The 258,607-nt window shown below is 39.6% G+C and overlaps 9 protein-coding genes and 1 pseudogene across 10 annotated transcripts; 1 reads left to right on the forward strand and 9 right to left on the reverse strand.

Annotated features, from left to right (window-relative positions):
• Positions 1 to 8,928: 8,928 nt before the first annotated feature.
• LOC109049916 lies at positions 8,929 to 109,123 on the reverse strand (annotated as a pseudogene).
• On the reverse strand, positions 26,982 to 44,418 carry LOC109073264 (gastrula zinc finger protein XlCGF8.2DB-like). The gene is made up of 3 exons (XM_042722506.1): positions 44,364 to 44,418; positions 43,604 to 43,795; positions 26,982 to 28,185 (listed from the first exon to the last, which is right to left on the reverse strand). Exons 2-3 carry the CDS (start codon positions 43,680 to 43,682, stop codon positions 27,161 to 27,163), a joined length of 1,104 nt encoding a protein of 367 aa, XP_042578440.1. The 5' UTR covers positions 43,683 to 43,795; positions 44,364 to 44,418; the 3' UTR covers positions 26,982 to 27,160.
• LOC109072938 (gastrula zinc finger protein XlCGF57.1-like) lies at positions 47,923 to 57,828 on the forward strand. Of its 2 annotated transcripts, none has more exons than XM_042722501.1 (3): positions 47,923 to 47,992; positions 48,293 to 48,416; positions 56,242 to 57,828. In XM_042722501.1, the coding sequence occupies exons 2-3, from the start codon at positions 48,338 to 48,340 to the stop codon at positions 57,675 to 57,677; spliced, it is 1,515 nt and encodes a 504-aa protein (XP_042578435.1). In that variant the 5' UTR covers positions 47,923 to 47,992; positions 48,293 to 48,337; the 3' UTR covers positions 57,678 to 57,828. The 2 variants fall into 2 exon arrangements, with proteins under 2 accessions (XP_042578435.1, XP_042578436.1); XM_042722502.1 differs by having other exon boundaries at positions 47,970 to 48,174.
• On the reverse strand, positions 91,137 to 108,718 carry LOC109070354 (gastrula zinc finger protein XlCGF26.1-like). Its single transcript, XM_042722503.1, has 2 exons — positions 108,085 to 108,718; positions 91,137 to 92,972 (listed from the first exon to the last, which is right to left on the reverse strand). Exons 1-2 carry the CDS (start codon positions 108,326 to 108,328, stop codon positions 91,855 to 91,857), a joined length of 1,362 nt encoding a protein of 453 aa, XP_042578437.1. The 5' UTR covers positions 108,329 to 108,718; the 3' UTR covers positions 91,137 to 91,854.
• A 3,568-nt stretch (positions 109,124 to 112,691) lies between the features above and the next one.
• On the reverse strand, positions 112,692 to 126,586 carry LOC122137081 (gastrula zinc finger protein XlCGF8.2DB-like). The gene is made up of 3 exons (XM_042722505.1): positions 126,451 to 126,586; positions 125,853 to 126,047; positions 112,692 to 113,713 (listed from the first exon to the last, which is right to left on the reverse strand). Exons 2-3 carry the CDS (start codon positions 126,013 to 126,015, stop codon positions 112,773 to 112,775), a joined length of 1,104 nt encoding a protein of 367 aa, XP_042578439.1. The 5' UTR covers positions 126,016 to 126,047; positions 126,451 to 126,586; the 3' UTR covers positions 112,692 to 112,772.
• Positions 126,587 to 145,173: 18,587 nt separating this feature from the next.
• LOC109097824 (E3 SUMO-protein ligase ZBED1-like) lies at positions 145,174 to 146,656 on the reverse strand. The gene is made up of 2 exons (XM_042722507.1): positions 146,227 to 146,656; positions 145,174 to 145,884 (listed from the first exon to the last, which is right to left on the reverse strand). Exons 1-2 carry the CDS (start codon positions 146,610 to 146,612, stop codon positions 145,212 to 145,214), a joined length of 1,059 nt encoding a protein of 352 aa, XP_042578441.1. The 5' UTR covers positions 146,613 to 146,656; the 3' UTR covers positions 145,174 to 145,211.
• A 4,857-nt stretch (positions 146,657 to 151,513) lies between these two features.
• LOC109094116 (gastrula zinc finger protein XlCGF26.1-like) lies at positions 151,514 to 167,915 on the reverse strand. The gene is made up of 3 exons (XM_042722500.1): positions 167,831 to 167,915; positions 166,973 to 167,254; positions 151,514 to 154,212 (listed from the first exon to the last, which is right to left on the reverse strand). Exons 1-3 carry the CDS (start codon positions 167,898 to 167,900, stop codon positions 152,945 to 152,947), a joined length of 1,620 nt encoding a protein of 539 aa, XP_042578434.1. The 5' UTR covers positions 167,901 to 167,915; the 3' UTR covers positions 151,514 to 152,944.
• A 13,858-nt stretch (positions 167,916 to 181,773) lies between these two features.
• On the reverse strand, positions 181,774 to 200,435 carry LOC109068768 (zinc finger protein 585A-like). Its single transcript, XM_042722999.1, has 4 exons — positions 200,357 to 200,435; positions 193,944 to 195,214; positions 187,415 to 187,463; positions 181,774 to 183,123 (listed from the first exon to the last, which is right to left on the reverse strand). The coding sequence occupies exons 1-4, from the start codon at positions 200,433 to 200,435 to the stop codon at positions 182,171 to 182,173; spliced, it is 2,352 nt and encodes a 783-aa protein (XP_042578933.1). The 3' UTR covers positions 181,774 to 182,170.
• Positions 200,436 to 209,438: 9,003 nt separating this feature from the next.
• Positions 209,439 to 219,325, reverse strand: LOC109093713 (stonustoxin subunit alpha-like). Its single transcript, XM_042722508.1, has 5 exons — positions 218,896 to 219,325; positions 218,444 to 218,719; positions 217,205 to 217,273; positions 216,594 to 216,641; positions 209,439 to 210,865 (listed from the first exon to the last, which is right to left on the reverse strand). Exons 2-5 carry the CDS (start codon positions 218,697 to 218,699, stop codon positions 210,345 to 210,347), a joined length of 894 nt encoding a protein of 297 aa, XP_042578442.1. The 5' UTR covers positions 218,700 to 218,719; positions 218,896 to 219,325; the 3' UTR covers positions 209,439 to 210,344.
• Positions 219,326 to 235,413: 16,088 nt separating this feature from the next.
• LOC109058496 (tripartite motif-containing protein 16-like protein) lies at positions 235,414 to 244,554 on the reverse strand. The gene is made up of 9 exons (XM_019075687.2): positions 244,303 to 244,554; positions 243,747 to 244,022; positions 242,621 to 242,683; positions 242,449 to 242,483; positions 238,990 to 239,085; positions 238,665 to 238,898; positions 236,751 to 236,910; positions 236,562 to 236,609; positions 235,414 to 235,937 (listed from the first exon to the last, which is right to left on the reverse strand). The coding sequence occupies exons 2-9, from the start codon at positions 244,000 to 244,002 to the stop codon at positions 235,414 to 235,416; spliced, it is 1,416 nt and encodes a 471-aa protein (XP_018931232.2). The 5' UTR covers positions 244,003 to 244,022; positions 244,303 to 244,554.
• Positions 244,555 to 258,607: the final 14,053 nt, after the last annotated feature.

A 258,607-nucleotide genomic window follows, 5' to 3' on the forward strand; every position in this document is an offset into this window, starting at 1 on the left:
TAGAAAGCATTGGTTCAATTTCAAGCAAATCACTACATTTACCTGAAAATGCACTACATTTTAAAGTAATTTACTCTACTTTAAAATGCACTGTATTTTCAGGTAAGTGCCCACCACAATAAACTTAAAATAAAATACATTTCATTTTAAAGTAATTTACATTTAACTGAAAATGGAATGCAAGCTAAAGTCATTTGCACTGTATGCACTGTTTTCTCATGAGCCACCTCTTCACACCAGCAGCCTCCCCAGCTGTAACAGATACTCTGTTATTAAAGTAAGTATGCATGTAAAAAAGTTTTAATGTTTATGTTTGATTGTGTGGGCATGGAAAGCCTGTGTAGGCCTGTCAAATAAGTTACAGTTAGTCAAGTGATACCTGTAAGTGACACTTTTGATGGGGCCTTCACAGGTTTTACGCGGCCTTTATCCTGTTATAATGCATACATTATATATTTACCTGTTATAATACACTTACTGTGCACTGTACTGTATATTTTATTCAGTAAAACCATTACAATCAATAAAATATGACTTATTAATGCATTGTACACGGAAAGCCTGTGTAGGTCCCGTCAAATAAGTAACAGGTGATCAAATGACACTTCTAACTTAAATGAATATGTACAAAACAGCATTAAAATTAAAACACAATGGAAAGACTAACAATGATTATTTACGAACTGTAATTTACATTTATGTGTGCTTTCTGTGTACATTGCTGCAGGGTTTTTCAAACACATTCAACACATACATGAAAAATAACTCATAAATACATTGTCCACAGAAAGCATGAGTAGGTTCCGTGAAATAAGTCAAAGGTGGTAAAGTGTCAAATAAAATATATTTTCTTGTTTAAAATATTTTAAATTTTTAAAAATGCAATTCTTTTTTACTGTGTACAAAATAATAATCCCTCTTTGGAAATTTGAAAGGTACTGCAAGCAGCAAGTCAGGTCACTGAGAATAATTTTTGTCCAAAATTAAGGCAAGTAAAACAGTCCTATTTTGAGAGTTGTGCATGTTTGTAGAAGTTCAAAGCTAACTAACTTTATTTGCATTTCTATTCTATTTTAAGGATGCAGGTAAGATGCCCACTTTGTCCTGCAAATGTTTCCCACTTGAGGCACCACCTGAGGTCACAACACAGCATGAACAACAGCTAGGAGAGGCAAATCATGCTGTGCTTGGCCAGGGTACGGGTCCAGCTACGTGACGTCAGATGTCCCGAGTGCAGCATCATTTACAACAGCGTTAAACGCCACTTCAGATCGGGCCATCCAGAACTCACAGTAAGTCTTGTCTCAAACTAGCATGCTTGTTTTTGTGGATTTATTTTTAGATAAATCTGTGAAGAAAATCTCTTTAGGCAAAACAGATGAAAACCCACATTAGGAAGCTACAGCTGATGGTCAGTGTAGATCAGCTGAAAAAACTAAGAGCACAGAACCCTCTGGTTCAGAGGGTGTCTCACCTGAAGAAGGGGAGGAAAGTCAGGTGGCACTCCCCCAGCCTCCAGAGGAGTGTTTTCACTTGCCGGGTAGGCCTTGAATGTTTCATGTAATGAGACGGTAGTATTGTTTTACAAGATGGCGAAAAATCAATTTTTTTGTGTTTTCATTGTAGAAGACTTGGAGAATTAATTCAACCCCCAGGGGAACATGATCCTGTGTCACGGGTCCCAAGCACGGAAGATGTAGGCAGGTTAAAAGTACCTGAATTACCAGGAGAAACAAAAGCACAGGCAAACTTCAGTGTCCTTCCGCAGGCGCAGCTTGGTAGCGTCTCTTTATTAACATTAACATCATAGCAACAGTATAATACTGAAATCATTGAAATCAAAAACTACTGTTTTCTGTATTTAGCTATATTAAAGTCTTCTTGAATATCATTCTTATAAATAAATGCATTGAATCATTAAAGCTTCTGTATTATTTCTCAATATGACAAAATAAATTTAAAAGTTCCTTCAGTCAGCCATCTTTTTCATTTTCTCTGTGAATACTTTTATAACCATTTACAACTTAACTATTAAACTCATTTGTCACCATCATGTATCTGTTATTTTGTATCATTTAAGCTGTAGTGGTTACACTTGACACAAATTATCAATGTCACTCTCATAAACCATATACATTACTCTGAACAAATACACATTTACAGTGAGTCTTTTTCTGTTTAATTATCACATACTGAGATAAATTTATTATACTTCACATGGGAATCGATTGTAACAAACAACACACGCAACTGTCATTTTACCATTACTTTCATCTGAAAGTCTCTACTCAACCATCGTGAACAAGCCATTTGCTTTCAAACATAGGAAACGTGTACTCTTATGTTTTTACATTCGTAATGAAACACATTTTTACTTTTTATTAATCCTGAATTATCAGGAGAAATAAGTACATTTAGTCATTTAGCAGATGCTTTTATCCAAAGCGACTTACAAATGAGGACAATGGAAGCAATCAAATTCAACAAAAGAGCAATGATACGCAAGTGCTACAAGTCTCAGTTAGCTTAACGCAGTACACGTAGCTTGGGCTTTTAATTATATAATAAATAAAAAGAAAATAGAGTAGAAAAAGATTAGAGCAAGCTAGGTTTAGAGGCCTTTTTTGCTTTTGTTAATTGTATAATAAATAGAAAGAAAACAGATAGAATACAAAAAGATTAGAAAAGCTAATGTTAGTTTTTATTTTTTAAGAAAACAAGCAGTTAGGAAATGAATAGAGTGCAAGTCTAAAAGGGATCTGTTTTTTTTAAAAGAATAGAATTAGAAATATGTTAGAGTTAAAGGGTCAAATAAAGATAATGTTTAATATGTTGTATCACACCTGCTAGGTACGTGTTGAGTGATAAATCTGTAATTATGCTATTCTTTCTCTATGAATGATACATTAACAACTTTTTTTTTTGGTGGTGGTGGTGATACAATTGCTTCTACAGGAAGACAATCCCCAGGATGATCCCATCTTTTCATGCAGCACAGTAGTATTATGTGATCAGTTTGTTTGTAGTTAGATTCTGTTGTTTCTTTTTAACCACAAGATCAAGCTAATTCTGTTTTGATGATGTTTTTTTCCTGCAGGATAACACGGATCTCTCCACACTTGATGTCTCAGAGTTCTTAACATTTTAAACATTTAAGATTTTTAAAAATGTATATAGTTCATATTTTATATAAATTTTTCAATCTTGTAATTTTAGCTATTTGATTGTAAAAAAAAAAAAAAAAATGGAAATGTATACAGTTCAAGTGTAAATTATAAATGTATCATCTTAAATTTTGTTTGAAAATTTGAATGTTTTATTTCATGACTACTAAAGTATTTTTTTTAAATAATTGTAATTATTGCTTTAATACTAAATTTTAAATCTTTGTGTCACTGATTTAAATAATTTGACTTAAAAATGGATAACCCTATTTAAAAGGAAATTACATATTGGACTATAGACAGTAGGGGGTCACATAGGCAGTCAGGGACACAATTAGACTGGTTTTGTTCATATAGGCTATCAGGAGGACAAATAGGCTTTTTGTGGTCATATAGGTGGTCAGGGGGAAGAATAGGCACTTTGTGGTCACATAGGAGGTCAGGGGGATGAATAGGCTGTTTGTGGTCAGTGGGCGGGGCCTATGGGAGGTGCTTAGATGGCCAGAGGTCCAATGAGAAGTGTGTGGTCATATAGGCTGTCACCATTATTTGTGTAGCGCTTTTAACAATGTAAATTGTGTGAAAGGAGTTTTACAGTATTTAGACGGGGAAATAGTATGCCGAAATAGTGTGTTGTTCTCCTTTGGGCAAACAGGATTAGCAGTTTAAATCTAGGCTGCAGCAGAGTCAGATTGTGCAGAGGACTCATCTGGTTCCTGTGGTCTTGTCCCGATGGCTGTCTAGGTGACGAGGTCTTCACTTTACTACAGGTGGCAACATGACCATGTGCTAAGGAAGTTTGCAGAATATACAGAAAAAGCAAGGGCTCTCCAATTTGTAACAGCAAGTCAATTAGTGCAGAAATGCCCTCCTAAGCACAAGACATCAATCCTGGCTAGTGGAAGGGACTGGTCATTATAAGTACACAGTTGTAGTTATAAGTACTGCAGTTCTCCACATTGAGACTGGACCTGGTGGCTTGGTCTGACCACAGGGAGCGGCAGGGAGACACCCCTGTCTGATGCCCCACCACCTGAGATGTTCTGGGACTAAAGAGGTGAAACATTGGTCGAGAGTGGCTCCCAGCTGATGACCCTGTGGCTAGTAATTTGGCACTGGCAGAGGTGTGTCATGCAGTGATGCCCAGCAGGTCTGATTATCAACCTGTTACTATTTGAGTAAATATACGTAAATGTACTTAGTTACATTTCACTGCTGGTTAGTAAGTAGGCTACAAAAAATTACAGCTTCTTGAAAATATTTTAATGTTAATATTTATATTTCCTCTGTAATGGCAGACTATATAAAAACAACAAACCATGAGGAAAAGGGGAAAAAGGATCAGTGATCAAACAGACGTGTCTGAACCCACTTTCAAAAGCCCTACTCTAACTCCACACCATTACACACCCAAATGCATTCGATGTCTCATTTACTTGATATTCGTGACAAGACTAGCTGAGCCAGTTGTTTTGCCAAAAAATCAAAAAAGTTACATTGTTATGAGTCTAATGTGTAATTTGCTTATTTTTCATCAATAAAGAGTGTCTGTACCATGTCAGTGATCTTTTCCTTTTGATTTCTGGTGCCAGAATTATATGAAAAAAGTGGCAAAATTAATTCTGAACCCACTTCATAAATACAAAACATCAAGGGAACTCCAAACTGCATCCCCTAGGGGACACTTTGGGGAATGCCATCGCCGATTATGTCATTAGCAGGACACCTAGAAGTATAAGCGAATGCTGGTAATGCACATCATCAACTTTTTTTGTCCTCAGGAGCCATGTTTGTTCAGCATGTGAGATACATGGATAAGAGTACATCTGAGCGTTTTAGGAAGTGTGTGCCTCCATGTCCTAGATTCTTGATCCCCTAGGATTCGCATGACCCGTGCATTGTGTGTTTGGGAGAGGAGCACTCTGTGAGAAATTCTCAATGAAAACACTCTGATCGTGCCTGTCCTTATTCTTGAGGGATGTGGGACAGTCATCTTCACCTCGCGGCATGGGTCCCCGCTGTTGCTGAGGCACGCTGGAAGCTCCGTTCTTGGGGATCGCAGGTGAAGTTCGTGGAGAAACTGGAGAAAGGTTTGGATCTTTCTGCTGGATCTGGATGCGCTCTCTCTTGAGTCGTCCGGTTTAGCCATTAGTAAGCTGCTGGCATCATCCAGTCAAGACGAGGATGTAGTTGATAATGAGGAAAGTGTGAGCACTGAGTCGTCCCAGCACGCCAGCCCCGCATACGTGGAGACGTTGGAGATTATGTTGTGTGCTACTAAGAGACTGGAGCTAGTTTGGGGGCGTGAGAAACCGAAACCGGCTCATAGTCGTCTTGAGAGATCATGGTCGAGACCGTATTCAGCTCGGCTTCACCTTTCTCTGCACGCTGATTATGTGAATGTTGAGGGTCAAGCGGAGCATGGATATGTGAGGATGCCACCTGTGGAAGAGACGTTTGTGGGCTATCTCTCCCAGGGCGAGACATCCTCTCTGAAGGCCCTTGTCCTGCCATCTAACATCTTCACGGGTTAAATGGCAGGTCTTATGTGGCAGCAGGTCAGGCCGGGGGGGCTCTGCACACTATGGCTGTGTTACAGGCCTACCAGCAGACCTGCTGAAGGATCTAGATGAAGGTAAGGGTTTGTCCCCTGAGGCTTTGGAGGAGCTGTTGTTAAAAGCACAGAGACTGTCAGTTCCATACTATAAAACAGAAACTTAGCATGCTGTAAGTCCCGATGTGAATGTGAGTGGGGTGGGGCTGGTGGAGTTTTATGATACTGAGTGACAGCTGCACCACTCACCAGTCTCGAGTCCCATGGAGGAGCTCTGGAAGGATACAAGGAAGAGCTATGACAGTGGAAGACAAGAGAGGACCAGGCCTGTACTTTATTTGAGTTTGGTGTGCATCAGTCATCCTTGAGGGGCTGCCGCTTTACTTGTGTAATTGTTTATTTTTGTTATTAAATTGTTTAAATTTAATAGGGTAGGGTACATGGGAACCATTTTTCCTGCTAGACTACATGTTTGACTGTTTGTGTTTAGTTGTAGTGATCTTTTTTCTTGTGTTTAGATTGACCTAGTTTCCTTTGTTCTAGTTTTCCAACCATCATTCTCCTAGGTTACCAATCTGTGCACACCTGTTATGTTTCTCCTTGACTATGTTTCTTCCAGATATTTAACCTGTTTCCCCTTCAATTCCAGTATTGCTTCTGTTTAGCGTTTGTGCCGCATTTACTCATGCATTTTCTCTTTGTGGATTTATTACTAAGAGACTTTTTGATTCTCCCCCTTCGTCAAATGCTTTGATCCAGCATACACGACAGATTACTAGTTAATGAATGTACACTTTGAAGTATATTTTGATTAAACTACTAGTTAAGTCATTTTTCTGTTGCAAATAAACTTGTAAGTTTACTTAAATTAAATTTAACATTTAGTATTTATATATTTTAGCTCTTTAAGTATACTATCCGGTTCTTATTTAAGTGTTTGATTTTATACTTGAAATATACTTTAACTCTTTCCACCAATATATATATATATATTTTAGTTGACAGCCAGCGGTAGCATTTTGAGCATTTTCACAAAGAAGTCCCCAAGAATATTTTGTTCTGGATCAATATGTGAACAGTATATTAAAAGAGAGAACAGAGCCTCTGCTTTTAAATGACGAAAAAAAAAGCGTCATACATTTTTTTTAGTCAACACTTGAATGTAGATATACATTCCAATTAAAAAATCATTTATCAAATATAATTCCATCAAAAGTCTTTATTTGTCAAAGATTATGTGCGGATAAAAGATCAAATCATAGATGGAATAGAAGTCCATCAATACCTTCAGAGATTCACAGTAATTTCTCTTCATGGGTTCAACATTTCATCCAGTAACATTAGGCCGTTTTGAATTATATGCTGTTTAACGATTACATGTGCGCTTGTCTCTGCTGCTTCTTTACAGACTAAAAGTATAATTCCCTATTTTTAGTTTAAAAGAAGTATTCTTATCACACAGTACTCTAAAAGAGAACACAAACAGGGTCTGACATTTACATTACTTTAATATGTAAAGGACCTAAATATGTTTAAGTGTGTTTTTATTAGACTGAACACAATCATTGTCTGATGACTGCTGAAATTGCTCCTAAACTTGTAAGGGAAACAGGTCAATTTAGCTCAAAGGGAATCATTTAAGATTTTAAAGGGAAATTGAACAGAATCACTGTTTCACGGCTGATCTCTGAAACGGCCAGCGATTCACTGAACGAGCTGTTTAACATCAAATCTGCGCTGGATATTAATATCCAAAGTATAGTGAAAACACTATTAATTAGCACAGTAACAAGATCGGCAGTTTAAGACATTAACTTGTAAGCACAAAACACAAGATACTTCTCTTTTCAATATGAATAAGGCTTTATTAGATAAATCTAAGACATATAAACTAATCTAACACATAAGCATACGCACTCACACATTCACACAAGTTGCAGGAGGATAGAGTTAGGAAAGAGTGAGTTTAAGAGAATGAAAATGTAAAATCCCAAGTTTACAGCAATACGTGAAATTGCATAGACATGAACAACCATCAATCACTTAATTAACCCTTGCATTGAGTTCATCAATTAGGTTAAAATTATATTAGATAACACCAGTACAGATCAGAGTCTGGAGGTTACTTGTGATGCCTGTGTAACGGGGTTCCCTTTGTTGTCGCTGAAAAGGGGGTTTCCCAAGGTTGCTGATTGGCTGGAAGTCCAGTAGTCGCTGAAATTATGTCTTGGGAAGCCCGTGGTTGGGCATTGGCTGAAGATGCAGAGTTGTGGGCTGGTTGTAGTTTCAGACGGGCACTCGAGGTCAGACTCGGAGACACGCCGTTACAAAACTTAACTCAGAACACGAAACTCTCAAACGGAAAAGAAAAGAAACTAAAGTAAAAGAACAGAAGTAAAGTTTGACGAGACTAGGTGGTGTTTCTTCTCATCGTGACTAAGCAGCAGAAGGCGTGCAGGCTGAAGCACGCTGGAACCCGCGCTCAAAGAACGCTAAAAGTGATGACAAAGCATGACTAAAAGCAGGCTAAAAGCCGGCATGACTGATAGCAAAGCTAAACGCAAGCTCAAAGCTAAAAAGCAAAATTTTGATGGTGTCCTGAGTATTTAAACTGGCCTTTCGGCCACACCTCAAATGTTGTCTTGACCAATTAGATATTGTCTTTTCTCGGTGTGTTGCGATGTTTGTCCCACCCGTTCATAAATCATATGTTATCTTATCAATCACGTGGTCCGAATTTTCCCAGCTCTTGCAGGGTATAATTCTGGACATGATTCCTATGATAAAAATATGATACATTTGACAAATAACTGATGGTCAGAAACGTTTCAAGCAAGAAGAATCGAACACACACATACTAAACATGAATATGAATACTTAAGCTATTCAATAGTTATTAAAAAGACATACACAATAAGTGATTAGAAACATTATAATCAAATGTGTGGGTTTCATAAATGATATGGAGTTAAGCAATGGACTGATATTCCTTTAGAAGTCTTTTTGTGTTCATCTGTAGATGAACACAAAATTAAGATGAAGACAGTTTCTCTGCTTTTCTTTGACATAAGGATCTTCTGTGGAGACCAGAGGTTAAAAGGTCCCCTTAGGAATTTCAGTCTGGTTCTGCTAGGTGGGGGGAAGTCAATCCAACGATCTTGTTTACTCTCATGGGTTTACATGTGATGGTCAGGCTGTGCATCTCTTTGACCATCAATCTGAATTACTTGCCCCAAATTCGACAATCCCTTCTGTGGAATTCGGCTCCTCATGTTTCAATCATGCTCCCAATCGAATCTTTAATTTGTCTGGTTCCGGTCTGATACGCTACAAACTCTTGTCAGGACAATGGCAGTTTATTTACAGAATGAGTTTGCACATGTCGTTTCAGGTTTGTGTGATATATGAAACTCTTTTCACACTGAACACACTTGTAAGGTTTCTCTCCAGTGTGACTTCTCATGTGAATATTAAGGTTTCCTTTAATTGTGAAGCTCTTTCCACACTGAGGGCAGGTGAAAGGCTTCTCTCCAGTGTGAATTCTTGTGTGATCCTCAAAGTTTGCTCTCTGTGAGAAACACTTTCCACAATGCTGACATATAAAACAGTTCTCTCCCGAGTGACTCCTCATGTGAAGATCAAGCTGTGCTTTATATCTGAAACTCTTTTCACACTGAGGACACTTGTAAGGTTTCTCTCCAGTGTGAACTCTCATGTGAGTATTAAGGTTTCCACTAACAATCAATCTCCACACACATTAACGACAGGTGAAAGGCTTCTCTCCAGTGTGAACTCTCACATGATTCTCAAAATTTGCTCTCTGTGAGAAACTCTTTCCACACTGATGACATATGAAACAGTTCTTCCCGGAGTGAATCGTCATGTGTTTATTAAGGTGTGATTTAAATACGAAATGCTTTCCACACTGATCACAATCAAAAGGTTTCTCTCCATTGTGAACTCTCATGTGACCATCAAGTTCTTTTTTCTGTTTGAAGCTCTTTCCACACTGAGAGCATGTGAACGGCTTCTCTCCGGTGTGGATTCTCATGTGAATTTTAAGACTTCCTTTTACTGAGAAACTCTTCTCACACAGTTTGCAGGAGTAAGGCTTCTCTCCAGTGTGAATCCTCATGTGGGATTTAAGGGTTGATTTCTGTGTAAAACTCTTTCCACACTGAGTGCATATGAATGGCTTCTCTCCAGCATGGATATTCAAGTGTACTTTAAGGCTTTGTTTTCGATTAAAAATCTTTCCACACTGTTGGCAGGTGAAAGTGTTCTTTCCAGTGTGAACCTTCATGTGAGTCCTAAAACAATCTTTTCGTATGAAGCTCTTCCCACACAGTTTGCAGGAGTAAGGCTTCTCTCCAGTGTGAATCCTCATGTGGATATTAAGGGCTGATTTCTGTCTAAAACTCTTTCCACACTGAGGGCATATGAACGGCTTCTCCCCAGTGTGGATTTTTAAGTGAACTTTAAGGCTTTGTTTTCTAGTAAAACCGTTTCCACACTGCTGGCAGGTGAAAGGGCTCTCTCCAGTGTGAACCGTCATGTGAGACCTAAAACAATCTTTTCGTCTGAAGCTCATCTCACACAGTTTGCAGGAGTAAGGTTTCTCTCCAGTGTGAATCCTTATGTGAGCATTAAGTGTTTTTTTCTGTGTAAAACTCTTTCCACACTGAGAAGACATCAACAAATTCTCTCCAGTGTGGATTTTCAAGTGGCTTTTAAAGCCTTCTTTTCTAATAAAACTCCTTCCACAGTGTTGGCAGGTGAAAGGACTCTCTCCAGTGGACTGGACTTTAAGGTTTGTAGTTACTGTTTTATGAGTCTGTGAGTAACTAAAAGATTTTTCTCCAGCCATGAGGTCATGATATTTCTCTTTCTGATTATTCTCTTCCATTTCATTCAGGTCTTGACTCTCCTCTTTCAGCGCCATCAGGTCTAGAGTGAACAGAAACAAATAAGGTTATCTCTAGTTTAATGGCACAATGGCAGATATTAATTGCCTTTAGACAGGAAAATCATCAAATCCAACAACACGTGCAGTAGGTAGTCAACCAAAATGCCTATTACCAATGCGAACACCGCGAGGTCACGATATTATATAAAGCCCAGTCAAATTTAAACTCTTTTGCGAAATCACCACCAGGTGGCGCAAAGGGTGTTGCTAGTTGGAATTGTGACATTTTAACTTGTAAATAAAGATAAAATAATTAAATAAACCAGTGGTGATATTAATAACAATAATAAAGCATTATAACATTTAATCTCAAATTATTAATCATTTAAATGTTTAGTGTCAGCTATTTGACCACTGTTATGGTAAAATAACAGTTGTAAAATAGCTGATATTAAACAGCAGTGCTTCAAGTGTGCTTACTTTTACTGTACAGTACCAGCCAGTATTTTAGTTGAGCTCTTTGAATGTTTAGATCATATTTAAAGAGGTTTGCATTATGTCATAAATAATTAAATGATATAAATGGTGGATTATTGTCAATAGTTTTGATATAGACCTAGTTCTAATGCATATTTTTGTCCTATTGTCACATTAATGTCACAAATGAGAGGTCTGTTTTTAATAATTTAATAATGTATTGATGCATTTCAGTAGGTCACACATACTTATTCATTCTGTCCTTTTTTGACAAATCCCTGCTGAAAATTATAATGTCCATTAATTACCACATTGCTGATCACTTTTTATTAAAACATTCTTTTGAATTAATTAGAATGTGAAAGCACTCTATTCATATGTTCCCATGTTTTAATAATAATGCAGGGAGTGGACACATATGCAGAGTTTTCTATTTAGGTTTCTAAATAGGTTTTCTATTTCTATCAATGTTCTATTTTTTGGCAAACAAAAAATAGAACATTGATTCAAAATTATTTTCCTTGAAACTAATTATAGTCACGTATCTGCAATTGCTAGTTAGCTTTGTCCCTGACAGAATATCAAGGACCTTGTTTCCTAGATGGCCACCGGGACAAGACAACAGGAACCAGTTGAGTCCTCTGCACAATCTGACTTTGCTGCAGCCTGGAATTGAACTGCTGGTTTCGTCTGGTCAGAGAAGAACTGGCCCCCAACTGAGCCTGGTTTCTCCCAAGGTTTATTTCTTGATTCTGTCACTGATGGAGTTTTGGTTCCTTGCTGCTGTCGCCTCTGGCTTGCTTAGTTGGGGATACTTCATTTCAAACAATATCTTTGACTTGATTGCACAGATACTAATTAAACTGAACTGAGCTGGATGATGACATCACTGAATTCAATGATGAACAGCCTTTAACTGAACTCCTTTTGCATTATTGACACATTATTTCCCTATTTTGATATTGTGAATTTGCTTTGATGCAATCTGTATTGTTAATATATATATATAAACAAAGGTGACTTGACAGGGTACAAGATGACCTACAAATCGTTTGGTTCAAATGACAAAAATAGTCAATTAAATACTAGGAAATTAAAATAAAATAGGAAATACACAAAGACAGTTTACTACAGAAAACTACAGTTCAGTTCAATTAACAAAAACATTCAAAAAGGAACTGGTAACTTAAAATGAAATTCCAGGACTTTTAAGGAGTTTTCAAGCACTATTTTTTTTTCCAAGTACTAAAATCAGAGATCTCACTTATCAAACAATACCATTACTATCTTTCAAATTTTAATAAATAAACTAATAAAACAAAATGGTACAAATAAAGTGCAGCACATGCAATGACTGTGGCAACTTTAACATTTGAAAAGATACTGTGGCAAAGCTATCGCTTTCCTTATTCAAACTCAATTCAATTTCCTTATTCATTTTTTTTCTCCATGAATATATGATTGACCTGAAGAACGAACACAATATACACTTAGAAAATTATGAGCTATATCACGTTCATCAACATTAGGGGTGTGATAATACACTTAGCTCATGAGATGAGACAAAATACAGACATTTGCTTCACTAGACCGTTTTAATACAATTTTAAGAAATTTTCAATGACAAAATATGTCTTTTAATAACAAAAAGCAAAACAATACAGTTGTATTTTGACATATTTTAATTAATCTAGGGCTGTAACTATTATTTTTTTCAGATTGAGTAATCTGATAATTTAACTAATATAAACAGACCTAAGTGAAAAACAGGCTTTAGTATGACTATTTTATATATAAACTAATGATGAGGCAATATTAATTGGCTCAAATAAAGTATCAAAACCAAGTAATTAAATCGTTTTATTGAACAATACTGTTAAATTACATAAAGTACATAATATGAACATAACCAACTTAAGTACATTATGTATTATAATAAATACCTGCAGAGGGTGCCATCATCCTGGTGATGTTTCACTTTACAGCGTGATTCAATGATGTTTAAATCTATTTAATTTTAATATTTGGCCACATGCAAACTTGGAAACTTTTATTTTGAAATCGCGATGTACGATACATGGCATATTTAGAAATATGTTTATGTATTCCCTTGACTTGGCATACATTTATAAATGATTTGCATTACAAGTCTAGTGAGATAACACACATTGTTACCGCAGATGAACTACGCATATGCAGAGGAAGAGTTTAGCCCCTGTCATACATATAGTCTTTACTGGTAAATTACTGGTAAATTTCCGTTAAGAGATCATGTGTACACAGGACCACCAAAAATACCGGAAAATTCATTCTGGCAGTAATATCGTTCTTATGGAAATGATGTGATTACTGAGCTGTTTACAAAGCTCCACTCCTTTCTTATATAGTTTTTCCATCAAATATGAGCTAGATGGACATCTTTGACCATTGCACCTCACAGCTATTTCAATGTGTCATGTTCAAGATAAAACAGAATTAGATTGTATAGTATATAGTTTGTAAAATAGACATTTGACATAGATACGGTACTAAATTGTGACAACTAACCCCAGTCTCCTCTCCATAAAGTTGTTTAATTACCATAATAAAAGTACCATTGGATTTAAACATCCAAAATGCAACATGGTTCTGTCAGTAGTTTTAGTACTTTATTGTTAGTGTGGTGTCTCTCCTGTGGTTCAGGCAGCCTTTAACAAAAGCAAATAAACACACACATTTTCTAAAATATTTTACTATATCTTTTCTTGTGACAACAATTTTACTATATCTTTTCTTGTGACAACACTTGGGCTTGACTCAGGGAAGAGGACGCCTCCTGCCTTGCATAGTCCCGTGGGCTGCGCCAGTTAAACAACTAGGCAATTTTCATGATTGGGCATGGGACACAAGCTCAGGTTTGATCACCCTGTTGCTGGCCACCTTTGATGAGGGTGTTTAGTATTGAAAGGCCGAAACACCCCATGATCAAAGGCATACTACTGATGATGTGTCCCAAATTTACATCTTTCCCATATCTGAGGTACAGCTCCCACGCCACTCTTAACATCAAGGCAAACCTCATGTGCATACCATCCATTGGCACAATGGACAGTTTAACATCACGTCCCGTGTTTTTTTTTTTCTGGCCACAAATTGTGACAACACTGAAGAACAGACACTTTGCTACAATGTAAAGTAGTGAGTATACAGCTTGTATAATAGTGCAAATTTGCTGCCCCCTCAAAATAACTCAACAAACAGCCATTAATGTCTAAACCGCTGGCCACAAAAGTGAGTACACCCTTAAGTGAAAATGTCCAAATTGGGCCCAAAGTGTCAATATTTTGTGTGGCCACCATTATTTTCCAGCACTGCCTTAACCCTCAGTCCTCTTCCACTCCTCCATGATGACATCATGGAGCTGGTGGATGTTAGAGACCTTGCACCCCTCCACCTTCCGTTTGAGGATGCCCCACAGATGCTCAATAGGGTCCAGTCCATCACCTTTACCCTCAGATTCTTTAGCAAGGCAGTGGTCATCTTGGAGGTGTGTTTGGTGTCTTTGTGCTCCTCACCTAGTTGCCGCCACACGCTTGACACCATCTGAACCAAATAAGTTTATCTTGGTCTCATCAGACCATAGGACATGATTCCAGAAATCCATGTCCTTAGTCTGCTTGTCTTCAGCAAACTGTTTGTGGGCTTCCTTGTGCATCATCTTTAGAAGAGGCTTCCTTCTGGGAAGACAGTCATGCAAACCAATTTGATGCTGTGTTCGGCGTATGGTCTCAGCACTGACAGGCTGACCCCCAACCGCTTCAACCTCTTCAGCAATGGTGGCAGCACTCGTACGTCTATTTCCCAAACACAACCTCTGGATAGGACGCTGAGCACATCCACTCAACTTCTTTGGTCGACCATGGCGAGGCCTGTTCTGAGTGGAACCTGTCCTGTTAAACCGCTGTATGGTCTTGGCCACCGTGCTGCAGCTCAGTTTCAGGGTCTTGGCAATCTTCTTATAGCCTACACCATCTTTATGTAATGCAACAATTCTTTTTTCAGATCCTCAGAGAGTTTATTGCCATGAGGTGCCATGTTGAACTTCCAGTGACCAGTATGAGAGAGTGAAAGCAATAACACCAAATTTAACATACATGCTCCCCATTCACACCTGAGACCTTGTAACACTAATAAGTAACATGACACTGGGGAGGAGAAAATGGCTAATTGGGCCAAATTTGGACATTTTCACTTAGGGGTGTACCCACTTTTGTGGCCAGCAGTTTAGACTTTCATGGCTGTTTGTTGAGTTATTTTGAGGGGACAGCAAATTTACACTGTTATACAAGCTGTACACTCACTACTTTACATTGTAGCAAGATGTCATTTCTTCAGTGCTGTCACATGAAAAGATAGGATCTTTTATCCTTTATTTTGTAGTAGCAATGTTGAAAATGTTTAAAAAATAAATTGATTATTTTATTATGTGAGAAGAAAGAGAGCACAACTGTGTACTGTAATAGTACCCAGATTTTGTGAGGGTATCAGATGATACTTTCATCTTTATCAGTACTGAAATTCATACTGTACTATTAGAAGAAAAGGACAATGGTGACACCAAATTACAATGATGGTGCTACTGAAATATTTTTTAAACGTATGATAGCAATACCATGATGTTTGAGTCATATCATGGTGTTACCATAGTATTAGTTAAAATACCACAGAGTACCATGTACATTCCGTGACAACTCAACCAGAGGTCCCCAGCTCAAATTTTAGATTTTGTTAATATTTTTTTCAGAAGATAGACAGACATGTACAGTAATGAAAGCCAAAATATTAAATGTGATGGTTGAAGATTGACTTAGTAATCCACTATTTTTTAGAGGGTGGTCAAAATGGCAATTTTCTCCTAAGATTCAGAGACAAATTACAGGGGGGTAAAAATGACTTCAGAAAGATCATAATGTTCAGCAGCAGAATAATGTTACTTTCACACAGAGATTGTTAGGTCTGTTAGTAAAATCTGTTGACTTTAGACATCTTTGTTGCATTATGTGCCAATGGTGACCATTAAAAAATGGGAAAACAGCAGGTTTTAAATTTTTTCTCCAAAGTTTGCAGGCCAGCAACTCAAGAAGTATTAAAGATATCTTAATGCCCTCCTAGTTATTGGGTCCCAACAAACCCTCCCCGCGGCATCTTCATCTCCACCTATCCTGGCATCGTGTGGATCACACTGAAACATTCCTCCCTTAAGTTTGACCAATATACATCGACCAGACAAAACATTATGACCAGCTTCCTAATATTGTCTTGGTCCGCCCAGATTCTACATCACTGCCTGTTTAGCCTGCCTATCAATTCAACATCACTGCCTGTTTAGCCCCACCCACAGATTCTACAGCACTGCCTGTTTCGCCCCGCCTGCCGATTCTGCATCACTGCCTGTCCCCCCCCCCACCTACCCACATTCTACATCACTAGGTGCATTCGACTTGAAGCCTGGCTACAGACGGCGATCGGGGGCAGAGTTGAAAACAGACACGTCAAGCCAGACACTTTCTGCTCCCATTAGTGACACTCACGTGGTGTTTGCATACTTTATCACAGATGAAGTGAATTAAATGCAATATTTGTCAAATAGACAGACATTTCCATGAACAACAGAAACTCTTTTGTATACTGCTTAATACAATGCCATGTTTTCAAGAATAAAGTTCAACATAATCATATACTATTTAAATACTAATAAAGGGGGGGGGGGTATATATGCTTTTATCAGTGTTGTATGATAAACCTGACTCAATACAACAGTGCGACTACAGTAAAAAAAAAGCTTTTACCGTCCTAAAAACACAATTCTGTGGCCATTATTGGAATGGAAAAGGTTAGAATAAACCTGACACACACGTGATCATTGTCATGCGGTGTATCTGGCCAATCGTGAAACAGCTGTGTCGTCATCAACGCTCCTACAGTCGCTCTGGAGAAACTGCTGCGGCTGAGTCAGCTGGCTGCTCTCGAAACGCTCTCCCTGTACTTTGATGCCACACGTGACAGTCATGTGGCGTCGGCGCCATCTGAAGTCAGACACAATTTCTAACTGGCATGCACTGCTTCAAGTCAGATTGCGATCGGTCTGCACAGTGCTGCGTGAAGTTGAACGCACCTACTGTCTGTTTAGCCCCACCCACCGATTCCACATCACTGCCTGTTTAGCCCCAGTTTAACCCTGCCCACCGATTCTACATCACTGTCTGGTGAGCCCGCCTATCAATTCAACATCACTGCCTGTTTAGCCCCACCCACAGATTCTACAGCACTGCCTGTTTAGCCCCGCCCACTTATTGTACATCACTGACTGTTAAGCCCCACCTCCCGATTCCACATCACTGCCTGTTTAGCCCCACCCACCGATTCCACATCGCTGGCTCTTTAGCACCACCCACTGATTCCACATCGCTCCCTGTTTAGCACCACCCACCAATTCCACATTGCTGCCTGTTTAGCACCACCCACCAATTCTACATCACTGTCTTTTTATCCCCACCCACCTATCCCACACCACCAACTGGTGAGCCCGCCTATCAATTCAACATCACTGCCTGTTTAGCCCCCCCTGCCGATTCTGCATCAATGCCTGTTTAGCCCCACCCACAGATTCTACAGCACTGCCTGTTTAGCCCCGCCCACTTATTGTACATCACTGACTGTTAAGCCCCACCTCCCGATTCTACAGCACTGCCTGTTTAGCCCCGCCCACTTATTGTACATCACTGCCTGTTTAGTCCCACCCAATGATTCTACATCACTGTCTGTTTAGCTCCTAATTTTTGTGGCAATAGAAAAAGACCTATGTAAACAATAGCCTTTAAAATACATAGCACTGAGGCAATAATAGCTAGTTAAAATAAACTCCACTCACTCTAGCTGCCAGCTTCCGCTCACTCTGGCCGCCTGCCTCCGCTCACCTGCCTCCGCTCACTCTGGCCCGCCTGCCTCCGCTCACTCTGGCCCGCCTGCCTCAGCTCACTCTGGCCGCCTGCCTCCGCTCACTCTGGCCCGCCTGCCTCAGCTCACTCTGGCTGCCTGCCTCCGCTCACTCTGGCCCGCCTGCCTCAGCTCACTCTGGCCGCCTGCCTCCGCTCACTCTGGCCCGCCTGCCTCAGCTCACTCTGGCTGCCTGCCTCCGCTCACTCTGGCCCGCCTGCCTCAGCTCACTCTGGCCGCCTGCCTCCGCTCACTCTGGCCCGCCTGCCTCAGCTCACTCTGGCCCGCCTGCCTCCGCTCACTCTGGCCCGCCTGCCTCCGCTCACTCTGACCCGCCTGCCTCAGCTCACTCTGGCCCCCGCTTACTGCTCACTCTGGCCGCCTGCCTCCGCTCACATGCCTCCGCTCACTCTAAGCCGCCTGCTTCCGCTCAATCTGGCCGCCTGCCTCCGCTCACCCTGGCCGCCTGCCTCCGCTCACTCTGGCCGCCTGCCTCCGCTCACTCTGACCCGCCTGCCTCCGCTCACTCTGGCCCGCCTGCCTCCGCTCACTCTGGCCCACCTGCCTCCGCTCACTCTGGCCCACCTGCCTCCGCTCACTCTGGCCCACCTGCCTCAGCTCACTCTGGCCACCTGCCTCCGCTCACTCTGGCCACCTGCCTCCGCTCACTCTGGCCGCACCTGCCTCCGCTCACTCTGGCCGCCTGCCTCCGCTCACTCTGGCCACCTGCCTCAGCTCACTCTGGCCGCCTGCCTCCGCTCACTCTGGCCGCCTGCCTCCGCTCACTCTGGCCGGCCGCTGCCTCCGCTCACTCTGGCCGCCTGCCTCAGCTCACTCTGGCCGCCTGCCTCAGCTCACTCTGGCCCGCCTGCCTCCGCTCACTCTGGCCGCCTGCCTCCGCTCACTCTGGCCACCTGCCTCAGCTCACTCTGGCCCGCCTGCCTCCGCTCACTCTAGCCGGCCTGCCTCAGCTCACTCTAAGCCGCCTGCTTCCGCTCAATCTGGCCGCCTGCCTCCGCTCACCTGCCTCAGCTCACTCTGGCCGTCTGCCTCCGCTCACTCTGGCCGCCTGCCTCCGCTCACTCTGGCCGCCTGCCTCCGCTCACTCTGAGCCGCCTGTCTCCGCTCACTCTGACCCGCCTGCCTCCGCTCACTCTGGCCGCCTGCCTCCGCTCACTCTGGCCCGCCTGCCTCAGCTCACTCTGGCCGCCTGCCTCCACTCACTCTGGCCGCCTGCCTCAGCTCACTCTGGCCGCCTGCCTCAGCTCACTCACTCTGGCCGCCTGCCTCCGCTCACTCTGGCCGCCTGCCTCCGCTCACTCTGGCCGCCTGCCTCCGCTCACTCTGGCCGCCTGCCTCCGCTCACTCTGACCCGCCTGCCTCCGCTCACTCTGGCCCGCCTGCCTCCGCTCACTCTGGCCCACCTGCCTCAGCTCACCCTGGCCGCCTGCCTCCGCTCACTCTGGCCCACCTGCCTCCGCTCACTCTGGCCCACCTGCCTCCGCTCACCGCTCACCTCTGGCCCACCTGCCTCCGCTCACTCTGGCCGCCTGCCTCCGCTCACTCTGGCCCGCCTGCCTCCGCTCACTCTGGCCGCCTGCCTCCGCTCACTCTGACCCGCCTGCCTCCGCTCACTCTGGCCGCCTGCCTCAGCTCACTCTGGCCGCCTGCCTCAGCTCACTCTGGCCCGCCTGCCTCAGCTCACTCTGACCCGCCTGCCTCCGCTCACTCTGGCCGCCTGCCTCCTATGATGTCAGAAAGGCACAGAATATCAGGAATGAGCATCAAGAGTGAACAGGCAACGGACAGAAATTCAGCACGAGCAGGATCCAGAAAACAGACAATAACTCACACACTACAGACAGACCTCAACCCTGCCATTCACATAATACACACATACAACTACAGACAACAAATGTAAAGCAGATCACTCACATTTCAACGTTTGGTTTTCGCTAAATGTAAGTATGTGTTAGATACTCTTCAATAATTTATTGACAAATGAATGATTCTCACTGCCTTTAACTCAGAAATAGATATGGGTTTAGTATGGGTACACAAAATAATTGTTTTGGATATATCATTTATTATTTTTCTCCATTGGCGATGTCGTTCATTTCATCATGAGTTGCATGTAGTAAATACAATAAAGAGATTGATGATGAAGAAAGACTTTGAGAATGAAACAGACCTGTGTGTTCGTCAGTATCTTCATGTTTGAGTGTTTCTTCAATCTTCAGGTCTTCACTCTCCTCTTTAATAAACTCCATCTCTATAACAGTGTGCTTCAGCAGGAGTTTCTCTGTGTGTTTGAGATCAGAATCATTAACAGACAGATCTCTGTGTGCATCTCCATCAGCTCCCTAGTTCAGTAGTCTGCACACTAGTAAGGGAGTCAGCCAATGGCCTGATTAGACAAAAACACTCAAAACTAGCACTACACATCAATAAAAGAACACTGATCATAGACAATTGATATTTAGACATTTGTGATTTACATTTGGTATGTAGTGACTTGTAGATGATGTTTAACAGCTCACACATAGTGAGTGTATGTATTGTGATGACAGATTTGAGTTGTATTTATGTTCTGCAGTGCTGTGATTCCAGTACTTAAGATGCCGATAAACTTAAAGCAAAAACAAAATTTGACCAAAGTGACATTAAGTCACTCCCCCAGATCTCCTAATTAATAACAAATACAGATAAAATGAAATATATATACATATATATGTAGTCTATTATCATTTATATAAATCAACTTCACAACTTTCACTTGCACTGATATGACAAGATATTTTCTTTAAGTTGTCCTCTAGTCATGGACAGCTCTTTTCTGTGTACATTTATTTAAATCAATATTTTTCAATCTAAACAGTGTGTTTATGATGAACTGCTTCAATATGAAGAGAGCGACACGAGACTCACAACTGTTCATTAGTGCTATTAGAGTCATAACAATGTTACACTCGGAAATAAGTTATTCGTTATAAAGTTCACTATACACTTGTCTAAACGAGCTGCGTTGATTTAAACACTTAAATTAGTTAAAAACACACCTTTCTTCAGCCGAATCACAGATGCAGGAGCGCGGCGCAGAACTGTGACGTCACGACGCCACACCAAAATAAAAGTCCCGCTCAAAATAATGAGTTTACATACAGGAAACATATTCAAGTGATACGATTGATTCAAAAAAATAAATTGCTGATTTACAAACATGATTTTACTCCTCATTTTTATGGAAGAAAAATAATGACAAATGTCACTGAAACAAAGAAGCATGTTGAATTGCACTGAAAAAATACTGCATTGCATTAACAGTGCTTGCATTTCAATGTCTTGTATTTTCAGGGCTTGCATTTTTAGGGGCTGAAATTTAACAGTTGTTTATTTAAGCTGTGAATATTTCAAATCGAAACATTTCACACATTTTCAGAATTAAAAATTCAGTGTGTGGTGATTCACAAAAACTGATCTGCAGAAATGGAGCAAGCGGTATGTACAGGTGCATCTCAATAAATTAGAAGGTCATGGAAAAGTTCATTCATTTCAGTAATTCAACTCAAATTGTGAAAATTGTGTATTAAATAAATTAAATGCACACAGACTGAAGTAGTTTAAGTCTTTGGTTCTTCTAATTGTGATGATTTTGTCTCACATTTAACAAAAACCCAACAATTCACCAATTCATCTCAACAAATTAGAATACTTCATAAGACCAATAATAAAAAAAAAATAACATTTTTAGTGAATTGATGGCCTTCTGGAAAGTATGTTCATTTACTGTACATGTACTCAATACTTGGTAGGGGCTCCTTTTGCTTTAATTACTGCCTCAGTTCAGCGTGGCATGGAGGTGATCAGTTTGTGGCACTGCTGAGGTGGTATGAAGCCCAGGTTTCTTTGACAGTGGCCTTCAGCTCATCTGCATTGTTTTGGTCTCTTGTTTCTCATTTTCCTCTTGACAATACTCCATAGATTCTCTCTGGGGTTCAGGTCTGGTGAGTTTGCTGGCCAGTCAAGCACACCAACACCATGGTCATTTAACCCACTTTTGGTGTTTTTGGCAGTGTGGGCAGGTGCCAAATCCTGCTGGAAAATGAAATCAGCATCTTCAAAAAGCTGGTCAGCAGAAGGAAGCATGAAGTGCTCCAAAATTTCTTGGTAAACGGTTCCAGTGACTTTGGTTTTCAAAAAACACAATGGACCAACACCAGCAGATGACATTGCACCCCAAATCATCACAGACTGTGGAAACTTAACACTGGACTTCAAGCAACTTGGACTATGAGCTTCTCCACCCTTCCTCATCTGAAAAGAGGACTTTGGACCACTGGGCAGCAGTCCAGTTCTTCTCCTCCTTAGCCCAGTTCTGTGGTTCAGGAGTGGCTTAACAAGAGGAATACAACAACTGTAGCCAAATTCCTCGACACGTCTGTGTGTGGTGGCTCTTGATGCCTTGACCCCAGCCTCAGTCCATTCCTTTAAATTCCACTCAAATTCTTGAATAGATTTTGCTTGACAAGCCTCATAAGGCAGCGGTTCTCTCGGTTGGTTGTGCATCTTTTTCTTCCACACTTTTTCCTTCCACTCAACTTTCTGTTAACATGCTTGGATACAGCACTCTGTGAACAGCCAGCTTCTTTGGCAATGAATGTTTGTGTCTTACTCTCCTTGTGAAGAGTGTCAATGATTGTCTTCTGGACAACTGTCAGATCAACAGTCTTCCCCATGATCGTGTAGCCTATTGAACCAAACTGAGAGACCATTTTGAAGGTTCAGGAAACCTTTGCAGGTGTTTTGAGTTGATTAGCTGATTGGCATGTCACCATATTCTAATTTGTTTAGAATTGGTGGGTATTTGTTAAATGTGAGCCAAAATCATCACAATTAAAAGAACCAAAGACTTTAACTACTTCAGTCTGTGTGCACTGAATTTATTTAATACACAAGTTTCACAATTTGAGTTGAATTACTGAAATAAATTAACTTTTCCACGACATTCTAATTTATTAAGATGCAGCTGTACAAGCCGGAAATTTTTTTTTTTTTTTCACAGGCCTATCTAAAGGGTAAATGGTCCCACCTAGTGATCATCTGTAAAAACTCCAAATTTGACCTCTTCCCAACAGGGAAAACCACCAACAATCAAGAATGCATGATTATATGGTGTCATGGCTTTGCAATCAAAAAATGTTGTTATAATGGAAGTCAATGGGGCAAAAACAGCCACAAACAATAAATGAGGGAGAAAAAATTAAAATCTGATGCTGCACAAAAACTAACAATGCATCAAAGCCAGTGTTGTTACTAATCTTTGACATGCCCAAGACTGTGATAAAAGGTAAAAAAAAAAGTCCACAATCACTTTTTATACTGAAAAGAAGTCATTTTGTGTGTTTTTTCCCCCAAATCAGTGACATCATTTATGAACTTGGCAATTAAAGAGTAAAAATCAATTAGTAGTTATGAACTACAATTAGTAGTTAACACTAATGATGATTAATAAAATAATTAAAAAAAAAAAAAAAAAAAAAAAAATAACTGATACATTTTTACAGCAGTTTAATTTAGTGGATGTTTTCATCTCGAACATAACGAAAGGGTAGTGAATTTGAACAACCCACAAGGGTTAATGTGGATGGGGTGATGCATGCTTACTTTCTTCTTCCTAAAGTCCACAATGAGCTCCTTTGTCTTGCTGGTGTTAAGGAGCAGGTTATTGTCAGCGCAGTATGCGGCCGGGTGCTGTACCTCCTCCCTGTAGGCAGTCTCATTGTTGTCACTGATGAGGCCAATCACCGTGGTGTCATCTGCAAACTTAATGATGGAGTTGGATCCATGCACAGGCTTGCAGTCGTGGATGTAGAGGGAGTAGAGGAATGGGCTCAGCACACAGCCCTGTGGTACACCGTTGTTGAGTGTGATGGTGGTGAAGCAGGTGTGGCCTGACCTAACATGGTCTGTTGGTCAGAAAGTCCATGATCCAGTTGCAGAGGGAGGTGTTAATGTCCAGGTCTCCAAGTTTTGTGGTCAGCTTGGAGGGAATGATGGTGTTAAATGCTGAGCTGAAGTCAACAAACAACATCCGTACATATGTGTTGTTATTGTCCAAGTGTGTGAGTGTAGAGTGCAGCACTGTGCATACTGCATCCTCTGTGCTCCTATTTCTATGGTAGGTAAATTGGTGTGGGTCCAGTGTGGGTGGGAGGCAGTCTTTGAGGTGTGCTAGAATCAGTCGCTCGAAGCACTTCATAATGATAGGTGTGAGTGCTACGGGGCGGTAGTCATTTAAGCACATGGGGGAAGAGTGTTTTGGTATTGGCACAATGGATGTGGACTTAAAACATGTTGGCACAGTTGCTTGGGTGAGGGATAGGTTGGAAATGTCTGTGAAGACCCCTGCAAGCTGCTCTGCACATGCTCTAAGCACAAGTCCAGGAATGTCATCCGGGCCAGCAGCCTTGCGTGCGCTGATCCGGCTCAATGCTGTGTAGACATCTTTGGAGGTGAGTTTGAGGGGTTGGTGGTTTGCTGAGTGTGTGATTTTGGTGGCCGTCTCCTTGCTGTCGCTGTTGAAGCGAGAATAAAATTCATCTAAATAAATAAGGAAACATACGTCACCGACCGAGCGGAGTTGCTTGACTTAAATTATAGTCGCTGATGACCTGGATGCCCTGCCACATGTGTCGGGGGTCAGAGTTGGAAAAGTGTTCCTCTACCTTCAGCTTGTAGCAGTACTTGTCCTTTTTGATGCCCCTCCTCAGGTTAGCCCTGGATTTACTGTAGGCCTGAGCGTCATCTGACCTGAAGGCAGTGTTGCGGGCTTTCAGCAGAAGTCGCACCTCCTTGTTCATCCATGGCTTCTGATTAGGGTATGTTGTGATCCGTTTCTCTGTTGTAACACTGTCAATGGTGGTGTTGATGTAATTCATTACAGAGGAGGTATAGATATCAATGTCCGTGTGAGAGCCACAGGCAGCCTGATAAGCAGACATACTCCAGTACGTGTGGTGAAACCTGTCCTGAAGTAAAGAGTCTGCTCCAGTTGGCCACACTTTGATGGTCCTCACTGATGGCTTCACACGGTTGATGAGGGGTGAATACTTGGGGTTGAGAAACAAAGAAAGGTGATCAGACTGTCTGAGGTGGAGGAGGGGGGTCGCGGTGTAAGCTCCATCAATGTTTGAGTAAACATGATCCAAAGTGTTGTCTCCTCTGGTGTGGCAGGAAACATGCTGATGGAATTTGGGGAGCACTGTCTTTAATTTGCAGTGATTAAAATCACCCGCAACAATAAAAGCAGCCTCCGGGTGAGCAGTCTGTTGTTTACTAATGGCTGCATTAAGTTTGTTCAAAGCAAGCTTGGCATTAGCATCCGGTGGAATATAGACTGCTGTTATAATGGTGGAAGTGAACTCCCGCGGCAGATAAAAAGGTCTACATTAAACCACGAGAAACTCTAGGTTAGCTGAGCAGTGTCTCCCAACAATGACAGTGTTCGTACACCAAGCTTTGTTTACATAAATGCACAATCCACCACCTCTTGTCTTGCCAGAGTCATCTGCCATTCTATCTGTGTAGCGTCCGGCTAGCTCAATAGCATTATTGGGTATGTCACTGTGTAACCATGACATTGCAATCCAAAAGTCTCTTACTGTGAGTGATACGAAGTCGTAACTCATCCATTTTGTCCACCAGTGACCGCACATTAGCAAGGAAAATGCTGGGTAAAGAGAGCCGGAGTGGTGTTAGCATTAGCTTAGCTCTTAGACCTCCGCACTTCCCCCGCCTTTGTTTACGATCTCGACGCCGCCTGCGAGCACTTCCGCCTGGCCGGAAGCCTCGGGTGTTCTGGATATCTCAGGGATGAGTCGAAGGTTGGTGATAAATCTGTTGGAAAAGTGCTCACTAATATCCAAAAGCTCGTGTCGGGTGTAGGATGTTCAGTATGAACAGACCCGAGATGAGCAGGAAAAATTATGCAAAATTGCAAAAACCGGAGAGACGCCGAGCGTCGCGATGTGCACCTACTGCCATCTTGGTCTCATCCTGTCATAAGCAACATGTAACAGTGTCAAGTTGCCAACTGGTGGGTAAAACTTTTACTAATTATAACTATTCAATGTAGTGAGAACAACAGCCAGTTTTTAAAGAGATTCTCTGTTTTTGACACAAGCGAATAAAAGAATCTTTTCCAAAGATGAGATCATTATGATTGGTTAGCTGTCCTGTCATAAGCAACAAGAGCGAATCAAATAATAGAATAAAAAGGGGTTGATAAGGTCAGAGCAGTCTAATGGCTAGCGTGTCTTTAGACACGGTTCTAGTAACGCTTTCCTGAGAGGGATATTACTTCTTTATTTTACAAGATTAAAATTTCCCTTCTTTATTCTTCATAACCCGGGAATGTGTCAGATGTGACAAATGGAATTACGCCGCCTAAATGGCATAAGCCCAGAAAGGCATGATGGTTCTCGGCATTAGTGAGAGATTGTGTTTCACTAATGATGGATCAAAGAGAGATTGGCTTGTATTTGATACTGTGACTAATGCCTGTTTCGCACATACTCTGTTTGCGGTGCGCATGCAGTCCGTGTGCTTTACGTATGTGGCACAGAAGCAGCTTTCACACAGGACACATTTGCAGTCCACTCCTGATCTGCAGTTGTTTACCACAAACACAACATCCATTATTTTGATTTTAAATCCATTGTCACTGAAAATGCTTTTTCAGCATTGTGATCCTCTAATACAATCGTTCATAGACATATTCACGTTTAAGCTCAATACATATAAACAATGTATTATTCAATGCATTTAACGTCTAGATTTGTAACTATCACAAACAATTTAAAATAAAAACAAACAACAAAACAAACAATAATTAAGTTACTGTGAGGGTACTTTTTAACAAAGAACACAAACAGGGTCTGACATTTACATTACTTTAATTTGTAAATGACCTTAGTATGTATGTTTAAGTGTGATGTTTTTATTAGACTGAACACAATTGAATTTCTTTCTCTAGAGTAAATGCACAGATAATTGCTGAAATTGCTCCTTTTTCTAAACCTCTTATCACACAGTGGAAATAAGAATTTTCTTTAAAGAATGAGTTTGCAAATGCCGTTTCAGGTTTGAGTGATATGTGAAACTCTTTTCACACTGAACACACTTGTAAGGTTTCTCTCCAGTGTGAACTCTGATGTGAATCTTAAGGTTTCCTTTAATTGTGAAGCTCTTTCCACACTGAGGACAGGTGAAAGGCTTCTCTCCAGTGTGAATTCTCATGTGAATCTTGAGGTTTATTCTGTGAGAGAAACTCATTCCACACTGCTGACATATAAAACAGTTCTCTCCCGAGTGAATCCTCATGTGAACATTTAGCTGTGCTTTACACCTGAAACTCTTTTCACACTGATCACAATTATACGGTTTCTCTCCTGTGTGAACTCTCATGTGAGTATTAAAGGTTGATTTGTGTGTAAAACTCTTTCCACACTGAGGGCACATGAACAAATTCTCTCCAGTGTGGATTTTCAAGTGGGAATTTAAGGATTTGTTCTGTCTAAAACTCTTCCCACAATGAGGACACATGAACAAATTCTCCCCAGTGTGGATTTTCAAGTGGCTTTTAAGGCTTTCTTTTCTAATAAAACCCTTTCCACACTGCTGGCAGGTGAAAGGGCTCTCTCCAGTGTGAACCGTCATGTGAGACCTAAAACAATCTTTTCGTCTGAAGCTCATCTCACACAGTTTGCAGGAGTAAGGCTTCTCTCCAGTGTGAATCCTCATGTGGGCCTTAAGGTTATTTTTCTGTGTAAAACTCTTTCTACACCGAGGACACATGAACAAATTCTCTCCAGTGTGGATTTTCAAGTGGCTTTTAAAGCCTTCTTTTCTAATAAATCTTCTTCCACAGTGTTGGCAGGTGAAAGGACTCTCTCCAATGGACTGGACTTTAAGGTTTGCAGTTACTGTTTTATGAGTCTGTGAGTAACTAAAAGATTTTTCTCCAGCCATGAGGTCATGATATTTCTCATCCTGATTATTCTCTTCCATTTCATTCAGGTCTTGACTCTCCTCTTTCAGCGCCATCAGGTCTAGAGTGAACAGAAACAAATAAGGTTATCACTAGTTTAATGGCAAAAAACAATGAATTTGTGAATTTGCCTTTAGACAGGAAAAACATCAAATCCAACAAGATATACGGTAGGTAGTCAACCAAAATCAGTCCCTCCAGGATTTGCAAATGTTCAGCGATTCTGCGATCCCTGAATTTATCGCAAAAGTTCGTAACTGCCTTCAAATTAAACACAATTTGCAAATTTTCGTAACTGCCTTCAAATTCGGCGCAGAAAGATCTGGGAAACATCTGCGGTGTACTCTGATAAACGTCTCAGAAGCAGTTTTACATGCATTCTAATAAATGTCTATTTGACATCTGACAGGAAACATCTTAGAAACTTACAACACATTTTCTGGACGACAGTTTCGTGAACCTAGAGTAGCCTACAAGGCTGGCTGTGCAAAGGCTATTTCTGAAATGTGTGATTAGGGTGAGTGCTTTACTGTCAGCTGCTGGAGACACCTGCTGTAGAACTTAATGGCACTAGTGCTGGTTTCCTCAAACGTTAGTCTGGAGACCTACAATGTTCCTCGAAGTCAGAAAAGTCATAAAAGTGTTAGAAGAATGTTGGTGTGTGGTATATTTTCACTGGCAAAACAATAAGAAATACCGCAAAATATCGCCTGCAATTTTGAGAAAAGCCACACAGCAAAATCAGTCATTTTAGGCCACAAAAATCAGAAAAAATTTATTGCGAAATCCTGGAGGAACTGCAAAATTACTAATGTGAATATCACTGCCTTGATGCCACAACATTAAATAAAGCCCTGTCATATTTGAAACTCATTCACAAAATCACCAGCCAGGAGGCACAGGGTATGCTCATTAAAGCTGGAATTGTGAACTTTTCACTTGTAAATAAAGATAATTGTTCTCCCTGGAGAACAAAAGCAGTCTAATAAGTAGCACAGATATATTTGTAGCAATAGACAACAATCATTGTATGGATCAAATGATCCATTTTTCTTTTTCTTTATGCCAGAAAAAAATCATTAGATATTAAGTACAGAATCATATTCCGTGAAGATATTTTGTAAATTTCCTATTATAAATATACCAAAATGTAATTTTTGATAGTTTTTGCTAAACTTCATTTGACAACTTTAAAAGATACTCAATATTTAGATTTTTTTGCTCCCTCAGAGTCACTGTGTCTCAGACAAATATTGTCCTCCTAACAAACCACACATCATGGAGAGAATTATTATTCAGCCAGATGATGTATAAACCGTCAATTTAAAAAAATGACCCTTATGACTGGTTTTTGTGCTCCAGGTCACAAATAAAATAAAAGTGGTAATATTATAACAATGATTTACATTTATCCCCAAATGAAAGCTGAAGCTCGTGTAGAAGATTTTTTATTAATCAAGTATAATCAATGTGAATCTAGCCATTTATATTGCCAGTTATTATTCCATTATAATCCTATAGTTTAAGTATAGGAAGAAAGATGCCTATGTGGCCAGGATGTACAGACCCAGATGAGAAACCTCTGGAAAGACATATAAAGGGCCTTTCTCTTTACCATAACAAGTAGGGGGCCCCTTCTCTCTAGGGAGGAATCGAATTGTACTAAACATAAATTAGGAACAACGTCATTAATCGCCCATTTGAACAAAATATTTGGAATGCCCTGTATACTGTATATATACTGAGATACCACATAACATTCGAGAGATCTTCTGTCTACGCACAGAAATATTTGCGTATTGCCACCCAAATCTCGAAAGCTTTGCTTAACACCTGAAATAAAATCTCTATCTTCTGGAAACAAAACCCACTGGTTAAAATTTATTTACAACAGAGACTGAGTGTGATTTTTCCTCGTGAACCTAGAGTAGCCACGGCAGATGACACTACACAATCTGGCATTCTGAATCGCGATTATGGAAAGGGGCGTTAAATTTCCTATGCTTGCTTGCGGGTCACATCACAGTTTGGCCATCTCACATGCAAACACATACGCTTCATTCACTGTGTCTGTCACGTGACTGGGGCCTGATGGTCAGAGCAGACTTTATCTTGCGCTTGTCGAAGAAGGAGGGGCTTTTAGAAAACGATGTGTTTGTACAGAGAGAGAAAACCTCTGGGACATAGAGGACCTACAATAATGTACAGTTATTTGAAAAATAATTAAACATTAAGATCTTCCTCGCACAGAACCTCTCGGCATGTCAGCATATTCTGTTACACCAAATACACCACGGCAGATGACACGAACCTCTTTAAAAATAGCAATCATATGGGGTCCGCTGGCCACCCCTTTAATAATTTGCTGATGCCTTTGAGAGAGGCAACCTACAGGTACACACATACAGGCATGTCAGCATCTCAATAAATTAGAATGCATCGTGGAAACAGGTTCATGTATTCAGTAATTCAACTCAAATTGTGAAAGTCGTGTATTAAATAAATTCAGTGCACACTGACTGAAGTAGTTTAAGTCTTTGGTTCTTTTAATTGTGATGATTTTGGCTCACATTTAACAAAAACCCACCAATTCACTATCTCAACAAATAAGAATATGGTGATAAGGGAACATCAGCTAATCACCTCAAAAACACCTGCAAAGGTTTCCTGAGACTTCAAAATGATTTTTGGCAGGCCAATTTAAAAAAAAACAAATAAATTCATATTAAGTAATTGTTCAAACATTAAGAATATTTTGTACAAATAAATTCATATTAAGTGATTTTAGGGTTTTTTCATCTAGATGAATTGGCTGTAGCCTTAAAATATGATATGTGGTGCGACCATGATTTATATTAAAATTAAATAATTTCCTTAACATGCTTAACAACAAATTAAACGTACTCAATTAAATAAATTGCAAATAAAGATCTAAGTATTTGTATTTAATTTCACTTATTTTAAATAAATAACTTCAGAGTTGCTGTCCTAAATATAGTTAACGACTTATTTTTCCTGCAAACTGCATAATACTGATAAAAAAAGTTTTATCAAATTTTATTTTTATTTGTTTTTTTTTTTTTTAATACCGTTCACTTAAGCATACTGTTGTTAAATACATTTATATCTAAAATAAATCAAACCACATTATTATTATTCAAAACAAATTAAATGCAGACATCACTCCAAACAACACAAATACTTTTCACATACATGGCTATATGGTTAAATATTTATATATATTTAAGCAGTTAATAAATATATATATATATATATATATATACACACACACACAACACCACAGACCTCCACTAGTACTCTGAGACGGTCACTGCCTACATCAACAAGTGTACTGATGATGTAACAGTCACAAAGAGCATTACTGTCTGGGCCAACCAGAAGCCGTGGATGACAGGGGAGGTCTGCAGACTCTTGAAGATGCGGAACGCTGCCTTCAGAGCTGGAGATGAGGTGGGCCTGAGAACAGCCAGGGCCAACCTATCCCGCTGCATCAGAGAGGCTAAGAGACAGTCCTCCAGGAGGATAGCCCATCGATTCAGTAACAGCACAGACACTCGGAGCCTGTGGCAGGGGATACAGACCATTACGGACTACAACCCCCCACCGCGGGCCTGTGACAGCACCATCTCCCTGCTGAACGAGCTGAACACCTTCTTCGCTCGCTTTAAGAAACAAAACAGCTCCACTGCACAGAAGACTCCACCTCCTCCCAGGGACCAGGTGATGACGCTGACCCCGGGACAGTGTAAGGAGATCCCTCAGCAGGATCAATGCACGCAAAGCTCCGGGACCTGACAACATTCCTGGGCGTATACTGGAGAGACTTGACTGATGTCTTCACAGACATTTTCACATCTCACCTAGTTAGGCTGTTGTCCCCACATGCTTCAAAGCTACCACCATCATTCCAGTCCCGAAAAACCGTCTCCATCCTGCTTCAATGACTACCAACAAAGTGCACTTACTCCTATTCTCATGAAGTGCTTTAAACGGCTAGTCATGCACCATATCAAGTCTGGACCAGCAGACTGAAGGACAGCTTCATTCAACAGGTGACGTGTAAACACCCATACCACAGAAAACAGTTCCCACATTCCCAGGTCCTTCCAATTCCCCATCACCTAAAATACGGTGACATTGCACCAGTCACTTTGTGCAGCCATTGGCCTGCTCACTACCTCATTCAGCATAGAACTGACATCATTGTACTGACTCTTCCAGTCAGTTAAATTAGAAACTGCTCTTTGAGCTCTTTGTCAATTTAATCAGATACTGAACAAGCTCTTTTGACACCACAATCTTTTTTCTGCACTGTTGTTCACTTCACTGGTTTGCACTCTGCCATGTGCCTTGCCTGCTGTGCTTTATTAAACTTTTTTTTTTTATTTTTTTTATTTTACATGCCCCTTATTTGTATAGTTGTATTCGGTTATATTTATATTTAATCTGCATCTATCTGTATTTTTAGGCTCTACTGTTAGTGTTATCTGTATGCACCAGAGTCGGACGAGAGTAACGCAAATTCAATTCTCGTGTATGTATGTGCTGTTACATGTGGAAGAACTGACAATAAAGCAGGACTTGACTTGATTTGACTTATATGGAGAGCATATGACACGCAGTGAAAATGTAAGTCAGGTACGCCTCCATGGACCAGTGCCCATTATTAAAGAATACAAGGAAAATTTATAAAAACTATTGTATGGAAAACGTAAGATAAAAAAAGAAATAAAATGCTTATACAAATGAAATATGCAGGACAGTATACTGTAGACTTACTAAAAGATAAGATAAGCAGGAATGTCAGGGAGGAGATCAGAGGAGAACGGTCAAACGGTTGGACAGGGTATTACATAGCAGCAATAGAGGTTACCAAAGTAACTAAATAAAAATTATAGAAAGTTACTGTTGTGCAGTGACAATGTCTGGGGGAAGAATCTCTTCTTACCAAGTCTCTCAGTTTTTGACATCAGGCTACGGAAAGCGCGTACCAGCAAAATGAAAAGAGGAGTTACCAGGGTGTGATTTGTGTCCTTAATGATTTTAACCGCTCTGCTTTTGCAGTGTTTTGAGGTAGGTGCTCCTGCAAGAGGGGAGGCAGCAACCCTGAGTGCGCTCAGCTAAGCGCACAACTCTCTGCAGGGCTTTGCAGTCCTGTGACTGGAGCTGTTCCCATACCACACTGAGATACACTGAGTCAAATACACTTTCTATGGTCCGGAAATAGAAAATTTTCAGGATGCTGGTGAAACCCAGAATTTCCTCAGCTGTTCGCAGATGGTACAGTTTTGTCTGGCTTTTATTAACCTGTGTTTTGAATGTGGGTAGTCAAGTCAGGTCCTTGGGAGATGTTTACACCAATGGTACTTATACGCTGCTTCACCTCTCCACAGGGGTCCCCGCTGATCATAAGAGGGAGTATAGGTCCACTGCTGTCTCTTCCCTGACGTCCACATCAGCACTCTTAGTTTTACTCACATTCAATAGAGAGCATAAAATAGCCCCAGTTATTTATGTACTTTGCCCAATATTGGCTGCTCAATTGACCCTTTGCCAGAATTTGATTAACCCTCTGGAGTCAATTCACGCGTATATGGGCGTTGAGAGCATTTTCTCCTGATAACCCCCGAAAAGAACTTAAATTTACACTTTCAGTTTTGATCTTACCAGATAAGAGAATACATCAATTGAATCTGTAAAGGGTCTACTCTTATTTGTATACCACATAATAACATCAAAAACTTTGTGCATTTACAAAATAAAGAAAACAAAAGCAGCGATCTTCATTTAGAAACGTAACTCAGCAACGCTTCATAAAATGAACGGTAATTCAGTTTAATACTCACACACGAGACATGAGAGAGATATATCTATAGAAAGCTGTCTACTTTTAAACTAAGCAAGTGCTTCACTGAAAACAAATATCTGGTGATAAATCCATATGAAAACCAACGCCAACCGTCCGTCTTTTCACAATCTCCCTTCCATTATATATAATCGACCCCCGCCCACGGCGCTGAATGCTCTTATTGAACATTATAATGTTCCAAGTGAAGCGTGCGGCGTGTAAACACCCATACCACAGAAAACAAAGCAGCAAAACTGTTCTTCAAGTTTTTTTTTTTTTTTTTGCTTCGCGTTGAAGAGTGATTCACCCCAAGAAGATGCGCTGAGGATTACCTCAGGATTTGAGTTTTGGATTCCTCAGAAAAAAGAAATGAAGCGTTTATCCAGCAGAGATCATAAACATAAGTACGTTCTTTATTTATATATATATCATATATATATATATATATATAGATATATATAGATATATATATATTATATAGATATATATATATATTATATATATAGCCGGGGTGCTGGAGGGTTCATGGGAGTTTGCCCAACCATCCACATGTGTTTGGTGGGATTTGGAGAAGAAAAGGCATTTGACCGTGTCCCGCCGCGGCCATCCTGTGGGGGGTGCTCCGGGAGTATGGGCCTGGGGCCTCTGTTTAAGGGATGTCCAGTCCCTGTATGACCGACGCAGGAGCTTGGTTCGCATTGCCGGCAGGTAAGTCAGACTTGTTCCCAGCACATGTTGGACTCCGCCAGGGCTGCCCTTTATCACCGGTCCTGTTCATATTTTATGGACAGGATTTCTAGGCGCTAGCCAGGGGCCGGAGGGTGGCCGTTTGGGGACCACATGATTATCGTCCCTCTGCTTTTTGCAGATAATGTTGTCATGTTGGCTTCATCAGGCCAGGACCTTCAGCGTGCGCTGGGACGGTTTGCAGCCGAGTGGTGACAGCGAGGGATGAGAAAGCCAGCACCTCCAAGTACCGAGGCCATGGTTATCAGCCAGGAAAGGGTGCCATGTCCCCTTCAGGCGTTGGTGAAGAGCTCCTGCCTCAAGTGTAGGAGTTCAGTATCTTGGGGTCTTGTTCACGAGTGAGGGAAGGATGAAGCGGGAAGCACCGGACTGACAGTAGTGGGATAGGTGCAGCTCTGCAGTGATGCCGGTTGACCCCTGATAAGAGGCCATCAGCGTCGAAGACCGAGAACCACGCTAGGGACTATTTCTCTGGCTTTCATTAACATCTTACAGATACTACTGTTAGACTTTTTCCAAACATCAATTGAATGACTAAATGTTTAACCAAGTAAAGAGTTTCATACTCTACTATTAGTATCAGTGAACATCAAAAATAACTGATGTAATAATGCAAATCACTTATTTGACGTAAATTACAATAATACTTTGGGAATAGCAAATGTTTACATATATTAACAGTACACAATACCACAGTACCAATTTGCAAAGCAGTAATGTGATATGTGAAATCGTGTGCCAGTGAATCTCGCAAGTTTCAAGTTTTTTGTGGGATCTTCTACAAACATAAAAATAGATTATTTTCTCCTCACATTCGTCTTGTTCATCCTCTCAGTCAACACCTGAAAAGGCTCATTATTCATTTTGTCTTACTCACTGAATCACACCCGAATAGAAGCCGCGTTTTCCACCGAAATTACCCGGAACATTTGTATTTTGATTTTTCCCCCCAGGATAGCTTTCTGCGTTTCACTGAATCTAAAGTACCGGGAAGATCTAGTTGAAATAGTATGGTGACTCTTTGTGCATTTACTCAATAAGAAAAGTACGCTGATTTTTGCAGCAACCTTCGCTTCTAGAAACTTGTGCATTTGCACTCGGGATGTGATGTCCGCGATATGCAAAATCAACAACTGCAAACAGTCCGTGCTTGATTTCATCAGATCTCCCTTTTCTACTAAGCAATTTTCCTCATGTATATTTAATATAAATGATAGGATATAACATACCCACGCGCTTTCGTTTTCCTTCATTATAGATAATAATAGCCGCATAATGTTCAGGGAAATGTGTAGCTACAGTTGGTACGAAGTGTATTAAGACCCCCTTAACACCCATACCACAGAAAAACAAAGCACAAGACCATTTGCTTTAAGTTTTTTTTTTTTTTTTGCTTCGCGTTGAGAGGAATGTCACCCAAGAAGATGCGCTGAGGATTACCTCAGGATTTGAGTTTTGGATTTCCTCAGAAAAAATTTAAGGGAATGAAGCGTTTCCATCCAGCAGAGATCATAAACATAAGTACGTTCTTTTATTTATATATCTTATATATATAGATAAATAATATAAATATATAATTATAAATAATATATAGAGTATACCTTTATATATCGATATATATATATCGCCGGGGTGCTGGAGGGTTCATGGGAGTTTGCCCAATCCAGAAACTCATTCACATGTGTTTTTGTGGATTTGGAGAAGGCATTTTGACCGTTTGTCCCTCGCGGGATCTGTGATGGGGGGTGCTCCGGGAGTATGGGGCCTGGGGCCCTCTGTTAAGGGGTGTCCAGTCCCTGTATGACCGGAGCAGCAGCTTGGTTCGCATTGCCGGCAGTAAGTCAGACTTGTTTCCCAGCACATGTTGGACTCCGCCATGGCTGCCCTTTATCACCGGTCCTGTTCATTATTTTTATGGACAGGATTTCTAGGCGCAGCCAGGGGCAGGAGGGTGTCCGGTTTGGGGACCACATGATTTCTTCTCTGCTTTTTGCAGATGATGTTGTCATGTTGGCTTCATCAGGCCAGGACCTTCACCAGGTGCTGGGACAGTTTGCAGCCGAGTGTGAAGCGGCTGGGATGAGAATCAGCACCTCCAAGTCCGAGGCCATGGTTATCAGCCGGAAAAGGGTGGCATGTCCCCTTCAGGTTGGTGGAGAGCTCCTGCCTCAAGTGGAGGAGTTCAAGTATCTTGGGGTCTTGTTCACGAGTGAGGGAAGGATGAAGCGGGAGACTGACAGGTGGATAGGTGCAGCTTCTGCAGTGATGCGGTCGATGTACCTATTGTCTGTCGTGGTAAAGAAGGAGCATGAGCTGCAAGACGAAGCTCTCGATTTACTGTCTCAATCTACGTTCTCTACTTCACCTACGGTCATGAGCTTGTGGGTCATGACCGCATAAACGTTGTTTTCTCAAAAACAAGATATACCCGGATACAGGTGGCCGAAATGAGCTTTTCAGTCAGTAGGGTGGCTGGGCATGCTCCCTTAGAGATAGGGTGAGGAGGCTCGGCAAAAAACAAAACTCGGGAAGAGCTCAGAGTAGAGCCGCTGAACTCTTCATGTTTCATGTGCCACTTGAACTGATGCGCTTAGCCAGCGGTCTGTCACAAACATGTTTCGACTGGTCGAAGAGGAGCAGCGCTACGAGCGGTCTGTTCAGTGGCACAAAACAGTATTTATTTTTGAATTTCTTTTAAAAAAATGACAGGAATCTGAGACCATTCCAGATGCCTCAATAGCTGAAGCTCGCCTTCGCCATCTTGGCAGCGCGTCACCGCGCGGTTGTTCCAAAAGGCACGGTCCCACGCCCACCTATCACGGAGGAGGCAATCCGGCACTCAAGTGACCACGAACACGCAGAACTTTAAGGCTTAAGGGACATATGTCTCTCGGCTTCGGCCTAAGAATTTTAGATTTAGTACTTTCTGTCCATTTTACTACTTAGACTTTTTCCAAAAGGTAATAATTCCTGAAACTATGTAAATGTATAGATCAAGTGAAACATTTGAATGAAGTTGGTCCAAAAATAGCAAAAAAACATCTAAATCAGCATTTTCTCTCCCGGGGTATGTTACTGACTAGTATCAGGTTCGAACCATCAAAATGTAATCTTCTGAACCAGTTCCCACCAAATCGCAGTTCATCATTTGAGTTTATTTGGACGTAACATAAACAATATACACTTTGGAAATGCTAGTTCCTTAAGATGTTAAAACTTTTTAACATGGCTAAACATCACTCTGAGTTCAATAAACCAATGTTGCGGAGGAATTCATTTTACTCAAACAGTACACAATGAAACTGCTGTGAGAGAGAACTGAAGATAGACACCGACCGAGCCAGATAACGAACGAAACATTGATCGTTCTCGAGTCAAAAAGGGGGGGGGGGGGGGGGGGGGAACCGTTTCTGTCGGAACGCGTCTGGTCGAGAACCCCCCGAGGAGTGATGTCATATGATTCAGCGGATTCAGACTGACACACAGCGCGTTCTGAACCGAAACGGTTCTTTGGGGATTGATTCTGAAACTGATTCTGTGTAATGTTTGAGCGCGGGTAAACCGAAAGGCTTGAATCAGGGCAGTCATCGCCAATGAATCATTACGTCGAGGTGCAAAAGAACTGGTGAACCGTTTTCGGCAAACCGTTTAGGAATTCAAAAACAACTGTCCGAAAGAACCGGTTCGCGGAAGAAGAAAACAGAAACTTCCCAGCACTAACGGTGATCTGAAAACGATGCAACAGGTTCTGACCGAGACGAGCAATGTTTTCGTTCGTTTCTGGCTGGCTCGTGTTCATCTTAAGTTTCTCTTAACAGCAGTTCAGTCAGTTTACGGTTTGAGTAAATGAATTATCAGGGATATTGGGTATTGGAACTCAGAGTGGTCCGCCATGTTAAAAAAGTTAACAGCTTAAGTCAATTGGTTGGATTTAATGCTTATTGTTGAACGCGAACCGTTTCAAAGATTCAGTTCGATTTGTTGAACTGGGTTCAAGAAGATCGGTAATCGGGATTTCGTTCTCGAACCGGATACACTAAACTAGTGTTGTGAAACGCGCTCCGAACAGACCGGGAGCGAGCAGTCAATGGAATAAAGTCGTAGTTGTGATATTTTGGACCAAAAAGTATTTTCGATGCTTCAAAAAAATTCTAACGGACCCTCTGATGTCACATGACTACTTCAATGTGTGAGAAAACAATAACTGGCATAAAAGTGCCACTTTTTTCAATACCTACTCCGCTAAGCAAATTACAATTTCAAAGAACAAGAATGACATGAATTGTAAAATAAAAATTGCCATTCATTACCAGACGTAGCAACAGTAACTGGGGGGGGGGGGGGTCTTTAGGAAAGGTTAATTTAGAGTTGACTTCTGGAGTTTGTGCTAGACTGCAGGTTCATAATAAATACAAAATGACAACGGTGAGCGTTTATTCTACTTTGCTTGGCAATATATTCTGGTAGAATAGATTACGAGGTGAGCCGCCTGGCCGGGTGGTGCAGTGACAACAATCTCTCTCTGAACGTGGAGAAGACGAAGGAGATTGTTGTAGACTTCAGGAGAGCACACACTCAGCACGTTCCTCTGACCATCAACGGTGCGACTGTGGAGAGAGTGAGCAGCACCAAGTTCCTGGGTGTGCACATCACAGAGGACCTCTCCTGGACCGACAACACTGCAGCACTAGCCAAGAAATCACAGCAGCGTCTCTACTTCCTCCGCAAACTGAGGAGAGCCAGAGCCCCACCCCCCATCATGTACACATTCTACAGATGCACCATCGAGAGCATCCTGACGAGCTGCATCACTGTGTGGTATGGCGCCTGCAACGCGTCCTGCCGAAAGACTCTACAACGCATAGTGAGAGCAGCTGAGAAGATCATTGGTGCCTCTCTACCCTCCCTCCAGGACATTTATGGAACACGTCTCACCCGAAAAGCCCTCTGCATCACAGGTGATCCCACTCACCCATCACACAGCTTCTTCAGCCTGCTACCATCAGGGAGGAGACTGCGGAGTCTCCAGGCCAGGACCAGCAGACTGAAGGACAGCTTCATCCACCAGGCTGTCAGGAAGCTGAACTCCCTCCCGAACCTGCCCCCCCTCCCCTCTTCTTCCCCAGGCACCACTGAACTATGAACCCCCCCCCCCCCCCCCCCACACACACACACACACACACTAATTATATGATGACATGCACGAGTCACTTGTGCAGCATTGGTCTGCTCACTCACCGCTCACTACCTCATTCGGCATGGAACTACCTCATCAGTCAGTTAAATAACTGCTCTTGGTCACTTGTCACTTGTCACTTTAATCAGACTTAAGATATTTTTAATAAGTGATTTTTTTGCACTAAAAATCTTTTAACTGCACTGTTGTTCACTTCATTGATTTGCACTATATCTGTCATTTACCTTGCGCTGCTTTATTTAACTTTATTTTTTTAAACTTGTATTTTTATTATATGTCTTTTATATTTTATAAATCCCTTATTGTATAATTGTATCTACATTTTATATTTGATCTAGTTATTTTTTTAGGCTTTAATGTTAATGTTATCTGTATGCACCGGAGACTGAGAGTAACGCAATCACGATTCTCATTATGAACGTACATTACAAGTGGATATTCAAAATAAACTAGAAATATACTTTAAAATAAAATTAACATGCTGCGTATGGTGAGCGTTTATTCTACTTTGCTTGGCAATATATTCTGGTAGAATAGATTAAAATAGTAATTAATAATTAATAAACTACTAATAAATGCATAATTACCAAACTAAAATTACATGCTCCAAATTGTTTTTTTTTATCTTTTCTCATATTGTACAAAGATCAAACATAAACAGTCCAAATTGAACCAAATTGCATAAAATTATATTCCAAATTATACCTTAAAGTATTTATGAAAGTGACGTGACATACAGCCCATACTCAGAATTTGTGCTCTGCATTTAACCCATCCAAAGTGCACACACACAGCAGTGAACACACACACACTGTGAACACACACCCGAAGCAGTGGGCATCATTTATGCTGCGGTGCCCGGGGAGCAGTTGGGGGTTCGGTGCCTTGCTCAAGGACACCTCAGTCGTGATATTACCGGCCCGAGACTCAAACCCACAACCTTAGGGTTAGGAGTCAAACTCTCTAACCACTGGGCCATGACTTGTGTATATAAACCATCAATTAAATATATAAGCAAAAAAAACTGCAGAATTTGTCACCTAAACAAAAAAAGAAAACACTCTGCAGTGGTCGCACCACATGATATTTTCAAATTCAATCAAAATTTACAAGCACAGAATTTGTCACCTAAACAAAACAAGCTAGCTTCCCACAAAAGGTCACTGTGAAATTTATAATGAACATAAATAACTGCAGAAATAACTTATTATTCATTGTTTTTTTGGGGGGGTCATACCACATGATATCCAAATGTGGTAACTACATACCAGCCGTAAAAAAAAGGGTATGGCCACACGGTCACACCACATGATATTTTGACACTTTGAATAACAGAAAAATTATAAATAACTAATGTTTTTTTTAAAGTTAAAGTGAGTTCATACATGGGAAAAGCCCTTCATATATATGGCATCTTTTTAATGCATTTAAACCAATTTTTAACTGAAAAAATGCAATCGACAGAAAATTTAGGCATCACGTCATTGACCCATAAACAAAATGTCTTATCTGCAGGTATTTAAATCAATCTTTTTGGGGATATTATGCTTTAAATGTAACTCATTAAATGACATGACATCCTTATGGAATAGATCCTATATCCTGTATATTCCCACATTAATCCAGCTACCAAATTGAGAGCCCATATTAGTATGGTAAAAATTAGTATTACTAGTCAGTGTAGATAAGATGGGCAGGCTCTGACTGTACTTGAGAGACTTCTGATCTGAGACCAGGACCACACAACTCTGATAATGAGTGGGTTTTCTTTTACCTTGTCAGGAATGTGGGTTTTCTGGTCTAGTAAGTCTACTCTAGGGCTGTGCGATATGGACAAAAAAAACTGTCGCACAGAGTTTCTTCAGATTTATGTACCCAATCTAGGATGATCCTAGCCTGTTCTGCTCATTCATAGTATTTAACACCTTTATCAGTGGGCAACTCTAAAGTTTGTAGTTTGACTTTTGGTCATTTACTGGAACAAATAAATTTAGACACAGAACTACTGAGAGCTTTTAAGGTATCCACAATTTAATTAAACTGTGGGAAAAAAATAATAAAGTGTCCTCATATTTAAACTAAAATGAACGTTTAATAAATCATTTGTGAATTAGTGTCCGTTTTTTCCCCTGCATACCAGTGTACATGTTTAATGTGGGCCTAAATTCTGCATGGGAACAGTTCAACTTATTGGAGGTTTTCATATTAAGATGAGTGTTTGTATTCCTGTGTGTTTTGATTTAAAATGAGGAATGCAAAATATGATTTTTAATGTGTGGATGCTTGGGAGAATCTGTCCAAAATGTAAAAAAAAAAAACCCAAAAAAAACCTACAAGTTAAGAATTTTGTCCTTTAATGAGATATGTATTAGATATTCATTTACATGTTAGCCTTTTGTGGAAATAAATGACTTTTGCAGATAGGCCTGTGTAGCAGATTTGATGCATTACTCTGAATACAGAGAATAACCCGATTCAAAACATTCATTTCCAAACAGAAATATAGGAGCAGTTTAGCTTTGTGGTGTAATGTATGAGTGGCCTTTGGTTCATAATAAAGAAACACCTTAGTAATTATTATTACATCGAAAATTACGAATGTTAGTGGAGCAGGAGAAACAGAGCTGATTTATTCACAATTTACTTATTTATTTCAAAAAGTGAAATCAACAAGTCATTCAGTTCCTTTTAGGAAACAAAAGATCTAAACTACAGTGTTTTTAAGAGATTTTACACTGACTGCAGCCGTCAAATGTGACCCAGCAGTAAGTCAAAGAGAAAATGTGGTTTAATGCATTCACCTGGTAAGAGACAATCATTCTGCAGATGCGGCGGTGCCACTCGCAGCGCTACAAAGCATATTCTATACCACACACTCATATTCATACTTGGACTTTCCTGTCAGTATAGTTGAAGTATACTTAAGTGTAATTTTAAGTATATTTAAATAAGTCCACTAATAGCTAGGGGTGCACATAAGTGGTCTAAATAAAAAATGTGCTGTGTAGATTAGTTCAGAGGCACGTTTGCGTACCGACATGATTGACAGCTCTTAACGCACAATTACCATCTTAGATCGACAAACTGCACTGTATAAGATTCCTATTCAAACTGAAACCATACTTCTAGGCTATCCCATGCTGTTTTCAAAGCACAATGCAAAACTGTGACACTTCATTCTCTGAAGCTCTACAATCAGAGAGAAAAAAATATATATATTGTGCAATAATATTATCACTATTATTAATTTATTTTTTATAGTTACATTTAATGGGTCACACTACGTGTAGTGTGAGGACCAAATCAAATCTCCAGGTTCTTCTTGATTTTCTAAGTCTTAGGATGTCAGAAAGGCACAGAATGAGCTGCAGGAGTGAAAACAGAAAACAGACTATAACTCACACACTACAGACAGACCTCAACCCTGCCATTCACATAATACACACATACAACTACAGACAACAAATGTAAAGCAGTCACTCACATTTCAACGTATGTGTTAGATACTCTTCAATAATTTATTGACAAATGAATGACTCTCACTGCCTTTAACTCAGAAATAGATATGGGTTTAATATGGGTACACAAAATAATTGTTTTGGATACATCATTTATTATTTTATTTTATTATTCATGTTGAAGAAAGACTTTGAGAATGAGACAGACCTGTGTGTTCGTCAGTATCTTCATGTTTGAGTGTTTCTTCAATCTTCAGGTCTTCACTCTCCTCTTTAATAAACTCCATCTTTATAACAGTGTGCTTCAGCAGGAGTTTCTCTGTGTGTTTGAGATCAGAATCATTAACAGACGGATCTCTGTGTGCGTCTCCATCAGCTCCCTAGTTCAGTAGTCTGCACACTAGTAAGGGAGTCAGCCAATGGCCTGATTAGACAAAAACACTTAAAACTAGCAAATAATAAAAGAGCACAGATATAATTCAGATATTTATGTTTTACACTCTGTATGTACTACGTGTGTGTGTGTGTGTGTGTTGTATTTACACTGACTCTTATAAACTCCAAGAAAAAAAAAAAGTCTAAACATCAAGAAAAAACAACATTACACCAAAGAGACATAAAGACACTCCCCCAGATCCCCATATATTAATAGATTATATTCAATATAAATAAGCTTTAGAATCAATAGATAACATGACTACATATGAGTCTATATGTATGAATATTTATTATCAATCATATAAATTAACCTCACTACTTTCGCTTGCACTGATATGATTTGTACATATTTTCAATCCAAACGATGTTCGAGACGCAGCTTTTCTATGCATTACTCATAAAATACACGTTCAGTGACGCTATTAGATACATCGCAATGTTACATCCGAAACTAATTCATTCATTCAAAAGTTCACTATAAAACAAACGGGCTGCGTTGATTTAAACGCTTTACACGATTAAAAACACACCTTTCTTCAGCCGAATCACAGATGCGGGAGCGCGGCGCAGACCTGTGACGTCACGACACCCCGTCAAAATAAAAGTCCCGCTCAAAATAATGAGTTTACATACAGAAAACATATTCGAGGGATTCCTATATAAGATCAAGGATTCATTAAAATAATAAATTACGGATTTAGGAAATAACAGTAACATTGTGAAAATGTTTTTATAAAGAACGACTATATTTGATCTTACTGATTTCAGTGGTAATGCTCTTTTATATGAGCAATTTTGTTCATAATAAAATGTAGTATATTGCACTGATTAAAGCCGCACCTGATGATTTTCTTTAATTGGTAAAATTATGATAGCATATTCGGGTGATAGTCCTCGTCTACACTTATTAAGAGTGAATGTGTTCAGTTTCTAGATGCAAGATACAATAACCAACTGGGAGCCAATGCAGTGAGGCTAGCACTGGAAGGTGTACATGATGGGGGGTGGGGCTCTGGTTCTCCTCAGTTTGCGGAGGAAGTAGAGACGCTGTTGTGATTTCTTGGCCAGTGCTGTGGTGTTGTCGGTCCAGGAGAGGTCCTCTGTGATGTGCACACCCAGGAACTTGGTGCTGCTCACTCTTTCCACAGTCGATGGTCAGAGGAACATGCTGAGTGTGCGCTCTCCTGAAGTCAACAACAATCTCCTTCGTCTTCTCCACGTTCAGAGAGAGATTGTTGTCACTGCACCACCCGGCCAGGCGGCTCACCTCGCTCCTGTAGTTTGTCTCATCTCCGTTGCTAATAAGACCCACCACAGTCGTGTCATCCGCAAACCTAATGAAGAGGTTGGAGTTGTGTGACGGTGTGCAGTCGTGGGTCAGCCGAGTGAAGAGGAGGGGACTCAGCACACATCCTTGGGGAGCCCCAGTGTTTCAGTGTGTGATGGTGCTGGATGTGTTGCTGCCGACACGTACTGCCTGAGGTCTTCCAGTCAGAAAGTCCAACAGCCAGTTGCACAGCGAAGTGTTGAGCCCCAGCTCGACCAGTTTGTGAATGAGCTGTTGAGGAATGATTGTGTTGAATGCTGAACTGAAGTCTATAAACATCATTCTGATGTATGAGTCTTTTCTCTATATGTGTGAGTTAGAGGTCTTCACGGGTCCAAAAATTCGTGCCCGAACCTAAAAGAGACCCATAATGTACTACACCGAACCGACCCGGACCCGTCTATAATTTCAAATAGGGCTGTGCAAAAAATCGAATACGATTTTCATGCGCATCTCATCAGTAAAGACGCTCCTGTGATTAGTAGTATATCAGGGTTGCCAGGTTTTCACAACAAATCCTGCCCAGTTGCTTCTCAAAACTAGTCCAAAACTAACCCAATCGTGTTTCCAGAAGGTTCCCCGATAAAAATTGCATCCCGGGGTTAAAATATAAGTTTTTTGTCAGGGTTGCCCTGGTAATATTCACATTTTAGGTGCTAAATATTACATTATTGGTATTGGGGTCGCTTCAACCCGCGAACATGAAAAACATCCACAGACTTGGCAACACTGGTTGGCATTTACTACACAGAGCCGTAATTCACTGACAGTCTACACAAAATCGATTTTAAAATCGCAGGCGATTCTTTGTGTAGCTTGTCGGTGGACTACGGCTCTGTGTAGTAAATGCCGCTCCACCTGAACCAGTGTTAACTCTAAGTCTGCGCTCTCTGCTTCTAACGGCAGAGAGAGAGAGAGAGATTTTTTTTTTTTTTTTTGGCTCACACTTTTCTTTTCCTAATTTTACAAGTTGCAAGTTACAAAAAAACAAGCAGTGTCTGATCACGGCCGGGTGTTCTCCGAGTCCAATGACTCAGATCGCACGGGTATTACACACAGACCCGGGACCCGAAGTAATAGATTCGGACCCGACCTGGACCCGGCTGATTATTTAAAATATAGACCCCAACCCGTACGGGTCCTGGATCGGGTCGACGGGTCTCGGGTGCACTGTGAAGACCTCTAGTGTAAGTGCTGAGTGGAGGGTAGTTGAGATGGCATCATCGGTCGACCGGTTGGACCGATATGCAAACTGGAATGGGTCCAGGGACGTGGGGAGGGCAGACTTGATGTGGTGCATGACTAGCCGTTCAAAGCACTTCATGAGGATCAGCACGTTCAGCAGAGGGATGTTGCTGTCACAGGTCCGTGGTGGGGGCTTGTAGTCCGTAATGGTCTGTATCCCCTGCCACAGGCTCCGAGTGTCTCTGCTGTCACTGAATTGATGGGCTATCCTCCTGGAGTACTGTCTCTTAGCCTCTCTGATGCCGCGGGATAGGTTGGCCCTAGCTGTTCTCAGGCCCACCTCATCTCCAGCTCTGAAGGCAGCGTTCCGCGTCTCCAGGACATCCGCGGCTTCTGGTTGGCCCTTTGTAAGCTCCTCTCTGTGTGGTGTAAATAAACAACAGTCTCTTACAGTCCTTTGAGTTGAATGTAGTAATCGGATGAAGCCAGTTTATTGTGCAAAGAGCGTACGTTAGCCAGTACGACGGTGGGGATAGATGGCTTGTGTGGGTTAGCCGTTAGCCTAGCCCGGATACCTCCGCGCTCACCCCTCTTCTGCTTCCTCTCACGCCGCTTGTGGCGCCTCCGCTGTGGGTGAGATGCAGCAGTGGGGGTCGGCGGTGATGTAGGCCCCCGGAGCAGACCGAGGGCCCACAGCTGTTCCGCGTGCGCGGAGTTTAACCCTAAAAATGCGGCTCTGCCGACATCCAGCAGAAACTCAAGACTGTATGCATGCTTAAAGACAGATAGACGCGATGACGACGTACAAAAACACTGCGACTCACAAGACAAAAAACACGAAAACACCGTCCTGTCAGGACAGAGAGAAGCCGCTGCGTGTGGACGCGCCGCCATCTTGGATTCTTCCTCTACAGTCAAAAATCTGGGTGTTATATTAGATTACAAAAGGTGTATAACTACATACTGAAGCTGTTTTCTTCTCAAAACTATAAATCTAGATCAAACGACAGCGTTTCACTACTTTAGTCAGACTTCATGACTGCAGCTCCACAGTTTGATCTTCATCAAGAACCTGCTGCAGATTTACAGAGTCTCTGATCTTCACCTTCAGCTTATTTATACTAATAAGAATGATAATTTCAGCAAAGAGGAAATCTGATGTTCTGTGTAGAAACTGAGATGAAATAAAGTGGATATATAGCTACATCATGATTAAGATTCAGTTTTAGTTAATAAATTAAATCTCACTGCTACCACAAACTAAATTATCAACAACAGATTCTTAATGATTTTGAAATATTGAACAGTTTTTTCAAATCCTTTGTAATATAAAGATGAAGATACTTAACTTTATTCATGATTTAGAGTTGAACAAATGCTCAGTAGTTGTTGTCGCTTCACATTTGTTTATATTTAGATATAAGCCAGAAGCTTTAGAAAAAAATCATCAGTATTAATAACATCTTATAATATATTATATACCCTAAAAAAAAACTATATATCACACCTTTAAAATTTTTCCCCCACCATTATAATAACTTCTATTATTATTTGTTTAGCGTGAACGGAACTTTTATTTTGGTGTGTGGTGACGTGACGTCATAAGGCAGCGCCACACTCCTGCATCTGAGATTCTGCTGAAGAAAGGTTTGTTTTTAATCGATTCAAGTGTTTGCACCAAAATAACTCGCTATGCTAATTACATAGAGAACCGTGAAGTGTTTAAATGCTTAATGAATGCGATGTTTCTAATAACAATAATGCAGTTTTTGTGAGTAAACACCAATAAGAGAAAACGTGCATCTCATTTAAACGCTGTTTGCTCGCTGGTGAGTCATGATAAACAAATAGAGCTTTAAACAACAAAAAAGCCTTGATTTCAAGTTATTAAGGAGTGTAATAATCTAAACACTCCAATTAATTACTACCTCACTTTGTCTTAATCAGGGCATTGTGTGCAGAGAACTCCTGCTGAAGCACACTGTTATAAAGATGGAGTTTATTAAAGAGGAGAGTGAAGACCTGAAGATTGAAGAAACACTCAAACATGAAGATACTGACGAACACACAGGTCTGTTTCATTCTCAAAGTCTTTCTTCATCATCAATCTCTTTATCTCTGTTATTTGTCTCATTATTTTGTCACTTATTAAATGATGATAAACAATAAATAGCCAAAACAAGTATTTCTTGTAACATTAAACCCAGTATACTATAGAATTAAAAACACTGAAAATCATACATTTATATCACTAGTACACTAGCAAACCGTGAATGTGAGGGAGATTTGTTGTCTATAATTTTTTTTTTTTTTTCATCCTCAGAAATCACTTTGTTAATTCAGGGTCTTGTAAACATCTCTTTCTTTCCAGACGCATTGATTAAAACTATGGAAGAATATTCAAGGCAGTTTTCATAAGGAATTGCAAATTGTATTTTCAACCGCGTTTTCCATATATGGACGCATAAATTGTGACAAAATCCAAATGCAGTTGCAAATCTTGTATTACAGTTTGCATTAAGCCTGCACTCGGACTGTTATGCACGTGCTGCATGCATGCTTTCTGCGTCACAGGTTTTATTTGCGGGGTCTGTGTGCAGCATGTGCAGAATGATGCTCAGAGCAGGCTGTAGCCTACCGGTGGTGAATATACAGCCCCAGACAGAACAGGCAGGTTGTGATGAGTGACGGAGCAAAGTGTGTGGATGAAGGACGTTCAACTTGGTTTTGTCTATAGTTTGCTTAGCCTATCATTTTAAATGACAGATATCGTAACTAATAAAAATAGCTAATACACAATTTTTAAACAGTAAACATTCCAAATAATTTATCACCTCGACAATACTAATGAAAATAAGAGACAATTTTTGTACAATTTTATTTTCTCTGACACTTTTTTTCTACTGTGTTGCATAAAATATGAAACAAATTTTGTGTCTAAAGATAATTCATATAAATTCAAGTCAAAGTCAATAATTCAAGTTTTGTGCAGACTACGCTTTTGTTTGTTAGCCTATCTCACGTTTTTTCTTCAGCGGCAGTTTAAATGTGAGATTCTGGAAACGAGATCTAAATTAAGCGGGAACGGTCAGGAAGAAAATTATTCCAAGCGGACAGCGGGTGAACAAAGAGTTAATAGCAGGAGCGGGTGGGTGAGGAATATAACCTTGCAGGAGCGGGACTAAAAAATTGTCCCGTGCTGACCTCTGTTATGAGCCTGTCATATTTTAAAAGCAATATTAATTACCACATTTGCTTTTTCACTCTCTCTGATTCCTACATGTAACCTGCCAAAACTCAAATGGAATCGCAATTCCTTTTGTATTTGAATTTCTGATGTCTACACGGAAATCTGTCAATCTGTGTGAAGGGCAGGACTATACTGGGGGCTGAAAAAAAGAGTGAAAAAGCACATGTGGTAATTAATCTTGCTATTTAAATATGACAGGCTCATAACCTGTAGGACATGGGAAATACAGTTACAAATGGACTGCTTTTTCATTTGAAATGTGGCAGTCACTGTGCGTTCCTGAAAACGAAAATGCAAACGGTAATGCAGCAATTGCATTTGGCTTATGTCACAATTTGTGCGTCCACGTATAGAAAACACAATAAAATTTGATCACTGCTGTAGGGATTTAGCCTTTTTTTAGAGCGGAATAGAATCTCAAGATTCGAATTGCTTTAATTAAACTGATTCCAAATTTAATTAGTTTATACTTCATCAGTGGTTCATCCAGAGAACGTTAAAATCAGTATATCTCCACAATTCTGTTTATACTAATTCGTGGCCAACGAGCACACAAACAAAATTGAGAATTTATAAGCTACGAGCTAGGTAGCACCGGATCTAGGCAAAGTTTAACTTTACAATACAACACACAAGACAATATTACTTTATAAATGAAACAAGAATTTATTGAGCTACTCTATTACATGGATCTAAAACCTAATGAACACACACATACATATACACACACACACACACAGTTGAAACGGATTTATGAGGTGAGTTATGGAGAAAATCTCGACTTCATTCACAGGCTTTCCGAAAAAGTCAGTAAAAGCAGAGCTTTAGTTTTATCTTTACCACTTAATAAAGACCTTGCACCATTTCAGCAATACATAGAAGTTTTGTTTGCCTTTACTTGTGATTTCGCTGTTGACCGCGGTGTCGTTTTCTCTCCTTGGCTCGCGTTAAACTAAATGGGGAATCCCGGCTCGGATTAGCTGTGGCGTAGATGACGTCTGGGGAAACCCGTTGCCTTGATTGGTCGGTTGATTGCCCAGCGAGTTTGAGAGATCCAACAGCTCTTGCTTGGACTGCGGACAAAGTTTCTTCTGAGTCATTTAGTTTGCACGGCGTTAGCTTTGAAGATTCTGTCATGGAAAGTTGAAGTTCTTTATGAATTGCAAGCACGCTGATGGCTAAAAGTGCTGGTGGCTAAAAGCCGGTGGTTTGAAGGGCAAGCGGACATTGTGGTTTTAAAGGGGAAGATTTTGATCAGTCCCACGACACAATCCTCCAATCGACTGGTTGCAAGGCGGAGGGTGCATACCTTAACATGACGCTTCAATATATCACATGGGGAAATATCTTTGCAGGTTTTGTTTAATAACTTCTATAAAGTGTCGTGCAACACACACCATTCAAAATACCATCTTTTTTATTCATTTCACAGTCTTGCAAATATTGCGGCCATTCGTTCAACACTAAACTTTCCATATCTTACACACGTTTAATAGCACTATCTGCTAAAAGAGTTATTAAACCTTGGTTAAAGTTGCACCGATTATATTAAACACATCAAGCATATATAAGACATAAAACATATTACTTGTGAATATCGTTAACCCTTCAGATTTCTCAATGGTTGTCCTTTTGAGATTATTTATTGAAAAGTTCAGTTTGTAGAAAGAGACACAAGCAAGTCACAAGTCATGGGACACGCTGTATGGATCCTTTGTTGAGGTCCATTAATTATTGATGATTCCTGTGGAGTTAGATCTTGTGATCTAGTGTTAATTTCATCAACTCCTTTAGAGTGGATAGCAACACGGCTGACAGGAAAGCAACTCAGGATATCGACGTCACATGATTAGTTTATGATTAGTTTTTCTGATGAGCGGGAGTATTTCAGAACAGACGTCCTCTGTTGTGGAATCACATTATCACTTCTCATAATGCTGACATAGGTTTTTAGCAATTCTTCTCCTTGACAGGAAACCGGTCCAGACAATAAGAGCATTGTTAATCCTTAGTTAAACATTAATGGCGTTCAGACCGCAGATGGGAGAAAGGAGACTTTTTTAATTCCTTTGGCAGTAGCTGACTTTGCAGTGTATTTGTTCCCTGAGGTCCTGCACTGCTTTTGATAGCCTAGATCTTGTCATTTTAATAGAACATCATTGAATATGTTGCCCTTGGGTTTCATTTATTCCTTTATGATATTTTAGGTCGGGGGTGCTGTTTTTGTTTGTCACATTTTCCTGTGATGCACACGGTCACCACAATGTTAATACAGTCTGTAAAACATGACACAACAGAGGTATCGATGAGGATGCTTGTTTAAACAGCATGCGCACACATTTAACTGCACATTTGACATAATCAATGCTGCTTGCAATTGTAATGCAACGAATCCATAAACTAGAAATACTTTAAGAGCTACAACCAAAGAGCCTTCACAGAGACAGGAAATAAATACATAAACGAAAAGCACGTGCCTTACAGAACTCCGAAGTTGGCCTTGCACTCGAGAGCAAAGTGGACAAATTCTCTTGACATTTAGCATTTTCTTGTATGCTGTTTAAAATGAATGCTAGTATAGCCTAATTTGTGTTTTATTTTACAGCTTATTATATAATTTTATATCTGCTTATTTTTTATTCTCATTCTGTTCTGAATGCTGTTCAATTTAAAGGATTTGTTGTGGAGTGAGGGGAAATAAATAGGTTATAGTGTTAATTTTTTGTTATATTTGTATTTATGTGTGTTTTTGGAGTAAGATTTCTCTTTGGTGAGATTACTTCCTCTTTTTGGTCGGGTTACGTTTCTCCATGTTGAACAATTCTAAACCGGGGTGTTTTCAGCTACCATGTTTATCAACGTATGATTGTTCTGATGGAATTGGTGGCATATGAATGTTTCATGAATCACAGGCGAATCCTGTCATAAGTTGATTTGTGCATTTTTACGTTTGCTTTTTTACGGTAGATTGATAAATGAGGCCCAATGTTCCAGAAGTCTTATGGTTTGTTCAGATGCAGCTTTGCAAACTTAAGCTATCGTGCCTTGTTCATTTTAGAGAGCGGAGGGTTTCCTCCTGGAAACCTTCCAAACATGCCATACTTGTGTATTTTTTTCCTAATTGAAAAGTCACATACTTCATAATTTAACATGCTACCTGGGGCATGTAGAGTCTGAACTGTAGTTCTTGGGTTGTCTGCAATTTCACCGAATTTTGAACAGTCTGCTCTTGGGGTGAATTTGCTGGGACATCCTCTCCTGGGATTGCTGTGTGACTTGAACGTCTTCCACTTGTGAATAATCTTCATCACTGTGGAACAATGGACTTCAAATTAGGGCTGTGCGATTATGGACAAAAAAAACCTATCACGATTTTTTGATCAATTTTGCGATTTCGATTTTAATCACGATTTTGACACACACAGACATGCTTTACAGTCATAAATGGATTCAGTATAAATGTGAAACATATTTCCAAAAGAAAACCAATGAGAGCTTTATCAAAAAGTTGTAACATGCCTCTAGAACAGACATAAGTCAAAATAATCACTAAGTAAAGATGTCAAACAAAATGTCTAGACATATGGCAAAAAAATAAAAATAAATAAATCCCGTGTCCAGGGCTTTTTTTTTTTTTTTTTTTGTTGTTTTTACATTACCATTAATCGGTGCAGAAGCACGTTGTAGCGGTGCCTCAGGTGCTGAAATATATTTATTGCCAAAGGTTCACACGTACTCCGTCTGCAGTGCGTGTACAGTATGTGTATGCGGTGCAGAAGCAGCAGCGAGAGCGCATTATTGTAACGTGAAAGCACATTAAAATAATGCGCGAGAGCAAATCTGTCCTCTCGCACGCAGATTTCATTTGCTCTTGCACAAAACCAGACACGCGTGCTCAGATACACGCTGCTCTCGTCCGGAGAGAGTGCACGCACTTAAAACATGTCTCCTCTCGCTCACTCACAACTCTCTCTATGCTCATTAGCTAGAGATTCATTCTTTTCGCACCTTTCGATGTCTTACCTTTTCTGTTCATCTTTTACCGTGTCCAGTGTAAACGTTCTAATCCATTAAAATGGGCTCGGAAAAAAAATACGCATCACAGACAGAGTGTGAACCTGGAGTTAGGCATATGCCCAGTCTTTTCTGTTCTCGTGCTCCACTTAGGTGCAATCTGATTGGATCGGATAGCATACTGCGGGAGGTCGGGACCGCGGAAAATCGTGCTATAAAGCGATTTGGAAATCGCGCACGCTCAAATCGTAGCACAGCCCTACTTCAAATTGTTTGGAAATGGCTGTAATACTTTTCCCAGATTAATGGCTTTCCTCTTCAGCCTTGTGGTACCAAATGCTAGAATTCTCCAGACCAGCAAATTGCCAAAACTTCTGGTTCTAAAGAGGTGCTTGCACTCACTTAACCCTTTTCCACTAGCATGAACCGGATGCTAGATCAGAGCCAGTGCTATTGCTGGTTTGGAGTTGGTTTGACTGGCGAGCCTTCTAAGGACCGATTTGCCTTTCCACTGGCTAGAGAGCCACCACAGAGTCAGGTCTTACGTCATCTAAATACATCTAATTTCCCCTAGCAATAGTAGCGTGGCAGCACCAAACACAACAGGCTTGTTCAGGATGCATCGGTGCCGGGCGGACCGATCGGCACATGACTGATCCAGTCGCTCCCGCGGTGCACCGGTGCCATCCCGAATAAGCCTAAACACCATCAACAATGGTGGATGTTTTGTTGCTATTGATGTTTATGGCTTTAAGAACCTACATTGGTATCCAAACACAGCGAATCCAACATGTTTAGCTGTTATTTCAAATATGGCAGTAAAAAGTATTTTGTTGGTCACAGTAACCAGTGATTAGCAGTGCCTGACCATTACTTACCCCCTTAATTCTTATGTTAACAGTAAAAAGGTGTCCTTAGTTTGTCAACCATGGCTTTTCCATTTTGGCCTAGTTTTTAAATAATTGGCATATCACACTGACACAATGTGAAACTTAATTTTCATTTTCCAAAAAGACCTTCCAATTACCAAAAAAACCTTCCAAGGACCAGATGATTTTTTATGTCCTGATACAGAAAACTGTGGAATTCAATAGTTTTCACATGACTCTAGATGTTTCAACATAAACACCTCACCCCTCCAGGACACCTCTAAGACCTGAACCACTGGAGTGCGGTTCCTGAGATGCCCTTCGTCATGAGTGGTTAACTTTGTCAAAAGCAGCAGACAGATCCAGCAAGATGAATACTGATGATTTGGAGGCTGCTCTTGCCACTCTCAGAGCTTCAATAATTGAGAGCAGGGCAGTTCTGTTGAGTGGCCACTTTTGGAACTAGACTGGATGTTGTCCAGTAGGTTGTTCAATGAGCCTGACCCAGAGCCAATGCCCAAAAGAGAAACCAGAGTCTGCAGCCACCTCTGGCCCAAAGCCCAAGCCCTACAGTTAGAATAGAGGAAGACCCCACCCACACTTTCACCACTGAGGGTGAGCTGTTACACACCCACTCCAATACCCTCTCGGCCCCTGTCTCCCACCTCCACTGCAAGATTCAGCATCTCCATCAGACCTGCCGCCACTGGTTCCCTTCACCCCCTTGACTTTTCCTGTAATACAATAATGTGTTAAGTCTGGACTCTTCCGGTCTCCAGACTCACCCAGTCAATATAATTCCATGACTCTACCTCCAGCTTTTGTGCACATCATTCCATCTTGACTTGTCGTCTCTGTATAGGCTCCTCTCTCCAGGCCCCTCTCTCCCTCTGCTCCACCAGAGAACATCGTACTGTTCATCTGACTCCAGCTTGGTCAGACATCACCCTGCCTGTGTCAGTCATCCACCGGATGTCATCAGCCAAGTCTCCACCATGGCTCCTTCCTCTTTCATCTCCCCGTGGACTTTCTGGTTGCTCTCTTAATCACCACCTGGCTCCTCTTGGTCCTGGCTCCTCCCACCATCATCACCAACTTGGTTCCTCCCACCATCGTCACTATTCTCCAGCCCTTGGCCAAGCCCTCGTCCACCTCTAGAGCCCCTGCCCTCCCTCCTCAGTTGGATGTGGCTTCCTGGAGGGGGTGTAATATCATGTTCTATCAGTGTTAGTTTCATTCTTATAAAGGTTTAGTTTGTTTGTCTTCCTTTGTTCTAGTTTCCTGCCACTAATCTGTTGTCATGGATGTTAACTAAACAAGCACAGCTGTCTGCCGGCGCTGATAGCCTCATGGGCAATGCACTGATATACAGTGCTGTTGCACTTCGGGCATCCCAAGTTAGAGTCTTGGCTCGTGGAACTTTTTGATATCGTTCCCTTATTTCTGTCCCACTTTGCTTCCTGTCAAATATAAACTCTCTCAATAAAAAAGTGAAAATGCCAAAAATCTTAAAAAATGTCCCTTCGTTTATTTCATTCATTGTCCGGCATTGTTTTGTATCTGGTAGCTGTTTCACAACCTCTGGTTTTAGTTTTGAGATAACTATCTTTTCTAGTTGTTTAGTGGATATAGGATCTAGCATACATGTTAGTGGATATAGGATCTAACATTCATGTTATTGGATTTGAGGTTTTACATCTTTTTCACGTCTGTTGCTTTGTGCCATTAAACTGATGTTAACTCTTTGTTTCTTTTCACCTTAGATCTGATGCCACTGAAAGAGGAGAGTCAAGAAAAGAATGAAATGGAAGAGAAAAATCAGTATGAGAAATTCCAAGATTTCATGAGTGGGGGAAAATCTTTGAGTTACTCGCAGACTCATGAAACAGAAACTAAGAACATTAAGGTCCAGATGAAATCACACATCGGAAAGAGCCCTTTCACCTGCCACCTGTGTGGAAAAAGTTTCAGTCGAAAGACGAGCCTTAAAGCCCACATTAGAATTCATACTGGAGAGAGGCCGTTTACCTGTAAACAGTGTGGAAAATGTTTCAATCAAAAGGCAGGCCTTAAATTCCACATGAGAATTCACACTGGAGAGAAGCCTTTCACCTGTCAACTGTGTGGAAAAAGTTTCAATCGAAAACAAAACCTTAAAGTCCACCTAAAATTCCATGCTGGAGAGAAGCCCTTCATTTGCTTTCAGTGTGGAAAGAGATTTACAGAAAAATATAAACTTCATGCTCACTTGAGAGTTCATACTGGAGAGAAACCTCACACCTGCAAACTGTGTGGGAGGAGTTTCTCAATTAAGGGAAGTCTTACAAGTCACATGAGAGTTCACACTGGAGAGAGCCCTTACTCCTGCCAACACTGTGGAAAGTGTTTCACTCGAAAAGACAGCTTTAAAATCCACATGAAAATCCACACTGGAGAAAAGCTGTTCATATGTTCTCAGTGTGGAATGAGATTTACACTGAAACATACCCTTAATAGCCACTTGAGAGTTCACACTGGAGAGAAGCCTTTCACCTGCCAACAGTGTGGGAAGAGTTTCACTCGAAAAGAGAGCTTTAAAATCCACATGAAAAGCCACACTGGAGAAAAGCTGTTCATATGTTCTCAGTGTGGAATGAGATTTACACTGAAAAATACTCTTAATAACCACTTGAAAGTTCACACTGGAGAGAAGCCTTACTCCTGCCAACAGTGTGGGAAGAGTTTTGCACTAAAAGGAAATCTTAAAATTCATGTTACTGTTCACACTGGAGAGAGCCCTTTCACCTGCCAAAAGTGTGGAAAGAGTTTCACTCGAAAAGACAGCCTTAAAGTTCACATGAGAATTCACACTGGAGAGAAGCCTTTCACCTGTCAAGAGTGTGGAAAAGGTTTTATTCGAAAAGAAAGCCTTAATGTCCACTTAAAAGTCCATGCTGGAGAGAAGCTATTCATTTGTCCTCAGTGTGGAAGGGCATTTACACAGAATAAATCCCTTAATGTCCACTTAAAACTTCACACCGGAGAGAAGTCGTTCACCTGCAAACTGTGTGAGAAGAGCTTCACACAAAAAGAAAATTTTATGACTCACATGAAGGTTCACAAGGGAGAGAAGCCTTTTGTTTGTGGTCAGTGTGGGAAAAGTTTCAGATATAAAGAATGCTTTAATCGTCACATGAGGTTTCACTCAGGAGAGAAATGATTTAGATGTTACAAGTGCCTAATGAATTTCTCAGACAGGAATGACCTTAAAGGGATAGTTCACCCAAAAATTTAAATTTGATGTTTATCTGCTTGCCCCCAGGGCATCCAAGATGTAGGTGACTTTGTTTCTTCAGTAGATCACAAACTGAGATTTTTTTTTTTTTTTTTTACTCAAACCGTTGCAGTCCGTTAGTTCTATAATGTAAGTGGATGGGAATCACGGCTTTGAGAGTCATGAAACATAAACAAACAAAACCAAAGGTTTCTAAGTCACAACTACTGGGGTTCCTCAAGGCTCAGTGATTGGACCACTTCTCTTCTCCATCTACAGGACGTCATTAGGATCTGTCATTCAGAAGCATGGTTTTTCTTATCACTCCTATGCTGATGACACTCAACTCTACTTCTCATTTCAACCGGATGACCCAACGGTAGCTGCTCGCATTGCAGCCTGTCTGAGTGACATTTCTAGCTGGATGAATGACCATCACCTTCAGCTCAACCTTACTAAGACTGAACTGCTGGTGGTTCCAGCTAACCCATCGTTTCATCACAACTTCTCTGTACAGCTGGGTTCGTCAACCATAACTCCTTCCAGGACAGTTGTGATGGATCATCAGTTAAGCTTCACAGACCATATTGCTACAATGACCCAGTCCTGCAGATTTGCCCTTATACAACATTAGGAAGATCAGATCCTACCTGTCAGAGCAAGCCACACAACTTCTTGTCCAAGCTCTTGTGCTCTCCAGACTGGACTATTGCTCTCTTGTTAGGCCTTCCTGCATGTACTATCAAGCCTCTGCAATTGATCCAGAATGCAGCAGCGAGAGTTGTCTTCAATGAGCCAAACAAAGCTCACATTACTCCTCTCCTCCTCAGGTTACAAAACCTACTGATGCTTGCCTACAAAACGACCACTGGCGTGGCACCAATATAGCTAAACTCACTAGTTCAAACTTATGCACCCTCCAGAAGCTTGCGTTCTGCAAGTGAATGGCGCATTGTGGTGCCATCCCAAAGAGGTTCAAAATCACTCTCACGGACCTTTTCCTGGACTGCTCCCAGCTGGTGGAATGACCTCCCGATCTCAATTCGAACAGCTGAGTCTTTACTCATCTTCAAAATACATCCAAAGACTCATCTTTTTCGCCAGCACCTGACCAACTAATACTAGCATTTAGCTTTTCTTTTCTATTCTTGGAAAAAAAAAACATAGCTACGTGTTCTGCACTAGACTAACTGAGACTTGTCATGGCACTTGTATACTGTTGTTGTTCTCTCGCTGGTCTGATTGCTTCTATTGTTCTCATTTGTAAGTCGGTTTGGATAAAAGTGTCTGCTAAATGATTAAATGTAAATGTAAACCCTGTGGCTCGTGACGACACATTGATGTGTAAAGACACAAAAAGATCAGTCTGTGCAAGAATCTGAACAGTATTTATATCGTTTTTTACCTCTGATTGTCCTGAACACATTTGTCTTCTTCTTCAGCCTGTGTGTGAGGCAGCGTCTAGTTTATGGCGGATTGCAGACTTATAAGTGCATTACCGCCACCTTTCTCTCAAATGGACCATTGATACTCCTAATTGAAATAGTAGATAGTGTCTATGGTCCACTTGGGAGATAGGTGGTGGTAAATGCACTTATAAGTCTGCGATCCACCATAAAGCAAGAAGAAGACCCCTCATGTGCCAGCTGAAGAAGAAGCAAATGCGTAAAAAAACTATATAAATACTGTTAAGTTTCTTGCACAGACCGATGGTTTTGTGTCTTTACACATCAATGTATCATCACGAGCCGTAGGGTTTAATTTGGTTTTGTTTGCTTATGTTTTATGACTCTCAAAGCCGTGATTCCCACCCACTTACATTATACGACTGACAGACTGCAATGGTTTGAGTTAAAAATCTCTGTTTGTGGTGTTCTGAAGAAACAAAGTCACCTAAATCATGGATGCCCTGGGGGTAAGAATACAAAAAACAAATCATCATCATATCATGAACAATCCAAATAAAAATAATGTAAAATCCACATCATAGAGAAGCCTGACATATGCCATAACAGTATAAAGAGTTTCACAAAAAGCGCAAACTGAGAGTCACAAGTATTCACACTAAAGAGAAGCCTGTTTCCTCATTATTCTTCACTTAACCATCTTCTTTGCTATAGTTTCAGATGTTTAGACTATATTTAGACTGTGTAGAGGTCTCCATGTCATAGAAGTTTGATGATCACTTTATTTCATATGTGCATGAGCAATACTACTTTTGCTATTTTGTTTTGATGTGTAGATTCTGTACTCTTTTAGAAGATGCACAATAGCACCCCCTTCTGTATAACATGAAAACATAGATTGGCAGAAATGTCTATCAATGGTGTGGAAGCATGTGTCACATGAAGGAAAATTTATGAATAAATGTATTTATTCATGACTGGACATGAAAAGAAAACATGATTTTTCATTTATTTCATGTTGACGTTATCATGTATAACAAGCACAACAACTTAAGATGTGAGCGACAGGTTTAATCTTTAAATATGTTAATGTTGATTAAATTTCCTAATTTTGTGGTCTTGTTAAAGAAACAGCTGCCCTTTTATTGTGATTGCAGTATAACCAATAAATCTGGGGTTGATTTAAGTTTTTATATTTTTAACTCTAGTAATATGGCCCACAGTTTAATTCTTTAAATAGATTTAAAAATTATTACGAAAACCTAAAATCGTTATCTCTTGAATGTTATTATTTTGTGCAAAATTGTTCATCCACATGCAAAACTGGCTTAAATCTCCTTTGTTTTCCTATTTTTCTTGTTGAATTTCTCTCTCGTTTCATCCTTCAGGCTTATAAATACCACAAAACAACTGCATTTTTTATGCATTATGCTGATATGAATATTATGATTATTCAAAGATATTTAATCCTTTCTTCGTATGGTATATAATCTCATACCATGATGTATGCAAACCCATTACAGTTATGTTTTCTGTTTTTTGTCATTATGATTGTTCGTTGTTAAAAGATACTACCATCTTTCCCTGTGCTTGTATGTAATTATAAGTTCTGCAATAATATTGTGACAGGTGCACAAACACCTCAGCATCACTAACTCAATAACCCTATCTAGTACGTTTTCCTCGATGTTTGCAATTTCTGCACAAAGGAGACGTCGATGAGCTGCTCAAAGATCTCATCTTTGGAGAAGACTGGATTTTACACTCGAAAAATGTAAATATTACTACTTCGAAATTAAGATTACATCAGAAACCATTGCTAGCCCACCCCAACACTTAAGAACAATAATAATGGTAAATGCTGACCAATTATTAATTATATTTTGTAGTACAACAAACAAAATGTTTTTTTTTTTTCACGACATGGCTATGTATGACTACACACTAGACAAATGCAGCCAAGGTGAATACATCTCAATTTTCAGTCAAGTAATGAATTAATGCAATTATATTCAATAAACAGTTAATTATATTTTATTTACTGACAACAACAGGAAACATGAGTAAACGAATAAATAAAAGTAATCATGACCATAAATAAATACAAGTCATCCACACATGAAACAAAGCTTTATTCAAACATTTTTCTGACAACCATGTATTTATTTGAGATGAATCCACACCCTACTGTCATCTCAACACAGCTGAGGCAGTTCTGCAGCTTTATTCTGATGAAACAGCTTCACCTGTCTCTGCCGTCCATCACTGCTGCAGTCAGACTGAATCTGATCATGGATGGGAAAGAGACATTGAGGCTGTCCTTGTCTGAGTGCACAGAGAGGATGAGGAAGACTATGATGACGCCCCTGAACCACATAACCCTGAACAAGAGCAGGAGAGCATGATCTGCCTATCGCTGTGTCTGCTCCAAACATCTGTGTGCTGCTCTCCATGGGCACTACTACCTGTAAAACATTTACACAATAAAACGCTTTATATCTCATGTTGTCAGCTTTACATTTCTTGCCAAACTGCATCATATGTTTACAATTACATGCGCTGAAGCTTTCATTTCTTCTAAATTGGTAATGAAGCTATATCAAAAATTAGCAAGTTCTACCAGGAAGACTTAATGTTACATCACACTATACAATTTGATCTGGCCAATAGGCATCCTACACGAGGTGTATATATATATAAGCTCCCTACTCACCCTTCTCTATGTTTCGCAGGCACTTACGCGGACATCCACTTGTTCGCACTAGCGTCCCGTCCAAATCCTAATGTCACAGCAACCTCTCGTTGTCTGCGACTACACAGACCCAGATGATGATCTCGTTCCACCATCTCCTGTTGCAACTCGACGTAGCATCCGGATTCAATCTTGTGATTCTCCGTGGGCTCTGTGGTCCTCCGAGAAGATCTTTAACACTCTTCAAGCTGCCAGCATTTCTATTAATCAAGGTTTGTCAAGAGAAGATCTGCTCCTTTTGGCTTACAACACTGTGGGAATTCCACCTACTTCACCTGCAGATACAGCCCAGTCAATATCAGCAACGCCAGTCCAAGTTAAACAAGTGGCCAGGAAGCGATCTACTAAGTCTTCTTTGCCTTGCGCTGATAAAAAACCTGTGACATCTGCGCAGCTAAAGCAAATTTCTCCTAACCTTGAAGATGCTGACGTCAATACTGACTCCTCCAAAGTCTTTCAGATACCGTGAAGGGCTTCGAATCAAAAATGGCCATTTTCGAGAACGCTCTCACTGGTTGCGGTCCAGGTTTAACTCTGCCTTCAAGTTCTACAGGCTTCATCTCGGTTCTTCCCGTCATTTTTCTGGATTCAACGACCCCTCAAGTGCCCCATCTACATCTTCAGGAGTACAAGCACATTACCAGTCGGTTAATTCTTCAAATCAAGAAATTAACTCCATACCTACAACTTCACATTTCAACCTATCCACTGCGGTTTCAGCCCAAGTTTTCGGTAGGCGGTTTGTATCACCTGCTACAGAAACAGTGTCCTCCCAACTAAGACAAAACATCATTCAAGGTAAGGACATTAACCTTGCTACTCCACTACTTCCATCTCTTGCAATTGATAGACAAATGGTAGACTGCGGCGATGTGGCAGTTTTCCTCAAAACTTCCAATCCCAGACTACAACGAAATCTTTCTTTCTGTGAATTTGTTATTGCCTTCAGTATATACAGAGATGTCTTGTGTCAAGTTTTTCTTAAGCTCAGGGAGGAATAAGACCTTTATTTGGCTATGATTGGAGATTTATAATTAACGCTACAGGGGTACGTTATTTTATGAATACCATAAATCTCTCTCCGCAAAGTCTGCATCTTTTATTGCTCTCTACAACTCAAGAATTGACTGGTCAATCACGGACACTGAACTCCTAGTTCGCCATTTCGGAGGTCAAAAAATTCTGGCTTGTGCCATCTGTAGTTCACACAGTCACACTGCTTTTTTTTGTCCCAAAGCTTATGACAGCCAAGCTTCTTTCTGCTGTCCATGATGCTGCAAATCTTCTGCAGGGATCCTCACCTGAAATCGGTGTGTCCATGGCGTTTCAAGCCTCCTCACAAAGCGAAGACTTATACTCAGATAAAATTCTGAGTGGTCATCCTTCGACTCTCAGTAACGTTCCAGTACTTTTTATTTTTATTTTTTTTATTTAACCTTTATTTAACCAGGAAAGTCCCATTGAGGTTAAAAACCTCTTTTTCAAGGGAGTCCTGGCCAAGAGGCAGCAAAAACACAATCAATTACATTTATGAAAGTTATACAATACAAATAATTAAAAACATTTACAATTTAAACAGGTCATTTCAGGTTCTCTCAATCTGGACTTAAAAGCATTACTTATTTCCTTAAATGCTTTTAAGTCTTTTTGCAAAAAGTTCCATGCAAAAGGAGCTGAGTAGACAAAAGCCCTTTTTCCCTTCTTTTCCCAGTTCTGTACGGGCAAATGGAACAATGAGCAGCAAGTGATCATTTGATCGCAATGAATAAGAACTAACACTTCTCCATGTGATTAAACTACAGATGTAGGATGGCAAAAGACCAAGCATGGCCTTATAGATAAAAGTATGCCAGTGCCCTGATCTCCTGATGGACAACGATGGCCATCCCACTCTGGAATATAATTCACAATGATGGGTCAATTCATAATAAATCTCAGAGACGCATGATAAACAGTGTCAATCTTATACAGACATTGTGCTGAAGCGGTCCTATACACCAGGTCTCCATAATCTAAGATAGATAAAAATGTTGCAGTGACTAGCTGCTTTTTTGCTTTAAAAGAAAAACAAAATTTATTTAGAAAGAAGAAGGACAGTTTAAGTTTGAGTTTCTTCACAAGGTTGTCTATATGAGGCTTAAAAGAGCATCAAGCCAGATACCAAGGTACTTATAAGAATGAACCACCTCTATGACACTTCCAGTCAAAGTGAACACAGGAGGAGGAGCTTGAGAAACCTTCTTAGTATTTCTAAACAGCATCAGTTTGGTCTTATAAGCATTGAGAACCAGTTTAAGCTGCATAAGCGTACGTTGAACCACATCAAAAGCTTTCTGCAAAGACTCAACCGCTTTAGCTGGGGACGATCCAAAACAATAAATAATCGTATCATCAGCATAGAAATGCATATTAGCATCCGACACATTGTGGCCTAGTTCATTTATATACATAATAAACAAGAGAGGTCCTAATGTTGAGCCTTGTGGCACCCCCTTGTGGACCTTCACTAATGCAGAACATAGACCATCACATTTAATGCACTGAGTCCTGTCACTCAGATAATTCATGAACCAGGAAACTACAAAATCAGACAATCCCAGACAAAGAAGCTTTTGCTTTAAAACAGCATGGTCCACTGTGTCAAAAGCTTTCGACAGATCAAGAAAAAGTGATGCACAGAATTTCTTTCTATCAAGAGCGACAAGTATGTCATTAATTACTTTTGTAACAGCAGTGATGGTACTGTGCTTTTTCCTGAAGCCTGACTGCAGTTTAGAAAGGAGTTCATTTGAGTATAAAAACTCTTTTATTTGGTCTGAAACAAGGGATTCTAAATTTTTTGACAAAACACACAAATTAGATATAGGCCAATAGTTAGTTAAAACTGCTGGATCACCTCCTTTAAACAAGGGAGTAACAAAAGCTGACTTCCAAACTGATGGTATTTCATTGTTTTGAATTGACAGATTAAAAAGAATTGTAAGGGGTTCTGCAACAAAATCAGCCGCCTTTTTCAAAAAGTAAGGCTCTATTAAATCTGGTCCAGGAGGTTTTCTGTGATCTAACGCTTTAAGAGCTCCATGCACCTGCAGCACAGTAAAAGAAACAAAATTAAAAGGCTCTCCAGAAAACACTGAGGAGTATGTGCATGGAGTGACAGCGACTACTCCTGTCGACTCTGACAGAGAACCAACTGATACAAAATGCTCATTAAAGCAATTTAAGACATCAACTCTGTCGTAGACTGGGAGATAGTTTTTTTAAGACAAATTTTGGGAGGGCTTCATTACTTTTATTCACAGAAAGAGACTTGATGACTTTCCAAAATTTCTGTGGATTATTGAGGTTTTCACTTGTGACTGATAAAATAATATTCTGATTTAGCCTTTTTGATAAGAGAGGTACATTTATTTCTTAGTTGTCTGAAAATGGACCAGTCAGTGGCAGAATCACCATTTCTAGCTTTAGCCCATGCCACATTTTGCTGATGGATAATGTCTGACAACTCTGGAGAAAACCAAGGATTTTCCCGTCCCTTCACTCTGTGCTTTGTCCAAGGAGCATGTTTATTTACAATTTTCTCAAAATTCTCCTTAAAAAGTGACCAGGCAAGCTCAACGTCAGGCAACAGGCCAAGCTGTCCCCAGTTAATCAAAGATAGATCATGATGATAGGCTTGTTCATTAAAATTTTTCAAATTCCTCTTTCTAATAATTTGCGATTTACATTTGGGTATTTTACTGCCTCTCGAAGTAGCAATAACACAATGATCACTCAGATCATTACAAAAGACACCCATGGATAAAAATTTATGTGGGACATTTGTTAGAATCAAATCAATTAAAGTAGATTAATCTGGATTTTTGAGATTAGGCCTTGTAGGTACATTTACCAACTGGCTAAAACTGACAGAATCACAGAAAGATTTAAATTCATCAGAAACAACATTTAGCCAGTCCCAATTCAAGTCCCCGGCCAGTAAAAGTTCCCTATAGTTTAATCTGGACAAAAGAAGCTTTAAAGATGATAAAGCCTCCCTGGAGGCCGATGGAGGTCTATAACACCCCACAACAGTTATTGAAAGGGACTTAAATATTTCAACATTTAAGGCCAAAAACTCCATTTGCTTACAGAGAGACTCAGACAGAACAACTGATGCACCAAATCTTGACTTAACACAGATAGCTACGCCACCACCTTTCTTCGGCCTGTCACTGCAAAAAACATTATACCCATGCACATTTATATCTTCATTAGTAATTGATTTCGTCAACCATGTTTCCGAAATTATCACTATGTCTGCATCTGTAGATTCAATCCAAATTCTAACCATGTCCATTTTGGGTAGTAAACTGCGAACATTAAGATGAACAAACAGAAGTCCAGGCATTGATTTAAATTCAGCAGGGGTCAAGACACATTGCAAACAGGGGCCAGGATTGGGCTGCACATTTCCAGATAAAAGTAGGAGTAGTGTAATAATCAATCTGCATTTCACAGTATATTTTGAAGCCGGCCTATCATATGCTGAAACCAGGCAATGCCTGTCATTTATTGAGAAAGACAAATTATATAAAGCAAAAAATTTTTCCATGTTTAGGCAAATCCCAATACAGATCCATCCAGAAGTCCAGGTTCCAACAAAAGTGTAATGGTTCCTGGTGCACGTCAATACTGGTTTTTGTGCCACTATAGTAGGTCTCCTGTATGCCCACCATATTATTAAAACAACTCACCCTCGGATCAGTGCCCGGTTTCAAGTTCCAAGTGACCAACAGAGATAAGAAAATTAAGAAAAATGCCATCGTCATTAATTTACTAATAGTAAAGTTGACTAATAACAGTACCAGTTTATCTTGTAGAGTATGGCCCAGCTTCCACAATAATGTTGCAGGCTTAGGCTTGTTAACCCAAGCTCCAGGAGAATGAAGCAGGCCAGGCCCGCTAGCCTAGCCTCCAGGATGATAGGTGAGACTCAGGCTGGTTTGCCCAAGCTCCAGGAGAATGAAGCAGGCCAGGCCCGCTAGCCTAGATCCAGGAATATGTAGCAGGCTCAGGCTGGTTTGCCCAAGCTCCAGGAGAATGAAGCAGGCCAGGCCCGCTAGCCTAGCTCCAGGAGTATGTAGCAGGCTCAGGCTGGTTAGCCCAAGCTCCAGGAGAATGAAGCAGGCCAGGCCCGCTAGTCTAGCTCCAATGAGGATGTAGCAAGCTCAGGCTGGTTAGCTCAAGCTCCAAGAAGATGTAGCAGGCTCAATGCTGGTTAGCCCAAGCTCCAAGAGGATGTAGCAGGCTCAGGCTGGTTAGCCCAAGCTCCAAGAGGATATACCAGGCTCAGGCTGGTTAGCCCAAGCTCCAGAAGAATATAGCAGGCTCAAGCCCGTTTGCCTAGCTCTGTTTAGCCTGGGCTAATAGGATCAGTTGGATCAGGCTCAAGTTAGCAAAGTTAGCTCAGAGCAGAGGTATAGTGTCATTTTTAAACTCATAGTAGTCCACAATCTTGGGAAAAAATGGTTAATCTTTGATATGTCTTCTCCTCATTCTAATTTCACTGCAAGTGTCAATGAATGTATTCCTTCAGACCCCTTTTCACTTCACTACGCTTCTGTAGATAATGCTATTCAGTTAATCAAGTTAGCTGGCCAAGGTGCGTGGCTATCTAAGGCCGACATCACTGACGCCTTCAAAATCATTCCAATTCATCCTAATGATTGGGCTCTTTTCGGTGTCAAATGGAATTCAAAATTCTACTTCACAATTAGACTTACATTTGGGTGCCGGAGTAGTCCAAAATTTTTAACTGTCTTTCTGAAGCATTGTGTTGGATTCTGCTGAATGTCTGTAAGCTCCCATTCGGTTTGCACTTGCTTGATGATTTTTTGCTTATTTATTTTCCTTCTTCCCAAAAGCAGGTACTTGACACTCTCAAACAGGTTTTCAATGATGTTGGTGTTCCCCTCTCTAAAGAAAAAACGCTGGGCCCATCAACTTCTCTTGAATTCCTGGGTATATTACTCGACAAAGTCAGAATGCAAGCTTCTCTCCCAAATGAAAAACTCCTCAGAATTAGATCGGTTTTGAAAACTTTATCTCTACGTACCGTGACTAAACGTGACATGCTTTCTTTGCTTGGTCATTTAAACCAGTGGTCCCCAACCCCCGGGCCGCGGACCGGTACCGGTCCGTGCGTCATTTGGTACCGGCCCGCACGAGAAAGAATAAATAACTTACATTAAAGGTGCAGTCGGTAACTTTTGGCGCTCGCATCTGGCGGAAGAACATTGTAGCCGGAGCTACTTCTCTCTGTTTACATCTATGGCGAGTCACGCAGGTACTGTGCTACTCTGCAGCGTTGCCGACCCCAACCAGACTAAAATAGTCCGAATATAAACACTTTTTATAGGTGTACCATAGTGATTCAGGATAAGACAAAAACACGGTTTGGAAAATGGATTCATGATGTACTCGCTCATTATATATATATTTTACATTTTCAACACAAAACAACACTGTGGCACAGCCCTGCGCTGATTGGACCAGAAGAGCCGGGAGCGGTGGATTTTTGCAAAACAAATAACAGAGGCTCTAGGTGGAGGTAGAAGTGTGCTGAGCCATAACGATCTTTTATTTTGAAAAAATCTCTGTTACATCTTGGTCACATGAACGCTAAAATTTAACCCAGTAGCAAGCAAAATGAGTAAGAAACAGTCGTGGAAAGTTTCTTTGCGAAGGGGAAAAGGCCCAGTGAGGAGACAGAACAAAGACGGAATCATCGCGACAGGTGATTCCCACGAACCAAGCCCGCTCTGTATAATATGCGGCGGCCGGCTCTCTAATGAGGCAATGAAGCCTTCAAAACTGCTTCGCCACTTGGAGACCAAGCACCCTGCATTAAGAGACAAACCCTCAGAGTATTTTGAAAGAAAAAAACGGGAACACGAAGGACAGAAGAAATTACTGAGGGCCACCGCATCAACAAATGCGAGTGCACTGAGAGCATCATACTTGGTGGCTAACCGTATTGCTAAGGCTAAGAAGCCATTCACTATTGGTGAAGATTTGATCCTGCCCGCCACTGAAGACATTTGCCGTGAACTTCTAGGAGAGGATGCGGTTAAAAAGATAGCACAGGTGCCTCTGTCGGCTAGCACGGTCACTCGGCACATTGAGGAAATAGCAGAAGACATTGAGACACAATTGTTGGAGAGGATTAATATATCACCGTGGTACGCACTCCAGGTTGACGAGTCTACAGATGTTGACAACAGGGCAATACTACTTGTTTATGTGCGATATCTTTATCAGGAGGATGTGCATGAGGATATGTTATGTGCACTATCGTTGCCAACCAACACCACAGCTATAGATCTCTTCAAGTTGCTGGATGGTTAAATATCAGGAAAACTGAAATGGTCCTTTTGTGTCGGCATATGCACAGACGGAGCTGCTGCCATGACCGGACGGCTGTCTGGTTTAACTGCTCGGATTAAGGAGGTTGCACCCGAGTGTGAATCTACGCATTGTGCCATTCACAGAGAAATGCTGGCTAGCCGAAAAATGCCACCGGAACTTAACAGCGTATTGAATGATGTTGTTAAAGTTATTAACCACATCAAAGCACACGCCCTTAACTCGCGCCTGTTTGCGCAGCTTTGTGAGGAGATGGACTCGGAGCATAGACGCCTTCTCTTATACACAGAAATAAGATGGTTATCCCGAGGGAAATCGCTGACCAGAGTGTCTGAATTACGAGAACCGCTGCAGAGATTTCTCTCAGAAAAGAAGTCACCACTGGCAGCACATTTCAGTGACGGAGAATGGGTCGCAAAACTGGCTTACTTATGCGACATATTCAACCTTCTCAATGAACTCAATCTGTCACTTCAGGGCAAAATGACAACTGTCTTCAAGTTGGCAGATAAAGTAGCTGCATTTAAAGCCAAACTTGATTTGTGGGCACGGCACGTGAACAGAGGCATATTGGACATGTTTCAAACATTAGCGGGGATTTTGGGTGAGACTAAGCCTGAGCCGTCATTCTCCCAGCTGGTGCACGATCACCTGTCTTTGCTTTTAAAAGAGTTCGAGTGCTACTTCCCAACCACAAAAGACCCACGAACCACAAAGGAATGGATCCACAACCCATTTGTCAACAAACCAGGTGAATCCAGCATGTCTGTGCAAGAAGAAGATCAACTGCTGGAGATCACAAATGACGGCGGCCTTAAAAGTATGTTCGAGACAACAACTCTGCCGGTGTTCTGGATTAAAGTCATGGCAGAATACCCTGAGATCGCCACAACAGCACTGAAAACCCTGTTGCCATTTCCGACATCCTATCTGTGTGAAGCGGGATTTTCTGCAGTGACAGCAACCAAAACAAAATTACGGAGTAGGCTGGACATAAGCAACACACTTCGGGTGTCTTTGTCTCCCATTACCCCTAGATGGGATAGTCTCGTTGCAGAGAAACAAGCTCAAGGCTCCCATTGATTTAGCGTTATGGTGAGCTAAAATTTTCACTGACTTTATATTCGTTTTTGTGGTGTATCTTATTTTTAAGGCATGTTTAAACGTGACCATCACCACCGAATACACAGTGGATTCATGTTTATTATTCTATTTACAATATACCACAGTTTTTATGCCAGTCGTATCATTTTATTTTGTTGTATTTATCCGTCACACCTTAAAGCATGGTCCGTGAAATTATTGTCTGACATTAAACCTGTCCTTGGTGCTAAAAAGGTTGAGGACCGCTGATTTAAACTTTCCTATGAGCATCATTCCTCAAGGCAGATCTTTTATCTCCCGTCTGTTAACTTTAGCTCATTCCGTGCCAAATTTGTTCGATTTGATTCACATTGACGAAGGGTGTTTGTCCAATTTTAAATTCTGGACTCTCCTGCTTAATAAGTGGAACGGCATCTCTTTTTTTTCTATAATGATGTCCCAGAATCGTCTAATGATTTGGAACTTTTTACAGACGCCGCCCCTTCTATAGATTTTGGGGGAATTTTTCAAGGGCAATGGTTTGCCGAAATCTGGCCAAACGAATTTCCGAAATTAGCTTCAGGTTCTGTCTCATCGGCTCTTCATGAAATTTATCCCATCGCGGTAGCAAACGTTCTTTGGGGTGCTAAGTGGTCCCGTAAGAGCATAATTATGTTCTGCGATAACGAAGCCACGGTTGCTATAATCAACAAAGAGAGATCTAATTGCTCTTTGATGAAGCCGATTCTGAGGAGACTGACCTGGCAGTCAGTTATTCATAATTTTATTTTCAAAGCTATTCATATTCCCAGACATTTTAATATGGTAGCTGATGCGCTGTCTCATTTTTGTTTTCAGGATTTCAGACGTCTGTGCCCAAGCAGAATCCGACTCTCTGCCCAAAACTATCAGAAATTCTGCTAAATTAGATTATTCCTATAACAATCTTCTTAATTCAGCTAGACATAATATCGCAAAGGGTGTCGCCTCTTCTACGTTCAAAGCTTACACGTCTGCTTGGTCCCTTTTCATGACGTTTTGTCTCACATTTCAGATAACTATTTTTCCTATTCTAACTGTCTGCTCGTTACTAACATACAACTACGATAAACGGAATTAAAAAATTTCCTCCATCTGGAAACTGCTTGCAGGCATTCAATTCTATTCAAGATATCATAACCCCGATTATCCAACCTTTTTGATATTCCCTCACTACGTTTGCTTCTTAAAGGTGTAGCTAAATCATCAGTAAAATCTCATGACAAATGCTTACCCATTACTTATTAAATTTTACAATAGCTACTTTTATCCCTGCATAACGGTCAGTTCTCTAATTACATTAACATTCTTTTAGAAGCTCTGTTTTTAATGGTTTTCTACGTTTTTATGCGCCATGGGGAATTTACATCTGAGTCAAAGCACTTTGAATCTTTGCTTGATTTATCACTATCCGATATACACTTTTCACCTAGCTTCTTTACTATTTTTCTTAAGCACTCTAAGAATGACTCTCAAGGTACAGGCATCACATTGTCTTTTTAAAAAAAAAAACGACGACCAATTCTGCCCCTATTTATCTTTGACTAGATACTCAAAAATTGGTCTCCGAACCTCTGTCCACTCTCCCCTATTTATTCTACCTAATGGTGCACCTGTAACTAAGGCCTGGTTCAGTTCTCACTTAGCCACTGCTGTAGAAATCTATAATCTGTCACCTCTCCAATACACTGGGCATTATTTTAGGATTGGGGCAGCCACTACTGCTGCCGAACATGTAGTTCCAACTTCAGCGATCAGGCTATTGGGCAGATTGTCATCTTCTGCTTTTGAATCTTACATAAGACCTGACTCACAAACAATCGCAAAGGCTCAGCAAATAATTTAAAGTTCGCAAGGTAATCAATTAGCAATTACTCGTGGTGCAATACCTAATACTCCTAATTTCTATTGCTGTTTCCTATCTATAGCTTATTTAAGCTTCTTTTCTCACGGCCAATTTCTGTGGCCTTCCCCTCTGTTGCCTATCGTGTGGCATTTCTCACTACATCCCATCTTCATGGCTTTCCTCACTATTGCTAGGCATTCCTCCTAACGCTTCATGGCTTCTCACTATGTCCATCAGAGCTTCTCATTCTGTGGCCTATTCCCACTGTGGCCTATTGTGGCCTAACTCTAAGTATGGCCTATTCGGCCTCTATCACTGTCTGGCCTATCGTGGCCTCTGTCAATATCTGGCCTTTCATGGCCTCTATCACTATCTGGCTTATCTGGCCTCTGTCCACTCCCTATTTCCCCATGGCATCTCGGAGCCATCTACTCTATTCATATTTAATGTATTGATTTTCATGCTAATCTTATCCATATTAACTATGACTAATGCTTTTCTTGTTTGTGTTGTTTTAGGATCCTCTAAGAAATACTTCAGCTGGTGGGGGTATATATATCTTTCTCTTTGGTAGGCTCCGCTCCTGCCTTCGTCTTCAGCAGTCTTGCTGGAATCTACAACTACAGATTCAAGCCACGGACTCGGACTACGCCAAAAATATACTGTTGATGTAGTTGATGTGGTCTCCGCTGACTTTCAGGGCTGTAGAGGTCATCTCTAGGTCCTGATCCACCATCTGGACTGAAAATGGACTGGAACTTGTGGCTACGGTGACCTCGGAATAAGCATGAAAAAGACTAGTACTCATACTCAAGAGAAGCTCAACAATGGCAGATGCCTATTGTGGCGTGGGAGTGGACCCAAACACAATTGTCAATCAAGCATCAATTGCAGAGCTGGCTACACTTAACCCTGAAATGTACAAGCTTCTTAGAGCTGGTTTCTTAAAAAGTTATCGCCTCCAAAATTTGCTGACAAATGTATGGCTTAGAGTATTTTGGAGCCAAATGCCAGTCTCATCAGTGCCATGAAACAGGCCAATGACTTATTAGTCATTGCAGGACAAACGAACAGGCAGCAACAGTAACTGGTCAGGCAGGAACAGGCAGGAACATCCAAACAACGATCTGATAAAAGACAAGGTGAGAACAGAGAGACTAAATAGACCATGCTGATCATCTGCAGCTGGCATGCTGATCAATCCTGATCGGCGTGCTGATCCGCCCAGTAATCAGTGGCTCCACCCACACACACACACATCAACACAAACACAGACAAGAGAGAGAGACGACGAATTTATGAACCGTAACAGTACCCCTCCCCCTAAGAGAACCTACCTGCAGAACCTACCTGCTGATTGTAATCATCAATAAGGGAGTAATCCAGAATGTCCCTAGCAGGAACCCAACTCCTCTCCTCCGGACCGTAACCTTCCCAGTCCATCAGGTACTGGAATCCGCATCCCCTCCATCTCGAGTCCAGAATACGATTAACCGAATACGTAGGTTCCCCGTCTACAAGTCGCGGCGGTGGGGGAACCAGGGCCGGCGGATTAAGGTGAGAACGAAAAACAGGTTTCAATTTGGAGACATGAAAGGCGGGGTGAATTCTCCTGTACGCCGGAGGAAGTTTGAGGCGGACTGTCACCGGGCTAATGATCTTGGTGACAGTAAACGGGCCGATGAATTTGGGAGCTAACTTATTAGACATGGAGCGTAGCAGAATATTCTTGGTAGAAAGCCACACTTTTTGACTCACGACGTATACGGGAGGCCTTGACTGGTGGCGATCGTCCTTAGCCTTAGTGCGCACCCCCACCTGGAGCAGAGTCTCATGGGCTCTGGTCCATGTGCGGTGACACCTCTGGACGAAGGCGTGAGCGGAGGGTGCCGCGACTTCGGAATCCAGACTCGGAAAAATTGGTGGCTGGTACCCTAGACTACACTCAAACGGAGAGAGGCCCGTGGATGACACTGCCAACGAGTTATGTGCGTACTCAACCATAGAAAGTAGTTGGCTCCTGGATGAAGGAATTCTTGGACACCAAACATCGCAACACTCTCTCCAAATCTTGGTTGGCTCGCTCTGTCTGACCATTGCTCTGGGGATGGTAACCCGAAGACAGGCTGACTGTAGCTCCTAACAATTTACAGAACTCTTTCCAAAATTAATGGCCGCCAGAATCGTTGCTTAACTAACCAGCTAGTCCGATTTACTCCTGGATGACAAGCAATGTTGGAGCAATGACCCCATCGAATGACTTCAAACCGTAACTCCTCCGGTACAAACAATTGACTCGGTGGGCAACCGGGCGGAGGCCCTTCTAAGGCCGACTTGACCTTCGATTCGACCTCCCATGTGAGTGTGGAGATAGCTATCTTCTCAGGCAAAATGCACTCGGGAGTAACCGGGCGTTCGGATGGATCAAAAATGCGATATAAAGAATCGGGTTTAATGTTCTTGGACCCGGGGCGGTACGAGAAAGAAAAGTCAAAATGTCCGAAAAAAAGTGCCCAGAATGTTAACTGTACCAGAAAATATCACAAGATACGGTATCATGCAATGTGACAATGTGATCATTTGTAAGTATTACATGTAAATTTTGAAAAAGCGGTTTCACAGAAAATGAAAGTTTCTACATTACATTTAGTAGTTTATCAGTGTCACTATGATAGTTTATCTTTGTCACTATGTTAGTGACCCGTACTCAGAATTTGTGCTCTGCATTTCACCCATACACTGAAGTGAGTAGGGAATAAACACACACGGTGAACACACGTATACGGCGCGCAGTGTCTTTTAGCATGGCCCGCTGGATCATATTAGACTTGCATGATCAATTTTAAACATTTGAAAAGTCACGTAAAGGTTGCTTTCAGTTTATATTTTAGTTTCTCCGAACAGGAGAGGTTGCTAGTTTCCAGCTGCTCCTGTATTAATATTAGTGCAGTAGGACGTCCACTAATGTAAACATTCACTAACATTGGCAAATAATAAATGAAAAACTGACCATGAAAACAGTATTTTCCAGTCAAGATGGTTAACAGATTATCTTTTTAACAAGTTAAAACATGTCAAATCAAACTCATTAAACATGTCAAAGTCATGCAGCATTTACATAAATAACCATCTAGAATTAGCCTATGGTATTGCTATTATGGTTTTAACAAGCACAGCCTTCTTATTTCATTTAAATTTTTGAACATTAAATCATATATACCTATTCTAGTAGACCCCCTACACAAAATGATGCACCTGTAAATGAGCATAAAAGAGCTATAAAATCACTATGATCACACAATTGAGATCTTTTGGCTAGAGTTTATTTTATTGTTCTATATTTGAATGGAAACATGTGAATAAAGTGTGCTGTTGAATTAATTTTATATTTATCATTTAAGTGAATGATTGTGTACATTTGTGAGATACATGTACAGTAAGACAGAAGGAGATTGTTTACTGGAAAACGTGACTTTGTTGAAGAGACCTCTCTCTCTCTCAGGACCGACTGTGACTAAAGCGAGTGAGTTGAGAAACCACTGGGTGTGTGTTTCCTGTTCTCTCTTGAAGAAACTGCAAACATGGTCGACCAGAAAGCCTGGTGTTGCTGCTTCAAGAGATTTCTTGGAAAAACTCTTTTACACCAGATTCTCTTCGTGTGACTGTCAACATAAAGACAGATAAACTAAACACTTAAATTGTGTCGTGTTCCTTTACTGGAACAAAATAGTTATCCAAAAATATAACCAAATACATATGTGAGACTAAGATAGATGGCAGGACAGATGAGACCACCTCCCTCTTCACGCTTAATAGAGAGACGATGGCGGAGAGAACCAAATGGTCAAAAGAATGGTTACATTTCACTCAAGTGGATGCAGACAATACTCATTGCAACAAGTGCAGCAAATTTTTTTCTTGTAAGGGCAGATATGCATGCAATCTTTCAAAACATCTTTCAAAAGTTCATTATGTGCAGACAGAGAAATGCAGTTTTCAACTGACTAGCTAGTACATCATCCACCTCCTCAGGTACGTATGCTAGGAGTCTTACCAAATAACAACGACATAAAAGCATCATCTCTCGCGGCATTGAAACACCATATATCTCTGACATTGATCCAACATTTTTTTAATCATCAAAGTCATGCTGAATCAATGTCATTCATGCTCTTTAAAACAAATGTAGAATCCCCCTTATCGTTATGCTTACCTTACATTGAAATTGTGTTGATTTCAATTGGTTTCTCTTGGTATAATGTTGAAAAGGCCAGTATGTTCAGTGAGTTGAAGGACGTGGCAAAGCTGGCCATCACATCAGATGGGTGGACCAGCCTCTGTAAGGACCACTATCTTACTGTTACAGTGCACTACACAAGGCAGGGCAGTGTAAAACAGAAGGTCACCCACACCAGGGCAGTGTACCAATCCCAAACTGTTAAATAGTGGCAGAGGAGATCTCTGACATTCTAGAAGAGTTTAAGATAGAGCTAAGCAAGATTTTAGCTGTAACTGTTGATAATGCTGGCAATATGGATATTGCTATCAAGAAGCTACAGATCCTAAAAATAAGATGTTGTGCACATGCGTTGAATCTAGCAGCACAGAAAATCTACAAAATTGCTTCCATTGATAAATGGGCAGCCCTAACCAGAGCAGTGGTCATGTGGTTCAAGAGGTCCTCTACATCCAAAACAGAGTTGACGGAAAAGCAGCAGCTCCTTGGTAAGAGTCATGAATCCTGTCCATAGACTTATGTCCGATTGCCACCAGAGGTCACCCTTTCCGATTACATTGACTCTCACACTACACAAACCATTACAAACTGCCGAGTATTGTCTGCGTTTATCTCTCCCCCAGTGGTAGCACTTTACGGAGCCAGTATACTGTCTGAGTTTAGTCAAGTTCCTAGTTCTAGTCCTGTTTCGTAACATCTAGTTTTGCCTGGTTGTCTGTTACTGATAACCTGCCTGTCTTGGATTTCTCTCTAGTCTTGTTGTTTGGATTCTGTTCGCACCTCGCCTGGATTATTATCTGTCTGTGGATTACTCGCTTGCTTCATTCTTTGGATAATGTTCGCTGTTGATCAACCTAAGCATGTTTATTAGATCACTCTTCTGTCTTGCCCTCTAAATACCTGTTTGCCAGTGTTTGACCCATGCCTATTATGACCATGTCTCTTAATAAAATGATGCACATGGATCCGCTTGCTTTACGTCTCTATCGTCCCATAACAGTACGTCAATTCAATGTATTATGCAAAGTTTTTAAATTCAGACATTTAAAAATGTTATTCAATAATCAAGTGTGTGTTTATTAAATGTATGTCGTTTGTTGTTGTTTCAGGCCTTCCACAACACTCCCTCATCCTTAATGTCAAGACCAGGTGGAACTCTCCCTATCTAATGATAGAGAGATCCATGGAGCAGTATCCAGCAATACAAGTAGTAGCCTTGGACCCACATCTTCAAAAAACAGTCACCAAGGACAACCAGGTCCATAAGATGTTCATAAGGCTGAGGAGATTGTCCAGCTCATGAGAGTCCTCTATTCATCCGCACTGTGTGTCATGTGAGAAAAATGCTTAATGTGGACAGATCATACCCATTCTCCAAAGAATGGAAGAGCATTTTCTATGAAGGATGAAGATACAATGTTTGTAACATCCATCAAAGAGAAGGAAGGTGTGGGAGAACCTCTCCCAGCGCTATCAGAATGATGACATCCAAGCCTTCCTGCATGAGGCCACAGCAATGGTCCCCAGATTTAAAGGGAGGTCAGTGAGTGATGCAGCTCGGGACAGGCTGAAGAGGAAAGCTGTTGAGGCCAATGTGAAAGGACCAACAACAGGGGTGTCAGATGAGCAGACAGACATAGAGCACCAGGAAAAGGAGGTATCTGAGAAAGAGAGACAATGGAGGAGACCATTTCTCCATTGCACATGAAAAGATTGAGTGCCTTGGGAGGAGCAATTCATAGAGAAGGACAGGGAGTTGAGGCTGAGGATCCAAAAGAACACCTTGACCCTCACCCTTAGTTGAACATGTTAAACTAGAGGTTAAAATGCTGCCTCCCATTCCCATGACTGAATATCCAGTGATGTGGTGGTGGGAGAAGAGAGCTAACAGAAGCCTTCTTCTTAGGAACAGATTTGGGGAGTAGAGTGGGCGCTACCACCTCGGGAGGTTCTGCAACAAAGGTCGCACCTCTGGGAAATCTACAATGGTGTGTGTGGCCCAAATGCAGAGAATGGCCATAGCCTTAACTGGAAGGACATAGTACATCGTCTATTTCCAAGACTGATGGTGCTGTGCCTGGGGAACTGAGGCAAGTAGTGGCCGGCAGGCTTGAAAGCACAGACCTGACAACCTGTACGCTTTTTCCCCTCAAAGTACGCTGGCACGATTTGTCACTCTAAACTACGCAAAAACCTGGTGATGCCTTTGTGCACGCAAAGTACTTAAATCAAGCAACAGCAATGAAAAAGGAGTTTGAAAAGTCAGAGCGCTGGGTTCATTCCCCATCTAACAAGTGGGATGATTGACCGATGCGTAAGACCTATTAAAAAGAGACTGCAAATTGACAGCAAAACAAAATCCTGCTCGGCCTCTGTACCTTTTCACTCCAGCCGTCTGATTTCTTAAAACACAAGGTACTTTAAACTTCTTAAGGTATAAACAGATTGGGGTGGATGTGGAAAGTTAAAATATTTAGTTGAATTAACTTAATCCTTTGAAGTCATTGTGATCGCATTGATCTTGACAAGAATAAAAGCACGCATTCATATTCCACCACATCTGCTGCGGCTTATTTGTGTTCATATAGCTGCACTGAACAGCATCCTAATATTAAGGTCTTTTAGTCCAAAAGTGCGTGTACTTGGATAAATACTGATATATGTGCACTAGGGCTGCACGTTTAGATCATTTTCTAAATGGCAACGATTCGCCCATGTCTAATTACAAACTTGAAAATGTTTTACCAAAACATTAAAAAATCTGCATTTGTGCTGCTGCTGACACAGAGCAGACCAAGGACGTAGGAACTGGTGGGGACTTGTCCCCTCCAATATTGGAGACAGTCGCATTTGTTCCCCCAAAAAATTATACAGTGGAGAAGAAAAATACTTGATTTTGAAATCTTTAACTCACATGCTTTTATTTTGAAAGCGCAACACAACGTCTTGTCACCAGCCCGCCCCCTCAGGCTGTTTGGGAAGCGGGAGTTGTGCAGCTGGCGAGTGGCGACATAGATGTTAAGATGAAAAAACAGCAGCAGTTCAGTTTAAGTAATTTCTTTATCATGGGGAAGAAAAGAAAGAAAGGAAATGTGAGTTGGTAATAATATTGTCCTGGAGGATAATTATATTTTCTGTCTAAAGTTAGACTTATTGATGTTAAGCTGATGTTGTGTTTTGACATCTAACTAGTACACTCTTGCTAGGTAAACGTTGTTACTATTAACGTTACTAGCCAATGTTGGCTGGCGAAAATATGTTGGACTTTCCAGTAACGTAATGGACAAAAAGCAATTTGACACTAAAAACAGTATTTAAGATTATTGTACAAGGCTTGAAATTGCGACCATTTTGGTCGCATATGCTCCATAAATTTAATCTGTGCGATTTAAAAAAATTAATCACAAACAATTGCCATGATTGTAAAAGGTCGGAAGACCAAAGTTTCACGTGGAGCATTTGGATATTTTTTTCTCCTGAATTACCACGGGGTGTGACAATTGTGCAAAAAACGTTGCCTTATCTTCTCTGAAAAGCGTTCCGCACATTCAGCTGACATAAATTATCATTTCAATAAACGAAAAAACCTATCCAGTGATGAAATGTTTTCTGTGTTGACACAAATCTTGTGCGATTTCCTAATAACATGCTAATGACACGTTTCACGAACTAATGACTCATTTGAACCAATTCACTTTAATGAATGGTTAAAACAACTGATCTGTCCAACACTGAACTCACGAGAATCGGTGAATAAAAAAATCTGTAATACTTTACAATAATCTTCCATTTATTAAACTCTAGTTAACTACATTAGTTAACATTTACTATTAATAAACTGCACTTCTACAGCATTGTTAGTGTTCATTTCAATATTTAGGCTACTAATAGCCTATATTATGGAAATCAAAAGTTGTATTTTTTAACATAGTTAGTAAACTGTGAAGTAACATGAACAAACAATGAACAGCTGTATTTTTATTAAGTAAGATCATTACAGCATATTAATAGCAATAGAGTGCCAAGGCCCAAGTGCCAAGCAAAAAATGCAGGGACAAGTGTGTGGCAAACAAATCAGGTTCATCAGGTTTGATTATTAAGGCTTTTAATTGGCAGGATGCTGCTGGTCGTTGTGCTCTACTGGCAGAGCTAATTAAACGTCAAATTTAACACAGCATACACACCATAAAAAAAAAAAAGAACACCTTAATTAAAATGACAACTACAGATGAGAAAACCAGTAATGATTGCAGTTGTGAGATGATATAGAGCCAGAAGACCAAATTTCAAATCCTGGCCACAGATGTGTAAACCTCCAGTGATTGCTGGTGTTGTTTTTAAATAAATTAAGTGTTGATATATAATTTGTAGTTGTGGTGCTTCCTAATTTTTGGTGGGTGCTCCAAAAACCAGTGCTACCAAGTAAAAAAGTTAATTTCGAGCCCTGTTGTAAAAGAACATGATTTTCTATTAACTTAATCCATGCAACTTGAAAACGATTAACGTTACACATTTCCCACATCTAGAAAGGAGTTAGTCTGTCTGTGTGTTTTTCTCTTGTTCTTGACATTCCCATCAGTATTTTTCTATACCTTATTCATCTCCACTGCTTTCATATTAGAGAACAGATGAAATTCAGCTGGAAACTAACACTGGTGAGGGTGATGCAGGGAGAGCCAGCACTGCAGAGATGCAGGTAGGGGTTATATGAAGGGTGAGGTGATTTAATTAATTGACACTCAAGTTCTGTCTAACAGAACTCTCTCCTTCCAAGAGCGGAGGTATAAGGACTTTCCCTGGCTACATTATGATGCAGTGCAGAAGGGGGTTTTGTGAATTTACCAGGACAAACTCACACCATTTGCTGTAAAATCAGAGCCTGCCTTTATCACTTCTGGATTCCAAAATTGAAAAAAAGCTATTGAAAAATTTAAAGCACATGAAAGTCATACACACCGTCATGCTGTCTCTGTGACTGCACAAGAAAATCATCCTGTAAATGCACAGTTGTCCAGTGCTTTGGCAAATCAACAAGCAGACAACAGGCACTGTCTGGGGAAAATTGTGAGTTCAATCAAATATTTGGCATGACAGGGACAGGCCTTGAGAGGGCAGAGGATGATGTCCTTTTAGCCAAATGGTTGCAGAGGTCCCAGAAAGACTACATCAGTCCACAGATCCAGAATGAAATTCTGTCTACAATGAGCAACAATGTTGTTAGTGGAATAGCTGATACAATCAGAGATCTACCAGTTCTTCAGTATGCAGTTATTATGAACACAAGACATTTCCGGGCAAGAACAAGAAAGTATTTGCCTGCGTTATGTTGACAATGGCCTGAAGCCCCATGAAGAGTTCATTGGTTTGTATTCTGTTTCTGATACAAGAGGAAAACGCCTTAGGAGTAATTAAAGATGTGCTGCTGAGATTAAATTTACCAAGGCATGGTTTACGAGGTCAGACTTCTGACGGGGCAGCTAATATGGCTGGGAAGCATGCTGGTGCACAGGCACTGATAAAACAAGAGCAGCCACTAGCAATTTATGTTCATCGTGGGGCCCACTGTACTAATTTAATCACACAGAAAGCTTGCTTAGCCTCTGTTCTGATCAGAGTCTCATTGGATTGAGTCAACCAGCTTGGAGTCCTTTTGTCTCATTCAGGGAAGTTTAAGGTGATTTATGCAGCAATAGCACATGCAGAGAATCCATCATGCACTGCAATAAAACCCCTGTGTCCCACGAGATGGACAATACAGGGCAAAGCCATCACAGCTGTTTTGTCACAGTATGGGTCAGTGCTGGCTACCTTGCAGGAGATGGCTTGTGGTGCCTCAAATACTGCATCTACTGCTAATGGCCTGCTAGGGCAGTTTAGGAAAGGCAAAACAGTTTTGGGTCTCATCCTTGCCTCATCAGTGATTTGTGAGCTCGAATGCCTGAACATCTCTTTTCAGAAGAGAACTGAACCCATTGCTGGCATGAGGGCTTCTGTCAAAGTTGTTAGGACCTCACACTTAAGGCCAAAAGAGATGAGTTTCAAAACTGTTTGAAGAGGCGACGGCTGTGGTTCAGTCTTTAGGTGTTAAGCCCATTACCATTCCACAGACCAGACCACCCCCAAAACGCTTCATTGAAGGAGCTGAGGCACATCAGCCTAAAAGTGCCATGGACCACTACAGAGGGGAATTCTTTAAAGTCTTGGATACTGTAGATGCACAGCTCAGTGAGCTATTTAACCAGGATGACTTGCTGACTTTGCAAAAGTTGGAAGAGACACTTCTGAGTGGAGAGATTGATGCTGCAGTCACTGAGAAATACCCAGAGTTTAACAGAGAGCTCACTTTCAGTGCAGCTTTCTATGTTTCGCCTGAACTACTCATTTAGCAACAGTGCAGAGGCTGCAGAGCTCATTCGTGGATTGCCTGTTGAGGTACGTAGACTATTTGGGCAAGTGGAAAACCTGGTCAGGTTGCTTTTGGTAGTCCCTGTTTCAGAGAGAAGGTTTAGTGTCCTCCGCAGGCTCAAAACTTGGCTCCGTTCCACAATGACTCAAAACAGATACCTTGTTGCTATTTGTCATGTCCATCAGGAAAAACTTGACTTACTGGACAAGAAGTCAATTTGCAAGCCATTTGTGGCTGCAAATGACAGGAGGATAAAACATTTTTGGCTCTTTTGCCTAAAACAGTGTTTTTCAACCTTTTGTGTTAATTACTGCCATTCAAAATGTGTTTTCCTTTATCTTTACAAATGTATCTTTTTAGTAGAATAAAGTATGTTGGTGAATGTTTTGCAGTGTAGTTAATTTATGACATATTTCTGTTCAAACCAATAACGGATCAGTCAGGTTTCTGATATGTGTCCCCCCCCCAATGTTAAACCCATTCCATGTTTGGTTAACAGCTTCACAAACAGTCTTTTCAACTACACAGTATTATTTCTGTATTACAGTCATTCCTATTATCACAAAAATACTGGGATCAAAGTAAATAGTTCAGATATAAACACTGATCTCTATGGTATCAATCAATCAAAATAAGACCATTTAAAAGTTAATTGGTGCTTTAAATAACGTTTGTGTCGATTGAGTGACTGTTAAAAAATGTATTTGTGATTAAATCAAGAGATTCGTTCAAAAATGCTGATTCATCCAATAATGGAACAAGTGAAGTAGCCTATTTATGAGTGAGACGTTAAATCATTCATCCACTTTTTCAGAATACTGATATCAACAATTGGTGTACTAAATATATTATAAATACATATTAATTAAATATGTATATAATAATTCATTCAAATTAATTGAATACTTTTAAATAGACTGCAGCAATAATATTTTGTCACACATTGTTTTGTTTTGTGTGAAAATCATGAATTCTCAATTTTTTTTAAAAAAAAATCATGATTCTCAATTTATCCAGAATCGTGCAGCTCTAATATGTGAATAAGTGCAGACCTTTGAGAAATATTTATCATGAATAATGTTATCCTAACACTAAATAATTTTTAAGCTAGTTTGCTTATTCACCAGGCATTTAAGTTGGCAAAATAATGTAAAGTTATGTGTTCAGTGACAGAAAAGTGTGCATGTGTGTGTGCCTTGCAGGTTAAAAAAAAACATGACATCAGATGAGGACACTGACAGGGAGAGAGAGAGCAGCAGACCTAAAAAGAAGCCTAAAAGAGTCCATGCTCCATAGCAGTTCCTCACAAAATATCAGGATCAATGGCCGTGCCTCCACCCATTAAAACTGCTAAACCATGCATTTTGCACATTGTGCAATTACGATTTCGTCATTGGCCATCAAGGAGCTTCAGGTAATATTGTACTGTAGCTATCTAGGAAGTCCTACATTTCTAGAAATGTACACTTTGTGTTGCATTATTTTTATCATTACTCAAAAAATAATTATTAGCACAATTTAGTAAGGCATGTTTGTGTGTGTCTTGCAGACTGTCGATGTCACGTAGAGGGGAAAAAACATTTAAAAACTGCAGCTGTTGCAGAATCAACCCCTAGAATTAACTCATTCTTTTGTGATAGTGAGAGGAGTATGGCTGTGCCAGAACTGAAGATGAGTGCATTACGGAAGTAATGAAGCGGTCTCCGTACAGCCTTGCTACAGATGGAAGGACAGACATGGAGGACATTAAAATGTACCCCATTGTTGTTAGAATTTTTGATACCAGTCTTGGGAGGGTAGTTGTAATGTTGCTCAAGATTTGTGAATCAAGAGAGTCTGGTAACACTTTAGAATACTGTTTCTTACTTACTACATAACTAATAAGGAATTATTGAAGAACTGACAGGTAATTTTTCATTAACACTTAATTCACTAATCACTACTATTAACTACTAAGGAAGATATGTTAATTAATCAGTATGTAATACAATTTTATGATTGTGTTAGTTACAGTTAGCTAATCAATAACTAATGTATTCTGTCATACCTCCTGAAGAACTACTATTAATTATCTACTAGTTAAGGTTCAAGAAAAATAACTATGAAGTAACTACTAATGAACAGTTATACACAATTACACTGAATTGTGACCCTTTCATATAAATGTTATTAGCAGTAGTAGTAGTAGTAGTAGTATGAAAATGCAATATTAATAAATGCTATAAATATTATAGAGGTTTTGCCTGTGTAGTGAATTGTTTTGTGAGTGTGTTTTGTAAGCTTTCAATAGGAACCCCACCACCACTCCAGTGCCTTGCGATAACTTACCTTAGTTTTTATATTTTATATACAGTACTGTATGTGTGCCTCATCAGCATATACCACATTACCATTAATTCAGTTCCTGTATGTAAGGCAAGGACTGAGGGAAAGTGAAAATACAGGTAACAAATTAGTAATTAATAAAGAATAATCAAATAATTCTGCAGGACTTATTTCGAACCTGAAACAGTAGGCCTATTCTAAAGTGAAGATATTGGGAACCCATTAGTAATTAATAAAGATTTATCAAATAATTCTGCAGGACCTATTTCGCATGTGAAGCAGTAGGCCTATTCTAAAGTGAAATTATAGTGAACCCTTTATTAATTAATAAGAGATAATTCTGCAGGAATTACTTAGAACCTGAAACGGTATTCTAAAGTAAACCTATTAGTAAATAATTACTACATCATTTTGACTCAAATCAAACTTACACTCTAAACCTATAAAAGTAATCATAAACTTTGTAAGATACATGACACAACTTGTTTACGATTTTTATTTCAGATGAGAACATTTCTTAATACAGCATATTTTATTCCATTTTAACATGTATACTGTCCACATTTAAACTAATTTAACAAACATTTAGAAGCAAACAAAATGCATATTTAATTTCCATTATAGGCTAATAAGTGGGCTGTAACAAAGTTGCTACTGTACTCAAGTAATTTTGAAAATGAATTGGCCTACTTATAATTTTACCTGAGTAATATTTTATTGGGGTATCTGTACTTTTACTCAAGTACTTGATTTGTGGGCCACAGCCTGATTATTATAGTGATTATTTGCGTATAACTGTTCATTAGTAGTTATTTCATAGTTATTTTTCTTGAACCTTAACTAGTAGATAATTAATAGTAGTTCTTCAGGAGGTATGACAGAATATATTAGTTATTAATTAGCTAACTGTTACTTAACACAATCATAAAATTATATTACATACTGATTAGTTAACAAATCTTCCTTAATAGTTAACAGTAGTGAGTTAAGTCTTAATGAAAAATCACCTGTTAGTTCTTCAATAATTCCTAATTAGTTAGCAGTGCAACAAGCACACAGAACCCCAAAAATACACTGGACAAAATTATTGCCACTCTTAACTTAATATTTGGGGGCACCAGCTTTGGAAGAAATAACTGAAATCAATCGCTTCCTGTAATCATGAAAGAGTTTCTTACACATCTCTTCTGGAATTTTGGACCACTCTTCTTTTGCAAACTGCTCCAGGTCATTCAGATTTGACGGATGCCTTCTCCCAACTGCTGTTTTGAGATCTCTCCACAGGTGTTCTGTGGGATTCAGATCTGGATTCATTGCTGACCATTTCAGAACTCTCCAGCGCTTTGTTTGTAACCATTTCTGAGTGATTTTTGAAGTGTGTTTCGGGTCATTGTCCTGCTGGAAGACCCATGACCTCTGGTGGAGACGCAGCTTTCTGACACTGGCCACTACGTTGCACTCCAAAATTCTTTGGGAATCATCAGATTTCATGATACCGTTCACAGTCAAGGCATCCAATGCCAGAAGCAGCAAAGCAACCCCAAAACACCTTTGAACCTCCACCATGTTTGACTGTAGGGACTGTTTTCTTTTCTTTGAAGGCCTCATTTCTTTTTTTTTTGTAAACAGTGCCATGATGTCCTTTACCAAAAAGCTCTATTTTTGTCTCATCTCTCCACAGTACGTTCTCCCAGAAGGATTGTGGTTTTGTCACACAAGTTTTGGCAAATTCCAATCTTGCTTTTTTATGCCTTTGCGTCAGCAGAGGTGTCCTCCTGGGTCTCCTACCATAGCATCCCTTTTCATTCAGATGTTCTATAATTTCATTAAATTTTCTATAAAAAACACGACCAACTACCAAACAATCCTTTGTTGTATTTTTTCATTAATTTTGCTCTCCCATCCACGTCCAGGGAGGTTGGCTACAGTGCCATGGGCACAAAGGTTGAGTCAACTTTTCTCCATTTTAACTGGTTGCAAATGTGATTACTATATTGCCCATACCTGTTACTTGCCACAGGTGTGTCTAAATACAAATTACAGGAGCATCACATGCTTGAAAAGCAATTACTTCTTACAATTTTGACAAGATGCCAATAATTTTGTCCAGACCATTTTTGAGATCTGTGTGAAATTTTATCAATTAAGAACAAACAAATTTTTTTTTTTTTTTTTTTTTTTGTTGTTGAAGTACAAACAAAAACAATAAGCATGTGAATACCAAAACATTTGCAATTGGAACAATTTTCTGAGAGAAGTGTTGCATTTTCTGACAAGGGTGCAGATATTTTTGGCCATGACTTTATTACTCTCTTTGTAGATGTTGGAAACCTAAAATTACAGAAGAAGTGGTCATCAAACTCATCTATAAAAATATAAATCCTAGCAGTGAGTTACGATGGAGAGTGTCCACAGTTGACGAATTAGTTCATTTAGGACAACAACTGGAGAAAGACAAACAATATGAGCAACGTAAACTTTAATGAAATGACTGTTAAACTAGACTGTCAGAATCAACAGATTGTAGTTGTGTTAACGACCTGAGCAGCCACAAGAAGGATGAAAATCATGGGAGCAAAAATGGCGTCCAAAAGGTTGTTTATTTGGAGCGAATGTGCAAAATGTTCAAATAAATAGGTTTAAGAGCTTAATACAAAGATGATAATAAAAACAGTCTAATACTAAGCCAGTACTATCTCCCTTCTATTACATTGAGGCTGGAGTTTTACATGTTACACAGCACTACAATCTTATTCGCCCGCTCTAGATCCGTCTTAGATGGCCATCTTAAAAACACATCTTTCCCACTCTTACTAATTGGAACATACCATGTTTTTATACAATAAACTCTTGACTTACAATAAAATTTATACATGAGATTTAGAAAAAAGAGTTTAAGTAGATAAATACAAATAATAACAATAAAAAGAGGACAGATAAATAGAAAAATATATGTACAAACATTTCCATAAATCACCTAAATTTACCACACCCATAAAATTAAAAACACAATTATGACAAACCTACATAAAGAAATAAAAAAAAATTAAAAATTGTAATAAACTATAAAAAACAAAAAAAAAATGGTGATGGAAACAACTTTAAGGTCTCTCCATCACAGCAGATAAAAAGGAACAAGAGAAAGTCAGTGTTTTGTTGGAAATGCAAATGATCACATTCTTCTGCGTCTTGTCGTCAATACCATTCCTCTAAGAATAAAGATGCTTTAAGAAATGGTAATGCATCTAGAGTTGCTAACACTTCTGGTCATCAGTCCCATCCTACAGAAAATACTTTAATCCAGCAGAACAATGCTGAGATCAAAGATCAGACTTTTGGTAAATATAAAAGAGATAAGAGTCCTTTTGTTGGCTACAGGTGATCCTAGCCCTCATTAGCTGATGGTTTCTCTATTAGCTCGCAGTGGAAAGGAGATGGAATTGTAGATACAGGATCTTCTTTCATGCTTCTTTCCAAACAAGCTCTAGACTAGTGTAAAGATGCCCAGAGAAGAATTGCAAGATAACTTTCACAAAAAAAGTACCTCAGAATATTTTGTTGTGTCAAAATCTGCACATATATCAAAAAAAGAAAAGAGCCTCTGTTTTCGAACAACAACAAAAAACATTTCATGCAAATTCCATGTATTTTTTAATCAGCATTTGAATGTGGATAAATTTAATTAAAAAGCTACACTTAACAAAAAGATGGAACAAATCTCTTTTTTGTCAAAGATTATGTCTGGATCACTAGCTGGGTTTCCATCACCCTGGTTTTATGCACATTTTGAAGTATCGCATCAAAATTGAGTGATGGAAAAGCTGAAATTAGAATAAAAATGCATTAATTCACAAAAACATTTTTACGCTCGCTTGAGGTGGTTTTTGATTTTTGCGAAAAAGGGTTAATGGGAATAAAGGGAGATGGAAATGCATTTTGCGAATAAATTCCTCCAAGCACATCAGAAAAGTCATGTGACTTTGCACTATGGGAGAGTTAATCCTGACCAACCAGGAGACCGATCTTGTTCCACAGCATCTGAAATGTTGTTATATGGTCATTCGGAAATGTCCGAGCAAAGTCTGTCATCAAAGTATTTCTGTTTAATTGCCTCCCAGAACTGTTAATCGACTGCGTTCCTAAACAGCAGCATCCACCTCCGAAAGCAATAACGGAATTCATTGTATTTCATCTGCTCGCTCTGAGGTGCAAGTAATTTATTATATATGAAAATTATTATATTCAGTAGCTTCTTCTACTTTTCTTAGTGATGTATAGTGCCAGTTTATCAGGAAGTGATGATTTTGTTCTCTTTGATTTTGCACACAAGTTAAATTCGCAACTTTGGGTGGAAATCCGGCTACTGATCAAAACATTAATAGAGTAGATTGAGTCCATCAACACCCTCAGAGCTTCACAGTGGTTTTCTCTTCATGGGTTCAACTTTTCATTCATTAACGTTAGGCTAGTGTTTCTGAACCACAACATTTTGTATGTCTTAATTAGGGAGACACAAAATGTGCAGTGCTGGGGGCGCTCAGGATCAGGGTTGAGAAACACTACGTTAGGCCGTTCTGATTTATATGCTGTTTAATGATTACATGTGCGAAAGTTGTGCTTCTATGGCTTGTCTCTGCTGCTTCTTCACTTGTCCAGACTAAAAGTATAATTCCTTATTTTTAGTATAAATGTATGCTAATCACACTTGTCAAGTTTTTTGTAACGGTGCTCTTTTAAAGGCCGTGTTGCATGGTTAATTTTTCAACGAATTTGTGCAATTTGCTTGTTGGTAATGAACATTTAAACTGTTATCCATTGTATTTTATGTTGTTGGGTATCACAAAATGGAATAAAATACGAAAAAGTAGGTACTATCTTACAGCGGTTTGCAACGATTCTCCTTTCCCCGACAATGCATTGCATTACGTCAAATTGGGGAGAGAATTTACCAAAGCCCGCCTTAAGAGCATTCAGAGTGACTAGAGAGACGAGTAGTAGACGAGAGTATTCAGATAGCGCAGATTATAGATAAATAGATAAATACATAGATATAGATAGATAGATCGATAGATAGATATCGACCAACAGCGACCAAAACGCACTCACTTCCCTACAGCACCAGCTTTCCAACGCAGTTTACACACAAGCACCAGCCAAACATAGCGACAGACACGCGGCTACGTATGCAACAACATTTTCACCAGAGGAAGAGATAAACACTTAGAAACGCCCATATAGCTAGCATGATGCCTTCTATTTCTAGATGACAAAGACAAAGTTTACCGGTACGACACTATGACAAAGTTACTGGTACTTATCTGAACTAACGTCATGATCACTACCACTAGATATAAAGAAAACGTTTATTTTTCACTCGGTGCTATCCAATGACAGTAAAAAAAATATATATATATGTGTGTCGTTATTGTGCACTGCTGCTCGTAGACTAGCTCCAGTGCTCATTGCTGCGTTGCTAAATGATAGCAACTCACCAGGACACTTCACCAACTCTCCACTCATTCTCCTCGGACCATGCATTTAATTGGCTTTGACGGCCATCAGTTCTTGGCAATTCCTCATTTGCTCTCTCACGTCTGGCTGGTTCAAAATTATAGGGCTGCGGGCCATCATACATGTTGGCTCTTGCCACCTCTTCCTCATCCCAGTTTTTATCGCAAGGTTACATTGTCCTAAAATCGTTCAACTTTTCAACGTGTACCACTTGCATAAACACTGCGTCCGTAGGCAGTATTATCCTTAGGGGCTGTCATTGTTGTTTCGCGTCCTGTGTGACGTCGGAACTCGGAGTACATCGATCTAGTACGAGTTCACGGGTGGGAAGTCACGGGTTTTGACTGCCGTTCCAGTGCACTTTCACGGGTTTAAGGTTGGAAAAAACACGGGTTACGGGTTGCCTGGAACGCGCATCATACTAGGCTGAGGCTACCTTTCCTCCACTTCTCCCCAATGTGACGTCATCACCGAATTGCGTAAAAAACCCCCCGTTAATACCAAAAACGTAAAACGTAAAAAAAATGGTCTTTAAGGCCATTTTTGAGACATTTTAAAAATGATATACATATCTTGAGTGATTTATGTACCCATTAATCAACAGTGGTGGTTAACCTGCAACATGGGCTTTAAAGCAATACTGTGTAAATTTTGTCGGTTTAGCAGTTAATAAACAGAACTACATGCATTATACTGGAAAGACATTCTAAACGGAGCTACTTCTCCAAGTTTATGTCTATGGCAATTCACACAAGTATGTGTTACTCCCCAGCGGTGACGACCCGAACAGACTACAATATTCCAAAAATAATCACATATTATAAATGTACCATAGTTATTAGGGATAAGACAAAAAGGGAGTTTGGTTGATGAATTTTTGATGTACTCGCTTATTATATACATTTTGCATATTATGAACAAAGAAAAAGTTACATAGTGTTGCTTTAACAAAAAACACAAATGGGGTCTGACATTTACATTACTTAAATATCTAAATTACCTTAATATGTTTGTTAAAGTGTGATGTTTTTATTAGACTGAACACAATCAAATTGTCTTTCTCCAGAGTGAACACCGATGAATGTTGAAATTGCTCCTTACCCTTTTTTTGTCACACTGAGGACAATGGAAGTTTATTAACAGAATGCGTTTGCAAATGCCGTTTCAGGCATGTGTTATTTTTGAAACTCTTTTCACACTGAACACACTTGTAAGGCCTCTCTCCAGTGTGAACTCTAATGTGAGTCTTAAGGTTTCCTTTAACTGTGAAGTGCTTTCCACACTGTTGGCAAGTGAAAGGCTTCTCTCCAGTGTGAAATCTCATGTGATTATCAAAATTTCCTCTGTGTGAGAAACTCTTTCCACACTGATGACATATAAAACAGTTCTCCCCGGAGTGAATCCTCATGTGTTTATTAAGGTGTGATTTATATCCGAAACGCTTTCCACACTGATCACAATCAAAAGGTTTCTCTCCAGTGTGAACTCTCATGTGACCATCAAGTTCTTTTTTCTGTTTGAAGCTCTTTCCACACTGAGTGCAGATGAACGGTTTCTCTCCGGTGTGGATTCTCATGTGAATTTTAAGACTTCCTTTTGCTGAGAAACTCTTCCCACACAGTTTGCAGGAGTAAGGCTTCTCTCCAGTGTGAATTTTCATGTGGACATTAAGGGTTGATTTCTGTGTAAAACTCTTTCCACACTGAGGGCATATGAACGGCTTCTCTCCAGCATGGATTTTTAAGTGAACTTTAAGGCTTTGTTTTCGATTAAAACCCTTCCCACACAGTTTGCAGGAGTAGGGTTTCTCTCCAGTGTGAACCGTCATGTGAGACCTAAAACCTTCTCTTCGTCTGAAGCTCATCTCACACAGTTTGCAAGAGTAAGGCTTCTCTCCAGTGTGAATCCTCATGTGGACATTAAGTGTTTTTTTCTGTGTAAAACTCTTTCCACATTGAGAACACATGAACAAATTCCCTTCAGTGTGGATTTTCAAGTGGTTTTTAAGGCTTTCTTTTTGACCAAAACTCCTTCCACACTGTTGGCAGGTGAAAGGGCTTTGTTCAGTGTGAACTCTCATCTGGACTTTAAGGTTTGTAGCTTCGGTTTTATAAGTCTGTGAGTAACTAAAACATTTTTCTCCAGCCATGAGGTCATGATATTTCTCATATTGATTTTTCTTTTCCATTTCATTCAGGTCTTGACCCTCTTCTTTCAGCGGTATCAGGTCTAGAGTGAACAGAAAGGAATAAAAGTTATCACCAGTTTAATGGCACAAAGATATAATTTCTTTTAGACGGACTTGTAAAACATCAAGTCCAACAAGTACAGTGGGTAGTCAACCAAAATGACTATTACCACTGCATATACTTGCCACTGTGAGGTTACAACGCTAAATCAAACCCAGTCACAATTGAAACTCTAGATAAAATGATTCATCCTTTAAGCCCTAAAGGCATTTTGCCTCTGAAGGTGTAGTTGTTTTTCTGAGTGACATACACACAAATAAAGACTCATAACTCCAAGACTGTAGCAAGGCGTTTAAAAAGGTTGGTATAGTTTGACAGAAAAGTTTATGTACTTTCAGGGGAAAAAAAGTTTTATTTGGACTTTCTCCTGAGCAACAACTCATAAAAATGTAAGAAAAAATTTGCTCAAGGAACATTTTTCATATCTGTTTATTTGACATTCAATATCTCATGAAAAAAAGTAGGAGGAATAGGAGAAAAATTCTTTTTTGATTATGTTCTATTGTTGATTATGTTGATTTTAACATACAGGTCCTTCTCAAAAAATTAGCATATTGTGAAAAAGTTCATTATTTTCCATAATGTAATGATAAAAATTAAACTTTCATATATTTTAGATTCATTGCACACCAACTGAAATATTTCAGGTCTTTTATTGTTTTAATACTAATGATTTTGGCATACAGCTCAAGAAAACCCAAAATTTTCCTATCCCAAAAAATTAGCATATCATGAAAAGGTTCTCTAAACGAGCTATTAACCTAATCATCTGAATCAACTAATTAACTCTAAACACCTGCAAAAGATTCCTGAGGCTTTTAAAAAACTCCCAGCCTGGTTCATTACTCAAAACCGCAATCATGGGTAAGACTGCCGACCTGACTGCTGTCCAGAAGGCCATCATAGACACCCTCAAGCGAGAGGGTAAGACACAGAAAGAAATTTCTGAACGAATAGGCTGTTCCCAGAGTGCTGTATCAAGGCACCTCAGTGGGAAGTCTGTGGGAAGGAACAAGTGTGGCAAAAAACGCTGCACAACAAGAAGAGGTGACCGGACCCTGAGGAAGATTGTGGAGAAGGACCGATTCCAGACCTCGGGGGACCTGCGGAAGCAGTGGACTGAGTCTGGAGTAAACATCCAGAGCCACCGTGCACAGGTGTGTGCTTTTGAACAAGAAACAGCAGCAGAAGCGCCTGACCTGGGCTACAGAGAAGCAGCACTGGACTGTTGCTAAGTGGTCCAAAGTACTTTTTTCGGATGAAAGCAAATTTTGCATGTCATTCGGAAATCAAGGTTGCCAGAGTCTGGAGGAAGACTGGGGAGAAGGAAATGCCAAAATGCCTGAAGTCCAGTGTCAAGTACCCACAGTCAGTGATGGTCTGGGGTGCCATGTCAGCTGCTGGTGTGGGTCCACTTTGTTTTATCAAGGGCAGGGTCAATGCAGCTAGCTATCAGGAGATTTTGGAGCACTTCATGCTTCCATCTGCTGAAAAGCTTTATGGAGATGAAGATTTCGTTTTTCAGCACGACCTGGCACCTGCTCACAGTGCCAAAACCACTGGTAAATGGTTTACTGACCATGGTATTACTGTGCTCAATTGGCCTGCCAACTCTCCTGACCTGAACCCCATAGAGAATCTGTGGGATATTGTGAAGAGAAAAGTTGAGAGACGCAAGACCCAACACTCTGGATGAGCTTAAGGCCGCTATCGAAGCATCCTGGGCCTCCATAACACCTCAGCAGTGCCACAGGCTGATTGCCTCCATGCCACACCACATTGAAGCAGTCATTTCTGCAAAAGGATTCCCGACTAAGTATTGAGTGCATAACTGAACATAATTATTTGAAGGTTAACTTTTTTTGTATTAAAAACCCTTTTCTTTTATTGGTCGGATGAAATATGCAAATTTTTTGAGATAGGAATTTTGGGTTTTCATGAGCTGTATGCCAAAAATCATCATTATTAAAACAATAAAAAGACCTGAAATATTTCAGTTGGTGTGCAATGAATCTAAAATATATGAAAGTTTAATTTTTATCATTACATTATGGAAAATAATGAACTTTTTCACAATATGCTAATTTTTTGAGAAGGACCTGTATGTGCTGTATGTGAATTAAATTAGAATTTTAAATGAAATGTGGTGATATCATGAAGTAATCAAAAGTTCCCTGTAGATACTTCCTTCGTACTGCATCTTGCTAAAGACGCTATGGAAAAAAGCCTTTTTTCTCCTGAACTGAAGCCTTTTTCAATCACACAGTGAAACTGCACGGCCATTGGTTCGTGCAGTGTATTAAAAAAACTAACCAATGGCTCGGCAGCGGAGGCTCTTTTCCCAGCCTGACCAGCGTCCCTCTGCCAGCACGAGTGATCTGGTCTCGTTTGGGGGAAGTGATGACGAGCTGTCGGATGACAGCATAAAAAAAAAATAAAACACATACACTTTCAAAAGAGAGCAAATTTCCTCTTCCATTTCCCACAAGTGCCCTGCCTTTGGGCAGTCAGTCACTCGAGCTAATCCAACCCCTAGCCACATGGGCTGAGGCCTGGCAGGTCATCCCCGGAGTCTCAAAGTGGGTTACGGGGATAATAAAATGAGGATATTCACTCCAATTCGCTCAAAGACCCCGCGCTTCAGGGGCATGGTCCCAACCTCAGTAGAAAGCAAGGATGCTCACATCTGCATTCAGAGCTGATGAATTTGCTGGCAAATAGAATGGGTTCCTACATCTCAGAGTGAGTCAGGCTTCTACAGCCGTTACTTCCTTGTCCCCAAAAAGTCTGAATCACGATCACAATGATCTGAATCACGCCCTCAAGAAAGATTCGTTCAGGATTAAACAGATCCTCTTGCAAATCCGCTCAGGGGACTGGTTCTTTTCTTTGGACCTGGAAGATGCATAATTTCACATCCAGATAGCCCCCTGTCACAGACAATTCTTATGATTCGCCTCTTGAGGGAGTGGCTTATCAGTACACGGTCCTTCCCTTCGGGCTGTCTCTGGCTCCCTGCACTTTTACAAAGTGCACAGACGCAGCTCTTTCCCCTCTGAGGCAGATAGGAATTAGGGGTGTAAGAAAATATTGATACACGTGAGTATCGCAATATTTTGTTTGGTGATACTATATCGATTCTCAAAAATGGAATATCGATATTTAAAAAATAAAATAAAATCATACAAGATTCATGGCAGTTATTTCGTTTTGAGTTTACATCCCAACCGCTAGATGACAGTCGTTATCTCTGAACGACAGTGAGAATAACAGGAAATACTAGCATTAGGGCACGGCACTAATGTTAGCATTAATATCGCTATTTGCTGCTAGTAATAGAGGATGAAAGAATTGTATGTCACAACCTTTAAAGCAAGTTCTAATATATATATAAACAGGATCCTGCAAGCACTTTAATTCCCAACATCCCCACCCTTTAGTCGTACTGCACAAAAATTGGTTCAATAATGTTGAATGTTACAAGGACTGATTATTGCAAATGCAGATCCCACTGTGTTCTGGTTAAATAATTTTTACTCAACAATAACCAATGTCACAAAAAGGTAGTGTGTTCTTACAACATACAGAACTACCAAATTTTGCTATAAGTTTGATTGCATCATATAATATAATTGCTGTTAATAGTGTTCATCATCTGTTTGATTATGTCTTTAATTGATTTTTCCATACATTTCTGCCATATGCACATAAACTGACAGTCACCACTGATAAGCGACTACAAAATATTGTAGAAACTTAACTTTCTTTTGCTTTGCAACGATTTGTATTGTAAAAAGCGCTATACAAATAAACTTGCATTGAATTGTGTTCTTAATGACAGCTTTTCTAAAAATATATCCTATTCCTAAAATAAGAAATATCCCAATATATCGCCTTGTTGACAGTATCGCAATGTATCACAACACATCGTATCGTAACCCCTGTATCGTGATACGTATTGTATCGCCAGATTGTTGGCAATACACAGCCCTGATAGGAATCTGACTGGCTCTTGCTGGCCCAATCAGAGCCAGAATCGATGGCACACAGGACCCTCCTCCTCAGCCACTTAAAGCGCCTGGGACTCAGGGTCAACTTTGACAAGAACATGCTGCAAATACCGTTCCTGGGGGCAGTTTTTGACTCAGGTCAAATGAGAGCTGTAATCGTGCCAGAACATGCTCTGGCCATGCAGAAACTCGCAGCCTCCTTTAAAATCTGTGCCGCTCGCCCTCTCAAAAGCCAGGTTCTTATGTGACAGCCGTGGCCCCTTGGAAGGACTCTTACTGGAACAGGGCGTGGCCATGGGAATGGCTTGCAGGAGGAAAGTTGTCACGACAGATGCCTCCAACACAAGGTGGGGGGGCGCTGTGCAGGGGCAAAACAACTGACCCAACCTTCTCTTTTATGCATTTCCCCCGATCTCCCTGATCCCACAGGTAATCAGGCGAATCAGGAAACAGAGACACAGGGTTCTCTTGGTGGCCCCCCTCTGGAAGAACCAGCTCTGGTTATCAAAGCTAATGCAGCTGCTGGTAGCAGCCCCATGACCCATTCCATTGAGACATTGTCCCATTCACTTGAGAGAGGAGATCCTATGGCACCCTCGAACCAAACTGTGGGCCCTGCAACTTTGTTATCATGCTAGCGTACCCTTCCTTGGGCCTACAATGCCCCAACGGAGTAATAACCCATAAGTCCAAACCCTACAATCCAGTTTCATCAATGTGTCCATTGTGGAAATTTGTGAGGCGGCCAGCTGAGCCCCGCCGTCCATATCTGCTAGGTTTTATAACCTAAAAGTCCCGGCCTTACAATCCAGTGTCCTTTCTGCTTAAGGAGACACTCACTGCATTATGCAATCAGTTCTAACAGAGAGTTCTTGACCATAACACGTTCAAGTTCTTGGGTTAGATTACTTGTCGACTCTCGGCCGCCGAAGTTGTATGAGTACTCTGGAACGATTACCCAGGCCGGACGTGACCTCTGGGAGTTCAGCCCGTTTTAACCTTGGAGTTCATTGTTTAACTTCCCTATGGACATTCTTGCTTAGGGACGTTATAATATACAGTTGTTCCTCTACCATAGCATGGTGTGATTGTACTGTGTTCCCATAAAATGACATATATCACCTTAGACAATACTCTCCCTATGTACAGTACAGTGTTTTTTAAGAAAAAAAATAATTCACCAAAATTGTTTTTTGTGTTCAAAATGTTGTATGTTCCTAGTGACCAGGCTGACTTAATACAGTTCAAAATTTGCCAATATCTTTCTTACTGTACATACAGTATATAATTATTCACCTAAAGTTTTTTACCATGTTCCACAGGTTGTAGTACATTCCTAGTGACTAGAATGGCTTACTATAGGTGAATTTTTCTATAAATATATATACCCCTATACACAAACACCAGTACATAATTATGGTTATTAAAAAGTCCCCAAGGCTTTTTTTCCATGTTCCTAAAGGTTGTAGTATGTTTCTAGTGTCCAGGTTGATTTACTACATGTGAGATTTTGCCTTTACTGTACGTACAAGTACACAGATATTTTATACTACAACCATTGTAACATGACAAATCATCTCAGGTTTCGAATGTAACCATGGTTCCCTGAATAGGGAACGAGACACTGCGTCCTCTAGGGGTCGCTATGGGGAACACTTCGTCGTGACCCGTGTCTGAAGCATACATTGAAAAAACACCAACGAGTTGGCCGGCGACAGCCCCTGACGTTACTACCGGTGCGACTATAAAACAGGCACCGGGAGAACACGTCATTCACTTGCGTCCGAAGCATGGCAGGGAGCTAGAGGACGCAGTGTCTCATTCCCTACTCAGGGGTCACTATGGGGAACAGTATATCCACGCTGCCATGCTGAGGGGAGTGCAGGCCAGAATCATGGCGAACACCAAGTACCAACTCTACCATTTCCATGGGAGTTGCCCCTGGGACGTTAGACGGCTGTCCGTGACATTACCCCTTTATGGCCAAAGGCCTAGGCTACATATCCAATTTACCTGTTAGGGCCTCGGCCCGGGGTAGAGCTGAAGGCTTGGAATCAAGAAAGATTCCTTTAAAGGAGTACGGGAAAGAACCTAGCATTTTATACTAAGTCTTGCCTGTCACACAGGGGCTACTGCTTGCTCTTGCATAAGCTTGCTGAAGGAGCTGTCTCAACAGATTCCTAGTAGCAACACCCTGTTTAGGTAGGTATCCGAGGATACATAAGTGCAGGGGTGCCCAAGATGAACGGGGCTTTTACCAACTCAGGAAAGGGCACGAAGCAACCGTGCGAAGCCCTCACCATATAGGATTTTAGAAATAATGCAGAGCACTAGCATGCGAACTTACCACATTGTGGATTTCAGAAAGTGCGCAAAGACTTCACGTGTACACTTACCATAACATGGATTTTAAATACTGTTCTAAGGAGGGGGTTCTCATGACACTCTGATAGAGCAGCTCATAGATGGAATGGTGAATCCCAAAACAATATGTTTGAGAGTAATCAACTCGATCTGTGGTAATAATGCTGGAGCGCTCTGGAGGAAAAACAGAGAACTCAATCTCACGTGAGAGGAGAACTGCAAATTCAGAAAGAGAGTAGCGCACTCATAGGCGACCCTTTTTGGTAAAGGGGAGTTCTGCTAAACTACCACGAGAACCGCCCAAATAGTCCCTCATGTTGAGGGAAGCGATCCTTAGACCGAGATGGACCAGGACCCCTATGTTGTTCGGGCTCAGACCTGGATGTTCGCTCAGCTACCTCATCCAGAACCGTTTCTGCGCAGCACCTCGATATTGCATACTCGTATGCTAGAATCGACGGATGCACAAGAAAAACGGCCTCCTCCATTTCTACTTGTTCTCTGTATGGAGATCAGGAAGAAATGGAAGGCTCACCTGAGCTGGAGGGCCATGGCCAGAAAGATAACGCTCATCGAGACAACCTCGCGGCGTCACCCTCTTAGCACGCTTCCATGGCAAATCCAACCTTGCCGCGGCATGATCCATAACCTCCAACAGCTCACGGGAAGCAGATGTCTGTTTCCTCGAAAAGAGAGACAACCGGGAGCGGAGCTTTTTTATTTTTTTATAAAACGCTCACAAATGCACGCAAATTGCCCCCTCAAGGACATTGAATGCTTGCTCTTAGCCCAAACAAACAACGCAGAGATTGTGTGTGTGTCATCGGGTATCAAATAACAATGACATGGATGCACATATCCTCTAAACCAGTGGTTCCCAACCTTTTTCAACTCATGGCCCACACAACCAAACACATATGTTTGCGCGGCCCACTGCAAAAAAATTAACTGACCCCGCTATTATTGGGTTAATAACTTAGTACTCAGAAGCTAGATTGTTAACTGTATTTATTGAATGAACTAGGGCTGTGCGATATGGACAAAAAAAAAAAAACTATCACGATTTCTTTGATCAATTTTGCGATTTCGATTTTAATCACAATTTTGACACACACAGATATGCTTTACAGTCATAAATGCACTCAGGATGAATTTGAAACATATTTCCAAAAGAAAACCAATTAGAGCTTTATGAAAAACGTCTCTAGAACAGACATAAGTCAAAATAATCACTATAGTAAAGGTATAACAAAATTTCTAGACTTATGGCAAAAAAATATAAATAAATAAATCCTGTGTCCAGGGACTTTTTTTCTTTTTTGCCATACATTGTTTATAGAGCTCAATAATTGTAGCGGCGCCTCAGATGTTGAAATAGATTTGTTATACATTATACAGGTTCACACGCAGTGCGTATACAGTAGCCTATGTGTATGCGGTGCAGAAGCAGCAGCGAGAGCGCATTATTGTAACGCGAAAGCACATTAAAATAATGCGCGAGCGCGAATCTCTCCGTTCACATGCAGATTTCCTTTGCTCTGTCACAAAACCAGACTGCTTGCTCAGATACACGCTGCTCTGCCCGGAGAGAGTGCGTGCACTTAAAACGTCTCCTCTCGCTCAAACTGCGTCCTGTGCACTCACAACTCTCTCTATGCTCATGTGCTAGATATTAATTATTTTCGCACGTTTTTTTCTAGCCTTTTACCGCATGCAGTGTGAACACTCTGATCCGTCAACATGGGATCGGAAAATAGGGGCATCACAGACTGTGTGAACCTGGAGTTACGTAGGCATATTCCCAGTCTGTTCTGTTCTCGCGCTAGGCGCGTTGCATTCTGATTAGATCGGATGGCATACTGCGGGAGGTCGGGGCCGCGGAAAATCGTACTATAAAGCGATTTAGAAATCGCGCACGCTCAAAACGTGATTTTATTACGATTTTTATCGAACAGCCCTAGAATGAACTGGCAATGAACAGAAAATAACTCGGGCTTATTTAATTATATATATGAAATGATGTTATTATGTTATGACTTAGACATTTTTACATATTAACAATATTATTATTTATTTTAATAGTAATTGGAGGCCCACCTGCAATACCATCGCGACCCACTAGGGGGCCGCGGCCCACAGGTTGAAAACCACTGCTCTAAACGTTTTGCTAGTGCTTGCTTTGCAAGGAGGAAGTCTTAATAGACTTACATCTTTAAGAGGATTTTTTTTCTCTTAAGCCGGAATGCAGCATAAACAAAAGAAAAAGACTGATAGGGAGAAATTTCCCAACAGATCCTTTCCATGTTTTCACCGCGACGCAACGCGCAGCATGCATTTAGCTCCCAGGGAGACTCCCCTTAGAGTCTCGCGAATGCATCACAATGATCGCAGCAGAGCGCATCCAATTCCCTCGAGAGCTGAACGCTTGCGCTTGCTCTTCACTACACACGCACACCACAGAATGTGAGCTATGTGAACTGCAGGTATCAGAGAAAAGCCTCTGGCGAGAAACATGCACTGCTAAATGCTGTACGCTTCAAACAAAACAGTCAATGAAGACGAAGAAGAGAATGACGTGTTCTCCCGGTGCCTGTTTTATAGTCGCACCGGTAGTGACATCAGGGGCTGTCGCCGGCCAACTCGTTGGTGTTTTTTCAATGTATGCTTCAGACACGGGTCACGACGAGGTGTTAACCATAACAAACCCAACATCAAGCATTTCAAATATAACTTGAAAGGGAACTCTTGGGGACTCACAGAATTTTTTTAATTCTGTACTGTACATACAGTAAGGGAGGTATTGGCAAAATCTCACATGCAGTAAGTCGTCTTGTATTTAGCAATGTACTACATCCTTTGGAACACACACACACACACAAAAACCTTTCAGGGACTTACAGTAACTTTTTATGAAAATAATTGTGAACTGTACATATATGAAGGGAGGTATTGGCAAAATCTCACGAAATGTAGTAAATCAATCTGGACAATAGAAACATGCTACAACCTTTAGGAACATGAAAAAGAGCCGTTTGGGGACTTTTTATAACCATAATTGTGTGTTTGTGTATAGAGGTATATATATTTATGTATATTACATTATGAGTAATACAATGACAATGTGTAACTTTAAATGATAAAAGTTTTTTTAATTCCAACACATTGACAGTTTTAACACGGTCGGTGGTTTTGTCAGACTTGTGAAATTTGTCCTGTTTAAATTTGCAGCTACAATACACATAGGCGGGTTTGAATTTTTTTTTATGGCGATATAAAGTGGTTGCATATTGTTAAAACTAATCGTGGTAGTAATATATATTTGAAATACTACCAAAAATAAAAGTCTATAAAAAAAAAGCGAATATAAAACCCAAAAATAAAATCAATATAAAATCATCAATTCTAAAGAAAATGCAGCACGTTGCGTTCTTCTCACCTCATTTGCTTGCCTGTATATAGTTTGCATCATCAGTAAGGTGTAAGTTTGGTCTTCTTATATCACTGCATTAGTTCTCTGAGGCACATTATGCATTTTTCACATTACGTGTTGTGGGGAATCCTGGAGTGTGACGTATGAGGGGAACCCCAGTATTACAATCCAGCGTCACACAAGCCATACAAAACCCGCGTTTCCACCGCTGGAACTTTACGCAGGAACTAGGGACTTTGGGCTGGTACTCGGTGTGTATCCACAGCAGGAACCAGGAACTAAATAAAGTTCAGGGTAAAAAAATGCCCCTCAGAAAGTCCCTGCTGGCGAGGTAGTACTTTTCAAAGTTCCGGAACTTTTGGGGGCGGGACTTGGGCGCAAAACATGCTGATTGGTTGAGTTCACGCAGCATTGTGATTTCAACCACCATTTATTCTGATTATTTTCAAAATATAACTGTAATTGTAAATGTATTTCAGGTGAGAATGTAGTTGTTTAAAACTATAATCTGCGGTTTATTTAAAAATATGTCTTGCTGATTTCGGAGACGGTCAGCTCCACGCGATCAGCGGGAGCTCAGAGCTCATGTATCCGCCGAGAGCAGCCTCAACTCGGCTAGTCCTTCTGATATGTGCTGCTGGCTCTGATGTCTTCTTAGTGGTTAAACATAAAATATAATTCATTTTGGGTAAATCTAACAGGTAATCTTTGGTCTGTATTTAATTTATCTATATGTTATAATGAAAATAAAAAGAAGCAATTGATATAATATTTCATTTTATTGTAATGGCTGTATATATACACATTTCCCTGAACTAAGTACATTTCTGCTGCTATTATTATGTTAAATGAAAACGAAAGGAGGCAGTGGTATTTTATATCATATTTCATTTTATTGTAAATATACAGTGAGGAAAATTGCGGTAGCCAAGGTGAGCTGACTGATGTTATCAAGTACGCTGCTGTTTGTAGAATTACCGGACTTGCGTCGTCGTGGACGTCACACTCTCGAGTCAAATGCGCAAATGAATGAAGAGTGTGATGGCCTGTTGGTCTGGCGTGTTTCCTTGCCTCTAGTTTGTTCTCTGTTGCAGGGGGTGTGGCTATCATTTGTCAGTGAGATTGGGGACACCTGGGCCCAGGTGTTTCATGCCTTCATAAACCTACCACTCTCTTGGTTAAGGGAGAGCCCTTCTCTCCCGTGCACTAATTGCTTTGTTCATGCAACACGCCACAGCATACGTTCCAGTCATCCAAACATGCACCTCATTTTACTGATCTTACTGATTTTCACACTTCACGGTTGTATTATGTTATGTTAGTTGTTGTATCTGTGTTTTTGTTTAGTTAATAAATTTTATTTTGTGGTTTAAAGCTACGTCCTTCTATTTTTGTCATGGCTTTAGTGCCAGGTCATGACAAGAGTGTCTCTTCCACCCTCAGTACCCATGGCTGAAGTGCCCTTGAGCAAGGCACCGGACCCCCAACTGCTCCCCGGGTGCCGCAGCATAAATGGCTGCCCACTGCTCCGGGTGTGTGTTCAGAGTGTTTGTGTGTGTGTGTGCACTTGGATGGGTTAAATGGAGAGCACCAGTTTAGAGTATGGGTCACCATACTTGGCAGATGTCACGACTTTCACTTTCATTTACTGTGTGATAAACAATTAGGAATAACACTGCTGAGTATCTGAAATTAGTGCAGGTTCTCTAGTAAAGTGCAGATGTAATGTGTAAGAAGGGATACAGTGAAATGAATTCTTGGCCAAAGCCGAAACCGAATAAAATAAAACACTGGGCCTAAGGCCAAAGGGCGAATACCGAACACGGTTTTTCACATATTTTTCCCCATGTATTTGACCAATTTTTAGTAAAAGAAAAAAAATTGCCATTTTTGAGACCCCCTTCTTGAATCAGGCATGTGATTGGCTAAAGATTAAAAAAAAGGAAAACTGGAAAAAAATTAAATCAGCATATTATTATGATTTCTGAAGATCATGTGACACTGAAGACTGGAGTAATGATGCTGAAAATACAGCTGCACATCAAAGAAATAAATTACAGTTTAATATATTCACAGAGAAAAGAGTTATTTAAAATGGTAATAATATTTGGCAATATTACCGGTTTTTTATTGTACAAATAAATACAGCCTTGCTGAGCAGATAAGACTTATTTTAAAACAGATCCTGATTTGAAAACTATGTGTGAATGTTATTATAATATGTATTAATAGAGCAGTTTTCATTATTATTGTAATTATTATTGTCTTAATATTTTATTTTACAGTAAAACAGAAAATTACATTGCTGACATTTATTAATGTTGGAGTTTTTGCTTTTTCTCAGCTTTTATTTTGGCATAAACCTGCGGAAAGTTCTCAGTGCTTCTTTTTGTTGACAACAACAGATTTATAAATGTTTCTCATTATGAATTTGGGAAGATGTTTGTCGCATGTATCAGATTGTCACATCCATGCCTTGTAGAAATAAAAAATTAAATGTTACTGAGCAACTGATGAGTAAAATTATTCCCCACTTTGAACCCAGGCTAACAAGCAGATGCTCATGCAGTGCTGTTTGCATACATGCAATTTGTGTGTGTATTAGAAAACATAACATTCTGCAGTTTATTTTTCTGTTTAAGTCCATTTTAAGATTTCAAATCACAGTAACGAGAAACAACCACCCCTTCCTCTTCTAATCAGAGACATGGGATTGCAGTGCTCAATAGTCTCTCACTGTTGCAATTTATTCAGTCTTTAAGCTTATTCCGCCGAAAGAGAACACTGAAAGAGCTTTTTTGCTATGTTCGGCCAAATATTTTCAGTTTCCCAACATTCGGGGGATCCTTATGTGTAGGCAAAGGCTCCAACATAACAAGAAGAACAATGTACAGTGAGAAATTTAAGATTATTTACTAGGCATTACTTTTACGAATAATTAAAAATGTCGAAATATTGAAAAAAATAAAATTCACCTTAGATTTGGAGGCAAATGGAGTTACTTATGCTTTTGTATATAATACAAAAAGTATATATCAGCAGTGACATTTTCATTGTGTGCATAAACTATCTAATAATTCTATATTATTATATTACATATTATTATATATATTATATTTACATGCATGCATTACTTTTACTCTCTGCACAGCTCTGTATACAATGGATTGATAAAAAACTTTAGTGTACTTTAAAGTATGGTTTAATATCATGCAGCCTTGGAAAACAGTCTTACAGGGCTCCGGACAAAAACAAAATCAAGTAAGGAGCCATTGGCTATTATAAGAAACAAACTCAGGTGCCAAATTATTTTTTCAGGTGCCACAGAATGAACTTGTTTTATTTTTATATATATATATATATTACATACTCTTATTATGTCTCTCTTTTGTTTTTATATAGCAGCACTTTAATTAGGGCCCGAGCCAATGGCCGCAGGGCCCTATTGATCCCCTAAGGATTATTCTTATTATTATAATTATTTTTTTTTAAACCTTATATATATTGTTCTTTGTGTGTGTGTATGTGTGTGTGTGTGAGAGAGAGAAAGACAGAGAGAGACTCACATTAATAAATGCCATACAGTTGTTGTTAATGTAATTTAATATAATTCATGTTAATAACTGAAACCTTATTGGAAGTGTTACTCAAGTTTTATATATTGTGTTGTGTGTGTCTCTTGATGGTTTGGATTAACCCTTTCATTGCTGTATCCATTAAATCCAAACTGCTAAATCAGGTGTGTCCAATCCTGTTCCTGGTGATCGACTCTCCTGCAAAGTTCAGCTCCAACTCTAATCAGTCACACCTACCTTTACTTTTCAAGCAATCCTGAAGACATTAATTAGTTGTTTCAGGTGTGTTTGATTAGGGTTGGAGCAAAACTTTACAGGACAGTTGATCGCCATTAACAGAGTTGGACACCCCTGTGCTAGAGGGTTACTGTGTATGTCTCCACTGGGCACAGTTTTCCTGATGCCACCGGGGTGGCGTTTGCGCTGATGGCTCGGGCCCGCCATCGCTGCTTGCAGCTATATTTCAACTTGTTCTGGAAACTAAGGTTCACTTAAAGTGGGAAATACACAGTCAAAAAGAATTATTAATTACACAGAATCTGTACCAATACCATTGTAAAACTGTAAAAGTATCACTTGGCCACTGAGTGTCTGTGCTCCTCCTCAGTGCATCCTATAAATGTAGTGTCTTTCACACATCTAGTCGGTTTTTCTTTATTAGTAAAATGCAATTTTATAGGAGTTGGATTTTATCTTTAGTTTGCATTCTTTTTTTATCATGTAGGCAAAAGGTTAAGTAAAAATATTAATGTGCAATAGCACAAAAATACAGCAAAATTTATACTAATGTTTTCATAGTCACACGCAGTAGTTTTCAGTCGCAAATGCAAATGAAACGGTCTCACTACAGAGCCCTGCTCAGTCCACAGCGCTTCTTAGAGTCTGAATACCCAATCATCTGAGACTATACACACTGTACATTTCTTAAATCTAGGTTAATCGTTTCTATTTGCTCTAGCTTATTATTCATGATCTGTATTTGTTGTGCTTTATGTCTTGCTGTTTATTTGTGATCTTTTCAATGTCTCAGTTCTGTTAATGGTTATTTATTTTGTACATTTGGTCTACGGTAGCTTTCTTAAGTTGTGCTCTAGAAATAAATTGAAAAATGGTAATTTGTCCATTTCGTGTGTTCTTTAGCAAATTTCAGGTGTTTCACTCTGTTTTTCTCTTTCAGTAATGGCTTGTTTGCTACTGTTCTGCCAACAAGTGCTTCTTCTCCCAGTTTCTGATGTTGATCTGGTCACGCAGTTCTTGTGAGGTCTATCTTCAGTCCTTAAGACTGAGAATGTTGAGATGCCTCACGACTACTTCTAGAGGCTCTGAATTTATACCATTTGATGGTGTGCCCTCAGTGATGAACCCTGATGTTACCAGTCACCTCATGAGCAGGACAGGCCTTGTTCACTCAAAACAATCACACAGCTGTGTGCATGCATGCATATCATTCATAGACAACAGATGTGAAGTTATCACTCACATTTCACAGTTAGGTTTTTAAACACTTTTAGATACAATGCATAGTTTAGAGATATAAACTGATGATTTTCATTGCTTGTATCTCGGAAGTAGATATGGGTTTAATGTTACACATAATTGTTTTGGATATTTCTGTTATTATTTTTGTGACGTCGTTCATTTCATCATGAGTTGCATGTAGTAAATACAATAAAGATATTGATGATGAAGAAAGACTTTGAGAATGAGACAGACCTGTGTGTTCGTCAGTATCTTCATGTTTGAGTGTTTCTTCAATCTTCAGGTCTTCACTCTCCTCTTTAATAAACTCCATCTTTATAACAGTGTGCTTCAGCAGGAGTTTCTCTGTGTGTTTGAGATCAGAATCATTAACAGTGTGTGTGTGTGTGTGTGTTGTATACACAACTCTGATAAACTTCAAGAAAAACCAACATTTGACCAAAGAGACATAAAGACACTTCCCCAGATCCCCAAACATGAATAGATACAGATAATATTCAATGTAAATAAACTTTATAAAAAAAGCATTAAACACGCATGATTATATAAGTCTCTGTAAAAACAGTTTATTATCAAAAATATAAATTAACTTCAAAACTTTCACTTGCACTGATATGACAAGATGTTTGTCCTCTAGTCATGGACAGCTCTTTTCTGCATCTTTTTGTGTAAATGTTTAAATCCTTTAAATGTTTAAATCCAAACAGTGTTTATGATCAACTGCTTCACTTTAAAGACAAACGAGACGCAGCTTTTCATTATCGCTAGTAGATACATCACAATGTTACACTCGAAAATAACGGATTCATTCAAAAGTTCACTATAAAACAAACGAGCTGCACTGATTTAAACACTTACACGAATAAAAACAAACCTTTCTTCAGCCGAATCACAGATGCGGGAGCGCGGCGCAGCCTTATGACGTCATGGCACACCATCAAAATAAAAGTCCCGCTCTTACAAAATACTACTACCATTACTACTACTACTACTAATAATAATAATAAAATCCTGCAGGGATTCCTGAAGGAATGCTGTGTTCTGTGCAGGGATCATGCAGGACAGAGACATTCCTGCAGGACTCATATTAAACAGGCCACTGTTCCTGCAGGATAAACCTACTCTCTGTTTATATTGTATTGTAGCCTGCAGTGTTTAAAACATAAACACAAGTACTTACCTGCAATTATTTAGAATTTGAAAGCAATCTATTTGAAAGATTGCTATCAAGTAGCACACTTAGGTTCCTAACTGATGACGAAGAATTGACAGAGCTCTGTTATTTCACATTACTTGTACACATTTTACTAGTACTAGTACTAGACTTTTTCCAAACTATAATTCCTGACTAAATGTATAATCAAGTGAAACATTATGAAGTTTCATTCACAGCATCACAGCGTCTCACGATGCCAGAATGTTTTTTTATGTTCAGCAATACGATATAAAAGTAATATGAGTTATAATGTTACTAGCCTAATGTCAGTAAGAATTAGACACAACTTTACTGTGATAGGCTATTCTCTGTTCACGAACATAGCCATATATGTTTATAACTATAGTTTTTGGATTGTATAGGCCTACATACAAAGCATGCTTGTATTTATAAATGTAACTAAACTTCTGTTCATGAATATCTGCTCTGGTGTAAATATTTTGAATGTGTTATACTCGGGATCCTCTGAGGTGTAAATGTATCAAGTAAGCTGTAAATATCACTGATAATATGTGTACTTATCTGACCGCCATCAGTTCGTAGCAGTGAATGAAGAGGTTTCATATCGATCACAAGTGCAGTATGGAGTACCTCAAGGCTCAGTACTAGGGCCGTTACTCTTCACGCTTTACATGTTACCCTTGGGAGATATCATCAGGAAACACGGTGTTAGCTTTCACTGTTATGCTGATGATACTCAGCTCTATATTTCTTTGTGGCCCGGCGAAACATACCAATTTGAAAAACTAACGGAACGGAATGCATAGTCGATATAAAAAACTGGATGACGAGTAATTTCTTACTGCTAAATTCTGAAAAAACAGAGGTGTTAATTATAGGACCTAAAAGCTCTGCATGTAATAACCTAGAACACTGTCTAAGACTTGATGGCTGCTCTGTCAATTCTTCATCATCAGTTAGGAACCTAGGTGTGCTATTTGATAGCAATCTTTCCTTAGAAAGCCACGTTTCTAGCATTTGTAAAACTGCATTTTTCCATCTCAAAAATATATCTAAATTACGGCCTATGCTCTCAATGTCAAATGCAGAAATGTTAACCCATGTGTTTATGACCTCAAGTATAAACAAATTTAATGCTTTATTGGGTGGTTGTTCTGCATGCTTAAACTCCAGCTGGTCCAAAATGCAGCAGCTAGAGTTCTTACTAGAACCAGGAAGTATGATCATATTAGCCTGGTTCTGTCAACACTGCACTGGCTCCCTATCAAACATCGTATAGATTTTAAAATCTTGCTTATTACTCATAAAGCCCTGAATGGTTTAGAACCTCAGTATTTGAACGAGCTCTTGTTACATTATAGTCCTCCACGTCCGCTGCGTTCTCAAAACTCTGACAATTTGATAATACCTAGAATATCAAAGTCAACTGTGGGTGGCAGATCATTCTCCTATTTAGCACCTAAACTCTGGAATAACCTACCTAACATTGTTCGGGAGGCAGACACACTCTTGCAGTTTAAATCTAGATTAAAGACCCATCTCTTTAACCTGGTTTACACATAGCACACTAACACATTTCTATAAAAATCCATTAAAGTATTGCTAGGCTGCATTAATTAGGTAAACCGGAACCGGGAACACTTCCCATAACACCCGATGTACTTGCTACATCATTAGAAGAATGGCATCTACGCTAATATTAGTCTGTTTCTCTCTTATTCCGAGGTCACCGTGGCCACCAGATCCAGTATGTATCCAGCCCAGATGGTGGATCAGCAGGTAGAAAGGACCTCTACAGCCCTGAAAGACAGCGGAGACCAGGACTAGAGCCCCAGAGACAGATCCCCTGTAAAGACCTTGTCTCAGACGACCACCGGGACAAGACCACAGGAAACAGATGATTCTTCTGCACAATCTGACTTTTTTCTTACAGGGGTAAATGTTTACGGAGGTGAAAGCTGTGTGTTTCATACTATATTTCATAGTATTTAAAAATATAGTTTATGGTATATTTTTGTCATCCTTTACATTTAAATGCACCAATTGATGTCTGTAGATCACATATATAATACTCAGAGGGTATCACATAACTGACATTGGGTACGCAGATCTTTTCTCATGTGTTTCACCAATTTCTCAAGGATCAACTGTTAATATCAATGTGAATGACAGATCAATCCACATAAACTGAAATCAGTTTAATAGAATAAAGTTTAAAGTTTAGATAGAATAATGACTTGTAGCAAAATGCTAAATGCAAAAAAAAAAAAAAACTTTATTAACTATTTATCATTAAATGTTACCTTCATTTTAATATATCCAAATATTAAAAACATTTGTCAAGTTGCATGACATGACTTTATTAATAGCAGTTAAATTAAAAGGTTGCCTCTTTTTATTACAGTAGCCTACATATTGCTGCTTTCAAGTGTACTCATGCCAACCTTCATGAATTTCTGATGCCCTGATTGCTGCTTACAACAATTTATAAAATGTCAGCAATTTACATCAATGGAAATAAGAGATGAAGGACGTGACTCTAATGTTGTCCACCTGAGGAAGGCACAAGACAACAAATTATTTTAGATCTTGTAGTTTCAAATCGGTGTAAATGGTTTAACAGATCAGTTTTCAAAGAAAACGGAGATAAAATAATACTTACATAGAAAGACACTTAAATAGGCCTACTAGTATTATGTTTGAAAAGAGACATGGCCATTGTAACTAAACTGTATCCTCTATACGCGGCATTTCCCAGTGGACAACTTGATATTACTTTGATGTCAAATATTAGTCACTGATGATGATGCTGTAACATCATTTTAAATTCCCTTTGGACAGCAAATTCTTCCAGTGGTAACTAGGTGATATTAGGAATGTAATCCTACAGTAAAATTGGTTTAATGTTTAAGTAGGCCAATTTGTTTGACGTTAAATTTACATCAAAGCAATGTCTTTTCAGGTTTTTAACATTTGAATATTTGACCTGTTTTTTGTGGTCTTTTCAACATCAATTGCCCAATGGGTTGTGCTTGGACCCCGATGATCGCCGCTTGTATGAATGAATGAAATTTTTAACTATTAAAAAAAGAAGGAAAGCACAAAATATACAAATGAATAACAAATAAACGCTATAAAATAAACTAAACTAAATTTTTAAATCATACTGAACCTGTTTGAAAAGGGATAAGTAGAAGCCCTAGGGCCTAGGCTTATCAGATCCTACCCTCAGTATTTACCAAAATACCAAATCACAATCAGACAAGATAAATCAGACAAACCATTTTGAATAATACAAAAAATACTACTCAAATTTACGTCCTACTTTATCTACCTATTAAGATAAGGGAGAACAAACAAACAAAATCAAGCAGCATTAACACTCCTGAACTTATATAAATAAATCTTTTGTACCTTTCTTTTATTTTATTTACACTTTCTTTGATCATTTTTGTTTAAACTAAACTGTAGCTATTAATACTACAGTAAATACAGCTGGATAAAACAAAAACTGTGTCCTCTATTTTAGCAACAAAATGTAATTATTTTTAGGGGAGGCGATTACTTTCTATTTTTATTTTTATTTGAAAAGTATACTAACAGTGGTCTTGAACAAACTTTTTGTATGAGTACTTTTTTAAATAAAAAACACAAACAGGGTCACAACTGAATTACTTTTCATATATTTGTAAGTCTGCTGTTTTTATTACACCAGTAAGTGAATGTATTATTTCTAAACCTTTTGTCACATTGGAAACGAGGAATTATTTCCAGAATGCGTTTGCAAGTGCTGTTTCAGGCTTTTGTTATATGTGAAACTGATGTCACACTGAGCACACTTGTAAGGCTTCTCTCCAGTGTGAAGTCTAATGTGATCTTTAAGGCTTCCTTTAGCTGTGAAGCTCTTTTCACACTGAGGGCAGGTGAAAGGCCTCTCTCCAGTGTGAACTCTCATGTGCAGCTGAAGTTTTCCTTTAAACATGAAGCTCTTTCCACACTGAGGGCAGGTGAAAGGCTTCTCTCCAGTGTGAATTTTTATGTGAGACTGAAGATATTTTTTGTTTGTGAAACTTTTTCCACAGTGATGGCACATGCAAGGCCTCTCCCCAATGTGATTTTGTACATGATTCTTAAGGTGAATCTTGTCAGCGAAAATTATTTCACATGCATGACATCTAAAACACTTCTCTCCAGTGTGAACTCTCATGTGATTCATCAGATGGCCATTTTCTGTGAATCCCTTCCCACACATTCTGCAGGTGTGAGGCTCTTCTGTGTGAACGATCATGTGAATCATCAGATTAGCATTTGATGTGCAACTCTTCCCACACAGTTTGCAGGTGTGAGGATTGCCTCTGGTGTGAACTCTCATGTGAGTCTTAAGACATCCTTTTAGTTTGAAACACTTCCCACACTGTTTGCAGGTATAAGGTTTGTGTTTGTGGATTTGTAAGTGGCTTGTAAGGCCTTGTGTTCCACTAAAACTCTTTCCACAGCGTTGACAGGTGAACGGTCTCTCTTTAGTGTGAACTCTCGTCTGGACTTTACGCTTTCTAGTTTCTCTTTTACGAGTCTGAGAGTAACTAAAAGATTTTTCCTCAGCCGTGACATCATGACATTTCTCAGTCTGACTTTTTTCTTCGGTTTCATTCAGTTCTCGACTCTTCTCTTTCAGTGTCATCAGGTCTAGGGTGAAGAGAAACAAAAACAAGTAAAGACCAGTTTATTGGCACAAAGCAAGACATGAAAACATATAGACATTTAGAACATCAAATTCAACAACATGTATGCTACATGTTGAAAAAGTGTAACCTGTAATCTCAGAACCTCAAGTCCTTAAGTCTTTGCTTTCTCCATGACACATCCCAAATGCCAACAAATATCAAATAAACGTTTTGTCAGCAGACACAACAAGAGCATGTGTTTTGCTTAATACCAGTTTTCTGTTTTCCATAATTTAGAATAAATTTCAGTTAGTCAGGAGGATTAATACGTTTACATCTTATTTTATTTAAAAGTTTATGCTGATTGTGCATGTTGTTTGCCATTAGCTGTAATCGGTTACAGCTGAAAATTTGTGGTTAAGTGGCAAACTGTACCCCATTTAGTTGAGATTTCGAGACAACTGAAACTATAGGCTTTGCTAGAAAGCGTGTACAGCGGTTTTCACTCAAGTGAGTTATCGCTGTATTTAGGTGGAGTTTGTTCACTGGCGCAGAAGAATCAGCCCTCCTTGTGTGTAGGGGTGTGCCGGTTTCAGAATTGGTGATGACGGTTATGACGTGAGTCAAATGTGACGGTTTATAACATAACCGTCGGGGGGGGGGGAATACAATGTTATATTTGCAGCTATATTTAGTTTTTTGGTTTGAATACAATGGCGGGCGAAGAGGAAAAATTATGCGAGCTTATACGTATAACATACCACCGCCTATCTCTGCGGTGCCTTTGTTGCCGCCGATGTAAAATCAGCAATAGAATGCACTCCTCTTCAGTTGTCATTGTGATCTGAATATCACGCGACCCGACTCTACTACCCCCTGTTGCGTGAGCGGTGTATTGCATACACGCATCGCCCGTGACACTTGCGTCCACTGTTTAGACTATGAAAAGGAGCGTGTCGCTCGCATTGCTTGCTCGCGTTGACTATGTATCGGCCCTTAAAATTAACAGCAAGACAACTAGCAGTGAATGTGCTTTCCATTAAATGAATCACACACAGTGAACAAATCCTTAACAAAAAAAAAAACAAAAAAAAAACTTTGCAATGAACATGCTTTGTTTTAAATAAATCACACACAGTAAACAAAACCTTTTAAAACAGTAGGCTACTTGTAACAAATACAGTTTTTTTCCACATATTCTGCACACAGGCTCATCAAGATTTTCTGGTTTTCCGTTGCCATCTGGTTTAAACCCGAAATGTGCCCATATAGGCGATGTAACATTTTTTTCGCAACGAGATCCATCGGTTTTACCTTTCTTCACGAAGTTTTAATTTGAGCCGGAACATGTTCCGTCACCTCCGACGTTGGATCCGGAACATTTTTTATTGGATCTGGCACCTCAGTCCTATGTCACTATGGGAAATTAATCGCCTAAATTAAAAAAAATTAATTAATATTTGTGTAGTGTTAAATGTTGTTATCGATAGAGATACGCAGATGGGGTATTATTTCATCCGCAACCACATCACAAAAACTCATCATCCGCGCCAACGGATTTTTGAGCAAATTTCAAAGCCGCACCCGCCCGCCATCCGCTGATTGTTTTGCAGTCTATGGACGATGCAATGCTTTGCTGATGCGAGCCGCAAAAAAAAAGCCATTGTCTGTTCTAGAAAGGATGCAGCAAAGATATTTAATGCTAATGTATGAGGCATAGGCCTACGCTGAGTTTCATTTACGATGAGATGCGCTCTAGTTCACAGTGCAGTGCAAGTGAACGCGGCGCGCTGGCGCTTCCATGTCACGGTTATCACTGTCTGCTATATTTGCTTTTTATTTATTAAAATACATGCAATTGGTTGATGAAACATTTATTAAAATTAAGATAAAATTTGTACAAAACGAAATTTGTTTTTAAGAAGGGTTTTCTACAAACCAAAATTTAATGAAGTGGTAAATATCATGTCTGACGATTTACAAAACTTCATTAAGTGGTAAAAACCATGTCTCCCGACATATTGCGCATCTTATGATCCTATCTAAAAAATGAAAATAAATTTTTGATAAAAAATGTTTGTAAAAAATATTTTAATGACACGGTTTTGGCGGTTATAGAGTTCTAATGACGGTGTTCAACTATAACCGCCGGTCTCACGGTTATATACTAACCGTCACACCCCTACTTGTGTGAAGACCTATGAGTGTAAAGACAACTTATCTCCCCCCACAACAGGTTGAGAGAGGTGGGGGTACAGTTCTCCTCATTTCCAAAAGCTGGAAATACCTCCCATGCTCTTATAACCTCGACAACACTTTTTTTGAATTCTATGCCATTATGGCTGCATGATTAATCAAAGGCGATTGTCATGCACATCTCGTCAGTAAAGCCAGTCCTGTGATTAGTGGTAAATCTCCATCACCTGCTTTCAGATGGAGCAGCATTTACTACACAGAGCTGTAGATCTCTGGCAAGCTATGCAAAAAAAAAATAAAAAAATAAAGTCGCAGCTTGCATCAAGTTCAAGAGGTGCTTGCTTACAGAACAGCTACAGCCTCCTCACCCACTACCTCCACTCTCTCCTAAGCATCTACATCCCCTCCAGACACCTGCAGTCGATTAACAAGCGGTGGCTCCAGGTCCCATTACAGAAAGGCACAAAATCGCTCTCCAGGACGTTCACTTCCACTGAACCCTGTTGGTGGAAGGACCTAACCGACTCCATCAGGACAGCCAAATCCCTCACAATCCTTCACATTTTCTGTTCCCTTTTATCCTTATTCCTTTCCTGTCCTAGCTTTTGCTATTTGAACGATGACTGAAACCTTGTGTATTGGACACTTTTCTCATGTTTATTGCCAACTTAAGTGAAATTGCTTAAAGTATTCCTCAATTGCAAGTCACTTTGGATAACAGCATCTGCCAAACAGATAAATGTTAAAGTAAAATACTACCCATTATAAAAACATGCAGTAGAGCACTGCACTGAACAGATTTGTGTTGGGATCCTGTGGGTGGTTACAAATATACAGCTGGTCCCTGGATTTAACAAGAATGGAATCTATGAATGAAGTTCAGAAAATAACCAAGTAGGTTTTTAGTAGGTGTTGGGGTTTTGTTTTAAAAAAAAAAAAAAAACACCAAGGCCTGATATTCAGACAAATTTCCCAGTTGTTATTGAAAAAAAATGGAAAGAACTAGACTTTGTAAGTTGCAACAAAGATAAAAAATTATCTGATCTACATCTCAGGTAGGTCCACCAGGATGTCTTGTAGGGGTGAGGTTTTAAGTCACAAATCTTGCTGCTGGGGTTCCTCAAGGTTTAGTACTTGGACCACTTCTCTTCTCCATCTACATGTCATCATTAGGATCTGTTATTCAGAAGCATGGCTTTTCTTATCACTGCTAAGCTGAAGACACTCACCTCTACTTCTCATTCCAACAAGATAATCCAACAGTAGCTGTTCAAATTGCAGCCTTTCTGACTGGATGCAGGACCATCCCCTTCAACTCAACCTTGCTAAGACAGAACTGCTCATTGTCTCATCCAACCATGCACTTCATCACAACTACTCTATACAGCTAGGTTCGTCCACCATAGCTCTTTCCAGGACAGCCAGGAACCATGGAGTTGTGATAGATGATCAGTTAAGCTTCACATACCATATTGCCACTATGGTCTGATCTTGCAGATTTGCCTTTTACCACATTATAAAGATAAGACCCTTCGTATCAAAGAAGGCCACACAACTCCTTGTCCAAGCTTTTGTCCTCTCCAGACTGGATGTAGCATGGAGCGCAGCTGGAGAAAAACAAAACTAGAGGTATTTCCTTTTGCTTGGTGGGAAAGTAACCTATCCTACAGAAAAGCATTATAAACTGCTAGATCTGATTACTTTTAGTCTCTTTTAGAAGAAAACAAACATAACCCCATGGAATTTATTTAATACAGTGGCTAAATTAACGAAAAATAAAGCATCAACAAGTGTTGACATTTCCCAACAGCACAGCAGTAATGACTTTATGAACTACTTCTAAGATCGATACTATTAAGAGATAAAATTGTAACCATGCAGCCATCAGCTGTAGTATCGCATCAGATAGCATGCTATAGATCACAAGAGGAACAATTCCACTCATTTTCTACTATAGGAGAGGAAGAATTGTATAAACTTGTTAAATCATCTAAACCAACATGTATGTTAGACCCCATTCCATCTAAGCTCCTAAAAGAGGTGCTTCCAGAAGTCATAGATCCTCTTCTGACTATTATTAATTGCTCATTGTCATTAGAACATGTCCCCAAAACCTTCAAACTGGCTGTTATTAAGCCTTTAAAAAAAAAAAAAAAAAAAAAAAAACTCAAATTGACCCCAAAAAACTAGTTAATTACAAACCGATCTTGATTCTCCCTTTTCTGTCCAAGATACTAGAAAAGGTAGTATCCTCACAATTATATTCCTTCTTAGAGAAAAATGGTATATGTGAAGATTTCCAGTCAGGATTTAGACCGTATCATAGTATTGAGACTGGTCTAATTAGAGTTACAAATGACCTGCTCTTATCATCTGATCGTGGCTGTATCTCTATATTAGTGCTATTGGATCTTAGCGCTGAGTTCGACACTATTGACCACAACATTCTTTTGCATAGACTAGAAAACTTTGTTGGCATTAATGGAAGTGCATAAATCGTACTTATATGACCGCCATCAATTCGTAGCAGTGAATGAAGAGGTATCATATTGCTCACAAGTGCAGTATGGAGTACCTCAAGGCTCAGTGCTAGGGCCGTTACGCTTTACATATTACCCTTGGGAGATATCATCAAGAAACACGGTGTTAGCTTTCACTGTTATGCTGATGATACTCAGCTCTATATTTCTTCATGGCCCGGTGAAACATACCAATTTGAAAAATTAGTGGAATGCATACTCAATATAAAAAAAATTTTGAAGAACACAGTGATGTTAATTATAGGACCCAAAAACTCTGCATGTAATAACCTAGAATGCTGTTTAAGACTTGATGGCTGCTCTTTCAATTCTTCGTCATCCTTTAGGAACCTAGGTGTGCTATTTGATAGCAATCTTTCCTTAGAAAGCCACATCTGATGCATTTGTAAAACTGCATTTTTCCATCTCAAAAATATATCTAAATTACAACCTATGCTCTCAATGTCAAATGCAGAAATGTTAATCCATGCATTCATGACCCCAAGGTTAGATTATTGTAAAGCTTTATTGGGTGGTTGTTCTGCATGCTTAAACTCCAGCTGGTCCAAAATGCAGCACCTAGTGTTCTTACTAGAACCAGGAAGTATGATCATATTAGCCTGGTTCTGTCAACACTGCACTGGCTCCCTATCAAACATCGTATAGATTTTAAAATCTTGCTTACTACTTATAAAGCCCTGAATGGTTTAGCACCTCAGTATTTGAACGAGCTCTTGTTACATTATAGTCCTCCACATCTGCTGCGTTCTCAAAACTCTGGCAATTTGATAATACCTAGAATATCAAAATCAACAGCTGGCAGCAGATCCTTTTCCTATTTAGCACCTAAACTCTGGAATAACCTAGCTAACATTGTTTGGGAGGCAGACACACTCTGTCATACCTGTCAACACTCCCGTTTTTCCCGGGAGTCTCCCGTATTTCACACCCATCTCCCGCCCACCTCCCGTTTCGTTATTTCTCCCGGGAAACTCCCGTAATTTGTATGGCCCTACCTCGTTATATGAATAATCACATCAATACATTATTTCAAGGTTGTCCAGTTGCCAGATCTTGTATGAAACGCATCCTACTCACACAATAGATACATCATACAATTTTGAACCCATTTGTGACCTCAACCTGGCAACCTACAGCTCTGTTGCGCAGTTGATATCTGCGCAGGTAGACGGGGGAATTTGAATCAAGCGTCACTAAAAATGGCATTAGAAAGCTCTGGTGATGCTACAGCGAAAAAACTAAATATAGCTGCAAATATAACAACAGCTGGTCGGATGAATTTAATTTCTTATCACGAAGCAGCATCGACAATTCCCACGCTTTTTGCAAAGTATGTCGCACTGATTTCAGTATCGGACACGGTGGGAAAAACGACGTAACGCAGCACAATAAATCCCAACGGCACAATCGCGCTGTGGAGGCACAAAGGGGCACACCCGCGATTTCAAACTTTATCTAAGTCTGCTACTTATAATTATAATTCTGGATGTAAGAAAGGCTAGGAAACGCCTTCATGTTGAATACATGCAGTAGCCTACTTTACCTCATGTATTTAACATGAAAGTGTTTCCTAACGTTTATAACATGAAGGTGTGTCCTAGCGTTTATAACATGAAGGTGTTTCCATGTACTTCAAGTACATGAAATTTCTTGTTACATGTTCCACATGCACCACATTGTTTCCTTTTATGTAATATAAAATTTGTTATAATAAAGATAAAGAAAAAAGAAACATGAATAAGTCTCATTATCACAATAATTCTTATTAATAATTATGCATTATGTATTTACTTATGTGTATTTAACTTGCCTCTTACCCGACCCAAACCCAATCCCCATCTGTCGAGTCCCGCCCCACCCCCCCAAAAAAAAACCGCGCCCGCCCCCTGGAGTATCCCGGATTTCGGTATCCAAATGTTGACAGGTATGCACTCTGTCAGTTTAAATCTAGATTAAAGACCCATCTCTTTAACCTGGCTTACACATAACACACTAATACGCTTCTAATATCCAATCCGTTAAAGGATTTTTAGGCTGCATTAATTAGATAAAACAGAACCGGGAACACTTCCCATAACACCCGATGTACGTGCTACATCGTTAGAAGAATGGCATCTACGTTCATATTAGTCTGTTTCTGTCTTACTCCAAGGTCACCGTAGCCACCAGATCCAGTCTGTATCCAGATCAGATGGTCACTGCAGTCACCCGGATCCAGTACGTATCCAGACCAGATGGTGGATCAGCACCTAGAAAGGACCTCTACAGCCCTGAAAGACAGCGGAGAACAGGACTAGAGCCCCAGAGACAGATCCCCTGTAAAAATCTTGTCTCAGACGACCACCGGGACAAGACCACAGGCATCAGTTGAGTCCTCTGCACAATCTGACTTTCCTGCAGCCTGGAATTGAACTGCTGGTTTCTGGCCAGAGAAGAACTGACCCCCTGACTGAGTCTGGTTTCTCCCAAGGTTTTTTCTCCAATCTGTCACCGATGGAGTTTTGGTTCCTCTGGCTTGCTTAGTTGGGGACACTTCATTTCCAGCGATATAGTTGACTTGATTACAAAGATACTATTTAAACTGAACTGAGCTGGATGATGACATCACTGAATTCAATGATGAACTGCCTTTAACTGAAAAATGAGTGTTTACTATTGTCATTGTATTATTGACACAATACTTTCCTAATTAATGTTGTTCAGTTGCTTTGACATGATCTGTATTGTTAAAAGCGCTATTTAAATAAAGGTGACTTGACTTGACGTACTATCAAGCCTCTGCAACTGATCCAGAATGCGGCAGCTAGAGTTGTCTTCAACGAGTCGAAGAAAGCTCACATTTCACCTCTCTTCATCAGTTTACACTGACTGCCAATAGCCGCTCACATCAAATTCAAGCTACTGATGTTTGCCTTCAGGATAACCACTGGCTCTGCACCAATATACCTAAACTCGCTAGTTCAGAGTTATGCGCTCTCCAGAAGCTTACGTTCTGCAAATGAACAATGCCTTGTGGTGCCATCTCAAAGAGGCTCAAAATCACTCTCACTGACCTTTTTCTGGACTGTTCCTAGTTGATGGAATGACCTGCATTTCTCAATTCAAGCAGCTGAGTCTTTAACCATTTTTCAAAAAAACGTCTAAAAACACCTTTTTTTTGTTATTATTATTATTTGTCAATTATGAGTGTTATATCACATACATTTCAGTATAATGTTTTTCTAGTCTCTGCTGCAGCAAAACAGTTGTGATTTTTTGTAGCCCAACAAATTAAACTGAAATGTTCATAAAGTAACTCTCGTATCAGCTTTGCAGATGAAGTTCATGTGTCCATGACATAATATAGTGAAACAGACGCCGAAAACACCACAAGCATCACACATGCTGATGTGGTGCTCATTCACACAGACAAACAGAACATAAAGACTTAAGATTTTAATAGCAAGCATTTTTAGCTTTAACATTCACATACGTTAGTCCATATAAAGATATGATTAATTGTGCTGTTTTACTTTTGAATCATTATTTCAAAAATTTGCAAATTCCGTGACTAATTGAAGGCAATGCTTTGTGTCTGTAATTTTGGAGTGAGTTTCCCTGACACCAGGGCTGTCAATCTCAGGAAGTGCAGAGTTTAGCTCCACCCATGATCAAACACACTTGAACCAGCTAAACAAGGACTTAGGGACTATCAACAATTTTCTTTTGACATACTGACTCTTTCTAAAAAGGATGAGTTTGATTTAACCCTCAGAGAGTTAAAGATTTTTTTCAGACTTGAAATTTTTTAGCCAATCACCCTTTGACTTCAGTCCAACTAATTGTCAAATGGAAGAAAGATGAACAGGCATCATGCTCTATGGAAAGAGTTGGACCCAGAATCAATCCTTGTGGGACCCCCAATAAATATTAATAGATGATGATCTACAGGTCCCAACCCAAACTGAACATGTCTTATCCTGCGAATTTGAGGGGTAGGATAAAGGGCTGCACACTTGATATCCACATAATGAGATGTTATATTAAGTCGACCTAAATTGAAGCCAGCACTGGTTGAGGAACACTTGATAATTACAGGCAGGTGTGTTGGAGCAGGATTGGCACTGTACTCTATAGAAATACACAACCACAAAAAAAACAAAAGACACATCAAATTATACCACTAAAAATACTGTAAACCCTCAACCAAAGAGCTATCAAAGGATGCCAGAAAGACTGTAGACCTGCACAATGCTGGAATGTGCTACAAGACAATCAGCAAGAAGCTTGGTGAGGAAACTGTTGGTGTGATTATTGGGAGAAAAAAACAAACAAAAAAAAACCACCTTGGTCTGAAGCTCGCCTTCAGTATGTATATGACCCAAATCCAGTATGACAGTGACCCAAAACATACCGCTAAGGCAACAAAGGAGTGGCTAGAGGGTCATGAAACCCCAGAATACACTTTTTGAGATGTGAACAGATGTGTGCAGGTTCCACGACACTGGAAACATTAATAGGAATAAAAGTTTATCAGTAATTGGAAATTGGTTATTTTTGCATCTTTCGGAGCAATTTCTTACTTCTGTTTTGAAAAGCAAAGGTATGTCACGGAATCTAACGTAGAATCGTGCCTCTGAAATCCTCCGGCTCCGGAGTGTGTAACTGGCTGCCGGGGCTGGAGAGGCATGATTCTATGGCATCTAGTTATGAGTGCATCTCTGCATTTATTCATGTGGAAGCACTTGTTCAATCTAATTACTGCGCCATAGTATGCATAAAATATAATTGCGGTATTATGCTTGAAGTAGTATCACTTCTGTCTTTCCTCATTGGTGCCATTCACAGACATTGGTCATAGGTGCTCATTTCCTCTGTGTGACTACACAGAAATGCATTTCCCTACAACACGGTTGCAAGTTTTGGTGCAGGTGGTTGGTTTGTTGTGGTCTATCAGTAGTAATGATATGATATAAGATATCGCATTACAGCTGAGAACTTAAATGTCATGAAAGTGCTGTTCATTCACCTCTGCCTGTTCGCTGGGCAATTTTTCCGAATTTGATTAATTTGAATTTAATGTAGGGCTGCACGATAAATCAGAATGAAATCACAATTGTGATTAGGCAAAAGCTGTGATTGTCGTGAGCATCTTGTCAGTGAAGCACAGTTCTGTGATCAGTCGTTAATGCCGATCCGAAGGCCAGATGGTGCTCTCCCCGCAGAAGAAATCTAGTGGGAAATCCCTGTAGCGGTAGCTGAATAAACAGATTTAACTGCTTTCATTGATTCAGCTTGACTAATAAACACACGACAACGACAATATATCATTTATCGGATTTTTTACTACAATTAGGAGCCAATCAGCTATTGTATCCATTGGCGTTATTCTTCTTCCACTCTTGAATCTATGGCAGCCCATAGAACCGATTGCGTGAAAGTTGTGAAATTTGCCACACTGATAAACTCTCTAGCGCCAACAAAATTTCACTAATGTTTATGCTAATAACTTTTGAACCGTAAGGCAAAGGAAAATTATTTTTTCCTCTGATTCCTTGGCTCATGCCAAGTCAAGTTTTTTCGCTTAAGTGATAAGCCATTTAATCATATTACCAGAGATTGTATTTATGATTTTTCAGCCATTTCAATTACAATCATTCTAAAATTGCTTTTCTTACTGATTGTTGCATTTGGTCTGAAGCTCCAAGCCATGCTTAACTCCTCATTTTGCCTTTGGAGTGCTTGGTCCTGTAATTGCTGCTTGCAGCTATACTATTATAATTTTCATTATAATGAAGTATATAAAAATGGACTGTAATTGATATAGCCTTTATCACTGCTTAGAATATTATGAAATATGTTGTGTGCCTAATTCTGTGTAAGAAGCCACATCATCTCACAGAAGGATTTATTTCAAACACTCGGCTGACGTTATGAAGTGAGTTTGGAGTATCACATATCACATGACAATCACATGAAATTAGGGCTGCACCATTAATCTAATGTTTTGCATTGTTTTATTTTTTTGAATTAGAGGAATCACGATTTTGGATAGAAACATTACCAAACGTCAGAATTAGACACTTTCACAATATGCCACTGATAAGGGTAAAGAGAAAAGACTGATCCAACCACATGCTGGTGCACGTGATTAACCGCTCACGTGTGACCCGCTCATAACGCTAGGCGACATTCTCTGTTATAGATCAGTGGGCGCCATTCACACAGAATGAGCTTTTGCGTTGATAAAGATGAGACGTGGGCAGTGGAATGGAAAACATGCAAGAAGATGGGACTGAACTTCTTTTATCTTGAGCGCAGTGTTTTTAGAAAGCCGTTTCATGTATTAGAAGCTGTAAGAGAGCGAGCGCAACAATAAAACATCCATGTTTACATAAAACAAACAATGGAAAAGCAGCGCAAGTGAATAATAAACCTGCAGCTACTACTGTATGTCTGATATTTCATGTTTGCATCATGGTGACGGACTGAAAGCTGCTGTTGTTTTTGCAGAATATTTAGAGTTAATAACAGTCTACTGTGTTATACATTCAGCCATTTTGAATTACCTTGACTTTTGAGATTTTTGTAAAGTATTTTCTAGGGGATTCCTTAATCAACTAGAAAACAAACAACAAAAAATCAAAAATACAAACCATTATCCCTTGAGGCTTCATTTAGTTCATTTACTGTAACTACACACAGAACACTGTGCTTCCCCACGCACCATTATTACTGACGCACAACCCGATAAACGCTGGACATATTTAAGACTGTAAATCAATATGGTGGCTAGTTATGATGTCCCTAAGTTAGCATATCTTGTGAAAGACTACGTGCCATTCATGTTGATCGTCTCCTCCTCTCTCTGTGACACACACACACACACACACACACTCCCCATACAGTTACGTATAAAAATACCACAGAAAGAAAGTTAGTCAATATCACACTAATAGTGCCAGCTTTCACCTCTAGTTCATCTCTGCTACTGTTTGTTTCTGAAAGAAGACACAAACTACAATTCCTGACTAAAATGTTTGAAATCGAGTGAAACATTTTGAATATGACAGGCACTTCATTGTATCTAAATTTCTTACAACGCGATGATGTTTTCATGCTCTATATAATATAAAACAATATGATATAAAAGTAATACGAGTGCAAAAAAAATGCAAACATGTAGCTCAATCTTACTCATATTATTGTAACATAGTTTGTGCTGAATACAAAAAAAAAATTACATGTTGGCCAATAGTGTGTTATTAGTAGCTGAAATAAACCTCAGACCCCAGATGGCTAATGTTACACAAAACAGTTGTTCTGTTTGGCTATTTCCTTACCATTTTTCTTTAATTAATTAACTATATGTCATTAATTCTGTTGTGAGACAGACAACAGATAAAGAGACGCATGACACAGAAAGACTTTGAGAATGAAACTGACCTGTTTGTGTATCTTCATGTTCAACTCTGAAATCTTCTTCAATCTTCAGGTCTTCAGTCTCCTCTTTAATAAACACCATTTTTGTTTGGTTATCCTCCAGATCTTCATGTTTGAGTGTTTCTTCAATCTTCAGGTCTTCACTCTCCTCTTTAATAAACTCCATCTTTATAACAGTGTGCTTCAGCAGGAGTTTCTCTGTGTGTTTGAGATCAGAATCATTAACAGACGGATCTCTCTGTGTTTTGTGAATCTGGCCTAAGGTTTGTTGTGCTTCTTTGTACGGCTGCACAATTTGGCTCAAAATTTTGTGCTTTCATAATGTTATACAAATATATTAAGCAAAATAAACTTCTTTTTCTAAACAAAATTGTCATGACTTAAACCTTAAACATAATTTTTAAGAATAAATATGACAGTACAATCATTACAAAATTATTTTATTTCTCACTTATTTTACAAAAACTGGGAATATGCAAGCAGCCTTTGATTAAAGTCATTAGAGGATTAAGGATTTGTTATGAAATTAAAGCTAAGCCTTCCCCAGCCTCACAAACACTCAGAAGAAACATTTGAAATAGAAATATAAAATGAGACACACCTTTTCTGTTGTTCTGTTTGTTGTAAAACAAACCTTTCTTCAGCAGAATCTCAGCTACAGGAGCGCGGCGCAGCCTTATGACGTCACGTCGCCACACACCAAAATAAAAGTCCCATTCAGACCTTCTTCTTCTTCTTCTTCTACTAACTTTTTATGGCGGATGGCAAACCATTGGTGCATTTACCGCCACCGACTGGACTGGAGTGTGAAGCACTGATAGGCAGATGACAACCCCCTCCCCCCCCCCCCCCCCAAAAAAAACCTTATATATTAGATTCTATTAATTATTCTTATTTCTTTAATGTATTAAAAAAAACAAACATACATCCTTCTTCTGCGTTTTCGTTCAAAAGACTTATCATATTGAATGATTCAACACCCATGTTTTTAACTTCATTAATGAGTTTTAACCTTTCTTTTCCATATTTTTTACATTTACCATTCCATTAATACATGTTCTATAGTTTCGGGCTGATTACAAAAAATACATTTACCTGATTCATGTTTTCCTATTTTAAACAATGAATGATTTAATCTAGTATGCCCTATTCGGATGCGTGAAATAATTGTATCTTCTTTCCTGTTCTTAAAAACATTTCTTCCATTTCCAGTTGAATATTATACATAAACCTGCCCTTGTAATCACAGTTCCATTCCCCTTGCCATTTGTTATTCATGAATTCTTTTATTTTCCCTTTAACTTCATTTTTGCTCCGAGTCACTTGAATATCTATTTCTGTATTTTTAAGAGCTTGCTTAGCAAGCTTATCAACCACTTCATTAGCCTCCACTCCCACATGAGCAGGAACCCACAAAAATTTTATCAAGCTTACTTTACTTACTCTTAACAAACTTGCAAGAATCTCATATATAATGTCTTGCCTTGATGATTTTAATCCACTTGCAAGACTAGATAATGCTGCGTAAGAGTCAGAACAGATTACAACTAAGCTTGGTTTTACCTCCTCTACCCACTGAAGGGCTACCACTATAGCAATTAATTCAGTTGCATACACGGATACCTGATCAGTTATTCTTTTCCTAATGCTAATTTGAAATTGTGGAATGTATACTGCAGCAGCGGTTCTACCAGAGATAGGTTCTTTAGAACCATCAGTGTATATATGTAACCATGATGAATAAATCTGATCCAAATACTGCTGGACAATAATGTTCTTAGGGGTAGCTTTCTCATTCTTCATTTTTATTTGTATCTGAAAATCTACAATAGGCATAGGAAAAAACCATGGTGGAATTCTGGATACTATCACAGTTGGACTAACATCACAATCAGCAATACCAACTACTCCTGCTTCCCTTTCAGCAATCCACCCAAAGCTTTTAATATTTATATTTCCATGCTCCCAGCATCCCACCTTTACTGGATGACATTCTTTATGTCCTTTTAAATTAATCCAATAATTCATTCTCATTGTATATCGACGAAGGTGTAAAGGAGCTTCCCCAACTTCTACCTGCATGGCTGCAATGGGGATGTTTTAAACGCTCCGCAACATATTCTTAAAGCTTGACTCTGCATTGTTTCAATCTTTTTCAGAGTAGTTTCAGCTGCAAATCCATAAATAATGCTTCCATAATCTAAACTTGGTCTGATTAATGTAGAATAAATTCTTTTCAAAGACAATCTACAAGCTCCCCATTCTATCCCAGATAAACACCTTAAAATATTTACTCCTGTTTTACATTTATTGATCAGCTTTTTAGCATGCGTTGCAAATGTCAATCTGGATTCCATCCATACACCAAGATATTTAACTACTGAGACTTGCTCCAACTCCTGGTTATACAACTTTAACTTAACCTCTGGTACTTTTTTCCCTTTTGTAAAACATATAACTTGGGTTTTAGCCACAGATAATCCGACACTCCAATTATTTGCCCATACCTCCACATTATCTACAGCTTTTTGTAATCTTTGGGACACACATTCAATATTACGTCCTCTTTTCCATATTGCCCCGTCATCTGCAAATAATGCCCTTCCAATATCACCCTTAAAATTACTAAAAATATCATTAATCATAATATTAAAAAACACTGGGCTGCATACACTTCCTTGTGGAGTTCCATTATCTATCGTGTAAGTCTCAGAATACTCTACTCCTATCCTAACTTGTATTGATCTTTCTAAAAGGAAATCCATAATCCAATTGTATAACTTTCCCCCAATTCCCATGCATTTAAGTTTAATTAAAAGTCCCTCTTTCCAAAGCATATCATATGCTTTCTCAATATCAAATAAAACCCCTACCAAAACTTCTTTATTTACCTGAGCTTTCCTAACATCGCCTTCTAAACTTAAAACAGCGTCCATAGTATTCCGACCTGCCCTAAATCCACTCTGATATGGTGATATAAGACCTTTTATTTCCAATATATAATTTAGCCTACGTATGATCATTTTTTCCATCAGTTTACATAAATTAGAAGTTAAAGCAATTGGCCTATAATTAATTGGATTAGATTTATCCTTTCCAGGCTTGCCAACTGGTACAATTATTCCATGCTTCCATGAAGAAGGAATCTTCCCTGCATTCCATACCTTATTGAAAAGATTTAAAATAATATTTAAAGATCTATCTGATAAATGTTGAATCATTACATAACATATATCATCTTTTCCAGGAGATGAATGTTTAACTCCCACTAGTGCCATCTTTAACTCATACATAGTAAAATCTGCGTCTAAAGCATCACCAGAAGGACTTCTTTTCATCATTAGATCTGGATATTTATTTATCCTCTGATATATTATCATCACTATGGACTTTAACAAAAACTTTAGCCAACATTTCAGCTTTTTCATTATCTGTCACGGCTATTCTTCCTTCATCATTTTTTAAAACAGGAAAAGTCTGATTTCTATAAATTCCTCCCATTTTCCTAATTGATCCCCATACTTCACTTATGTCAATATCATCTCCTATTGTAGTACACCAATCTCTCCTGTACTTCTTTTTAGCTCCTCTTACTATTCTTCTTACTTCAGCTTGTGCTTTCTTATATTTAATAAAATCTTCAAATAAATAAGACTTTTTAATTTTTCTAAATGCTTTATTCCTATTATGTATAGCATCACTACACTGATCTGTCCACCAAGGAACTGCTTTCCTCTTTTTACATTGTCCCTTTTTTCCAATAATATTATCAGTTACCTCATACAGAACTTTACATATTTCCCCATTACATTCATCTATGTCTTCCATCTTATTCAGTTCTAATGCTGTTAATTCTACCACACTTAGATATTTATATGCTTCCCAGTTTGCTTTATTAAATCTCCATCTTGGAGCTAAAATCACATTATGTTCTTTTACACTCATCCCTACCTTACATACAATTATATAGTGATCACTACCCATATTATTATCTTCCCGAACATCCCATACACATTTACTAGCTATCCCTTCAGAGACCAATGTTAAATCTATAGCTGACCCAATACCACGTACTAAATCTATTCTTGTGTTCCTGCCATCATTTATACAAACTAACCCATTACTATCTATTATTTCTTCAACAACATCCCCATTATGATCATCATGATCATCTATGATCTAACCATTATTATTATTATTATGTACTTCCACATGCTGTTTGAGTACTTGATTGAGACTTTAGCATATCATTTATTTTTTCCAATGTAACACCTGCTACTTTCAAGTATCTCTCAGCTGCTCGAATTATGATTTTAATTCTTGTTCTGCTTTCTGTTTGAGCAGAACAATTTACCACTTCAGCCATAAATGAAACAAATTCCAATTTCCCGATCACCAAACTATCCTCTTTTGTCTTACTTAGAACCAACGTATTTTCAGCCTGTTCTTGTACTTTTACCTCTCTGTGTGTCTGCTCTTTTTGTGCTGCTTCAGCGTAAGTTAATCCCTCGGTTATTCTCACATTTTGGATTTTCACAGCATGTTTGTGAACACTACATCCCCCAAAGCCAGCACTATGCTCACCTCCACAATTGCAGCATTTAGCCTTCACACCTTCACCACATTTACCATATTCATGGTCACCCCCACATCTCACACAGCGTTGTTTTCCTCTGCAAACAGCACTAACATGTCCATATTTCTGGCACTTGAAGCATCTAAGCGGAGGAGGCAGGTAAGGTCTTACCGGATAACTTACGTATCCTATTTTTACCCTCTCTGGCATTTTTTCCTCATCGAAATGAAGCATTACTGACAAACTGTCCATTCTTTCTTTATTTTCCACGTACTGAAGCCATTTTGCTCCAACTACCTTCGCCCCTTCAACGCAACTTTTAATTGTCTCAGTATTCACATCAGTAGGAATTCCAGTTATTACTCCTCTAACCCAAGGTTTCGTCTTCATCAAAGTGCATGACACCGAGAGTCCAAGCATCGAAGTTATACTTAGAGCCTTCTTTTGTTGTTTTCCATCCTTACACATGATAATCAAGTTACCATCTCTCAGAGTCTTTGCACTATGAATTTCACCTAAGGCTTTATTTAGCGATTTAGTCAGTTTAATTGGGTTTATCGTCATACCTGATTCTGCAAATTTCATCATCACTATGTTTTTCCTACTTACTTGATCCTCCTTTCCACTATCCGTAAATGATCCTTGACTATTAGTTTTCTTTCTTTTCCGATTTACTACTTTCCACCATTCATTCCCTCCTGTACTCCCGCTACATGATTCATCTTCCATTTCCGGATCACTACCAGAGCTACCGTCATTTCCTGCCATCAGTGCTCCAGTCACAGTCCGCCTCTCAGTTTTCCCGTTCAGACCTTGAAAACAAAAGAAATTCACATACAAAAATAAAACCTTCAAATGATAAGATAAAGGATTGATTTAAAGGATAAATCACAGATTCCCAGATATATCAATGCCACTGATACATGTTATATATATATAGTGATATAATAAAATATAATAAAAATGGTCATTTTCAATTTCAAGCTTTATTATTGCACTCAGCTGGTGTTGCAGTGCTTCAGTCCAAAAGAAGTTAAATAAAAAGTGCCCTTCCATAAAATAAAGTCTCTCACGTGGCTTCGGGGGCTGAACAAAGGCCTCCTGTAGTGAATCGATGCGTTTTTGTAAGAAAAATATCCATATTCAAAACGTAATAATCACTTTAATGTAGCTTGCGCTCACTGTTGTAAGCAGCTCCGGGAGGATGAAGTATGAGTGTTAGGCATGCAATCCTGTTTACAGGAGCAAAGGAAGCAAACTTTACTTACTTTAGCAAAGGAAAACCAGTCTCCTCTTGGCTTACACTGAAACCCTCTGACATTCTTCTTTACAAATCCTCGTTTTGTACTTCTAATTAGTGACCGTTGTTTTGTTTTGATCTATGTGCTGTGTTTCCGCATGCGTCACTTCTGAGCAGCGCATGTGCAAAGCTGACCTCGGAACTGCTTCCGTTTACAACAGTGAGCACAAGCTAGATTAAAGTGATTATTACATTTTGAATATGGATAATTTTCTTACAAATACACATCGATTCGCTACAGGAGGCCTTTGTTTGGACTGAAGCACTGCAACACACGCTGAGTGCAATGATAGAGCTTGAAAGATCAAAGACAATTTTTAATATAACTCCAACTGGATTCGTCTGAAAGAAGATAGTCATATACAACTAGGAGTAAAACACAGTCTAATTTTCATTTTTGGGTGAACTAACCCTTTAAGTTATTTATGGCGGCTCTTCACAATATCAAAACTGACCGCCACAAATAGATTTTCCCAAAGGCTTATACTTCCTTTAATAAACACACTGCACATTTCAAAATTAAAATGTAGCACAGGTGTTTTTATATGAATGTCTTTGAAAAGAACCGACTGAAAAGCTTTGATGTCATTTTCATCTTGTCTTTCCTGTAATGCCTGATAAAGTACAACTATATCTCTGCTCCAACAGCACCTCCTGCTGGCAGAGAATCAATCTACAGTCTGTGGGAAACACTGGTGTTTGTCAGTAAACATAAGCACCTTCTCAAACAGTTCTGAAGGACGGTTTTTGTTTAAGTTTTGAGCCATGTATTATAACTCTAAACTGGGCTACTACTACTATTACTATCTGGTACCCTGCAATAATCATTTACTCAAACTCACTTTTATGAGATGAAAGGGAAAAACGCGGTTTGACACAGCCCTTCTTTTGCTACGTCATTAAATTGAGCAACCAATCATGTCAAGGCATTGATTCCTATCATTAGCATATCATTTACTGCAAAGTTGAGGGCCTAGTGCAGGGGTAGGGAACATTGATCCTGGAGAGCCACAGCCCTGCACAGTTTAATTCCAACCTTGTTTAAAAAAATACTCACCTGTCTCTGTCCTCAATAATCCTGAAGACCTTGATTAGATTCAGGTGTCTTTGATTAGGGTTGGACGTAAACTGTGCAGGATCAACGTTCCCTAACCCTGGTCTAGTGAGTAGTTTCTTTTTCTTGCATTTTATCAGTACAGTGTGTTTAATTTGATGTTTGCACAATTATTTAGTCAGTGTTTTATCATGATAATGTAGAAGTGACGTGTGTATTATGCCTCCCTCTCTCCATTTGTACAAAAGCAATGCACATTTTTTTCCCGCTGTCTCAAGGTAAAAAATGGCATAGAGGTTGCATGCAAAATATACAAATAGTATTACCAGCACAAAACCAAAAATAAAATATAGCAATAAAAAAATTATCTGTGTATGAACCAGTGCTGGGGTGGGCTGCAATAACTACCTATACTAGACACTGTACATCCAGCTATAAATGACTGTAGAAAAAAATAAATAAATACTCTCTATATATATATATATATATATATATATATATATATATATATATATATATATATATATATATATATATATATATATATCTTTATAAGCAGGTCCTGCCCTACCATCACCATTTTTAATCACACATAAGTTTGGTCTGAAATTGCACCAGATATGTTATATTTAAAATGTACAAATTTTTCTCAACCCCTAGAGCAGCACTGCACATTTTGTATGTCTTCCTAATCAGACACACCCAATTTAGTTTGTGCAGTCTCTACTAACAAGCTGATGAGTGGAATCAGGTGTGTTAGATAAGAGAGACAGACAAAAGGTGCAGGGCAGGGGGGCCTCCAGGACAGGTTTGGGAAGCACTGCCCTAGAGGAACCAACGTCCAACCACCACAATCTCACAAAATTCTGTGGGAATCGAGCGTTTCTTGATTAATGACAACAGCTTCAGATGCTGATTAACCAATGTAGGGATTTAGCCTTTTCTTTTAAAGAGGAATCAAATCTAAAGATTCGAATTGCTTTAATTGAACGGATTAAAAAAAATAATAATTAGTTTATACTTCATCAACGGTTCGTCCAGCGAATGTTAAAATCAGTATATCTTCACAATTCTGTTTATACGAGCACACAAACAAAATTGATAATTTATAAGCTACGAGCTAGGTAGCACAGGATCTGGACAAAGTTTAACTTTTTAATAAACCACACAAGACAATACTTCTTTATAAATGAAGCAAGAATTTATTGAGCTACTCTAATACATGCATCTATAACCTAATGAACACACACATACATACAGTGGGTACGGAAAGTATTCAGACCCCCTTAAATTTTTCACTCTTTGTTATATTGCAGCCATTTGCTAAAATCATTTAAGTTCATTTTTTCCTCATTAATGTACACACAGCACCCCATATTGACAAAAAAAAACAGAATTGTTGACATTTTTGCACATTTATTAAAAAAAAAGAAAAACTGAAATATCACATGGTCCTAAGTATTCAAACCCTTTGCTCAGTATTTAGTAGAAGCACCCTTTTGATCTAATACAGCCATGATTCTTTTTGGGAAAGATGCAACAAGTTTTTCACACCTGGATTTGGGGATCCTCTGCCATTCCTCCATGCAAATCCTCTCCAGTTTTGTCAGGTTGGATGGTAAATGTTGGTGGACAGCCATTTTCAGGTCTCTCCAGAGATGCTCAATTGGGTTTAAGTCAGGGCTCTGGCTGGGCCATTCAAGAACAGTCACGGAGTTGTTGTGAAGCCACTCCTTCGTGTTTTTAGCTGTGTGCTTAGGGTCATTGTCTTGTTGGAAGGTGAACCTTCGGCCCAGTCTGAGGTAGGGCTGCACAATTAATCGAATTTCTAATCGCGATCACGATTACAGAAGCCACGATTACGTAATCGTCCAAAGCCGCGATTACACAAAAAAAAAAAAAAAAAAAAATCTGCGCGCTTAAGAGGCGTGTTTAGATCATGTCAGGTTGTGAGTGGCGAATCACCACTTTTAATAATAGTCTGTAGGCGTGTCATTATCAACGACCAGATTATCCACTGATACGTCTCATGTCATGTTAATTTCATCATGTCTGCTGATAGAGCAACATCCGATTCCGACAACGTGCAAAGTGCTCATCCACAATTAGAATCAAAAAGAAAAGCAACATCAGTGGTGTGGAATTATTTCGGATTCACCAGGGATGATGTCGATCAGCGTGTTATACTGTGTAAATTGTGTCGATCAACTGTTTCTGCACCATCAAGCAACACCACAAATTTATACAACCATTTAAAATTCAACCACAGAGTGCAATACGAGGAGTGTCTCAGCGTAAAAAAAAAAGCGCCAAGTGATGCAAGAACTGCAACACAGACACCCATCACGAAATCTTTGTTTAATGCTACTCCGTACCCGGCAGGTTCCCAAAAGCAGATCGAGATAACTGAAGCGATCGCGCATTTCATTGCAAAAGACATGGTGCCGATTAATACAGTTTGCAGCGCGGGGTTTAAAAAACTCATAAACACACTGGACAAGAGATACGTCATCCCCTCCCGCAATTATTTTTCTCAAGTTGCGCTGCCTTCGCTTTATTCAAAATGCCGGGAAAGCATTGAATCAGATCTGCAGAAAATTGAGTTCTATTCCACCACGACTGATTTATGGTCGAGTAGAACTATGGAACCATATATGAGCCTTACGGTTCATTACATTGATGACGAGTTTCAACTCAAAACCAGATGCTTGCAAACGTCCTATTCTCCGCAAGATCATACCGGGGATGCGATTGCTCAAGGATTGAAAGAGATGCTGGGTGCCTGGGATTTAAAGGAGGAGCAACAAGTCTGTGTCACAACAGACAACGCAGCAAATATAGTGAACGCTATTGCTATCAATAAGTGGAGCAGACTTCAGTGTTTTGGACACAGGCTGCACCTAGCAATTGGTGAGTAGTAGCCTGCTATTAATATTCATTTAGCTAAAAATGTACACATAATTCCATATTTATTTCATTGCAATATCATATGTACTTGGCTAATAATATGTAGACCAGGTTTTTTTTTATATTCATTCCTGGATTATAATGCATTCAGTGATTGAACAGTTTAGCATGCAACAACTTCAGTGTTTTATATATATTTATATATATATAGGCTATTGTTATAGTTCACTTATCTATATTTATTACATTATATTAATAGAGTATATATATATATATATATATATATATATATATATATATATATATATATATATATGGTATATATACTGTATTAATATAATGTTATAAATATAGATAAGTGAACTATATAAACTGTAACTATAATGTGTTTACAACTATACTAATATAAATTGTACCGTTACTGTAATTTTGAAATTGTGTCTGTTTAATTGTAATTAAAATGTATAGCATTAGTAAACTGTTTGTGTGTGTGTGTGTGTGTGTGTGTGTGTTTAGAACATTCTTTGAAAGATGGACGGATTGACCGTGCACTAAATGTCTGCAAAAAGGTGGTAGGGTGCTTCTCCTATAGCTGGAGACGAAGGAGGGAGTTGTCCGAGGCCCAGAAAGAGCTCAGGTTACCTCAACACAAGCTCAAGACTGAGTGTCCGACAAGATGGGGCTCAAAACAAGCAATGATCGCCAGGGTATTGGAACAACAGAGTGCCATTTCTTTTGTTCTCTCCGCGGACAGAAAAGCCAGACACCTTGTCCCCACATGGCAGGATGTAGAGGTCCTTGAGGCGGTCAACAACTCCCTTTCTCCACTTGCTGAATTCACGGATGCTCTTTCAGGAGAGCAATATGTAAGTGTGTCATATGTGAAGCCTTTTCTTCATTTGTTCAACAATAAAATCTTGGCAGAGAAAGAGGGAGAAACAGAACTGTCAAAATGCATCAAGAAAAAGATCCTGGACTACCTGAATAATAAGTATGATGATCCACTGACTCAAGAATTGCTTGACATGGCTTCTGCAACTGATCCCAGATTCAAGCTCAAGTACGTCAATGAGAACAGAGTTGAAGCTGTCAAGACTCGTTTGAGAGCTGAAATGGCATCAATATCTACTACAGTCAAGGTAATTATCATAGGTTGTGTGTGCCATGTATATTTTGTTTGGGCCATTCTCAGTATTAATTTAAAATTACTAAATAGTCCTTACTATACTAGTACATGACATTATATTTTATGAGTTAAACAAAATTTTTGCCTTTGTTTAATTAAGCCTCAACCATCGGTGACTGTTAGAGAGGAAGCAGATGACCAAAATGCTCCAGCACTAAAGAAGACCAAAAAAACACTGGGCAGCTTCTTTAAAGTAGATGAGGACCAGAGGCCAGCATCGCCATCTCTCAATCTCCAAGACATGGCCATTACTGCAGAGCTACAGTCTTATCTATCTGCTGCTGTTGATAGTGAGGAGGATCCTTTGGTCTGGTGGAAGGAACATGCAAAACAATTCCCAGCACTATCCAAGTTGGCACAAAAGTATTTGTGCATTCCTGCCACAAGCTCTCCCTCGGAGAGTATTCAGCACTGGAGGAAACATTGTGAATTGTTTGCGTGCATCCCTAAAGCCTGAAAGTGTGGACAGGCTTGTGTTCCTAGCCAAAAATCTTTAAAAGTCTAACTTGATGTCGTTCATTCCTGAAACCTTGAAGTGTTTTTATGTCTTGTGTTCTAGGCCAAAATACTTCATATGGCAAACTCAGTTTTTTTCTTTCTACAGGTTATCTTGAGTTTTTCTATTGTTTTAATTTTAGTTTTAGTATAATACCATGCATACTATTGCATATTTGCACTTTTTTTATTTATTTAAAGAAACCAAACCAATGTAGAAAAGCAATAAAAGTTTCATCAGGAAGAGTGTTTTCAGCTTGGTTTTTTTTTATTTTTATATACAAATATGGCATGAAGTTGCTTTAAACATGGTATAAAGCTACTTAAAACATCAATCAATGTAAATTGTAATAATCGTAATTAATAATCGCAATTACAATTTCAAAGGAATAATCGACAATTATGATTTTTGTCATAATCGTGCAGCCCTAGTCTGAGGTCCTGAGCACTCTGGAGAAGGTTTTCGTCCAGGATATCCCTGTACTTGGCCGCATTCATCTTTCCCTCGATTGCAACCAGTCGTCCTGTCCCTGCAGCTGAACATGCTTCACTGTTGGGACTGTATTGGACAGGTGATGAGCAGTGCCTGGTTTTCTCCACACATACCGCTTAGAATTAAGGCCAAAAAGTTCTATCTTGTTCTCATCAGACCAGAGAATCTTATTTCTCACCATCTTGGAGTCCTTCAGGTGTTTTTTCATGTGTCTCGCACTGAGGAGAGGCTTCCGTCGGGCCACTCTGCCATAAAGACTGGTGGATGTCTGCAGTGATGGTTGACTTTCTACAACTTTCTCCCATCTCCTGACTGCATCTCTGGAGCTTAGCCACAGTGATCTTTGGGTTCTTCTTTACCTCTCTCGCCAAGGCTCTTCTCCCCCGATAGCTCAGTTTGGCCGGACGGCCAGCTCTAGGAAGGGTTCTGGTTGTCCCAAACGTCTTCCATTTAAGGATTATGGAGGCCACTGTGCTCTTAGGAACCTTAAGTGCAGCAGAATTTTTTTGTAACCTTGGCCAGATCTGTGCTTTGCCACAATTCTGTCTCTGAGCTCTTCAGGCAGTTCCTTTGACCTCATGATTCTCATTTGCTCTGACATGCACTGTGAGCTGTAGGGTCTTATATAGACAGGTGTGTGGCTTTCCTAATCAAGTCCAATCAGTATAATCAAACACAGCTGGACTCAAATGAAGGTGTAGAACCATCTCAAGGATGATCAGAAGAAATGGACAGCACCTGAGTTAAATATATGAGTGTCACAGCAAAGGGTCTGAATACTTAGGACCATGTGATATTTCAGTTTTACTTTTTTAATAAATCTCCAAAAATGTCAAAAATTCTGTGTTTTTCTGTCAATATGGGGTGCTGTGTGTACATTAATGAGGAAAAAAAAGAATTTAAATGATTTTAGAAAAATGGCTGCAATATAACAAAGAGTGAAAAATTTAAGGGGGTCTGAATACTTTCCGTACCCACTGTATATACACACACACACACACACACACAGTTACTGAAGAGGAGGATTAACGTAATTTGAATGAAGTCCCAGGAGGATAGTAACTTAAATTATTAATTTTCAGATCGCACCAAGAAAATCACAGAAGCAGAGATTTGTCTTATCTTTACTGCTTAAGATCAATTTGAACCAGTTCAGCAAGAGATAAAGCTTTGTTTGTTTTACTTGCATTTGCGTTGAAAGCTGGGTTCAGAAGAGTTGGAGATTCGCTTGTTGCCTCATCTCAAGGAATCCTGGCGCCTTGGATTGGTTGCAGATCTGTTGTTTGGATGACGTCTTTTGGGAAAACCCTCTTGGTGATTGGTTGGTTGCCTGGTTACGTAGAAGCTTGGGTAGTTCTTCTGAGACTTCAAAGATTCCTGGCAGTCACGAAGTTTGAGTTCTGGATGACAAGAACGCTAGCAGCGTGTTGGAGTAGGTAGTTCAAGCCATGGCGAAGAAGGAAGCACGCTGAATTAGTTCCGGCATTGGGGTTTTATCCAAGTGGATTTGGTCCATCCCACATCCCACGATCTTCCAATCAACTTGTTGCAAGGCGAAGCATGCATTCCTTAACATAACACTTCAATTTATCACATGAGGAAATATCTTTGCAGGTTTTGTTTAATAACTTTTATAAAGTGTCGTACAACACACACCATTCAAAATACCATCTTTTCATTCATTTCACAGTCTTGCAAAGATCTGTAGATCCATTCATTCAACACTAAACTTTCCATATCTTACACACATTTAATAGCACTATCTGCTAAAAGGAGTTATAAAACATTGGTTAGTTGCACCGATTACATTGAACACATCAAGCATATATAAGACATAAGTGGGAGTATTTCAGAACAGACGTCCTTTGTTGTGGAATCACATTATCACTTCAATTCAATTCAAGTTTATTTGTATAGCGCTTTTTACGATACAAATCATTGCAAAGAAACTTTACAGAAAATTAAGTTTCTACAATATTTAGTAATAGCTTATGAGCGATGACTGTCAGTTTATGTGTACACAGCAGAAATGTTCAGAAAAATCAATAAAAGACGAAAACAAACAGACGATTAACACTATTAACAGCAATTATGCAATCAAATTTATAGCAAAATGTGGTAGTTCTGTATGTTGTCTCAGGGTTAGCATCATCTGAGGTCCTCTTAAGGGGTTGGCATCATTTTTTATTTTTTTTTTTTTTATTTATAAAGCACAATAGAACAACGATGGTTGACCATTGTGCTGAACAATATAATTTAAAAAGAATCAAAATACATAAAAACGATAAAGATAAGACAAACAAATAATAATTAGACAACATAAACTCCTGTTGGCTCATACACTAAAAGCCTTCTCATAGAGGTAGGCTTTAAGCCTTGTTTTAAAAAGAGATTCTGTTGAAATTGTGCTAATAGAGATTGTAAGACTATTCCACAATTTAGGGCCGGCTATGGCAAAAGCCCGGTCGCCTTTTCTCTTCAGCCTAGATCTAGGGACCAATAAGAGTTTCTGATTCAATGACCTTAGACATCTAGCTGGACTGTGTAAACTCAACCGATTAGAAAGGTACGAAGGTGCCAGACCTTTAAAACCTTAAAAACAAAAAGTAAAATTTTAAACTCTATTTTAAAATGGACTGGCAGCCAGTGCAAAGAGAGTAGGATGGGAGTAATATGTTCGTATTTGCGAGTGCCAGTCAAAAGTCTGGCAGCTGCATTTTGCACCACTTGTAGGCAATTTATACATGATTGGTTAATACCAATATACACTGAATTGCAGTAATCTAGTCGAGAAGAAATAAAAACCCTTCACCTTAGCAAGGAGTCTGAGATGAAAAAAACTTAGTTTAACTACTGCATTTACTTGCTTATCAAAAGTCAAAGCAGAATCGAACACAACACCCAATTTTTTTACAGAGGGCTTGACATATGCAGCCAGATTACCCAGCATTTGCTGTATGTTGCCAGATACAGCTAAAGAACCGAACAAAATTGCCTCAGTCTTACTCTCATTGAGATTCAAAAAATTAAGAGACACCCAGGCCTTAATATCAGACAGGCAAGCAATTAAAGCACTCAAACTCTGGTTGTCATTTTGCTTAAAAGGCACATAAATTTGTGTGTCATCAGCATAACAATAAAACAACACTTTGTGCTTATTAAAAATGGAACCCAACGGGAGCATATACAATGAAAATAAAATTGGAGCTAGGATAGAACCTTGAGGAACTCCACAAGTCAACACTGATTTAGAGGATGAGCACCCATCCACACAAACTGAGAAAGTTCTATTATTCAAGTAAGATTTGAACCATTCCAGGACAGAACCACTAATAACCACACAGTTTTCAAGATGGGAAATAAGAATACTGTGGTCTACAGTGTCAAATGCTGCACTTAGGTCCAAAAGCAAAAGTACTACAGAGTTACCAGTATCAACTGATAGCAAGATATCATTTAATACTCTTAAAAGGGCAGACTCCGTACTGTGATGTTTCCTAAAACCCGACTGAAAAGTTTCAAACAAACTATTTGAATCTAAATAACTTAGCAATTGATTAAAAACAACTTTCTCCAAAATTTTAGAAATAAAAGGTGGATTAGAAATGGGCCTAAAATTTGATAACACAGTCACATCCAAATTGTGTTTTCAAATTCCTCTCTTCTCAGGTGTTCTGGATCCAGACTGGAGCTTGTGTAAATCCTAGTTACCCGTGTCTCTAAAGAGAAACAAATAGAGACATAATTAGCGTAGCTGGTGTTCCAGCCAAGTAAAATTTATTAGTTTAACCCAGGCTAAAGAATAATAATGCACATTTGATCAGATATAACTGCAGTCCAAAATTATGAGATGCATTATTTGAATGCTTGGCCAAAGATATGTGTTTTTAATCTAGATTTAAACAGAAAAAGTGTGTCTGAACCCCAAACATTATCAGGAAGGCTATTCCAGAGTTTGGGAGCCAAATGCAAAAAAGCTCTACCTCCTTTAGTGGATTTTGCTATCCTAGGTACTATCAAAAGTCCAGCGTTTTGTGACCTTAGGGAGCGTGATGGATTGTAGCGTGGTAGAAGACTAGTTAGGTACCCAGGAGCTAAACCAGCTAAGGGCCTTATAAGTAAGTAATAATATTTTGTAACTGATACAGAACTTAATAGGTAGCCAGTGCAGAGACTGTAAAATTGGGGTAATATGATCATATTTTCTTGACCTGGTAAGGACTCTAGCCACTGCATTTTGGACTACCTGTAGCTTGTTTATTGAGGATTCAGGACAACCACCTAGCAGTGCATTACAATAGTCCAATCTAGAGGTCATGAATGCATGAACTAGCTTTTCTGCATCAGAAACAGGTAACATGTTTCGTAGCTTGGCAATGTTTCTAAGATGAAAGAATGCTGTTTTTGTAACATGGGAAATATGATTTTCAAAAGACAAGTTACTGTCTAATATAACACCCAGATTTTTGACAGTAGAGGAAGTAACAGTACATCCGTCTAATTGCATATTGTAATCTACGAAATTCTGTGTAATGTTTTCTGGTCCAATAAGTAATATCTCTGTCTTATCTGAATTTAATAGGAGAAAATTATTGGTCACCCAATCTTTTACATTTTTAACACACTCTGTTAGCTTAGATAATTTAGAAGTTTCATCTGGTCTCGTTGAGATATATAGTTGAGTATCATCAGCATAACATTGGAAACTAATCCCGTATTTTCTAATGATATTACCAAGGGGCAACATGTATATTGAAAACAGCAGAGGACCTAGGACAGATCCTTGTGGCACTCCATATTTTACTGGTGATAAATGAGATGACTCCCCATTTAAATAAACAAAGTGGTAGCGATCGGACAGGTAGGATCTAAACCATCTTAAAGCCTGCCCTTGGATACCTGTATAGTTTTGTAATCTATCAATGAGTATGTTGTGATCTATGGTGTCGAACATAGCACTAAGATCAAGTAAAACTAGCAATGAGATGCAGCCTTGGTCTGACGCAAGAAGCAAGTGCAGTTTCTGTGCTATGATGGGGCCTGAATTCTTCATAGAGATCATTTTTTGCAGGAAGGAGCACAATTTAGCAGAAACTACTTTTTCTAAAATTTTAGACATAAATGGAAGATTTGAAATGGGTCTGTAATTTGCCAGTTCACTAGGATCTAGTTGTGGTTTCTTAATAAGAGACTTAATAACTGCCAGCTTGAATGGTTTTGGGATGTGACCTAAAGATAATGACAAGTTAATAATATTTAGAAGCAGTTCTTCTGCTACAGGTAACAACTCTTTCAGTAATTTAGTGGGTACAGGATCTAATAAACATGTTGTTGGTTTAGATGCAGTGATAAGTTTATTTAGCTCTTCCTGTCCCATAGTTGTAAAGCACTGCAGTTTATCTTTGGGTGCGATGGATAAAATGAAAGTATTAGACGCTGTAGAATCTACATTTGTTATTGTATTTCTGATGTTATCTATTTTATCAGTGAAGAAATTCATAAAGTCATTACTATTTAACTGTGAGGGAATATTTAGATCGGGTGGCGTCTGGTTATTTGTTAATCTAGCCACTGTGCTAAATAAAAACCTTGGATTGTTTTGGTTGTTTTCTATGAGTTTGTGGATATGCTCGGCCCTGGCAGTTTTTAGAGCCTGTCTATAGCTGGACATACTGTTTTTCCATGCAATTCTTAAAACTTCCAAGTTAGTTTTTTTCCATTTGCGCTCAAGAGTACGAGTTTCTTTCTTGAGAGCGTGGGTATTACTGTTGTACCATGGCACAGTACGTTTTTCTCTAACCTTTTTCAATTTGATGGGGGCAACATCTTCTAATGTATTAGAGAAAATAGTGCCCATGTTGCCAATCATTTTGTCTAGTTCATGTGTGTTTATAGGTACACAGAGCAGTTGAGATAAATCAGGCAGGTTATTTGTGAATCTGTCTTTGGTGGCTGGAACAATAGTTCTGCCCGGACGATAACACGAAGCCATATAGTTATTATCATCAATATGTAGAATGCACGATACAAGAAAATGGTCAGTAACATCATCACTTTGAGGTGCGATATCTATATCCATAAGATCGATTCCATGCAATATAATTAAATAATAAGAAGAAGAACTGTACTGTTGCCCAGTGGTCCAAAGTCCTCTTTTCAGATGAGAGCAAGTTTTGTATTTCATTTGGAAACCAAGGTCCTAGAGTCTGGAGGAAGGGTGGAGAAGCTCATAGTCCAAGTTGCTTGAAGTCCAGTGTTAAGTTTCCACAGTTTGTGATGATTTGGGGTGCAATGTCATCTGCTGGTGTTGGTCCATTGTGTTTTTTTGAAAACCAAAGTCACTGCACCCGTTTACCAAGTCATTTTGGAGCACTTCATGCTTCCTTCTGCTAACCAGCTTTTTGAAGATGCTGATTTCATTTTCCAGCAGGATTTGGCACCTGCCCACACTGCCAAAAGCATCAAAAGTTGTTTAAATGACCATGGTGTTGGTGTGCCTGACTGGCCAGCAAACTCACCAGACCTAAACCCCAGAGAGAATCTCTGGCTGAAGACCACTGTCAAAGAAACCTGGGCTTCCATACCACCTCAGCAGTGTCACAAACTGATCACCTCCATGCCACACCGAATTGAGTCAGTAATTAAAGCAAAAGGAGCCCCTACCAAGTATTGAGGACATGTACAGTAATAGAGGTGGGAATCTTAAGGCACTTAACGATTCGATCCGATTCCGATTCTGGGAGGAACGATCCGATTCCCAAAATGATTCTTAATTAATTATCCGGCTGTGCAAAAAATACTCTAAACTTTATATTTTCACTAGTGCTGTCAATCGATTAAAAAAAATTAACTAATTAATCGCACAATCTTTTGAAATTAATCGCGATTAATCGCAATTAAAAGACAAACTTTTTGGATATGTAAATGTAAAATGTAAATAATTAATGTAAACTCAAGACAAAGAAACTATTTAAATTCAAAATATGATTGTTTATTGGAATTTTTGTTTAACTTGTAACACAGATTTTCTCATGTAAACAACATACCTGCAATAAACCATCAATATCCTCCAAATTAACTGTTGGCTTGAAAGCCATATTTATTACAGAAATAAAAACACAGGCATGGAAGTGCCATTAGAATTTCAAAACAATCAATGCCAATAAAAAACAAAAATGATTTCCATGTTGAATTCTAAGTGGACTGCAAAAAAATTCCAAAGTATAGTCATTGCAAATATGGAAATTGGAAAATAATAATAATAAAGGAAAGAATACATACAATTGTACTCATTGTAACGTTGTATTGCTGAGAGTTGAGAACATTAATTATGAAGTAGAAACTATTTTGCTCAGTCCTCCTTTACATTCAGCCAGTTGCTGAGACAGACCAGTCTGTTGACATTATCAGGGGACAATGTGGCCCTTTTCTTTTGAATGATGTGACCTGAGAGTGAGAACAGTCTCTCACAAGGCACCGTTGTAGCAGGGGTTGACAGATACTTGCATGCTATTGGTGCCAGCCTTGCATGTGTTGCTTCTCTCTTTTTCCACCACTGTAGTGGACAACCCTCCATGTGCAATTTGGGCTCTGCTTTGTAGCGGTTAAGACACTGTTCTATGGACTCTTCCTCTTCATCTGACTCTGAATCAGAAGAAACCAGCAAGACGGAGATCCTTCTCTTCTTTGGTGGCTGTTGGTCTGTTGTCTCTTTAGACTCTTGTTTTCCAGGACTCTGTGCCATTAACAGCTTGCTTAGTGAACCCCACACCTCATTCCTTTCATCTTTGGGAAGACACTTTAGGTCTTTAAACCTTGGGTCAATTGCAGTAGCGATCTTCAGCCATGTGAGATTAGTGCTGTCCTTCCTTTTAGATAGGTCTGAAGTAAAATCATTTTTGAATTTAACTACATAGGCTGGATCATCCTCTGTGGACTCCATAATTTTGAACAAGTGGCACAAGGCTGGCAATACCACTGAGCAGGAGATGTACTGCTCTCCTCCCAGCAGTTCAGTTACATATCTGCAATGGAAAGCACAAGATGTTGCTATTAAATGCAAAGAAACTAATTTTGTGCCAGTATGTAACATGTACACTTACACTCTCACACTCACTCATTCTCTCTCTCTCTCTCTCTCTCTCTCTCACACACACACACAAACACACACAATAGTATTTTATTTACATTACATTGTTCAACACCATATTTATTTCTTCTTCACCTTTTTAATAATGTTTTACACTAATCTTAACTTATTTTTATTTTTGTTTTACGCAGCATGCCTTGGCAGCGGGCACACAGGCACACACAGATTGGGTGATAGTGAAAACAGACAAGAGACGGAGAAAATAATATTAATCTACCTGCAAGGTTCAAGTAGTTCCTCCAGCTTTTGCAGTTTGGCGAGCTCCTGTGTAGTCACCATGGCAACATTGCTCTTTTGCTGAGCCAGGGTAGTGGTCAGTGGAGATTTGTTTCGCTGAATTCGCTTGACCATCTCTAGGGTAGAATTCCATCTAGTCGTAACGTCCTGAACGAGAGATTCTTGTTTCTGTCCACATGCAACTTGCTGTTCCATTAGTTCGTGAGCGTTGGATGGACTATGCTTAAAGTGCCCAACAATCTTGCGACATTTAGCTAGGACACTTTCAAATCCACTGCCGTGAATGGAAACTGTGACAGTTCGTTGCAAAATGTGGGCCGTGCAGGGCAGGTGTTCAAATGGAAGTAGTCTCGCGGCAGCAACCATATTACGAGCACTGTCAGTGCCAAGTGTGCTTAACTTGTCCTCGATTTTCCATTTTCTAGCCACATCGAGAAAATGATCCGCACATGCCTCAGCGTACTGTCGTTCCTCAGTTTTAGACACGGTTAGTGCGAATGAATGCAATTTCCATTCTTTATCAACGAAGTGCGCTGTGATCCCTAAGTAGTTGTCATTGCTCACAGAAGTCCAGTGGTCCCCTGTCAGTGCGATGTGTGTCGCTTGCTGTAACGTGTTCATCCTCCGCGCCTTCTCATCGTCATACAAAGTGTGTATTTTTGACATGATGGTTCCTCTTGAGAGCATATTGTATGAGGCGTCTCCGGATGCAGTTCTAATGATGTCCCGCAGTCCATCGTCATCTACTATGTTGATGGGTCGGCAGTTTTTAGCTATCCAAATAACCAAAGCATTCATTACCTTATCACTTACAGATCTTGTCATTTTACCACGAACGCACTCCTGCAATTTACATTGGCGAGGCCCTGTAGAGATGGTTTCGGTGGGGTGTTTTGCTTTTAAGTGATATGCCAAAGACGAATTACTTCTGTGGTAATTAAATTCGGCTTTGCAAAATGCACAGATTACTTTTGTTTTATCCACAGAACCATCCGGTAGAGTTTTATACTGAAACTTTCCGTCTAAAAGTCCTTCCTTGGTCTTATCCATATTTCTTTGCATGTTGAACACACATGGGCCACAACCGGAAATAAAAAAAACTGCAACCGCGTTAATTGCGTTAATTTTTTTTAACGCGTTAAATATTTCAAATTAATCGCATGCGTTAACGCGCTAATTTTGACAGCACTAATTTTCACCAAAATTGGAGTTACTATGCTTTTTGTATATAGTTAGAATATCTGTTTGACAGTATTGACAAATTAAAAAGGATTATGAATATTTCTTTTTCAATACTTTTAATTTATTAACAAAGTTATTTTCAGGATTAACAAACTCTGAATGAATGGTAAGCCATACAATTGCAATGAACAATCATTAAGAATAAACAGTTCTCAATTTGTATGACAATTTATGTGACAAAAAAAATTTGTGTGATCAATACACACACTGTGTAATCAATTTGCACACTCAAACACACTCAATTTGTGTGACAAAACAAAAGTGTGACAATTTTTCAGTTTATTTTGAACATTTTAACAAAAAATGTCTAGAGCCACACAAAAAAAAATCTTTAAAACAGGCTAATGCAGAAGAACAATGTCAGGGAACAAATTAAATACAAACTTAAATATTCAACATCTAGGCTGGCCTACCATAGTTTATCTTATATAATACTATAATACTAAGTTTTTGTGTAGGAACAGCAGTTGGTCCACATGTTCAGAAGTAAGTGTGCTTCGCTGTGCTGTCACAATATCACCTGCAGTGGAGAAGACCCTCTCTGCAGACACACTGGTTGCTGGAATGCATAAATATCTCTTTGCCATTTTGGAGAGCATAGGAAATGACACCTTTTGACATGCCACCAGTTGAGGGGGTCCTCTGTTAGAGGGAGTGGTGGGGTACTGCAATACCTGGTCATCTCCTCTTCAACCAAGGGCAGAGGGTGACTGATGATATGGTGTATCTGAAGCATCAAAGAAGGTCTTCCCCAGCAGATTGTGAAGCAGAGATGAAGCTCTTCCTTTTGAAGTAGTAGGACAGTCATCCTGCAACTCTGTGACTTCAGGCTGTGGGCTCACTGAGATGTTGGCTTCTTTCACAGTGCTGTCTTCTAGATTGCCATGCACTTCCTGCTTTTAAGCAATTAAAAGAAATTAAAATAAACAGAGTGTAGATAAAAAATAACTCAATGAGGTAATGTAAGTCACAGTATACATTATTATTTACACACTGATAAATATTTAAATATTTAAAGAAATTAGAGATTAATTTAATTAATTTAAGACATGAAATCATCACACAAATAAGCCTTAATAATATTGAGACCGTAATATTGCACTCTAATGTCACATGCTAAAACATTTAGTCAATGATGATAAAATAATTACCTCTTGTAATGATGAAGCTTCAGTGATCACTGTTTTGTAAGTTTCCTCTCTCTTTTCTTTGGGAAAGAAAAGGCAGTGCCTTAAAGCGTGGGTCGAGAGAAGCACATTTGTTAAGAAGACTAGTCTCCTGGTCAGTGGTGTACCTTTTGCTGAGGTCCTCACATATGACCCTCTTTATCTCCCTGATCATCACTGATTTTTCCTCAGTGTTTTCTTTCATGTCCTGGATCAGTTTAGCATGCAATGGGGCAATTAAACACGCAGTGTGGCATCTTTCATAGGCTTAAGAGCAGTTATCACATCCTCACTGCATGAAATATCGGATTCCGTGAGAGTGAAGATTTCAGCCGCTCCTTTTCTCACCTCCTGTGATAGTAACGCAGCACAGACAGCCGGCTGTTGTTCAAGAAATCTTTCAAGCATCTCATATGCGCTGTTCCATCTAGTGATGACGTCTGATTTCAGTTTGTGAGACGGAAGATTTAGTTGTTTTTGCTTCTCCTTCAACTGATGGTTTGCAATTGCGCTGCGGTGGAAAAAAGTCGCGATCCGCCTCACTCTCCCTAACAACCTTGACACAGACGGCAACTTCAGCGCTCGTTGGGAAGCCAAATTCAGTGTGTGCGCATAACATCTCACATGTGAAAACTTGCCGAGCTGTGCTGCAACAGCCATGTTAGAGGCATTGTCACTCACCAAAACCAAGTCTTTGTTCCGAATTTTCCATTCGTTTGAAACATTGTGCAGTAGTTCAGCAATATTCGCCCCTGTGTGACTTTCGCTCATAGCACGCGTTTGCAGAACACAAGCTGCAAGCTTCCACTCATCTGTAATGTAGTGTGCCGTAATAGTGACATACGATTCTGTTGTAATTGATGTCCATGCATCGCATGTTATTGCCACTCTGTCCGTATTACTTAGGGATTCTAAGATGTGATCTTTACACTCACTGTAGAGTGCGGGGACAGCCGTCTCACTAAAATAACGACGCGAGGGCAAAGTGTATCGTGGCTCAAGTACCTGTAACATCGTGCAAAATCCTTGGTTTTCCACAACGGAGTACGGGCGCAGATCTTTGGCAATAAAACCCGCCACTGATCGGGTAATTCGTTTTGCCTTTTCAGAATTCGGTGGAAGCTTTGCTACTTGATCCAGGGTCCTTTCAATGTAACCGGGAGTGTTCGTGATTGGAAGAGAATGCTGTTTCTCCAGCTCTGAGTGGAACCGCGTAATATGTTTCTTCATGTTAGTCGTGTTGCCGAAATATTTGAATTTGCCGCTACAGACTTTGCACACAGTATGGCTTTTATCAACGACACCTTCGGTGTCTTCAGAAAATCCAAAATGTTGCCACACATCTGATTTTAAAATGAGATGGTGCAGGTCGTAGTTTGTCCATTTTATTTTAAACGAAGCTAATTCACCAGCATATGAACGGTCGTCCATCAACGTCTTTTTTGTTTGGTCACGTGAGTCTTGACAGCGCTCGCATTTGAATTGAACACAGAATCGATTCAGAATTTTTGAGAATCGATTCTGGATCGTTAGATAACGAATCGCGATGCATCGATGCATCGAGCTTTTCTCCCACCACTATACAGTAAATGAACATACTTTCCAGAAGGCCAACGATTCACTAAAAATGAAGACACAATATTATGTTCATTGTGATAAGGTAGATAAAATAATGCTTCCGTAGAAAGACACTTAAATAGGCCTACTAGTATTATGTTTGAAAAGAGACATGGCCATTGTAACTGAACTGTATCCTCTACACGAGGCGTTTCCCAGTGCATATCTTGATATTACTTTGACGTCAAATATTAGTCACTGATGACCAGGGGCAGATTAATGCACGGGTTATAAGGGGCTGAAGCCCAGGGGCCTACACTTGGGAGAGGCCTACTTGCTGCTGGGAAATTATATTTTTTGAATAATTATTTGTATATATGGGAGTTTGCAGCAGTGACAACAGCATTCTGTAAACAAACTTACAGACGAATTTTCAGCGACGCCCTGCTTGTAGTATTTGTAGTGAATGGTTCAGTTTTGGTTTCCCCCACACAGTTTGTATAGTTGGTATGTTCCACCAATAAACTGTGAGCAGAATGCACATTGCGCTAGTTAAGAGGCCTAGAATGAGCGCTATGCTGCATGCGTGTCTGTATGTTAATGTCCTTCACTGGGCTCAACGGTGTTTAGTGTCCCGCAGCAGCAGCGCAGCTGAACAGTTCTGCATTCAAATGTTTTTTATTTTATTTTTTTTTGTTAAGTAGTAATTTAAAGCTTTCTATAGATATATTTATAATGTCTGTGAGGCATGTATTCGCTGAGTTTTGGTTCATTTTTGTGAAGTGCTCCTTTGTGAAGACGAGATGGCAGAAAGCTCATCATGTTTGTTTTCTTTATTTTATAAAAGCACAACGTTTTGTTGATATTGTGAGTGCACACAAATAAAAGTAAACCCTTTACAGTTACGAATGTTGTATTACCTACTGTTACCTTTATGAGCTGAAATAACGGCGTATCCACTGAAAAAATGCAAGTGATCGTGCTGGCGCCTCCATGTCCTGCATATAGATATACTGCATATATAACTAGGTTTAATGTTTAAACATTGTTATATGCTTGAACTGTTTTATATCTATAGATTTTATTTTAGGCAAGTCTTGATGATTTGAGAAGGTTAATTTGGGTTACTGAATAACCCATTTGCACACTGAAATATTTCTATGCACTTTACTTTCCATTGCAGTAGTGTAAATTATGTTCATAGTTCTGCCTATCTGTATATCATGCTGATAGTATTTAAAATTTAAAATCTGTAAATTATGTCCATAATACTTATCTGTATAGTTATTGTACATATTGTGGACCTTGTATATTCTGTACTTACTGCTTATTGCACTTCTGGTTAGATGCTAACTGCATTTCGTTGCCTTGTACCTTGTATGTGCAGTGACAATAAAGTTGAATCTAATCTAATCTAATCAAATCTAAATTACCGGGACGGCAATTCTGATAAGCTGTCGGAGACCAGGCTCTATAATGTGCAGCTTAACATGTAACACAGCTGCTATGTGAAAGGAACTGGACCGGACAACTTTCTGTAATGTCATACAGTGCAACTTCAGTAATTTACAAATGTGTAGATATAATCTGTGTGTCAGCTGAAGGTTTTAGATTCAGTCACTATGTTCCATCAGAGGTGCTGCTTCAAAGTCTTAATTTTAAATCTGGGGATGGAAAAACAGAAACCTTATTGCTTAAATGTGATCATTATACTTTAAACGGCTATGATTTAATTAATCAAACACGAGCATGGCATGTTTCAAAATGAAAAAAACGCAGTTAGCAGTCACCAAATAGCTCACATATATGCCAACTTGTGTTTCAATCTACTGATGATGAATAATGAATATTTTGTGTAATTTATGGTGTTTAAATCATACCTGTAAACTCACATTTCAGCCAGGAAAGTTCTAATGGCACTTTCTTTTCATATAATTTATTGTATGTAAAGGCTATAATTCTGCTGTTCCACAAGCGCCACCATCTGGCAAAGAGGTATATTCACTTACATTAACATTTTACGCAGAAAAGTGTTTAAAATGTTAATTAGCATATCAATAAGAAGACAAAAACGAAATTTGACATTTATAATTGGGGGGGGGGCTACCATAATGCTGTAGCCCAGCGGCCTCTGGATAATTAAAGTGCCCCTGCTGATGACGATGCTGTAACATCATTTTAAATTCCCTTTGGACAGCAAATTCTTCCAGTGGTAACTAGGTGATATTAGGAAGTTAATCCTACAATGAAATTGGTTTAATGTTTAAGTAGGCCAATTTGTTTGACGTTAAATTTACATCAAATCAATGTCTTTTCAGGTTTTTGACATCAGTTGGATTTGCTTATCTGACCTATTTTTTTGTGATGTGTTTTCAACATCAATTGCCCAATGGGTTGTGCTTGGACCCCGATGATCCCCGCTTGTGGCTATTTATACTACAGTAAATACAGCTGGATAAAACAAAAACTTCATTTTACCAACAAATTTTATTTTTTTAAAGGGAGGCTATTACTTTTTATTCTTATGTGAAAATAAGTATATTAATAGCGGTTTTGAACATACTTTTTGTAAGGGTACTTTTTTTTTTTCTTTTTTTTACAAAGAACACAAACAGGGTCACAATTGAATGAATATTCATTTATTTGTAAGTCTGACTTTTTTATTACACCAATTACAATTGAACTTTCTCCAAAGCGAATGCATTATTTCTAAACCTTTTGTCACATGGAAAACTAGGAATTATTTCCAGAATGAGTTTGCAAGTGCTGTTTCAGGCTTATGTGATATGAGCAACTCATGTCACACTGAGGACACTTGTAAGGCTTCTCTCCAGTGTGAAGTCGCATGTGAACATTAAGGTGCCCTTTCATTTTAAAACTCTTTTCACACTGAGGGCAGGGGAAAGGCCTCTCTCCAGTGTGAACTCTCATGTGAATCTTAAGGTTTCCTTTAACCGTGAAGCTCTTTCCACACTGAGGGCAGGTGAAAGGCTTCTCTCCAGTGTGACATCTTATGTGAGACTGAAGATATGCTTTGTTTGTGAAACTTTTTCCACAGTGATGGCACATGCAAGGCCTCTCCCCAATGTGATTTTGTACATGATTCTTAAGGTGAATCTTGTCAGTGAAACTTGTTTCACACACATGACATCTAAAACACTTCTCTCTTGAGTGAATACTCATGTGATGCTTAAGACTTCTTTTATGTTTGAAACTCTTCCCACACAGTGCGCAGGTGTGAGGCTTCTCTCCGGTGTGAACTCTCATGTGAATCATCAGATGGCCATTTTGTGTGAATCCCTTCCCACACAGTGCGCAGGTGTGAGGCTTCTCTCTGGTGTGAACTCTATTGTGAGACATTAGATGAGCATTTGATGTGCAACTCTTCCCACAAAGTTTGCAGGTGTGAGGATTGTCTCTGTTGTGAATCCTCAAATGGGTTGCAAGTTTCTTTTTCAGTGTAAAACTCTTTTTACAGTGAGGGCATATGAACGGCTCCACTCCAGAGTGAATACTCATGTGATACTTAAGGCTTCTTTTATGTTTGAAACTCTTTCCACACAGTTTGCAGGTGAAAGAGCCTTCTACAGTGTGAATTCTCATGTGGCCATTAAGACTCTCTTTTTGACTGAAACTCTTTCCACACTGAAAGCATATGAACAGCTTTTCAACGAAGTGAACTCTCATGTGAGTCTTAAGAAAACTTTTTAGTTTGAAACCCTTCCCACACCGTTTGCAGGTAAAAGGTTTGCGTTTGTGGGTTTTCAAGTGACGTCTAAGGGTTTGTTTTCGACAGAAACTCTTTCCACAGCGTTGACAGGTGAACGGTCTCTCTTTAGTGTGAACTCTCGTCTGGACTTTACGCTTTCTAGTTTCTCTTTTACGAGTCTGAGAGTAACTAAAAGATTTTTCCTCAGCCGTGACATCATGACATTTCTCAGTCTGACTTTTTTCTTCGGTTTCATTCAGTTCTCGACTCTTCTCTTTCAGTGTCATCAGGTCTAGGGTGAAGAGAAACAAAAACAAGTAAAGACCAGTTTATTGGCACAAAGCAAGACATGAAAATGTATGCTACATGTTGAAAAAGTGTAACCTGTAATCTCAGAACCTCAAGTCCTTAAGTCTTTGCTTTCTCCATGACACATCCCAAATGCCAACAAATATCAAATAAAGCGATTTGTCAGCAGACACAACAAGAGCATGTGTTTTGCTTAATACCAGTTTTCTGTTTCCGTACTTTAGAATAAATATCTGCTAGTCATTAGGATTAATACATTTACAGTTTATTTTATTTAAAAGCTTATGCTGATTGCTGCATGTTGTTTGAATTTACTAAAATACTTTTTGCTAACTGTAAATTTGTGGTTAAGTGGCAAACTGTACCACATTTATTTGCGATTTCGAGACAACTGAAACTATAGGCTTTGCTAGAAAGCGTGGACAGCGGTTTTCACTCAAGTGAGTTATCGCTGTATTTAGGTGGAGTTTGTTCACTGGCGCAGAAGCATCAGCCCTCCTTGTGTGAAGACCTACGAGTGTAAAGACAACTTACCCCCCCATTACTGGTCTCCTCATTTCCAAAAGATGAAAAAACCTCCGATGCTCTTATAACTTCAACACTTCCTTTGAACTTTCCTTCATGAATCCACTTCATTTGAATTATCAAAGTAAGATGGTGCTGCACACGGCCGCCTCAGTGCTTGGCTCTCCAGTGTTTCTCAAACATGATCAGTTTTACCAGGAATGAACTTCTGAACATTCGACAGAACACACGACAAAATCTTCTAGTGTATTTCGATTATTCTGACGTATTGCTGAACGTTGTAGTTGGTGGTGCAGCGGCGCTGCTCAAACGGGTCAGGATGCGCAGACGGGGGAAGAGAGCCGGTGTGCTTGTGAAGCTCAGACGTTACCTAGCATCCATCTGGCGAATCTCTGCTCTCTACCCAACAAAACGGACAAACTTCTTCTGCTCTCCAGGACAAACAAGGATTTATCACACTCTGCTGCTCTGTGTTTCACGAAAACCTGCATAAATGACACCATTCCGGACAGCGCGCTCCATTTGCGGCCTTTCAGCTGTTTAGAGCGGATCGCGATGCAAAATCAATCATCGTGCAGTGGCGGAACATGTTTTTACATCAACGAAAAGTGCTGTACAGAAGATGTGTTGTCCCAATCTAGAAGTGCTCTTTGTTAACTGCAAGCCGTTCTATTCGCCGCGGGAGTTTTGCTCGTTCATTCTGGTGAGTGTTTACATAAACTCAGCTTTACAGAAACTCGCTGATCAGATCACGGAGACAGAACAACAACACCCGGACTCCGTTTTAATCATTCTTGGGGACTTTAATAAACCCAATCTCTCCCGTCAACTGCCAAGATACAGACAGCACATCACATGTCCCACCAGAGACAGTAATATATTGGATCACTGTTACACCACAATAAAGGATGCATATCACTCTGTTCCACGAGCAGCTTTAGGACTCTCTGATCACTGTTTGGTTCATCTTATACTGACCTACAGGCAGAAACTGAAATCAGCTAAACCGGTATTAAGGACTGTAAAAAGATGGACTAATGAAGCAAGCAGGATTTACAAGCTTGTTTTGACCTCACTGATTGGAGTGCTGCCACCGATCTGGACGAACTCACCGAGACTGTGACATCTTATATCAGTTTATGTGAGGCAAGGCTCCAGAGTAACATTTGAGAGCAGTGGCACCAGCGCCACTAAGTTCTACAGATGGTGGCACCAGGAGTAGATTTGGTAGCGCTGGGGGTGGTGTGGGGGATTGCATTAATAAGTGCAGTTACTAATAAAATTTCATGTTCATTTGTTGTTTATTTTTCTTTTGCTTATTGTTTATACAGATTTGACAGTAAAGCACTAAGCATGAGTAAAGATGCATGCACAATTTACTTTTATTAACAACAGTAACAGGTGCAAAATCTACTTTTTATATACAGAAAATGTATATATTCCACTCTTATTAAATGTACCATTATTCTTCTAGCATACAGAACTGACCAACTTCAGTGATTATGTGTGATTTAGTAGCAAATTGAAGAAAAGTTTGTGACTTTTATTTCTTACACAAAAAAGGTATAAAATTATGACAAAATCTGATTTCTTAATGATTTAATATTTTATAGTGATTTTATGATTTCAAAATATAGAGAAAAAGTAGAAATGAATGACTAATAAGCCAATAAGTGCTCCTCTGCTGCTGTCTACTGGTTATAATTGTGATTTGATGTATTTTTTAAATTTTACACAAGTGTTTTTGTTTACCACAAAGTATATTTTGCTCATCCCATTAAAAATAACATTAAAACTGGATCATTTTAGAGCTTTAAAGTGCTTAAAAAAATTGTGTGAAATGCTTGAAAGTCACTGAAAAGTGCTTGAATTTCTCTCTCAAAAGGTTGTACAAACCCTGAAATGAATGATGTAATGCATTCGTCTATTTCTACCAGAACACCATGGTTACAGTTAACGTTATCGCTTCTGGTTTCCTGATGTATGTCAGCGCTGTTCATGACACAGATTTCTGTGCAGAATTTGAATGATTTTTCTCATGAAATCTCGCAGCAACCTTGTCAATGTGTGGTGAATTCAAACGCTTCTCACTGGATCTCGCAGCACTGCTGCATCTGTGCAGTAACAGTGTCGCGAAATCAACTTTGGCTCCCGAGTAAAGCTGTTCTGAGCTCGGACAAGTTTGTTTGCTTTGGGGTCCAAGCTGATAAACGATCCACGCTGCACAGCTGAAAGTTATCGCGGTTTAGTTTCGCTTTCGTTTCGTTTGCCGTTTCTCAAAAACTCAGACAGCTCCGTCAGGCCAAAGAAGATGCTTGCAGGAAAGGGGACAGATTCTTGTATAACATGCCAAATACACACTGGAAAAGGAGATCAGAGTGGCTAAAAGAAATTGTACTGGAAAGCTAAAGAACCAATTATTTTCCCAATTTGCCATGAATTAATTCATTTGCCAAAATTTGAGTATGTGTTATATCAAATACATTTTAGTACAATGTTTTTCTAGTCTCCGCTGCAGCAAAACAGTTGTGATTTTGTAGCCCATCAAAAGCTGAGAGTTTTATTGTGCCAATAAAAAAAAAGTTATTTGTCTTGCGTGGTACTTTTCTTTAGCTTTATATGAACATCGTCTATTTCACTGAATGTAATGTTGGGTGGTATGAGGAAAACTTCTTTATCACAGTTTATTTTAAGATTCTGGTATATTCACAGTATATGAAAGGTGCTGCGTTTGGTCTCGTACTCTATCGCATACGTTGTCAGTGTCGTGCACTTGCTTAGACCTTTGTTGTGATAAACAGTAAAGTGTGTTCAAGCGCTAGCAAAAGACAGTGTACAGAAATACCCTTTGAGAGAAGCAGTTAAATCAGCGGAAGTTAAAAGCAGATCGTAAGTGTATTTATTTCTTGTCTCATTAGTGTTAGCGCATTTGTCGTTGCTAGGAAACGCTTGTTTGTTTACTGTGTTGAGACGTGCTGCGTTTGGTCTCGTACTCTATTGCATACGTTGTCAGTCTCGTGCGCTTGCTTAGACCTTTGTTGTGATAAACAGTAAAGTGTGTTCAGCTGAATTCAATTTCCGTTTTGTCTGACGGGTATACAAAAAAGATTAGTAAACAGCAGCAGCCCTCCTGTTAAGCCCTCCTCGTTAGAAAAACGAAGAGTGTAAAGACCATCGACTCCACCGCGCAGGGACACCGGCAAGGGATATAAGTATTGTTTTGATTAATCCTTTTTCCTTCTACTTGTTTCACTTCTGTTTCAGTTTGTATAACTAATTCTTACTATGTGTTTCCAGATCCCTACTATCACTACCACTCGCAAACCACGCATCACACAATGTAGGCAGCGCAATCCTAACAACCTGCACACTCTACCTATGTCTGCTAATACACTATCTTTTTCTATTGGTCTCTGGAATTGCCAGTCTGTTGTAAACAAAGCCGATTTCATTACTTCTATTATTAGTCATTCAAAGCTTAATCTCATGGCCCTGACAGAGACCTGGATCAAACCAGAGGACACTGCTACACCTGCAGCTCTCTCCAATAATTTATCATTTTCCCACTCCCCCGGTTTGACTGGAAGAGGTGGAGGACTGGTCTGCTCATCTCTAATGATTGGAAATTTAATCCTTTACCATCTTTGGGTATCAACAGTTCCTTTGAATCTCATTCCGTTACTGTTACCTACCCTCTTAAAATACATTTTGTAGTTGTCTATCGACCCCCAGGACCACTAGGTATCTTTTTGGATGAATTAGATGTGCTGCTCTCAACCTTTCCTGAGGATGGTACTCCCCTAGTTATGCTTGGAGATTTCAAAATCCACCTAGATAAACCTCTATCTGTTGACTTCCGCACTCTGCTTGCCTCTTTTGATCTCAACCGAGTGTCAACTACTGCTACTCACAAATCAGGCAACCAACTGGACCTTATTTACACACGACACTGCTCCACTGATCATGTACTGGTTAATCCACTGCACACCTTGGATCACTTCCTCCTCACTCTTAACCTCAAGATGGTTCCTGACACATCATTTACCCCTCCACATCTTTCGACGTAACCTACGCTCACTCTCACCCTCCCGGCTATCTGCAATGGTTTCATCTTCGCTTCCTTCCCCTAAACTGTTAGCATCTTTTGATGCTAACAGTGCTACTGATACTTTCTGCTCCACTCTTACATCTTGTTTAGACACTGTTTGCCCCTTGTCTTCCAGGCCAGCCCATACCACCCCCTTCATCCCCTTGGTTATCTGATGTTCTACGCGAACACCGTTCTAAGCTTAGAGCTGCTGAAAGGTTGTGGTGCAAATCCAAAAATACTACTGACCTTAATGTGTATCAGTCACTCCTCTCTTCCTTTTCTGCTAAGGTCTCCACTGCTAAAAATACATACTACCATAACAAAATTAACAATTACAACAATAACAACCTGCTTCATCTCTAATTGCTGACAACTTTGCCACGTTTTTCATTAATAAAATTAAAAACATCAGTGCACAATTTTCCACACCACAATCCATCAAGCACATCTCACAAACAAACATACACTCATTCACATCCTTCTCTTCACTCTCTGAGGCAGAAGTCTCCAAACTCATCCTTTCTAATCATCCTAATACTTGTCCGCTTGATCCTATTCCATCTCATCTCCTTCAAGCCATTTCTCCTGCAGTTGTACCTGCACTCACTCACATCATTAACACATCCCTTCATACAGGTGTGTTTTCCCCTCATCATTTAGACAGGCTCGTATAACTCCACTCCTTAACAACCAGAACAACCTCCTTGACAGCAACCAATCTGGCTTCAGAAGTGGACATTCAACTGAGACTGCCTTGCTCTCAGTTGTTGAAGCCCTAAGACTGGCAAGAGCGGAATCCAAATCTTCAATACTTATCTTGCTTGATCTATCTGCTGCTTTTGACACGGTTAATCACCAGATCCTCCTGTCAACACTACTGACAAAGGGCATCTCAGGAACCGCACTCCAGTGGTTTGAGTCTTACCACTCAGATAGGTCCTTCAAAGTATCTTGGAGAGGTGAGGTGTCCAAGTCGCAACATCTAACTACTGGGGTGCCTCAGGGCTCAGTTCTTGGACCACTTCTCTTCTCTGTCTACATGGCATCATTAGGTTCTGTCATTCAGAAACATGGCTTTTCATACCATTGCTATGCTGATGACACTCAACTCTACCTCTCATTCCATCCTGATGATCCATCGGTAGCTGCTCGCATCTCAGCTTGTCTAACAGACATTTCTTGCTGGATGAAGGACCATCACCTTCAACTCAACCTTGCCAAGACAGAACTGCTTGTGGTTCCAACAAACCCATCGTTTTCATCACAATTTCACCATCAAGTTAGGCACATCAACCATAACTCCTTCAAAAACAGCCAGAAACCTTGGAGTTATGATTGATTGATCAGCTAACTTTCTCAGACCACATTGCTAAAACTGTCCGTTCCTGCAGATTTGCTTTATTCAACATTAAGAAGATCAGGCCCTTTCTTTCCGAACATGCTGCACAACTCCTTGTTCAAGCTCTTGTTCTGTCCAAGCTAGACTATTGCAACGCTCTCTTGGCAGGTCTTCCAGCCAGTTCTATCAAGCCTTTACAATTAATCCAGAACGCGGCAGCAAGATTAATTTTTAATCAGCCGAAAAGAATACACGTCACACCTCTGTTTATCAATTTGCACTGGCTACCAATAGCTGCTCGCATAAAAATCAAGGCATTGATGTTTGCATACAAAACCACCACTGGCTCTGCACCCCTTTACCTAAATTCATTACTTCAGACTTATGTGCCCTCTAGAAGCTTGCGTTCTGCAAGTGAACATCGCTTGATTGTGCCATCCCAAAGAAGCACAAAGTCACTTTTACGGACTTTTAAATTAAATGTTCCCTCCTGGCGGAATGACCTGCCCAACTCAATCCGAGCAGCTGAGTCCTTAGCCATCTTTAACAATCGGCTTAAAACACATCTCTTCCATCTTTATTTGATCCTCTAACTTTTTCACTCACTATTCTAATTATATTTAAAAAAAAAAAAAATCTAACTACCTTTTTAATCTTTTTGTATTCTATCTATTTTCTTTTCATTTATTATACAATTATAAAAAAAGACCTCTAACACTAGCTTGCTCTATTCTTTTTCTATTCTATCTGTTTTCTTTTTTATTTATTATATTATTTAAAAGCCCTTGCTACGTATACTGTGTTTAGGCTAACTGAGACTTGTTATAGCACTTATATATCATTGCTCTTTTGTTGTTTTTGATTGCTTCCATTGTCCTCATTTGTAAGTCGCCTTGGATAAAAGCGTCTGCTAAATGACTAAATGTAAATGTAATGTAAATATGAAAGATTTTTTTCTTGGCGACCTTTTTTGTGACTTATTTTATGGTCAGGAGTTTATAGACTTTTTGGCAAGGTTAATGTTTTAATTAGAATGTATAAAAACTTTATGATGATAATCCTTAAAAATAATATTTTAAAAATGATTATTATCAGAATTATAATTACTCCATGAAGTACATTTTACTTGTTTTTATGAAGACCTTTGAGTTGCTGTGTCTAAACAAACTGTATTACTAATACTATTACTCGAAGTAGACTGTAGGACTATATTTAAAAAACATTTTTTTTTTAATACCATATTTTTTTTGATGGGTTGTTGAGAAGAATTTGAGTTACTGTGTATATTATGAATGACAATAGTTTTAGCAAATGAAATTTCAGACTTTGCAAGTTCGACACAGGAGTGTGAACTCCAGTGGACGCGACGCCGAAGTCCGGTAATTCCACAAAAAGCAGCGTACTTGATAATGTCAGACAGCTCGCCTTGACTATTGCAATTTTTCTCACTGTATTTAAAATAAGACGAAATATGATATCAAACACCTCAATTAATTTTCATTTAAAAATATTAATAGCTGCATAAATGTAACACAGCCATTGGGGTTGCACAAGCCAGTACACTCTCAGTGCTGGTCCCAAGCCCAGACAAATTGGGACAGTTGCGTCAGGAAGGGCATCCGGCATAAAACCTGTGCCAAATTAAACATGTGGATCATAAACCAGATTTCCATACCGGATCGGTCGAGGCCCAGGTTAACAACGACCGCCACAGGTACTGCTAGCCAGCAGGGTACTGGTGGAAACTATGCTACTGGTGGTCAAAAGAGGAGAAGGAGAGGAGGAAAGTGTGTCCAGAGACATCGAGAAAAGAAGAAATGTAAGAGTGTGGAGGTGAGAGTTGGAACATTGAATATTGGCACTATGACTGGTAAAGGGAGAGAACTGGCTGATATGATGGAACAGAGAAAAGTTGGCATACTGTGTGTGCAAGAGACAAAGTGGAAGGGGAGTAAGGCCAGGAGAATCGGAGGTGTATTCAAACTGTTCTACCATGGTGTGGATGGAAAGAGAAATGGCACAGAGATAATTCTGAAGGAAGAGTATGTTAATAGTGTATAGTAGTATAGTATAGTAGTAGTAGTAGCCCTTTATTGTCACTAGTCACAAGTACCAGCGAAATTAGCCATCAACCTGTCCATACATACATACATACATACATACATATACACAACATACATACAATATGACAAGGGGGTAGACAGGACAGGAAGACAGGGAATTGAGGAAGAAATACAGCATAGCATGAGGGAGGGGAGGAGAAAAAAAATAACCCCCAGACTATGCTCCTTTGGGAGTACAGTGTGAGAACAGGAAAAACACCTCAGCAACAAAAGCACATAATCAATACAAAATAAACACACGACTTTGCAACAGGGGAGGGGAAGAGGGGTGTCGAGGTAATCCAGCGCAGGCAAGCAGCCATCCGGTCCTGCAGCCATTCTCGGCGCTGGTCACAGACCCGCTTGTCAGACTGGCAGTACAAAGCGGTGAAGGCGAGGGATGTGGGGTGGAGGGTTGAATGCATATCTGTATATGTGTGTGTGTGTATGTATGTTAAAGTTCTTTTATGTAGGCCTGGAGAGTTGCTACTCCTGGCATCAAATCTCGGTGCCTCAGTCCGCAGGATTGTGATAGCGATACACAGCAAGTTGCCATGGAGACAACCTTGATCAGGTCCCAGACAGAGTCAACAATCAGCAGGTATCTGTGGAGTGGGGGAGGAACGCAAGAGCGTCTCACTGCAGTGCTCTTCCGGGGGAGTTGTTGTTCCAACAGCGGCCTTGGCTGAGGCCAGTGCTGGTTGAGGGGAGCCGAAAGTAGATAAGATTAGGGTTGTTTGGTCTTGGGGCGAGTAGCCGCATTACAATTTACACGACTACTCTCTTAGTCCATTCTGGTCTCCAAATCGATCCATTGCCTTTGCAAAGCCGTGAGCTTCTCCGTGATGTTATCCATATTGCGGTTAAGAGTCTCAGTGCTGACCGCTCTGCCCACTGCTCCAATCATGATGGACAGCCCTGTGAGGCTTTGGACAGCTGTTCCTGTTTTCTGAATTCTTCGATAAACCAGGGCAATGCCTAATCCAATCAGCAGAAGACCTGTTATCATGGTTCCGAATAGGTAGATATCTTCAGTATCCTCCACGGAAAGAGCCGCCAGACACACGACCCGCCACCTCTCCCACGCATCCATCGTGTAGCCGGCTGCGAACGTTCTGGCAGGACAGTCAGGTTCCCCCGAACCCAAGCTTCTCGTCGAAAAGATGGTGTCAATTGCGTTGAGAGACCAATTGATCAAATCCATGATTCCAGTTTCAGTTTGGAGAGCAGTGCAGAGAGAGTCTCTCAAAGTATAAGACAATAGACGAGACGAGAGAAGCAAAGCAGGGAAGGTAACGGGGAGGAGAGGGAGAGAAAATGTGACCGCCTTCGTTGAGAGCCAAACGAGAGATGAATTGGAGGTGAAGAGAGTGTCTGACAGAATGATGAGTGTAAAGCTGGAAAATGAAGGAGTGATGATAAATGTCATCAGTGCATATGCCCCGCAAGTGGGGTGTGAGATGGAGAGAAAATTTTTGGAGTAAGTTGGATAAGGTGGTGAAGGTACCCAAAGAAGAAAGAGTGGTGATTGGAGCGGACTTCAATGGACATGTTGGAGAAGGAGATGGGTAGGTACAGTGTAAAGGAAAGGAATGTTGACAGGCAGATGTTGGTAGATTTTGCAAAAAGAATGAAAATGGCAGTATTAAATACATATTTTAAGAAGAAGGAGGAGCACAGAGTGATGTATAAGTGTGAAGGAAGGTGCCCACCGGTGGACTATGACCTTTGCAGGAGATGCAACCTGGAGGAGGTCAAAGACTGTAAGGTGGTGGCAGGGAATTGTGTAGCTAAACATCATCGGATGGTGGTTTGTAGGATGACTTTAGAGGTGAAGAGGAGGAAGAGAGTGAGGACTGAACCAAGGTTAAAATGGTGGAACTTAGAGGAGGAAGACTGTTGCGTGAATTTCAGGGAGGAGGTGAGACAGGTATGACATCTGGACAGAGGAAGGAAGACGAAGAGGCTTGTTGGTGGAATGAGGAATTGGTGCTCTGCATTTAATCCATCCAAGTGCACAAACACAGCAGTGAGAAGTGAACACACCGTGAACACACACCTGGAGCAGTGGGCAGCTATATATCCAGCGCACAGGGAGCAACTGGGGGTTCAGTGCCTTGCTCAAGGGCACTTCAGCTATGGGTATTGAGGGAGGAAGAGAGCGCTATTCATTCACTCCCTCCCACCTACAACTCCTGCCAGCACCGAGACTCGAACCTGCGACCTTCGGGTTACAAGTCCAATTCGCTAACCATTAGGCCACAGCTGCCTCAGAAGAATACCTGCAAGAGTGAAAGGTAAAGTTTAAAAGACGGCAGTAAGACCAGCTTTGTTGTATTGCTTGGAGGTGGTGGCACTGACAAAAAGACAGGAGAAGGAGCTGGAGGTGGCAGAGTTAAAGATGCTGTGATTTTCTTTGGGAGTGACAAGGATGGAAGGATCAGAAATGAGCATATTAGAAGGACAGCGCAGGTAGAACAGTTTGTAGACAAAGTGAGAGAGGATGGTTTGGGCATGTGCAGAGAAGGGATGCAGGGTATGTTGGGAGAAGAGTGCGGAGGATGGAGCCACCGGGCAGGAGAAGAAGAGAAAGACCAAAAAGGAGATCAGGGGTTAAAGCAAAAAATATATATTTTGACTGAAAATTTTTCCTCAGCCAAACCCCAAACCACATCCATACCCGTCACACACCCAGCTTTTTTCTTCTTGTAATTAGAAGCGCTTCTCCTCCTAATTAAAACAATTTAGGAGCACCTTCTAATCAATAATTAATTCTGATCAAAAAATACGCCTTCCTAATACGAGGTGATCTTTGATTTAAGTGATTTACAGGGGCATTTTCTTTTTACCTTTGCAATGGCATCATTTTCATCTGTCAAATTCAAAAATGTACGTTTAAAAGCTAATTAAAATTTCTATTTAAAACAATATAGTAAGTAGAATAAGACAGATAAGTTACCAATCATATGAAATTAGTATTAATAAAAAATGTATTTGTACTACAGAGGTGGCACAGAATAACACAAAAGTGTCTTGTAGGTAAATTGTCAGACATTTAATGAGGCTCAGAGGTGGCATGAGTGTAATTAAATCCATAAATTCATGTGGAGATTAATGTTTTAAATATAAAATGTTGAATACAGAAACATTAATTGATTTAAATTATTAGAAACAATAATGTACAGTATGTGGAAAATAATGTGTTTTTTGAAGCTTAAACCACATAAACACATTTCATTATACGAATACACAAAATAATGTTCTTTTTAGCAACGTCATGTAAGGATGAAAGACCCTCAGACACTTTGATCTCCTGAGAAACAGTTAATACAAACATACACGGGCATCTTCGAGACGCCTCTCTCACATATGCACTGGTTCCTCCTCATCCCCTTCCGTCCCTTCACCCAGCTCACTCAGAACGGTCAATAGTATTACGCTCTACATGAATGCAAGTAATATTTACAGTCGTGTTCGGTATCATTTGAATAGTCCCAGGACGAGTGGTACAATGGTCTCAATCTTACAAAAGTAGACTAAAAGACAGTACAGATCCTAAGAGTTAAGAGATGTTTTGCTCACTGTAATTGGAGTGCCCTTTCCCAGGGTCTTCCGTGTAAATTACCTTCTGTTCCCATTGAGGTGTAAACTACCCCGGTCTGGGACCTGGCTTAATGCAAATTCCAATTGTTTGTAGATGCCTCCATTTGGGGGATGTTTTGTCTTGGTGTTGTGTATTTTCCTGAAGTCAGGTATACATCTTTTACTCTTAGATTCATCTTTGAGAATTTGATGTCTTGTATTGATTTGATATCTCTGAATTGGCTATGTAATTGGCATAATATTTACCTGACTGATAATAATTTCTTATATTTGATTTATTCTGACTCTGAAATTATTTTCTCAAGTAGATTAAGTGAAGGCGTATGTTACTGCAAATCTGTGTCCAGGGTTAGTACATACTAAATCTCAGGCTAGATGGAGCACGAGGCACATCAGGTGAGATTATAGATTTCTGACTAACTGCTTGACTTTAGTTAAGTTGTTATGCAGTTGCATTAACTATGGGGGGCTAGACAAAATACTACTGGAGTATTAGCATGGTTTGGGCATATTTCATAGTACTAGCCATAACCTCTGGGTATTGTCTCACTTTATTCAAGTTGTTATATAATTAGATTAATTATAGGGGGCTAGGTAAAACACAATTATCTCACAGTGCTAGCCATAACCTCTGGTTATTGTTTTGATCTTTAACTAAGTTGTTACATAGGTGACTGTAGGGGACTAAACAGAACCACTATTTAAAGAATGACAAGCATGAGGCGGTCTATTAAATAGTTAGTCATAACCTCTGACTAATGCTCAGACTGGAGAGTTTGTGATCGTGGGGTACATGTACATCGGCCGGCGTGATACACCCTGAGTTTCCTATGAGTGAGTAAATATACAGTAAAGAGTCAACTAGAATAATCAAATGTCAGAATAACAACAGTAATAACTAGAGACATACAATCAATCAATTTGCCTTTCAACCTAAATTCGAGATCATAACAAAATGGAGTCAGATTAGAATTGAACTTAAACTGAATAACTTTGTGTGCAGAAGCTGTCATTAATTCTGTTGTGAGACAAACAACAGATAAAGAGACGCACGACACAGAAAGACTTTGAGAATGAAACTGACCTGTTTGTGTCTCAGTGTCTTCATGTTCAACTCTGAAATCTTCTTCAATCTTCACGTCTTCACTCTCCTCTTTAATAAACTCCATCTCTGTTTGGTTATCCTCCAGATCTTCATATCTGAGTGTGAAAGCTGCTTCAATCTTCATGTCCTCAGTCTTAATAAACGCTATCTCTGTGTGTTCGTCAGTATCTTCATGTTTGAGTGTTTCTTCAATCTCCACGTCTTCAGTCTCCTCTTTAATAAACTCCATCTTTATAACAGTGTGCTTCAGCAGGAGTTTCTCTGTGTGTTTGAGATCAGAATCATTAACAGACGGATCTCTGGGAAAAAAACAAACACCAGGTTTGTTGTGCTGCTTTGTTTTTCTGCTATTTTCTGCTATTATACAAAATAAACTTTGCTATGTAACAAAATTTTCATTACTAAAAACCTAAAATAAAGTATTTAAAAATATGACATTATAATATTACAAAATAATACATTTATTTCACAGACAACCTAGTTTACAAAAACAGCCTTTGATTAAAGTCATTAGAGAGGATTCAGATTAAAGCCAAGCCTTCCCCAGCCTCACAAACACACTCAGAAGAAACATTTCTGATTGTTATCAGTGTTCAAGACTTTACAGGTCTCCTTGATCGAGTTCAAAAGAACAAAACTGATCTGAACAGAAAACGAAACGCTTCTCTGTTTACTCACAAGAACGGTTCATTACTTCTATTTACTCACTTCACTCATAAAACTATGTTCATTAGTTATTACATGCATCAGTACGTTACGTGAATAAATAATTCATTTGTAATTTCTCTGTAAAACTGTTTGAACGGGCTTTACTGATTTAAAGGATTTAAAACAAACCTTTCTTTAGCAGAATCTCAGCTGCAGGAGCGCGGCGCAGCCTTATGACGTCACGCCGCCTCACCAACATAAAAGTCCCGCTCAGACGCTAAAAAAACCTTCAAATGATAAAATAAAGGATTGATTCAAAGGATAAATCACAGATTCCCAGAGCTATCAATACCATATTTTTTTTTCAAAAGCTTCTGGTTTATATCTAAATGCAAGCTAAATTCTGGTTTCTTGATCTTCATATTATAAAAGATTTAAAATAACTAAAAACTTGGGTGAAAGGGGGCTTGATATCGGTGCACACAGACTACAGTAATCTACTCTTCATTAATCTAGTCATCACATTGTTCTTGCTGTGAATTACATTAGTGCTGATGGCATTAGTTTTTAATAGTTATTTCCCTCATCTTTGAGAACAGCCTGGCGATTTATTTGCCAGCGAAGCACTATATTGGTGTTGCTCAGACCATGTCTACGGTCTTTGGTGTTGCTCTCATGAAGGGATCCCTCACACCAAGGCAAGGACACTTTTAGATGTCCAGATGTGGCCAGTTCAGGGTCTTCTGAGTGTGCTTCACAGGGGCTTATAGCTCTCAGAGAGATCGACCGCTAGATACAAAGATACAATCTTCCTAAATAAACAGCGTTTCACTGCTGAAACTGTACTGTATAAAGTAAACGATTACCCACTAAAGTTACAGAAGTTACTTATGAGCGAGGAGTGATTCTCTGTTGTTCTTCTGTTGTTTGATTAACATTATAAGCCTATAATATAATAAAGGCATGGATCTGTGATACTGACACACATCCAATGTTTCCTTAACTGTTAATGTTTAAGACATAATCAGCTGTGTTAAAAAATTACCCTCTAACACTAACGTTCTCTATTCTATTCTTCTATTCTTTCGACTTGATTTCTTTCTATTTATTTAAAAAAATTAACCTTCTAACACTTACATGCCCTATGGGTTTGAGTCGTGAGTTTGAGTCTTTGTACCGTCTGGGATCGTAGGTGGGGTGAGTAAATAAGCATCTCTCTCTCTCTTGCACCCTCTAGACCACGACTGAGGTGAGACCCTTGAGCAAGAACCGAACCCCCAACTGATCCCCAGGCACCTCAGCAAAAATGGTGAGATGGTCCTCACTGCAGAACACAAGATCCAGGGGGCAAGGTTGCATCCAGATTCAACTCCTCCCACCTTACATATCCCTAAACCAACCCATCTCCACCCTAGATGTGGATCCAACCTTGGCTGCATTGCACTCCACTTTTAGACACACACTCATAAACTCTCCTTAGCACTTCCCCTCGGGGGAATCCCACTGCCACTTCACCTTCACTAAAAAAAACTAATAAAAAAGTATACTTTGAAGTACACTTTGGCCTTTATCAGTGGCGCACAAGATGTGATGACAATGTAAGTGTCACTGCATTATAATTTATAAATAGAAATTATGGAATATATAGAAATAGAAACCAGAGTGAGGTATAGACCCAGTATGATTGGCTGGCATTACCCAAACAGGTGAACCTATCAGTGTTCGTGCTTGATCATGATTGGTCAGTTGGGTAAGATTCATGGGCCAATTAGTGGCTGTGTGCATATACAAGGAGAAGTGTTTGGTTACATGGGATGCTTAATCCTTGGTACCACCTCTTTTTGACATGTGGTGCTTTGAACGAGGGGTAGCAGTTGGGTTATCCTCCTGTCTGTCGTGTGCTGCTGTTGGACAGTTTTCAGATATGGGCCTGCAAGTAGCTGTAATCCTGCATGGTGAGTGACCATGTGTATTGCAGCACTGTACCCTTCCTTGGTAGGTATGGGGAGTTTTTAGTTTGTATGTGTAACTTTTGTTCACTGTTCAGCAGGTTTGATTGCACGTCCAGGGGTTTCCAATGATCTTAATGGAAGCCTAATGAACATCAAGTAATTGACTGCACTTCTGCTCTGTTTTGTTATAGTTTTGTCTAGAATTCATCTAGGTCTGTATGTTATTGTTTTGTATCGTTTGATGCGTGGATTTAGGTGGGAGGGGTTGGCCATGGTACCTTGTACCCTGTACTTTTTTTTTCTTGGTTTTGTTTGCTGCTATTGTGAAACTGATGTGACATTTTGTATGCAAAGAAGTGATTGTTATAAATAAAATGGTTTCTGTTCAGTGGTGCTGTAATCATTGTCAAAAACAGAAGTATAACTAAGTGTAGTTTGAGTGACAAATGGAGCTCATAGTTCAGGCAGAAACAACCATAACAACCAGAATCAAACTACTCCAACTACAACCAAAAAAACTAAAGACACTTTTTTTTCATGCAATAGGCATGCAAAAAAACTAAAAAAAAATTAGCATTTCTAATATTCGTCGAATTTAAAATAAAAATCCACATTCGAATGCAAAAACGTTGCATTCGAATTTTAGATGTGCGTTAAGGAGGCTGCTTTAAGGCCCGGCCTGGGTATGCTTCATATTCCGCGTTCCATTGAGTCTCGCACACAGACGCGTCCGCACAGCTTTCAAAAGGAATATGAGCTCGACACGCAGTACCACTTCTGTCTCATCATACACCTCATGCATGCACTGTTGCCTTTTCGTGAGCCATCTTGATGACAAATGACAATGCGGATGCGTGCGGCCGTAGTATACTTTGTCATCGCCTCTCGTGCACCACTGATAAAGGCCAATGTAAGTGTCACTGCATTATAATTTTGTTATTAGCCTATCGAGTTGAAGCCACTAGATGCAGCGCTGCTGCGATGTTCATTCAAAATATTGCAGAAAAAGAACATCAATGTGGAGAAGACCTTGTTTACATCAAAACTGAAACCAGGTGGTTCACACAATGCAAATTTCGAGCATTTTCTAGATGGACATCTATCACCATTGCACTCGCGTCTCGTACAAGAGAGCCACATGTTTAGAAAGCCATGTAAAATTAATGTAACTTAAACTTTTTAAAAACATAAAAAAAATCTTTAAAAAATCTTCTAAAAAAAAAAGACTTTATGGTAGGTTTTTCCCCATCCCACTGCCTCATGTTTTTAAATGAAAAATGTACTCTGTGTGATTGGCTTTCCGCTCTTTGTATTACACTATGCATGCATACATGATGCTGTTTTGTTTATAGTTGTTTAAGCAACTTAATAATAATTGGTTCATAAACATTATTTTAAATATTATGCACTTTTTTCACAGTCATGTTTTCTTATGCTTTGAATAAACGTGCATTAGTAATATTTTGCTCGATGCGCCCTTTTGTGGCCTCAGGAGAGAAGCCAAATGCTTTTCTTCACCCTAACTGAAAATATACATTTTAAATTCAAATAAAATTTGAATTTTGATAATATTTAAGTACAAAATTTGAATTGAGTTTTTCAGCCATTTTGACAGCCCTAGTGTGTAACAGGTCCCACTCAGCTGCTCCAATTGGGTCCTGAACCTAGGCCTCCAGCGTGGGAGGCAAACGCACTAACAAGGAGGCTAAAGACTGCAGCCAAAAGCATCAGTCGCGAGGTTTACCTGCACAGCACCTACTCACTGTTGTTTAATCTTTTCCAGTCTCATTTACAGACCTATATCACTTGTGCATGGAATTTTATATCTGTTGCATATAAAAAAAAATCTTGCAATTGCATTAGGTTATGGGGGTTTCAAACCTCAGTGAGGTTTGCTTGTCAACAGCTCAGAATCTGTACCCTTCAGAACAAAGCCTACCGCCAAAATAATGTTCCGGACCTCTACAATAATCTTATTCAAACAGAGTGGTCCTGACTGAAATAAATGGCTCCGTATATTGGTTATCAGGAACATAAACATGCAAATAATTGGTATCAGTATCAGCCCATCACTATTGAAAATAGCAGAGGGCCTAACACAAAACCTTGCGGTACTCCATAATTTACTGATGTTAACAATTTGGTATATTTGACCTCAACAGTCTAGACAGAGTGAGTTTAGATACTGCTGCGTCTTTGTTTTCATGGACACGTGGCTCAGCGACAATTCTGGATGCCGCTATTCAGCTAAAAAGGCCTCACCGCGTTTCGTGCCAATAGAGACAAAGCCCTGTGTGGTAAGACTTTGCAGAGGTGGCTTGGGTGTCGCTGGTGGAGTTAATGACTGTCAGATGTACTCCTTTTTAATAAAGCACGGGAATTCACACTTGTGTTCATAGACAGTGTATACATTACTCTTAGCACTACCATTAATGCTAAAACTAACAAGGCACTCAGTAAGCTATATAGGGTTATAAGTAAACTGCAGAATGCACACCCTGACAGACTGTTTGCTGTTGCAGGAGATTTTAATCATGTGAATCTCAAAGCAGTTCTCCCTAAATTCCATCAGTATATGGACTCTGCAGTGACAGGGGCAAACACACTGGAACTTGTTTACACAAACATTCCCGGTACATACCGTGTGAAGGAAACATGTTGAAAAGGTTAACTTTAACCACAAAACCAGATCGGCCAACCTGTAACGTCATACTCTCACTCAGAGGATGGACAATCTGACAGGATTGTTACTGTGAGGTGGATCACATCTAACATGTATAGTAAAGACAAACTCACCGTGTCTATACATGATGAAGATGTATAAACATTTCAATTTCAGCAGGCAACTATTTTTACAGCTACATTATTGTTGTAGCCACAATTAATCACAACAATGTATATTACAAATGATTATTTATAAATCGTCAGTTTGTTGTTTTACACACATGCACACAGACATTATTTCATACAAGACATATTTGAGAGATGCAAGAAACATAGACATATGGCAAGAAATCTGTAGACGCACCCATAACAACAAAAGACAATACTTTATTGAACCCTTTGTGATAATAAGTGTGCATGGCAAACATCCAGTTTCCAGTTTCCCCTTTGTTTTGCTGCCTCCAGCTAGCGCTGTGATGTCGGCTGACCCTAGTCACCTGTGGTTGGCCTGGCCATGCGTCACTCAGAAAACAACAGGCCAATCAGAAGAGAAGCTCATGAATATTAATTAGACAGGTCAAAATCGACCTGTTCTCAGCAGAGCTCCTGAGAAAGGAGCTGTAATGGCTCGTTTCCACTGAGCGGTACGGTACAGGCATGGTACGGTAACCATGATCAGGCTTGCGTTCCAGTGCCAATAGTACCCTAACTTGGTAGGCGTGGTGTATGCCAGAATGTATCGATCGATGATGAACCGCAACAAGCATAACTCTGCTTCTTTTTTTAATGAACAACAATAGCCATTATAAAAGTATAAGTACAAAGTATCAGAGGATTATATAAGAGGAAATAAAGACAAAAGCAAACAGTTCAGTCAAATGTATGCTACAAAGTCAGCGCTGTACGGTAAAGTTCAAATTAAATATATAAAGTAAAGCAGAATTTTGTGCTCAGCCAAAACGATATGACCAGGAATGGATAACAGATTCATGAGACCACGAATGCCTGTTGAATATAGCCAACCCAAAATGAATTGTATCTCGTGTTTAATCACTACAGAGAGAGATCCAGCAGCAAATGTCAGGACTAGCCGAGCTTAGGCTGTTCTCGGCAGATACATGAGCCCTGAGCGCCCTAAATCAGCATAGCACATTTTCAGATAGACTCTATCTTTATAAATAAACAGCGGATTTTAGTTTTAAACAATTACATTCTCGCCTGAGTTTCACAAGTCCACAAGAACAGACAAGAACACATATTGAGAAACGGCTATTGTCTGTGTGAAAATATAAAATGATAAAATACACGGTAATATTTTTTTGTGTTTGCACACTCTGATGTAAATAAGCCCAACACTCATGGACAGCAGTGCAGAATGAGTGAAAAGCTTTATCCCCTTGTATCACACAAAACTGACGATTCTAGTCAACCAATCAGCGTTCTGAGGTGAGTTTAGCTCCACCCTTCTGGTACCCTTTGCTGTGCTAGGTACCACAACGGAAGGGTACAAAAAAAGTGGTATGGTACGGTTCACTATTTTAGTACTATTCACAACTTCTGACAGTGGAAACATAAATAATTGCGCACCGTACTGTACTGTACCGAACTGTACCGCTCAGTGGAAACGAGCCAAACAAATATATTGAGATGGTTTTTGGTACTTAAACCGCAAATATTGTATTTGCTATAATATAAAAAACTATAATATTTGCATATAAGTATGTGTATTTCTCAAAAAAAATTGTACAAACAGCACCACACAATGGATTACCTGCAAAGGCCTGCAACTTACTTCAAATCTTTAGTGCATCTCCCAAAAATAAGTATTTACGTCAATGAACATATCAGTGCCATCAGAATGAAAAGTTCTTGTGTTATTGTTCACAAACAAAATGATTAGTCATTTTGTCAATATAACAGTGCACTCTGTTAGTATTACCTGCTGTAAACTATGGCAACAGTTTGGATGACAGTTACTGCATTTAAAAATGCAGAAGGCACTTCTTATGTATGCCATATATCCATTTGAAAAGTACAAATATACACATTACTGTATGTGGGATTTTGTTTGAATCTTGCAGTCCTTTGGGGAAAAAAATGCATAAATGCAAAACATGATTTTTCACATAAAATAAAATATAAAAAAAAGTTCACAAACATAAAAAAAAAATAAAGCTGTATAACAACTTGAAACTCAACAAAGTATGTTTACCCAATGCTGCAAAATACAATCGGACACTGTATTACGAATCATTACTGCAAGTACAGTATAACAGTACACTGCACATTGGTTGACATAGCTGTGCTCTCTACAAAATGCTTGAATTATTGAGGATACGGTCAATCTCCCAATATTTGGGTGCACCCTTCAACCCGCCTCAGCCATTGTAAGGTCATGATTGACAACACAGTCCACTAATAGTGGCCCTTATTTCATCTGATTTGCACCAATGTCATTTACGACTTCTGCCTCTTCCTCTGTTTTGCCTCTGTACCCTTCCACCATATATCCTTACTCCTCGTCGTCCTCTCGGCTGTTGATCCTGATTGTTTCCTGGATGTTCATCCATTGTCAGAATTTGTAACTCTTTTGTTGTCCTCTGTCTATATTCTTTCCAGTTGAAGGTTCATGAGATGCACCTTTGAGCTGTTTCAGAGAAATTATCATTGGTTGATTAGTGAAAGTCAAGATTCACCTGCACAATTCATGGCAAATTTGTAAAAAGTCTAATAGAAATGTGTAGAAAATATGATTGACAGTTTATGACAACTAGAGCAACTATTTTGCATTTAATGTCTTATACGATGAACTAATGACTAGATGTTTTGAGGGGTAAGACTATTGCACAGAGAACTATATAATACATTGTAGGAAACCATAGACAAATGTACATAATCAATTGCATGCATGTACCAAAGCAATCACAACTTGTTTAAAAGAATGATAAACTGCTTTTATGATGTGCACTAGATGTGACTAAATGATGTGGAGGTTGAACAAGTTTTTTTGAGAATTTAATTTCTGATATGAGAAATGCTACAAAGCGACTGAGAAAAACTGTAATAAAGTATTGTAAACACTGTTTACTTGCATTGTCAGGTTCTTGATTTGCATGTAAACCTGGACAACAGGTTATTTCAATTAGCTGATTTTGGTAAATTAGCGTACGTCGCTAACTCAGTTAGCTGGATTTGATTGTTGACGATTTGGCATAATGTTGGATCATTTGGTTCTTCAAAGCTCATCCTGGACTTCCTGTCATAGCAACAGGTCGTAAGCTTAAACCTGCTCGGGAGCAGGCTTATTTCATGTAAACAGGATTAGATTGCATCTTTAGAATCCGCTACCACCGCTACTTTATTAGAAGAGTACCCTACTGATCCTGGAACAATAATTTAAAATAATAATCATTTAAAAATTAATTTAAAGATAATATAATAATGTTGTGTAGTCCATAATAGCCTACTATAGAAAGCCAGTTTTACTCACTGAAGTATTTATTCATCATAAAATTATTACTTTGTAATTGTATTCGAGTCTTACACACATGCTATACAGATAATGTAGAGTCGTGCATTCATTTGAGTGATGACAGCTATTATGGGAGTGGCTTGATAAAGTGCAGGAGATGCAGATAACATGATCTTGACTCTTAAGAAACTTTCATTAATGCTGTCACATAACAAATCTGTCCAAATATAAAATTAAATGAATAGCAAATTACTAATAAAAATTAAGACTGTAAAGACTGTACAAATATTATAAATTGCGAATCTAAATAATTGGGAATCATGTAAAAAAAAAACTGCACATTTAATTTATCTATTATAACATGTAGTTTTGTTCACTTGGCTGTTTCCTTAGAAAAGTCCAAAAATTTGTCAAATTTTTCGTCAGGTGTCTTTTTTAAAGGAGTCATATGATGCGATTTCAAGTTTTCCTTTCTCTTTGGAGTGTTACAAGCTGTTGGTGCATAAAGAAGATCTGTAAAGTTGCAAAGACTAAAGTCTTAAATCCAGAGATATTCTTTATAAAAGTTGCGAGTTAACCACCCCCCACCAAACCGGCTTGTTCTAACATGCCCCCACATCTCTACGTCACCGTGTGGGAAGATTTGCATAATGCCGCCCAAATGTTCATGCAAAGAAAGAATGTGTAATGTTTATTCTCTCTGTTGCCGCTGCTGCCTTGTTGTGGAGACGCTGTGTGTTTAGTTGTGAAAGTGAACCTACTTCCAAAAGAGGACACAACTAGAAATCAGTGGTTAAGTTGTATTTCAAACTGTTCCAGTACAGTTCAACCCAAATATTCAGATGTGTGCAGCACATTTTATGGAGGATGAGGAGTGTTTCCTGAAGCAGTAGCCTACAATGCATCTATGGCACAACAGCTGTTTCTATAAAGTTGGGCAGTTCAAACTTTGCAATCATGATTCAAACGCGAGTTTTGAGCAGTAGAGTAGGCTTGTTGTTTGTTGTTTCTCCGATCACAAATGCAGACATGGTTTTATGTTTACGCAGCACGATATGCAACGCAACACATAAAAAGACAGTATAAGTCATTATAATCAGTAATTATGTCCCCACTAGATGCAACAAATGCCTCGTTTGTAATGGGTTTTATTGGTTTTGTCTCGTCTAGTGATGTCTGGATCACAAACAAATATTTCTATTTTACCGGATCTTCTTAGTGAACCAATCAAACCATTTCACCAAATCAATCTGAATCCTTTGAAATGGTTTGCATCTCCAGTACGCACTAATCCACAAATTACTTAAGTTATTCAGTTTATAAACGTGCCTTACACTCCCTCTGATGCGAAATAAACCAATATCCCAAGTTATTCAGTTACTCCTAACAGTACATTGACTGAACTGCTAAAAAAAGTGATGATGGTATGTGCACGAGCAGAGCAACTGAACCGAGTCTCGTGCTGCTGGCCTGGGAGATGGCATCACAGTATGTTAAGGGCGTAACATTTCCGGCACACGCTTGAGGCATTCAGCCATTCACAACGCACTAGATAGCTGGCCAATCAGAGCACACCTCACTTTTTCAGAACGATGAGCTTTGTGAAAATCGATGCGTTTCAGAAAGGCGGGGCATAGAGGAGAAACAATAATGTACATTATATGGAAAATGTGTTTTTTGAAAATTGATCTGCATAAACATTTTATTACACCTTATAAACAAAAAAATTTCCTTTTAATAGCATCATATGACCCATTTAATTATATGATTTCATTACGTTGCTGTCTTGCTGCCAGCCAATCGCTGCATTGCTGATCATGGTTTCGAGTATCAATACATAGCCCCTTTAAAACCAACCCATGAATGCGCAATTATAGATAAATCTATCCAGTCATACTAATCATCAACAACAGGTGCGTTCAGGAAACTGAATTAGCCAGATCCTGATTAACACAATGATATAACGTTGGATGTGACATTTCATCTTAGATGTAATAAGCGATGTACAAAGAACAGGCCCCAGGTGTGCCTGTAAACATGCTAAGTGATGGAATGAGTAAGGACTGAGAGAAGGAGGAGCATGACTGAGCCATAGGGGAGAAGGGATGAAACACAGCAGACAGGCTAGAAATCCTTGGTAATCGTGGACCCATGAGTAACCAGGGCAGAGCCAGTGGGACAAAGTAGCCTGGAGGAGTCAGAAGGACAATGGTCCCAGATTGAGCTGAGAGGGTGAGGAGTCAGGGTGAAGCTGGAGACAAAGTGGAACGGAGGGCTCAGAGAGATGAGATGGAGCATGGAACTCAGGGCTGCATGGCAGGGCTGATGGTGGGTCTGAGGGGCTGAAGGGAGCTAGCAGAGGCAGAGATGAGGGAATGGCTGTCTTTGGCTGAGTGTTCAGGAGAAGAATGAAGAATGATGACAAGGATGGTGGTGACGATGACAACTCATAGATGAACATGGATGGTGGCAACAAAGCACATTCTGTGATGGACAGGATTAGTGGCAAAGAAGAACATTCTCTGACGGACAGGACTTGAGGTCGATGATGAAGGTACTTCTTTTTCCCAGTCTACTAGCCATTCTTCTGCATCCAGCTCTGCTGAAATCCACACTGGCATAGATGTTATTGCTGGCTCACACACCTTGTCAGCCAGGACTTCAGGCTTCTCCTCCAGGAAGAATATGGTTGCTGGCTCTGGTTCAATAACAGTCATTGGCTCAGACTCGATCTTTATAGTGGGAATAAGTTGGGTCTCTTGGTCTGCAGTGGGCTCTGGATCTATTACCACAGTAGGTGCTGGCTCTGGCTCTGGGATGGTGATTGATGTTGAGTGGAGCTGGTTGTGGAATCCTCTTCCACATCACCCATGGTTAAAGAGAAACCATTTATCCAAAGGGCTAAATTCTAGTACTCGATCACCCTCTAGCAGGAATTTCCCTAGGGCATTATCAGTCAAATCTCATCTTACAATGCGATCCAGAACCCCTCCATTAGTGAGATGACATTGCAGTTGGCGAGGTAGATGATTCTGATTAACTCCTTCATGTACTCTTCTAGCTCTGTTCTTTTTGGAAAAGTAAAAATCACTGCTCCGTAGGGCCTGTGAAAATCCCTCATTTGGGCAAAGATAAGAGAGACAATCTCCATATCTTTTCTTAGTCCATGGTAACAAATGACTGACAGGAACTGGTGCACAAAAGAAAGAGGCAACTTAAGAAATACAAACTACAAGTCATAAAAAACAACTCTAAAATAGGCAGAACTAAATATTCTAATTGTGGTTTCTGAATGAGAGGCTTAATAACTGCCAGCTTGAACAGTTTTGGGACATGACCTAGGGATTGAGTTGATAATATTGAGAAGAGCCTGTTCTGCTACAGGTAACAACTATTCAAGTAATTTAGTGTGCATCAGATCTAATTAACATGTTGTTTTAGGTGCAATGATAAGCAAATGTTGCTTTTCCTGTCCTATAGTTGTAAAGCACTGCAGTTGTTCTTGAGGGACAATAATTTAGGCCAAATCATAATTGTACAGTCACAATTGTATTTCAAATATTAGCAGGATGCACATTACCTGATCAGTGATATTATCAATTTGCAATACAATATCTATCAGTAAGACTAATACCATGCAATGTAATTAATTCTAGTGTATGGCTAAAATGATGAGTGGGTCTGGTGACATTGCTTGACCCCAAAGAAGTTGCATCATTTGTATTATATGTGTGAATATTACAATCTCTGAGAATCAATACTGTATTGATGTTGATAGGTCTGACAGAAAATGTGTGAATTCGTAGAAACTGGGCGATGGAGCAATGGAGGGCCTGGGCCTTGGAGCAGATGGTTGTGGTGTAGTTACGGACTTGGGCGGTGGAGCACTCGTGGGCCTAGTGTGTTGAGCACTGAACAAGGCCATGGTGGAGCAAGAACATGAACATGAAGTGTGCAGCCCAAACACACAAGATGGCAACCCCCATCACCGAAAGGGCAGAAGAAGGTGGTAGGACATCTGGGACTCCCAAGACAAGAAGTGCTGAGACCACTAGACTTGCTATTGCTGGCACGTGGGGCACGGTTGGCTTGGGACTTGGGAGCATCTCCCATCATAATTCCCTTGGGAGTCTCTGGTGTGGAAGCCATGACAATTGGAGACTCTGACAAGCCGGACATGATGCGAAGAGGCTCTGGCGTAGCGGCCATATTGGCTGAAGGTTCTGCTTTGGCGGGCATGATGTGAACAGGCTCTGGCATGGTGTGTACTGCAGGATTGTGGTACCTCATCTGCATTTCCCACAGTAAATGAGGAACCGCTTAGTAAGTGAGCAAAGCCCATTTTTTTTGGCCCAGAGTCCATGGAACAGTGGTCTCAGTCATTAAATAATTCCAGTGATCAGGAAGTTCATTGCAAAAAATTGGCCCTTGAGGGTCCTGCTTGACAGCAAATTCTGCAGTACTCCTCCACATAACTCTCCTGGGACCGATCTCTCTGAGAGAGCTGCAAGAGTTGCACTGCTGGGTTCATTTTAACGGTCTAACTTTCTGTAGCAAACATCCACTGGAGACGTGTTGCAGTGTGAACTTGTGTATCACTATTTGCTGCAATGTCAATTAAATACAAAATAAACAAAAACTTCCCTTGATAAACCTGACCTGAACATGGACAGAAACACAGAACTCACCAACAGTGTTACAGGCAACAAAGCTAGACAAGAGACAATGGGAACATGAGGGCTTTTTATACTAACAGACTAATGACAAACAAGGAACACCTGTGACAATCAGTCAAAGACCCATTTAGAACATAAAACACATGACTAGAACAACCAATCAGGATATGAACCAATCACAAGGGGTGAATATGGCAGAATAACAAGAGGAGCAAGGGAAGCATGACAGCGAGAAATACAAAATAAAAGATATGAAAATATAAACATGAAACATAACCCAAAACCGTGTGACAAAATTAAACAAGAAATGATGTAACATTAACGCAATATTTACAGCTATTCTATTCGCACGGGAATAGCATTACCTGAGGTAATTTTCGTTTTTACTGAAGGTAAAAGTCACCTTAATATCAGGGCTTTAGAGTGCAACCTAATTTCTCAATGGTGCGACTAAAATAAATCTGTGGTCGCACCAGTGCGACCAGACGTTCGAGGGAAAAAAAAAAGTCTCCGCAACTCTGAAAGTCTCCATGTGGGCCCTAGAGCTAGAGACACTAGAGCCCTGCATTTCAGCCCGAGTCGACGGGCCCGACTTTTTTATGCCCCTTGAGCGTTCAAATACACGCAATTGGCTTATGCTTGCCGCAAAGCACCGGCAAAAGTAAGTACCATAAATGTGTCAGGGGGAAATAGTAAGGAGATATTTGAATTATTCAGATCTGCACGCCTCACGTCTTGTTTGCCCCGTAACAACTATCTGCCACTAGTCACTTGGTCGTTAATGTAAAAAACTAAAACTTATATTTAACAAAGAAAAAATGCTCCAAACGTTTTTCTAAATTAACTTAATAAAAAAACTAAACGAAATATAATCAGTTTGCTATTACATACAAAACTGAACTATTTTAATAGTTGAAACAGTAGTATAAGCTGTTTAGGGACTGTTTAGCTGTTCAGATCAGACACTAGAGCATCCCTTCATTCAGACACAGTAAAGACCTGATCAGAATCAGTGTAGAGGGACCAAGTCTGGAAGATTTTGCTGCTAGAGAGAGTGTGGCCAGCTGGTTTAGCCAAGGCCAAAGATCAAGAAGGCCAAACTACAGGAATTGGCCATCCGAGGGGCATGTGACTGTAATGGAGGATAGCCCATAAGACATTGAGCCATGAGATGTTCAGTTTGAAGCCCTTAAAACACTTAATTTAGATTTCCTTTTTATTTAATTTATCTTGAGATGTTTTAAATTTAATTTTCAGCTCAGTGAAGCACTTTAAGCACCAACACTTTTTCAGTAAGTTACCTTTCTTGTAGAATTGTGCTTCAAATAAAGAACTTTATATTGACCAGATTGTTAGTTAATCATTTACAAGTCAATATTGCCAATATGGACAGCAATTTAAAATAAAAAAGTGAACTTGTAAAACTGCGGTGTAAGAAAAAAGTTAGGCGCACTAATGCAACCAGTGCAAAAAGTTAGTCTAGAGCCCTGAATATTTACTGATATTATCTAGAATGATTACTGAGATGGCACATTCAGATGGGACTAAAATCACGAAGAAGATCTGGTTATATTATTCTATCCCACCACTCTATGTAAAACGAATCCTGTCCAAATAGGGTTTATCAAAGAACACAATCAGGTTCCCACATTTACATGATTTTTTATATGAATGTGTTAATGTGATGTTTTAATTAGACTGATCACAATTGAATTGTCTTTCTTCAGAGTGAATGTGCGTATGATTGTTGAAATAGCCATTTTCCTCAGTGTGATAAGGTTTGGATTTTCTTTCCAGAATGAGCTTTTGTTTCGTGCCGTTTCAGGTCTGTGTGATATGTGAAACTCTTATCACACTGAGGACACTTGTAAGGTTTCTCTCCAGTGTGACTTCTCATGTGAATCTTAAGGTTTCCTTTAATTGTGAAGGTCTTTCCACACTGAGAGCAGGTGAAAGGCTTCTCTCCAGTGTGAACTCTCATGTGATTCTCAAAGTTTCCTTTGTGTGAGAAACTCTTTCCACACTGCTGACATATAAAACAGTTCTCTCCTGAGTGACTCCTCATGTGAAGATCAAGCTGTGCTTTACACCTGAAACACTTTTCACACTGATCACAAACAAACGGCTTCTCTCCAGTGTGAACTCTCATGTGGCCATCGAGGTACTTTTTCTGTTTAAAACACTTTCCACACAGTTTGCAGGTGTAAGGTTTCTCTCCGGTGTGAACTCTCATGTGAATTTTAAGATTTTCTTTTCGTGTGAAGCTTTTCCCACACAGTTTGCAGGTGAAAGGTCTCTCTCCAGTGTGAACTCTCATGTGATTTCTAAGATTTTCTTTTCGCGTGAAGTGCTTCCCACACATTTTGCAGGTGTATGGCTTCTCTCCCGTGTGAACTCTCATGTGGGCATTTAGGGTATTTTTCTGTGTAAATCTCTTTCCACACTGAGAGCATATGAAAGCCTTCTCTCTAGTATGGATTTTCATGTGAATGTTAAGATTTCCTTTCAGTGAGAAACCCTTCCCACAGTGTTGGCAGCTGAAAGGACTCTCTCCAGTGTGAACTCTCATCTGGACTTCAAAGTTTCTTGTTTTTGTTTTATGACTCTTTGAGTAACTCAAAGATTTCACCCTAACCATGAGATCATGACATTTCTCATACTGATCTTTCTCTTCCATTTCATTCAGTTCTTGACTCTCTTCTTTCAGCGCCATCAGGTCTAGAGTGAACAGAAACACCAGTTTAATGACAAAAACAACAGACATGACATCAACAAGTATGCTAGGTCCTATACACAACAAACAACTGAAATAACCAGTAATCTCAGAACCTCTTCAATATTCTTAACTCTTTGCTTCTTTAGGAAATGTCCAAAATACTTTCAAACTGAAAGTTATCAAAGCCCTTATAGTCCCTCATTTACACCTCACACGTCTGCGGCACATTACGGCTCCAGCAAGGTTGAAGGCCCCGATATACTTCAAACGAAATCAAAGAACGAACTGACATGACGTCATTTCGAACAAAATTGGGCTGAAACTAAGTTAGTTTTGAGTTTGTTTCGGCAGTTCGAAACAGCTGACCAAAGCGAACTTTCTAGGGGAGTTCGTTTCAGCTCCTAAACACCTTTGAGTTTCTATTGGTCTGTGGCGGTTATGCAATCGGTGGGTGTGTTCTGAAACTCCACCTTCTTTGACATGCGATTTTTTTTCCTGGTTTGTATTTCATTCAACGGAGGTCATGCAAGAGAACAATATCTCCTATCATTATCAACATAAATTTATTAATTTATTATTAATTTATTATTAATCTACACCTGCCTCCAACAGCGCGGGTCACATTTACATTCATCTACACCCTGCCTCCAGCAGCGAGAGTCACGTTTACTATAACCTACACCCACCTCCAGCGGCGCAAGTCACGGTTACAATAACCTACACCCGCCTCCAGCGGCACGAGTCACGGTTACAATAACCTACACCCACCTACAGTGGCGCGGGTCACGGTTACATTAATCTACACCCGCCTCCAGTGGCGCGGGTCACGTTTACATTAATCTACACCCGCCGCGAGTCAGCGCGGGTCACGCTTACATTAATCTACACCCGCCTCCAGCAGCGCGAGTCACATTTACATTAATCTACACCACGCCTCCAGCAGCGCGGGTCACGTTTACATTAATCTACACCCGCCTCCAGCAGCGCGGGTCACGTTTACATTAATCTACACCCGCCTCCAGCAGCGCGGGCCACGTTTACATTAATCTACAGAACGAAAACGAACTTCGTTTGAAGTATACCGGGGCCTTTATTTCCATCCTCCACATGGCACCAACTCACACCAGAAGCGTTTCTGAAGTGAAGCATGATAGCGAAGCATGATTACAAGACCACATGATTTTCCTGTCCGACTTGGATTTTCTTGATTTTTGGGGTTCTACCATGGGTAAGTTGGCTAAATGGTAATGTTTTATGTTATGTTTGATTGTGTTTATTGCAATGTCCTACTTTGTTGTGCTGTAGATTATGGTTAATACACTTCAAAGTTCAGTTATGAACCACAAGAATAAAATATTTTTAGCAGCGTTTTAGTTGTGTAAAGAACACCCTTAACATCATTAAGAATTTGTTGGTCTCTATTTTTTAAACTCATTCCTTTGTAACATATTGTAAAATGTATGTTCCCTCTATGTTTTGTTTGATTTTTGTTTTCAGCGCCTTGCTTGACTTAGGTTCCTAATGCTTGTGTGATCCTTGTATTTTAGTTGCCTGTTGTTCATTAGTTGGCCTCATTTGGTTTAGTATTTAGTCCCATGTTTCCTGAGGTGAGTGTGCTTACCAACTGTTTCTCAGTATTCCACCAATTACTCAGTATTAATCCAATTATCTCTTATCAAATTATTCTTCTCTATCCCAAATTTTCCAACCATACCTCTAATTCCCAAAACGTTAAAACGACACCAAATAACATAAAACCATAGACTGTAAAAAAATATGGACTTAGTGTCCGTGACGTCACCCATAGACTCCTGAAGAGCGGTTTTAAAGCTCAAAGTGTGCAGAGCGGGCCGTCGCCATCTTGGCAGCGCGTCACCGCGCGACTCTCCCGGAAAATCGAAAATGGGCAAAAAGGCGGGAGCTGGTTGCTGAAGCCACGCCCACCTAGCGCGACGGCATTGTCAGCAGCGGCAATCCACCTGTCACTCAAGTGGCCACGCCCTTAATTATGCAGAACTTTAAGGCTTAATATAATTTAAACGGATGAGTTATAAAAAAATTCACCCCCCTCACAGTTGTCATGAAGGGCAAAATTAGCAAAATCATTTTTTGAACCAGGCTGTAAACATGTTTTTTTCTGCTGTAAAGTTGGGCATTTTAACATGAGGAGTCTATGGGACTGACTCCCTTTTGCAGCCAGCCTCAAGCGGCCAGTCGATGAATTACAGTTTTAGTCACTTCCTTATTGGCTTCACGAGAGAGAGCGCGAGGTTGCCGCTCGGTTAAAACGTATTAATTCACAGTGTTGGGGAGTAGCTAGCTACAAGTAGCGACGCTACTAGTGTAACTACATTTTTCAGTAGCTTTACAGTAGCGATGCTACTTTTAAAACAGTGTAGCTTTTCCTGTAGCCAACTACTTTTTCCAGCAAGTAGCGATGTAGCGTGACCAAGTGCTACATTCTGTTCTGACGAGTCATGAGCCTGTATGCACTGAAGCAGCCCAGCGTCTTCTTCTGATGAGATCACAAACTAAATTTGATCATTACCACCATCTGATGTGATATGCATCGTGCGGCTTTACAGTCTGTCCACCGACAAGAGAGCATCTGATGATATTGCAAAGGATATTTCACATGAATCAACTGTAATTTACGCAAAACAAAGATTAAAATGTGGTCTACGTCGAAGACTTAAAGCACATACAGGAGGTGAATAATAGCCTTTTTAAACTTTTTAAAAATTTTCTTCTTTATTGCACTCTTTATCAAATGTCTATTTTACAATAATCTGTCCCCCCACAGTTTTGTAATAAACACTAATTGAAAAGAAAATTAAATTGTGATTATAGTAGTGTGCTTATCATTTGGCAAAGCATGGGTGTGGCGGGATTCACCCAAAGCGCAGTGTTCATGCGTGCAGCTGATGATTGACATCTCCACTCACAGTCAGTAAATACCGCATGAGCTGTGAGTTTAACCTGCTTATTTTATGACTCCTCCGTATCTGGTTTAAGTTGCATACCTTTTCTTCTTACATTGGTGTTACGTTAGTAGCAATTTAGCACTTTGACAATCACAAGATAATATAACTATACAGTAGCCTATTTTATTATTGTGTGTATCAGATAGTTTACCAAATCAAATGTTTGGGACACTTTTTGTCATTGAAATGGCTTGGAAAAGTGTCCCAATCAACATGAATTCACCCTACTCTTTGAAATCATGATTGCATTACAGTATGTTATTTTAAACCCCAAATATTTTACTTCATTATATTTTACTTTTAACTTCATTATAATTCTTCATTAATAATTATTTAGATATTTGTAATGTTAACTGTAAATATATTGAAAGCTCCAATGTAGCTAGCTACTTTTTCAGAAGGGTAGCTTGACTGTAGCTTAACTACTTTAATTTACGAGTAGCTTGTAGCTGGTCAAGCCACAGTTTCAGAGTAGCTTGCCCAACACTGGTAATTCATTCCACCCAAATATAAAAATTCTGTCATTAATTACTCACCCTCGTGTTGTTTCAAACCCGTAAGACCTTCGTTTATCTTCGGATCACGCTGGTGCCATTTTGGACTATATCTCAGCTGCGTCACGCCGATATGCTGTTTCCGTTCAAATTGTTGAATAAAATCGTTATTTTTTTTTCTTTTGCGCACAAAAAGTATTCTCGTAGCTTTGTATAATTGCGGATGAGCCACTGATGTCACATGGATTATTTTACAGTTCTCCTTGCTATGTTTCTGGACTTGGGAACATTTCAGTTGTGTTGCTGTCTATGAAGGGTCAGACAGCTCCAGACTCCATCAAAAATATCTTAATTTGTGTTCTGAAGATGAACGAAGGTCTTACGGGTTTGAAATGGCACCAAGGTGAGTGATTAATGACAGAATTTTCATTTTTGGGTGAACTAACCCTTTAATTCTATTCATTCATTCTATGATTTGAACAACGAAAATAATTAGGCTTTTTTTTTGACGTGACAAAAATTCAATAATAGACAACAAATGTAAAGTTGATTGCATTTCATGGTTTGTCTTTTGCAAAATAAACCTAATTCTTCGATACTGTTGCATAACTAAGTGATTTTTAATTATTTTCATTGTTTTTAATTCAGAAATAACTAGACAAAATAGTCGTTTGTTTTGGTTAGTTCTTTAATGTTTATCCTAATTTAGTATGTGACATTTCGTTCATTATGTCAAGAGTTGCATGTAGTAAATACAATAAAGATGAAGGAGAATGACTGGAGAAAGACTTGAAAACAATACAAGGAAAACCAACCTGTGTGTTCGTCAGTATCTTCATGTTTGAGTGTTTCTTCAATCTTCACGTCTTCACTCTCCTCTTTAATAAACTCCATCTTTATAACAGTGTGCTTCAGAAGGAGTTTCTCTGTGTGTTTGAGATCAGAATCATTAACAGACAGAAAAATGAATTCACACTAAATCTCTGGGTATGTCTCAATCAGCTCCTTATTTCAGTAGTCAGCACACTGGTGAGGGAGTCAGTAAGAGTGACTTAAATGACCGGATTAGACAAAAACACTCAACTAGCACTACAAATTATTACAAGGACACCGATTATACAGACATTTCATATATATATAGGCATTTACATTTGGTATGTATTGTTGTAGATTATATTTAATAGATTGCACTTTCATGAAAACAGTCAGTTGGTTTGTAGTAGTTGTCATTACACACAGATCTAGAAATTATTTATAGGGCGTCAAAGGGGTGGCAACACAAAAGCAAGTGCCCATGCATGGTTTTGGGGAATTTATGGCCTGATATACAGTTGTGCTCACAAATATTGCAGTACCACAAAATAATCATCTATACTGTTTAGAATTAAAAATAAATAACATTTCTATCTCCACGGCACCCAAGTCAAGACACTGTATATGAAAAACAACAGATTCTAAATGTGTCTAAATCAATTTTATTAAAATTAAACAGGCTGCTTGGATGGTTTAAATCACATTTTAAGTTTATGAGCAACAACATGTTTTGAATTTCCTAACGTTAGAGAGAAATACAGTATATCAAAGCACTTAGAACTGATCAGTTTCTGTTATTAACAGGGGTGGGAATTTCTGTGTGTAGTTACCCAGAACACACTATCAACCAAATAATCTAGCCACTTCCCAGAAAGAGCCTAGCAACACTTCAGAATCACCCAGATCATCTATTCTGACCTTACTGACCAGGGCTGTGCTTCCCAAAAGCATCGTAAGCCAGCTGAATCAGTTACTTTGTGTTAGCAAATGAGAAAAACTACAATGCGATTAGATTCTTAAATAACATTTCTATTAGTTTCCATGATGAGGATCTTCTTATTGATTTCATGTTATTGTTTCGTCAGATGGCAAAGGGCCTATATCCATGATGAAAGTGGAGTACTGCACGTGTGCAATCTATTGCACCAGTGACTCTAGGAAATCTTTTTAAAAGACATGTTGGTTAAGCAACTTTAAGATCTTTAACAATAAGACGAATCTAAATAGGTGGGCTGCATCTGAAATAATCTGACCAGCTAGCTTGTAAAAGCCCTCTTTAATAGCCAGCGTGTCTAAGTGGCCAGGAAAAATGATGAATACGTCAATGTATTCCTGCAGTGCACTGACCAGTTTCCATACTGCTCTGCAGCTGAACGCTTGCTAATGTTTCAGCATCACCCACTGCATGCAATTTTGCGGTACATTAAGCACGTGGCTTCAGTGTGTCATAATTTAAATGTGTGGCTTGAGAAGCCGGTATTGATAAACTACACCATCTGCCAAAAATATATACTTTTCATACAGATGCTCATCTGAAAAAGCTAGGGTACTACGCTGGCCCCTAAATGTTCTTTCCCAATGAAGTGCGCTTCTTATTATCTGCACTCTGACCTTCACAGGGTTTTCTAAAAAGGTTCAAGCCATCGCTACAAACTCTAAAGGCTGACTGGTGAGTAAACCAACCCACCCTCTTGATCCCAAAACTTAAACTAAGCTCAATCTTACCTGGTTATAACCCAAACCAGCTGTGTGCAACGGGCCTCCGCTGATTCCAGCGCTTACAAACAGTGAATCATTCTGACAAGCATTTGATTCATTTGAACCTCACCTGTGTTTTAAAAAGTTCTGTTCTCTATCATTACTTGTTTATGATCTTATCTTTTCTGTTACTCATGCTTTACTCATAAACAACTGTTCATTTATGTTATCAGATTGATTATAACATTACATTAAAACATATTTAATTCATTTCAAAGTTCTCTTTAAAATGGTCTTAATGGGTTTTATTGATTTAATCTCTTTAAAAGATTAAAAAAACCAAACCTTTCTTCAGCAGAATCACAGATGCAAAAGTGTGGTGCAGGCTTATGACATCACATTGATCCACCAAAATAAAAGTCCTTTCACAAGCTAAAAATAATTGAAATTCACACACAGAAACCACATTTAAACGATAAGATAAAGGACTGTTTTAAAGGATAAATCAGATTTCTAAATCTATCAATACCAGAGATTTTTACTAAAGCTTCTGGCTGTAATTGTAAGCAAGTGTGAAATGATTGCAATTATAATACCAACTACAGAGCAGTTGTGATATTCTCAATCATGAATAAAATCAAGCATCTTGATCTCCATATTACAGTTTAACTTAAAGAATTTATAATGTAAAGTTAAATATTAAGTTTGTGGTTGCAGAGAGATCTACTGTGTAACTGATTAAATAAAATGTTATTATGATATACCCATATGACTCCATCTCAGTTCCTCCACAGAATATAAGAGAGATAAATGAAATCAAGCCTGAACTTTCTGTTAAAGTGCATCATATTAAAGAATGGTGACTGAAAAGGATTGCGTTGATGGTGTGTTTAAAGCAATTGATTTTGACTGTCTGCCAAATTAAATTAAATATGAAATATGGACAGGCTGTCATACAAAGAAATCATGAACACATACACAAACAATAATAACAAAGAAAAAATCCGGTTGCCAAAAAACGTAATCACTTCTTCTATTTTTGCAGTCAGGGCATTGATTTGTAGAGTGTAAAAAGAATTGATGATCAAGTTTGTATTGTTTTCTCAACTCCACCTCATCATAACTTTGATACATTAGGCTATATCCTTGTTGAAAGTGTGTGTTACTCCTAACTCGGTTCGGAGATCTCTCCAGCTCTCGGACATAATTTTCGAAGCTGAGACCTAGTCTTAACAATTAGGTACCTTTATGAAAAGTAAAGGAAAAGTAACTCAGAGTGAATTTTTTAGTTTTGAATGTGTCAAAATTGACAATGACATCATTTTACTCTTATTCCTAGACTTAAGAATAAGTGTTATTCATAAAAGTTCCTAAGTGTTAATAACTTAGGAGTAACTGGTGTTGTCTGCATTGTTTTTGATGGAATAAAAAGACTGTTCCACTCTTCATTTAACCTCTGATAACAGTCTTTATGATGTGAATTTGCCCTCTGTTGTAGACAGTGAAGAAAAGGAGGACAGGGATTAAACATTCAAACAAATTTAACAGCATTAGTGACAAAACAGGAAGTTAAGATCAACACTGCATTCAGAACATTAAAGGGGAAGATGCACAGATACGGACAGCATATCAGGATACATTTTAACGTTTTTGTGTAATTCTATATATATATGAACATAATACTTTCCATACCCCGAAATATACCTTAGGAGGTTGCTTAAGATAAACCTCCTTCCGTGCGATGTTACCAGGTGCTGTCCGCGGCGGTGGTGCTGAACTGACTGATATCAATGAGAATCGATTATTCATTCTGAGCACGGGCTGCTTCACTGCGTTATGTGAGAAAGCAGTGTTCTTTAGAAAAGAAGTGTTGATTTTAAATAAGAATCCAGACCAACAAGATCTAGAAACTGCTGAATTTACTGCCGCACCGGCGTGTTTTATTTGATTTTTTTATGAGGTTTTAGTGCTCATATACACAGTTTGGCTCTGCAGATGGCGCCGTCTATTATATTTGTATATAATGAAATGTAAAGAACTGTGTGAACTGTCAAAAGTGATAAGGTGGTGGTCCAGTAGTCCAGACCAACCTTACGAAAGTATGACTTACCGAAGGTATACTTAACTAAGAATGTTTTGAGAAACACGTATTAACGATAAGGTACAAGTTAAGGTACAACTTAAGAATGACACAGTGTTAAGAAGGTTTCTGGAAATGCAGCCCAGGGGTGACTAGTTAATTATCCTTGTTTGGTCTGAATACTTAACTCCCTGTATGTTTACTTTGAGTTTGGAAAAGTGCTTTTTCTCACTTACAGTTGAATGTGTAAGATTCATTAAAAAATAAAAAGCTAAATAAAATGTTTTACAATGAATGATGGTCATGACACAGATGGAGTAGATCGAGTAAATCAACACGCCAAAAGCTTCACAGTCTTTACCTCTCAATGGGTTTAACATTTAACTGCTGTGTTTAGTGTCTGACGATCAGATTATTTTATATAAGTGTAAACAATGTTTCCTATGCTTGCTTCCACTTCTTCAGCTGTGTTCTTGGATCTGAGATTCGGTACTCTGTCAGAACATGGATTGCTGGTCATTTTTAGTCAATAGAGGGGAAAGAGTTAAGTAGATTTTAAGTAAATTCTTTTATACAAAAAAAAAAAAAATCATAAAATTCTTCAAACCTCATAATTAGGAAAATCTTTTGTTTATAAATCATAGTTTTCAAACAATGTAAGTTTATAAGACCGTATATAAATTGCTCCTTAATCAAAAGAGTAAACAACTACAAACAAAGTATACTTAAAATGATCATTTTCAGTATATCTTCATCAAAAAATCGAGTACAAGTATAGGCCAAATATACTTGGACTTTTCTGTCAGTATAAATCACTTGTAAGTGTAATTTTATTTATATTTCTGTGAAGCACACAAAAAGTAAACCAAGTATACTTTCTCATTTTTAGTTTAAAGGGGTCATATGACGTTTCTAAAAAGAACATTATTTTGTGTATTTGGTGTAATGAAATGTGTTTATGCGGTTTAAGGTTAAAAAACATATTATTTTCCACATACTGTACATTATTGTTTCTCCTCTATGCCCCGCCTTCTGAAACGCGTTGATTTTTACAAATCTCATCGTTCTGAAAAGCGAGGTGTGCTCTGATTGGCCATCTATCCAGTGCGTTGTGATTGGCCGAATACCTCAAGCGTGTGACGGAAATGTTACGCTCCTCACCATACTGTGATGTACATCCCGGTGTGACGAGACAAAACCAGTAAAACCCATTACAGACGAGGCATTTGTTGCATCCAGTGGGGACATAATTACTGATTATAATGACTTATACAGTGTTTTTATGCGTTATGTTGCATTGCGCTGCATAAACATAAAACCATGCTCTGCATTTGTGATCGGAGAAACAACAAGACTACTCTACACTGCTCAAAACTCACGTTTGAATCATCAGTGGCAAATTATTTAAATATGTAAAACGTACTTACAGGCTGTGAGTCAGAAGTTGCAAAGTTTGAACTGCCCAACTTTATAGAAACAGCCTTTGTGCCACAGACACATTGTAGGCTCTACTGGTTCAGGAAACAGTCCTGCTGCACACATCTGAATATTTGTGTTGAACTGTTCTGGAACAGTGTTGTAAATACAACTTAACCACTGATTTCTAGTTGCATCTTCTTTTGGAAGGTCAAACAAAGCAGTTTCGCTTTCACAACGAAACACACAGCGTCTCCAAAACATGGCACCGGCAACAACAGAGAGGATCAAAGTTACGCCTTCTTTCTTTGCGTCAACATTTGGGTGGTGCTATAATAATAATAATAATAATAATAATAATAATAATGATAATAATTCTTTACATTTATATAGTGCTTTTCTGGGCACTCAAAGCACTTTACATAGAAGGGGGTATATCTCCTCAACCACCTCCAGTGTGCAGCATCCACCTGATGATGCGACGGCAGCCATATTGCGCCAGAACACCCACCGCACATCAGCTTATTGGTGGAGAGGAGACAGAGTGATGAAGCCAATCAGCAGATATGGGGATTGTTGGGAGGCCATGATGGTCAGAGGCCATGGGCGAATTTGGCCAGGATGCCGGGGTTACAGCTCTACTCTTTTCGAAAGACATCCTGGGATTTTTAATAACCACAGAAAGTCAGGACCTCAGTTTAACGTCTCATCTGAAAGACGGTGCTTTTTGTCAGTATAGTGTCCCCATCACTACACTGGGGCGCTAGGACCCCACAGAGAGCACAGGGTGAGCACCCCCTGCTGGCCTCACTAACACCTCTTCCAGCAGCAACCTAGTTTTCCCAGGAGTCTCCCATCCAGGTACTGACCAGCTCAGCCCTGCTTAGCTTCAGTGGGTGACCAGTCTTGGGCTGCAGGGTGATATGGCTGTTATGCAAATCTTTCCACACAGTGACGTAGAGATGTGGGAGCGTGTTTAAACGAGGTGTTTTAGGAGGGTGTGGACCAGTCTTAACTTTTATAAGAATTTCTCTTTGGGTTTGAGACTGTAGTTTTTGCAACTATAGGGATCTCCAAAGAGAATGGAAAACTTGAAATCACATCATATGACCCCTTTAAAAGAGTATACCAACAGCACACTTGAATAGACTTCTTTTTGTAAGGTGACTCTGTAACTCTTTTTAAAGAACACAAACACGGTCTCACATTTACATGACTACCTATTTATATGTCTAAGTTTGATGTTTTTATTACACTGATCACAACTTAATTGTCTTTCTCCAGAGTGAATGCAACAATGACTGCTGAAATTGCTTGTTTTCCTAAACCTCTCGTCACACTGTGGAAATCAGAATTATATTTACCGAATGAGTTTGGACATGCCGTTTCAGTTCTGTGTGATATGCAAAACTCATTTCACACTGAGGACACTTGTAAGGCTTCTCTCCAGTGTGAACTCTGATGTGAGTATTAAGGTTTCCTTTATTTGTGAAGCTCTTTCCACAATCAGGGCAGGTGTAAGGTTTCTCTCCAGAGTGAAGTCTCATGTGATACTCAAAGTGTCCTTTAACTGTGAAGCTCCTTCCACACTGAGTGCAGGAGAAAGGCTTCTCTCCAGTGTGAACTCTCATGTGATTCACAAAGTTTGCTCTTTGTTTGAAACTCTTTCCACAGTGATGGCACATGGAAAGCTTCACTCCAGCGTGATTTTTAACATGTTTGTCAAGATGATTCCTGTCTGGGAAACTCATTCCACAAAGATGACAAATAAAACATTTCTCTCCCGAGTGAATCCTCATGTGATGATTAAGGCTTTCTTTATATCTGAAACTCTTTCCACAGTGATCACAAACAAATGGCTTTTCACCAGTGTGAACTCTCATGTGGATCTTAAGGATTGCTTTGATTTTGTAGCTCTTCCCACACAGTTTGCAGGAGTAAGGCTTCTCTCCCGTGTGAATTTTTATGTGAGCATCAAGTTCTTTTTTCTGCTTAAAACTCTTTGGACACTGAGAGCAGATGAACAACCTCTTGCCGGTGTGATCTTGCATGTGCACTTCAAGATGTCTGTTTAGTGAGAAGCTCTTTCCGCACTGAGAGCATATAAACGGCCTCTCCCCGGTGTGGATTCTCATGTGAGTTTTAAGATTTCCTTTCACTGAGAAGCTCTTCCCACACTGCTGGCAGGGGTAAGGCTTCTCTCCAGTGTGGATTCTCATGTGAATATTAAGACTTTCTTTTCTTGAGAAAGCATTCCCACACAGTTTGCAGGAGTAAGGTTTCTCTCCAGTGTGAATGCTCATATGGGCACTAAGTGTTTTTTTCAGTGTAAAACTCTTTCCACATTGAGGGCATATGAATGGCTTCTCTCCACTGTGGATTTTTAAGTGCATTGTAAGGCTTTGTTTTCGACTGAAACTCTTTCCACACTGCTGGCAGCTAAAATGACTCTCTTCAGTGTGGACTTCAAGGTTCTTAGTTTCTGTTTTATGAGTCTGTGAGAAACTAAAAGATTTTTCTCCAGTCACAAAATCATGACTTTTCTCATACTGATTTTTCTCTTCCATTTCATTCAGGTCTTGACTCTCCTCTTTCAGCGACATCAGGTCTAAGGGGAAAAGAAACAAAAACAAGTTAACACCAGTTTTGTGGTACAAAGGCATGAAAACATTTGGAAAGTAAAACATCAAATCCAACAACACGCATGCTAGATCTTGTATCCAGCAAACAACTGAAAAGGTGTAACCTGTGATCTCAGAACCTCTCGTCAATATTGTTAATTCTGGGCTTTCTTTAGGAAACGTCCCAAATACTTTCAAGCTGGCAGCTATCAAACCCTTTATAAAAACCTACATTAGAGCAGTGGATTGGGATCCCGTAGGTCCCTACACAAATCCAGCGGGAGCAGGCAGAACCGGGAGATCAAAAATATACAGTGGGTCCCAGGATTTAAGAATGGAGTCAATATGTATATTAATTTCTTCAATTTACAAGACAAAAGGCAGACAAAAACAGAGCTAAGAGCAAAAAAAAACTGTACTATAAAGAAAAGGAAAATCATAGTACTCTAACCCTGTTTCTTTCAGTATATAAAGTTATTGAAATGACAAAAAATTGCAAAATTACATAAAAGTTTACAAGACAGCAAAATTAGAAAATACCCAGTATATAAGAAATAAATGGGAAATGGAGGGAAATTTTTATATTCTAGAAGACGTTTGGAAAAATATTCTTAAATCATCATTGACGATAAGATACTCCTCAATCTGGAGAGAATTTGGTTGAAAAATATCACCAGATTTTTCTTCACCCCTGAGCAAAAGAGAAACAGAGGCAAAAATACAATCTGTTGGAGAATGTTTGGCTCAAATGAAGCCTATCATAGCCATATATTCAGATATACGGGCAACAATTTGTAGAAATCGGTGAACATAAATCTACATACACAAACATAACTTGTAGTGTACCACAAGGATCGGTCTTAGGTCCAATACTGTTTAAAATCTATATTAATGACACGTGCAGCGTATAAGATAAACTAAAATTAATTTTATTTGTGGATGACACAAATATTTTCTGTTCTGGGGATAATTTACAGCAGATTTTGGAGGTGATTACAACAGAAATTAATAAATTAAAACAGTGGTTTGATGTAAATAAACTGTCATTAAATATAAACAAAATAAAGATCATATTATTTGGAAAATATAAAACAAACCCTCAAGTAGAATTGAAAATTGTTAATGAAATAATAGAAAGCTTATATGAAAATAAGTTTCTTTGTGTAATTTTAGATCACAAAAAAATGTTGGCAAACTTTTTATACGTAAATATATATATAAATTGACAAAGACTATAGAAATACTGAATAAAGCAAGACATATTTTGGACAATAAGTCGATGCATATTTTGTACAATACATTTATATTAACGTATTTGAGTTACTGTGTGGAAATCTGGGGAAATATCTACAAAACCAATTTACAATTGAGATTTATATAAAAAATTTGGTTGGTGTTTAATTTACTGTGGATTTGTTATCTTGTAAGGAATATAAAAAAATATAAAGATACAGATGCAATATAATAAATGATATACTGGAACATTGTATATGGGTAGGGAAAAATAATAAGCTTTCGCGTCATTATGGACGTGGTTTTTCTTTGGTGTTGCAACACATTTGTTGTGTTTTAGTAGTTTGTTTTATATTGTGCTTTGTTCGAAATTGAAAATAAATTAAATGAAATGACGTACGGGCAAGAAGTCCATAAGCGTTTAGAGAGTATATTTAAGGTGCCCATCCAATTCAGTTTTTAACTCCATATCACAAATCTTAAATTAGAAAACAAATCTGACAAATATTTGATGATTATCAAAATTATAGTATGCAATAGTGAAATAAAAATAAGATATCATACATTAACCTGATAGTTCGCAACACAAGCTATGAACAGAAAATGGTTGCAGCTGGAATACCGGAAATTAATGATCGATTTGGAATAGTGTACTGCTGAAATAAATGTAAGGAAAACCTAAATAAAAAAAATAAAAAGTCAAAAGTATTCTCAGGTCACTGATTCTGGAGACATGGGACAAAACATGTCCAGCAAATGTAACTGCTGTTATCCCCTTCAATGTAATCTTATCATTATTATATCAAATCTATGACACTTATTGTCTTCTCACTGCATCTAAAACAGTGTCCACAGAGAAGGGTTCAATCATTCATATGCTATAAAACAAATAGAAATGTTTTTTAATGATGGAAAAAAGCTTGTTTTATCGAAAGCAACACTCAAATCTCGTATCAAAGCAAGGTTGTTTTTCAGTGACACGTGCGTGTTTCATAAGGTTTCAAAGTTGCGTCCCCACTTTTTGTCAACACCGTCAGAGACATTCATTAAGATGTAATAAAATCAGGGAATATCAGGGGCAGCTGTCACCCTAAAGGACCCCTTGCCACATTCACTTCTGCGGAGTACATCAATGTCAGACAGGCTCTGGTCAGTTTTAGATTATTTTAAATCCTAAAGGCTGTTTCACACCGAGCGCGAAACGATTAATCACCTTCTGCTAATTAACTCCTGCACACTAGGTGGCGCTGACCAACAATGCATTTCTTCCTCATGTAGCCTATGTATCTCGTATGGCTTTAATATCGTCTTTGCGCAGCAGCAGCTGCTCTGGTCATGTGATCTTAGCCCAAATCTGATTGGACGGCCCGTTTCATCGTGAAAGTGAACAGGAAAAAATCGACACACAGGATGAAAAAAATCTTCACTTTTTTTCACGCCGCGACTGATCGCTCCTGGTGTGAACAGCCCCACAGGGATGTAGGGTTTACATTCAAAAGCATCAGCTCGCCGAACATTAGCACCGATTAGCCTTAATGTTAATATATGTCAACACCATCGTCCGATTTCTGAGGAAATTATTTTAAATATTTCAATAATTTTATCCTCCTGAAGCAGGTTCTTTTAGCATCTAGCATCAACAGAAAAAACATGAACTCCATTTGTTTTGTGAAAGAAATGCCAAATGTGTAAACATCGTAAGATTTTCTGTCTGGCGGTGATGACGGGCCAATGACATTCAACGTGAAGTCATCATATTTCTGTGGTTTTCAAGCCAAATATACATTTAATAATGTATAATTACTAAATATACAGCATATATTGCTTTTGTGGATTGACAGTCATCACTTCTTACAGAGTTAGGGTTGAGGAAACATAAGGCTGAGGGAACACATAACCAGGGGTTAAAGCAAAAAAAAAAAAAAAAAATCCTGAGCCTGACCTTTTTCCGGGGCCGGGGGGGCAGCACATGCAATGACTGTGGCAACTTTAACATTTGAAAGGATACTATGGCAAAGTTATTCAAACTGACATGAATGTATGGTTGACCTGGAGAATGAAAGCTGTACACTTGGAAAATGATGAGCTATATCACTGCTTATCGACACTAGGGGTGTGACAATACACTTAGCTCACGAGATGAGACAAAATACAGATACCTGGTTCACTACAACAACACAATGTTTGAATACTATTTTAAAGACATTTTCAATGACACAATATTTGTCTTTTAATTACAAAAGTAAAACAATGCAGGTGTATTTAGAAATAGTTTAACTAATCTGGAGCTGTAACTAATGATTATTTTGGTAATCAAGTAATCTACTGATTATTTTGACAATTGGGTAATCTGATATTTTTTAGTAACACAAACAAACAAAGTGAAAACCAGGATTTAGTGTGACTTTTTATATATAAACTAACGATGAGGCAATAATAATTGGCTCAAATAAAATATCAAAACCAAGTAATGACACGAGTGTGTTAAACAACACTGTTAAAATACATAATGTAATATGCCTACACATAATGTGAACATAACCAACTTAAGTCCATGGTGTATTAAAACAAATACCTGCAGAGGGCGCCAACGGCCTGGTGACGTTTCACTTTACAGCGTGATTAAACGATTAAATGTTAATATTTGGCCACATGCAGAAACCTATTTTGTAATCGCGATATACAATACATGGCATATTTAGACATGGTTGATGTATTCTCCTGTGTTGGCAAAGGTTTATAAATGATTTACATTACAAATCTAATGAGATAATGCACACTGTGTTTCCAGATGAACGTTAATTCACATTCACAGCATATACAGAGGAAGAGTTTAACCCCTTCCACACATACAGTCTTCACTGGTGAATTACTGGTAATAGATCATGTGTGAACAGGACCTTTTCAAAAATCCCAGTGAATTTGTTGTGCCACTCATATCGTATTATGGAGATGACGTGATTACTCTGAGCTGTTTACAGAGCTCCGCTGCTTTATAATGAGCTTAGATGGACATCTTTGACCAGTGCGCCTCGCAGCTTTTTGTCGTGCTTCTCCATTCATCAGGTGTGAGACTCTGCTTTGGATATTATATTATGCACGTGTGGTGTTTATAAGAGCAACACATTCTGATTGGCTAGTAGTGTTAGTTTGGTTGAGAGTGAAAGCTGCTCCTCTCAAACCATTAGTAGGTGAACTCCTGGACTCGAAACTGATATCAACAAGTTATTTTTAAATGTAGGATTATTTTTTCAACCGCTGCACGCCGGAGATCCTTTAAGCCCTGCATACACTGGATAAACATATCTATACACGGTACGGTTTGCTTGTGTTCTGATCATTTCTGGATCACAGATGTGTAAATGTGAATATTAAGAGCCTGGTCAAAGTAAATGGATAAAGGAAACAGCTAATTGTTTTTAAAAAGTGACCTTGTTACCGTACAGATGCACAGCAGACATACTGTTCTGAGATAAGAGAAAGTAGATCAGGTGTGTTCCAGTGATATCACGTGATTTAAACAACAGCATGTTCACTGTATTTGTTTTAATACTGTTGACTGATTCAGTGCATTTGATAATATTTCATCATGAGAGTTTATATTTGTTGAGGAAGTGTTGGTCACATGTGAAAGTGTAATCTGTCTGCTAACATGAGATGTGTTTTGAAATGTTAAAAACATCTTGATTTACACAGGATTTGTGTTCAGGTTGACTTCTACTTTTGAAATTTTAATCATTTTTAATTGAGAAGTAACTATTGCATTTAATGTTAAACAGAGTAACTGTTTGGAAATGTATTATTTTTCTCGATGTCGTTCATTTCATCATGAGTTGCATGTAGTAAATACAATAAAGAGATTGATGATGAAGAAAGACTTTGAGAATGAAACAGACCTGTGTGTTCGTCAGTATCTTCATGTTTGAGTGTTTCTTCAATCTTCAGGTCTTCACTCTCCTCTTTAATAAACTCCATCTTTATAACAGTGTGCTTCAGCAGGAGTTTCTCTGTGTGTTTGAGATCAGAATCACTTAACAGACGGATCTCTGTGTGCGTCTCCATCAGCTCCCTAGCACTACAAATTAATAAAAGAATACAAATTATTAAGGATCTTAATAACTTGAAATCAAGGCTTTAAACTAGCAAATAATAAAAGAGCACAGATATAATTCAGATATTTATGTTTTACACTCTGTATGTACTACGTGTGTGTGTGTGTGTTGTATTTACACTGATGTGTGTTCAGTCTGCTGTGATTAAAACTCCAATAAACTTCAAGAAAAACCAACATTTGACCAAAGAGACATAAAGACACTCCCCCAGATCCCCAAACATCAATAGATACAGATAATATGCAATATAAATAAACTTAGATAAATCAGTAGATAAAGCTAAACACAGCGCTTTCAAACAGAATCATTCTGAGAAGCATTTAATCTGAACTCAGTGTCTCTATCATTTCTGCCAGACTTTACGTGTTTGGATGCGCTGTATTCTTCTGAACTATGTTCATTAACCTTATTAAATACATCACACTGTGACACTCGAAAATAATTCATTCATTTAAACACGATTAAAAACAAACCTTTCTTCAGCCGAATCACAGACGCAGGAGTGCGGCGCAGACATATGACGTCACGACACCCCGTCAAAATAAAAGTCCCGCTCAAAATGATGACTTTACAAACTCATTATCACAGAGATCAGCAGCTGCATTCACACTCAACTCAGAACAACTACACATCCACACAGAAGAGGAGGATTTACATCTGTGTGAAGTAAAGGAGATTCACTGGAAGATTTATCCTCTCGCTGACGGTAAGTCTGGTCAGTTTAATATGGTAATAATGCTCTGTTGCAGTAATTATATCGAAACAAATGATCACCTTTCATAAACGTCAGTCAAGGAAGCTTTAGAGAGGATTAATAAATAAATAACAAATAAAAGCCGTTGATTGTGTCGAACAATGGCAGCTCTTTTTTGCCATTGGAGACAAAAAAATAAAAAATAAAGTTTATTCTGGCATGTGAGACTAGTTTTCTTTTTCATCAGTTATTTAAAATACCCCAGCAACATCCCTTGAACATGATTTCATGATGAAGTGCACACAGGGTTTAATGAATTGTTTTGGTAGGGACTGACTGTGTGTGTGTTGATGCACATGTTGGCAAACCAGGACCATTTCACATTTAACACTGTTAAAGAAACAAATCAAATAAAAACCACGACCCTGTAGTCGTGAAGTCGCTTACTGTAATGTACACAGCTCTCCCACACAAATACGGCAGCGGAGGTTTCTTCTTGTTTTCACTGTACAGGGTTCTTGGGTTGAGCTAAACGGTTTGATCACAGGTTCTTCAGATTAGTACGCTTCTTCAGGCCCGAGATCCAGTCTCCTGCAGGATTAGTCTTTGTCTTTCCACGCATCCTGACTCATACCTGTGTTTCTGACAGTGACAACGTATTTTTACTCCGCTACTGTACTTCAGTAAAGTATTTTATTGAGTAGTTCTATTTTGAGTAACTTTTATTCTGTACTCCTCTAATTTGAAATGAAGAAATCATGTCATGGTCCGAGATGCAAAAGCGGTGTACTATTTATAAACCAACTGATTATTTTCACTGAGTAAGTTAAACCACACCAACAGATTCATTCTGTGATTGGACTGATCCAACTACAGCTGATCTCCAGTCAACAGTGAACTGATTCAAAAGATCCATCAGAGCCAGTCTCCAGAGAACTGATTCAAAAGATCCATCAGAGCCAGTCTCCAGAGAACTGATTCAAAAGATCCATTCAGAGCCAGTCTCCAGTGAACTGATTCAAAAGATCCATTCAGAGCCAGTCTCCAGAGAACTGATTCAAAAGATCCATCAGAGCCAGTCTCCAGAGAACCGATTCAAAAGATCCATTCAGAGCCAGTCTCCAGAGAACCGATTCAAAAGATCCATTCAGAGCCAGACTCCAGAGAACCGGTTCAAAAGATCCATTCAGAGCCAGACTCCGGTGAACTGATTCAAAAGATCCATTCAGAGCCAGACTCCAGTGAACTGATTCAAAAGATCCATCAGAGCCAGTCTCCATAGAACTGATTCAAAAGATCCATTCAGAGCCAGACTCCAGTGAACCGATTCAAAAGATCCATTCAGAGCCAGACTCCGGTGAACTGGTTCAAAAGATCCATTCAGAGCCAGTCTCCAGTGAACCGGTTCAAAAGATCCATTCAGAGCCAGTCTCCAGAGAACCGGTTCAAAAGATCCATTCAGAGCCAGTCTCCAGAGAACCGATTCAAAAGATCCATTCAGAGCCAGACTCCAGAGAACCGGTTCAAAAGATCCATTCAGAGCCAGACTCCGGTGAACCGATTCAAAAGATCCATTCAGAGCCAGTCTCCAGTGAACTGGTTCAAAAGATCCATTCAGAGCCAGTCTCTAGTGAACTGGTTAAAAAGATCCATTCAGAGCCAGTCTCAAGTGAACTGGTTAAAAAGATCCATTCAGAGCCAGTCTCCAGTGAACTGATTCAAAAGATCCATTCCGAGCCAGTCTCCAGAGAACTGATTCAAAAGATCCAATCAGAAACAATCCAAAAAGAAATCATTCAAAAGATCCATTCAGAGCCAGTCTCAAGTGAACTGATTCAAAAGATCCATTCAGAGCCAGTCTCCAGTGAACTGATTCAAAAGATCCATTCAGAGCCAGTCTCCAGTGAACTGATTCAAAAGATCCATTCAGAGCCAGTCTCCAGTGAACATCTGACGAGAATGGTTCTGAGAATGTTTTTGGACTTTGTTAAAAATACTGAAGTTTTGCGGAATGGTGTTGTTTTTTTAAAACTTTGTAAAAACTCAATAAAGATATGTCATATATTTGTTATCTTATGCTAACTGCCTAGATAATTAGCATTATTCAACCACCTAGACAGATAACATTTGATGGAAAAACAAAGGATGTACTTATGCTAACTGCCTAGATAATTAGCATTATTCAACCACCTAGACAGATAACATTTGATGGAAAAACAAAGGATGTAATGTTCAGAACATAACAGAGTACAGTAATGCATTATCATAGTGGGAAGTGATGCCCCATGATGCCAGGGGTGTTTACCCCACAGACAATGCCAAGCTTCTGGTACTTGTGAGATTCTATGATGAAACAAAGGAATGTTGTGAAGATTTGTAGTGGTTAACAACTCTTGAAGAACACATGCAAGAACTGACAGAAGAGGGCTAGGTCCTAGGTCTGTGGTCTCTATCATCCATGATGGGGAGAGGAAGGGGACCGGCTGCACGTTTGAAAGACAACCACACTGACCTGATATCTTACCACTGCATTTTGCATCTGTCTGTTCTTTGTGCCGGTTTGGGCCCAGAGTTTTGTTGTTTGGACAGAGAACGACTCACATGTCGAAAACACATTTTGTTTAGTGAAGAGCTTGGGGACATGTTATGTGAGAAAAGCAAGCACATTTATGACTGAACTAGCTGGAAAGTGTCTATACTAGGCTTTCCTCGACCAGAACTAAGAAAGATAGTAAGTGAAAAAAGTTTATATGCCGTAACTGTTTTCATTTACATCTGTAATGTATAGCCTAAGTGCAGCCAAGCATCTCACAGATTTATTTTTATTTTTTACACCCTTAAGCACTTCAGGCACGTTTTGTTTAAATTAGGCTGAAAGAAATTCATATTTTTTTTATTAATTTCCTTTTGAAAAGGTAATGCGTGTTATTTGGGCAATTCATACGGATATCTTTTTGTTACAGTTTTTTTCAGAATTGATTTTTGCTCTTTTAATACATTCGTGTTGTTCTAATGACAGTGGTATACTATGTGTTTGTACTACATAACAATACTATTAACATATCTACAATTAAAACACAAGGATTCTTTTTACCAACATAGCCTAAAACAAGCAACTTCAGTCAAAATCAACAACTCATTCACAAAGGTTCACCACATCACAACAGATACGTTCGTCGAAGACGATCATCTTTTCTCATCAAGAAATCATTTGCGCAATTGTGATGTAATACCAATCAAAAACATAACTGTGTCGTGGTGTTTGTAGGAAGACCATGTTTTTGCTCTTGTGGTAAGGTTAGGTGGACAATCTATAAAGACCTCTAAGCAGTCGATGACTTTTTAAGTATAGGTCAAGTATACTTAAATGTCATTTTAAGTATATTTCTGAGAAGTACATAATAACTAGACTAAAAGTATACTTTCCTTTTTTTTGTTTAAAAGAAGTATACTAATAGCACACTTGAATAAACTTATTTTTTGTAAGAGAGGACATTAAGCCTTAGTCTCATTACTGTTATTGTCAATCAGAAATCATTAAACATTTAGTTGCTGTTTTTTAGTATTTTAGATAGTATCTAGATAGCGTTTATTAAATGTTAGTCTAGTGGACCACTTTGTTTAGATCTGAATTGCAATTTGGAGCTTTAATTATGTGCCTAATGACTATTTTAATGTTCATTACAGGATTAGGTCATGGAAATGTGGAGTTGTAAGGGGTATACAGAAACTGTGACAAGTAAGTCTGAGCTTTTGCGTCACTATAAGTTAAAGCCTCCACATTTTGGATGTAGTTCTCACTTTCCATGTACATACCAGCATTGTCCGTGCACATTTAAGACTTGGAATGCCAAAGTCCATTTCACAGAGGCCACTTCCAAAGAATGTGCAATACTCAGTTGCCACCTTTGTGCTTGTAGTCATTTTGTGTTAGAGAGGTATTATTTAGGTATTATTTTATCTCTAAAGAAATGAGGTTGTATGTTTTTAGGTTGTGACTTCAAAACAATCATATATTGTACATTTAATTCCATCATGCCATCACTCACTTGCTGATTTGTTGTAAATACAATATCATCTGTGAATAAATTGGAGGCAGATAGTCAGGAGTGTATAGACAGATACTCCCATTCCCTCATGTAGTCACTCTGATACTGATGACTTGAAAAAAATCATAGACCAAAGATTTGCAAATGCTTTGCTGAAGTTGGAGCATTTAGCTGAAGTTGGTACAAAGGTCCACACAAAAAGGTGAACCTTTAAGTACAATGTACCTGAATAAGCAGTATTACAAGGAGAAATTCAGTGTTGTACAGCCAGTTGAACACATTCTTGCTACTAAAAACAAACGGTTTCAAGTCAAGTCAAGTAACCTTTATTTATATAGCACTTTAAACAAAAAAGATTGTGTCAAAGCAACTGAACAACATTAATTAGGAAAGCAATGTGTCAGTAATGCAAAATGAGAGTTAAAGGCAGTTCATCATTGAATTCAGTGATGTCATCATACAGCTCAGTTCAGTTTAAATGGTATCTGTGCAATAATTTGCAATCAAGTCAACGATATCGCTGTAAATGAAGCGTCCCCAACTAAGCAAGCCAGAGGCGACAGCGGGGAGCGGCAAGGAACCAAAACTCCATCAGTGAGAGAATGGAGAAAAAACCTTGGGAGAAACCAGGCTCAGTCGGGGGTCAGTTCTCCTCTGACCAGACGAAACCAGCAGTTCAATTCCAGGCTGCAGCAAAGTCAGATTGTGCAGAAGAATCATCTGTTTCATGTGGTCTGTCCCGGTGGTCATCTGAGACAAGGTCTTTACAGGGGATCTGTATCTGGGGCTCTAGTCCTGGTCTCCGCTGTCTTTCAGGGCTGTAGAGGTCCTCTCTAGGTGCTGATCCACCATCTGGGCTGGATACATACTGGATTTGGTGGCTACGGTGACCTCGGAATAAGAGAGAAACAGACTAATATGAGCGTAGATGCCATTCTTCTAACGATGTAGCAAGTACATCAGGTGTTATGGGAAGTGTTCCCGGTTCCGATTTACCTAATTAATGCAGCCTAAATTAATTAATTAATTAATTAATCGTAATTTAGATATATATTTTGAGATGGAAAAATGCAGTTTTACAAATGCTAGAAACGTGGCTTTCTAAGGAAAGGTTGCTATCAAATAGCACACCTAGGTTCCTAACTGATGACGATGAATTGACAGAGCAGCCATCAAGTCTTAGACAGTGTTCTAGGTCATTACAGAATCAGAATCAGAATTACATGCAGAGGTTTTAGGTCCTATAATTAACACCTCTGTTTTTACAGAATTTAGCAGTAAGAAATTACTCATCATTCGTTTTTTTATATCGACTATGCATTCTGTTCGTGAAGAAATATAGAGCTGAGTATCATCAGCATAACCAGTGAAAAGCTAACACCATGTTTCCTGATGATATCTCCCAATGGTAATATGTAAAGCGTGAAGAGTAACCAATTCCAATATGTCCCAATCTTAAAGACATTACAGCAACTGTTAAGTAGAGAGGATTGATAGAGTTGAGGGTCATCAAAGACAGGAGGACACAAATTCTGGACTATATCAGTACAGGTCTTCAAAAGATGGTTCCTTATTCAAAAAAATTTTTTTTTGGTGGGGAAAAGCCAAGAATCATCCTAAATTTTTGTTTGTATTACTTTGAGGTCTGTAACCCCCTTGGCACCTCATGTAAGAAACACAAGCTTTGTGCTGTTTATTGGGTATTAGCTAACCTCATTCCTCATTAGCATCCATCTACTTGCCAATTTGTCAAAGTCTACTTTGTCTACTTGTCAAAGCGAAGATGTTAAAACCTATGGTTATGATGAATTTTTGCAGCGTTTTTCAGGGGAATACTTTTGTAGATTTTGCACAGGAAATAGTAGTAATATTCAGCTACATTCTGTTGCATATTGTGCTTTCAGTTTGAGAACCAAGGGACTTCATCAGGTCCACGTCAAACAAACACTCAGGATACAGGTAGAACATAAACCGTGTAATCAATGCTGTTGTTTACATCTGAGGATCTCCAATTTGGCCGCGCATCCAGGTAACTGACCAAACCATGACATAAGTGCTAACCCTCTATAACAAGCTGTAACTCTATTTCGCATTAATTACTTTGTGCCATGTTTGGATTACTTAAGTAGAAGGGTTTTTTCTTCCACCATTACCTCAGATCGGGGATACTGCTTTACGCCCCCATGCATGCACTGAACAGAGGTAGTGTTCACATAATTGATATTATTTACAAAGCATGATTTCAACATTGACAGAGAACTTCCAGTGTCCAAGAATGCTTTCAGTTCATGTCCATTAACAGTCACATCATATACATTCTGATTTTTCCCCACAGAGTCAAAATCACAGTCCCCTTCTCAATGTACATAACAGTACCCAGTCAGCTTAGCCTTACGAGCGGGACATACTGCTGCTTTGTGCCCTGGCTGCTGACAGTAAAAGCATAAAAGTTCTTTTCCCCATTGACTCTGGGCTTTGTGCATGGTCTGACAGTTCAGCACGACCCCTCTCAGCCCCAAAGTGAGTGCGAACAGTACCTTTAGATGGTTGAGTGCGTGGACCTCCACGATGAGAGTTTAGGTATTGCTGAGCCAGTTTAGCCGCCGCCAGTCTAGAAGTCGGCTCATGCTCTCGTACCCAGGTGTGAGCATCATACAGTAACACCCTAAGTAGCTGCTCCCGAATTATGGTGTCGCCAATCTCCTCCTTGGAGTGCTCTCTTGGCCGAACCCATCGCTGAAACAAGTTCTTAAGGCAGTGGTAAGTCTTAGTTGGCAATCCCCCAGTTGAAACCATAGGTGATCGGAACCGCTGACGGTAGGTTTCTGATGAGATGTTGAATTTCTCCATCAACATCTCCCTCGGATTCACGTAAACTTCTGCCTGCTCCTCATCCAGTCACCAGAGTGGATGTCTTTGGACCCATCACACTTAAAAAAGTGGGTACAACTTTCTCTTCAGTAATATTCCATGTCACCACGTGAAATCATGACACTTAAATGGTGTTGCATGCATTAAAACAGGTATTGAGGAAACAACACAGCATAGTAATTGCATCAACATTTATTAAGAACATGCTCACATGCACGCGCACATCCCCAGTTGACTCATAACACCGGTGTCCTGACATTTTATCCTACCCGTCAGATTTTCCTACCAGGGTTAACTGCGCATGCGCACAGCAATAGCGCGTCCTTTTTCTCATGATAAACAACTATATTTAATGTATTTGCATTACTGTAAGGGTAGGTTTAGGGTTTGGGTAGGTATAGACTTTTATAAAACACAATCTAATACGTAGAAAAAATTATTTATTGCTGGTTTCCTGTAAATGTATCCCTTATTGCTTCAACCGCGAATATAACACATAATTACTGTATTTGCATTACTGTAAGGGTAGGTTTAGGGTTATGGTATGTGTAGATGTTAATAAACCATAATTTTATCGGCAGCATTTTTCGCTGTCGAATTGTACTACCCACTGTTTTAATGGGAGGTAGGAAAATCTGACAGCGTAGGACAAATCGACAGAACACCGGCATTAGCAGTGCTAGACTTTGCAAATAAACATTCCACTATTAGTACATGTAGAGACCTAGGAAAAATATTTTGGGTTTTCTAAATGTATACCTGTCATTTATTATGTTTATAAATAAGATAATTTAATTATTTGTATTTGGGCTTGAAATGGTATTCATACGCAAACAAAGTGTTGATGGACTTTAGTTTTTTTTCTCTCTCATGTTCATATGAGACATGTTTATAAAAGGTTTTTTTCCAAATATGTGTGTGTAAATGAAAACAAATCATAAATGGTTTCATTTAATTGTGTTTTCTGAGAGCGTCAGTCTGACGATGAGAACTGTGTACTTTGATCTCTGGGAAAGTTCGAGGTGCAGGGGTTGAGAGAGAAAACTCGGGGGTGGGGGTTTGGTTGGCCTTCTTTGGCGGATGAGCTGCAGTTCGGCTGACAGCTGAGAGAAATCAATGTTCACGGACATTTTTTTAAATGCCGTTTGGTGATGAAAGTTTGTGCGAGAGATTGGTGTGGACTGTGAAAGTGTCACGAGTCAGTTTGCAGCATGAAAAAGAAGATTTCGAGAGAGTTCGGCGAGAGAATGTGTTTTTCCGTTTCTTATGAGGAGGAGATCTAGCACGAGGATCACACGTGAGAGATTCCGTGTTTTATTCTTATATCTTTACGTTGATTTGTTTTATTAGCTTTAGATTGTGAAATCACCCAGAAGAATATTCCCGAGTTTAATTTCTTGAGTGCAGAGTGGCAGTTAAGTTATAATAAGTTGTGTACGTCGTGTGAAATCCGGAAGAAAAAACCCGTGTTTTTTTGGTTTATTGTGGGAATAAGCTTTGCAGTGGTCTATCTAGTTGAGAGTGCACGTTAAGTGTGTGTTTATTTTTCTTTAACACTGAGAGATCGTCGAAATCAGGTTAGCATTTTTTTTCCCAGGATATTTCCTTCGAAAATGAAATTTAACCACAGTGTCCTCGGCTCAGATGAGGGGAGATTATGGAGACTCCTATGTTCATTAGTGCATCCCAAAACACAACACTTGTAAAGCCTCTTTGGCGCTGACATTGTATGTATCTCCAGTAATGGCAGACTCCTGCTTCTCACTCAGGGCTGTGTTTATGCTAATATAGCAGAGAGCATCACAAATGGGCGGGACTTTTCATCCTCAGTGACGTGAACAGAAGAATCTGAAACCGTTCTTTTGGAGAGACTTTTCATGATTTAATTGGTTTTATTAAAAAAAAAAAAATCTTGGTGGATTTTTAATATTATAAGCTAGTTGTTTTCACACACTGCAGCCACACAACTGTTCAAACACCTTATAAAAGTGATTTTTGCATAAGGTCCCCTTTAAGTACAAGTAAAAGTACAGCTTTAAAAATACAACACTTGTAAAGAGTACAAGTACCCGAAAAAATTGAATTACAGTAACGTGAGTAGATGTAATTTTGTTACCTCCACCACTGGTAGAATTTCTCATCAATCTATTTTGATTCATTAACACAGTTTCACTGATGATCCAAAAGGAACCCAAAACCCAGGATAGAGTGGCTGAGTGAATGTGGTCTGGACTGTGTGGATGTGTCTCATTGTGTCAGAGACGCTGTAGAAGGACAGAGTTCCTGCACTGTGATCCACAAACACTCCTATTCTACTGATGATAGACTCTACAGTGAGATCAGTCCATATGTCATTGTGTATGAATGAGTATCTGGAGGAAGAGCAGAGCAAACTCCAGGACTGATCATTACGTCCAAAGAAACACTCTCTACTCTCTTCCTTCCTGTTGATGCTCTTATATGACACTGATATAGACACACCATCATCTCCACTCCACTCAATCTCCCAGTAACAGCGTCCACACACACTCTCTCTACACAACACCTGGTACACATCAAATCTGTCTGGATGATCAGGATACGACTGGACTGTTTTAGCGTATGTAATCACTCTGTTCCTCTCAGAAAGATGGAGCCATTTATTCACTGTGTTCAGATCCAGAGTGAGCTGATGGGAATCTGATGGAGATAAAACACATCAGAATCAGGAATTATGAATCTGTTTGATCTTTTCATGTAGCTGAACTCTTCATGTTCAGTGTATCATCAGTGTCTCACTACAGATGAACAGATATCTGTGCACATCATCATTTACATCATCAGTTATAAAACTCTTCTTTCTCCTTCTACAGCACATGTGTCAAACTCAAGGCCCACAGGCTTATTCCAGCCCACCACATTATATTATTTGGCCCACGAGAGCATATGATTGTCTTAAAATAAAAATCTATGCTGCTTTATATCGTAAATTCTGAAAGTGCGAATCAATACCACAAGTTTCTGTTTCTATTTGGCATTCTATTTATATGCAGAAATTTGCTTTGGTGTGCATTATATATGATACGCAAAGATTAGGATTGGGGTGTGGGGTTTTTCCGTTGATGATGATAGCATGGAAAGCTCAAAGGAATAAGTGCAGACCTCATCAGTGCTCGAGCACCACCGACGGAAATGGTCGAGCAGCACACATGGAAAAACACGATATTCTGCTTTCATTTAATGAACAAAAAAAAATTAAAAAATCGGTTGCAGCTTTCAGACACGACTTTCTTCTCATTTTAATAGTTTGTTTGAGGCAGTTTCTATGGAGTTTTTTTAATGACAAATGTCCAGAGCGCATTATAGCCTATGTGCGAGTGCATCAAATGCGTGAGCACAAATCTCTCTGCTCGCAGGTAGATTCCCATTCATTCACTCCCACAGAAAATGGATGCCCTCCCTATCAGTCAGACATTACATGTGTGCACTCAAAAATAATCTTATCTCCTGAGTTTAATAAAAGCAACCTGGAGTGTGGGCATCCACCTGCCTGACAGTAAGCGAATGCATTCAAGTTTAAACAATCAATTTTTTGCAGAGAAAAAACAGCCGATATCATCAGAGATGGCATAGATAATAGTACTCACGTATAGAAGTCAATAAAAAAATCAGCAAGCTATTTGGTTTAAAAGCATGAGTGTTTCATACTCGAAACATACTCGAAACAGTCGAGCGACAGATAAGGACAGCAGTTTGTAAGTGTTTTTGCCTCGTTTTCTCATTAGACTACTGCGTGATCGTCGTTGCTAGGGAAACTTTGCTTTAATTACTGTGTGCCTTACCCTGGTAAATACGTGTGAAGTGGCGTTTGGTTTTGCTTTTGCCTATCGCGGGACTGGACAGTTTGGCTCTGCTAAATAGGGAGGCGTGACTAGCTGACTTCAATCACAGGTAATCAGGCAAATATATAAGTGGTAGGTGTCACCGCGGCAGCGGTCGCGGCAGCCCTCGTGTGAAGACGAGTGTAAAGACCATCGACTCTACCTGCGTGACTCCACCGAGCAAGGACATCGACAGGGCACTTGAGTATTGCTTTTCTCCCCTTCAATTTCTGTACAGCTCATCCTCAAATACTTATTTTGGTTACTTGTAGTCACTATGTGCTTTCAGATCTCTACTATCACTACTAACACTCGGAGAGCACGCTATGTACGTCAAAGGAAGGCCTGCCCGACAAATCTAAGGCCTGTCCCTCTGACCTCTACTACAACGCTCTCTATTCCAGTTGGTCTCTGGAACTGCCAGTCCGCTGTTAACAAAGCAGACTTCATTTCTTCTATTGCTACTCATTCCGGTCTCAGCCTCATGGCACTGACTGAGACCTGGATCAAACCTAAGGACACTGCCACTCCCGCAGCCCTCTCCACTCATTTCACTTGTTCCCACACCCCTCGTACGACTGGGAGGGGTGGAGGTACTGTCTCCTTATATCGAAAGATTGGAAATCTGATCTTCAACCACCACCTACAGGTAACGGTTTATTTGAATTGCATGCTGTTACTGTAACCCACCCTGTTAAAATCCACTTTGTGGTCATTTATCGTCCCCCAGGTCAATTGGGAAACTTCTTGGAGGAGTTGGACGTGCTGCTATCAAACTATCCTGAAGATGGTACTCCTCTGGTACTGCTTGGTGACTTCAACATCCACCTAGATAAACCCCAGGCTGCTGACTTCAACACTCTGCTCGCCTCATTTGATCTCAAGCGAGTGTCTACTACAGCGACTCACAAATCGGGCAACCAACTGGACCTCAGTGGACAACACTTTAGTTGCTCCACTGCACACCTCAGACCACTTCCTCATTACTGCTAACCTAGCACTTACTCCTGAAACGGTACACGCTCCAACACGGGTCACCTTTCGACGGAACCTACGCTCACTCTCTCCATCTCGCCTATCCTCTGTGGTTTCATCCTCACTTCCTTCACTCGCGCAGTTTTCAGCTCTGGACACGAACAGTGCTACAGACACTTTTTGTTCCACTCTAACCTCTTGCTTGGACAACTTTTGCCCACTGTCGTCTAGACCAGCACGCACCACCCCATCTGCCCCCTGGCTGTCCGAAGTTCTCCGTGAACATCGCTCTAAACTCAGGACTGCAGAGAGGAAATGGCATAAATCAAGAAACTCTACCGACCTCAGTGTGTATCAGTCTCTCCTCTCTTCCTTCTGTGCAAACGTCTTCACTGCTAAAACATCATACTACCACGACAAAATTAACAACTGTTGTGACGCTCGGACACTCTTCAAAACCTTCTCTTCTCTTCTCAATCCGCCTCCACCTCCTGACGACTTTGCAGTTTTCTTCACAAATAAGACAAGAACCATCAGTGACCAATTCTCCACACCGCAGACTGAGGATAACTTCACAACGACTAATGATCACTCTTTCTCCTCCTTCTCTCCACTCTCAGAGACGGACGTTTCCAAACTTATCCTGTCCAGTCATCCTACTACTTGCCCACTTGATCCGATCCCCACTCACCTCCTTAAAGCGATTTCTTCTTCAGTCATACCTTCACTTACTCACATTATCAACTCCTCTCTTCACTCTGGAACATTTCCCTCAGCATTTAAGCAAGCTCGGGTAAGCCCACTGCTGAAGAAACCATCTCTAAATCCAGCACTTCTAGAAAACTACAGACCAGTATCCCTTCCTCCATTCATTGCAAAGACACTTGAACGAGCTGTGTTCAACCAGCTCTCTATGTTTCTTGTACAGAACAACCTCCTGGACAGCAACCAATCTGGCTTCAAAAGTGGCCACTCAACTGAGACTGCCCTGCTCTCGGTTACTGAAGCCCTGCGACTGGCAAGAGCAGCTTCAAAATCCTCAGTACTCATTTTGCTGGACCTGTCTGCTGCTTTTGACACTGTTAATCACCAGATTCTCCTCTCCACCCTCAGAAAGATGGGCATCTCTGGAACCACACTCCAGTGGCTTAACTCCTACCTTTCTAATAGATACTTCATGGTGTTTTGGAGGGATGAAGTTTCTAAGTCACAACAACTTGCTACCGGGGTTCCTCAAGGCTCAGTACTTCGACCACTTCTCTTCTCCATCTACATGACGTCATTAGGATCTGTCATTCAGAAGCATGGCTTTTCCTATCACTGATGACACTCAACTCTACTTCTCATTCCAACCAGATGATCCGATGGTAGCTGCTTGCATTGCAGCCTGTCTGAGTGACATTTCTAGCTGGATGAATGACCATCACCTTCAGCTCAACCTTACTAAGACTGAACTGCTGGTGGTTCCAGCTAACCCATCGTTTCATCACAACTTCTCTATACAGCTGGGTTCGTCAACCATAACTCCTTCCAGGACAGCCAGAAACCTATGAGTTGTGATGGATCATCAGTTAAGCTTCACAGACCATATTGCTACAACGACCCGGTCCTGCAGATTTGCCTTATACAACATTAGTAAGATTAGACCCTTCCTGTCAGAGCAAGCCACCCAACTTCTTGTCCAAGCTCTTGTTCTCTCCAGACTGGACTATTGCAGTGCTCTCCTGGCGGGCCTTCCTGCATGTACTATCAAGCCTCTACAACTGATCCAGAATGCAGCAGCGAGCGTTGTCTTCAATGAGCCAAAAACAGCTCATGTTACTCCTCTCCTCATCAGGTTACACTGGCTACCAGTAGCCGCTCGCATCAAATTCAAGGTACTGATGCTTGCCTACAAAACGACCACTGGCACGGCGCCAACATACCTAAACTCACTAGTTCAGTCTTATGCACCCTCCAGAAGTTTGCGCTCTGTAAGTGAACGACGCCTTGTGGTGCCATCCCAAAGAGGTTCAAAATCACTCTCACAGACTTTTTCCTGGACTGCACCCAGCTGGTGGAATGACCTCCCGATCTCTATTCGAACAGCTGAGTCTTTACTCATTTTCAAAAATCATCTAAATAAACACCATTTTCGCCTGCACTTAACCAGCTAATACTAGTACTTACCTTTTCTTTTTCTTGTCTATCATATTCAAAAAAAAAAAAAAAAAAAAAAACCCTGGCTACGTGTTCTGTACTAGACTAACTGAGACTTGTCATAGCACTTGTATACCGTTGTTGTTCTCTCGTTGATCTGATTGTTTCTACTGTTCTCATTTGTAAGTCGCTTTGGATAAAAGCGTCTGCTAAATGATTAAACAAAAACCACACCAAAATACTGGATGCTGGCTGAAGGTGTTTTAGATTAACAGTAGTCAGTGGTTTAGTAAATCTGGATCAGTCAGGTCAAGGTAGCTCGTTTAGTGGTCTTTTGGCATCCCCCGTGTTCCTATTTGGTATCGCAGATTGATTTGTGCAACCTTTTTTATTAATAGTGCTGTAAACTACTAAATGTAACGTAGAAATGTTCAGCTGCTTCGCAACTGTGTATCATGAAAAGTGCTATACAAATAAATGTGAATTGACTTGCAAACAGTTATTAATGAATTTATTTATTGTGGCACTACATTCATTCATTGTGAATTATGAAAATTAAAAAGTATTTAAGTACTTTAGTTTATATTTATTTATTTTTGGGTGGGGTTGAGTGTGGTTGGGTACCACTATTTCTTTTTTCTACTGCAAGCATTGATTGCGTATCACAGGGGTTCTCAAACTTCTCCATGAAGTATCCCCAGCACTGCAGCTTCAGCTGTATGTCTCCCCCTATATCTGACACACCCACATCAGGTCTTGCAGTCTCCACTAATGAGCTGATGAGTGTGATAGATGAGGGAAACATACAAAATGTGCAGGGCTGGGGTTCTTCATGGAGAGGTTTGAGAACCACTGGCGTATCATATGCACACCAAACACATGCATATATACATGCCAATGTCAATTTCTGTGTATAAATCACATGCCAAATAGAAACAGAAAATCGTGCTATTGATACACATCTTCATGAGACCAGGCTCATGCCATTTCTGTCACACGTTCTTAAAAGCTCACAATTATTTGTTGTGCCATAAATGTAACAAAAAAGTTTTCAACAAATTTAATGTAATGATTTGGGTTTGATGATTCTTGTCATTATTATTTACTTTGATTTATAAAGTCATTTGGATTTCTTAACCTGATAAATTAAAAGGACTTATGTTAAAATAACACAGAGCAATTACATATATTTTTTACATCTATGCAAATGCATTCAATATTTGTAACTTAAGTAATAATAAAATAAAGAGAGTTATTTAATAATAGGTTAAGGAGAAGTACCATTTGTACAGTCTTTCAGTTACAACCGGCCCTTTGATGGCAGCCATAATGTTGAAGTGGCCCTCAGTGAAAATGAGTTTGACACCCCTGTTCTACAGGAAGAACATGAACACACTCAGAGAGTTTTTCTGCTGGTTTTCTGACTGACTTACATTGTTGGAAATCCTTTCTGGTCCGGTGAACAATGTTGGTGAGCGTTTCTGTGGAAATCAACAGACATGAACAGTGTGATCCTGAATCCATTCCTAACACATTTCTAATATGATGTTCTCCATGATATGAGATGATGAAGGACTCGTTTCTGAGAGCAGATGAATCTCCAGCACTTTACCTCTGTCTGAGCTCTTCTTTTCAGAAATGTTCAATGCAAAAGCATATATTTGGGTCACATCTGCTGTTTACAGAGCCAGATCATTGAGGTTTGATGTTATCAGTGTGATCTGGGCTCTGTATAAATGAGCTGATCAGTGATTGCTCTGTTCATCATACAGTGATTATATCACTTCAGGTGACTGGACTACTTTATGTGTAAACAACTGTATTATAACTGTCAGTTTAACTATGCTTTTTAAACCACTTGTTATAATGTCAAAATTACATCCCATATGATTAAATAATACGTGTTTATATAATCATTGTTTTGACTTGCAATTGCTGCTTGCTATTACATTTTCTCTGGCATCTACTCAATGAGTCCATATGACTAAAATAAGAATAAACTCAAATTTGTTGTTTCTCTGTGAAGACAGTGTTTGGTATTTACCATTGATCGGATTTGATTCAACTCTAGCAGGAGCAGGATCTTCAATACTTCTCTCAGCCTGGGCTGTATCTGAGAGAGAAACAGATCAGAATGAGAGCAAGTCTCCCTCCACCCATCCTCACCACATTCTACAGAGGAACCATAGAGAGCGTGCTGACCAGCTGCGTCTGGTATGGAAACTGTAGTGCAGCAGAACGCAAGACCCTCCAGCCGACAGTGAACACAGTTGCAAAGATCATCGGTGCCCCTCTCCCCTCCATCCCGGACATTTTCCTTACATGATGCTCCAGCAAAGCCAACAGTATCGTGAAGGACCCCACCCATCCCTCCTACAGTCTCTTCCAGCTCCTACGATCAGGAAGACGGTACCGGAGCATCAGAGCCTGCTCCACCAGACTGCTCAACAGCTTTTCCCCCAGGCTGTGAGAGCCCTGAACTCAAACCACCCTGACCTCCTCTGAAACCCCACACAAACCCCATACCTCCTGAAACATGGTCCATCTCACCCCCTCCACCCCCCAACCTTACCACATCACAGAAAAAAACTGTCTGAAACTTTATCTTTTTGTGCAATTCGAAGTATGCTACACACAGGTGAGTGGGCCTGTACAAACCACCGGTAGTAACACTGTCTCTCCTCTATGCGCACTAGACACTTTTCACACACACTGCTGTGTGTACGTAATCCCACTCAAATATGTGTTTACATGCACATTCACTACAAATCATCTTGCACTGTTCCCCAGCCAGCTGCTTCACTTACGATGTTTCTCTTTGCTCATGTACTGTATTATGTGACGCATTCGTATAGTTTGTGTTTTTTAGTTTATGTATAGGTAAACATTTATATATAGTATATTTACAGTCAAAATCTGTCAGTATGTTAGTTGTGTATAGGTTTATACTGATTTACTTCATTGTTGTATGTCTGTATTTATGTAGCACTGTGGTCCTGTGAGGCACGACATTTCGCTCCACTGTATGTCCACACATGTAGCAGAATGACAAAAAACTTGATTAAACCACACAAACACATCAGCTTCAACTCAAAGACAACAGTACATTTATTCTGAAAATATTCACTCTGTCAAACAATTATAGAAAAATATAATTCATATATGAGAAAGACTTTGTTATATTAAAAAAAAAATCAATTCTTTAGTTAGTTCAACGGATTTTTATTATTGTTATTATTTTTAAGGCACAATTAACAGTTTCAGTTTCACTTTAACCTGTTACCTTGCTTGTGTTTCTTCTCTAACTCTTCAGCCAGATGGTTCTGTTTTATCTCCTTCAGGATCTCCACCGTGATCTTCAGAGCTTCTTCTGGTCCGAAACGCTTCTTCATCAGATCCACTGTGTCAGGAGCATCTGCCTTCTCCAGATCAGAGGCTGAAAAACCTTTATGATCCTTTAAGTGCCATTTAAACCTCTTCAGTTCATCTGTGACTAGATCATCCAGAACGGCCAAAAGCTGCTTTGAAACAAATGTCATCACCCTTCACTGATTCACTCCTGCAGGACAAGCAGAAAAACAGCATTAGTTTTATCAATGAGCACAACATATTGTATCAGCCAATATCTCAATATCAGTATCAGTCAATATCTCAATTAGGACCGAAACCGAAGTTCTAAAATTTGGTCAGATTTAGACAGGTCAGTATTTTATGAAGCAGTATTTACTAACTTACCGTGAAAAATTAGGACGTTTGTAGGCTTGTCATTCCACCTCTGAACTGACACCTCAAGAAAAAACCTCCGAAATTCATTTCCTGGGAGAACCAGTGAAACCGGTATTTCAAGAGACATGAGCGATGCTCTGGGTCAAACACACACTTTATATCTGATGTATGCTGCACACTGACATTATGAAACAGACAGTAGTAACACAGAGATAAACAGTCACAGACAGGCAGAACGAAAGCAGACACTCTGTTCTCACAGGTAGAGTGACTAACACCAGGATATCCTAATGGGCCCCGAGACAATGCTCTTTTGCATTTTACATAGGTTTGCCAAACGTTTCATATAATATGGAATCATCCCATATTTAAGCCATCAGTTTGTCCCGTATTATGCCGTATGACCACCTTCTATGGAACTAAAATAATGCCATATGTCTTTGAAACAAAAAACATGTTGAATAGCACTAACTGAAAAAATAATTAATTGCATTAACAGTACTTGCATTTTAATGCCTTGTATTTCCAGGGCTTGCATTTTTAGGTCCTGAAATCTAACATAGTTGTTTATTTAAGCTCTGAATATTTCAATTCAAAATACTTTACACACGTTTTCATAATTAAAAACTGAATAGTTCATATTTGCCTTCCAGAATTCACTTCCAAAATATTCAATCAGTTTAAAAATATGATGTATAATATTCTACAGGCAAATTTCGGTCCATTTTATTTCACTTTCCAAATTCTCTTCCACAAATTCAGTGTTGAAAATTTGTCATTGCACATCTGGGATCTGCAGGAATAGCAGTAGAGAACCGATGCATGATCTCCATCTGCCTTCTGTCCCTCACCAGTAGGTGGCACAAGCGGCTGTTGATGAAGACCAAAGCAACAGGTGGATTAAGTCATTCATTTACAAAACCTGATCAGCAGAAATGGAGCAAGCGCTAAATTATGTTTTATTAACAAGGTTTGGGAGGAGCACGATCAGATAATCAATCAGTCTGGCCCAGCTGGAGCTCGTCAGCTAATCACCTTAACAAGCACAATACAAGTATATACAGGTGCACCTCAGTAAATTAGAATCTCGGGGAAAGTTGATTTATTTCAGTAATTCAACTCAAATTGTGAAACTTGTGTATTAAATAAATTCAATGCACACAGACTGAAGTAGTTAAGTCTTTGGTTCTTTTAATTGTGACGATTTTGGCTCACATTTAACAAAAACCCACTCAACAAATTAGAATACTTCATGAGACCAAAAAAAAAAAAAAAAAACATTTTTAGTGAATTGTTGGCCTTCTGGAAAGTATGTTCATTTACTGTACATGTACTCAATACTTGGTAGGGGCTCCTTTTGCTTTAATTACTGCCTCAATTCGGCGTGGCATGGAGGTGATCAGTGTGTGGCACTGCTGAGGTGGTATGGAAGCCCAGGTTTCTTTGACAGTGGCCTTCAGCTCATCTGCATTTTATGGTCTCTTGTTTCTCATTTTCCTCTTTACAATACTCCATAGATTCTCTCCGGGGTTCAGGTCTGGTGAGTTTGCTGGCCAGTCAAGCACACCAACACCATAGTCATTTATCCAACTTTTGGTGCTTTTGGCAGTGTGGGCAGGTGCCAAATCCTGCTGGAAAATGAAATCAGCATCTTCAAAAAGCTGGTCAGCAGAAGGAAGCATGAAGTGCTCCAAAATGTCTAGGTAAACGCTTGCAGTGACTTTGGTTTTCAAAAAACACAATGGACCGACACCAGCAGATGACATTGCACTCCAAATCATCACAGACTGTGGAAACTTAACACTGGACATGAGTATTTTACATTAAATACTCCATTCGCATTAATGGAGATAAACACTGAAATTACATAATTTTACAAAAAACATAATTACATAATTTTATTAACAATAGGCTAAATAATTTTCCTGTAGTATGCTTTGTTTTAATGAAAGTGAGGAGTGCTATAGGTGCACAATAATTCAACTTTAAACTAAACTACAGATCACATGTTATGAGAAATATTTGCACACTTACTTCGATATTATGGTGGACACTGCTGGATTCAGTGGTCGAACGGTCCATTGTCCAGTATAGGACCAATGATAATAGCTTACAACCGATGATGTCGTGTGAAGGCATCTCAACAACATAATGAAAAATACCACTATATTTGAAGGATCTATCTGTTTCCACTAAAAATAGATAAAAGATGTTCATTAGCAAAACTGCATACATTTAATTTGATTTGAATTGTTTAAAACAATTGAAATACTATTTGGCCAGTGTAAAATAATGAGAACTCTATTCTAAAATATATCTGAGAACAACTTTAAACCATTTAGTTTTTATGTACATTTTCATATATTTATTATAAAACGTAACAAGGATACTGGATAATTTTTAGCAATAAAAAATGTGTATGGCACAAATGGCATTACAGTCCCCATCTCATATTTCCTTAATGTCTCTGTGTTAAACATAGTGTCACATGCATGGGAATATGCTTGGAAATGATATGCAGATGAGGTTATGCATAGTAAAACAAGGCGTTGTAAGATCCATATATGGTTATTTCGGGGAGGAGTCGAGGTGGCGATGCACGTACGCACAATCTTCCACTGACTGGGATTTATAAAAGGATTTTTGCACAGGTTCTGGCGTAAGCATTGTTTTATAAATCTGAAAACTTTTGTGCGTATGCAAAATCTAGCTTTTGTGCCTACGTACACTTTTAGGATGAAATCTATGGAGAGTTTTATAAATGAGACCCCAGGACTGCCAGTGAGCATTCTGCTTTTGGTGCTGCTTTTGATGAATAACCTAGAGCAAAACTGACTTATAGCACCAATGATAATAGCACCATTTATTTTTCAACTTACATAAAAATTATTAATGGAACAAAAACTAACTTTTATTGTAATAATAGGCTAACTTTTGTCTAAATTCGTTTACAAAAGCACAACATTTTGTTGATATTGTGAGTGCACACAAAAATAAGGGTACACCATTTATAGTTCAGAGTGAAATATTATCTGTATGAGCAAAAATGATGCCATACTTCAAGTTGTCTCCACTGTTATGAAAAACAGAATGAATTTATAGCGTTGGTGCCTCCGTGTATTAATAAGCGCTCCTCAGCTTCCATCTCCACAAAAAAGGCTTTGATATACGCCTAACAGTGCACTTTTAAATGTTTAAACTAACACTGTAATATGCATTAAGTGTTTTATATCTACTGCAGATCTAGATTTTATTTTAAACAAGTTGTGATGATTTGAGAATGCTAAATTGTTCAAACATGATCAACTCAGCTGTCTTCCGCTATCAGCTTGGTGGTCACTTAAAAAAACAACAACAACCCTGCACTATTTTAATGGCTGCAACAGCAGCTGTGTAATTAGGAAGCTAAAGAGAGAAAAAAAGACACAGTCTCCAGTTAGACTCGGGCTGAGGATACTGGTAAGCTGTTGGCCAAAAGCCGGCTATAGGGCTTAGGTTTGAGACCCGTACAGGGCTCTACCTGATTTCTGCTTTTGGAAACGAATGTTGTGAATCAGGGGTTGTTTTTCAATTAAATGACACAATTCTTCAGTTGTATTGTGTTGTCTAATTCATTTATTATTATTATTCTTTTTTCATTTTAGAGATTCCCCCAATCTCATGCACACCCAAACTCTGTATGCTAAACTGTATAATTATCAGTATTATTATTATTATTCACTAGCTAGGACCACGTCACACCAAGCTATGAAACAGAGTGTTGGGGAAGAGTAGAAAGAGGACGAAGGGGTAGAGGGAATGGGATGATGGTCAAGTTGATCAGGGCATCTAGAATTGATATATCATATCATATATTTAGGCCAGACAATTAGGACCCCCCCAAAGTTGGGAAGAGCTGAGTTAAGCGTAAGCTTGGAATGTAGATGGCCTGATCATACGAAGAGGATGCAGAGGCTAAATAGTTCAGGCGTTCAATGGTTAATGCAGGTTCTTGTTTTCATAGCCTTTATTAGTACAAATATGTAAGAATGAGAGAAAGCTGGGCAATCATAGCCAGTGGTTGTTCATACGAGTAGTTGATCCCTGACAAGTAGGTTTAGAAATGCACATGTGGATCTTAGGAAGGAATGAGCGGAAGATATTAAGTTGTGAATGGACGGCAGGTCAGTTGATGGGAAAGGAGGCTTTGAGACAGTTCCAGCCGGAGAGGTATTCTGGAAATCATGCTTGGAGCAAGGCAATTAAAAATGGCTTCTTGAGAAGCATGTTTGATGTCTGATCTGTGGTGAGACTGCAGTGGGATGAATGTTTATTCTGGAGCCAAGTCTAAATTTCTGGAAATGGGAAATAAGACGAAGAGTCGGCTACGAGATTGAGGAGTCCTGGTATATGAGTTGCTCGGAGAAGGAACTGTTGTTGAGCAGAGATTAAGTGAGCCTATGCATGAATTGCATAACTGCCAAACATAATCATCCCTTGTTTATAGTTTCAACTTCTGCTGCATTGTCTGAGCGGATGAGTAGATTCAGACCATTCAACCCCCAAAGGATGGCTGCTATGATTATGGGATATGTTTCATAATGCTGTGGAGACTGCTCTTGACTGTGGATTGTGGGAACTGAACTCCGGAGGCTGTTCGGAATCAACCCAGCAGCCACCATATTAACTGCTGAAGTCTATTTAGGGTGTTGCATCAGTGTATAGTTGGATGCAGCCGGGATGAGAGATATAGACATTATGGAAAATAAATGTTGTTCCATGAAGAGAGGTGTTGTTGCCGGAGACACATTTCCATTGCATGCTTATCTAATGTGACTCTGTCGTAGGAGAAGGGATTGCTGCATTTGACAGAATGTCTGACATATAAGATTTCCCTTGTGGAATTATCTGGATGGCATTGTTAAGGTGGCCTAGAAGTCCTTGTAGCTGACACTTAATACATCTGTCTAGCTCAGATGAAGTGTGAGGCTCTGAGGTTTCTACTCTGATAATGGAAGGCAGAGTTCAGTGAAAACATAGATTAGTGTGAAAATCCTAATTATGGTGGTGCAGATGAAGGTGCAACGATTTGAAGTCTTCGAGGAGGTGAAGAACGTAAAGGAGTCTGTGGTTGTTAGTAAGAATCCATCGTAGCTTCGGAAAGAGAGTCTAAAATCCTAGGTCTGCTTCTGCAATCGAATGTGGCTTACATTGAAGTAATGGCACCTTCCCAGAAGCCTCACCGGATTCTTGATGGATAGGCAAGACTTGGCATTAGGGGTATCGGCTTTGGCGAGCCAAGCTCCGTGGCCTGCTTAGTGAATGAGTATTCTGGGGTTGTGATGATACAGTTAATGGTAGGAATGTGAGTGTCGTGGAGAGAAGATTAGTTGATTTAATTAAACCTCTTCTGCTAGTAGCCTGTCAACTATATCAGGTTCTTGATAGGAGTGCAGAGGTGCTTTGCAAGTCAGTCTGCTGGTGTCATAGGGTTATGAGGGCAGGAGTTTCTCGCATGGCTCTGTGACAGAACATGCAGGTGTAAAGGAGCCTGCAGTTAGACAATGGGCAGCCCAGATGTTTGAGGTTGTTGCGTGCCGTCCTGCCTCTCTGATGCAGGATTGGCCCGGCCTCTATGTCAATGATTTAAGGAAAGCTTAATGTTTACTGAGGGGCATTTCTATCAGCATTGGAACTACTGGAGGGGATGGAGCTGCAACAGATAGCTTTTCTTTTCATGGAGAAGTGTTGAGGTTTTAAGGGGGTGGCTGTAATTGACCATAATGAACCTTTATTTGACTGCTTTACACAACCTCACGTAAAGGAATGTTTAAATTCGAATATCCAGCAGTAGAGTTCAGGGTTGAGAGGGCTCCTGAATGACCCTTGGTTGGACTGCTGTAGACGACCTGCTGCTGAATTATTTGTGAGCATAGAGCTACTGAGACAGAAGGTGATGGACTACTGAAGCTGGCCAAGTAGGTGGTGTCGCTATGGCTAAGTATGTACCTGTGGCAAGATCTGAAGGTATTGATGGAGGGAGGAAAGGGGAAATGGTAGACCAGAGGAATGGAATTGGAGGTTGGAGGAGTCCTTGCTAGCCCACGTGAGGTAGGGTCCCTTGGGCAAGCATGTGAATAGCTAGAGACAAAAAAAGAAGGAAAATCTGACCACGCCCCCAGCACTCATTATTAAAAATATATATTTTAGCACATTAAAAGATATACTGTATCTTGTATTGTATAAATACATACTGTCCTGTAAAAAAATAAAAAGCAGCATTTAATAACCACAGCAACAATATAATAATATATTATAAAAAAGGATGGTGCCTTTTATGAATGGCGGTGAGAATTTGAGATTGGTAGTGCTGTCATAAAATTCACAATGGCTGTGCTGTAATTATATAATAGGCTGAGGTATAGAGAGGGAAGAATAAGAAGCTATTAAATAGTAGTAATTTTCAATTTAATGCCAGGTCAGCGTCTTACGCTATTTTCATGTCAAACAATTAAAATATGTATAAGTATAATAAGTATAACAAATACAATAAAATTTCACAAAATTCTAAAACTTTCTAAGTAGCTAATGAGAATTATTAGAGACACAGGGCCATATTGCTGTAAAAAGCTGAAGGGTGGAAAAAATGGATGTTGGGATGAAAGGATGTTTTTCAGTGGGGGAGTTTTGAGCTTGAGAGGGTATTGGTGGAGGAGGGGGTAGAAGGAGGGAGGGAGAGAGGAAGGTAGAGAGAGAGTGAGATATGGAGGTATAGAGAGAGGGGAGAATAAGAAGCTTTTGAGAATAACCTCTAAATTCTAAAACTTTCTAAGTAGCTATTGAGAATATTTAGAAACACGAGAGCCGTATTGCTGTAAACGGCTGAAGGAAGTGGAAGAATGGATGTTGGGATGAAAGGATGTTTGTGACTGGGGTGTGTTGCAAGATGCAGGGAGGGAGGGAGGGCATACCTGTCAACACTCCCGTTTTTCCCGGGAGTCTCCCGTATTTCACACCCATCTCTCGCCCACCTCCCGTTTTGTTATTTCTCCCGGGAAACTCCCGAATATTGTATGGCCCTACCTCGTTATATGAATAATCACGTCAACATATTCCAAGGTTGTCCAGTTGCCAGACCTTGTATGAAACGCATCCTTCTCACACAATAGATACATCATACAATTTTGAACCCATTTGTGACCTCAACCTGGCAACCTACAGCTCTGTTGCGCAGTTGATATCTGCGCAGGTAGACGGGGGAATTTGAATCAAGCGTCACTAAAAATGGCATTAGAAAGCAGGTGATCCTACGGCGAAAAAAAAACTTAATATAGCTGCAAATATAACAACAGCTGATCGGAGGAATTTAATTTCTTATCACGAAGCAGCATCGACAATTCCCACGCTTTTTGCAAAGTATGTCGCACTGATTTCAGTATCGGACACGGTGGGAAATACGACGTAACGCAGCACAAAAAATCCCAATGGCACAATCACGCTGTGGAGGCACAAAGGGGCACACCCGCGATTTCCATTTTTTTATCAAAGTCTGCTACTTATAATTATAATTCTGGACGTAAGAAACACTAGGAAACGCCTTCATGTTAAATACATGAAGTACTTTACCTCATGTATTTAACATGAAGGTGTTTCCATGTACTTCAAGTACATGAAATTTCTTGTTACATGTTCCACATGCACCACATTGTTTCCTTTTATGTAATATAAAATTTGTTATAATAAAGATAAAGAAAAAACAAACATGAATAAGTCTCACTATTATCACAATAATTCTTATAAATAATTATGTATTTACTTATGTGTATTTAACTTGCCTCTGACCCGCCCCATCTGTCGAGTCCCGCCCCCCCAACTGCCCTGCCCCCCGGAGTCTCACGGATTTCGGTATCCAAATGTTGACAGGTATGAGGGAGGGGGAGAATGGATAGAAGATTTGGAAATAGAATTGGAGGTTGAAGGAGACCGGCTGGTCTGCATGAGCAAACACTATAGAGTACCCAAGACGTGTCACTCCTTTAGTTTTGAATGGGGAGAAAATGCAACGCTCAGTTGCTCTTGCATGCCTGAGAGGCGTTTCAAAGATGGCCGCCGAGTGACATGACTTGTCTTAAAAGGGACTTGTCTCAAGGGACAGTGAATGGGCATCTGGAATTTAGAAGTAGCTATAGATAATTATTAGAAAACATGGAGCCGTATTGCTGATTGTTTGTTTATTACTTATTAAGCCATAACAGCATATGTGGCTATATTTCATGGCGAAAACCAGTTAATACATAAATCAACCGTACACAAGTCTGTTATACGTATGAGTCAAGGGGGAACTATTTAGAATGTTCAATTTAACCAGCCTGCGTGTCTTTGGGCTGTGAGCCGTACTGCTGTAATCAGCTGAAGGAAAGGGTATAGGAATGGATGTTGGGATGAAAGGATGTTTGTGAGTAGAGTTTTATGAGCAAACTGTGAGCATAGAGAAGTGAAGAATTTTGGGAGAGATCAGATTGAGCGAGTGCAGGTGGAATTACATCTTGCCTGCCACTAGAGGGAGCTGCTGTCTGATGCTGTGGAGGAGAATTCTCGTGACGTCACTTGTGACGGAGAGTGACTCCCTAGGAGTTGCCGGAAGTGCTGAGGGCTCAAAGTTTTGTCATGACAGAAGTTTAATTGAATTAATAAAGTTGAAATAACTGTTTGTTATCTGCGCGATTGAATTGGATACCTTGGATTTAAGTGCGTGTTGAAGGCGACCCGTGGTTCAGTTGTCCTCGGCTGTGGATTCTAAAAGACATGCAATGGGAGCGCTGAGGAAGCATCAGACAAGCGGCTCGTGAGGGGAGCGAAAATTCAGTTTCTGCATCCACCACGCAAACGATGATGGCGATCTCGGCCCGCGGATCCCACTGACGGAGAGGGTGGAGACCGGGAACAGCTCAGAGTCCTCTCGAGATGAGCCTGGGAGTAGACACTCGTGGCCTGGAATGTGCGCGACCGAACGCGACCGCTCAGAAAAAGACTGCGATTGGGACGATGAGAGGTGATCCTCAAGTGTCGCCAGTGACACTGAATCGAACAGAGCGCTGTCCAGGCCAGGCGAGTCCATCTGACCTTCGAGAGAATGAGACTAGTAGTATGGTATGAGGTGACCCGATATATATGGAGGTTTCAGGAAGTCAGGTGATTGTTTGTGGCGTGCCCCTGCTCCTGAACATCTGTTAACTAATTAACTCCATTTATTATTATTTAAAAAATATGGTTTAATTATTATTTAAACACTTTTTAATTAATACAAAGGAACAATAAAAAGTGATAAATTTCTTAATTCACAGACATAATTTTTGGCATCTCGTGCTCTGTATACAGGAATAAAGTGTGTTAAAAAAGGCCAGCTAACGAATAAGTATGTGTGACCTGCTGAAATGCATCAGGGAATTATTAAAAATAAGTTTTAAAGCCTTTCATAATTTGTGACATTAATGTGACTATAGTGCCAAAATATGTGCTAGATCCAGGCCTAGCCTATAACATGCAACAATAAGCCACCTTTTCAATAGTTTTATTTTTTATGGCATAATGCACACCTCCTTATATGTAATCTATATATTCCAAGTTAATATCCTACTTTTTGTAAGATTTCTAGATTTTCATGTTGTTTTTAGTCTATTAATCTTGATTTCTCACAACTTATTTTTTTTTTATGGTGTGAGTTAGAGTAAATTGCGACACGAATAGAGTCTCATGAACGTGCAGCCTTGTACAGAGGACCAAGCCTGTAGATCGAAATGAATGCCCCTTAATACAACATAAGGAAATTGTGTAGCTTTAATGGTTTTCATAATGACTGTTTAATAAACATAACATGCAGTAAGAGCCTTTGTGTAAATTAAATGTGTTCTTTTTTTTGATGCCTTAGGCTGATCTCACGTTTTGAAATAATCTTTCTAAAAATTAATTTTATATATATATATATATATATATATATATATATATATATATATATATATATATATAATGCATGTTAATGCATGTTAATGCATGGTATTTCTCTTACTTTGTCTAACTAAACACAATAATCATAATATCACAATTAATGTTCAGAATCAATAGTTAGATTTTTGCTCATCTGTTTTTCTTTTCTTTTTTCTTTATTACTTTTTTTTTTTTTAATAAGTGTACTCTCTATTGTAATGCAAATATCGTTGCCCCTTATGGGGAGCAAAATGTCAGGTCTATTGAACTGTATTTCACTAAATGTAAGAGGAATTAATTCCCCAATTAAGAGAAAGAAAGTCATAACATATATAAAGAGACAATCTGCCGATATTGCATTTATTCAAGAGACCCATCTCACTGATCTTGAACATATGAAGTTACGAAGGGACTGGGTGGGCCTTGTTTTTTATTCCTCATTTTCATCTATGGCAAGAGGAGTAGTACTGCTTATTAACAAGAATCTGAGATTCAAGCTGAACTCCACTGAAACAGATAAGTGTGGTAGATTAGTTCTTATAGATTGTGTTATAAATTTGAAGAAATTTACACTTTATGTTAGGTCTTTGTACGGACCTAATATAGACATTTCAAAAATTTAACTATGAAGCTTGCCACAATTGAAGGTCAGTGTATTGTAGGAGGTGACTTTAATTTGGTTCTTAATCCATTAATGGACCGTTCTTCACTCAAATCTCGTTTATTATCTAAATCAGCAGTAGCTCTTAACCAAAGAATGAAAGAACTAGGCTTAAGTGATGCATGGCGATCACTACATCCAAATCAAAAAGATTACTGATTTTATTCTAGTGTTCATAATACCTATTCGAGATTTGATATGTTTCTGACACCACAGATTAATCTGTCAAAAGTCCAAGCTTGCTCCTATTTAGCAGCTACTCTTTCCGAACATAATCCCATAAAGATGGAACTAGAGGTAGGCCCACCTGAACCTGCTTCTTATAGATGGAGATTCAGGGGCTATCTGTTGAAAGACCCAGAATTTATTACTTAGTAATACTTGGCGGTAGTTTCGTGAACAACTTCAACAAGCGCCTGACTTGCAGTTAACGCCGTTGAAATGTGGCGGCGGTACACGCGGCAGCCATTTGTTTGGCCACCTATTGTATAAGTGGGCATCTCTGATTTAGATCCGATCACCCCAAATTGCCTTCTGATGGGGCGGCCAGATGGTTATCTATACCCCAAGTTATCTATCCAGTGTCCGAACTCCTAGGAAGACGAAGATGGAGGCATTCACAAGTGTTGTCTGACAGATTCTGGACAACCTTCATAAAGCACTACTTACACTACTTGCCAGGATTGCAAACCAGAGGGAAGTGGCATCAGCATCAGCAGACCCATAACAGTCGTCATGCTGGTTGACCCCCAGATGCCTCGCTCATTCTGGCAGATTGGTAGAGTAGTAAATGTCTTCCCTGGGGCTGATGATCATGTACGAACGGCTGAGATACAGATAAAGGACAGAGTCTACCCAAGGCCCATAGCTCACCTAGTTGCGCAGAAAGAGCGAGAGTGACTCAGCAGGAAAGTGCAAAGACGGTGCGTGTTGATGTGTGTGTCAGTGAACAAGTTAGTCATAATTGCCAGTTAAACAGTTTGTTATAAATGTGTACATTGTATTATTGTGTTATCAAGTGATTTATCAGTGGTAACCACGTATCGCCTACTGTCAAGCACGTTTGAATATGCCTTGCCATCATGATCATAATGACTTGAGTTCTCACGAACTATGGTGTAATAACATAAGTGTCAGATTTCGTATTCCACTGTATGTTACTGCCATATTAGTAACAGAATCGCTGTTTATTTGAAGTTTGTGTACACAATGTTCATGCTTACATGCAGTTTATGTAAATTACCTCATAAGCGGTTTGAGTATGAAAACGGTTGCCATTTCTAACCACTAGGTGGTAGTGTTGTTATAAAGGTTCATTGCTGTTTATATAATTTGGTTCTTTGTTAATATTTAACCTGAGAATTCAATAAGAAACTAAGAATTTCATGCAAACGTCTTTGGAATAATATTTTTGAAACATGTAACTTAATCTACTTCTTATTCTTTTTTTTATTGTAGACCACAAACACTCTCACAAACAAATACCTATTTGATCACCTGTAATGCCCGTGTACAGCTGTGTTGTGTGCATCTTGGTTGCAAATTACTCCTGTGCCAAAAGAAATTAAACTCTTTGGACAGAACTGATCGGACCTTGTGTTTTGACTGACACTTGAGGAAGGCTAGATATCAGACCTCAGCTAATACAGTCCTTTCAATCATACTCCAGAACAAATTCCTTATGTATTATTCAATATATTGTAATATATTTACATAATATATTTTTCTGTATAATTTTTAATATACCATTATGTCGTTTAGGACATATATTTTCTTTGCGTAAGGGATGTCTGCAGTGTTATTACCCAGTGTATTACTGCATTTTTAAGTATTCCTCAGACATGACCATCGTTGCTTCAGAGAATAAAAAAACCGATAACCAGTCTTTGCGTGTGTCATTAATTTGGAGTTTCTGACAGAAAAAAAAAAACTTTGGGAGAAACCAGGATCAGTCTGGGTTTAATTCCAGGCAGCATCACAATTCAGATTGTGGACTGGCATCACGTCTCCTTCAACACATCATCATCCAGTTCCTTCATCTTGAAGACTGAATGCACCATAATGGTGAAGGAGCCACAGGGTCTGTGCAGAGACTTGTCTGGTTCTCATGGTCTTTGCTGAGAATCTGTGCCAAGGACCATCTTGGACAAAGGTACCCTTTACAGCATTGTCATTCTCTGTGCTTTAAATATTTTTTTTTCTTGCTTATGCATTGAACCACTATATAATATATATATATATATATATATATATATATATATATATAAATATATATATATATATATATATATAAACACACACACACACCCCTCCGGTCAGCCGGTCTGTGAGAATATTTTCCAAACGTAACCGGTCCATGGTGTAAAAATGTTTGGAGACCCCTGATCTATGAGACAAGGTCTTTACAGGGGATCTGTCTCTGGGGCTCTAGTCCTGGTCTCTGCTGTCTTTCAGGGCTGTAGAGGTCCTTTCTAGGTGCTGATCCAGCATCTGGGCTGGATACGTACTTTATCCGGGTGACTGCAGTGACCATCTGATCTGGATACAGACTGGATCTGCTGGCTACGGTGACCTCGGAGTGAGAGAGAAACAAACTAATATTAGCGAAGATGCCATTCTTCTAACGATGTAACAAGTACATCGGGTGTTATGGGAAGTGTTCCCGGTTCCGGTTTACCTAATTAATGCAGCCTAGCAATACTTTAATGGATTTGAGTATTAGAAATGTGTTAGTGTGTTATGTGTAAGCCAGGTTAAAGAGATGGGTCTTTAATCTAGATTTAAACTGCAAGAGTGTGTCTGCCTCCCGAACAATGTTAGGTAGGTTATTCCAGAGTTTGGGCGCTAAATAGGAAAAGGATCTGCCACGATGTTTGATAGGGAGCCAGTGCAGTGTTGACAGGACCGGGCTAATATGATCATACTTCCTGGTTTTAGTAAGAACTCTAGCTGCTGCATTTTGGACTAACTGGAGTTTGTTTACTAAGTGTGCAGAACAACCACCCAATAGAGTGTTACAATAATCTAACCTTGAGGTCATAAACGCATGGATTAACATTTCTTCATTTGACATTGAGAGCATAGGCTGTAATTAAGATATATTTTTGAGATGGAAAAAATGCAGTTTTACAAATGCTAGAAACGTGGCTTTCTAAGGAAAGGTTGCTATCAAATAGCACACCTAGGTTCCTAACTGATGACGAAGAATTGACAGAGCAGCCCATCAAGGCTTAGACAGCGTTCTAGGTTATTACATGCAGAGCTTTTAGGTCCTATAATTAACGTCTCTGTTTTTTCAGATTTTAGCAGTAAGAAATAACTCATCATCCAGTTTTTTATATCGACTATGCATTCCGTTAGTTTTTCAAATTAGTATGTTTCGCCGGGCCACGAAGAAATATAGAGATGAGTATCATCAGCATAACAGTGAAAGCTAACACCGTGTTTCCTGATGATATCTCCCAAAGGTAACATGTAAAGCGTGAAGAGTAACGGCCCTAGTACTGAGCCTTGAGGTACTCCATACTGCACTTGTGATCGATATGATACCTCTTCATTCACTGCTCATGGTGGTCAGATACGATTTGAACCATGTTAATTCACTTCCATTAATGCCAACAAAGTTTTCTACTGTATTCAAAAGAATGTTGTGTTCGACAGTGTCGAAAGTGGACGTATGCTTGAAGTGGTCTTCATTTTTGTACACTCAAAAGAAATTGCTTGTCGGTCTAACTTAATAAAATTATGACACATATATCCACACATTTAAACTGATTTATTTGAACTTTAAGTTAAATGTACTGATGAGTAAAATTCATGCTAATTTATTGAGATCACACCAATTTCATTTGGCATATTCTGTGAATGTTCCCTGAACATAATTCACTCTTGTTGATCCAACCAGTGTTGCTGCTGTTCAGACTGGTGCCTTCGTGCAGAGTTGCTTGAGTTTTCTGCATTTTTATGAAAATGGAAAGGCCTGTTAGAGTTTAAGTTTAATGTTTAGTTATTTAACATTTAAAAGAGTTCAAAAAGTTAAAAAAGTTTTTCTTTTGGTTACCATTGTGGTGAAGAGTGGAGCTTGTGCTTAGGTTGTCAATAGCTGTCATACACACATAAATGTTCTAAGATCGTATGATTGTGAAAGGTAGAAATGCTGACAATATAGACTGTGTTAATCACGTGCTGGCCCTCAGACTGATTTCTTTTATTTATTCCTATGAGAATGTAACAGCCAACATAACACTCGTTCATATGCTAAGTACAATTTTTGTAGTATGCAAGTAATGATCAAGTAAAAATGGTCTCATGACATTAGCACAGTTACAGCTCCTGTAGCCTATAGCCTAACCACAAAGTCTATACTTCACCATAAAGCTTACAAATGCTTTTCTGCTAAGAGAATATTAAAGAAAGACTTGCATAACTTGTGTGACCTACAATGCAATAGTCAGCTGACAGCATTTTGTGTGTGTGTGTGTGTGTGTGTGTGTGTGTGTGTGTAAAAATAAACGTAGTGCTGCTCACAGAAACACAAGATTCAAGATACAGTTTTATTAAATCAAACAAGGCATACTCTTATAAACTTTATTCAATCATTAATTAAAGGATAAATACTCACTAATCACTGATGTAAAGGATATGATGAAAATGAGGTGGAACATCAGTTCTGATTCCCTACATTATCAACATGAACAAAATTTGAGAGAAAAGCTCAGTATTAAATGTCATTAAGAGAAAAGAAGAGACTCTATAACATATCACTGTTACTGATTATCATGCAGCTAAAGTTACCCTATTTAAAATGTAATAAGTAGTGTAAATATTTCAATTACTTTATTGAAGTAATATAACTGATTAAGTTTGAATCCTTTTCTATTTAAAATTCAAATTTTTATATTTCTACATTTTTTCTAAACTTAATCATTTTCAAACATTTAAAGCAGGCAGGGTCAACCTTACAGCAGTACTCAACACTATTTACTGTTAGATTTTCAGAATCCTTCACTTAAATTAAGATAAAAAAAAATTATAATAATTAAAGCACAGCCACTACAAAATCAGACTTTAGCATTAGCTGTTTTCACTTTGAGATCATTTTGAGGTTAAATACTGATTTCAAATCATAACAAGATATAGTTTGATACTGTCATTGAAATCGAATCTTTGCATAGTGATGACAGGAAACACTGGCATCTAACAGTGCCTTAAAAAAAACTGCTCATGTAACAAATAAAGCCTATGCACAAACCCAAAAAGAAAAGAAAATAGTTATCAAATAAGCATGTGTCCTATTCTGTGTCCCAAACTTCTGAGACTTTGGTGTGTTGTATTTTAGAGCAGTCAATGCAATTTGGGAAAGAAATCAATTAAAATTGTGTGCGCATGTATGCGCATGAAAATATTCAAATGTAACACCCTTTGTAATCATTAATATTTTAATAAGGAACTGTAATTTAAGAAAGAAAAAAAAAGGAGGGGAAGTCATGGCCTAGTGGTTAGAGAGTTTGACTCCTAACCCTAAGGTTATAGGTTCGAGTCTCAGGCCGGCAATACCATGACTGAGGTGCCCTTGAGCAAGGCACCAAACCCACAACTGCTCCCTGGGCGCTGCAGCATAAATGATACCCACTGCTCCGGGTGTGTGTTTGTGTTCACTGCTGTGTGTGTGCACTTTGGATGGGTTAAATGCAGAGCATGAATTCTGAGTATGGGTCACCATACTTGGCTGTATGTCACTTAATTTAATTACACTTTTTTTTCTCAGTAACTGCAACAGATTACATTTAATTTATTTTGTAATTAAATTACATAATTCTGTTACATGTAACCAGATTACTCCCAAAAAAGCTGAGCTCAAAATCATTATAGGAAGAATCTTTCGTTAATCTATTTTTGATTCATCAACACAGTTTCACTGATGATCCATGTTCAACAGCAAACCCAGGATAGAGTGGCTGAGTGAATGTGGTCTGGACTGTGTGGATGAGACTCATTGTGTTTCTGGAGACGCTGTAGAAGGACAGAGTTCCTGCACTGTGATCCACAAACACTCCTATTCTAGGACTGATTATGGACTCTTCAGGGAGAAGCGTAAATTTGCTATTGTGTATAAAGTAATTTTGCGTGGACGTGCAGTACAAAGTCCATGACTTATTATTATGTCCAAACCAACACTCATCACCTCCTTTCCTGCTGATGCTCTTATATGACACAGCTATATACACAGTATCTCCACTCCACTCCAGCTCCCAGAAACATCGTTCAGACACACTCTCTCGACACAAAACTTGATTATTCTGACCAAATCTCTCTGGATGATCCGGATACGGCTCAGTTGTGCCAGTGTTAGCCGTCACTCTGTTTCTCTCAGAAAGTTGGACGCAATTATGTGCTGTGTTTGGATCCAGAGTGAGCTGATGGTGATCTAATGGAGATAAAACACATCAGAATCTGGAAAAATGAATCTGTTTGATCTTTTCATTTAGCCGCACTCTTCATGTTCAGTGCATCTTACCAGATATCCTGTGTAAATCATCATTTACATCATTACATACATTAAGCCCTGTTCCACTCTCTGATTTATGAATTAAATATCCACGTAAAAGACACTATCAACAATCTGAGTGTTTGATTCATACATTGCTGAATTTTTTTTAGCAGTTTAGGACTGATGCAGTTCATATTAAAACAGTTTTTCCCTGTATAATGTTTATTATTAGAGACAAGATTCAAATTTAAAATTACATTTTGGACATATTTGGCAGTGTGAGTTTAAATTTTGTATTGATAGATCATTCATCTGGTCAATGATTCAGTTATCCGTAGTTTATAACATTCTGCAAAATCATAATTTTTATTTTGTTACTAGAAAACAAAAAACCAATTAAAATATAAATCAAAATTTATAAGCAATAATAATAATATCATGTGATCACATTTGCTAAAGATATGTCCACATGAGCTGTTTACCAATAACATTAGTGGGATAGGAACATGCATAAACAACATGACATTCACTGATGGTGTGAACGCAGCTTTAGTGACTTACATTGTAGGAGGTCATTCCTGGTCTTAGAAGCAATGATGTTGAATGTGACTGTGGAAATCAACAGACATGAACAGTGTGATTCTCATGATCCTGCATCCATTCCTAACACATTTCTAATATGATGTTCTTCCTTGATATCAGATGATGGAAGACTCATTTCTGAGAGCAGATGAATCTCCAGGACTTTACCTCTGTTAGAGATGTTCATGATCTCCTCTTTGCAGAAATCATTCAGTTTGTCTGTCAGCTGACGGACAGTTTCTTTCATGCCATCAAAAGAGAAGAAAGAACTGAAGGGAATGTTGGGTACTTTTGTTGATTCTGGAAGTGCTGAGAGAGACTGGAAATTCTACAGAAAACAGAAATCAAATTTCATCACCTCAAAACTGAATAATGAAACATAGTAAAAACATAAATGACATTCAAGGTCATACACAAGATTACGTAAATATGAGGTGCAAAATGTGAGCTTCAACACTGCTCTGGGTCCCTTTTAAACATCGTATTAATGTTAAAGTTCTGCTGATTACCTATAAAGCACCAAGGGGTTTAACTTCCCGGTATCTCAGTGAGCTTCTGTTGCATTTCAGCCCTTCACATCCATTATGATCTCAAAACTCTGGCAATTTGATAATACCTAGAATATCAAAGTCAACTGCGGGCGGCAGATCCTTTTCCTATTTAGCGCCCAAACTCTGGAATAACCTACCTAACATTGTTCGGGAGGCAGACACACTCTTGCAGTTTAAATCTAGATTAAAGACCCATCTCTTTAACCTGGCTTACACATAGCACACTAATACGCTTCTAATATTCCAATCCGTTACTGAATTGTTAGGCTGCATTAACTGGAACACTTCCTGTTAACACCCGATGTACATGTTATATCATAAGAAAAATACATAGACCAATATATTGGCCTGTTTGTTGTTGCTTATCCCAAGGTTACCATAGTCACTTGGATCTGACCTGTATCCAGACTGGTAGATCTGCACCCAGGAATACCACAACATAGCCCTCAATGAGACGAGCCTTCAGCACAGACCTCCAGACCAGCCAGACCCGCTGGATCCTGCCCCTCTGTCTAGAAGAACCATCACTGTCCCCAAAGCCGCTCATAAGCCAGTCAAAAACACATCTCTAAACTACACACCCTCCTTCCCAAATAACCTGTCCACCAGAACTGGTCCCCCAGACTCAACCTAGGTTCTGCCAATGTTTTTGCTTCATTTCTGTCACCTGATGGAGTTCTTGCCACCATTGCTGCCTTTCAATTGAATCACATCCTTCAACACTGACATTCATATTGAACTGAACTGACTTGACAGCATCACTGTCTTTGTGGATCTGATTAATGTTTACACTGAACTTGTTTTACATTGATGAAACTCCACAGAAAATTAATAGAAAGAAAATATTTGTCAAGAACTCCCACCATCTACCTACCTTCACAAACCAAGCCACAAACTGCATTACCCAACATCCCTCACATTCCTCATCTGCACTAACTCACCCACACCTGTTCCCCATCATCACTTCAGTCAACACCGGTATAAGAGCACACACCTAACAGTCACTCTTAGTCTGGTCTTAAACTACCTGTTCAGCTGTCTCAGTCTGGTTATAGACCTGGGGTGGCAATCTCAGTCGGGCCCCTCTCAGCCTCTGGGCCCTATGCACTCTGCCCCCTTTTCAGCTGGATGTGACACCCCTGGGTTCAGAAGGGTTTATATATATATACATATCCTTACCTACTCTTCGAGGTACTAGAGTTTATTTTTATTTTTATTTTTTTTAAAGCAATTAAAAGTACCGGCCACACTGATGGTACTCAAAAACTTTTTGTTGAGTTGAGAGCTCCTGGATTTCAACCCTGTTCCTGAAGTCCCTCAACAATGAACATTTTGCGTGTCTCCTTAATTAAACAAACCTGATTCAGGTTAGGGGAGCTCATAAACTGAGGCACTAAGACCAGACATAGGTGTTTCAGACAAAAGAGACATACAAAATGTGCAGTTTGTGGGAGATTTTCAGAGCTGAAGTCCATTTGTAAGTGCTCCTGTCATAGCAGGATCTTGCTTAAATCCACTAGAAGTCTGTTACCTTCAGGAACTGGATGTGATCCCGTGTGCATGAAAGCTGCTCCAGCTCAGCGTCTCTCCTCCTCAGATCATTGATCTCCTGCTCCAGTTGCTCCAGTCCTTCTTGAGCTTGACTCACTGCAGTCTCTTCCTGATCTCTGAATCGCTGTGTCACTTCATAGCGGCTTCTCTCAATGGTGTGCATGAGCTCATTAAACATCTTCTCACTGTCCCCCACTGCTGTCTCTGCAGAGCGCTGGTAGACACAAATCACAATCACACAACTTCAGTGGGACTGAAAGAGCTCCAGCTCTGGAGGAGAGTCTTAACGGAAACTACTCGAAAACCTTATAAGATGCCAAAGCCTTTTCCAGCTGCTGAAGATCTTTCAGTCTCTGCTGGATTCTCTGCCGGAACATCCTCTGTGTTATCTTCAAATCCAGCTGGAATTTAAACAAGTCAACTTTATTCACTATTTGATTTAACATTGAAAGCAGATTTTTTTTTTTTTAATAATGCTGAATTTTATTCAATTTCCTTTTTTTTACACCACAGAAACAAAAAATTAAAAAAATAAATAAAAAACAGAAATTCAGGCTGATTTTATTATTTTTAGGTTCAGGGATAGACATGGATAAACAGCTTGAATATTCAATTTCCATGTGTGGTCAGGCATGAAACACCCCCTTTCACTGATTTGTCAGCCAAATATCAACATGTGCTATCATCAATTCTTCCACACTTCCGTGTGACAGAATAATAGTCCTACTCTGGTATAGTTTTAGGATATATAAGATTCTTGAAGAGAATCCTTCTTACAATCCTTCTTGATTTTTGCAGTTATAGGCTATATCAGCTCATACAACAATTAAACAGAATGTCAAGAAAAGCCAAAAACCATACTGGACAGTGCCATGCAGACAGGGCTTTCTTCTGTGTAAGCACAGGTTTGGCTACCTAGGTATGCCAGAGAAATTTGTTTAATTTATAAGTATCAGCATCTGCACCTAATTTACCCCTTAACACAGGGGTTCCCAAACCTTTTAGCCCGCGACCCCCATGATAAATGCGCTGCTGCCCCGTCGCCTAACCCGTGACCCCCGCACCCCCCCCCACCCCACCTCAACAACTCCTCCCGTCGCGTGAAATGTACAGCAAATCGATTTTATGCCAAGTCTCAAAGCACACAAAGTTATATTTTATTGTTCTATGTGCAAAATCAGTGTTACAATTCTGCATGAGCCGCTCGATATACACCTGTTCTCTCAACACTGGAAAGTAACTGTGTTGAACTCGTTCATTATTCTGCCATCAGGAACCAGTCGAGTAGGTCTGAGCGGCTCACACACACACTCATGCTAATCCGACGGCCAACGTGTCAGAAACACTAATTACTTGGTAAAGCATTTCTGTGTCATGCTGAATAATTCTTCCTCTTTTCTCTCAGTGTCACACATATAATGCAATATCAATGTCAGGTTTACACATTAAAACGATGCCCTTCATTTACAACAAACATTTCAATGTCATAATGTCACAATATCTTGAAGCTACATGTGTTTGTGTGCATTTATAACACTACAATAAAATATAACATAATATAAATGTTTTATTTGTATCAGACTTTTCTGCAAACACCATTTAACAAGTATTGAATTAACTCTTTCACACGTAAGTTTAAAATATTCTGGCTGACCCCCCAGCGTGAGTTTTTCAAGGCGACCCGTTTATTTAGAATGTGTCACTTTATGGTTTCCATGGTGACGCGTCATTGCTTGTCACGTGACATATCGCAGCAACAACAGAGCTGAATGAATGATGATCTGCTTTTATGTCATTTTTTTTTTTTTTTTTAGTTCCTTTTTTTATTCAAAATATTCACAAATTTTTGTTTAGATATGGCATGAAATAGCTGATATTCCCCTTTTTTGATTGTCAAATATATGCAAGTGGAAGTGTTTTTGTTGTTTAAACACCTTTATAACGATCGCGTTAGTTGAGCTGTATGCGCGATGGTCGCCGCTATGTTAGTTTGTGCCGCAGACACAGTTCAGAGAATCGGATCTGTTGGATTTACAACATGTGAATTCATCCACTTCTCACGAAATACATAAAAGTAAGTGGATGGTGAACTGGGAGAATAATTCAGTAAAGTTTAAAGTTACTTACACAATGTGTATCTGATATGAATAAAACGTGTCTAATTATAATGGAAAGGATTACCACTTCCTCTTACATCAACATCAATTTTAAAAACACAAAATCTAAATGTATAGTTTTTTTAGTACTTATATGTCTGAAACCTAAAATAAACATTATGTGGTTGAAAACACTATAAAGTTCTGATGACAGCTCTGAGCGCGCCTGTCTCTGGCTCAGCGCCAGCCAACGCGCGAGAGCACATTTGAATTTCACGTCATGCACTGACCGGTGTGATCGTACACTCCAGGACCAGCCTAGACTGATCACACCGGTGTGATCGTACGTGCGAAAGGGTTAAATTAATTGCAACAAAAATATATAGGGCCTATATAATATATATATATAGGGCCCACTTTTTTTTATAGAAATCGTCTTGCGACCCCTGCGCCGGGGTCCCGCGACCCCCCGGGGGGGTCGGGACCCCCACTTTGGGGACCACTGCCTTAACCTACTTTGGCGCATCGCCTGTTTTATTTAGCTACTACTAAAATATGTATGGCACAGCTGCGCATCCCACTGGACAGCATGGAGTGGATCCATTTGTGTTGTAGTATAACTGTCAGTGGTCAGATGTTAGTTCATCATTATCACTGGTCCTGCCCAGCTCAGAGTCTTCATTGTTGTCGCCGGTTCTGCATTGTCCTTCCAGCTCACCCAGGCTTCCACATCCCTCCAGCTCTGCATTGGTCAGTCGTCACTCTGCCTGCACTACAGACTTCCAGGCCTTCTGCTGCACTTTGTCCCTCCACCCTTTCGGCTCCGGCGGGCTCCTCTTTCCTTCTGCCTTCATCTCAGTCCTCGAGTGCTCTGGCTCCGGCTCAGTCCGCTAGCACCTTAGCTTCACTTTGGGCTCCCATCGCCTCTGCTTCACCTCAGTCTCCAGGACCTTCAGTGTTGCTTGGTCTCTGCAGCTCTGCAGATCCACCTGGGTCTCAACCTTGGTCAGTCGTCTCCCTGGTTTTGCCTGACATCCCCACCATGGCTCCTCCCTGCCTCGGTTCCGCTGTGGGTCACCTTCCTCCTGGCTGTCTCATGGTTCACTCTGGGCTCTCGTCCTCCATGGGTCCTTCCACCATTTACTCTACCTAGGGTTCTCCTGCTAGCTTTCGTGCCTGTTTTCAGATCTTCACCAGTCCACCTCCAGAACCACCTGCTAAGTCATTTTACAGCTCAACCCTCCCCATTCCCGTAGCTTTCTGTCATTCTTTCATTTTTGGTTTTCTTTGTTTTCAAGGACTGTTAATTTGCTTATCTTTGTTTCCTGTGTCATTTGATCTCTTTTCCTGTTTGATCCTTAGTTACAATGACAATTCATTCATTCATTTTTGTCTGGTGTTGTTGTGTTTAACCCTGTGGTGTTGTGTTCTCACCTGTGGATTACCTGTTTGTTTGTTTAAATAAATACCTTATGTAACTAGCACCATTTTGGACTTTTTGTTTCATTTTTGTCAGACTCAGAATGTTACAAAGTTATAGGTTCAAACTACAAATTAGTTTCCTGAAATGTGAAAATAAAGTGTCAGCATTATAAAAAATTTTTTTATCAGGGACTAGTTTTAAAGGGATTGTTCATCAAGTTTGAAATTCTGTCATCATTTACTCACCCTCATGTCGTCCCAATCTTGTATGGTTTTCTTGTCTATTATTAAACACACACACAAATATAATTTGAAGATATAGATCATGACACAACAACCATGAGGTGTTATGTTATTGGTGTATTACCACATGTGATTTGGGGTACGTATACACGAGCAGACAGTGATCAATATATACCCCCAATCAGTTCTGATTCGGCTCCAGCAGGGGCAGGATCCTTAATACTGCTCTCAGCCTGAGCTGTGTGAGAGAGAAAAACAGATCAGAATGAAAATACAAGAACATTAAACCACACAAATACTGTACATCAGCAAAGAGGAAAGTTTGAGCTGAAATATGTATGTGTGTAGATATATTTGTATCCAAGCCGATCGGGGCGCTGTTGTGGGTACCTGCAGCAGGTGTGACTGAATTGTTTGGCGTGTAGGTGGGTGTTGGTCACTGGAAGAACAAGTTTGTTGATGTGTTTTAAAAGCTGTGCACAAAGTGTACGGCTGTGGCATTTCTTTTGCGAAGTGTCTATTTATGATCTGATGCTGCGTTGTTCCGCGCCTTGTATATAAAATTGAAACACATTGTTTTCTGTGAGTGTATACACACTTTGTGGCTTTCATAACGTGAATAATAGCTAGTTAGTTAATTGGTGTATATTTTTTCCATAGGGATCCCCACAGTGGGCGAAACAAAGCAAACCCATTTAAAGGAAAGAAATGAATGGTCAATTTTTCTGTGATTTGAAATTATGCTCCCACTGATAAACTGTTGGCCTCTCTGTAATTTCATAGCTGGAGCACCAATCACAGAGCGGCAAATACTTGGTGAAAACATTCCAATACGCAGAAAATTTGCATTGTTTATTTAACATATTCACTGAAAAGACAGATTTTAAGAGTTTATTTCCATAGAAATTGTATTTATTTTATTTAGATAATGATTGGCAAGTTATCAATTGCAGAAATCAAATTAGAAATGATGACTTTTTTTATGTGACCTGACAACATTTAGCAGGTCCACAAAGCCAGCAATGTTGTCAAGTCAGTTGATCCAGTTCAGTTCAATGTGAATGTCAGTGGTGCAGGAAACAATGTTTTGTGGCATATGTAGTCAGCCATAATGCTCAAAGAGATTATTTGTCCTGTGCAAATGATTATTGGTTTCTACACCTTTACTTTGTTTATCAAACAGATTTGCATAGTGAATATTATTGTTATATATATTTGTTTTATTTTGTTGTTTGTTTGTTCGATGGTCCATGATTAGTCATTTTTATTTATTTTTTGATATTTTTACTTAAACCTGTTACCTTGCTTGTGTTTTTCCTCTAACTCTTCGGCCACATGGTTGTGGTTCATCTTCCTCAGGATGTCCACCGTGAATTTCACAGCTTCTTCTGGTCCGAAACGCTCCATCATCAGATCCACTGTGTCATGAGCGTCTGCCTTCTCCAGATAAGTAACTGAAAAGCCCTTATAATTCTTAAAGTGCCATTTAAACCTCTTCAGTTTATCTGCATCTAGATCATCCAGAGCGGCCAGAAGCTGCTCTGAAACAGACGCCATCACCCTTCACTGCAGAAAAACTGACACAGATACAGAAAGTTACCTCATTTGTGTTATCAGAGTTTCACTCCAACTCTAATCAAACAAACCTGAATAAGGTAAGTGAGCTCTAAAGGTTACAAAAAATCTACAGTTAGGTGAATTTTCAAGGTTGAAGCAAAACTCTCCAGGATCAATGTTGGGCACCCCTGGATTAAAAGATTACCTGAGATTAACTAGTACAAAAACGATTGTGATATTGTGAAAGTCTAGAATCAATGGAAACTTAAGATATAGATAGGTCAGTATTTAATAACTTACCGTGGTAAATGAGAACGTTTGAAGGCTTCTCGTTCCACCTGTGTACTGGGATCTTGAGAAAAAGCTCTGAAACTCATCCCCGGAAAAACCTGTGAAACTGGTTTTTCAGGAGACAGGAGAGAAGCTCTGGGGTTTGTCATCAAACACACCTACATCTTATCTGATATATGCAGCAGACTGATTGAGATAGATTGAGAAATAATAGAGTAAAATACAGTACTGATGCAGGGATAAACAATAACAGACAGAAAGACAAAAACTACATTAGTAAACTGAAGCAGAAAGGAAAGAATAAGATGTCTTCAGTTGTTTCTTAAAAGTTCTCATTCCACAACGTGATCTCATGAGTATTCATATGAATTTAATGCAAAATGCAGTTCTACAATGCACACATTTGCACATAAAATAAAACCCACCAATCAAAAAAAACTCCACACATACATTTTGTACATAAATAAATTTTTTAAACAAACCCCTTTAAATGTGCTCATATTCAAATTTGCCAGTCATTGCATCATTTTTATGCATTGTACTCAATTTGAAACCATTTTGTTTTATTGGTATATATTGATGCATTTGTCTTTAGTTTTTTTTTTTTTTTTTTTTAATATAACTACCAAAAATATAAAACTTTTATAATTACTAAATAAAAAAAATGAGTGAAAAAAAAATTATTATACCAAAAAATGTTAGCCTACATATGTTAAGCAACCAGAGGTCAGCAACGCTGAGATGTAAAAAAGCGCTGGTAATAAGATGAATATTCGGATTTAATGCTGTAAAGAAAACATTTTGATGACAGCATGTAAAGTACCAGTTTGGACGTGGTAAGTACGTTTTTAAAATGTTGGAAGGAAACATACGGCAAGATAAAAAAAAGTTATAAAAACCTTTCTGCAATGTTGTGAAAAAACTTATTTATAATGTGAAAAAAAACCAGACATTTGTCATATTAAATACGTTGGGAAAAAAGGCAATCGCAACCTTTTCACAACGTGAAGAAACTTTACGACGTAGTTATGTTTGCTGGGTAAATGGTCTTTGGATTTCCCCTGTCTTTAAAAGCTCCTGCTCCTGTGCTGTAACATGGCAACGCTTCCCTCCTGTGACGCTATGCTCTGATAATAATAACTTTGTAGGACTATACATCATTTGGATAATTAGTCCAAAGGGGGAAAAAACAGTTATATCTGATTATGTTGCATAGAACTGAAAAAAAATTATATATTGATATTTAATATTAATATATTTTCTGTCCAGTTTTATTGTTTTACTTTTTTAATAAAGTGTGGTTATTATTGACTTGTATTTTTTTTTTTAATTCAGTATAATTAAAGTCATTGTGTTAAATTAAAAAGTCTTATTTTATATTATTTAATAAAATAATAAATAAGTTTTAAAAAGCATTTTCGGCCAAGTACATCCAGAAATGTTCGGTTTTGGCTCATAATCTTCAATCTGTATTAGCGGTGCATCCCTATGTATCAGATAATAGGTTTAAAACTCCTCTGTGTCTCTCCGCATCAGCGTAGCGCCATTCTGGAGAACATCCGCTGAATGCAGGTGGCGTTCACTCTTCTGTATCAGCCGCACCACAAGGATACGTTTTTTACGTGTATTTACGCTTTGGTTTGAGCAAAAACAGTGCATCAGCACAGCGCGGCTGACACAGAAGAGTGTACGCCGCCTGCGTACTGCTCAGGGCCGGGTTTTCTCAATAATGATTGATCTTAGCGCTTAAGAACGTTTTCTACGAGTCATTTTACGATCATTCGTTATTGTTTCACGTGCGTTTCCCAACATTGCACGTAAAGCAATCACACGTATCTGTGCATTAAGTGCTACTTAGGAGTCGCTATCCGTTTATCAAGTGCTGAAATGTCACCTGATAGAATGGCTAGTAATTGTAGTACATGATCGTTTATTGACGTTAACCTAATGCTGCGTTCCAGACAGACAACTTGGATATAATAACTATAATACAATACAATATTATATTATATTGTAGTGTGTAATATTATACTTTACATAATAATATATAATGTACTTTATATACAGTATAGAGAGTGAGAGAGAGAGAGACGTTATTTCCCGGTCTAATATATAGCTGGTTTTCCTACATTACTTCTTTTATGCATTTTTTTTTCAGTCATTTAATTTAGATGTGTATTTCTATTTTTTCTGCCCCTTTTAATTATTTTATTTATAAATTAATAAAAAAATAAAGAAAAACGAGTCACAAAGTGTACAATAAAGCACAATCAAATCCTTATATTATAATCACATTACACTTGAATCAAGTTAAAGGTGTAATCTGCTGATTGTCCTGCAGGTGACCGCATATATCTGTCTTCTTACGATGCACTTAGGGCTTTCCGATTACTCCAGAGCACTCGTAGATCTACGATGATTTTCAAGTGCTACTTAAGTTACGATGTTTTTGGGAAACAGACCGTAATATTAAGATCAGTCGTACGATCGTTTTTACGAACTTCTTAGGCTTACAAAGCTTTTGGGAAACCCAGCCCAACTTTGTCAAAATGGTACTACGCTGATTTGGAGAGACACAGAGGAGACAAATTGTTGAATAAAGTCGCTATTTTTGTTTTCTTCGTGTACAAAAAGTATTCTCGTCGTTTCATAACGTTATGGTTGAATCACTGATGACAGATGGAGTATTCTGACTATGCTTTTCATACTTTCCTGGACCTTGACACTGTTATTTATTTGGCAGTCTATGGGACAGTCACAGGCCTCCCTGTTTTCATCCAAAATATCTTAAATTGTGTTCTGAAGATGAACAAAGCTTTTACGGGTTTGGAACAACATGGTGTTAACAGCGCTGATAGCAGCAGTGCCAACAACAATCAGGAGAGCAGGTGATCACAGACACGGTTTTATAGGAACAATCATTTTCATTAACACCACTTTTTGCAATGAATAATAATAAAAAATGAATATAGTCTTACTGCATAATTTTCTGTGTAGAAACATTTCCTATATTCTCCATTCCATAGTTCTACCAAATATTAGAGTTCAGACATCATTCCCTCATCCTCGACTCAAGGCCGTATGAGTGACTTTCTTCTGTCAACGGTGACTCTGTCCTTCTGCCTAACATCTCATTCTGTTTTACATGGAAGAAAGAAAGTCCTGTGGGTCTAGAACAACGTAAGTGTGAGTTCATGATTTCAGAATTTATATTTGGGTCACCTATCCTTAACTCATTGTATTGACATTTTATGATTGTTGCAACATTATTTGACATTAATTAACAGCATATTCCTGGCCACTAGTTGCCACTTGGCCACTGAAATTTCACAGTAATTTTTACAGGGGGGTCAAAAGTAACAATTTTTATATTATATTATTTGTATTAATTCATTAATTTTATTAATTTTATTATTATTAATTTAAACAATTATTATCAAATAATTATATTAATTTAGTAACATAAATATATCTTAGTATTGAGTTTTATAATTCATTATCTTCTTATTGAAAAATGCAAATTCATTCTCAGCTCAGGAATATTTTCTATAGAAAGATTAAAAATACGGGAGAAATATGGGAAAATATTTAAATGGGATGATAATGGGATAGAATGGTAAAATACGAATCGAATCCCGGGGAAAACGGGAGGGTTGACAGGTATGATTCTGTGACATGGCTTCACAGTCAAAATGAGCAGAACAAGACTTATTAAAAAAACCCTTCATTAATTTTTCTTCCTGTTTCTCTTAATTTTATGAACAGCACATCGGCCAACTAAGGTTGATTTTAAATGTGCTTATATATATATTAAAATTAACTGAATTACTGAAATTCAGCATTTTACTGTAGGAAATTACTGTTATATATCGTAAAATCCTGTTCATCTCACTTGCAGCATTGTTATGTGATGAGTTTAGTAATGTAAATATGCACTTTCAGTTCAGTTACAGTATGTAGTTTGGGTCTTAGGGATATTGCTTTTTGGTTTCTATTAAAGTTTAATAAGACATGCATTTTCAGCTTTTTTGTGTGGCATGCTGTGTGTTTACATGCAGTCTGAATTCACTGTTAAGGACAGCCCTTCATATTCTTCAGATGTGTCTAGTGTAAGAAGATGCTTATGCTCACATGAAATACAATCATTCACATCTCTGAATGTGTACTAACTATTCAAAGGGAACTGGTAAAAAGAAGAAAGATTTGATACAGTTACATATAACAGGTACATTTAGTAAAAATGGGAATACTATCAGGATGACATTTATAAACAGAGTTAGTTTTGTCAATCAATTAAAATATAACTAATTAATCACATACTTTTCTTTAATGAATCGCAATTAATCTCAGCTAACATTAAAATTTGTATGTTTGTTTGTCTGATTATTTACCACAGTCTATTTAATCAAATATCATCTTGTTTTATTTTGAAACTGGTGTCACTGAGCATCTGCCCTGGGACCTGGAGACAGCAGTCTTTGAGTTACACATCTCTTCTTACCCCTAGATTTAAAGAGTGATAACGGAACAAAACACCTGACGAGCCGATGTCAGAACAGAGCTGTGCATTAAGTGTTACAGAGTAAATTCAGAGTAACAAAACTACATCAGCAACAAGTCTGTGTTGGCTGAATTTATTTAGCAGCTTCTACCGTTGACTTTTTCCTGGACTGCGCCCAGCTGCTGCAGTGACCTCCCGATCTCAATTTGAACAGCTCAGTCTTTAACGGTTTTCAAAAAACATCTAAAGACACACCTTTTTCACCAGCACCTGACCAACTAATACTAGCACTTACCATTTCTATTCTATTATTAAAAAAAGAAAACCTTGCGTGTTCTGTACTAGACTAACTGAGACTTGTCATGGCACTTGTATACTGTTGTTGTTCTCTTGTTGATCTGATTGTTTCTACTGTTCTCATTTGTAAGTCGCTTTGGATAAAAGCGTCTGCTAAATGATTAAATCTAAATGTAAATGTATGATAAAACTTTAAAAATGTAGTTTTTAAAATAATGAAAAAAAAAATATTTAATGCATTATCTAATTTGTATGCGATTAAGAATTAACTTGTTTAATTTGTAATTAACTTGTTATTCATTTAAATAAATAGGTTGTTGGTATCTGGGCTTATGTATTTATTTAAATGACATGAGACTTTGTGACTTCCTGCACTTGCTATACTTCATACTTCACTTGATAATTACAGACAGGTTTGTTTAATCAGGGTTGGAGCTGAACTCTGCAGGAAGGTAGATCTCCAGGAACAGGAAGCACCCCTGATCTATAACTATACATCTGTTTCACTTTACATACTTTTCAGACACTAGAACTTAAGTCTTTGGGGAAAAAAAAAAAACAGTTATTATACATCTGAAATGGATGCACTCGCCACATGACTTATGTTAGTGTTGTCAAAAATGTACAGTAGTCAAAGGGATTTCAAATCAATGGGTTTATAAAATACAAAATAGAAAACATTAAATTCAGGTTAATACAGCTACATAAAGTCAAATATGTAAATACACAAAAGTACCAAAAAATAAATAAAATAAAAAATTTAAAGAAGGCAAACAAAGCCATGTAAGATTGTAGGATTTGGTCATGTGAAAGTTAATGTGTGTGAAAGTCTCATCTGTAGTACGTCAATGTCCAAACACTGTCCATCGCTGAAACTGGCTGATAGCAAAATGAATAATCCAACCTCTTGTGATGAAAACACACCACAGCTCTCAAACACCACTCTTCCTAACCATGAACAATCAAAAAGAGTCCAGACTATGGTCTCACATCAAAAATAACTTTAAATCCATATTCAAACTGGACCATGATGTAGTGTCCTCAACAATAAATACATTGTCTTAAACTCTTAGCATCAATCCAAACATAGGCCATACATACATGTAACATCTCTGCAAAAACATCAGCAATGTGCACATTTAAATAGAAAACAACAACTCCTTTAGACCTGGCTTGAAATGACACATTTCCCAAACGGGACACAGGTGAGCTACTGCTGCTTGCTATTGCTAGCTCTCTCAACCACATGGCTTTACTTAGGGAAACCTAAAACACTCTAGCATCCCTAGTGGGAAGGAAGAAAACTGCCCACAAAATTCTTATTAACAGGCTCATGTCTGGCCCACAGTGGGCCATCACTGGATTAATGTGGGCAGTCCCATAGTGTGGTCTGCTCACAGAGAGCTGTTGTAAATAAAAGGTTGTGAATGTGTGCATGTATAGGGGCCAATCATGTATTTTGCCAGGGCCCCGAAATCACTAAATCCGCCCCTGGCTATTTAACAAATAAAAACTAAATTACAATGTGCAAAACAGCAGCATTCAGCAGATCTGGTTGTACCTATTGGCAATGTAAGATTGTGCACTGACTGAAGGCTGTGTTCATGTGTACGTGTGAGATCAGCGAACTGTGTGATCACGTGATTGATGGCGAGCAGACATTCAGTGATTGATGGCCAGTAAGAAGATGAAGAAAGAAAATAAGAAATCTGCTCTCAGATGGGAGTCGACTCCCATTGTTCACTTAAAGAATAATTTTAGATTGTAATCTTTTAATAATAATCTGAGAGAAAGGCTGCATGGCTAGAAACTGCTGATCAACTGAATGCACAAGTTCAAATATTTTCATATATCTTAAAAACGGTCATTAAATCTTGGACACAATACATTAAATACCATTGGTTGTAGCCTATATTTTCATTTATTTGGTTTAAGTTGGATTTTCTGTATACTTTTATTTTTGGACTGATAATAAAGTCAAATAATTGTAAGTGAGAGAGTCAGCAGCGATAATATCAATGCGTTGCTGTTGTTTATGTTTATGCGGCAGTCGTCCATGAGTCGTCCCCTTCGTCACAGCTGTCACGAAGGGGTGTATGTGGTATGTTTCAAAGTAACATCCATAAGAAGGTTTCCTCCCAGAGTGTGTCCTGCTGCCATCTCTTCCCCAGGGAAATGAGTGGGTCATTTACACAACTGTGGCCTGTAGCACGAAGAGAGTTGTAGAGTAAGTTTTGAGTTGACAAACCCCGATAAAGCCACGCTGGTTTAGATCAGGATCAGCGGGCTCACAAAGCTCCATATAAACCTTCTCTCCCAACTCAGAGTTTTTGATTAACTCTGGAGCACATGCACCTGAACATGTGACACAATCACACCGAGCGTGTGGAGAGCATCAGCAAAGCGTCAGCTGGATTCACTTCTCACCAGAGTCAGCGCTATTCACTTTTCTGCTGAAGATGAACAGATGTCATTATTAAACATTTGTATTCATTTAAATGCATTTACAAGGCAGGAATAAACACTTCTGCAGCAGCAAAAGTTTGAGAAGGCAGCAAAAAGAAAATACTGACTATGCAAAGGAATCAACTGAATTTATTTATATGTAGTTTCACACAGAGCTCAAAAGAAAACATAAGTTTAGTCATTTTAAAAGTTGGATATATCAAAGCTTAATTTAATTGTGAAGCTTAAATTTAATTGTCACTTCATTTAATAAGTATATGAATATATTATATGAATTGTAAACAATTACAATTAATGTAACAAGTAGATGCAAAAGTCAGGAAGTTTTATCTCTAAAATTCTTTGCCTGTAAACTGCTTTCATTTGGAGTGAGAGATGCGAGGGAGTGGCTTCACTGCATCAGATACATGTCACTTTGCTCACAGCTGATTGGTCCAGTTTGGGTTTGCGATCTCTGAAGCAGAATAAAACCTGCTCCGGAGCAGGGTAGCCATGTAGTGTAAGATACCATGCTGGGTGACAAAACTCACTAAAAACCTTCCCAACCTTCTAAATAAAAACTCAGAGTTTGCTCAAACTAAACATGAACTTACCTGAGTGAAAACTGAACCTGGCCTCACTCTACAGGCCCCTGAACTAGCCATCACAGCTTGACCCTTGTCAAAGTCAGCCAGATCCAGGCACGTGCACAGGTAGGGCTCAACCTGTGCAGAGCACATGCACTTTTTGCCCTTACACTCCGAAGTGCCCTTTTTTTTGGTGGTGTTTTTTTTTTTTTTTTTTTAATCAATGCTATTGGTCACCCTTTACGTCTGTCTGCCTGTTTTACAAATATTTAGCAAATGAAAGTTCTTAAAACGAGTTTGTGTAAATCTTATTCGATCCTCAAGCTGTCAGTAAGCTGATAACTCCGCCCCCTCTATATTCATTGAATCAACTGAAGTTCCACAGCAGCCGCACAGTAGACACCAGCTGAGCTGAACAAAGTTTTGCGAAGGGTAAATAAATATCTTGTTGTTTGAATAAGTACTACTAAACACTAAGTCTATAAAGGCTCATATTTTATTTATTTGATGTCTGACTGACTCACTGACTGAGACATGTGGGACGTCGCCTGAGAGAGAGGGCTAGCATTTGCCATCTAGTCATAGCCAATACATAGCCAACACTTAAATAGCCTGTGCATTCAGTAGCATTTCATCTTTTATAAAAATGCGATTTTGGCCAAATGCATTTTACCACAGGAAAAAAACTGAGCGCTCCGTCTATATACCTACAAAAAACTAGTTTGTAACCTGTAGATGAAAATGTAATGTGAGGCGCCGTCGCCGTTTTAATAACGGACAAAAAAACAAAATTCACATTTGCACACATTCGCTGGTCAAAAACTATATATTGATAAGTAATACAACAACATATAATTTGTTTTTACCATCGGAAAATCATAACAGGTGCGCCCCCGCGCTGTTTCGTACTGGAACTTACACAAAGCGACGAGTGATCCTCGTCACCAAGATAACATATATAAGAAATTTCTTCTTTGATTTATGATTGCTGATACACTTAATTTATTAACATTTAGGATAATCATGTTATGGTATACTCTCCGCTCGTCCTCACATGTATAAAATGTAGTAAAACATGGTTTTACTACAGTAATGTAGTAGTAACTAAAAAAAAAATTACAGAAGATCACTGTGGAATCTTTATATTTTATCATGCAGAATGTAATTCATGATTCATTCCAAGGCTTCATTTATTTGATCCAAAATACAGCAAAAACAGTAATATTGTGTAAACTGTTTTCTATTTGAATATATTTTAAAATGTAATTTATTTTTGTGATCAAAGCTGAATTTTCAGCATCATTACTCCAGTTCAGTACTCTTCAGTGTCGGGTGATCCTTCAGAAATGCTTTTCACTGCAACTGTACTTTTCACACAATTTTTATTTATTTTTTCATTGCTGGCTTATTTTAGTGAAAGTGTAGTGAATAAGAAACCTTCAAGAGACCAACATCCCTGGTCCACCACAGTATCAAATTTTTGCCAGGTAGGCGGATACATGTTGGATATGTTATAGTAACGGTATGGCTATAGTTTCTTATAATCTGGAATTGAGTTGGACATAAATACTTAAATTATATTTCAAAAAAGTTTGTCAAAAATACTTGACTCATTGCTCACCTTCCCCTCTTCTCAATGTCATTCATAATCATGTTAACCAAATAATACAAATTAGCTTATAAAACCAAACAGAATAGCAAAAAAAGAGAATATATATAATTTTTTTCTTTGCAAAGTTCATAAAAAAAGTGCATAAAGTTCAATAAAAAAAAATTTGGTTTCTGTTTGGTTTTATAAACATGTTAACCAAATAATACAAATTAGCTTATGTATGAGTCAAGTATTTTTTTTCTCTATAAATGCAATTTAAAAAAAGAGGGAGTACACAAGAGCAATTCACAAACACAGGACCCTACAAATAATACTGACAAAAAACTTTTTTTTTGCACTTACATAAATTTTGATTACTTGGTGGTTGCAGTGCAATGCCCCGTAAAGAGAGAAATAAGAAAAAAAGAAGGAGAGGGAGCGACAGCAGGCAGCCAAGGGTAGCAGCTCACTTACTCCATGGATCAGGCCAGTTTGTAGCAGGGAAGAAGAAAAGGAAGGAAGAAATATCTAATATTATTATTATGGTTGTTATTAATCGTGAATAAATCTAAAGCTTTTGAGACTATTATTTTGTGTTATTGAATTTGTCATGAAGATGTGACCATTTCTTCCTTTTATGCAGGCTTACTAAATAATCTTGATATAAAAAAAGGGAGGGGGGTGCCCTTTTTCAGTTTCAGCACATGCCCCTCAAAAGGTCTGAGCACGGCCCTGCCCAAATCGATTTGTTTTCCCATTTGTCCAGCTTACAACACATGAAATTCAAGAAATGACTGTTCATTTGCTGCCTTATATACATACATATTGTGACGCGTGTCCCGAGCTCTCATCAGCGTCGCCCTGGAAACAGAGCAGGCACACCTGCACCTGCTCATTATGGGCTGAGCGGTCACACCTGCAGCCCATTACGGACGGGCTTTATAAGCGGCGCCGACGAACACAGAGGGGAGATATGTCTCCAGAAGACTCGGCTAACAGTTCTCTGTGTTTTCTCTAGACAGCAGCGTGTGACCGCCAGCCCTCACAGGACACGGACTTCACAGACCCAGACAGCACTGCACCTTTAAGGAGAAGAGAAGGCCGAGCACTGAGCACTGGAAACCCCTCACGTTGGCTATTTCCCCTTCACGTCTGTCAATAAAAATCCACCCTTCGGGGACCTTACCTTGATCCTCGTGTCGTGTGCTTCTTCACCCCGTCACACTGGTGGAGAATGCGGGCATTGCAGTGAAGAAGTTACCGACCAGGATCCCACTACATCCACTATCACTGGGTTTGTTGATGGACATTTTTTTTCTGGATTGTTTTGCTCACGTCCCCTTCCTGTTTCCCCAGGTGGCGCTCCTTCCCCCACGATGGAAGATCTGCTGAAGCACCTCACCGAGGTGAGCATCCGCCAGCAACAGATCATGGAGCACATGGCCTCCCGACAAGGGGAAACGGAACGAGAGCTCGCCGCCCTCCGCATGGCCGCCACCCAGCGAACTCCGCTACCTGACCCCCGAGCCCAGGCTACCCAGCTCATCCCGAAGATGACAGGGCATGATGACGTCGAGACCTTCCTTCAGATGTTCGAGGCGATCGCCGCCCGGGAGGCGTGGCCCAGGGACGAGTGGGCGCGGATCGTGGCGCCGTTGCTGACGGGAGAGGCGCAACGGGCATACTTTATGCTTGACCCTGAGCGAAGCGGCTCGTATGAAGAGTTGAAAAAGGAGATCTTGGGACGGGTTGGACTGTCGCCCATTAGCACCGCCCAACTGTTCCATGACTGGTCCTACAATCCAAGGCGGCCCGCCCGTGCGCAAGTGACCGACCTCTCCCGCCTTGCCCAACATTGGCTACTGGCTGGGGGTCCCACCGCACACCAGGTAGCGGAGCGCGTAGTAGTGTACCGCCTCCTTCGGGCCCTTCCCCGCCCTCTACGGCAGGCGGCCGGTATGTGGAACCCCACCAATGTCGACGAGCTGGTGGAGGCCATCGAGCTGGCGGAGGCCACCCAACACCAGGAGCGACGCGTGCCGGAGGGCACCCAGCGACCAGTCTGCAGGCCGGCGGTTCCCGGGCCACAGGATGAGCCCATGCCTACCGAAGCTCCCCATTCCCCTGGACGCGCTTGGCTGGCAGGCTGTACCGTACAGGCGGAACCTCCAAAGCAGGCCCCACGAGCGGAAGTGAAGATAAATGGCCGACCGGTCCTCGCCCTCCTCGATTCTGGCAGCGGGGTCACCCTGATCAGGCCGACAGTCCTTCCTCCACGGCCGGAACCCAAAGCCAGACTGTCCATCCCCTGCATCCACGGCGACACCAGGGAAGTACCGGCGCGGCGCGTCACTATCACGGCACCCCCGGGGGCCTGGCCAGTGGAAGTTGGGATCGTCAAGGATCTTCCTGTACTGGTCCTCCTCGGCAGGGATTGGCCGGGGTTTGACCGCCTCTTCGCCTCCGCTAGCCAGCCTGTCAGCCCCGCCGGAAACTGCTCCCAGCGCCGGACGACCACGAAGCCCCGACGGCGCCCTGTGCTGCTGGCCTCGGACAGCCCCAGGGAGGGTGAGTCTTCCCGTCATAACCCTAACCTCTTTTATGACCTCTTCCAGCAGGTGGTTGGGGCTGGGGCCTTTGCCCAGGAGCAGCACGAGGATGACCGCCTCAAACACTGCTGGGCCCAAGTGAGGGTCGCCGAAGGGAAGGATCTCCAACCGGCACCCCACCCAACACCGCACTTCGTGGTCAAAGACGGCCTGCTGTACTGTGTCGCACAGCGAAGGGGGAGGAAAAAACCTTGCTGGTAGTCCCAAGGACCAAGACAGGAGCGGTGATAGAGCTGGCGCATGCCCATCCCATGGCCGGCCACTTGGGAGCTCAAAAAACCATCCAACGCATCCGCGACCGTTTCCACTGGCCAGGCCTGGAGGCCGAAGTGAAGCGCTTCTGCATGGCCTGTCCCGCCTGTCAACGGACGCCTCCACGCACCCCTCCCCCCAGCCCCCTGATTCCGCTGCCCATCATTGAGGTGCCCTTCGAGCGGATCGGAATGGACCTGGTAGGGCCGCTGCCGAAGTCCGCCCGGGGTCATGAACACATCCTGGTCATCCTGGACTACGCCACCCGCTACCCTGAGGCCATTCCCCTTCGCAAAGCCACCGCAAAAGCCATCGCCCAGGAGCTCTTCCTGCTGAGTAGTCGGGTCGGCCTACCATCCCAGATACTGACTGACCAGGGCACCCCCTTCATGTCCCGGGTGATGGCTGACCTCTGCAAGCTCCTCCAAATCAAGCAGCTCTGCACCACCGTATACCATCCGCAGACGGACGGCCTGCTCGAACGCTTCAATCAAACACTGAAGCAGATGCTGCGGCGAGTGGCTGTGGAGGACAAGCGCGACTGGGACAAGATGCTGCCCTACGTGTCGTTCGGCATTCGGGAGGTGCCCCAGGCTTCCACGGGATTTACCCCCTTCGAGCTCCTCTTCGGCCGGCAGCCCCGTGGCCTGCTATGTCGCCCGAGAAGCCTGGGAACAGCAGCCAGCCGTCCACCGCTCCACGATTGGTCATGTCCGGGAGATGCGGGAGAGGATCGACAGGGTCATGCCCATCGTCCGGGAGCACATGGCCAAAGCCCAGCAGGCCCAGCAATGACATTATAACAGGGCGGCCCAGCCACGGGAGTTTCAGCCAGGGGACCACGTCATGGTCCTCGTCCCCACCGCCGCCTGTAAATTCTTGGCCAGCTGGCAAGGTCCCTACACCGTCACAGAAAGGATCGGCCCAGTCACCTACCGAGTCCGGCAGCCCGGAAGACGCAGAGAGGACCAACTGTACCACGTAAACCTTCTGAAGCGCTGGGTCGGGACCTCAGCTGGCAGCCCTCTCTCATCGACTTCCCGTGGCTGTGGACATGGACCCCCACCTCTCGGCCGCCCAAAAGTCGGAGCTGCAACACCTGGTCAGTCAGTTCACCGATGTGTTCTCTCCCCAGCCAGGGCGGACCCACGTACTCAAGCACGATATCCGCACAGCATCCGGAGTGATCGTCCGGCAGCGGCCCTATCATGTTCCAGAGGCTCGGCGACACGCCATTGAGGAGGTACAGGAGATGTTGAGGTTAGGGACCATCGAACCATCACGCAGCCCCTGGTCCAGCCCCATCGTCATGGTTCCAAAGCCCGATGGCACCTTCCGCTTTTGCAATGACTTCCGCCGCCTAAACGAAGTCTCGGATTTTGATGGCTACCCCATGCCACGGGTCGATGAACTCTTGGACCGCCTGGGAAGGGCCCGGTACATTTCAATCCTCAACCTCACCAAGGGCTACTGGCAGGTCCCCCTAACCGAGCAGGCCAAGCCGAAGACGGCCTTCTCGACCCCCAGTGGCCACTGGCAGTACCGGGTCCTACCCTTCGGCCTGCATGGGGCTCCCGCCACCTTCCAGCGGCTCATGGACATCCTCCTGCAGCCCCACCAGGCCAACTCGGCCGCCTACCTGGACAATGTAGTCATACATTCCAAGACTTGGGAGGAGCACCTGGAGCGGCTGCGGAAGGTGCAATCGGAAATCCGCGGGGCTGGACTGACCGCCAACCCCCGTAAGTGTCACCTGGCCCTCACCAAAGCCAAGTACCTCGGCTACTGAGTGGGCAGCGGCCTCATTCGGACCCAGGAGAAGAAAGTGGCGGCGATCCTCTCCGCGCCGCGGCCCACCACCAAAACGCAGGTACGGGCCTTTTTGGGGTTGGCGGGATATTACCGCTGTTTCATCCCTAACTTCTCCTCCTTAGCCTCTCCCCTGACAGACCTGACCAGGAAGGGGCAACCAGAGAAGGTCCTGTGGAACCCAGAGATGGAGAGCGCGTTCCATCGGGTGAAGGCCTGTGCT

Source organism: Cyprinus carpio, chromosome B4 (assembly GCF_018340385.1).
Source record: "Cyprinus carpio isolate SPL01 chromosome B4, ASM1834038v1, whole genome shotgun sequence".
NCBI classification, from domain to species: Eukaryota; Metazoa; Chordata; class Actinopteri; order Cypriniformes; family Cyprinidae; genus Cyprinus; species Cyprinus carpio.

Coding starts and splice junctions, on each gene's coding strand:
- LOC109073264 (XM_042722506.1), bottom strand. CDS start 43,682: ATGGAGTTTATTAAAGAGGAGAGTGAAGACCTGAAGATTGAAGAAACA. Junction 28,186..43,603: donor AGATACTGACGAACACACAG/GTCTGTCTCATT, acceptor TGTTCACTCTAG/ACCTGATGGCGCTGAAAGAG.
- LOC109072938 (XM_042722501.1), top strand. CDS start 48,338: ATGGAGTTTATTAAAGAGGAGAGTGAAGACCTGAAGATTGAAGAAACA. Junction 48,417..56,241: donor AGATACTGACGAACACACAG/GTCTGTTTCATT, acceptor TTTTCACCTTAG/ATCTGATGCCACTGAAAGAG.
- LOC109070354 (XM_042722503.1), bottom strand. CDS start 108,328: ATGTTTGGGGATCTGGGGAAGTGTCTTTATGTCTCTTTGGTCAAATGT. Junction 92,973..108,084: donor AGATACTGACGAACACACAG/GTCTGTCTCATT, acceptor TGTTCACTCTAG/ACCTGATACCGCTGAAAGAA.
- LOC122137081 (XM_042722505.1), bottom strand. CDS start 126,015: ATGGAGTTTATTAAAGAGGAGAGTGAAGACCTGAAGATTGAAGAAACA. Junction 113,714..125,852: donor ACATGAAGATACACAAACAG/GTCAGTTTCATT, acceptor TCTTCACCCTAG/ACCTGATGACACTGAAAGAG.
- LOC109097824 (XM_042722507.1), bottom strand. CDS start 146,612: ATGGTTGCTGCCGCGAGACTACTTCCATTTGAACACCTGCCCTGCACG. Junction 145,885..146,226: donor GAACTACTTGAACCTTGCAG/GTAGATTAATAT, acceptor TTTCCATTGCAG/ATATGTAACTGAACTGCTGG.
- LOC109094116 (XM_042722500.1), bottom strand. CDS start 167,900: ATGTTGGTGAGGCGGCGTGACGTCATAAGGCTGCGCCGCGCTCCTGCA. Junction 167,255..167,830: donor TGAGATTCTGCTAAAGAAAG/GTTTGTTTTAAA, acceptor TCAAACACACAG/AGAAACTCCTGCTGAAGCAC. Junction 154,213..166,972: donor AGACACTGAGACACAAACAG/GTCAGTTTCATT, acceptor TCTTCACCCTAG/ACCTGATGACACTGAAAGAG.
- LOC109068768 (XM_042722999.1), bottom strand. CDS start 200,435: ATGGAGTTTATTAAAGAGGAGAGTGAAGACCTGAAGATTGAAGAAACA. Junction 195,215..200,356: donor AGATACTGACGAACACACAG/GTCTGTTTCATT, acceptor TTTTCCCCTTAG/ACCTGATGTCGCTGAAAGAG. Junction 187,464..193,943: donor TAATTCTGATTTCCACAGTG/TGACGAGAGGTT, acceptor GAGAGTGAAGAC/GTGAAGATTGAAGAAACACT.
- LOC109093713 (XM_042722508.1), bottom strand. CDS start 218,699: ATGACATTTGTTTCAAAGCAGCTTTTGGCCGTTCTGGATGATCTAGTC. Junction 217,274..218,443: donor AGAGAAGAAACACAAGCAAG/GTAACAGGTTAA, acceptor TTTCTCTCTCAG/ATACAGCCCAGGCTGAGAGA. Junction 216,642..217,204: donor TGAATCAAATCCGATCAATG/GTAAATACCAAA, acceptor TGATTTCCACAG/AAACGCTCACCAACATTGTT.
- LOC109058496 (XM_019075687.2), bottom strand. CDS start 244,002: ATGGCGTCTGTTTCAGAGCAGCTTCTGGCCGCTCTGGATGATCTAGAT. Junction 239,086..242,448: donor AAGATTGGGACGACATGAGG/GTGAGTAAATGA, acceptor TTTAAATTCCAG/CTGGATTTGAAGATAACACA. Junction 235,938..236,561: donor CAGGAATGACCTCCTACAAT/GTAAGTCACTAA, acceptor TATCTCCATTAG/ATCACCATCAGCTCACTCTG.